This window comes from Oenanthe melanoleuca, chromosome 2 (genome assembly GCF_029582105.1).
Source record: "Oenanthe melanoleuca isolate GR-GAL-2019-014 chromosome 2, OMel1.0, whole genome shotgun sequence".
NCBI lineage: Eukaryota > Metazoa > Chordata > Aves > Passeriformes > Muscicapidae > Oenanthe > Oenanthe melanoleuca.
In genome coordinates, this window is record NC_079335.1 from 48940581 (window position 1) to 49197054 (window position 256474).

General features: G+C 40.5%; 3 protein-coding genes across 12 annotated transcripts; all 3 read right to left on the reverse strand.

Moving 5' to 3' along the window:
• Nucleotides 1-21218: 21218 nt before the first annotated feature.
• On the reverse strand, nt 21219-36502 carry AKAIN1 (A-kinase anchor inhibitor 1). The gene is made up of 2 exons (XM_056482802.1): nt 36487-36502; nt 21219-21505 (listed from the first exon to the last, which is right to left on the reverse strand). Exons 1-2 carry the CDS (start codon nt 36500-36502, stop codon nt 21315-21317), a joined length of 207 nt encoding a protein of 68 aa, XP_056338777.1. The 3' UTR covers nt 21219-21314.
• Nucleotides 36503-46985: 10483 nt separating this feature from the next.
• On the reverse strand, nt 46986-53291 carry ZBTB14 (zinc finger and BTB domain containing 14). The gene is made up of 3 exons (XM_056485144.1): nt 52826-53291; nt 50730-50798; nt 46986-50309 (listed from the first exon to the last, which is right to left on the reverse strand). The coding sequence occupies exons 2-3, from the start codon at nt 50730-50732 to the stop codon at nt 48966-48968; spliced, it is 1347 nt and encodes a 448-aa protein (XP_056341119.1). The 5' UTR covers nt 50733-50798; nt 52826-53291; the 3' UTR covers nt 46986-48965.
• A 26764-nt stretch (nt 53292-80055) lies between these two features.
• On the reverse strand, nt 80056-211651 carry EPB41L3 (erythrocyte membrane protein band 4.1 like 3). 10 transcript variants are annotated; one of them, XM_056483562.1, is made up of 27 exons: nt 211534-211651; nt 142981-143198; nt 137994-138191; nt 120109-120213; nt 117790-117832; nt 115024-115099; nt 113289-113507; nt 112899-112986; nt 109258-109410; nt 107141-107238; nt 105645-105820; nt 103327-103547; nt 99261-99824; nt 95184-95237; nt 93333-93368; nt 93100-93165; nt 92434-92625; nt 89110-89184; nt 88592-88693; nt 87123-87851; nt 86481-86603; nt 85573-85965; nt 84383-84514; nt 83853-83951; nt 82739-82819; nt 82356-82472; nt 80056-81123 (listed from the first exon to the last, which is right to left on the reverse strand). In XM_056483562.1, exons 2-26 carry the CDS (start codon nt 143185-143187, stop codon nt 82362-82364), a joined length of 4341 nt encoding a protein of 1446 aa, XP_056339537.1. In that variant the 5' UTR covers nt 143188-143198; nt 211534-211651; the 3' UTR covers nt 80056-81123; nt 82356-82361. The 10 variants fall into 10 exon arrangements, with proteins under 10 accessions (XP_056339537.1, XP_056339527.1, XP_056339532.1 ...); XM_056483552.1 differs by lacking the exons at nt 86481-86603; nt 87123-87851; nt 88592-88693; ... (3 more) ...; nt 95184-95237; nt 99261-99824 and having other exon boundaries at nt 211534-211629; XM_056483557.1 differs by lacking the exons at nt 86481-86603; nt 87123-87851; nt 88592-88693; ... (4 more) ...; nt 99261-99824; nt 211534-211651 and adding an exon at nt 174557-174644 and having other exon boundaries at nt 103327-103493.
• Between the last annotated feature and the right edge of the window lie 44823 nt (nt 211652-256474).

The window sequence follows — 256474 nt, forward strand, 5'->3', positions numbered from 1 at the left end:
GGGATGGAGAGGGAACCCCGGGATAGAGAGGGGACCCCGGGATCGAGAGGGAACCCCGGGATGGAGAGGGGACCCCGGGATAGAGAGGGAACCCCGGGATGGAGAGGGAACCCTGGGATGGAGAGGGGACCCCGCGATGGAGAGGGGACCCCGCGATGGAGAGGGAACCCCGGGATGGAGAGGGAACCCCGGGATAGAGAGGGGACCCCGGGATGGAGAGGGAACCCCGGGATAGAGAGGGAACCCCGGGATAGAGAAGGAACCCCAGCATCGTCCGGGCACCCTGGCATCACCCTGGCAGCCCCAGCACAGCACTGGCACCACCCCGGCATTGCCCTGGCACCCTGCCATAATGCTGGCACCCCGGCATTGTGCTGTACCCCAGCATCGTGATGGCATCACCCGACAAGGCCCTGCACTGCTCTGACACTGTCCTGGAGCCTCTCAGGTCACACCCACGTGCCTGGCTTTGCCCTGGCATCACCCAGCACCACTGCAATGCCAGCAGCGCCAGGCACCACCCGGAGCCAGTGGGCATCCCCCTGCTACCGGCTCAGCAGCGCCTGGCACCTCTGGCCATTGCCCTGGCACTGACCTGGCAGCCCCTGGCACTGCCCTGTCACCACTCTGGCACTGCCCTGCAGCACTGCAGCACTGCCCAGCACTGCCCAGCATCAGCTGGCACCAAGCCTGAACTGCCCTGGCATCACCCTGCAGCTGCCTTGGCATCCCCTTGGCATCACTCCTGCATTGCTCCAGCACTGACCAACAGATTCAGGACCTGTTCATTTCCCTCCACATAATTAATACAAACACAATTTATTAAATGCATGCATTGCTTTCCTTTTTTAATCCAATTAATTATTCAGGATGAGTACTTTATTAGGCTGTTTGTCTTCTCTCCTTCCCCCTTGGGCTGGGTCTCTCATATTTATCATCAGAGGGATGCAGCACAATCATTTCTGTAGAGAAATACTTGTCTGGGGACCAGTTCTGGGTTTATGTTGCATGGGCAGGTTTTCAAATAGAGTTAATTTTTTCTTCTTCCAGAAACAGAGGTGGGGTACAAAAGTTTTGTATTGGAAAGTAGCGACCCAGTTCATCAGCCAGTGTTTGTAAAACAATTCATTGGTCTGTGGTGCTTGATGTGACTTTTATCTTAGTGCATCTATATAAATCATGGAATCATTTAGATTGGAAAAGGCCTTTAGGGTCATCAATTCCAACTGTTCAGCCCAGTACTGCCAAATCCAGCAATAAATCACATCTCCAAATCCCACACCTAAAAGCCTTTTAAATCCTTCCATGGATGGTGATTCCACCCCTTCCTTAGGGGTTTTTTTCCTAATACCCAATCCAAACATCCCTTGCTGCAACTTGAGGCCATTTGCTCTCATCCCAACCCTTGTTACCTGAGAAGAGGCTGACACATACCCTGCTCCCTACACCCTCCTTTCAGGTTATAGAGAGTGATAAAATATATACAACTGTTGATATATTTTGATTGATTCTCTGTCAGTTTGTTTTCTGTGTAAGTTCAGTGTGTTTTTTCAATGGCTTTATGAAACATTATCACTTAAAGGCACTTGGCCACAACTCTCCCTGAAGATAGAGATTTCTGAAATGCTTCTCAGGGTCGCAGTGGAAATAATTTTTCAGCAGAGGATTGTGAAGATTTCCATGCCAGAGCAGCCATAGAAGGAGCATCATCCTGCAACCTGCTGTTCATACAAATACTAGATGATTTCCAGAGGGTCCCTACCAACTAAACTATTCCTAGCTGTCTGTTCCCTTCCCATTGCTCCATTCTGCTGCTTCTGTGAGGTGTTGCTCATTCTCTGTGCCTCTTAAAGTTCATGGGACCTAAATCACTCAGTGCTGCTCTTCCCCAGACTAAGCCCAAAACCCTACAGCTAAGCAAGTCTTGGAGAGTGATTTCCCAGAAATGGTGTTGAAAACATCAGGCCTTTCTAGAGCTCTCACAGCAATGACTCTTCCCAGCTGGGCTGCCCAAAAATGCCCACAGAGGAGAGCTGAGGTGTCTGACACCTCAGTGAGGAAGGGCAAAGCAAAGTAAAAGTGTCCAAACACCAGAAATGAGTCTCAAAGGAAAGTGAGCTGGCCCAGATTTATGCTTATGAAGCATTAAATAACCAGTGCCAGCCTTCTTTAAACTTCTCTCCTTAAGGAAATTTAAATGTGCACTCTAGCTTCTACAGAGAGATCAGCAAAGATTTATTCTTTCTTTTCAACACATAGTAGAATGGTCTTGGTATGTATATAATCAGTAACCCATAAAACCTCAATTTTTATCCCAGAGACTCATTTTGGTCCCTAATGATTTAGCAGTAAAACTACAATCAGTCTTGGGACACATGGGATCATGAAAAAAGATTTAAAACATTTTTTAAAATGCCTAATGACACAGATTCTTACAACATTTTGAGGAAGGAGTGCTGGAATCCTTTGAAGTGACTTTCCATTAAATGAATTAGGATGTTATTTCTGTGTAACAGCTAGACCATAAATTTAGTTTCTAATTAAATACTGTGTGAAAACTTCATGTCACACGTCACTGCTTGCAAATTTATTTGCTGTTGGATTTGACTGAAGGTACTTAGAGAGATGCTCTTTTCTCCTTCTCAGGGACACAGCAACTTCCCTCTGGGAAAATCAATGAAAGCTTCCATTGTGCTGTTCTATGGGAAAATAGCAGTTTCAATACTATAATAACCCAGCTCACTGACTTCTTTTGCAGTTCTGGTCAAGATTTCACTCGAATTTCTCTGTCTTATTCCCCCAAAGCTTGTCTCTGTTCTTTGGAGGAAGCCACCAGTGTCTGGTGCCACATTGTTCCTTAAAGGGTTAATGAAATTCATTTTTACTGGACCATTTTCAGTCATATCATACTTTAAGAAAAATATGAGCAGCTTTCACTATTTGTCACAAAAGCCAAGGAGCAGATAATGCCAAGTCTTATTGGCAGCATTAAGGGGCAAAGTATTTTTAATAATTACACAGTATTACAGGCATAACTATTTCTCTGAACACTAGGCCTGATAGCTCTTTTGTCTCTGTCCTTTCTTACCCTTTATTCCTCCATCTCTCTAAGCATCTCCTCAATTTCTCCACCTAATTTAAATTTAAATACCATATTTCTGGCTGTAAAAATAACCCTACCCTTTTCATTTTGTTCTCTCTGCTCTGATACCAAATGACATCAGTTCAAAGCAAAAAGTTATTGGACACTTGAACTTTTTTTTCCACGGTAACCCTTAAATATTCCCAGCATTTAGTGATGACCAGTTATATGTATAAGTTTAATAGTTCACTGTGACAAAAATAACATAAATTCCTTCATTTCCTTCATAATTTGGTGACAGTAGTCACCAGAGAATCACCTGAGGCTGATTTTTGAGCTGCTTACTTAAAGAAATGTGTCTCTATGAGCCAAGCTTCTGTGGCTCTTTCCCCTGGGCCACACTGTCCACTTGCTCTGCCTTGACCATTCAGAGGGGCTTTGCATAACATTTCACACTTTTTAACCTAAATCTTGAGTCTGTGGTTTAGGATTCCCCACGTTAACCATATATAGAGTTTCAACAATCACTGTGTTTCATCCTTTAAGCCAAGGAATGTTTGTTGTTTTGTGCTCTTGTTTTGACCCAAAAACAATAGAGTACAGATGGTTGCTTATATTTAACTGTACCCTAATCTTCTTATTCCTGAAGAATATTTACCCATATTCCATGAGGGTGAGAGATGCCTGAAACAATTAGGAATTGGAAACTGTGTGTAGGAGACACTGCTCTGGATAATCAATCACCCAGAAAAAGACCTTTGGTTTAGAGATGCTATTGGCAAATATTATCTCAAAAAAAAGCCCAGCTGGAGCCTGACCATGCTTAGACTGCAATGTAGAGCCTCTCAGAAAGTCTACATAGGTGTTGTGCCTGATGCAAGTACTGCAGTTTAAAACCTACCACTCTTACTCATAGGTATTTTTCCCACCTCAAAGGCGTCATGATTTTCCTCCTCTTTTTTATAATTTAATTTTTATATGAACATAAGCCAAGATTTCAAAACCGTTGACTGATTCTGAGTGTTTGATTTGCCACCTCTCCAAGGTCCTGATTTTCCCAGTATGTGAGGCCAAAATTTTGTGAGTTCAGACCACATTAAAATGTCAGAAGTCAGACAAAATACAGGCTCTCAAAATGCAAATGACAAATGGAATCACTAACAGACTCATAAGTGAGATGAAGAAATTTTATTACCAGAAAACATCATTACTGGGTTCCATTAAAAGAAGTGTTCAAATTAAGGCTTTTCTGAATACATGTCTAAAAAGCTTTCAGAGCGACAGAGATGGGAAGGTGAAGTTTGCTGTCTGCTTTCATTTAGGTTAAACAAAGGTCCAGCAAAGAGAGAAATTAGGCTCTTCCAAAATCTGTGGAAACAGCTGCACAGACCATTCAGGAGAGACTCTGCAGTGGGAGCTCCTACATTACTGGACTCTGGAGAATCCACTTAAAAGAGAGATTTGTCCAGATGCCATTATTAAAGAATAGATCTTTTGGATTTTGTTTGTTTGTTTGTTTTTTGTTTTGGTTTTGGTTGGTTGGGGGTGTTGGTTGTTTTGTTTTGTTTGTTTGGGTTTTTTTTTATACATCAGCCATAAGACTCCAGCTCTGAAGCCAGTTCTATTTAGCATTATGCTTTCAGAACAAGATTGCTTTCCAGCTTTACAATAGTACATTGCTCCAGAATTTTTCCCCTAGATAATGTCTGAGTCACCCTTTTTTCTGGCCAGCATTTTAGATGTAATTTTACTTTTCAGGGTAATGCAGTGACTTTGTTATCACCCTGTGAAAGCCACAGAAATGCAGGCTCCAGCTGTAAAAAATCCACTATGTAAATGAAATGGCTGCTCAAATGTCTCTCTTGCCTTTTCTTAAAGAACTCAGCTTCTACTAGAAATAGTGCAAATACAAGAATCTGCTTATTGACTGCACTCCTGCAGGCTTTTTGCTTGAGTCCAAGTCTTGCCTGTCATGATATGTACCCCATGCTTGGGTACACAATTCTCACTAACCCATAGGGTGGTCTCCTCCAACTTTATCATGGAAAGCCCTCTCCCCTCTTCCCACAAGCTTTCACCAATCCATCTTCTCGTGTTTCCAAGAGGAAGAAAAAAAACCCCTCTCTTTCCTCTGTGTGAGTCATATATCAGAACTACAAAAAAAAGGGTTATTCAAAAGAATTAGCCCAGCGGTGTCAAAATAATTTAAATATTGTAATGTTCTGTTTGGAAAGAATTTTGAGCTGATTTATGATCTTTTATTTACAGGAGACATTAAAAAATACTCAGAACTGTGCTAAATATGCAAAATTGAAATGATGATTTGAAGTATCCTGTGGTATTGACTAGGCAGTGACAAGTGGAAAAGGTGTGTTGATGTGGAAAATTCTTAATTAACATTTGAGTAAGTATCCTCTGTCTACCTCCTCCTCAGATCACTGTGCAAGACTTTAATATCCTCATGTATTCTCTGCACTATAAATCCTCAGTTCTACATCAGGGAGTGTCATGTATGATCAACTGTTTCTTATTATAAATTGTGATGGGTACTATTGAGCTACTTACCAACAGGATACTTGCCTCTGACTTGGAATGAATATTAATAAAGCTGTTAGTCCTCTGTCAATAAAGCAAGTACCTTCTCAGTTTCAGTAGCTGAGCACAGTAATTGCCATCAGTATCCCTAAATGTCAAATTCGTTTTTTCACCTCCAGAGCAGTCAACCTAAAAAGTGATTTAAAATAGTTCTTAAACATCTTTTCATTTTTTTTTTCATTCTATCTTTAGGGAACTTGCAAGCACCTTCTCTGTTTGTCAGGTGATGAAAAGAGGTACCAAACACCTCTGAAAATCTGTTCTTTCCTCAGTGTCTTTCTATGCTAGCAAGGCTCCAGCTAACTTCTGATCTATGAAGACAACAGTAGATGAAGAACAAAAGTGAAGGATAGTCCTGTAGGGCTCAGGTGTACCTACCACATAACTTTGTTCATGTTGGTTTATTTCTTTTTTTTTTGTTGTTTTTTTTCTGTGTAAGATAAAGTAACCCATGGCCAGTGATCAGTATTGCTAGCTGTTGCTGGTTTCCATTACCTCTCCCAGCTTTGCATCCTATCCTAAATTTTAGAAGAGACAATTACATGTTCCAGAGGTGCAGCCAAGGGCATGCAGAACACCTGCAGCTGGGGCAGACTGGAAAAGATGGGGTAGAGATGTGGGAGGCTGATCTGCAGCTGTCAAAGAGGCATGAGACAACTCATACCACTCCTGTCTCTTCTCAGCTGGATACTCCACAAGAATCAGAGACAGCTGGGTTAGAATCTGGGAGGGTGGTTGAAGTGCTCTGGAACAAAAGAAATATCCTCAGAAATCATGGTAGGAAAGGTACTCAAAGAATCACAGGAAATATTCTTGTTCTTTATAGACAGTCAAATTTTGAATGTAATTTTCATAAACTGATCTAAAATATTTAGTTTATAAGACCCCAGACTACGCTGTAAAAACACACACAGGTAGAGTAAGCAGAGGAAAGCCAAATTTCCCATGTTCATAGATCAGGGAAAGCCATTTGTAACAAAGGTTAGTTTAGGGATCTAATTAATGACCAGTTCATGTGTGTGTTGTGCTCAGAGAAGCTAATCACCCTTCAAAACCTCAGCTATTGCCTCATTGGTTGGTGAGAAGCTCAAGATGAGCCAGCAATGCACCTTCACAGCCCAGAAACACAACCATATCCTGAGCTACATCAAAAGAAGTGCTGCCAGCAGGTCGAGGGAGGTGATTCTGCCTCTACTCCACTCTTGTGAGAGCCCACCTGGAGTTCAGCCTCCAGGTTTGGCATCCCCAGCACAGGAAAGATGTGGAACTGTTGGAGTCACTCCAGAGAAGGGCCATGAAGGTGATCAGAGGGTGGGAGCACCTCTCCTGTCAGGACAGGCTGAGAGAACTAGGGTTGTTCATCCTGGAGAAGAGATGGATCTAGGAAGTCCTTGAAAGTTTAGAACATCTTCCAGTGCCTAAAAAGGCCCACAAAAGAGCTGGAGAGGAACTTTTGGTAAGAGCATGTAGTGATAAAACAAGTGCAAATGTTTTCAATTGAAATAGGCTAGATCTGGATTAGATATTTGGAAGAAATTCTTCACTGTGAGGGTGGTGAGGCACAGAAACAGGTTGGCCAGAGAAGCTGTGAATGCCCCATCCCAGGAAGTGTTCAAGCCCAGGCTGGATAGGGCTTTGAGCAGCCTGGTCTAGTGGAAAGTTCTCCTGCCCATGGCAGGAGGCTTGTACCATGTTGCCTTTAAAGGCCTTTTCCAACTCAAACCATTCTCTGATCCTATGATACAGCACAAAAATAATTTAAAATTTGAGAAAATATTTTATTTTATTTTAATATTTGGCCTGGAAAACACTGAAGAGAGAATGAGAAAAGCCCATGAGCTGCCAGTGATTAATAAATTGTCAGACTAAAAATGTGCTTGGGTTAGAAGCATTGTTCTTGCTTCCATATTTGCAGGTCTCTTTTCATCCTGAGAAATGGCTCAGAAAATGCCAAGGCTGTGAGGGCAACTGAGGCTGAAGAGCAGGAACTCAGCTAGAGCTGCATCAGCCAAGTGGGCCAACTACACCAGACATTGCTCCATGGGAATATTCTTCCTTCAGCCCCACGTGCAGCTTGCTCTGCAGCATGCAGCAGCCTTTCACCATCCTTATAGCTGATACACTACTTGTGCCATTCTGAACAGCTCTAAAATAAACCAGACTGTAGTCACATTGAAAAATATTTCTATAATATGGCTATATCTGAAACCTGACTATAATCTAATTTCTTTAAAGGTTGTCTGATACCTGTATCACAAGAAACAGTTCTGCAGCATCAGGGATTGATTCCACTTCCTCTCTTTTCTGAGGGAATAACCTTAGAAAAACTTTCAAATTGATGGTAATTCACAAAGGTCAGACAAAATAAATCTTTAATAAAAAGGTTTGCCCCAAAAAGGAACAGGCTGTTTAAAGAGCTTAGACCTCTAAATCGTCCTCCTGTGTGCTCTCTGTAATTTAATACTGGGGATCTTGGCTAACTTCATTAAGAGGATGACAGTGAAATTGAGATAAATCATCCTGTGATGAGGGAGGGACTAACACAGAGAAAATTACAGCCAGCAGAACAAATAGGTTATAGTATCACACAAGTAACTTACTTCCACTTTAGTGATAGAATGAATTTCATTAACACAAAACATGTATTTTATGTTGGAGCCCATGCTATTGTGAAATTAAGCACTTTGTATGATTCACAAATACATCCACAAAATGCTGGACTATTCTTAGGTTTGATTCTTGATTATTTTTATCCCACTCATTGAGTGGGAACTTCTAAATTTTTTTAGTAACTTAACAGTTGAAAACATGACTATCTAAATTTTTACATCTTTACTAACTAATATCTCAAAAATATCTTTACTAACTCTGTAACTCAAATAATCTCAGAGTTGTTGCTTCTACAATTAGCTTGTTTTAAGTTTGAAAAAAAAAAATTCACTATGAAAATATTCCCATATCTCCTAATGCTCATGCATGGCAAATACTTTTGAAGACTTCCCACATAGCTCAGTTCTTGGTGGCCAGAAAAACCCCCAATAATTAGAGGTTTTACCCATTTAATAGAGCTTTAGTTCTGTCATGTAACTGCTGTCTGTTTGAGGTTTTTTTTTCCCCTGCAGGGAATATCAGTGATTCATATAAAGACTCTTCCTCCAGAAAGCTGAGTCACTTTTTTTTATTAAACACAGCATAACCTGTGAATTTTAATAACAATTTTTTCTATATTTCTGTAAAAATTGCACTGAATAGCATTCAATTCTTCCTGCCTAAAAATAATTTAAAATTAAGTAATTTAGAATTTTATTGCAGGCTTTGTAATAGCAGCTTCTCAACACCAGCCCTCCACTGCACTTCATTTGTTTGTGTCCATTCCTTTTCAAAGGCAGAGAGCTTGATGCTGAGGGAAAGGCTGCCCTGGCTCTGCCATTCTTTTATCTCATTTTTGGGCTGTTGGTGGGGCACATCTACAGGACTGTTTCCATTCCATGATTTGGAGGTGACCTGGGAGAGGTAGGTGGGTAGGTCTGAGTTGGTTTTGGCTGAGCCCAGTCCTTCTGCTCTTGTCTTCTCCCCTCTGCACTTCTCCATCCCAGGGTCACTTGTCCCCTCTGATGGTAGTACAGCTTTTGACTATGGATAAACACTGAGCACCACAAGACAGTGCCCATCAGTCATTTCCCAGTGCATCATGCAATGCTGTGTTTCACATGGCAGCTGCCTGACACCCTGCACTTCTGCACTACAAACACAGCTTTAGGAAACAAAGCAGTTTAGTCAGAACAGCTAAGGAGGACACGCACCAAAACAAGTTCTACTCCTGGTTCAGTCCTACTTATGGACGCTGTCATTTTGAATTTACTAATTTCCTGAAACAAAGTTTATATTTCAGCATAAAATACTGTAATATAAGACTGAATGAAACCCAAGAGCCTTGTCTGGACTAGGAAATCTCTTTTTAATAGTTTTATCCCATTTGCATTGAGTTAGAATGCATTTCCATTAGTACAGGGCACAGGAAAATATTTTTTTGTAATTGATTGATTTAAAAGGATTCTGCTCTACATCACCAAAGGAGAATAATACAGACCTGTTGTGGCAGACAACCTGATTTTGAAACAAGAGCATTAAACATTAACAATTTCTTGCAGATGGGTGCTTATGCTAAAATTGGATCAGTCACAGGGGTTACATGAACTGATATCTGCTGTCCCCAGCCATGATGTGTCTCCTGGCTCTCTCTCATCAGCATCTCTCTGGGCCAGGAGCTGGCCTTTGCTCTCCTTGGGCAGTGACAGGAGGTGTCTGGTCCTTCTCTGGCTCATGCATGGGGGGCAGAGTCTGTGGTGAGCCAACTGCCCAGGATGACATCTATGTCCAGATGGCTTTTTAATATCTCCTGGGATGGTGACTTCACAATCTCTCTGGGCAACCTGTGCCAGTGCCTGGTCACCTTCACAGTGAAACATACACAACAACATTAAATAATGACAGAATTAAAAGAAAAAAAAGTCTGAAATACTGCTGGGAATGTTTCTAAACCATTCTGAGGATGGGAGCAGCTGTGTCTAGGACAGCAGTGCCACAAGAGCTTCCTAAAATTTCCATGCAGAGCTACCAGTCATGCAAAAATGCATGAGGGATCTGTGATGTGGCATGGCACAGCAGAGTGCAGTGCTACCTGCATGGCTGAGGCTCTGTGATGGAAATGACAAGGGAAAGGTAGTGCTTTTGAGGTTAAAACAATGTTTAAAAGGGAAACAAAACTGAAAACTAAATTGAAAACCTTTGCCAAAAAGCCTTCTGAGATACTGACCTTTTTTGAACTGCTTGACTGCAAACATGGATGAAATAGCCTTTTTTTCCAGCATCCACAAAAAAACACGGCTATGTAGGCTGTTAAAAAACCCAACTTCTTATATTGCTGGCATCTCTTTGTAGAAAGGAACTTCAAGACTTCTTTAGCAAAAGCATATTTTCGTCTGATGTCACAATTCACAGGAATATAAAAGTATTCCTTAGAGTTATTAAAATATTTATAAGAGTTGGGAATATTTACAAACTTAGAGAATGATGACAGTAATTTAACTCTGGCAAATCCAGCATGAGTGACTAATAAGGAAAAAATTTTCATGAGAAAGTATGGTATCATCATTTGAATTTTCAGTCATTTTGCAATTGTTTCAGACTGCAAGTGGTGTTTCACATAAAAGTTCAGAAATCCTGAGGCATATCTTCACTGAGTGGTTGCATTTGCATTTGCAGCTAAAGTATCTTAACAAGTTTTCTGTGGTCCTGGGACTTCAGTCTGTGCATCAGGTAAAAAATGTAAAGCTGCAATTCATATTTTTATATTAGAAGGTTTTAGAGTAGTCTTCAGCTAATAAATAAAGAATTAATATTACTATTTATTTTACAATATAAGAAGTTACTCTGGATGATAAGACCAATCAGAGCCTGTATTTGCTGCAGCTCATAATGTAATGCATTCTTTGAAAAGTAAACTTCAACAACGACTAAATAACAAGTTCTTTGGTTGTAGATACATCTTTCAGCCAAAACTTTCTATGGGAAAGAAAAAGAAAGAATTGTAATTAGTTTGTGTATCTTGGTACTAAAGAACAAATTTGATTCCAGGTACTGTTTCTGATCCGTGTGTGTGTCTTACAAAGTTTTAAGCATTATTGAAACCTGATAAAAGCAGGAAATACCATCTTTATATGGAGAATATTGTATGCAGTGAATTATTTCCCATTTTTTATTAAAGAATTGTTCTCTCCATTTTAATGTGTGAATTTACTCTCCTTTTCTCTCCTTTAAAATGTGTGAATTTTGATTTTTCCTTTCCTTTGTTATAGCACCTATGGAGAGAGCATTTGTCTTTTGTGAATATTTGCTTAGATAACAAATACTGCTGTCTAGGTATCAAATAAAGAGTGCTTCTGTAATTCCTGAAAAGAATTCAAAATCTTCAAGAAAACCTCCCAATCTCCAAAGGCTCAGGTGTACTGAGATGTTTTAAAATGAAGTAAGACCCATTACAAAAAAGTCCCAGAGTAAACAAGTTCTATGTAGACTGCTTACATATATATCAGGAGAACTGCTTTTTCCTTAAAGCAAAATCAGGCCTTCCCCATTTTTTTTTCCCTGGACTCTCCATCTTAGAGCAGGAAGGAGTGTCACATCCCCAGACCCTTCTGTCAGGTTTCATTGCATGGGCCAACAGATACAAAAGATTTCAGGAGGCACAAGTCCTGACAGCTAATGCGAGCGTGTAAACCTCACTTTCTCAGGAAGTCAGGCAAAGAAAACTTCACCACTGACCCCAGATGATCTCATAGATGGGTAACTTGGGGTCAGCTGAGCCCATTGTGCATTGTTGCATAAGGTTAGTTGCCAAGATATGGACTGCAATTTGTACAATGTGAAAGCAGCAGTTGCAGCTTTGAAGCCAGTGTTGGAAGTGCAATTGGGTAAAATCCAGGTTTCTTTCAAGGTGAGAATTCCTGCCACGATTTTTAAGAGCTTGGTTTTATTAACTGCAACTGGGCTCAGAAATAAAGGCAAACGTGACCAATATTTTCTCAGCTCCAAGGAAAAACATTCTGTAGCTCATTCAAAGTATTGATTTATTTACATGACTCTTCTAAAGCAATAACAATATTTTAAAAACAGCTAGGCTGCAGACTTCAAAATGGGAATGAGCTAGAGCCAGTGCCCCTCCAGGTGCTGTTCTTACAGGAACATCATGTACCTTTAATGCAATTAAAACATGTACAGTTTCAAAACCCCAGCTGGAGCCTTTGGCTTTTCTTCTTGATTTGCCCTGAGTGATGCATAATGGCTAACTTGGCAGGCTGCCTTTTTTTGCAGAGACAGGTAGAGCTAGTATGGAAAAAGAGATTACTTATAAAATCCCTTACCCCTTTTGCTAGAGAAAAAAATACTCCCTATCACTGACTTATCTTTAGGAGATTCAGTTGAGAATATATGTTAAACCAAGAAGCTGCTCATATGAGATTTTAGGACAGCTATGGATGATAGGGAGTAAGATCTTAAGAAGTTAATTTATTGTATCAGAAAGTTGCCTGTCAAAAGTAGGGCCTACTGAATATTTATCAGCTACTCCTGCTCTGACATGTTCCAGAAAACACCCTTAGAAATCTTTGTGTTTTGAAGTTACTAATGGCTTCAGAATCTATCCACGTACCAAATGTGAACACAAAAGTGCAGCTGCTCTCTCACCCCTAGATTTCTTTCAGCTCCAGCCAGAACAAGTTTTCTTTGTTTCCAGATAAGTTAATGGTTTCCCCTTAAAAGAAAGACTTTTTTTAAAAAGACAAAGACTGGCAACAACCTGTCTCTCTCTCCCACAAATACAAGAAGAAAACTAGTCAGTAAACCACCAACAATGAGGAGCAGTGTGCAAGATTTTCAGGATGGAATTGACTATGAAAACAATTCTGACAGTCTGACTCATATGTTTAGTTGTGGGCTTCATGTCACATAATATCACTGGCTTTCTGCTTTCATGCAGAAAAAAATTCACCCCAAAAAATTAATGGGAGTGTGATTTGACCTATCACAGAGTGTTCACAACAAAATAATTCCAAATAATTATCAATTATTTGGGGTTTGTTGTTTTGGTTTTTTTTTTCCCATGCATAATGCACACAAAAAGCAGGAAAGAAATACTGAGCAGTGAGGATCTCCTCTGGTCTGGGAGAGTTTCTGTTGGTAAGTAATTTATTTTCCCAAAAGCAACTGCTGTTTCATTTACCTCCAAACATATCATGATTCATATAATAAAGGAATAAAGATTTGTAGGATGCATCTGCAGGGAAATTGTTTCCTCAGAGCATCCCTGTTGATTTAGTGTCCCCTCAGAGTTTGGACTGATGTTTTCAAGAGTCTTCAGTGCCCATTTGTGGCCTTTTTTCCTGTTCCTTTCAATATTGGTGGCCTGGTGGTGTCTTTCTATATTTTGATAAGGAAGGTAATGCAACAGAGGAGGCCAGGGTCCCCCAACCCTGTTGCTTTTTTACTGCATGCTGCAAAGACTGCATAGTAAATAGAGTTTTTAGCTCTGCTCTTGTGCAGCCAGGCCAAAACCATGGCTTCATCACGTCCCTTTATAACCCTGTTGTTCTCCATGTGACTGCACTGTTGGAGTTTCAGTCCAAGGTAGAGGCAAAGTGACAACAGGAGAGACACAGTATAGTCTAATGCTCAAAGAGACAGCCACAAAACAAAGAGGAGCTGTCTGTCTCCTGTAGTGTCTGCAAATGTACACTGAAGCCTTAGGTTGATGTGCTGTTCCTCTAGAGAGGCATACTGAGAGGAAAATGGGCTTCTTTTGGCCTTCTGCAGAGCGTTTGGCATCTCCCTGCGTGGTGACACATTTGTTGTCGCCAACAACAGCAAATTCCTGTGTGAGAGTATTTTTTCCCTCTGCAGATATGGGTGCTTGAGTGAGATGAAATGATCACAAAATAATAAGGAAAGCAGCAATTACCAGCAGAACTCATTTGTTATCTGTTGTCAAGCCTCAGCAGCAGAGGAAACAGTCATCTGGGCACCCTAATGAAATGTGACAGACGCTCAGAGAGCGAGGGCTGGTATTTCCTGACAGCATCACCATCTGCACCCTGAAAGCTGTAGTATCCGGACATCATAATCTGCTGTGGGCTGTTATTATTGTACCTCCACTTTGCAGGGCAAGCAGATCCTGCAGTTTGTATGATGCTTTGCATGCAGCCCCCTCACCTCAGCTAGGATCCTAATCCACAATCTCCCACTGTGCTCCCTAGCTGGACATTTAGCTTTCCAAATAATCATGTCAATTGACTCAGATGGAGATATTTGAAAGGGGTGCGGGAAGAAAAGGAAAGAAACAAAAAAAGTATTCTAGCCTGCCAGCAGGCAAAATAGATGTTAACCTAGTTCTTACCAGGGCAGATGGAGTTATATAATCTGATTTCCAAGAGTAAGGGATTTTTCAAGGAAGTAATGTTTTAGTATATATGATATTACAGCAGTTTGCACAGCTTCAAAATTCTAATGTGGCAGTGGTTTCTATGATCCTACTTCTTGTACCTTGTACACAGGTACAAGGAAAATTGTTAAAGAATGAAAGATGCAGTAAAAGCAGAGTGTTTTAGCTAAATCAAGGAAAAACATGTTGCCTCAGATATACTAGAACACAGAGATTAAAACAGAGACTACAGGACTAACCCAATCCTTTTTTTTCAAGCATTTTTTTTTCAGGACAAGATAAAAAGAAGTGACCGTGAGAGACAAAATTATGGGCTAACTTAAAAAAAAAAACCAACAAAAAACATGGAAAAAATCCATAATAACCGAACAGTGGGGGTTAACTTTACCCTGCATAATTCAGTATTTCCCTGCATTATAAGGAAGAGAGGGAAAGTCTCAATTACCAAAGCAGTGGTCAAGTTACCACTTTCACCTTGAAGAAAATGTTTTTTTCTGAGATAACTTACCCTGAAGAGTGGCCTTGAATTCCCAAGTTGTTGTACTGTGTTTTCTTTCCTGCCTAGTAGTGTGGTAGTGAACATGAGGCACTCAAGATCTTAATTTTTTCACTTTTAAATTTAACCAAACTAAACAAAACACCAACACTGTCCCCAGAAGAAGCGTCTTGTTTTGCTTCTCTGTCTCGTGGGGGAGTGTTCCTATCCTGACCATGTGAAAGCCCAGTGTCTTCTGCAAAGCATTATTCCTCAGAGCCTGGCTGGAGACATTGCTTTCTCATACACTCAGCTCCTCTGAGCACAGTGATGAGCAAGCTGTCACCTGGCTCAGGCACCCATCTTTGAAGCCACCTTTAGCAATTAGAAGGAAGAGCTTGTATATCTCCTGAGCAGAAACAGCTCTTCACTTGGTCGCATCCCTGTGTCCCAAGTGATGAGAAAATGGACAATTCAAGCCTTGTGTTCCTTCAGCTACTCACCAGAAAGATGTATGACCTTGGGCTGATTTCACAGAATCTAAGAATACTTAGGTTGGAAAAGACCTCTGAGATTATCAAGTTCAACCTTTGACTGACCACCTTGTCAACTAGTCCATGTTAATAAGTGCCACATTCAGTTGTTTTTTGACCATGAGAAGCTGTAAAATTGAGAATGATGTGGGGACACAAGTTCTTGCATCACTGGTATCTCAGCTATCCCTATTTTGTGGGTCTCTTGATTTGACTGATTTCTGGAAGGGAATACATAAAAACAAAGAAACAGGAGGTCAAGAGAAGAGCCACAAAAGCAGCTCAGCACTGAGAGGGTCATTGGTGTAAGCAGTGCAGCTCTGACACTCCCTGCAGGTTTACAACATCTAAAAAGTTTTACTTTAAGTTCTACTTTATGAACATATATAAACTTTTTCAGCTTGTGGAGTACCAAGCAAACTATTAGATCGTCAGCAATGTAGATATTAGACCTGAGAGTCTGCTCTTGTACTACACAGGATAAAAAACCAAAACATGTATGTCATCAGCTGAAGTCAGCTGGGTCTAATAAACTGTCACAAGTCAGGGCAAACTCTGTTCCTGGAGCAGTTTTTGCCTTGGAAGGAAATATTGAAGATCACTGCTTTATGGGTACACCATCAGAGATAGCAGGGAAGCATTGGCTAACAGAGTTGTCCTCCTTGGAAATAAACACATACAGGGAGCTGTGGGAAAGGGTCAATACCCCACCAATGAGGCAAAGAAGATTTATTATATTCACTCTCCCATTTCTGGAAGCAGATGGCTTCTACAGTTCCTGTTGTAGCTGAGGATTTTTAGAATGAGCTGCTTCATGGGAAAGAAATGAGGGGGAACAGCATTAGTAGGAGTTATGTTTACTAAGCAAATACAGGGGAAGGGCATCTACTATAGCAACTGAGGACAGGAGCTAAACCTTCTGGGATGCACGTGCACACAGAAGAGCAGCTAATTCTCTCCATAGGGCAGGAGCAAATGGGTCATCTTTCCAAAACACACAATTCAAAATTTTCCACAGACACAAGGAGGTAGCATTTAAGTCTTCAGAACAATACAGTAGTGCTCATTTTCCATCTCATATCACAAAGCAAGCAATTGCAGTCTTCAATAGCTGGTGTTTCTAAATGGGATTCAACTCTCAAAGCACACATGGAATATTTTCCTTAAAGCTATCAGGAGTGTCTTACTCTAACATTAAAAATCAGCTTAATATTGCTGGGTTCAATTTCCAGCTTATGTAAGAGTTAATTTTCTCTCTTCCTTTGTAAGTTCTACATCTAACTACTGTCACAGTGCATGTGAATGATTCATGATGATTTGCCCCATGTGGCCTTCTGCTAGAGGCAACTGAATGAAAAAAACAAGCCACAAAAATACCAATACAACTACAACCCCCATACAAACTCCCTTATCTTTAGAACATCATTTATTGTTACCCATCTTTAATGAAAAAAAAACAAAACAAAAAACACACCAAAATGGAACATGTAACACCACAGGAGTTCTAATCAAACCCAAACTATAATGTGAACTGTTGTTGTTTTAGTGTTAAAACTAGAAAGATTGTATAACAAAACCCAAGTAGCAAGTCACTGGAGGAAAAGTGATCAGAAAAGAAAAGCTGCTTATGTTAATTAAACAAAGAAAATCTGCCTGGCAGACAAGAACAGCTTAGAAGCAAATGAATTTAAAATACATATCTATTTCTTGGTGTTCCCTGAGCACACAGATAATATATGTGCTCACCCATTCAGTCCTGGGGATTAAAGAAATCCCTGGGCATGCTGACTAAATTCCAGGGAAGATGATCTTAAAAAACAAAAGTTCATGCATGTCCACCTGGTCTTGTGAATGAAGCTCTGGAAGCAAAGAATAGAAATTTTACTTGTACCTCTTTTGAATGGTAGGATGCATCATAAATTAAAAAAACTATTACCCAAAACAGGGAAAAAGATTCTACCAGACCTTAACACGAGGCACCAAAATGTAATGAAGAGAAAGCCCATCCATCAGAAATCAGGTTCCATCAGTAGTGCTGCTCATTCCTTACTGAAGCAGTGAAGAAGACATTTGTCAGCAGCTCAGGTTCTCCCACCTCACTCCCACAAACTCTTTTGACAATTTGATCCCTGTGTTGCAGGAACCCATTGTGAAAAATTAGGTTACGTCAAGAGTCCGGTTTTCATTAATTTAATTTCTTCTCAGACCTGAGTAGATAACTAAGGGAATGGGTGAATCCTTTATACTTTCAAGAATTTATATTACTTCCTTTTATATTTTCCACTAATTGAAATTAAACTTTTTCTTAGAAAAGCTTTCAGTAATGACACATTAACTGCACATTTGACATAGGCACACATTTAAAGAAAAACTGCAGCATATTTCATGGTGACCATATTGAGAATAGCAATTTTATATACTTGCCATTGTAGACATACTATAATCTGAGTATATATATGTATAAATATATTAAAATATATTTTAAATAAACAAAATATATATATAAAATAAAATATATATTTTTAAAAATGTATTTTAAAAGTATATATAAAAAATGTCACCAGAAAACAAAAATCCTACATGACTTGAGTAGAGACAGTAAGACTTCTAGGTGATTGTTTGCTATTGAATAAACATCCAAGAATTTCCAACTCATAATATTATCACAGAATGCTTTTATTTTTCTGAAATGATAAAATTAATATGGCTGTTTCCAAGTCACAGTTGTTGGTTTTATTTAGAGCAGGGATTTCCAGTGTAACCACACAAGACCAAAAACTTGATGTACAGTGGCATTTAGTAATCTGTTACAACATCCTGCTGTGGCCATGTGAATCTGCATTGCTGCTTTATTAACCTTACAAAGAGTGCAATATGGCAATAAAATAGTTATAATCGACCTGAATTACAACATAGCAAGCATAGTGCAGGATAGCCACACACACGATTCTTCCATTCTTCTGGAGTTGTGATAAATATAATTTCACATATTTGTACAACGTTTTACCTACCACTATAAGTGCTAATAAGTGGTGAATTTGTTTTAAATACTTAATAGATACCTTTTTGATTGCCTTGTATTTCTAAGATATGATTTTTTTGTGCTGAATAATGCATTCATTACTACAAACCTCATGAGCACATTTTGCTTCATGAGATTGTCTAATAAGCACTTAACAAGTCAAGGCTTCCAACAGTTTTTGATTTTCCAATATATTAGTCTTCTGATTGGCATTGGTTTTCTGACAGTGATGGTCTAATAGTGAAGACTATTAAACAGTTCAGTAATAAATAGTGGGCCTAATAGGACTAATAGGAGCAAAGGAACAGTAAAGGGATATTGTAGAAGTGCATAGTGGGAGGAGGAGTGAAGTAGGCTCATATGAAGTAGTGGCAAAATCCCAGATTCACGGATTTTTTAAATTCCTCTTTTGCCAAAATGATTAATTTTTAAAAAAGGCATATAAAGAAAGAGTTTAAAAACTATATGAAGGTTATTAACCTATCAGTTACAAAAAAAAAAAAACACAACAAAACAAACAAAATAACAACAACAATAACAAAAATCCAACAGCAAAAAAACCCACCCAATCAAAACAAAAAAACCCAAATCCAAATATATTTCAAATGTCTAGGAGCAAAGGGCATTAAAATAGTAAAATGATTTCAAAGAAGTGGAAATATTCTATATCTCTCTTTCCTGCAACATTGTGAGTCCATTGCAGACATGGACTCAAAAGTGTGGTTTTGCACCACAGAGTCTCTCCAATAGGTTTGCTCTCTCTCATCCACCAGACTTGTCTGCTCATCAGCCTCGGAACTGAGCCTTTATTCATGATCAGTTTTCTTAGGCTCTCAGAGAGCAAAAATACAGAGTGCTTGGAGAATAGCTACCTCCCAAACAAAGATGAACTGGTGAAAAATCTAATTGTAAAAATATTACTATTACAAAAACATATACATGCCTCAAGACCCAACTACTTTCTCCTTTCATAGTTTTCTTGACTGTAAAAATTTACCCAGTGTCTACAGAAGTGAACCACCACCACACGCAAGTAAGTGCACTTGCAATCCAGGTAACTTTTCATTACTAGATGATTTGGAACATTTTCAATCATGTTGAATTCTTCTTTGCATTTTTAAGTGAAAGAAGATAGAGCTAAATCGCTATCTTGTATGAGTCAGTGCTGTTTACCAAAAAAAAAAAAAAAAAGAAACCAAGCAGATTACAAAATGTACCATTACAGTATGTGGTTATTCATGACTAAGCCTCTGTCCAGGAAATGGAATCCCAAAATTGTTTAACACAAGCAACAGGACACAGTAAGTAATAGCCAATTATTTTACCCACAATATCTTTGAGGATCATCTAGCTGAGTAGAAAAGCCATTATGAAAGTTTTGCAGGGCATCTTCATCTTTGTATTTCCAGTTGTGTTACTACAGGAATTCATTTGAAGCAGAGCTACAAGCCATTTCTAGAATTAAATATACTGTTATTCATTTCAGATGTATAATAGTGCAATCATCATTATAGAAAGGGAGCATAAAAGTGAAGGGTACATTTGTTGAATTCGTATTTCCAGAAACATCATGGATTTCTTCAGCTATATAAAGCAGTTGAAAGGATAAGCTCTGTATTACCAGCTTCACGCAGTGCTATTTAAGCTGAATCTATGTAACAACTGCAAATATCTAAAGTCACTTTACAGCCAGCAGGTGAGAAATACCTACCATGACAGAATTCAGATACTGTATATTTTCATCCTTAAAGACATTAGTATATTGACCCCCTTTTCTAAAAGACACTTCAGTGTTTGCTTTCTGTAAATCAAGACCCAGCAAAGTTGCACAACTGGAGCAAATGCTGGTCAACTCCTTATCATCATATCAGTTCCTTTTCTTTCAATATCAAGAAAATTAAAAGGAATAGTTGAGGCACAAGTGATTTTTATGCAGAAGTATAGAAGTATTTCAATAAGTAGACTAAAACTTCAGTGTTTATCTTCTTTTAAAAAAAGACACAGATCATAGGTATATGATCACAGTCATAGATCACAGTCACTGCAGTCTTACTGCATTGCTTTTTTTTCCCTCGAAATGAAAAAATAAACTGGTTCACAAAACTTACCAAATCCGCTTTATACTGCCATATCACATAGTTCATGTCTAATCAAAGCAAAAGTACAGACCCGTGCTTCAAGGGAGCTTGAAAGCCTTCTGCTACACCTGACAATAAAGTATTTTTTCTGTGAAGACAGCTTCAGTGAACCCAGTAACGCAGAGGAGTCCGTCCAGCTGAACTGACGCAAATGTTGCACGCAGAACTTAGCATGAAAGTGCACTGGCAACAAGCTTTTGAGAATAAGCTCATATCATAAGAGCTTGTGCTTGAAACTACTTTTACAGCTATGGTTATTGTTTCTGTTAAGAGGCACTGCATAAATATGGAGTCATTCATCTAATGCACTTAATATTTCTCAGATGAGGACTATTGCAGTTTTACCCTATGTCTAGGTGTGATAATACTTTGGTTTGCTTCACAGCAGTAGCATTGCACTAGCAATACAGCTGATATTAAAGAGAAGGCTGAAAACGCTTGCAGACTGGAGTTGAAAAACCCAAATCTGCTCCTTTACTTCTTTTCATGCTTCTTGGTTAATTTTCCTCTTTCTAGTTGGAGGCTTGTACCGGTGTTTGTTCGTTTCTCCTTTTGCTGGCTCTCCTGGGAAACTTGTTGCACTGCTCTGAGGATAGCAGTCTGCACAATCTGCTTGCTGGCAATCTGCAGCTTAATTTCATCTTGCTCCGTCCCTGGCTTCTCACCTGCCAGAGCCAAACACAAAAGAAAGGGAACTAAGAACTTGGGGATAATCCATGAAAACATGAAGGACAGAAAAAGAGGAGGGGGGTTGAAAAAATCACAGCGTGACTGGGGACAGTTTGTTACATGCCAATACTGAAGAAGATGAATTAGGGTGGAAAGTGCCTCTGCGTGCTCAGCACCACAGGACTGAATGACGGGGGAGACTTTGAGTCACAGAGCTCAATTACCCACTCTCCAGCTCTGGGGACAGCTGTGACTTCACAGCTGAAACAAGCACAGATGCGTTTTGCAGTAAGACAGGAAAGGAAGATTTTCTCATCCAGCTGTGAATCACACCCATTTTGACTTGAGCTGTGCTTCTGGATAGGGAATTGGACTTTATTTTGCAAGCCTGACATGTGCTCTCTCACCACCATACAGAAAAAAAAACCACTGCTTCATTAACATTTCTTTTTACTTCGGATTCAAAGCCCTCATCCATCAAATTCCAATTGAATTCAAGGTAAAAAATTTTGTTTAGTGCAGTTTATTAACCCTTAGATTGATTTTCAAAAATAGATGCAAAACATTAAGAAACATTCAGATCGCTGTAGGTAAAGCAAAGAACATTTTCCATACCAACCTGAAAAATACATATTTTTATGTGAAACTTCCTTGTTTGGCTAAAGTGTTAAAATCTGGAGAAAATTGAAGTAATGTAGTGTGACTACTGACATCTGGTAATGAAGAAGAGTAGTTTATGATAAGAGGTTTTCTCTTTAAAACTACTTTGACTCCTAACATAAATGGCAATTTGGACAATAAAGAGTGCTTTGTAATGGTCAAAGCTGATACCGATTAAAAAAACTAATTCTGACATACACTTATTGGCATATAAGAAATCAGTTGCTAATTGAAAAGCTTAGACTAGGTGCTCTTGACATTACTAGATTTGATTTTAAAGTTTTTAAAGATATTCATCCCAGTTCTTTCTTAATTGAATGTTATGCTCAAGTATTTCATTAAATAGGATTTGTAGTTTACTGTCTGTTTTAATGACATATATTAAGAATTGTGTCCTGAGAAAAATCAGAGTGAATTAAAGGTCAGGTGCAGAGGTGCATATCTGAAATTGTGTTAAATTCCCAATGTGCTTTCAAATTTTTTTAAAAGGAAACTTGAGATAGAAAGAAAAGAAGAATCACTCATTTCCTTAGGGAATATGCTATATGCTTGAGGGAAGAGACAATGTCCTGCACCTGGGTCAAAGTAATGCCTGATGAAAATGCAGACTGGGTGGTGGATTTATTACTGCAGATTTGTGGAGAAGTGCTTAGGGATACTGGTAGACAAAAAGCTGGAAACGAGATGGCTTGTAGCCCAGAAATGTAAGCTGGTCTTTACAAAAAGAGCATGGCCAGGAGGCAAGGGAGGTGATTCTATCCTGTGCTCAGCTCCTGTGAGACTCAGGTGTACTGTGTCCATGTCTGGGGTCCTCACCACTGTAAAGACAAGTAAGAGGTTAAAACCTGAGAAAATGCAGAAAACATGTTTTAAGCTGGAAAAGCTGACTGAAAAAAACACTTGAATTCTTGGCACAGCCAGCTTCCCTTCAGTTTTTTATTCTCCTCAGCACTTGAAACAGTGTGGTTTTGGATGGAATTAAATGTTACTTATCAGATACACTACGGATAATTCTTTACTACTCAAATATGAACTCACATTTTATAACACAATGAATTAGTCTTCTTGCTTGGCTGAAAAATATCAGTCAACAGATCTGATGTACAGAAGATAATGTATTAACAAAAGCAGGGATAAACATGAAATTCTAATTACAAATTAGTATGTTGGAATAGAAAATAAGGTTATATGAAATGTGAAAAACTTGCCAATCCTCAAAGCCACAAACCCCCAGAATCTATAATATACTGTCATTAAGCACATTGCTGTTGAAAATTACTCAGTTTGCTCTCCTTAGTGATGCTTTGTTATTTATTTGGTCCTTGCCAATTAATCTACAAAATCTGATGTTTAAATATTTTTACTTTAGAAAGGTCATCCATTGTAACAGTTGAAAAAAAAAATAGTTTTCTAATGAATTTATCCCTGGGCTTTTCAGTTTATTTAGGAGCAAAACCTGTCTGAAAGCACCACACAGATAAGTGAGATGTAGATTATGCCTGCTCAGCTCTACCTCATTAGAGGATTCTTTTATTTGCTGAGATAACCAAGAACAGAGAAACCAAAACCTCTGGACTACCTCTGTCCAGCCTCTGAGAGTTTAGGTATGCACAGAAAAGAAATTAAACAGCTTCAATAAACTCACTTTATATTTGTGTAAAATGGTTAGGACGATAGAAACTCAGTTAACAAGAGATAATTGGCTTCAGACAGAGAGAGAATCTAAGTCATTGGCCTGGGGTGATATGACCAATGAGACCATTGGCAGCTTGTGTGGACTATCTAAATCAGAAAGCAAGTGAAAATGATAAGTTATTTTGGGGGGTGATACCTGGCACTGTGTTTGACCCAGGTCTGGCCTGTGTTGAGACCATTATTTGTAGGAGCTGGACTGCCAGAGATTTCAAGCAGTCAAAGATGAACATGCAGCTTCCCTGGGTGTATGGTATCTATTAAGCTGGCCCAACAGGACATGATCCTGGGCAAGTGGCTCTGGATGACCCTGCTTGAGTAGGAGTTGGACAAGATGACCTCCAGAGGCTCCTTCCAGCTACAAACTACTGCATTCCTGTGATTTTAGCTGGTTAGGCTGCAACAAATCACAACTTTTCCACTTCCTGAATGAGTAAAAAGCAATCTCCCAAAAAGCATCTCCACTACATCCTCATCTTGCACTGATTCATTTCAAGGAAAGCAGTTAGCTAGTTGTTTTCTGCTAAGCTAATTTAATTATTGATACGCTGGACCTACTCTGAGCAAGAAGAAAGGGATTGACTAAGGAAAGCAGAGATGACTCATACAAGAATCCCAAAGGGCTGAGCTGGAACATATCTATGTCCACCTTGCTGACACACAGACTGCTGTGGACATCCAGGCAGAAATCTGAGTGCCTATAGAATTAATTAGGCACTTCAAGAACTGCACATTTTCAATCAAGTGAAAAAAAGACATGGCTCCTGATGGCTAGGTATTTGGCATTTAGCTAATCAAAATGAGAGTTACTAGGATGATAAAATATAATTAACTTTTATCTACCATATTTAAGATTTGAAGTATAACTAGTAAAGTTAAAATTCCATGACAAATAAGTCATTTGAAGTAATTTCTGGGAAAAAACTTGAACAACAACAGAAACACATGCTACCTATTAGTTATGTTTGTCTAAAGACTACATTTTTCTCTTGATGTTAGAAAATCTTTGCTTGTTCTCTATCTTTAGATGCTCACCCCTCATACCCAGAACCCAAATTCTGTAAATAGAGAACTGAAATACCTGGGTTAAGTGACATTAAAAACACGGTAGCAATTTTATCATCAACGCATTATGAGTCCCTTAAGCATGTTTTTATTACCTTGTACTACTATCTGTAAATTCTATGCCAACTAACTCAGCAGATGAAAAGTAACTTTTAAACTCTGGTCTGGTTATGAAATCCAAAGTATGGTTTGAGAGCTCAAAAAAACATCAAAATTTTGGACTGGATGCAGGAATCAGTCACATATTCCATTTAAAACTACTGCCATTTGTCAGTGCCTTGAAAGTGACTTGCTTGAGGATGTCCCCCATGAAGGGAAATACGGTAGAAGTTTGGAAAAAGAATAAAAATATTTGAAGTAAATTCCAAGTATTCATTTTAATTTATAGATCTAGCATTAGTTTAAGTCCAAGAACGCCTTGTGTGTCAGACTTTCCACCCTTTGAGATGTTTCTATGGAATATTCTTTAAAGGTATACATGGAAAAAAATAACTACAGAGAAAAAGCATTTAGCAGATCAAATGTTTAAGAACTTCACTCTGGTTGCACATGAGCCTTTTCTCATTTATACACTTTACTTTCTCCAAAGCATCCTGAGTCACTTCCTTTCCAGCCTGCAATCAAAGTAGTCTCCTGCACTTTCTGTTGATATCCCCTGGGGCTATTTCCTTTCAGCTTGCTAGAAGTTAAATTTACTACGCCTTATAAAAACTCCTAATAAGTAACACTCAATAATGGGTAATATGTTTGAATCAACAGCTGAGTTCTCTACTGTACATTTTCATAAGATTATTTGGAATACTATCATGAAGGTCAACAGGCATGAGCTTGCAAATATGCAAGTCTATCCCAGACCCACTAATGTTGTCAATAAACACTGAGGGAGTTAAAGATCTTTTAATTCACCTTTCCTCAAGGCTTTTTATTCTTCCTGTAGGTTGTATAAACCACTTTGAACTTAACCGTGTCTAAAACTAAGAATAAAAATCACATTCGCCTAACAAAACTTCTGATCAATTTAAAACTCAGAATCACCCATAATGCATTCCCGTTAGTACAATTTAAATTTATGTGACAATTCTGAAGCTGAAAGAGCCAAGAAGTAAATATCTTTTTTTTCAAATTTACATAAGATTATGAAGGTATAGTCTTTAACTAAAAATTTATCTTAGTTTTAGCAATATAATGCTTTGGTTTGTAATAATTAACGATTATTCTTTCCTGCAGCACTGGAATATTAGAATTAGTTTTTAAATTCTTCTTCTTCTTCTTCTTCTTCTTCTTCTTCTTAATAATAATAATAATAATAATAATAATAATAATAATAATAATAATAATAATACTGATCTCTGGAAAATCTATTTCAATTCTACTGAAAATAACTACTATAATTTTCATAATCCAGCTGACAGTACTAATGAAAATTTTAAATAGAATGAAAGATAGGACTGTGATGGCTAGACTTCATCAGAAGGTCCATTGTGGATGCATAGGAGCTGTGTATACAGAAAAAAAGCTGCATGTTATTACCTAAATTGTGTTTATAAACTTTATAGTTTATATGTGTTTATAGATATTGAAAAACATTACAGAACCTGTCAGGTTTGTAATGACATCATGTATGTGTGTATGTTATAATAATTAACAGTAACATTCTTTGCACCAATATTAATATTCTTCTACAAGAAACCACGTTCAGTTCTTTAGCTTTCCTTTGGCACTAGGCAGTGACATATCTCTCCATCTTGTTGGCCACAGTATGGAAGTTCTAGGTGAGCCTCCCCTAGTGACTATTTTGTAACCTGTGAATTTAAGTGGTTAAAAATTTTCCTTCTTTGACTTGCTTTAGAGGTTGGTGCTGGAATTTCAGCACAAGAAGCCTAATTTGAAGAAGAGATACATAATCAGGAAATGTTGATGAGTCATGTTAATTACATCCAGAACAAATGAACGTGGCAATCAACCAGGGCTGAAGACTTTCCAATACATGCGCACAAACCAACTTTGCACATGAGAGTCATAAAACTATTTTACAGAATTATAGAACCAATTTGTCTCAATGTCAGTAATGATGTCAGCTCAGAAACCTCATGAAAAGTCCTACAATGAAGTTCCAAATTTAATCTTTAAAAAAAAAATAAATAATAAATGTATTCTTAACTGCAGTAGAGTTAATTCTGTCCAGTACCATTTATCATGCTCTAAAATAGAGCCCAGTGAGGTCCTGACTAATAGCTGTCAAGCACCAGGAGGCAATACTCACCCTGATTCCTTGAGGAAGAAGAGAGGATACTGAGCCTATCAGAAATGCCGAAAGCACTTCAATGTAGGATCCTGTGTTTATCCAATTCCCTGACCCGCTGTGTGCAGGGGGTTGCAAATTTGACTTTCAGTAGAAAAGTTAAGGTTCAGCTCAGGTTTATTTTCTGCCCTAACCTCATTCCTGTTCAACCAGAATGGAAGAGGAACTGTATCATGAAGGGGTCCAACATAGACTACTTTGCTCTTCAAAATAAATTTTTAGAATGAAGCTGGAATAACTCTGCTTTGAATACAAATGGAGGAGTAATATAAGGACAAAAGAGAAGAGCAGAAATACAGATAAGCTGTCTCAAATAACATACTAATATCTCCAGATCAATATTTCTCTGTACCTTTTTATCAGACATTAGCTGTATCTCAGCTCAGGTTTTGTAATTATTTTCCCACTCAGGTTTTACTCTTTCTTAAGAGATAAGAATATCTGGAATTCTCTTTGGGTTTTTTGCTATATAAAGCTATCTTTTTAAAGACTCCAGCAAGTTATTTTAGACTATTTGAAATATGCCAGTGAAAAGGGGAATTTTTTAGATTAAGAGATTGCTGAGACCTATCTATTCTTAAGCATTCTTTCAATGTTTCAGTAAGATTTCTTGCCATAGTTCAATAATATTAACTAAAACCAGATTATATGCTTCAATTTATGTATTTTCTAGGCATTTTCACATATAGCAATAAATTCCCTCCTTAAGGATTGTGTCTTTCAGCTTTGAAGACTGAATGTAGCTCAAAATATTAGTCACTGACAATTCTGCCACACCCAAGGCCACAAATATGATGCTCAGATTTTGGTCCCAAAAGGAATATTTCTGGATTCAATACTGTAAACTAAGTTTAATTTAACAGGGTTTTTGAGTTTTAGACTGCAGTTCAGTGTATTAAAAATAAGATATTCCCTAAAGAGCATCTGGGACCAGCTGCTTCAAAGTTAATGAAAAATTTACATTCTCTTCATCTGCACAATTTTCCTACTTCTTTTAGAGAACACATTTCAAATACTAAAATAAGAAATCTCTCCACATCAAAAGCTGTGATTCTCCCAAGGCAGGAGAGGTCCAGTGGCACTGACACAGGTGACCCATATCATAGAATCATAGATTGGTTTGGATTAGAAGGGATCTTAAAGAACATCTAATTCCAAACCCCCTGCCATGGGGCATCCAGAACTTCTTTGGGCAACCTATTTCTGTACCTCACCATCCCCACAGTGAAGAATTTCTTCCTAACATCTAATCTAAACCTTCCCCAACTCTCTCAAACTGTCTTCATTGGAGAAGTGCTCCAGCCCTCTGACCACCTTTTTCTCCCTCTTCTCTGAACCCACTCTAACAAGTCCCTGCCCTTCTTGTGTTAGGGATGCAGCACAGGTGGATCTTACCGGAGTGGAGTGGGAGAACCACCTCTCCTGACCTGTTGGCCACAGTGCTCTTGATATAGCCCAGGATATGATTGGGTTTCTAGGCTGTAAGAGCCCACATTCAGCTCATCACATTGATGGCTCACATTCAGTTTCTCATCCACCAGTAGCCCCAAGTCCTTCTCATCATGGCTGCTTTCAATGTGTTCTTTTTCCAGTCTGTGCTCATCTCTGGAATTGCCTCAACCCATGTGCAGTACTTTGCACTAGGACTCATTGAACTTTATGAGGTCCTCAAGTTTGTCCAGGTCCCTCTGGACAGCATCCTATTCTTCTGCTGGGCCAACTGCACAGCTCAGCTTTGTGTCACCTGAGAACTTGCAGAGGGTGCACTCGATCCCCCTGTCCATGTCACTGATGAAGGTACCAAGAGCACCAGTCCCAAGATGGGGCCCTAAGGGACCCCTCTCTGCCTTCTACAGCTCAGGTGCTCAGAGATTCCTATCTAAAAAGAAAACATTAAGCACAGAAACATAGGTAACAACTATGTAGGTCTTCTGAATCTGTATCAAAAAGCTCATTTTGATACCCCTTGAAATAGCTTTTGTGTTAGAAGACCTTCAGTACCAATCATCATACAGCATAAGGAAAGGGCAAGTTTTCAATGGAGGTTTATTTTGCTAGCTGATGTGTTTGTATTTCTACTACCTTTTGTGGGTTTTGGTCTCAAAGAACTATGTACAGATTAATTAAAATTTGCAACATCTGAACCTGTTTTTCTTTTTTAATTGTAGAAAATAGGGAAGGGGTTACACAACCTGTAAAATCCAGCAAACATGCTGGTTTAGCCAGTGAAAACATGCTGCTACATTTTAGATATATTTCAATTTATACCAGATTATTCAGGTCAAAAATTGTCTGGCCAAATGTGAGGTGAAGCAGAGCCCTCCTCTAGCTCTAAAATAATCCCTAAATCAAAAACCCCCAGGAAAAAAACATCCCCTGCAAAAAGCCCTAAATTTGCACATGCACAGCAGTACAGAAACATTTCCTTGTTTATTTTAGAATGTGAGTGGAGTATGAAAGCTGTAAATATAATTTTAGCAACTGAGGCTGAGATTTTATATATATATATAATCTCAGAATTACAGAATATGCTGAGTCGGAGGGGACCAATGAGGATTTTCAGGTCCAACTCCTGCCCTGTTCAGGACAATCTCCAAGAGTCACAGCGTGTGCCTGAGAGTGTTGTCCAAATACTTCTGAAGCCAGTCAGCCGTGGTGCCGTGACCATTTCCCTGGGGAGCTGTTCCAGTGCCATGACCACTCCCTGGGTGAAGAATCTTTCTCTAATATCTCTCTCTAATAACCCCTGACACAGGTTCAGTCCATTCCCTTGGGCATATACACATATGCATATAAACACAAAGTAATGATAGAAAGTAAATCAAAGATTATATAAACCTAAAAGGCACCTTGAAAGAACAAAACCCTTTTTCAGCACTTTTTATTTCATAGCTGTAATTGTGACAGAAGCTCTCTACAATAGGATGCCATCACATGCCATTTTCTACTCTTGGAATTCATTCTCTGTCTTCCCAGAGAAATATTTTCTGCTCTATTAAGAAAACTTTCTTCAAGACAAAATATAATGTCAAAGTGCAAGTATTTAACAGAAGTGTTAATGGATATGAAACCCCTCTGTACTGATAAATCATGAGTGGATTCACTGCCCAAATACAGAAAATACAGGGTTATTCTATCAAACATACATAGTATAAAGTGAAGCAAATGCAAGTAATCCAAGGGAAGTTATGTCTGCCTCACCATTAGAGAAGCACCTGAGTAGAATATGGCTCAATTGACTTCTTCAGGCAAAAAATTTTAAACTCTCTTGAAGAAGGAAGATAGGAACTTCTGAAAACACAACTACAAGATTTGCAAGGGCAGACAACAGCAACACAGATCTCGCCTGCCCTGGCAAAGGGGACGTGAAGCATTTTAGGGATATTCAGGTCAGCTTTTAATTTCTGCTAAAGACTCTGTTCCAATTGACTGATATCCACTAAAGTTCAGTAGAATCTTTCAAGTTGTTATGTAAAAAACACAATGCAGATGGCCAACTAGTAGTCAAAAAATTCACAAAGCCTATAAATAAATTTAAATGCATTGCTTGCAAATAATTTTTGCTTAACCTTGTATTTGTAACACAATACAATGTATTATGTCCTTAACAAAATCTTTATTAGACAAGATTGGAGGTATCGAAATTAATTTACCTTTCATTGTATTTTACAGTAAAAGTATTTCCATTAGCACAATAAAACTTATAAGATTAGAATGATACTATTTACAACAAATACATGAGAAGAATTCACCTGCAAGAATAATGACTTGGAGGGACAAACTAGAGATCACTGTAACTCATTCCTTTTCTACATTTACGATTTGACTTTCCTGCTCAATAAACAGTTCCACTAAGGATGTTACTAAGGACTGTATCACTTATTACCACTATCCTGAACTATGGACAACTCCTTCAATATGGGCCATACACAGCCCTTGTGATAACAGAATTCTTCTCACACCTAACCTGAGTAGGATTCAGTCCAGTGACAGTGAAGTGAAAGGTGCCAGCCTCACTTATTCAAGCCTTCAGTTCTGTTAAAAATAATTAGAAAAAATAAATTCTGTGCCATTTTTAAACATTATCTTGATTCATACTTTAAAGAAAGACTGCACATAGGACTGTTGATTATTTTCTCAACTTAATAATTTAATCACATTTCTGAATATCTTTCAACTAAATTTCTTTCACCTCACTAATGAGGTCTGCTAGTGGAGTTTCACAGCAAGGGAAAGATCAATGTGTCACTGGGAAAAGGTCAGCACAAGAAACATTTTTCCTCAGCAAAAGAGAAAAAGAATTTCCTCCTATATGATTTCTTCCTACCAGGTGGCAAACACTTTGAACTACTGTTGAGAGCTGTAAATGCATTCAGACACTTTTGGGCAGCAACTGGCCTCTGTGCTCATACCAGCCATAACAAATACTGGACAAAACCCTCATTATATCAGACTGCATGAAGTTGGCAAATAGTTTTGTTTTTCACTTTCAAATTATGTCCTACACATGGACTTTATCAACATGAAGCTATCAAATAAGAATCCTGCATGTATATACTTTTACATTTTTTTATTAGGGATTTTTGGTGGGGCCTGAAGAACTTAGAGCATTAGCAGAATGTAGCACAACAATTAATAAGGACAAGGACTGTGTCCTTGTTCTCATGGACAAAAGACACTTCATAACTGAGTGCCAGAGTACCAGAGTGGGCACAAACACTGGAGATATCCCACAACAGGGTACCTTCAAATAAGTAAAGTTGATGGCAATTTTTGATTTACGAAGAGGCCCTTCCATGCTCTCTTGATCTGGACATTATAGTCAGGAATCTGCAACAATACCTGTAACACTATAACCAAAAAAAGAAAAATTATGTCAAGAAATTTCACATCTTCACATTCTGCAACACAACAGGTTGTTGCTATCCCAGATTTTCCAGTGGAGAAGATCAGGACTATTCAGACCATTATACCCATCTGTTTCAGCATGCAGCTGCTATGTCTTCAATTGCTGTGTAATGAGATTCCTAAAATGTCTGGTACAGGATGCGTTTCTGATGTTCAGTGTCATTATACAAGTCTGCTATGTTGCTCCCAGCTTAAAAATGTTAAGAACAGCTGCGCTGATGAAAAGCTTGTTGAAAACCTACTGGTGTTGCTCTTGCACAGAAAAGGTGCTGAGCTAAGAATATCCTGACTTCTCTAATGTCTATCTTTAAACTTTGTGTTCACACATTTTTTAACACAAAAATATTGATACAAAAATTAATTCTGTATCTTCCTCCTTCTTTTAGAACTACAGAGTGTTGAGCAAAATATCTGAGTTTCTAGTTACAGAGAAACTGTTGGGTAAAAGGAATTCTTCAAATTATACTAACAAATAACAAGATTCACCTGAAAGACAAAATCACACAATTCAAAGCAGACACAAGTTTAAGAAAGGGAGTGCTTGACCTGAAACAACCTGTCAATGTAAATATTCCAATCTTTCCTGAGGTATTCAGTTCAAAATGGATTCCTTTCTAGAATAAACTATGCCAAAAAACAAACAAAACAAACAAACAAACAAACAAACAAAAAAACCTTCAACAAACCACCACAGCTTTGTACTGGATGAAACTATTATGGCCTGCAATGATGAGACTCTATTATTTGGTTATTTTATTTGTGGTTTTACAGAGTAAAATATACTAAAATATACTAAAATGATCACTGAAATTATAATATTGGGAGATTTAGAAAACCTTTTAGGTAGCTCAGACATCCTTAATAGGTTTCTAACTTTATTCCCAAGTTAATTTTAAAAATGCAGGCCATGTTTGTGCTGTATCACTACATACATGAAAGGGCAAAGGCCTAAGACATAAGGGTTTGAGTGATTTGTTCAAATAGAATTAGAAAAAAAAACAAAACCTGAAGCATGAAAACCACCTTTGTATTGTATTTGTTCAGACAAATCATAAATAAAGATCTGTTTGGTTATTGTTGTTTTTTTTAAAAATCTTTGCACTTGGAAAACACTTTGGCATTGAAAATAAGCAAGGAATATGCCCAAGGTAATTTTTGGAAAAGTAAGTGAAAGTCTGCAAAAAAATAGTTTGATTAGTAACATTTAAAGTTACTGGTAAATCTGGTAAATACTGATATTGGAAGTGATCACATCTTTGTAAACTAATGATCTGCCATCAGCAGAAATCTTGCTGCATAGTCTAATTTTTATTAATGTGTTAGAACAAATAAGTGTTTTAATACCTCTTTATTTCCCACCTCACAATGGCATATATTTAATCTGTGGAACTATTTATAGTTACCAATATTTTATAGGCTAATCTGGTACTAATATTTTAAAATTCTGGAATACACTATCTTCAAAAGAAAATTTAAAAAAAAACTCAGAAGAAGATCTGACAATTCAAAGTTATGACTTTTCTCTGCTTTTTGATCTAATCCTTGAAATTTCATGCTTCTCTACTGCAGTCTCATATGTCCCTCCTTACATGCAATTTAAAGTAACACATTTTTATCTACTTCTCAAAAATGCCTAAAGCATTTCAGTTCAGAAAAAGTAAAGAAGCTAAACCTTGCAACGCATAGCTTTTATGTGAATTTCATTTATCATCCCCCCACTCTAAGGGCAGCACAACATGTGTGAATTATGCAGGAAAAACGAATGCCCAAACATCTCATAGAGTTTGGACTGAATTTCCTATATATCAGTGTATCATTAATCAATCAGCACAAGACAGTGCAAAGAAGCCCCAGTCAAATTAAACCAAGAAAGGAAAAAATGTATGCTTAGCTCCTTTTCTGGAACAGTCTCAATGTTAAGTGGGAAGGATGAATGTGAATAAATGAAAAAAAAAAGAAGAATACTTTTTTACATACCTACAAATAGCTGTACACTGCCTAAAATGAGCCAGGAGGTCCAATTTTGGCATGAAGTACTGGCCATTTTATAATAGCTTTTATCTATCTGTCTATCAATCTAATCTATCTCAGTAATATCCAAGCTGCTTTGCTGCTTTGGAGGTTGTTTGTTTTCGTCCTGCTTTGCTGTGTTATTTTTTTCAGCATAGGAGATATATGTTTTAGGGAGTTGAAGATTAACAGGAAAGTATGTATTCAGTACATAGTCAGTAGGCTTCACCTTTTTAAAAGTTATTTAAACTTGATAAGCTGCTTTTACTTAACAGTTTAGAAATATAGCCCATTAATTCAGAGGTCTGAACTAACATATCCAAGACCTTAAGAAAAAGACCATCATCTTATTTATCTGCAACATCTTCTTTGTTGTCAGGTAAATGACTTCCATAATTTTTGTTTCTGGAAGAGAATTTCCTCTTGATTGCTGCTTTGTTTTCTTTTTTCTACCCCATCCTGAAAGTTTATCATTCTGACCCTAACCATTTACAGTTAGATAAATCTTTTACTTCCTCTCCCCTCACACCCCAAACAAATAAATGGAACAGAAAATCAGGTTATTCATCACAGTGAGATAAAATCAGAAAGTTGACTGAAGAAATGCAACTTAGTTTCTTAGTAAACCTATAGTATTTTTACATCATATGGTCTTAACTACTATGAAGATGCTAAAAATGCATAACCTCATATTATTGTTTTTTTGTTTGTTTGTTGTTGTTGTTTTTTTTTTTTTAAATTAATATCTAGAAAAGAGATAATGCCAGGATGGAGCTGATTTGCAGGGAAGAAAAGTAATAAAAAATTGGAATTTACTTAGGCTTGCCCTGTCTGAACACAATATATTGTTTTATCATCTCTTTTACAAATTCCCATTTAGTTGCCCTATGTATTTTATGGCAACATTTGCAAGGAGACCATGGGCTTTTCTTTTAGTAAAGGATAACTGAAGAATGACTATATAAAAGAGTTTTGGATTGAGGACTTTTTTTCCATCTATGGATTAGAGTTGTGAAAAGAACAATTCATGCAATTATTAATGAGCTTAGGGGTTTGTTCTTTGTCAGCCTTTGGAGAAAAAATGTGCATGTTTTCATTATTTTAGGGGTAATCTCTTCCTGCAATATTCCAGTCCCACAGAGCACTTCAAATACTTGTACAGTTAATGGTGACAGGCTGACAGACAAAAGGAGTTCAGGAAAGAGCCACTAATGCTGAAAAAAAAGCAGTGGATTGTTCTATTAAGATAAATAAATTGGTTCCAATTTCAGAACACAATGTAAACATGAATGTATGAAAGTAGAGAGCAACCAGGCAGTTAACACAATTAATGAGATTGTTAAAAAGAGATACTGGTTTTTTGTTTTGGTATTTTTTCCCAAAAAATTAGACTCAATTGAGTTAGCAAAGTCAATCCTAAGATATTTTTTATATGAAAGCATAAAGCTTTTGGATTATTACCCCTTCAGAGATTGGATATAGAATTTCAAGGAAGGTAAAACTTCTGTTAGCTTTGCAAAATGAGGACATTAATAGTTATTCATTGTCAAGTAGCAGCATTTACTTTCCCTTTTCTATTGACCCACTATTTTACTGAAAGTTATACATCTTTAATGAAGTTATTTTCAAGCCATGTCCCTATAGAAGATATTACGCATGACTTACATTTACACCCTGAAGCTACTGGGCCTCTCATCCCCTTCTTAACAACCAGCTGCCTATTTCCAAGCAGAATGTACCAAATCCAATAAAAATTGCTGTACTTTTGCTTCTTTTATGGGTCAATACAAAAGCATATTATGCACTGGAGATTCTGCACCCTTATACAGTGAGATCTCACATTAGACATGAACTGCTGAAATCTTCAATTTTGTTCCAGTAAAAACTGGACTGAACAAACTTTCTTTTCTCTTTCATTCAAATACTTATTTTGCTTTGAGGAGGAGGAAAGAGGAAATGAAATTTGCAAATTATCCCCATGAGTTTCAGGGATGGTCATGTGGGTAGCCACTGGTGTGGGTGCAGAGGGGGGCTCACTCTCCAGTCACTGCAAGGCCACATCCCCCTTAGTGACCCTTTAGTGCAGTCTGACAAGCACAGCACCCTGCACACTTCCATAGGAGGCTCCTGTCCATGATGAGAACCACAGGGGTGACCCTCATAACCTTTGGATCCACAACTAAAGAAATCCTAAGCTAAACCACCTTCTTTGAACCTACCTGCCTCTGCCTGCTGGCAGCTCTGCCTCACCCATTCACCCCTCCCCACAGCAGCTCTCCGGCACAGCCAGGGCCTTCCTGCAAGGCTACCCGGCTGCGATCGGGATGCAGCTGCCCTTACCTGGAGCGAACACCATGGTGCCGCCCGGGCGGCACGGCTCAGCACCTCGGACAGCTCCCGGTCACGCCGGGATCAGCACATCGGACAGCGCCCGGCCCCGCTGGGATCAGCACCTCGGACAGCGCCCGGCCCCCTGGATCAGCACCTCGGACAGCGCCCGGCCCCGCTGGGATCAGCACCTCGGACAGCGCCCGTCCTGCCGCGCTCAGCACCACGGACAGCGCCCGGCCCCGCACGGCGGCGGAGGCGGCCGCGGTCCGGTCCCTCCCTCCACAATGCGGCGGGGCGGGGAGGGGGCCGGGGCGCCCGCACGGACACACACGCACACACAGACACAGACACACACACACACACACAGAGACACACACACTCCCTCTCTCTTCTCTCTACCAGGGAACCATCCCTACCATAACTCCTTACCCTGCACGACAGCAGGGGGAAGGACAAAAAGGAGAAAGGCAACAGCGATCTGCCCGGCAGGGAGACTGGCTAATTGCTCCTAATTACCTCACGACAACAGTCCCGCTGCCTGACATTTTGGGGTGCGCTGCTTTCACTGCAAGCTGACAGCATTGGTAATAGGCTCTATTGACACCGCACTTTGTCACAGTATTTTCACTTCCAAAAGCTGAAATGCTGAAGAATTTATACTCTGATTTCACAGGCCCGTTAACCCAGCTGCACCCAACAGCAGCACTTACAAAGAGGCAACATGAATATTTCAGCATATAAAAGATGACATCAAGAAAAAACAGTAAAGAAACTAATGAATAGCAATAAAATTAAGACAATGAGGGTCAACAGCAGAAAACTGCTTAAAAGTTCCTACCGTCTTTTACATTTCAGATTTAATTTACTTTTGTTTGTACAACCCATAGTCAGATTTCCTGTGGACCCTGAACTTCTACAGCAGAAGTGAGAAACAGCCAGATGGAACAAGGTTTACAAAAAATAAACTCTCTTCTTCAAGCCTAACTTGCAAGCGGGATTTTGAAAAACATTATCGATGCAAATTAGAGAAAGTGCATTAAAAAAAAAAAAAAAAAAAAAAGCATAAATGTTTGCAATATGCAATACATTTTCCAATCACATTTTGATAATCTAAGATATTCTTACATGCTCATTTCATTCTTTTCATAGTCAAGCACTTCACAAACACAGAATTCTCCAATTAAACTGGCATACTTGAAGTCTCAAGGCCTTATTCTTAAAATACAGGTACAGGAAAGCACTGATCTCCTTAAATAATATTGCTTATATACTTCAGCAAGAAATCAAGAGTGGCATCACTGTCAAAGTCAAACTAATCATCTGGTGGTAGTTTTTTTCTTTTTTATTTTTTTAATAGTGTGTAACATCATTTCTCCTTGGGAATGCCTTCCAGATTACCATTTCTAGTATCCAGTTCCTGGATATTCCTTTTATTTTCCTTAGTAATTTCAGCTTCTTTATTGCTATTTGTTTCCCTCTTCTGTCTTATATTTCAGGGATTCAGCTTCATTTCTCTCAGATGGCAACTGAATGAACATAAACATACCCCAGGTTGCTCAGGAATGGTATTCCCTTTAAGAATGTGACTTCAAAAATCTCTATTCTAACCTTTCCTCACCTATTATTATTCTCATTCACTTTAAGTATGGGAACTAAAAGGGTACCTAAGAACTCAATTAGAAGAATTTCTAGTAAAAGTATCCTACAAAAAATACATAAATGAATGTAGTCAGCAATATTCAGCATTCTTAAGAGAAAGGTGAAGGATACCCCATAATCTTTAGAAAATCATGACTGATCCATAATTTGAAAAGACTGCAAGAAAATTTACACTAGTATTTTTATGATATATCTGTTATGTGGCACTTAATGCTTGATCTATGTGTTCAATGGAGAGTTATCCATCATAAAAAATAGGTATTAAAGCAATTCTCAAAAAAAAAAAAAAATGTACTGGACGTATTTCTATTACATACATTCTCAAAAGAAATTGTGATTTGGGATGGTGGAGCAGCTTGTTAGAAGATTTTCAAAACAATACATCTGACTCAGCGATATCAAAGTCTGTAAGTAATCTGTAAAATTCTAGGTGGGTATATGCAACTTGGTAACAGAACCAACAACATTTTGGTGAAAGAATACAGTTCATTAACAATAATGTTAATGATCATCTCTTTTTCACTGCTATCTGTATTTAATCTGATAAACAACTCAAACCAGTCACATTTTATTCTGGAGTTCTCTTTTCTTGCTCAAATTAAAAGCTAACAGCAAGTAATGTTTTCTGCTAGAGGAAAAAACATTATCAAAAAGATTTTTTAGCTTCTTTTTATCATAAAGTTAATTTCTGGATTTTGGATTGGGTCACAAGTTTAAATGCACCCCAAAAAAACACTGAAATAACTGCACAGGACAGAGGTCTATACTGATCTGTCACCTCAAAATGAGCGAGTAGTTATGAAACATGTATGAAATAGAAAGCATGAAAAAACTTATAAAATCATCTGTATATGTTTTTATCTGTAATTATACAATCCATGCCTTGTGAATCATTTAATTTCTTAATGTTTAAGTGAGGAATTACTGATTTCCATATAATATCAGTGGACGTAAAAATTCTTTGGCATGTATCTTCAAATACCTTTTTGAAGAAGACTGGCTTACTCATAAAGTACTTTGTTAAAAACGTTAACACTTTTTAAACAGACAGCTAACATTTTTAGACAGTTACAAAAATCATGTTGACTGATGTCACTTTAAATCATTCATACTATTCATAATTCTGTGGATTTAGATCTGAAGTAAGTCCTTTATTCTACTGGAGCTGAGAACAATTAATTGGTCATATAGGTTCAGAAGCTTAGTAAATAACTATTCAGGAAGGAGCCCGTTCCACCTGGTGACATGCAAGGTTTCAATGTTTTGTTAAGAAAAACATACATCTAATTTACAGGTAATATCTAAAACTATTTTCTGAAAGAATCATTCAGAACTAATCACCTAAACATAAATGAACACATTTTACAATAAAAATTAATATAAAGAGATAATCACAATTTCATACATTTTACATCAAATGCCAGTATTATAGGCTGTAATTTTTTTTCCTTCAACTTTGAGAACTAATTATCTGGGAGCCTTTTTCTTTACTTCCTCCCACACTGACACATTAATAATCAAATCCAGCTTTTTGGGAGGGAAAAGTAATATGGTTAGGAAACTGCTTGAACTATTTGATGTCTTTTGCTAAAATGGCTAAGATCATAATGGTCTTCAAAAAGTGATTATGGTCACTGTAATCTTATGGTTAACTTAACATTAAAATCTTTACTAGCCAAGATGCAATATATTACACCTGAAACTGCAAGGAAGCTATTTAGAGGAAATTGTGACCTGGGTGTCATCAAGAAATATCTAAACATTAGATGAGTATATGAAATGTCAAATTGCAATCTGTATAGCAGGGATCATAATAGTCAGGATCCTAGATTTAGAAATCTAACATTTAATACCTCTCTAAATAATATACCTCTAAGAGACAGAAAGAGAGAATAAACAGAGAAGGTAGAAAAGAAAAATAAAAATAGACACAAGTACCATTCTCTTGAAAAAAATAATTAAATTAAAAGCCAGTTACCTTTCCATGAGTGCTTCAGAAAAACAGCGGTGCATGGATTTCCAGCAGCCAAAGAGATGACACCGTGAAAGCCAGAAACAAGAACACGCAACATTTCCCAAGACAGTTAAGAGTGGATATCATTAAAGATAAGTGTGGCCAGCCAATAATATTTTATTCATAGTTATATTCAATTTTCTTAATTAATCTCATAAACTACATAGTAGTCCAGGACCGTGATTTAAAAATATGAGTGAATTTTAGACAGAGTCTAGGAGAAATAGCTGTACAGTTTTGTGGATTTTTGTTTTGTTTTGTTCACTGACATTCTTTAAAGTATCACAAAGATGCAACCACTCCAGGACTTCTCACAGCCTGTAAAGATATCCCAAAATATCCATGTCCATCTAGGTAATATTTCTAGCTGATTATATTGCCACCCTTCACAACACCTGAATGCCTTGTACCCATTAATGATTATCTTCCAACAGTATTGGTATCTTTCTGGTTTAGATAGAAGTCAAAATCAAAGAAGCTGAACTCAAATTAAAAGCCAATCAACAAGAATCAAAGACCTAGATAAACTGAGGAGGTTTAAATAAAAGATCCAATGACTCGCCCAAAATATTACTACATACACAACCGTGCAGTGGAGCCAAAGTAATCGCTGTTCCCATCTGCCACACCTCTGCTGGTTGTCAGTCCCTTCACCAAGACAGATGAATGAGCCACAGTCCAAAATTTAGAGTCTTTCCATCATGCAGGAATTCTTTTATACAGCAAGGAATTCAGTCCAGTCAAATCCTTGTGTAATGACTTTGGATTAGCAGACATGGTGAAACATAGGCAGAGGTTTTAAAGTACCTCACACACAACCACTGTCCCCTTACATGGACCAGGCCATACCATTCTGCACCATACTGAAAATGCAGAGGATGAGTTGGAAGTCTCCTTCAAATGAAATTCTCATTTTCAAAACTTTTCTGTTCCTATCAGAACAACATTCATTACACTTTCTCTTTTCTATAAAAACAGTTTTAAAACTTTTATCATGCCACAGCTTATTAGTATGTGTAACTTCACACACAAGTCATAAAATTAGGCCTTTTTCCCAAGTTTCCAAGGAACTTAAATGGAGAGAAGCATTTAAGACCCATGGCAGAACAGCTAGCTAATGAGCTGAGGAGAAGAAAAGTCAGCTCTAGAATGAATGAAGATTTCCAAACTTGGAAAAAAAACCAAAACTATTAAAGTCCTCAATCAATCAGTTATATATTTTGATAAAAGTAAACCTAAATATTAAACCACATGCTTAATTTAATGCTCAAAGAAAAGAAAAAAGGTCTGTAAAATGTAAATAGCTAAGTCATAATTTGAATGTGCTACTAAATAAATTGTTCAAGAACTGAGAATGGGGAAATAATACTGAATATACAGTAATATGAAATACAAATGGTAAATACACAACACAGCTTCCTAACTTGTCCTATAAAGTCAAAAGAATGGGGATCTCATAATGTATGGCTAAAAATTTAGCAATATGGAGAAATAAGATAAATATGTGAATTTTAAATTAAGTTTGAAAACATCAACTTTGATATAAAAGAAAGAATTTAAAACAGTGGAGTTCTAAATCTTTAAATTAGGTTAGCAAGATTCTCAGAGCATAATCTATGTCCATCTTGAAAGTATCTATAATAGGACAATCCTATGCTGGTAGAATTTATCACATCCATCAAATCAGAGCTCCTGTCTTACTCCATTTAATCTGTCCTTGAAACAATGGGAGATCTACAAGAAAGTCACACAACTGGATAAAAGTTAATTACAGAAGTGGAAAATGAAACCTAAACTTTGCATTGAAAATATTGACTAAGACTCTTAAAATGGGCAATTGTTCAATTAAAACATTTGTGTCTAACATATCATTGTTTATGATGGCAGTGATGACATTTTAAAGTAATCATTTCTCATGCATTTCACGGTTGTTTTTTTTGTGCAGATTCAATTGGGAAGCTTGAGCATAAGCAAACCTGTCAGGCTCTTTAAAAACTGTAAGTTTTAATTGTTACTATATGTAGAGTTGCAGATAGCTGTCAGTCTAGCAACCAAGCTCAGTTATGTTCAGACCTTTAACTCCTCTGAAATACAAAAGGGTAGAGTTGCTCCTTCCTACTTTCCAAATGGACAATTGAATTATTTTCCCTTATTTGACCTCAGATAAAAAAATCCAGATGTTTTTTAAAAAATCAACTCTTCCCAATACAAACAGTCAAACAGAACTTACTGCTTTTCAGGAGTATAAGCTTTTCTGTAGAACCCTGAAAATTTAAAGATTGAAACCTTACACCAGAATTACAAAGTTTATGTCTCCAAATCCTGGTATAAGTTCTATTTTTATACTTTAAGAACAAGAATATAGGGGCCATGCTTCTTATAAGAGTTACTGGAGAATTTGGATGAATTAGTAAAATATCAAAATAAGTAATAGCTGTAATAAGGCACCTTGTAAAAAGGAAATATTCAAATGATATGACTTCAAATGGGAAAAAAATATTCTTGTTAAAAGCATTGAGAACCAAGAGAAATATCAGCGAACAGAACTCATTTCCAGGGAAGAACCTTACACTGAAAGAAGGCAACTCTTAACAAGGAATGCCTTTTGGAGCCTCAGCTACACAACTCAAGAATTACATTTAAAACTCATTAATGCCAAGTACCAAGGGGAAATGTAAGAAAACCTACAGTTTTTATATCCAGGTCTTTAAACAGATTCATATTTATAGGTGGAAATAAAACAAAATCACTAATTTGAAAACTTTAGGTTTGCCACAAAACCCTAAACACAAAAGGTAGAAAATTAAATTATTATAAAAGCAGTCTAGCTGACATCACCTAATGAAATACAGGATCTATCCCTATACTTTGGATATACATTATCTGCATTAACTAAAAAGAGTGACTATTTTTCTTTACCCAGCACAGTATCTAAAACATACCTAAAATTGACATAAATAACTATGAAGTGAATATCGTTTATTTCTAATACTCGCACAGATTAACTTATGTTGAAAAAAGATGTATTTTTTCATTCTTCTGGGATTCCAGTTCTGTCGATCAGTGAACTAAATACCTATTGTCTGTCTTTTCTTAAGAACACTTTCTCCTTAACTTGAACAATTTGCCACCATTCCAGACTGTGTAGAACTGTTGGATAAGAGGCAAAAAGGAGCAGATTAATTTAAACAACAACAAAAAAAGAGAAAAATAGCACCCACAACTTCAACCCCCAAACTCGATTCTCCTGAAAAAGCAGAAATAACACACAAATCGCCCTCTTCACAATCCCACAAGTCTACTAGTAGTGGATGTTGCAAAGAAATGGTATCTGATCCCTTCTGTTGCCTGGCTGCTTCTCATACTGTGCAACATGTGCTGTGCTTCATCACCTTGTATTTAATATGGTGCCAAAGTTGGACAAGTCCTGCTCCATTCCTTCTCCTAACTCCAGCAGTGTGCTCCTGCCACTTACTTTGGACCAAATATAATGAATTGGTTTGACAAGGTAGGTCAATTTAACTCACGTAAGCACTGAATTGCTTTCTCATACAAGATCACCCTATTGGCTCGTTCTAAAGCCAGAAAAGCCACTAAATCTGAGACAAACAAGACGAACGAAACAGGTGCAAAAGGTAACAGGAAGAAAGGAAAAGAGAAAACGAGATTACCCCTTTTAGCAATAATTTGCAATTTCATTACGACAGTCAAAACACAAAGCTGCTGTCTCAGGAGGCAGCTCCACAATACTTAAGCTGCTCCAAACTGAGGTTGTTCTTCCACTGACTCTAGTGGAAGCTCCATCAGCAGAGCTTGTGGAGCTCCCCTACACTCCATTCTCCTGTCTGAGCAATTTGCAATGCCACTACAGTGCTTTGCTCCTGTAAGCACTGCTTGTGGTACCCTCCACCCTAGAAAAAACAGGGATTTTTTACTAGTGAAGAATGAAAACTTAGATGCAGGGAAGCTTGGTCTTTAAAATATTTTAAAAGACAAAAAAAAAAAACCTATGTTGCTTGCATATATAGATTACTTAAATGTATAGACAGGCCATTGGGAGGAGGTCAGAAAACTGCAAGTGGAAGCACTGTAGGGTTTGGGTGGTTTTGGTTAATGACTTTAACAAAACAGGTTTACATCAGAAAATACATTTTTGTAAACATAAAAACTTTCATGCTTTAGTGGAAAAAGCGAAAAAGAGCTCTCATGTTTTAAAGATTTCCTAAAGGTGATCTATATTAAATGCATCATACTTATGAATTAATTTTACTTCTGAATGAAAATACAACTTTAAATCTATTTATTGCATATTGTGTAGCATGTAGTTATTGTCTTTTATATGTCTTTGAAATGGCTCAGTATTAGCAAGAAGAAAATACATATGGAATTTCGATTCAGTAAGAATTCGAATTTCTTGCTAATACCACTTATTTTACAAACTCATGCTTTCAAATTATAGACTTACAAAAAAAAATCATGGAAGGAATGTGAGATACAGGTATCCAGAAGTTCTGCTTTGGCCATGGTTTTTGATACTCCTATACTAAACAGATCAGATGATCAGATCTTTATTCATATGGTCCACATGTTTTTCAGGTTTACCTATAAAAAATTAGATGTTTAGCTACTAAACAGTAAAAATAGTAGTAAATTTAAAAATATGTATTAACCAGATTCAAAAATACTATTTCTATTTTAAGGAGTTGCAGTGCTGTTCATATTGGAACCACTGAAGTTCACCAAGTTTCAGAATTCAATAAATATCTAAATGAGCAGGGCATGCAAATAAAAATAATATAGGACAGTGGAGAGAAAAACACTGGAAAACATATAAAATACTATTCTGAAATAGCTATTCTGCTATTTCAGATTTCTTGCATTACATTTAAAAATACTTCCTGAGAATAGGTGTCTCAACTCTTATGACACATATTTAACAAATCTATTAATGGAAATCCTCCATCTGTTCTAAAATGAATAAGAATGTTACTATAATTGTTTTAGATCTATATGAAGACAAATGACAGACCAACTGCTGTAATGGAATTTTTAATGAAACGTTCACATTTCTGGCTGACTGGCCACACTGCTGTGATCTAAGGACTAACTGAAAGAGATGAAAATTCCTTAGATCCATCTCTACCTTTCAGGCAGAATTATTCTGTTCTGTAGCTATCTGTAAATGTTTATATGCAGAAAAATCATCTGTTGCCAGCACTAGATGATGCAGTCTCTTTCATAAATGCTCTGTCTCCTCTATAACGTTACAGATGTCTGTATTAATAGAATACTTAATAAAAGATAATCTGCCACTAAAATTATACTCTAACCTTAGGGCAGACTTTCTGATATAATCTGCTGTTTTATTCTGTATTTCACACAACTCTATTAATTTTAAGTAGCCTTGCCTAAAGGAATCATGAAAGCAATCTCTGTACTAGCAAACAGAGGCCAGATCTTCAAAAGAACTCCAGCTTCTACCTAAATGGCAAGATTTTTAGGAGTATTTAGCATTCTGTAGCTTACTGGAAATAATAGAAGCTGACCTCAAAGTTTTGCTACTGAAGTGAACATGAGGAATTTCTTTTCACAAAACCTTTTAAACTGATCACCAGGTCTAAACCTTTCTAAAAGATTAAAGCAGAAAAACAAAACCACAAGTACTCACTCAATTGTGAGCTGCTTTATTTTCTAATATTTTTAAAATATTGATAAGAATAGTATTTGTTCCTTTTTCTCTCAAAAAAAAAAAAAAAAAAAAAAAATCCAAACAAAAAACCTTCCTAAGGAATGTTAGACTAGTCTGGCCCAAATAGAACCAAGAGCAAAATTTCCATTAATTGGACAGAAACTCATCCACTGTCTTATACTCTAAAAGAAGTTGCCATAGTTGTCTAAGAAAAAATAAAAACGTGCCCATTCTTCAAACAACACAGCTCATAGTTTACAGACTACCACACTGGAAAACCTCATTGGCTTGGAGCTGACACACACCTGCTTTTGTGCATGGTGTCTTTTGGCACAGACGGGAGAGAGATGGGAGCAGTAGCATTGCAAGATGCAGACAAATTTACCTTAATTTTAACCTGAACACCCCCACAATATATAGGTTAACATTCCTGCAGAATATACAGATTAGTTTAGAACAGATTCATAAGAATAAATATACAGCTAAGGATACCTCCATGCCTCCACACTTGTAACTTTTACAGCTATAAGCTGCAAAAAAAGCAGAATTTACTCTGATGTGACACACAATGTTCTCTCACTTTCCACTGTGAGTCTTCTCATGCAAGCCTGCTTTTCTCTTTTTTTTCCTATAGCAATTTCCAAGTCACAACCCAACTACTTGTGCTCAAGAGTCAGAGCCATTTTCTTTAACAGTAATACCTGAGTTTGGTCTTTCCGCTCCAGTGTCTACTTTCCCAGTGAGCTCCATTTTCATTTATTACTTTCCAAAAAAATTCCCAATGAGGCTCTTTTTGAGAGGTTACTGAGCTTATCCCTCAGCTTCAAGGCAGAATTAACCATATTTAAACCATTCCTAATAGATGTCTAACCCATTCCTGAATGTCACCACTAGTGGAGATTGCAGTACCTCCCCAGGTATTCTCTTTTAGTAATTCATTATTAAAATCCTTTAAAAGTTTTTTGGTTTTTTTCCTAACATAACTGTTTACTGCTGTAATTTAAGCTCATGGCTTCTTGCATTCTTCATAACAGACCTTGAGAAAACTTACTTTCTTCGTATTTTACACTTTTGAACTCCTATTACAACAGATCTGTTTTGCACAGTCTTATCAACCCCAAATCACCAAGGAAGAAGTGCACACAATTTCAGATAAGAAAACATAGCAAGACTAATATATTTAGAAAAAAAAAAGTAGATCCTTTTTTGGACCTACTATCTTTATATCTATGATCATATACAGTAAAACATTTTAACAATGGTCATTTATCATGTTCCTCAAGAGAACCAATAAAATGCAATGAATACACATCCTCTGATGTTGCACAGGTACAAAATGTATAGTTTGTTTACAAACTAATATTACTGAATGTAAAATGAAGCAACATTTTAAAAAAATATATTGGTAAAGGTCCAAAGTTTACATTTTCTAAAATATTAAGGTCATGTTTTATTTACAGACCAGCGTTTGAACAATTACTGGCATTTTAAGATAACTGCTTAACCTGATGAATACATGAATAAAATGAAACTGTAAAAAAACCTCAACCAAATAAAAACCCCTCAATAATTGAAGTTCCATATAACAGTTCCAAAAACACTATTTTAAATTTCTATTTAGAAAAGCAAGATGTGATCTACCACACAGTAACTCATCAGAAACTGGTCTAACATTTTGATATGCTATAGGTATCGCAAGTGACCAATGTTACCAACCACGTGCCCAAGAGTGTGTTTTTCACCCATTCCAACTTCAAATGAAGTTTTCACAACAGTTGTAATATTTACAAATTTAAAATAAAGGCTTAATATACCTTTGGATTACATTGCCACTGTTATTGTGTCTTCTCTTGATGACTACAAGTAGCAGATTGCAATCCAAAGGCCACTTATTTTGTGGACTCTGTGAGTTAACTACTGTTATCAGCATGTGCCCCAGCTAGCCTTAAAAAAAAAATAGACTAAGCAACTGACTAAAAGCAAACACTCACCCAGGATCAGTTTACGATAGAACTCACTCACTGAAGTCTCTCTCTTGATGAGTGGTGGTGTGTCAAAAAGTGGAAGCTTTTAAGCCTGAACAGGACCTATGAGCTGTATTACCAGCCATGACACAAACCCCAGCTGAGCCCTGTGGGCAGGTATGTGACACCCATGGCTGCAATTTCAGGAGTCTGGCAGTGACACCTGGTCACCTGCTGCTGCAGAGACTCCTCTGCCTTCACTGTGCTAGGTTAAGTGACCTGAAAGCTGCATCATAAATAGCCATCTCAGGCTGCATTAGCTTTTACTGATTTTTACTGGGTTTGAGTAAGGAGCATGTCTCATCATGCAGCACCTTTTTTTACTTTGTGGCCCAGTCCCACCTCTGGGGCCCTGCATAAAAGTGAACATAAAAACAAACGAGGCAGACATTTTTGCCCACAGAAGGGACTGGTGAATGCCATGACAATTCTGCTCTGCTAGCCAGAATCCCTGTGAATAATTCAGTTTTTTGAGAATGCAAGTATTTCATTAAACTTGCCACCTTTATAAAAATAGGAGGATATCTGAGGGAATGGAATAAGAAGCAATTTCATTTTGATTACCATCCTCCTTTACACTCTGTTATTACATACCTACATTAGGTGAAAAAAGGAGGAATTAAAAAGCTTCGAGCTCAATGTATGCTTCTCAAAAAATTGTAGGTGCAATACCTAAGAAGTAGGTAAACCAAATCCTTTCTTTCCATGTTTGTGATTTTTGAGATCTCAGCGTTTTCAAATGTAACTCACTGATTCTCACTGATTGCAATTTTTACATCATATTCAGTATTCCATACTGGATGAAGCAAAGCATCGGCCAGTGATGATCCCTGTTTCATAGAGAACTTGATCACATTCTTGAATTAAAGCAGTTATTAGTGCATTATGCTGCTAATGACGACAAAACTGTTTCACATTCTAATACCCATCTCTGAAATGTTTTAAAATACCTAACCACGCGATGCTATGTATTCCTATGTAACATTCAAATCCTCTAAAAATATGCTTTCTTGAAAAGATTCTCAGTCTAAATGTATATCAATAACAGGTTTTGCTTCATTTAGTTTCTTATATTATTTCTAATACAGTTCCTGCTTTACTCTTAACTACAGGCTATAGTTTCTAGTTGCTGTTCTGCTTCAGCAGCCATGGCTGCTGCCTGCAACTGTTCTGTTTCACTCTGGATGGAATTGGCTGCTGTAACTTGCTTTCTTTCACTGTGCATATTGTTCTCATGCCTTTTCAGGTCAGATGCCTTAGCAAATGCTTTAGTGCAGGAACTGCAGACAAAAGGCTTCTCTCCTCGGTGCCTTCTTTCGTGGTCTTTGAGGTGGGACTTGTGCTTGAAAGCTTTATCACACATATGGCATGCAAATGGCCTCTCATTACTGTGAACTCTTTCATGCTTTTTTAGATCTGGTGCACGAATAAAAGACTTCCCACACACCTCACAACTGTAAGGCTTGTAACCTGTGTGTATTTTCAAGTGTTCTTTCAAATGAGCTTGCGTGGTGAAGCCCTTTGTACACATTTCACAAACGAATGGTCTGTCTGCAGTGTGTAGTTTTTCATGTTTTCTCAAACGTGCTTCATCAGAAAAGGTTTTGCCACAAGCCTGACATACAATGTGTTCCCTGTGACCGTAAAGCAAGTACTCAAACTTCATATCACCGGCTGCTGTGGTCCATCCTGGCGTCTGTTCATCTTTCACTTCACTTATGCCGTCATTAAATGTGAGTGCCTGAGGGGTCTGAGAACCTAAGTCTTTAGATTCCGTTGTTTCCATAGGTTCTACTTCTTGGCCATAGCAGTTTACTTTTCGAACTTCTTCACTTCCCAACTCTTTCAGAATTGCCTCTTGCACTCTCAGGGTAGTGGTTGGTGATTTACCATCTTCCTGACTCGGAGGAGTGCCTTCCACTGTCACATCTGATGGACTGTCATCATGATCTCCAATCTCTTCCACATCATCATCCTGGGTATCATTGGGTTCCCCCATAGAACGGTTCATTTTTAGACAGTACTTGCTCTTGGACTGTGTGTTTTCTTCGGGACTAGATACATCACGTTTTTGAGAGCAGAGTTTATCAAGAAACCGAATACCAAGGATCTGGCCTGAAGACATCATCAAGTTTACATCCTCTTTTTTAACAGAAATCTTTGCAGTGTACATGTAATTGAGAACCTCCTCAAAAATATCAGAACGAAGAAAATCTATTTCTATTACTGATGAACTATCAACTTCAAGTTTTTTGAAAAGCTTTTTGAAGTAGGTACTGCAGGCAGCAAGCACGCATCTATGGGCTCTGAACTTAACATCTTCAACCACAATAGCGATGTCACAAAATTCTCCTTCCAGACGTTGTTCATTCAATGTTTTCAGGAACACAGTTTTGTGATCGTCGTCATTATATTTAATGGTTTCAGACATACTGATGAAAAACTCCTGTAAATTAACAGGAAAACTGTGTAACTTTTATAAAGTAGTCTAAATCACAAAATCCCAAGAGATGAAGTGATTTCCATCATTAAAAAAATCCCCAACTTTTTTGTATAAAATGACCACAAAAAGCCTGTTAGACTTTTTGCATTACTCTAAAACTGATTTTAAAATTGTGAACGCATAAAGGTCTTTCCTTAGGTTATATAATTTACAATTATTAAAATCTTTATTCAGTTACACAAAATTGAAAATTTTCTCTTTAAAACTGCAATTCTCAGTTGTAAATGCATGTATCAATGTATGACTAAATTCATAAATGAGTATTACAGCTAAAGGAAATGTTAACACTAAAGAATGTGTAAGAAATACTTTAAATGACTCAGCATGACAAACTGAATACGAAATATCAAATATAAGCCTTACCATGAACAATGCAGGAAGTTTTCTAAGCAAATGATTATTAAATTAATCTCAGAATGGGCCACCTTCAGCCTAAAAGATGGGAAGATAATAACATTTCAAGAAATTATAAGATCAATTCGAAAAAATTTTAAGTGTTAAAACACAGCATTTTCAATTATTTAAACTTAGATAAAATACACTGTTAAAATACCCGGTAATTTTTTCAGTGATACAACAGGCAACTCCATGTGTTTACTTTCCTATGGCTACTGCACTTCCCTGGTTCCACTTTCCTGCTACTTTACACTAAATCTAAAGTACTGAAAACCTTCCCACAAATCACAACAATTAAGGCAGTAACCAAGCCATCAAGAAGGTGATCAGTCTTCTGCTGAACCACAGAGCTGAGCAAGCCTAGCAGAGGGTCTGGCAAGCAGACCAAGCACCCCAAAGGACAGCAGACCAGGGACAGGGATGGGTGCGCATCCAGGACCAGAGAAAGGGACAAGTGTACCAGATTTCCAAACTATGGAGACACCAGAAAACAGAAGGATAATGCAAGACACGTAGTTTCAAATTATTCAATTCCATCAGACATCTAATTGTGCCGAAGCAGGAAACTCAGCGGAGAGGAGGGAAATTTAAATTTGGTTTGGAACAAATCCTGCACCACCCGGCACAGATCTCCAGGAAATTTCTTCCCCAAATTCTAATTTATCCTCAACCATACATGAAACAGAAGCAGATGACAGGTACGATGACAGATTTGCAACTCTTGGTGCTGTGTGTTTCACATGGTATGGGAACACCTGGCTCCCTACAAATATCTCTGCAGGTCTGGCACCTCTGCTAAAGTGTCCCCGGCAACACAGAAAAATTTAAAAAAAAGAAAAAAAAAGGACAGTCAAAATTCTTTTTTAAGACCTAAATAATCAAATTTTAAGATAGCCAGATTCTGTAAATATTTGAAATATACAGAAGCTGGAAAGCAATATTGTATATATTTATGGGCTGTCTGGGTCTCCTGGCCCAGGAAAATGCATCGGTCCAGCACTGAAGATGGTAGGACAAACTACTATTTCAACGGGATCTTTTCGGAGTTCTTTGCAAGATGGGAAAAATGCTTTCCTTTTAAGCAAGCAGCAAAATGCCACTGCTAATAATCCAGCAACTATTGCAGCGTCCTGTTAAACAGAATGCAATTTTGCTGAAATTCTGCCGGCACTAAGAACTAATTATAAAGTAACTGGCCAAAAAGAGGGCTGCGGAGTGCACAGGAGTGTGTAACTGGCAAAGGACAAAGTTAGTCCTTTGCGAACGGAACAGGGCAGGCTCTGGTTACTTATTGCACTGGGCGATTCAGATTTATTCCTCCACACACTTTTTACAGGGCCGAGCCTCCGCCAGGGCCGCGGGGAGGTGCGCTCGGGACGCGCTCGCTGCGGCCGTGCCCGTGACCGCGGAGGCGCACGCCCGCTCCACGCACCCGCGGGCGGGTTCCCGGCGGGACCGGCCCGGCCCCTGCCGCGCCGCCCGCGCTCCCGGCCCGGCGTCGGGGGCGCCCGCGAGCGGCAGGCGGCCGCTCTCCGGAGCGAGCCCGGCGCTCCCGCCGCGCCGCCTCACGGGGCTGCGCGGGCACGGCGCCCCGCTCCCTCCGTCCGTCTGTCCGTGCCTCCCTCTGTCCCTCCCCTGCCCCAACGGATCCCGCGCGGCTCCCGCCGCCTGGACGCGGCCGCGCGCCCCTTTGTTGCGGCGGGACCCGCGCGCCCCAGCGTGCGCATCCGCCGCTGGCCGCGTCCTCTTCCTCCTCCTCCTCCTCCTCCCCCTCCCGCTGGCCCTCCCCTCGCCCGCGGGAGGCAGGCGCGCGGCGGCGCCGGGGCTGCTGGCGGCGGGCGCGCCCGCGGCAGCGCCATCTCACCCAGCGCGCGCTGCCGGGGCTGCAACGGCGGCGGCGAGCGGGGGAGGGATGGCAGAGGGAGGGGGAGCGGCAGCGGCAGCGGGAGGAGGAGGAGGAGGAGGAGGAGGAAGGGGGCGTGCGAGGGAGAGCGCGCGCGCGCGCAGCGCAGCGGCGGCCGGGCCGCGGCGCGGGGGAGGAAGGGGAGAGGGCTCGCGCTTACCTGCCGCCCGCCCGCGCGCGCGGAGCCGCGCTTCCCGGGGAGCGCGGGGGGGCCGCCGCCGCCACTGCCGCCGCGCGGGAGGGGGACGGGGACGGGGACGGGAGGGGAGGGAGGGAGGGAATGGGGGGGAATTTGGGGAGGGGGTCCTGGGGGGGGGGGGCCCTGCGCGCGTCTCTCCGGCCGTCACCGCCGCCTCCTGCACGAGCACTCCAGTGCGCGCGCGCGCGCGCTCGGGCGGGGGGGCGCGGGGTTGCGTGCATGCGCGGTGCGAGCGGAGGGCGCGCCCGTGCCCGGGGAGCGCGGAGGAGGAGGAGGCTGGGGCGGCGGGGAGGGGGGAGCGGGGCCCGCGGCGCGCCGGTTCCCATCGCCCTTCCCCCGCTCCGGGGGACGCGCGGCGCGGCCCGGCCCCTCCCCGGGCGGCTCAGGCCGCGGGGGCGCGCGGGCCGCAGCCGTTCCCGCCGCGCCGCGGGCACCCGCCCCGCCGCGCCTGCGCCTGCGCCCGCCGCGTGTGCGAGCGCGGGGCGCGGCGCCGCCTCCAGCCGCCAGGCGGCGCACGGCGGCGAGCGCGGCGCGGGCTCGGCCCCGAGCCGGGAGCGGCGCGGCCGTTGGGCGGCGCTCGGGGGCGCGCCCGCGCGCGCCCGCGGAGTGGCGGCGGTGGCGGGAGGTGCGGGAGCGATCCCGGCCCTGGGCGTCTGTCCCCGGCCCGCCAGGGAGAGGGACAGCTCTGCCCGCCCGAGCGCGCCTGCTGAGCCTTGAACTCCGCGGGCTGGATTTTAACAGGTGACGCGGCCGCTAGGAAGGAAAAAAGGGTTTTGCTGCGCTGCTCATCTCCCAGCTCCGGTTTGCTCTCCAAAAAGCATCTCGTGAGATGCTACCCTAATAGCACAGCTTTCCCAGGAATAATTTGTACATAAATAAAGCTTTACAGTGTTTCTGCTAGCGTGAAATGCAGCAGGTCTGCTTGGGAGAAAAAATGGTGGTACGTACTTGTGTTGGAAAGTACAGCGAATTGAAGGCACTGAAGTAGTGGAGTCACCTCCTGAGAGCAACAAATTGGCCTTTTTAGTTGGGTTGACAGCTCCTTCCCCTTCCTGGGCTATTTTCTGAGCGGTTTCTGTGTAATGCACCGAAGTATGTAGTGAATTTTGGTCCAGCTGGATTACTTTCTTTTGCTGTTTTTTTTTTTTAATATTTTTTTTTTCCCACACTCTTGTTAGATATAATGAAATTAAGTCCCTATTTTGCCTGAGCTTGTTTTTGTAGTAACATTGTTGATTTACATTCAGAAGGTAGAATTAACTGTCTTAAATAGGACAAGAAGTTATGGGGTCAACTGAGAGGGGATTTTTGGGTTGAGTATAGGGAAGACATTCTTCCTTGTGGGGGTGGTGAGGCTCTGGAACAGGTTGCCCAGAGAAGCTGTGGATGCCCCATTCCTGGAAGTGTTCAAGGCCAGGTTGGATGGGGCTCTGAGCAACCTGGTCCAGTGGAACGTGTCCCTGCTCATGGCAGGGGGGTTGGAACTAGAAGATGTTTAAGTTCCCTTACAACCCTAACCGTTTGCTGATTGCATGAAGTATTTCTGAATACAGTACAAGAACTCTCTCCATTGTGGAAGGAGCTTCCCTTTTACAATTTCACAACATGCTATTTATTTCATTGACAGTGTCCCAAACACTCCTGCAATAACCTTATTGCTCCTGAGAAACACACAGCTGCTTGTTTACCACACTGACACCTCTTCATTTTGTTAACACTCTCTCTTCGTGGTCTATCTGTACCTAACAGAGTGTGGATATGCCTAACTTTTAGAGCCAGGTTATTCTATGAGTAATCAGAATAAAAGTAGTAATGGAATAAGGAACCTAGTACTCTACAAAAGGTATGGCTATCCTTTTTTTCTCTCTGCTTTTCTGCTTTTCTGTGTCTTGTGCTGCTGCTGAATGTGTTTCTGCGTGTTTCAAATTGTATCATTATTAGCTCCCACTGAGATACTAAAATAGGAGAAGCATATGTTCAATATCCCAATATCAGTAACTATGGATTGTGGAAAATTAAAAAAAACAAAAATCATTGTTACTATCTAACTGTGTGCAGTGGGTTGACTCTGGGTGGATGCCTGTACCCACCAAAGTCGGGAGATAAAGTATATTGAAAGGCACATATGTTGAGATATAAGGGCAGGGGGAGATCGCTCACCAATTACTGTCACGGGCAAAACAGTCTCCACTTGGGGAAGTTATTTTAATTTATTACCAGTCAAACCAAAGTAGAGTAATGAGAAATAAAAGCTGAATCTTAAAACACCTTTGCCCCATCTCTCCCTTTTTCCCAGGCTTAACTTCACTTCCAATTTCTCTCCTTTCTTCCTACTTCTCCCCACCAACTACACAGGGGAATGGGGAATGTGGGCTGGGGTCAGTTCATCACACATTGTCTCTGCTGCTCCTTCCTTCTCAGGGAGAGGACTCCTCAAACTCTCCCTGTTCCAGCAGGGACAGCCCTTGATAGACTTCTTCAACATGATGTTTCCCATGAGGTGCAGTTCACTTCTCCATGGCTCTACAACTGCTCCAGTGCAGGTTTCTTACAGGGTCACAGCTTCATTTGGGCTTCTAGTTCCAGTTGGGAGTTCTCCATGGGCTGCAAGTGAATTTATGCTGCACCATGAAGCTCCATGGACTGCAGGGCTACCAACTGCCTCACCATGGACTGTCCCTCAGGCTACACTGCTCCAGTGCTGAGCACGTCCTTTCCCTTCTTCTTCACCCATCTTGGTGTCTGCACAGCTGCTTCCTTCATATGTTCTCCCTTCTGTCTCTCTCTTGCACAGTTTTTGCCCCCATTCTTAATTATGTTATCCCAGAGACACTACCATCCTCAGTGATGGGGTTAGCCTAAGCCAGCAGTGGATGTCTTGGATTCTTCTGGCATTGGTTCTGTCAGACACAGAGAATACTTCTAGTGCTTTTTTTGTAGAAGTCACCTCTGTTTTCCCCCCATTACCAAAAGCTTGTAGAGTACACAAGCTCTACACAAACCCAGTAGAGTATGTAATATTTTTGATTACATATGAATGTTGCACTAGGTTTTGGAAATAAGAGACAAAAGGTAAATGTCACAAAAAAATCTGGATGAAAAGCCTTGGGATTGAAAATGTGTATTGTTGAAGGTGAAGTATAAGAATAAAACCCTTAGCATCTCCAGTAGCATGTCTGTGGGCTAATATGTGTAGTCATGTCAGTTGCCAAAATAAAGTATTTTTTCAATTTACTGGAAAATACCCTTCTGCAGAAAAATTTTTCAAATCATGCATCTGACTGAAACACTCTTCTGACTAAATTATCCTGTACCCAACTAGCACAAATTAACATTTAGGCTTTGAAGCAGTTTTACTGTTTTCCTATCTGATGAACTAGGCTGTAGATGCTGTGAATATGTTGAACCAACAGGCTGTTTCCAGACTGTTTGCATTGCAGGGATATCTGTTAGGTAAAAGAGTCCTTTGTAGGATGTGCTTGTTTTGTTAGAGAATTGTATAACAGGAGTGAAGAATGACAAGTGCCACTTTGTGTAACCATGCATGAGGCATTGGAGATGGCATGCAGGGAAGACTGAAGCTTTGCATATAACGCTTCCTAAGTGATAACCAGTGTAAAATATGCATTAAGTGTCAGTAGATTCCTGCATATTTGAAATGGTTAGGTTTATAATGTCTGTGAGTTCCAAATGACAATAGATGACAATCGTGATACTGTGGCCAGTTTTCATGTGTTGAGATTGTATCTCAGCCTTGCAGAATTGACCATCATACAAGGACACAGGTTTTCCATGGGTCAGATTTCTTGTCAGGCCGAGTACACAAAAGAGGGTGAAGATGCAAACTATCCAGTATTTGTGAAAGGGAATCACAGACCCTGTTAGCATATTCCCGTGTGTCGGCAAGGACAGCTTCCTGAGAGTGTAAGTGAATGTGCTAGGACAGAGGAGGGAAGTCAGGGAGCAGATGCTCCTTGCAGTGTGTGTTTCCCATAGCAACCTGGCAAATTTCCCAGCAGAAATTTGCGTGTGAGTTAGTCATGCTTTCGCATCGCTTACTTGTGCTTGTATTTTCAAGGATCCCCACAAAAGAGGAAATAGTAAAGACAGCTGTGGAGGAACGGAGCATAGATGATGGAGGTTGGTGGCATAGACCCTGGCTAAGCTGTACAAGCAGGGATGGTGAGAGGCTGTGCCACCCTCCAAATGACTTAACAGCACTTGGAGTTTGCATTTTGCACCTATGCTTGAAGGGACGCAAATCTCCTCCAAAGAACCTGATCTGTAAAATAATACTGTTGTATTCTATGTAAAAGAGCATTTTAATGAAATACTTTTCTTACTAATTCATTCTACCACTACTGCTGTGGTATGTTTATCTACAGTCATATATAATGGTGCATGGAGACACATGATCATCAAGAATTGTGGTAGGTTAAAAGATGTGGCCACGTGAACATTGCAGTTCACACTCTGTGCATGCACAAGGCATCCCATAGTCTAGTCAGGTCTAGCTATTTGCATAATTACACACACCATATTACTGTCCCTGTTAATATCCTCTCTGTCTTTGTGTCCATCCCTATTCCTCCTACCCCATTTATGGGGTATATAGTTTTTCATGTTTTGGGGTTTGGACTCTATTTCTTTACTATTTTTATCTATTTCTCCCCTATATCTCACTCATCCTCCTATTTTTCCTTTTTTCTTTCTCTTTCACTGTCAATTACCTTACTCTTGGCCCAATTCTTGGCTTTGCTGACACCCTTATTTGATTAGAACCATATGGACAGTGAGTGAATAAGGATGGATACAACTTCCCAATCCCAAGTCCCAGAGGTATCCTGAAATTTCACTTTCTCTTCCTTCCCCATGGTGTTCTCTCTGTTTCCTTACTTTTGTGTCCTTGTCTTCTGACCTGATTCAGTTTTGATCCCGTATTCTGGTGCTGAAGCTAAGAAATGCCACAGCTGGAGACATTAGGGAGTAGCAGTGTATACTGTTATTCACAGCATTCAAGGGAAAGAGAGCACTGAACAAAGGGTCCCAGAGAAGAAAGAAGGAGGGGAATATGTATTTATGTATATATACTCATCGTAGATAAAGGATCAAAGGGACAAAAGCCTAAAATTACACACTCATTCTTAACCTGGGTATTTCAAAACCAGAAAGCCCAAAGCTCCAGGCACAATTCAGCTGCAAAAGTCATGACCAGGGAAGGTCAAGACAGCAAAAATATGCCTAGCTCCACACCATTCTCCTTGAGACCATCCACAGCCCATGGCTGCATTTACTCATCTGCCTAGGGTTAGAGTTATGGCTAGGGTTAGGGTTCAGAAAACTAGAAAGCCCAATGCTCCAGGAACACTGCAGCTGTTAAACTCATGTGAAGGAAAACAAAAAAATGCCACAAGGTGTCTCTCACCACAGCTTTCTCCTTGGAACCACTCTCACTCCCAGGTGGATACTAATGTCCAGTGTAGGATTAGGATATTGCCTAGGGTTAGGGTTCAGAAAACCAGAAACCCCAAAAACCCACGTACACTGCTGCTGACAAATTCACACCAAGGGAATTTGAAAATGGACAGAATCTGGCCCCCTCCACACCTTTCTATGTGACACCATCCATGGCCCATGGCTGCATTTAGTTGTCTGCCTAGGGTTACAGCTAGGGTTAGAGTTTGGAAAACCAGAATGTCCAAAGCTCCAGGTGCAGTTCAGCTGCAGAAGTCATGACCAGGGAGGGTCGAGACAGCAAAAATATGCCTCACTCCACACCTTTCTCCTTGAGACCATGCTCAGGGCCTTTAAGGGCGTAATATGCAGGAGGAATAGAAAGCTTTTTGGTGAATTAATTAATGCTCACTTGGTGAGAGCCGTATCTGTGCTTGATTCTTGCTTGTACTGCAACCTGCCAGCAGTATAACATACTGCTAAGAAACAGCTGGTCCACAAGTGTACAACAGCTTCCACGTGACTGATCTATCCAAAAAGAACAAATTTCTCATTCACAGGTCAGGTTCATTTTTGACTTACAGAGTACGTGTGTAACTTGGTCCTGTATGGTGGTTTCAGCCATGTTTCATGTTTCTGTCAGAGTCTGCCAGTATGCAGTTAATAGGAGAGGCTGCCATTCTGTGAATTATTCATGCACTGTCCAGTTTGTTTGTGTAACTAGGGCACACAGATTTTTTTTGGATGAATTATCTGCTGGCGTGAGAGTGGGCAGAGCAGAGCAATTTAACTCTTTTTTGAGTTGGAGTTGTGGTTACCAAGGTATCATGAATCTCATCATGGTTATGCAAAAATAATTTTTATTCACATTTGAATTTTGATGATAGAATCTTTAAGGGTGGAAGAAACCTCTAAGATCACTGAGTCTATTGTTAAACTAGCAAGGCCAACTCCCCCAATAAACCATGTCTCTAATGCCACACCCACATGTCTTGTAAATACCTCCAGGATGATGATTCAATAGTTCCCTGGGCAGCCTGTTCCAATACTTGATGACTGTTTTACTGAAGACATTTTTCCTAATGATAGAATCATTAGGATATGGTATAGTCTGCATTTTCTGAAAGGAGCCAACTTGCCAAATGCAAACAAGTACTATTTACTGTGATGTATTTATTTTGTAAAAAACCCAAGCTATTATCTTGTGTTTGAGTATTGGAAACTGTTCCTCATAATTATGGATAGACTATAATTGAAAAATCAGTCATCTCATAGCTACACCCCTCAGTCCCCTCCAACCCTATTCTTTGGCAACCTAATGTTTTTTTAAAGCAGTTAGATGTTTATTGTTGAGAGCAAGAACAACCCATTTAATTCCTCATTGCTATATTTCTTAGTCAATGCTCCGTAAAAGAGCTAAAATCTTTATCTAGTATGATAGTTTCATATCACTGAATGACCAGTACTTCTGCCTTCATAAACCTCCCACAAAGTGCCATCAGTAGTGAGGAATCAGGCTCCCCATAGAAGACAGCCTGCCTACTTCTAGGTGGTACAGCTGCTTGCTTCACTGGTTCATTGCAGGTGCTGATCAGCTGATACTTTTCCAAGGAGTTGAACATATTTTAGCATTTATATCCTTAAAGAGAGGTGGAAAGTTTCATTACAGTGAACAAGCTGTGTGGCTTTATGTGTGATGTTTTATGTGAAGGGTATCAGGTTTACTGCACATTTACTAATGACCCTAGACATTTTAAAGGTGTGAATTTTAGAATGGAGAGCACTTCTATTCTTTTAGTTTGTACACTTCGAGCCTTCATTCCTTCCTCCAAGGAGATCAGGAAGATTTTATGGTGTTAACACATGTATTTTCAATCTCACTATTGAATCTGAATATTTGCAGAAAGCACGGAAACAGTTTTATGATAATGAAAGTAGAATTCAGAAGTGATCTCATCTAACAGCTAAGTCCTCAAAACTTGCTGGAATAACACATCACAAAAAAAGCCCCAAACCCACCATAATTACAGAAAACCATTTGAGCTGAACTGAGCTGAACTGCGCTCTGGCTAGAAGCAACAAAAAACCTTTTGTGCACTGTTGAATCAATCAAATATAATTGATTGTAACCCATTCAAGAATAAAAAATATTTAGATAATGGGAGAAGTGTTTGATTAATTTTAAGGGAATAAATCAACCTAGAAAGGTAAAATAGTTATCCTGATGGCATACAACATTAAGGTGCTAAGGTTTGGTTTTTCAATTCCACGGACAAACAGACGACCTTAATTACCAGTTATTAAAGGTGCAGAAAAAGAAAGAATAACTTTGGTATCCATTTCTCTTCCCTGAACTGACTTCTTTATATTAAAAGTGGCTGTAAATATCCAGGAGAAAGTATTAATTTTCTCTGTAATGTCAGTTATTTAAACTAGCTTCCTGCTAATGGCAGGAATACATACAGTAATACCAAACACACAGAGAGAAATTGAAGTTCTTCTTGCTTGCTCTTGCTTATAACCTTTTCCTATCCAAAGAACAAGCCTTAGACATTGCCTTCAGGCAACTCTGAGATGTGATTCTTTTGTAGTAGCAATAAGACTGTTTTAGATATCACTTTTTGCTGATGTTTTTTGCCACATTGTTGTAGGAATGTTGCAGAAGGGGGAATTTTGTCTAGCAGCCCCAAATGTAGAAAATAAACTAGAAGTAGGAAGGTGAAATCTAAGGTTGGACTGGCACAGATCTAGTAAAGACAACAGCACTAGCAGGGCCCCCTGGCTTAGGATGGTCTGAACATCCTTCACTAATGGACCAATGTTCCTACAATGGATTCCCATCCTTAGCACAGTGGTAGGTGGCAAAGTGTTCTCCTTGCAATCTGTTTTACTTCTACTACTGGTTTCAGCAAGCCTTGTTGTTGTGTAATTGTTATTCCTGAATTTAATATTTTGCAGGCTGTAACAGATACAATATAATTAGTCTCATAAATCTAATAGATCTGTACCTTTCCTAAAAAGGCTGCATAACTTTTGCCCAAGAAAAAGAATAGATATATAGAAATATAGATATATCTCAGTAAGCTGAGGCAGGTGTGCATGGTTTTGGTTTGGACTGGTGATGGGTATCAGTCTCTCATTTCCTGTTGAAATACAGTGCATTTCTAGTTCCCATGTTCTGAAGAGGATTAAAAAACCAAAAAAAAAAAGGCTTCAAAACTATTTGGAGGGCTGTAGGAAGTTTTAGAGTGAGAGATTTCAGAATCACAGTTGTTCAGCTTCCTCAACAAGTATGCATTAGGATGACTCGATTACAGAAACTAAGACACTTAATGGAGATAAAATACTGAGCAAACGAAGGGATCTTTAGTCCAAAGTCTTGAACTGTCTGTAGCTGAAAGCTGTGACCATGAAACCATTCAGAAAAAGCAATGATGCATACTTTATATTTAAACAGAGGGAATGATTAACTGTTGAAATAAACCAGCAGGAAAACTAATGGAGTCTTCATCTCTCAAAATCCTCAAGTGAAAAAATGGATGCCTTTCAAAGTTATGCTTAGTCACACTCTAGTTAATAGGCTCAAAGTAACAGCAGCAAGTCACATTGTGTCCTGTTTTATATAGGAGGTCAAATTAGGTGGTTATGGTGGTTCTTTTTGGCTTGCCAGGCTGTGAGATACTGCAACTGCCAAAGGCCTGCCTTAAAGGAAAAATAGTGCTTTGAAGTTAAGCACTCCATGGATAAAGAAGGAAGAATTAAGGTTACTTTAGTAATCTTCACTATGATCCTCTGTGTATTTGCATTATGATGCAGTCTTAACTGCTCAGTCACTCAGATTACCAAAGCTCTAATTCTAAATTTCTAGAAATCAGACTATTCTTTTCTTGATCTATAGAAATAGCTCCTTTCCCTTTTATGTGGGTCAGCCCATAGCAAGGGGTTCAATGAACAAATAATTGTATAAAGGACTGGTGGAATAAAAACACTTTGAATCAATGTCAAAGTAATACTTTGGTCTTCAAGGAGAGAGGATAGCCCATTAGGCCATCAAAATGCCTGTTCTGAGAGGCAGCACAGTTATGGAGAGGGCATTATCCTGCACATTAAGCACAATTATGCTGTTCATAAATGCAGATACTGGGATATTGGTCACTGCCCAGTTGCAGAATACAATGTATTTCTGCAGGGAGGATTTTATTTCTCATATTTATGTGTGTTACCTGAGGTGCATACAAACATGCTGAGACTACCATAGGCCTGTTAGGAAAAGGAATGAAGCTGGGAAAGATTGCTGCCTAGGAATTTGCTTGAGCTCATTCTCCTCATAGCCAGGAGGAATATTGCCCCTCATTAGGGAAGCAGATGTGGGCCCATAATTTATAATGCAATGCATAGGTAAAACTGGCTTATTGACTAACATTGATTTTTGAACATGTCACTTCATATACAGAAAAAAATACAAAATTTAGGTTGAGAAAAATGCACGGAGCTATGAAATCATCTTTTGAACCCATTGAAAAATATCCTTCTCTATGGCTTTGTACTTTACAAAAATTTAGGAAATAAATTTACCAACTTAAAGTAGAAGTGTAAGTGCATTTTTAGGGGAGAGGGGAAAGGTGACTTTAAATTATAGTGTTGCCTGCCTTTGTCTCATATTAGCCTCAAGAACATTAAAAAGTTGTACATTAGAGCATGAAAGAAAAACATAAGCCTACAATTTGTTGTTTGTTTTGTTTTGTTTTGTTTGTTTGTTTGTTTGTTTTTGTTTTGTTTTTTCTAAGTGTGCTTCTCTATATTTTCAGGAGCTTTTCAAATAGCATAGTGTTTAGAGATCACATCCAACATCCACTAAAGTACCTAGAACGGCTCCCATTGATTTCCGTGGGATACACTGTCAGAGTGTTAAAGATAGGACTGAACACATCCTAAGTCTCTTCAGATGTAATGGAATTTTATTCTGATAAATCAAAAGCTATTACTGTAAGTCATCAGATTCATTTCTTAGAAGGTGAAAAAAAACCCTAGCTCTCCATTTAGTTTAATGAGAGTTTGGAAAAAGGAAAATCCTATATAAGAATCAGTATAAGTACTATTACTGCCTTGTCTCCTTTCTTAGGACTGGATTTTGCAAAAGCAGCGTTTAATTTATTACTTTAATGTATTAAGTCTACCTGTATCCTCATGTGCTACACAGTGTGAAAAATGTGGAATAAAGAAAATTATTGTATTGAATTCTATTAGTTTTACTGTTTAAAACAAAACCACTCTCCTGTCAACTAGTCTGGATCCTCTTAGTGTTCCTTATTAGTGTAGCTTCATCTCCATATCATGCAGCTAATTGTTTGCCCAAAAGAAAAGATAACCTGTTATCAGTTTTGGACCTCATGATACTTCAATATGAAGGGATGTTAACTGTTGATTATGGGATTTGGTGGCTACAGAGAAACACTTACTGGTATACAGGTGTATATATACTGTAGATAGGAATGATTTTCATAATCTCAGAAACACCTGAAAGAGCTTTACATAAGATCAGAAATGAGTGTCAAATTAAATGAAAACTCTAGGTAGAATAGCTAAGGGAAAAAAGTTGCCAATAGCTTACTTTGTATATACCAGCCATTTCTCTTTAAAAAATCATACAAATTAAAGGCTGTAACTTTGAATTCTAAAACATATCCAGAAGAAAAACAGGTGTCTGTTAAGGATAATATATTTCAACCATGATCAATACATCTGTTGTGCAATCTTCAACAAATTGCCTTGCCACAGTTTTATAAATTGCTAAGAGATATAAAGATAAATATATCAAAGAAATGATGTGTTGGAAATACTAAATAACACAACTTAAGCAGCTCCTCCCTTTTCTTCTCCTTCTATTGTTCCTTGGCTACTCAGCATCTTCCAGAGGCTTGGATGAGTCCTCAGTATTTGCTGGACTACAAAAACCATGTGCATCTATGAGAAAATAACATGTAGTGGCCAACAAGACAATTTCCTCCACTGTCACTATGGACCATGGTGACAGATGTGACAGGTGCCCACAAGCAATGACATGTACAAGAGTTTAAGTTCCCCCCTCTTTGTGGAGACTTATTCATTTTGCCTTTATAGGGCTGCATCCTTTGTGTCAATCCAGACAAGGAATTGCCAGAATAGAGTATTCCAACCAAAAGGACTAGGGTTTGGAGACTTTTTGTTGTTGTTATTGTGTTTATTTGGTTTGGTTTTGGTGTGGTTTGGGTTTGTTTTTTTGTTGTCATTGCTTTTTGTCTTTTGTTTTGTTTTGTTTTTCTTTGCTTTGCTTTGTTTTGTTTAAAAGTCTGGTATTACCAAAGCATACTCCACTAATTCATTTTTTTTATCCAGTTTACTATGAAGTCTAGTGTCAAAAAACATAGTATTTTGTCTGTGTGAAACTCAGATCTGCCTGTGTTTCTATACTGACTTTAAACTCAGCACTCTTCAGTGCTGTTTCAGGGCACCCTAGTAGCTGTAGGTTGGCTTTGCTACCACTGCAGAAGCTTGAAAATAACTCAATACACTGTAGCTTGTAATGTTTATCCAATGGCAAAATAATCTGCCCTTGACTTCTGAGAGAATGGCTTATATCCATTCACCTAATGTACAAGATCCCCAGGGATAATATATGTCCAACAAAATGCAAGTAAAGAGAAATGTAAGGACTAAAATATAAAAAAGTATAGTGCAACAGATATAGCAATTTAATTTGCAGTTTGCCTGCTGCAGCAAGAAGTTTTAGCACTGATAAGTACTTCTGGCTGAGGCAGGAAAAGTATGGATTTTCCAGTCTGAGGAGATTATATAAAAGTGGTTGGAAAATTGGAAAAAATCCATGGGATGTTGCTACTGCACGCTAGAATGGTAACCAGCTGTGGTGTGCTGCTGCTCCTAGTGCAATGAGGTGCAGTTGGACTTGGTCTGAGAGCAGCATTCATTGTTCTGCCACAGAATTTCTGCCAAAACAGCCTATTCTTACCAGCTCGTTTGACCAAGATTCTTTCATCTGTTTGAGTGCTCAGTATTGTGTATGTGTGTGTGGCTTTCAAAGTGAATTCAACTGCACATGGACTTTGCAGCCACATTCAGGTCTGTGCTCCAATACTGTACAAGTTGCAGGAAGTACAGGAAGCATAACTTGCAATAAATTACAGGCTTGTGTGAGTTATTAGTCCCATGGAAATAAGTAGAAGTTATTTGCCTGGTTTATGTTTTATAACTACAGTCTGTTAGAGTCTTTTTCACAGAGCACATATAAATATTTCCAGCAGCTGTGACTGCCAAATTACTTGGAGAAAGTGAACATTGCTCAGTCTCAGTATGAAGAGATTAATAACAATCATGCCTTATGCTCATCCCAAACATTACTCATTCTGCTTTACCTCATACATACTTGGGACTTTAATGCCCACTGACATCTCAGCCAAAACTGAGTGATACAACCACAGCCTGTGGTGGTAATAAAAGAAGTCTTTTTGCTTGAAATGTGCTATGACTTTAAAATAGAGTTACATTAATCACTTATAGTATATTTGCAGCAGAATTTGCAAACTTACACTCTGATTACATTATGCATTGGCAACTTAACTAACCTGCATTTACCATTCTGTCTGCATTTATTCACAGAATTCAAGGTGGATGGCTAAGTGTCCATTTCTGTTTTTTATCTTCTTCAGTCTTCCTTCATGTCATATTTTGATATGAAAGCAATCAGGTGGTCCCATAAATATGGAAGAAAAACATATGCTAAAATAAGAACATCTTCTTGGAAAACCATAGAGGAGTTTCACAACTAAATCACCAACTATCTAACTATGATACCAGTGAAGACACAGCAACTTCTCAAAAACCTTGCATAAATACCATAATAGACATACACAGTTCAGGAACAATAGTTGTCCAATTTACAGAAAGTAATGTTGCCAGTTTGGATCATCCTTTAATGGTGGGCACCAGGTAGGTGAAGTCAACAGAAAGCCTAGAGTGCTTTAAAATGGATTCTGTTCCTTCATAGAGTTTTCCATCTCAATTATCATCACTCCTTAAGTCAAATGCAACTAACCCCTGTGGATGTTCCTACCTGTTGGGGGGAGATATGTGCAAATAAAGCAGGTGTGTGGTACACCACTATTGCACATTGACTCTCATTCTCTGAGCTTACCATAGTCAAAACATCATTTTCCATGTGCTGGCCACTGCTGTCATGGTACCACTCACTGAAAAGATAATTGGGGTTATTTGTGCACATTTTAAGCTAGAGATATTTTGTAACAGCAGCATTTTCCAGACTTTCTCATGTGTTAATAAGGTATATTGTTATCAATAGAAGTAAACTAGTTATTTTTGTCAACCTTAGCACTTACAAGCTTTCACAGCTGTTAAAATGACAGCAAGAAAGTTTCGATACACGTTAAGCAAATCGAAGTGCTAGGGTAACCCTTGCTTCAAATACACCTATATGAGAGAAGTGGTTGTTTTTTCTGACTTAAACCATTTTACCCTCCTGTGAATTTCTCCCATCAGTGCCTATGAAACCAATCCTAGCATGCACTAGAAGTCTCTTAGGCCATACAATTGGTACCTTAACAGTACAAACCCTGATTTCAGAGATGTCTTTCAAACAGGCTGAAACACAGCAGGAGGGAGAGTGAAATGACAGCAGTTATAAACTTCACCTCTTATATTGACATAGATTCTGTCATTCATAGATGTCATTCATTTCAGTAGCAGAAGCCCCTCTATTTAGACATGACATCCACATGTATATGAGATCAACCAAAGATTCCAGAAATAATCATTTCACTTTTAACCCACATGGTGTCTTTCACACTTGGGATGGCAAATGCTTCTCAGGAGATATTGTAACACATATAATCTGTACTTAGCTGTGTTGTAACTCTGTCCAAATCCAAATTTAGAGAAAATAGCAGGGAATTTTTTGTTTAAGATCACCAAATATAAGTGCTATACATTTCTCAGGGATTCTCTTCTGTTAGCATAATTGCCATCATGTTTCAGAAGAACCTGAGACAGCCTTTCTTAGCCCTCTAGCTCGAAAAGCTGAGGTGCAGCTGTGTATTAAGAAGAAAAGAAAAAGTAAATTTATTAGCTTAAGAGCATACAGCTTGGTAGGTTAATAACAAAATATTAGAATCACAGAATATCTTTCATTGAAAGAGACCCAGAGACATGGCTGAAGTCCTACTCCTTTCTGGCCCTGCACAGGACCACCCCAAAAATCACACCCTGTGCCTGTGAGCATTGTCCAAATGGTTTTTGAACTCTGTCAGGTTTGGTGCTATGATCACTTCCCTGGGAAGTGATTCCAGTGCTCAGCCACCCTCTGGGTGAAGATTCTGTCCCTCTGCTTCCCCTTGTGAGTTGCAGACTGAAATGAGGTCTCCCCTCAGTCTTCTCCAGACTAAACAAACCAAGTGACTTCAGCCTCATAAGGCTTCCCCTGGAGATCCTTCACCAGCTTCATGGCCCTCCTTTGGATAACCCCTGATAGCTTTATGTCTTTTCCCTGTTGTGGTGCCCAAGACTGCATGCACATGTGGTACTCAAGAAGAGGCTGCTAATGATCACAATATTTAAGTATTTCATGCACCATACAAATCAGAGCATCTGTTAGAGCTTTGGGTTGGTATGTTGCCCATTAGCCTACTATACTAAGTGTCAACAGTGCTATATGTGTTCACATGATTTGCTGTGACAGTTAAGGAGCTACAGGATTATGTATTATCAATACAGAGGCTAAATATGTCATAACAGCCTTAGGCATTGCAGGCTGCTTTGGTTCAGCAATATTCTGTTGCAGTCCTCTAACACACTGTTAAAACTTTCTGCTTGCTTGTTTTGCAGGAGCAATTTAACTGTGAATTCTGCTCAGCTAATTTGCTTATCCTGAACACAGAATATGTGGCTCACAGGAGTTTCACATAAGCAGTAACTCAAGTAAAATTCGGGTGCTTTTTCCCTCTCATAAGATCGCTAGTGCAGAAAGACCAGAGAGAGGATGTGACAGCTTTTACTTTCCAGTCTTTTATTTTCAAATACTCTCACCCTCTCTGAGAGCACTTGATCTCACCTGATCCCTCTCTTATCTCCTGGGTACCTGGTATGTGGACCCTGTAGAGCACTGTCTTTAATTTTGACTTACTGTTCTCTGTTGAATGTCTTTCTCCTCTTCTCACGGCCCCTCATGCTAAGTTGTCAGTGATCTCCTAGTTTATGGATAATTATAACTGCCCACTACCTCATCCTTACCTAAAAACTGCCTCCAAGGATGATTACTGGGTTTGTGTCTTCCCAGAATAAAGCTCTCTGTGATCTTTGGTTCCATTCCACCTTGGTACAATTTAGTTTCTAGCCTCACTGGCCCCCACAGTCATGTCCTATCACTAGTCCAGCCATCAAAACTTGCATCTTAGTTTCTTAGTTTACCTTAGGTCATTGTGAGACTATTTTGAGTTTGTTCTGGAAATTCTCTATAAACATCAATAAAGTGTTTCTCACGTCTTGCTTAAAAGTTCCCCTTTTAAACTCTTTATAGTAGAAAAGCCATGTGCACTGGGATCCTTTATCCCTCACATCCTTTTCTATTCACCCAGTTACTCTTGCATGCCTGTAAGCTGTTTAGTGGAAGAATCCACTTTCTTGTTTTGTGTGTGTTCTGTGTCTTACAAAATGAAGCCGTGGACCATGAGTTGGGTAAAACAAACTATATACTGTACTGATGATGAACTTAATTGTTATTGGTTTCTCTCTTTTTGCAATGCATCAGAGTGAAATAAGTCAGCAAAAATCATGCTGGATATACAAACTGTGTTCAAGACACTGGCTTAAACCTAGAGGTGTGGTCAAGAGCTTCTAGATGGTGTATTTACATTTTCCCATAGAAGGAAAAAAAACCAACAAAGTGAAGGCATAATTGTCTCATTACTTACCTTCACATGGTAAAATAAACCTTACCAGTTTGGGCTCTGAAAGATCTGTGGTGTTCATAGGCCTCGGTTTTCATTGCTGTAATTATGAGGCTGCTCTGATATTGTGGTTCTAGTGATTTGCTTTGATTTCTAGGGATTTTACTGCCAGATATTGGGTGGAAAAATCCTCTTTGAAATAATATTGGTCTTCTGAAGTAAAATTATGAGGTAAGATCACACTTCAGGGAAATACTACACAAACCGTTTCCTGCAACATTTAAAGATATATGGTTTTAAATGGCAAGAGGGCTTTAAGAGATAGTTGGAGTTCCTGCTAACAGTGAAATGTATAGGTTCTGTATAAAGTTTTCTAAAATCCCAGAAGGTTGTATCTAGAAATGGGAAGACTTCGCAGAGTTCTGTTTGCTGCCCCAACAAAACTTGCCACAACAGAATTCCTTTCTCTTTTCTCATCTGGCTTCAAGTCAGACTCCAAATCTTGTAATAACAAAAGTGACATTTCTAGCAAGTACTGTTCACAAATCTGGTTTTTAGAGTGTGAAAATATAGTAAATTTTCTGTTCCAAATTGCTTCTTCTGCTTCCAATACAACCTGGTAAATCTGCTATACATCTGTTATTTGCTATAGCCTACTTTTAGAGTTACCATCCTTCTGACCCATCTATTTGGGTTATTTTGACTCCTAGACCTTGGGGTATGCAGACCTTCTTTTCCACATTAAATCTCTTTCTAGAGACAAATATTTGTGTTTACGTGTGTGATACAGACAGATGCTTTATTTCCTTCTAGGTCTGTCACAACTCTTTCCCTGTCTGGCACTGTAGAAAAGAATATGCATTCTTTAATTCTCATACTACAGGTTTCCATGTCCTGAGACACCTCTCAGTGAGATTTCCTCTTATATGTTGGAAGCTGTGCCTTATCATTACCAAATGTCATGCCTAATTCACTTGTATTTGCATAGGAACAAAGATATGGAAAATAATATCAAATCAAAACGACAGGTTTCCCCATCATCTCATCAGCTAAAGCTGATCTGAGAACTACCTAGTAATTTTATTTCAAATGTAAAGAGAAAGGAGAAGTAAAGGAATTGCTGTTAATGTTTTGGCTGTCCTATCATCTGCAAAACCAAAATCTTGACAATCCATGCTGATGACCAGCATAACATATATAATGGACATGTGGAGGAATCTATCTCTGAATGGCAGCAGATTCCTGTTGTGAAGTGGATGGGCATGCCTTTCCCAGTGAAACAAAAATACAAATTGTCTGAGGAAAGGTACTGCCCTTCTTTTCACCTTTGCTGTGTTGGAGCTAGGCACATGTTACTGTTGAAGTCTCTTTTATGTGAATTTGAGAGGGGTGTCTGTTTCTGCACATCAAATGACTGACCTCAGCCTAAAAGAAGTTCCTGTTAAGGATATTGAAGGAAATATTCAACTTATTCTGCATCAGCCATGACATTATTTATACCTTAATATTTGCAATGGGATATATTGAATAGAGACTGAAAATCTTTTTCTGATCTCAATAATACTAACACATGCTTCATTTGTGAACTTCTGCTCATCAGCCCCAGCAGCAGGGTATAAATAACTAGGATTTTATAGAGAATTTGTGAAGAATAGTTGTTGAAAACTGGATATAGACATATTGCAGCTATCATTTGATAAAAATAAAAGCAGAAAATAGTAGAGGAGGGTGTTATATTTTATAGGTTTCAGCTTCTTTTTGGGTAGCTATTTTATGCATTTCTGTTCTGCTAACAGAAAGATTAATGCTCGGTCATATCCACGAAAGGGGCTGGAACCCAGTAGATGGGTGTTTATAGATGTTTATATGTATAGATGGGTGTTTATAGAATGATCCTAGCCCTGACTACCATCACAGCAGGCCACAGGCCACAGGCATTGGCTAATAAGTAAGTTAGCATGAGGGAAGTTTCTCTGCCACCTTGCATGGATATGGATGCCTATGAAAATTTTTGTCATCAAGGAAGTAGGAATATTGTATTTGTAGGTTGAATCCAAAAGACTTGGTAATCTTCAGGTCTTGTGAATTGTGTCACTGTCTTTTAGCAGCAGGAAGATGGCAGTAAAGCTCATCAGGAAGTGTGGCTGTGACTTCATCCCAGAGAAAATGACCGAGATGAAGCTGAAAGCTCTGTTAGAAGAAGGATGAAAACTCAGGGTCCCATAAGGCATAACAGTGAGAAACACTGCACAACACCTGTGAGGAAGCAGAGGCAGAGCCAGAGCCAGGAGAGGCAGGTTTCTCCCCTGTGCAGTCCTAGATTAGTTACAGTGTAAGTGGGCAGGAAAGGCTGGAGAGCAGGTTGCTGAAAACCAGCTCAAAATGGCACCACCAGATCCAAAATACACCATCAGACCCAGTGCTCTCAAGTTCCATGTCTTCTGAGGACATTGGCTTGCCCTGTCAGAAGCAAAGCCTGCATGGGATTATGACTTCTATCCGTCAGTGTATTCCCAAGAGAATCAAGAGGGAAATTGTGCTGTCTGTTTATTTTGCCTTCCTCTACAAGCGAAATGGATGCAGAGATATCTATATTAGCAGGTCTTAGATATTACTGTTGTCTCAAAAAATCATTATTTCTCTCTCCAGCAACCAAACAGTGCCAGAGGTGGGTGAGTTTTAATTGTTGGTGCCAACACAATGTGCATCAGTTTTGACAAAAGCTTTACCAATTGACTTATAACAAATCTATTTGCCAGAGGAGCTGAGCACACAAGTCTTCTTTGGCCAAGCAGATAATTTAAGATGAACATCATTATCAAATTATGTGCAGTTGAAATCAGATCACTTGGGGGTCTCAGCAATAGCTGCTTTGCATAATTTCATGTAGGTACAGAGATATTACTGATTTAGTGTTGAAATACTTCAATTTGTTCACACAATTTGTAGTTTCATGCCTGTTTATGAAGGGAAAAATGCAAATGCAAATATTACTGCCTAATGAAATCCCTTGAAATTTTTGTTCATGGCTGAGCCATCAGCATTATCTTCACAGCAATTGTGCATGCATTGGATATAGACTCTTTTCCCTAGTTTCTCTCTGGCACACATTAAAAATATCATCAAATAACAACACAGTTGTTGGTATCTAAAGACATAATTAGAGATATGGTTTAGTATTATATAACCTGAGGACATGCTGTGGAATTTAGCAACATTATGGGGCTGGCCTTTTCTGTTCTTATCTCTGTTCATCAATGTCTTAAATTAAGAGCGTGTAAAGGTGAAATATGCTTGTTTCAGATGGTGATGAATATTGGTCCATCACTATTTTTACTCCTTTTGGAGATAACAGTGCTAGTAATTTATGACTGAGATGAACTCTAAGAGAACATTTTACAGGATACATGCTAACAGAAGAGATATGTTGCCCTGCATATCTGAACTTTTTCTTACACCTGTGGTACATTTTGTCTGATTTATTTTTTCACCAAGCATCACTTAGACAAATAGGTTGTTACCTTTACAGAAGTTCTGCATTAGCACTGTCTGCCCTACCTCATTTTCCTAAATAAAAAACCCTAAGATTTTTACAAAACCCACACAGCTATTGGTTGTTCTGTTTCACCATCTGCTGAAACACTACTCCTTTATTTTGCTTACACATAACTGGAGATTTTAATTTTTCCACATGAATGTGCTCTTATGAGCAGCCACAAGGTTTTTCTTCCCCTTGGCCACCATTGATTTTGCCTTGAAGTATGAAATTAAGGCCATAGACAAAGCATAGAGTTTGACATGATAGCAAAGTTTTTTTTACTGAGACTCGGGCAGAAGATGCAGCTTTCTTGATCCTGAACTATTACCAATCAGCTTGTCTTTCAGTCATATCATCTTCCCAGGCTCAAAAATAAGTTCCATCATACCAACTAAAGGAATTGATTTTGCCACCATAACATGTCAATAATACTGATGCTTTTGATGGAATTCTGATAAGGCTATTGGTGGGATCTTTTCACATCACTTCTGAAAGGCAGGTTTTTAGTTTTGGCCAAATTAGTTTTCTTTTGACAAAACAAACAAACAATCAAACAAACAACAACAACAACAAAAAAAAACCCTAAAACAACTTGTTCCAAATCACTAGAGGAATGGGGTTTGGCCTGCCACAGCATGAGGTGGCTTCCTTGACACTGTAGGCTTAATTGTCAATAGGAGATTAACATACTTCACTGGAGAAATTGGAATCAGCTTCCAGTTTGTACATATATTTCTGGACAAACAAGAACATATAATGATAAAATTTGGGTAGGGAGCCAATTGGTCCTACTGGTGTCGCAACATCCATTGGCTTTAATTGCTGATGTGATTGATGTACTTGACAACACAGATGGAACATGCAGGGTGCCAGCCAAGGTTTCTGTCACCCACAAGGCTATGGCAGAGCCTGTGCTTTGCCTGCCTCTCTTCTCTCTGCCATCTTCCTTCTGCAGAATTAAATGCACTGAAGGAGGGCTTAGTAGCATGACTGAATAAATGGTGTTGATGCATCATTTCAGCACAAATGTGACCAGTGAGTTTATACCTGGCTTGCTCAGCCTGTGTGACAGCTCACGTGGGTCAGAACATTTCACTATTCCTACAGTTTATGTGAGAGTCATGAGTACTAGAATGGGAGGAAACAGTCCCGTTCCTCAGCACTTGCTCTGAGCAGATCAGGTAGAATCCAGCTCTAGTTCAGACACTACAAGGCTGGGCCCCAGAGAAGATGCCCATTTGGTCATGGGCATTTTTATCAGTGGATATAAAACTGGCAGTTTATTCCAGAAAAGTTTAGCAATGGTGCTACTTCTTTATTCTCATACACTAACAAATTTCACATTTCTTAGGATGTCTCAATTTTGCCTTCACATAGAAGTCCTAATGTGGTAAAACACAACAGAGCTGTTTCTACTAAACAGTACTGCAGCTTGAAGAGAAGCAATACTAATATTACTTTCAATAAGTTGGACAGAAATATGGGCTGGCTGAATCCACATCCCTGGGGAAGATCAGAGCAAGGCAGTGTAAAGGAAGACTGGATGCACACCATGAGCTGCAATGATTTCCACAGAAAAGTGGAGTGAAAGAAGTAGAGCCTTTGCTGAAAGAGTGAATAGAGAGTCAGAAGGACTTAAGTGAGCACAGAGGGGAGGACAGGATTGAGACAGAAAAGCGGGGAATGTGCCTACAGAGAGGACAAGTCATGGAAAACAACAGAAAAGTACTGGTCCTGAGCCTGAGCCTGGAGAAGGGGTGCTGTGCTATCTCTTGTGGGGAAAAACAGGCTGGCCTCTGGAGTGGGAAACAGCAGATCAAGATAATGTCCATAATATGATCCTAGATGTGAAACTGAGAGTTGGTGGGGACTGTAGCAGACATTTTTACCATGAGAGGAACTAAAAATTTAGGAAATAAAACTGATACTGTGAGGAGAAAGATCCCTTGGGATGCAATAATGAGGATGTGTTGAGGCTGTCAGGAGTTGAAGTAGATAAAATACTTCCATGGCTGTGCAAAGGGCAAGTTGAGAATAAAGAGAAAGTAGAGAGGCTGGTAATAGTCATTCTGCTTGTTAATTCTGCATGTTAATTATGCTCTCCTTGGAAGCTATGGGCAAGAGCCCATGCAGAAAGAAGTAGAAGCAACAGGCAGCACATAGATTGTCTCCTTGAGGGGTGGGATTTATTTGAATAGAAAAGTGAAGTTTAATATTGTTAGAGTTTATTGTATTGAAGGCAAGCTATCTACAGCATTTCCATCGTGCATGCTTTTCACTGACGGGTCAGAAAGAGGAGCAGAGAAAGCAGGGATGGGGTTTGAAAGGTCTGAAAGCAGATGACAACTCATCAAAGCTAATGGACCAGAAAACATGAAAGGTTCAAGTGTCAATGTGAGGGAAGATGAGCAAATGCTGAAAGAGATCAGATGAATGTTGAAGAGGGAGAAAGTGGCTATAAAAAAATAGATCAGAGAGTACTGCTTGATAAAATCACTCATGGGAAAGACAGCAGTGATGAAAAGAATGAACCAATACTGAAATTTGCAGAGAGATATGAAAGCAAAGAAATACTCACTTAAGGGTTGGATGTATCATCATTGTAGGAGTTGAAGTGGTTATGGATGAGTGGGGAAGACTGCAGGACAGAGAATTAGCAAGACTTTAAAGAAGTTTGATTGGAGTCATAAGATGTAACAGCAAAATGGATATGAAGAGAAGCATCAGATGCAGTTTACTTGAAATCTGAGAGAAAAGTTGGAAACAGAAAAGATGCAGAGACAAGTCTGACAGATCAAACACAGGTGGGTTAAGTTGGAGAATATGAAAGTAAGAAAGAAGGGACAAAAATAATTTAAAATAACTGGGAAGTGATGGGATTACTATTACAGACTGTCTTCCCAGAGTATGCAGAAGTGTCCTTGTCACAAGAACCGTATCATGCAGGTATACAAGTCATTCATTTATTTCTATGATATCAGGCCACATGTTGCAGTGTTTTTGTGTTGTTTTCTTTTATACAATATGAAGAAAAGTACCTGTACTGACACTAGTTACATGTCAATCACCAGATGGCATTTTGAATGGAAAGAAACAAACCCGAACAAAAATCTATTGTTTAATAGATATTCAAGGATGATTTCATCAAAATACTCTTAGAACAAACAATGTTCTGTGGAAATGTGTGTGTGTATTAGCCTGGTAGCTTAGGATTTAGGACCTCTAAAGATGAGTGGTTAAACAGTCACCACCTCTGTGACAAGATAAAATTATTCACATCTAAGTGGCATATTGATTGGAGGTTGGACTGCAGGAATATAAATGCCTTTAGAAGCCTTCATATGCCAAATGCATCAACTGTTTGGCCAGAAAATGAATATGTCTGAGAAACAGCCTCCTAAATTCACTGAGAAAGGACATCTGAGCTAGAAACACTCTTAATTTAAGGAAACATCATATTAGCTGGACTGTTTCTACTGGAAAAGGCTTTGAAAGTTCTTTATTATTTGCTTTGTATACTCAGATATATTGCTTTAATTTATTTCTTTCCATTTTGTACACCCTTCCCTGAGCCCTTTAATGTGCTCTGTCTAATCTTGTATCTTTTACACTGTAGCCACCTAGGATTATTCACCAAATAACACATACCTAGTACTTTACATGTGCACTGTAAGGCAAGGCTTGTGTGGAAACACATCCTCTGGGTTGTAATTCAGGCAGCTCCAAAACTGCACATGTTCTGGGATCTACTTTTTTCCAGTTCCTATTAGTTGACATTGCACAAGCTTGGTTATGCACAGAAGTTAAGAGTCACGGTGCACCTTACCACAGCAGACAGCACAGATACTTCTAGAAAATGGAAAAGAAATTCTTAGTCAACTCTGAACAAAAAACCCCACCCCACCCAAGAATAAAAGGTTTATAATTTAATTTTTTTTCTGGAGAAAGTACAGCTGGTAGACTGTAGAGAAAAAAAATCTAATGCATTTAAAAATGAAAAAAATTTCGTGTCAGAACTCTTTCTCATTGTTCTTTTCCCTTTTATGTCACTGTAGTCATTCTCAAAGACAGGCCATTAATACTACTTACAGTGAGCAATGGTCATTTCAGCTGCAAGGGTGAGGTCACTGATTTATGGAGGTTATAACTGAATTTGGGAACATGAGATGATGGAAGAAAGTTGACTATTTTTGTGAAATTTGAGCATATTGGTTTCCCTTTAAACAAGAACTTTTGAAATTCTGCTCCAGGAGTCTTTACAGGAACCATTAGATCCAGCAGAGGAGCAGGACTGATGTTGAATAGGTGTCAGAAAAAAGGGGGGAGGGGGAAAAAAATGGCATAAACCAGACTAATGTACAGTCTGAACAGGGGCTAAGAGTATTCCAAGGTGATGGAATAATCTGGTTATGGTTAGGGAACAGAGAAACTTATGCAAAATATTTTTATAGAAACAACAGTATGCCTCATTGTTTATCTATATGTAAATCCTTGAAATGGAACTAAAAGATGCATAAATAGTAATAGTAATTTTAAGTATGACCAACTTTTAATTAGGAAGGCTGGTATTTTGTGTTGCTCTGAGGCACTGGAGCAACCATGGGCAGAGTCTTTGCTGATGTGCATACATTAGTGACAAAAGACACAGAAACCCACTGTTTTCAGTGTAGGATTGTTATAGCCTTTGGAATCTCTAGATTTAATCAAAGTGCTTCATTTTCTTTCCTTAAAAATAACATAAACAATGGAGTTAGTGTTTCTCACAGCTGTCCACTTGTCCACCCATAGTCCATCCATAGTACCTCAAACCACCACTGTACCTTGGGATCTATACAGGACTGCAGGAGATCTCAGCATTGTCTCAGGCATGTCACAAACCTTTAATGACTAGGAAACATTATAAAAAATAATGATTTGACTCCTAGTTCTGAAGAATCTTGACCACTATTGTTCTAGTATAAAAAAGGGAAATGCATTTTTTTATCTCATCCTTATTACCTGTGAAGAAGAAAGATATAAAGATGAAGCTTGTATGTAAATTGGTTTTGTGATCTAAACTGACAGAACTATTTTGGTATAAGGCAAGAAACCTGCAGCAAGACTTGCCAGTGTAATTGTCAAACAGAAGCCTGAACTCAATGTCCAATTTATATGCCATGAAGAACTATTTATGAGAAACCATCATTTTAGCAGATACAAGTGTTGTACAGATGAAGCACATCATCTCACCAGCTGCCTGTATCTGCTCTGGGAAGAAAAAAGACTAAGCTGTTAAACCCTTGCTTTGATCTAGTATATAGATTTAGAAACTCATTAATTTTTTTTTTATATTTTCTTGAGCTCAGAAACACCATTACTTGCCATTTGTGATGAGACAGCCTTAAAAAACTCCAGGGACATAAATGTTAAGGGATTCCAAGCAACGTTAAAAATGTCAGTGTGATGTATTCACTTTTTCTGTATGTGTAATGGTCACTATTGCTGTGATCACTTGCTATGCCCACTCTTGCCTGGTGTGCAAAGCCCTTACCACAATGGTGCAGAGCAGTCAGTTCTCTCAGGACTGAAGCTGGGATTCCATCTGTAGCAAGTCAGGCTGTCTCCCCTGCTAGTTTCTGTGTTGGCAATGCTGCACACAAGTAACATAATATCTGATGGTTTGTTTTCCAGGCTGGTTTATGTTGAGAAGCCAAAGACCAACAATAAATGAGAAGAGACGGAGACAAAAGACGGTTGGTAGAAACAGGCAGGTGCTCTTTATTTCATGTGGCACAGCATTAGGCAGACAACCCAAGAAACAGTTTCTAACAAAAACCAAAGCTATCACTTCCAGGAACCATCCCCCAAACAAGGGTCTACTACCAGCAGTGGCACTGTGATGTCCTTGCCTGTCCACTCTCATCTCCTCATAGTTTATATGCACTTAGGCAGTATCTTAGTGGTGAGTGTCCTTTCTAAGGAGACTAACTTCTTACAATGCAATATCTTTAGACAGCGTACATACTGTGCAGGATCACCAGAGTACAATCTCCTCAAGCCATGCTAAAATATAATGCTAACTCTGGAGAGAAGGCTGCTCGATGGCCTCGTGTCTCTCTGAGGTAATACAATGCTGTTTCTTAGCTGACAACATGAGGGGCACCTGAGGGAGGATCAATATGGCTTCAGAGTCTACTTCTAACCTCCTGATGCAGCAGCGAGGACCTGGCGTGCCATCGGCCGAGGCGGGGCGAGGACCTTCCTCCACCCCTGCCGCACCAGCAGCACCGCAGAGCTGAGCCTGCTGCCACTCAGGGATGAGAGCAGAGATGGTCTTGGGCTAGGAGGAGGAGGAGAGGCCATCAGAGATCACAACAGACCGTCAGCTTTGCTGGGTCACCAGGCGAGAGGTAACAATGGCGTTGGTGCGGGGAGGGGTTACATCGTTAGCTCTCCGGGTTTAAAGGCATGAGAATGGCTGGTGGGAGGAAGGTGTTTTGGAGACCAAGGGCAAAGCTTTAAAAGCCTTGGGATATTAATTATTATCTACAGGTTATTCTCTCTATATATATACTATTTGTCTTTCTAAATTATGAAAATAAACATTTATTAACAAGTCACTGGGTCAAATCCTGCTCTCCACTGAAGGCAAATCCATTGACTCCAGTGGGAGGGAGCCCCGTGTAAACAATGAAGGGCAAATTTGGCCCTTTATGTCCTGAAAAGTCTGCTTGTACCCATTGTCTTTCAATCCTGCAAGGAAATACAGATTGAAGGGTGAACTAATCATTACAAATTTCTCTTAAACTAGCAGGGGAGTGTTAGTGAGATGCGGCAAAGGAGCCAAAAAAAAAAAAAAGTGGAACCAGTAAGTAATACTGCTTTAAAGAGAATTTTATCCATGTTTCAGAGCCAAAGTACAAAAAGAGAGTGGATCTGGATCAAGTGCTACTGGCCTTGACTTTCTAAGCAACAACAAAATTCTTCATTTAGCTTCGGTGAAATGTTACACAACCAGAGAAAACAGAAGGAACCAAACAGTCCTTTTGCTTCACAAACCAAACAACATATGCCCAAAGGTGAACACTGTCATCCCTTTGGATTCTCCACTAACTCCCACTGTCTGCACAGTGCAGTGTCAGCCACTGAAGACAAAACACATCTACCGTGCTCATGAGTAAAACCTGTGGTGTCTTACAAACATAACATTTTGATTGAATACTAGAGACCACTAGGTGCTTTTAGACACAGAACAATACAATTTCAGATGCATTTACCACTTTTATTTCACTATGCAGAAACATACATTCACCATGTGTTGTGATGCAGCTGACAGTGTAATGGACGCCATCCCTTCCGTGGGTATTAGAGCTGGACACTAGCGAGTTTTCAGTGGACGTTCTGTACAGGTTAAGGCTTGACTCAGAACTAGATAGTAAATGCTGACCAGATTCTCAAACAGATTTTTTTTTTCCTCTGAGAACAAAAGGGAAATCAATAGAAAACCATCACGGTTATTTCAGATTAATAATTTTCTAAAGCTGCAAACTAAGTAAAATACAGATTTTTTTTTTTTTTTCTCCAAAATAACTACATATAATTTACAAGGTTAGGATCTGTGAAGGGTGACTGGAAGCTGACTCTGAACAACGCTGACAAAAATCATTAAAGTTAATATACTAAAATCATTACTACCTCATAAGGTATTCAGTCAGGTATACAAAGCACACTTTGTAAGCATTTATATGTTTTGATAAGAGTAAAGATTCATCATTGTTTATCGGGCAGTAATAAAACCAGATGAAACAAATATAAGATTCAAGTTGTTTACTGAATAAACTGTGTTATTGGCACATCTAATTTGTGGCAAAACATTATACACAGTACCTGTACAGCTTCTAGTATTTTGGGGATAATCTTCATTTACAATATTCTTAAACAAAAGGCTTGCCACCTAACAAATTTTAATTTGTTTAGACTTTCAGAAACTGTGAAAGGCATGAACTGTTTATGTGTTACATGAGATCACTGTTTATATTGTTTATGAACGTGCAGGTAAAGCTGAAAACTTAGACATTTTAAGAAAATTAAAAATGCTGCTTTTCTGTAATTTTATTGTTGCTTCATGCAATATTGTTTAACTGCTGCTGATTCAGATTGCTTTCTATGGGAAGGTATCTCTGCCAGTTTCTTTATTAACGGTCAAGATCAATTCTTCTGTACTGAAATTTTCCATAGACAGATACAAGTCAGTCAGGTTGGAACTGAGACTCCGTATAGGCTCTCGTATTCCTACTGGTATGCATGTCTGGATTCATATGCATTCTAGGTTATTCCTGCAGAAAAGAGAACTCAGTTAATTATTCAAAGCAACTACTCTCTTGCAAAAGAGATTTTGTCAATTTGTTCATATAAGAAAAGCTGTTTGAAAATGGCATCATCCCAGTATAAGCAACTTGGACCAAATCCGAAGTCCACTGATGCCAATGGAAAGAATTAATGACATCAATAGACTTTTAAGCAAGCCACATTGAGCTGTCTCTGAAACAATTAGCAGAATACCACAAGAATCACAGCTACTCACTCCTTAGTGACTGGTTCCATCTTCCAAATAAATAACTGACACTGAAATTCTGTTTTCTTTAGGGTCTGTATATCCAAAAGCAGGAGAGCCAAAGAGCTTCAAAAGGTGTTGTGCATTATACTCTGTTACTTACACCAAGTGCTAGGGAATACATATTGTTTTAAGAATAAAATGCTGCTATCGATTCAACAAATCTGACAAGCAGCTTTTTCTTCCCCTTCTGCATACAGCATTCAAAGCAATTTGTGCAATGGTGCTGGCATTAAGAGCTTTTGCATAGCAGGTTAGTATGCATGACATGTTTCTGCACACAGAATAAATATAGGAATATTGAGACGTCTGTTTAGCCAGCCACTATTGGAGAGCATGCCTTTACTGAGAAAAAGCTAGACACAAGGAAAGCTGCATTATCATCTCAGCCTGATAAACAATGCTGCTTTAAAACATTAAATGTTCTTTCAAGTACAAGAAAGCCAAGACACCCAAATACCAACAAACTAATTCACTGCGCTTAAAAGCAAGTTGGACCATATCTTTGCAAGTTGGGAATTGAAGCATAATTTTTAACATATCTGCACAAGACATTTAGAAAGCAGCTGTAGGTTTTTCCCTTGGCATTTTTAAACCAAAATGCACACCTTTAAGAACAAATTGGTTTTGTTCTTAAATGACACAAAAGCAGACAACAGATTTTTTATGACTTCAGAAGTAGGAAATTAGACTATAACAAAGCATGGACAATGAGGACTTTTCAGAGAGCTAACGAAAGCAGATGAGTAGATTCTCTTTCTCCAGCTGGCACTGTTTAATGAAGGCAGATGTCGAACCAAATGTGGTTTACTTTCAAATATCAGAACTGATAAGCAGCAACTTGAAAATGCCAGTGAGAGAAAGTGAAGAGTTAAAGGTGAAATATGGTAGGAAAATAACCTCTGCAGCATGCCAGCCCAGTAAATGCCTAGGAAAATCATCTGGTCCTCTTACCTGTGGTCAATCCTCCCCATCTTCTGGTGTGATTTCTGTCTCTTTATGTACCACTACTTTGGTCACTGACATGTCAGGGTGCTGCTCTTTGGCTTCTTTAATTGCCTGAGCCAGCGCCTATCCCAAGGAAACCACAGAAGGGCAAAAACAAAAAGGAGGTGGAACATGCATGATCAGTAGCAAGGTGGAGAGATTCATGACATATTACACAATTTACAAATGAGGAAAATGATTAAAATATGAAATATACCATCACTGATTTAACTACTATTCCAGCTTAATTTAAGGCATGCCAGTATGAATAATATCTGTCAAAGCAACGTTTAGAAATGTTCTCTTTGGCAGTCTTCTGGGTAGCCTTTTTAGCAGTTTGTAGATTTTACCTGATCATGATCAATATCTGCATCTCCTGTGATGACTATTCGTTTCTCAATTCTTGTCTCTGAGATGCCTCCTTTCACAGTCTAGATGGGAGGGACAAAAATGCATGTCACTAGCTTACTTTAGAGTGCTGCTACCCACCCCCAGAATGAGCAGTGCAGGAACCCTGCAGAGGGTTCAACCCTGGATTGCAAGTGAGCAGTTCTGGAGTTGGCCTGAATGCTCTGAATGGGCTAATGACCTCCAGATGTCCTTCCAACATGGGTAATTTTACAATTCTGGTTAATCTGCACATGCACCAAGAGAGATGTTTGTATGTCAAAAAGGGCAAACTTGTCCCATGAAAAACAGAATGGGAATACAAACAGCCCATATTTAGAGCTATTTAAGTCCAGATGCTGGCTTCAGAATGGCATAGGGAGTGGTATGGCCTTTTTATGGCTCATCTACTAATGGGGGAAATTCACTGCAGAAAGACGAAATCCTGTTCTCAGTGAATACTGGTAGGAGAGCTGTCACAGCACTAAGAGAGTTTCTACTTAGGGAGGAACTGGTTTTTAAATGCTACCTTAGAACCTGGAAGACACAGCATGGCTTGTCTGTGCAGATGAGCTTTTGGTCTGTCTGAGGGCAAGCTCCTCAGGGTACCACCCAGAAACACAGCCAAGGTGTTGGAATTGACTGAATGTCCTCTTATGGCTACAGGATATAGATTCACTGTGTGCTTTCAACACCATGCAGTGCTTATGTCTCTGGGCTGAAAGGCACAGTCACGTCAGTGGAGCCTCATGCTCAGACAAATTATTCCTTCCAGGCTACCACATGATGCCAATGTGGTTATACTCTTTCCAGTTCCAGTAGTATTTGCAGCTAAATTAAATGTCTCTGTACTGCAAGGTTTTGTGCTTGCATAAACATACCCTAAAGGTTTAGGATTTGTGTCAAGTCATTGATGATAACCAACTCAGCATAGCCAAAGACAGGTGAATAAAGACAAGAATTTATGGCAAATTTACAATATTTTGTCAAGAGAGAATCAGAACGTGTTCCCTTTTTGAAATAAATCATAGAACCAAAGCTGGTGAAAAAGGAGCCCCCTGTTTCCTGAGGACTCACTTTGGTGATATGTGTAGTAGTTGTAGTGCTGGTGGTTTCAGATGTGATAGTTTGTGCACTCATCAATACACCTGGTTCAGAGTCAGCACCGCAATCCACCTAGAAACAAGAAAACAGTCACTGAAAAAATGCTCCTGAGCACAGGGAAGCAAGAACTGGACTGTTAAACTTCACTATTTCTACAGTTCTTCATAAAGTGAATATCTAATGGTAGAGGACAACTGCTATTAGGGCAACCATGTGTCAGCATTTCTCTGTGCCTCTGAGGCTGTCCTTCCACTCTGGAAGCACAGATGAGAATATGCCTCTTTTAAATCTGCAGTTCCATCAATGTTCTTGAAAGGCCCTACACCAGGACATGAGAGTGACACCCAGGTAAGTTGTTCTTATGTATATCCTCCTCAGACTAATATTTAATACTTGAACACCTTAAAAAAGTTTACACTAAAGCATACACTTAAAGATGGGTGAAGAAGTGGATTCCTTAGAGGTACATTAAATTACACCATGTCTTTTGAAGAAATTCTTACCTGAGAAGACTCATATGTAATGGTTTTTGTTTCTGTATGGACTACTGGCACTTCCTTTGTTGAAATTTCAAGGGTTTCCCCACCAGCAGGGACACTGCTGAAACTTATAGTCTCAGTCTTCACAACTGGTGACTGTGTGAACACAAAAGAAGGAAATGGAACATTTAGCAATGCTTATGGATTTTTCAGGACAATTTTTTTTTTTTTTGCTCAGGGCAAAGAAAGAATAACTAATGTTAATAATTAAGAATAACTAGTGCTCTGATTTTAACAAAAAAAAAAAAAAAAAAAAGAAAAAAGAGAAAATTCATTACAGTGGTACATTCGTGTATATGATGCTGGCAATATTTAGCACTTCCCTGGATTTTATGAAAACAAAGTCCAAAATGTTCTAAATACTTCAAGAGGCAATAGTAACAACTTGAAAAACAGGAGGTTCCCTTCTGTTCCCTCCTACAGGAAACACTTTTTCACTGTGAGTGTGACTGAACACTGGCACAGGTTGCCCAAGGATATTGGGGAGTGTCTTTCCCTAAAGATGCTCAAAACAAGCTCTCTGGACATGGTCCTGAGCAGCAACTCACTCTGGATATATCTGCCTGATCAGGGAGTTGGAGCAGATGACCTTCAGAGGGCCCTTCCAGCCTCAGCTGTTCTGATAATCTGTGATTCTACATTTTCTTAAAATGACAAGAGAATTTATTCTGTTCAGGCTTAGTCTTTTCATCTCTCTTGGGAAAAAAACATACACAAAACAGCTCTTGAAATTTTACTAATGGGGCTAAGATAAGGAACCTGGTCTGTTTGAGACACAATATATTTATTTATAATTGCACCAAGCATGGAAAAATTGATAGATTTCTGTCTTTGAGGGCATGCTAACTTTGCCAACCTCAATGGACTTTGCCAAAGAGAATTCCAGCTGATCTTGTTATCTGTTGCATAAAATGCCATGAAATTTGGTATTTCTCTGTAGCATGAAAAGCAGTTTCAAGTAAAACATGCATGGCATTTTGCTAATGATATAAACCAGCAGCAAGCCTCGCAGGTGACATGCAAGGAGGAAATAAGAGGAGAAAAAAACCGCTTGCTATAAAAGTGCAATCATACAAACTGGGCACACTTTAAATGACAGGAATTAACTTAATTCACAGTTCAGCACAGACATGACCAATTCAACAACAAGTTACCTCAAAATGAGGTTTTCTTTCCAAAGACTCTGAAAGTTGGACTGTTGTTCTGTGCTCCTCCGCCTGCTCACACGAAGCAGCGGCAGCGACTCCTTCCTGTTTGGTTAGGGCTTTCCCAGCCTCCTCCCTTTTTTCCTCCTTCGCCCCCTCAGTCCCAGCAGAGCCCTCCTTCCCTTTCAGGCCAGCAGCCACCGCCGACGCTGCCTCAGCCTGGGCATCCAGCGTAAGTCCGGCCACTTTAGCAGGATCCCCGCCTGCATGCACCTCCATCCCATGTCTCTCCTTGACAACTACAGTCTCCTGTACAACCTTCTGCACTGTATCCTGATCCGGCTGAGCAGCTTGCTTCATGTCACTGGAAGTTATCTCCTGAGACGTCGTCGTTTCTATTCTCTGCAGGGAAGGAGGAAACAACCCGCTCAGCATCAGAAGCAGACAACACTTATTTGCAGTAGCACCTCAGCTGAATGTACTCTGAACGTAAATTTTAAAAAATGGGCATTGTATTTTGCCAAGTTATTTCTCCCACAGTGTATGGATTTTCGTTCTCAGGATGTTATTAGTATAGCAGAAATGGAAAACAAAGCAAGGATCAAAATTTTTAAAAGTGAAGAGAAATTTCGATGTCGGTGTTTTCATTGGTATTTTTGTGTGAGTTTTACAAAGGCAAAATACAGCACCCTGCAAAATGACCAAAATAAAATGAAATGCAAGAAAATCTGGTTGTTGCTTTTTTTTTTTTCCTTTTTGGTGAAGTTTCTGTTGTGGTCCATTGTAACAAAGGAAAAACACATGAATACATGCATTAGTTATACAGTTCCATATTGTGCAAAAAACTATGGAACAATAGAAAAGCAAAAGTAATTGGTGTGTGGTTATGACATCGATGGAGGGAATCAAGCAGCCACCTGAGCCCAGCTATGGGAAGTAGAAGTAACCCCTCCTATGAACTCAGTCGGTTTCCTGGCAGACTCTATTAAAGTGAAGATATCTGAACCATCCAGGGTTTTTTCACTGGTGGACTGTTTAGTCTAAATAGACAAAGAGATGTAGAGTCATACACAGAGAAAAGGCAGACTCATATGCACAGACATATTAATTGCCAAAACCAGAGGCGGAGACGGAGGAAAAGGAGAGAAGGTTGCAGGGGCACGGAGAGGTTGGAAACAGGAAAAGAATGGGAAAATAAATCAGAGCAAGTTCATAATGGCTGTAGTAAGCAATAGTTACAAAGCGTAGTTGTTAGCATTGGCGTGTTGCTGGTTCAAGCAAACCTCTTTTTTTTTTTTTTTCCCTTTTATTAACAAGCCACAGCAGCAATACTGAATTTCAGTACATAAACCAGAAAGGTTGAAAGCCTTATATAATGTCTGCTTCAGACTGTGAGACGGGTTCAAAGTATGAGAGAAAAAAAATAAGCTGGGTTGGCTGCTGTCAACATAAAGCCAGGCAGCAAGAGAACCGAAAGCTAGGGTGGTGTGAAGGGATTGCCTAAAAGAAGTCATGCTTTTATCTTTAAATCGTGGCATGAAGTCAAAGCCACTTGTTACCACTACTTTTGTTGCAGACGACTCAGTAACATAGTGAGCAGTAGCAATGGTAAATGGCTGTTCTCTGGAATATCTCCACTCAGACAGGCTCTTATCTGTCCGGGCAAACGCCCCTGCTTTTACAGCTCCTCCGCCAAGGTGCTTTTCTGCTTTGCCAAGCTGCAAGCTTTCCAGTGTACCAAGTAACTGCAAATCCTGGTCCATCCTTAGTGTCTTTTTCAAACTCTCCTCTTCAGGACTTTGCAACTGAGATTCTGCTTCCTTTATGGGTGTCAGAGAGTCAGACAGCTTTCTTCTCGTGCTCTGCACATCCGAGCCCCGCCTGGCTTTCTCATCAGTGACAGGCTTGAGGATTTCATACTTGGCCACTATTGGAACCATTTTCACAGATTCTTGCACTTCCCCTTCCAGTTTTTGCAAAGTTTCTACTGAAGGCTGTACTGCTTTCTCGCCCTCTTTAGCTTTACTTGTCATGGTTACAATTTTCCCAGATACGGTATCATAGGACTTTCCTAGGGTGAACATTTTCTGCTTATTCTCCTCATTGGATTGTATTTCATTTTCCAAGTCCTCAAAGCTCTGCATTAGAACGGTACTGGATTTTAATATCTCAGGTGGAAAGGCAGTTTTACTGCTCACAGTCACTACTTTGTATGCCAGATTTTTTTCCGATTCAGCATCAACTACCTCAGAGGGTATTTTGTCTATAATAACCCAATCCTCAGTGCCCTAAATTTGAGATATAAAAGCTAAATTAGAATATCTGCAGGTTTATCTGTACTTCAGGAGCACTAAATTATGAAGACTTTAAGAAATCATGGTGCTTCTTCTGAAAGCATATAGTAACTTTTAGCACTGTACCTCTTAGAGCAGTTATCAAGCAAATAAACAGAATTGCCTTAGGCAAAGCATCATTTCTTTGCATATTCTCTCTCTTCAAAGGTCCATATAACACAGACCCAAAAATATTACTTTTGCCACACTATTTCTGTATCTGTTTGAAGCAAAATAGCAGGTCAACGCATAATTATAATGGTGATTGGAATCAACCTGGGGTTAAAAATCACATATTGTGGTGGTTCACAAAGCTACAGTCGAAAACAAATTGCAAAAATAGGGCAAATAAGCCCATTCAACTGTACTCCAGTTGTTACAAACATGCTGTTAATGAAATTTTAGAATAGTACGCTTTTGTATGTAGCCTGCACTGAATTTCCTTGTTTTCATTAGAACATCAATGCCCTTCAGGATTGTTTAAATGGAGAAGCACAACACAGCAAACTGTATAAACTAAGCATACTGCTAAAAATTCTGAATGAAACTTAATTGCATCATCTTTTTTCCTCCTCATGCAAATGTGCTGTGTGATTTGCTTTGACTATGCAATCAGTTATTTGACTTTAAGACCATAAAGTCTGTATTTAACTAAGCAAATGATGTAGTTTAAAATCGAATGAATTAAAAATAACCTCTAGGGATGATGGGATACTTTTCTGGATAATGATTTGATGAGAAGTAACCAAAGTGCCAGCAGATTCTCCTTCCTGCAGCTTCTTCTCTATCACACTTGGCTAATAGAAAAACCAATAAAAATATAAAGTTCACCATCACTCAGCATAATCTAAATTCACTTGACAATATAAAGGAAACTCATTCTCGTGACAGAAGTGCCCCATTCACCGTAACGTTCTCAGTGAGGTTTATGCTGGAAATGCATGCAAACTGCAAACAACATCCAAACAGCACCGTGCAAGTAGATTTCTAACTAGCAGAGAAATCAGTCTCTATTAGGTATGCATAAGCTCTGGAGAGGACCCATTCCTCAGAATTTGGTCTCCAGATTATATCTCTGTCTGAAACTTATGAAATAATAATAACAATAATAAAAAAATATGAAAAGGGAGGGTTTGGAAAGCAAAAAAGATAATAAAATAAATCATTGCCATCCTTTCTGACTGCATTTCAATGAAGTATTTTTTATTTTTACCTGCATTTCAAGGAATGTAGTACCTCCCTTCTGCAAAATTATGAGTTTTTCTGATTTCTCTGTTTCTTCTTTGGTCTAATGTCAGGGGAATAAATGATTTTAGTAAATGGAGGGTATAAAGTCCACTATACTTTACAGTAGCTCATATTTCTCTACAAATTATTAATCGCATGGAAAATTAGGAAACAGAACTAATGAGAATTATTTTACAGCATGAAGGTTTCCAATAAGAAGTGAAATCAGTGTCTCTCTGGTGTGAATGTAAAGGAGGCATGGGTATACAAATGGTATGCACAAATATAGCACAAAACCCACTAAAGTGAGCAACACCCAAGTGTGGATGCACTGCTTTTCTTTCACTTCATATTATTCATTTAATTGGACTAATGCCAGCTTACACATCTTCCACCAAGAGCCCAGAACAGGTCTTTCCATCTTCACTCTGGGCAAGGCTCTCTCCAGAATCTGCAGCCCTCTCTGCCAAGCAGGCAGGTGTGCCCAGCAAATTTCAGCTCTCCCTCTTTCCCTGCTGATATTAGAACCTTAGGAGCACTTTTCCTACAGAGGGAGCTAACTGTTGCTCTATTATCCTTTAGTGGGACACCGAAATCTCCTCACTTTTATCCCATCAGTGCTTCCTATGAGAATAGGAAGAGTCTCTATCTTGGACAACTGGGAAAATTTTAAATGCTGGTAAGACTCAATTTCCCAAGGCTTTTGAGTCCACCTTCTGGGCTGGCCACTGTTGTCATTTGGCCAGAGAAAGTAAGCCCCTGAAGAGCAAAACGGGTTTCTTGCCAAACCCTGTCTAGTAACTTCAGTAACTACTATACTCAATAGCTATGCCAATGGAAGTCTTATGACTGGCATGATGAAAGGGTTCATATAGTCAAGAAGAAAGATATAAATTCAAAGAGAAATATGAAACTAGAAAGGGAAAAATGACTCAACTTACTGACTGTGATGAGATTCACAACTCCTTTATTCCTAAAATGTTGGCTTCATCCAATCCAGGTCAGATTAACCATTGTCAATGACTTTGTCAATTTGATGGCTTTGATGTTCTACAGCTATCTGGCCACCACCATGGAAGATATTTAAAACTATATTTTTCATCACTAAGAAAAACCAAAGGATTTCCCCATCTGTTCTAAGAAAAACAAGTGGCGACTAAACAGGCTTAAAGTCACACTGACCAAATATTCAAATGCTCGAGGACCACATTTAGAAAAGACAGATTTTCTCTTCTGTTCTTGTTTTATTATAGGAAGGAGATAAAGGTAACAGCACTGAACACATTTTTAAAGTAGATGCTAAATGAAATGTATAACTTCTTTGACTAGAAGAAGACACTACCCTGTCTTCACTACCTCTGCATTTCTTTGTAGACATCAAGGTGCTTGATTTTGACATATGGACAGCTTCAGCTTTTTCCTGAAAAAATCCCCTATCATCAGGACATATGAACTGAAACCGCCTCACTTACTGGGACCAAAGGAATGGCCAGGTGTTATCTACAGCAGAAGTAACCTCAGAGTTAGGCTGTGATAGCTCAAGTCTGCTCTGCTCTTAATTTTCCACAGAAATACTTTCATTTGGATGAAGTTATGTGAAACAGATGTAGATTACTTAGATGCATATAAGGTAAACATGCATCTAAGTAACTGGACATTGCTTTTGGGCAAGTCATCTTCTACTAGCAAGAGAAGACATACCAGATAATTCTTGCCTTTTTCCTTTCCAAATAAATGGTTAAATTCAGATGCGCTTCCTCAGGGTGAAGCCTACATCGCTGTGTAATACTTTGCTACTGCTTGTGTGTTTTAATTAAAAAATGTTATTAAATTCCTACAGTAAAAAAGATATTAAACAAACAGGGTGGTGCTAAGTTTGAAATCCTCTGATTCAGGCTCAGCTAGCCACCCTTTCCAACAGTTCCTTACATCTTTATTATGATAAATGCATCCTGTTCATTGTACTTACAATTTTACTTTTTAGAAGGATAAACCTTTGTTTTCAATTATAATCAAACCAACCTGTTTGTAGGGTCTGTTATGATCCCCGAACAAGGCAGTAGGAGCAACACTAAAACTCATCTGTGCTCTCCTCAAAAGGGAAGTTCTAAGCACTGAGCCTGTTTTTTTAGGTACATTAAAAGGCCACACTAACACACATCTAGTGCCCTTATCAGCCACTGGGTATAATGTGGGAGAGAAGGAGGTGAGAGCCCTTTCTTTGGCAGTATCCCTTTCCCTATCAGGAGAAGCTGACACTTGCTACCTGCCTGCCTCCAGGGATGCCCTTTCCCAGAGCTGTGGGTCTGCAACACCAACCTCTGATGTGAGAAAGCAAAACACTCTTTCAATTTACACTTTCCAGACAATTTTTACTGAGTTCCTTACAACATTATATAAGTGCTGTGGGCACAAAAACAAATCTCAAGACCATAGAGGTACCCATAAAGATAATTCCTGTGAGACAGAAACCAGATATCCATTCATAATAGAATAAAAAAATTAACTTTCAGGCAGACCACACAAGCTTATTTCTTTGTGCTCCACTGGACTTAAGCCAAGACACTGCACTATGTATTTTATTGCAACACAAATGTTGTCTTGCTACCCCTACGTGTCCTTATCTACCTACAGATCAAGTAAACACCAACCAGCTTTTAGACTGGCAAGTTTCTTACAAGCACTTCAAGACTGTGCAGTGAGCAAGATTTTTTCACGCACGCACACTGCATGAAAATGCAGATACCTAGCAATCTGCATTGGGTCTTCAATGACAGTATCCAGCAGACTGCAGCAACCATCAGGTCCGTTATGGATCTGGTCAAGAAGGTCTAATTATCATCATTATTTCATCACTGTCTTCGGAGACTGAGAGTTCTGCCCTTCGTTCTGTATTTTCTTTTCAAACTTGGCACCATAGCCCCCACCTGTCTCACTACACCACTGCTCCCTACCAGTCACCACTGCTTAAATTTTCTCTCCATCACTTTCATGGTTTCTTTCACGCATGGCTGGACTTCCTCAAGCTCACCGAACCTCAACACTTGTATTTTGAACCCTCAGAGAGACCTAGTTCTGCCACACAGCTTCCAGCGAATTTAATTCTCTATATACACATATATTTATATATGTATATATTTATGGTATCTGCTCTTCCTCCCATCTCTGCCGCTAGACCCTGCATCCTGAGTAAAGGGAGTGCCTGCAAGCAGGGATTGGCCTCTAACTATGGCCTCTAATCTAGTGAGAGCTGCTATTAAGTAAAAATGCATAGACAAATACATAATGAAGCCTTTCAGCTCACGCTGACCTCTTCAGGCACTAGTGGTTCAATCATAGGAGCATCCTCCTGCCTTGCTGCAAGCCGAACGGGAGATGTGGAAAGCCTCTTCTCCCACTCATTAGACACAGTCGTTTCTGTGGAGGTTTCCAAGAAGGTGCGTTTCAACTCGCTTATATTGGTCTGATGTTTCATCAGATCTTCCTGGGTTTTGTCTAGATCCTAGACAGTTTTAAAAGAATAGAGCAGTTTGTGATACATCCTAAGCCAACCAAACTTTAGAGCCAAAACACACAACTTGATTAGTATAGAGGGAGGTAACAGCTCAGGGAGCCAGGGAGCACAGCACTAACACAACACTCTGTGAAAATGTGGCATTTTGAAAGAGAACAGCATAGCATATCTCGTACAAGTGAGTCTAAATACACTCTCAAAGAGCCTATCCATATCACTGTAATTTGCACCTGATAAGAGGCTCCAAACAAACATACATATGCGCGTGGAGGCACACACATATACGCACACGCATATATCGATATTGATAGTACAAGTTAGAGGAGTCACCATAATCTGAGAGAAAAAGTAATCTATTAGCAGGTGGGAGTACACAGTTCATGCATCATAGTGCAGATCCACAGTTTACCACTAAAACTAACACACATGTACGTACATGCACTGGTATATACCAATACCAACCTCTAACATAAGATTACTATGTTTGACATACACATTTTCACCCTGTATTCGCTTAATCAGACTATTCTGAAAGAAGTGAAAAAGAAAGGGAAAGGTAAGGGACACAGTATTGAAAGGATACAAAATGCTGTTTCTACACATTTCTTCACAGAGAACTGACAGTAACATGCTGAAAGAGGCAAACACCTCCAACATTGATACCTGAGCAACATCTAGACCTTCTGTTTCTGTACCTGTGCCTTTAGATCTCCGTCCTCCTCTTGATCCGACTGCCAGCATGAGAAAGATTGGAAAACAACACCTTACCCACTTGTATGAATGAAGGCTTCATGAACATTGGTGAGAGGTACACACTAGGTTAAAATCCCGTTTTCTCTTCATTAAGGGTTTAAGGAGAAGGAGTAGACACACTGGCTTTGCACCGTTTTCATAACTCAGAGCAAACTCTTCTCAAATTTGTTTTTTGCTATCAAAGGGGTATTAAATATCTTCCTTTTATAAATATTGCTACGCTCCACATTCATAGATCTCTGTTTATGGAGCAGCAGCTGCACCTTCTCACCAAGGCCACAGCTAGTCTAGGATTGAACAGCAACAGCAAATGCTTTGGAATTCCATAATAATCTGGGCCACAAGCAAAGCTTTGCATAAGCTCACCGTGGGAAAACAACCTGCACACTTTCTACAGAAGGAAGCACATTTTATTTGCTTAAAATGCTATTTCCCTAACCACAGTTCCTTTCTGTATTTCTGTAATTTTAGTTCATATTTAGCCTGTATATATTCTTTCAGGACCTATCATCTGGAATGGCACACACATCCCATCCACATCAGTGAACATTTTCAAAAGCAAAGCCATAAGGACTGCCCCAGCAGCCCTGTTTCCAAGGGTGCAATTTTCAGGTGGCAGATATACCACACATTTTGAAAATCAGGTATATCTAAGAAAAACTGAGATGTGCTATATCTTCTCCTGTAAATAAGGGTGGCAACTAGGGCTATTAACACACATTTTTTAGTAATAAACTGAACATTTTAAATGTCACATTTTTATGATTATGTTTTACTTTCTGCAGGGCTCAAGGCCTGAAACTATGGAGTGGAAGAAGCACTTCAAAGCTTTTTGTATTTCTGACTCATCTCAACAGACTTTATGGTGTTTCACCTTTTGAATCCTTTTAATGCCCATGCAGTTATTTTATTGTTAATTTTTCATATAGTCCTAATTAGACAAATGACTCATGGGAAAATCTGTTGATTACTTTACAACTCAGTTCAAATTTATTCTATTTACAGCCAAAGCTGAATCTTTTTGACGTGTCATACAGAAAATTTTTCCTTGACGATAATTTTAACAGTCTCAAATATTAATGAGATCCTTCTGGAAACCTAGAGTAGTGTTTGTGGTAAGACTGTCTTCTAGCAGATGTCAGACGAAATTCAGCTCATGTTTGCAGCTGCAACCATATTAATTATGAAAGCATTATATGCACTTCAGTGAAGTCGTATAGGGTTGAATTTGCCTGCACAGTCAATGTACCATGTTGTGGATATGAGGCTCCTCAGTGCAAGGAAAATATAAACATTTTACATTTCTCATTGGAAAAGAATACCTGGGCAAGTAATGGAAATAGGTGATGATGTCATGTGAAATTACGTTGAAGAAAAAACGTAGATATTTAAAACGTGAAAATACCTCTATTCAATAAATTTTAAAACTACTTTTTATTGTCTTTTCCCCACTCCCCCAGTCAGCCTTCAGAGTATAAGAGCAAACAAGCCAGCAAAAAACCGCAGGGCATGGTCTGGCCAGCAGGATCAGGCAGCACTGGCAGGATGACACCACTAACCGCACAACACAGAGGCCTTGCAGGTTCCAAACCAGACTCAGAAATGAGAGGAACCCGCGGGGAGCCCTGGGAGCTGAACTGTCCTAGCCAAGCTCTCCCCTCGCAGGCACGCACATGCACGCGCGCAGGGAGGGACCCTGAGCCGCTCCAGGCATGCGGCTCAGCCCAGGGTGGGCAAGAGACCAGGCCAAGCGCTGTCCCCTGCCAGAGCCGCGCGCCGGCGACCGTACAAACCTCGGTGGCAGTGGTCTCACCATCGGCCGCGGTATCCGTCTGCTCACTGTCAGTCTATGGGTTAGACAAGGAGCCGGGTCCCAGAGGAAGGCAGGAATAAAGAATAAACCCAGCTCATCAGTGCACGCGGCCCACGCAGGGAGCTGCTAAACCCAACATCCCTGCGAGCTGCGTTAGCACTGCTTTCCAAACAACGCACATGTCAAAGAAGCAAAATAAAAACGCTATATTAGTAAACAGAACAGACTCAGAGGAAGACTCGAGGCGTACTGTACACAGTATAAGGCTTTACTGGAACAAATTTATAAGCCAAACAAAGCATTACTGGGAAAGTTTTATTTGAATAGCAGATTTATTTTTTTCCCTTAAAAAGCCAGGTAGCTTTAAAAAAAAATGGGGGAAAAAAGTGACTAATATTTTCTAAAGAAAGTTTTCCTGTCATAATGATATTTTGCAGAAAATTTTTGGATTAATTTTTGTTCTAGCCAATATAAAGTGCTGGTTAAATTTTTATCTGGAGGGGAAAAAGATAATTAAAAAAAAAAACAACCCAACAAAAAAGCTACTTTAACAGTCATCTGACTTTCAGCCCCTCATTTGTACAGAGGTTGTTCTTGTCTCCACATTTATACACCATGAGGCTGTCTGCATTACCAAGGAGTTCAAATAACCATACACCCAGCCCATCTACTGTCTGTCTGTGGAGTAATGATAAGGCTCAGATCCCACTTGGTTCCAATAAAGAACTGATAAATAAAGCTGATAATTGTTAATGATAGTAAAAAGAAAGAAAACTGCCATTAAAAGAAGAAAAAATACTTCCCATTCCATTTAAGAATATGGATGAAAGTAGGAGAAAAACAAAAGTAACTTCCCCCCACCCCCCAAACACTTACTAGGTATGAGTGATAAAAATGAAACAAAGCACAGCATTGCACAGACTGATCTATCCCTGCTTTGCATGAAGAACATTTTACTGGAGAGCACAAGTGTAAAGATTAATAGAGAGCAGAGTTGAAGTTACTGCAGACTGAGAAGAGAGTTCAAAAAACTACTCTGATGTCAGGTAAGCATGTGGAAAACTAGTAAGTAAAATGCACCCTACTGCCCCAGACTGGCACATCCAAGTTCTTTTGATAGGAGTGAAAGCTCTGGTTTCCATTAGTGATTTTCTGTGGTCCTTAGATAATCTAAAGTAATCCAGACAGGCAATTTAAAGCCAGGATAATACATCTCATCCTCCAACCACATCAGTATGAACAAGAACAAAAGAAGAACCTGCTGGTGGATGGAGTATCAGTCTTAGCTTTGAATTTCCTCCAATCTTTTGTCATTTTCTGACAACTCCAGTTTCAAAAGACAGTGTTTTGGTTTTTTTCATCGCTTTGTTTTTTATTCTTTGAAGAGTTTGTATTGCTTGTATGACAGACAGGAGAATAAACAAGCATTTTGCACTACTTGCTAAGTGCATGAATGCAAGTTACAGGAAATTTTTCAAGCCATGACCACCTTTGAGAAAGACTACATTTATTTTTAAATGGAGGTGGAATACCAAAGTGAATATCAAAGTAGTCTATGAGGCTAGTCTAATCACTTTCACTAAAGTGCTAGAAAATTGTTTCTTTATCAACAAAGGATGCCATGTCTTTATAACATCATATGCAATTGTAAAAGTATGGCAATAGAACAAAAAAGAATGCATTGTCACTCCTATTAAAAAAAAAAAAAAAGAAACAAAGAGGAATTAATAAATCTAGACATTTAAAAATAATTAAAAATTGTGTCAAGGCATCGTAACACAAGTCTGACACGCAGAGTTCATTTAAGCACTTGAAGTCAGTAGAAAATTAGCTGCTTAGGTACAAACACAGAGGCCAATGAATTCCAAGGGGTGAGATTCTGCCTTTGACTGCATGGACTGACTCCAGATGCATAGCTCAAGGGAGAACACGCTCAACAATGTATGACATTGGTTCAGGACACTGGCTGTAGTCTTCTGCATCTCTGTGTGCAATCTTTTGCGAACCGTGGGGGGTGGGAAAGGTTCTGATTTCCTATTTCTTTTGCCAAATCCTAAATGAAGCATAAAACTTGCTTTATTTCAACATACATGTCTGCTAATAAGCCAATCAACAGCCATGGCATTGAAGTCAGCATTACTGAGTTACTTGGAATAAAGATCTGGCATTATCACAGGGCAGGGAATGGTGAGTTAGGGCTGAGCAAGGCACTCCTCTGGAGTGAAGAGTGAGAAAGGCCAGGCTCAGCTCCAAGACAGGCTGAGGTACAGCTGAGCTGGGGCTGGCGGAGCAGGACAGAAGGCAGCTTCTCCTGACGTGCTGAGGCTGCACCTCTCCTACCTTGCCATCGTAATTGCTGTGATTTGTTTTGCCAATGTAATGCAGACATGCCCGAGTTTAAAACATATTCACTTTCATGCAGTATTTTGAACAAGAAATACCCTGTGGATTAGGCACAAGTCTGTGTTCTCTGCCAGGAAGCACTGCCAGAGTAATCACCCTCATAAAAGAGAGATACTAAAAAGCCTATTTTAGATGTTTTTATGCTCAATACTTCCTAACTTTACTAATAAAAAGAAATGCTCATTTCTGAAAGAGGAACAAACTAATGTATTACATAAACACTGCCTCATTATTGCCTCTAGAGCTGGAACTATATTAATGCTGTTATTCCTATTAGATTAATCCAAGTGCAGAGCTAATGCAAATTGAGACTTAAATGCTGTCTCAAAATGAGGACAAGAAATGAGACAGCAGCATTTTGGATGCCTTTTATCAGAAATTGCACATTATTCTTTAGTTGTAAGGCACCACAGAGCCAAAAGCATCTAAATACAATGTTTTTACAAGACAAATTGATGTGACTTTTGGCTTTCCATAAAAAGGAAATGAAATCCTGCACCAAGACTTAGAAAACCAACAGCAGCAGATGACAATGTTCAAGCTGGTTTATTGAAGAGAGCTACTGCAGTGGGCTATTGACAAGTGGCCAAGGTGTTTTTTTTTACAGGGCCAACTGGTCTGCAGCTATCTGATCTGGGATTTTTTTCTTTATATACAAAGCAAAACCATATTTTTTTATTTGAAGTTGAAGAAGAAAATAGAAAATCAAGGAAAACCGGAACTCATTATTTTATTCTGTCATCAAAGAATAAACAGGCTCCAGCAAAAACTGAGATGCCAGTTACTCTGTTACTTAATCATACTCCTTTCCTACCTCTGGATACACCATCACATCCACAGAACCACAGCAGGCTCCTAGTGCAGCTGGTTCATCTGCCTGTGATGACGCTGGTGGCTTGAGGCATCAGTTTTGGCAGTGCTAATCCAACACTGCAAATGTCAAGGCAGCCCACGTGGCATGCTCTGCAACAGCTGCAGAACAGCTGTCCCAATCTGACCCCTCACTGATACACTGGATTTAACCATGGGAAAACAATTTAATCTGCAGCAGAGACGGGATCAAGGCTGAAAATTGAGATCCAGGTTTTGCTGGACCAGAAGCCTTTTCTGGGGTTCAGCTACAGCTGATAGCCCTTTGCAAAAAAGCTGAGTCCATCTGGACTTTGAACATACTGAACTTGGTGAGGGTGCTTATCATTGTTGGGTAGCTAGTCAGATAAATAAATGTAGATACATATGCATATATTTACATGCTTCAGTAATTATGTGGAAAATTACACTTAATACCCACTATTTAGATAACTATTCCAACCCTAGTATAAACTGCTAGAGGGAAGAAAAAGATCTTATCATTTAGTGCAAGTCACTTTGCACCAGCTGACACTGTTCAAGCCTCTTCCACACAGTGTTGTGCCTAACCCTGGGCTCCAAGCTGTACTCCCAGCATGAGAAAAAAAATAAAAAAGAATTAAAAAAAACCAAACCAAAACAAAAAACAACAACCCCCAAACCAAAAAAAAACAAACCCTTCTAACATATCAGCACAGACAGAAATGAGGCTCTGAAAGTAGGACCACTATTGCAGCAATCTAACACTGGTTAGGACTGAAGCACTGAACACGAAAAGGAGTGTGTTCGATGCCGAGGTACACACCTCTTCCTCTGAACTGTCACTCAGGTCATTGGCAAGTGAGGCACTCAAGGAGGCCGCCTTGGGCTCCAGGTAGCAGAGGCACATAGCCAGAGGAAAGGAGAGAGTGAGGGCGTATGGCACTGAGAAAGAGGCAGAGAGCAGAAAGAAAAAAATGAAGAGGAAGCAAGGCACGAGGGAGGGGGAGCGGATGGGGAGGTAGTGCTGCACGCTGGCAGGCAGGAGGTTGGTTTCGGAGAGGTTAGGGAGCGACAGGTAGCCATCGTCATCCAGGAGGGAAGGAAATGACTCTGGAAGTTGCAAGGAGAAGGAAAACAGTGTTCCCCCTTTGCCAGCTTTCTGCTTGTAGCCAAAAGCCACGTCTTGGTCGGAGCAGAGCCGCCCCTTTCTGTCAGAGCCGGGCTCCGACTCGCCGTGCTTGGGAGCGCTCTCTTTGGGCGCCTCACCGCCCAAGCACTTTGGCCCAGTGCTCTCCTTGCATCTCCTGCGGAGCTTGGCTGAAGATACATGGGGGCCAGGCTGAGAGGATGGCGAGGAGTGGTGGGAGCCAGTGCCAAGCAAAGATGGCTGGTGACAGAGAAAGAGCAGCAAACGAGGCGCAAAAGCAAAAGGACAAAAAGAAAACTGTAATTAGTTAATTTTCTTCCGTGATGATAAATAATATATATTATATTATATATAAAATTATAAACAGTATTTTACAACCACAGCTTTGCACTGAATTGAACGGTGCATGTTCCCATGCTGCACACCACAGGTATTAGTGAATCATGCTTCCAGCTTACAAAAGGCAACTTCTTGATTCAACATTTGCCTAGTCCTCTGCAGCACGGGATTTACATAAAAGCCTCCATGGCCACATAGAGAGTTTCAGGTACTGCCAATTTCCACTTATGGCAAGATTGGTTTCCAATCATAAATATGAAGTACATGGAGAGCAACAAAGAAGGAAATATATTTCTAATACCAGCACTATTTGTGACAGCATTCTTGCAGTCAGGAGGACACCTGATAGGGGTCAGATGCTTCCCATCTATGCCTTGGACAGGCATTAGTGCCTCAGCAGTAATAATTAAAACTCCAGGACTTCAAATTCCTCCATTGCAATATTTAGGAAAAAAATCTAATCCCTAAACCAAGTTAAAACACATTGTTATTTTATATAACAATATGTTATATATGTTATATGTGTTTATACAACACATTGTAATCCATTCATCAGCTGTTCCTAATGGAAAAACCCAGCTCGACAGCTATCCCAGCAGCCAGCTCCTCAGCACAGCTCCCACCACTGGCCCCTGCTGAGCATCCCCACAGCCCTGGCCTCACCTCTGCTCACTGTGAGCCCAAGCAGGCACTGCTGGGGGCTCACCCCCTCGCTGCCACCTCTTCAGCCATACTCTGAAAGAAAGGAGCTGAGACTTGGGGCTCAGCAGACCCCATCATCTCTCACTGGGGATCTGAAGGAGGGCTGGCTGGAGAGAGGTCCTTGCCCCACACAGCCATATCTTCTCATAATTAAAATGTGACTCATAGTGAAGAGGCAAAAATGCCCCCAATGCTTTTGCTATAAGTTTTACCACAATGCCAAGAATACTGTCTACCAGGAAGCAGGATTTGCTTTGATGTGTCGCTTGTAGGGCATTGAACTGGCCTTTCAGGTCATTTGAGGACAGAAAATTGGTAGGAGGAGGGAAGTGATTCAGCAAAAATGGTGACTGTCATTTCACATGCTCCCTGCAAGCAGACACCACTGCTCCTTAGAAGGACAAAAGCCACTGACATCACCAAAATGCATACCCCAGTACAACACATCTGCCACAATACTGATGGATCAGAGATGCTTTGGCCAAAATCCAGCAGCAGCACGTAGCTGAAGTGGCCCACTGGATCCATGACCAAACCCTAAGTGCCTGAGCTGCTCCATCCGTGGTGCATCTCCCCCAGGAGCCATAACAGCCATTTCACTTTCACTTCAGGCTCCTAAAAGCAAAATGACTATAAAGCCACAACAGCATTTTCCTCCATTTCAAGTCAAAGTTGAACTGGAGGCAAAAGTTTTAGACAAAAGTTGCTACTAAGCCCAAACTTTACCAGGTATATTAATGATAGGAATGGGATGTAAGCCAAGTAATTACATGGAAGAACTGTTTTCCTTCCTCTTTAATATTTCCATTTCTCCCTGCTCTAACAATCTATCAGTTGAAGGAACCTGTATTCCCAAACTAAGCAATTAGAACCAAGCCTAGCTTCAAACCACTTACAAGTGTCTTTATGGGTTTAATGCAGTAAGCTCAAGTCAAAATTTAATGCTGATGGACTTTTTTTTTTTTTTTGTGTGAGCTAAATACACACACAAAAAAATACAACTTCTCTTTATATTGTAAAGATAAAATCAAAAGTAAATGTATTATTTTCTAATACAGACTATTTTCTTACTGACATCTTTACAGTCTTAATATTTAGAATAACTTCTAAATACTTAAGTACTTAACTACACATGGAAAAAAAAAGGCAAAATGTCTAAATGGTAAAGCTGTAAACACATCTAAAACATCTATATACCCTTAAAAAGGGATTTGATTTCAAGCTTGTCTTGTGTTTCTTGAAACCTTCTTTTTATGATGACAGACAGGTCTGTTAACAGGTCCATGTAGAAGCAGGACTGAGATCTCTGTAGGATTACAGAACTGAAGCTCTATTTATGATGCTTTAAACAGAATTAATCTCTTGAGTGGGGGTAAAAATCAATCATTTGTGCATATTTAAGTTCCATCAAATTAGTCTCCTAAAATAATTTTGAGTACTTTATAGCCACATATAAGGAATAGCTAAATGATCTTCAAAATGCAAGTGATCCCTCCATTGACTTACATTAAAAAACACTTGGAACAGAACTAGCTTCTATTGGATGTTTTCTACATATTTGATTTTCATCATTCTTTCTCCACGTGGAAACTAATGGAGTTTCAAGAAGACCACAGTTAAATTTTGTAGAGATTATCTTTGAAATGCTACAATTACAGCACAGACGTTCAAAAGAAAACTTTTTCTCACTGGCAATTTTCAGTAACTGAATTTATTTCTGGTTTTCAGTATCTTAACTGCAACTTTTTATGAGGATTTGATCCCTTCACTATGTAGCTCATCCCAGCCTTATATGATAAAGCTAAAAGTTCAGGTTCTAACATTTGCCTACTTTACAGTTCTGTGGAGGTAAATACAAGGTTTTTCATCCTAAAAGGTGAGGGTTAACCTTACTTGTTTAGCAAGTGCATTCCACAATATGCTTTCTGAAAGTTATTCTACCATATTTCTTCACTTTCAATCTCTATTCACTATTTTCTACATCCCCCTTTTTGATTTACCCTGTATTAATATCTCAGTAGATGCTATGCATAGCCATGTGTATATATGTGTGTGGTGGTGGTGGGATTGAAGATGATGAGGGATGATGCAAATTTAACAACTGAGAAGAGGACCATCAATAAAAACTGCTATCTTCAACAAAAACTTCAAACAAGTGAAGCAAATGCTTTTGTAAGCCAGAAAAAAATTGCTTATAACAGGCGATTAATATCCAGAAGTTAATATAGAAAAAAGGCCCACTGAAATTTATGCAAGGAAACACTGTCATGAGAAGTATAAGAGGAATAGTTGAAAGCACAGAGCTACATACAAGAATATAGAATTATTTTGTTGCCTTGTGAAAATAAAAAAATAGGATGGCCTTATTAAAGTCAAAATATTACCAAAAACCAGGAGAACAAACATGCATTGCCAGGCTACTTCTGGGCATTTCCTAAAGAGCTGCTGAATGCTGTGTGAAAAACATCATTCTGACTGTTAAACATATTTAATAAACCAGTCCAAGGCAGGAACTAACTTTTACAACATCATATGAAAACTGAAAGGACTACAAAAACACTGATTTGAGACACGTATATACACATAGTATGTTTCCTTTCACAGAACTATTTCCTCTTTCTCTCCCCATCCCTAAAAATTCTGTGTTTCTCCAAGCACTCTCCGGGCAGCCCTGTTTAATACAAAACCCTGAAAATTCTACCTTGGTGTCATGGCGTATTGCTGAAATCGGGGTGACTTCCTCTGCTCTCTTCTTTTTGCCCTCTTCATCATCTTTGTCCTCTTCTGTCTTTTTCTCTGGAGTCACAGTGGTTATCAAGTTGGTCTGAGAGATGCCCTTTGTTGTGGCGTACTGGCCAGTACCAACCTCTGCAGCAGACACAGAATCCTTCATGTACATTTCATGGTTTTCATTCACTGATGCTAAAAGCAAATATTTAAAGAGGGAAAATCTGAAATAGCTTTTGCTGAGAAGCTGCATAAAATTAAAAAAGCTGGTTTAGTAAAACATTTGAGATAATGCTGAAAACAGAACTATGTCATGTTTCAGGAAACCAGAAGCATGTGCATACATTTAAATAAACTGTTTACTTGAAATGAAGCTCATAGCTTTCATATGCATACACATATATTATGGATATGTATACACACATTACTGTAGCTAATGTGTGCATTACACAGTTGTTAAATGTTAGCAAGCAGTTAAAATTACTACTGTAGTAAAACACAAGATAAAAAAAAAGCAACGCATTGCCACAGTTATCAGGCAGGAAACATAAGGAGAACCAGCTATGACATCAGCCATGGGGGTGGAAAAGATGTGTTTTTTAAAATCTGTCAGAATATAAAAAAGCAGATCAAATGCAGATTTAGTAATGTGTTGCATTAGAGAAAATGACAATATTGATATAACACAGGCATAATACCTGAGGGAAAAAAAAAAGTGATCCTTGTATTATTGAGTACTAAATTCTGCCAGTTAGTTGAGCTCATTATCCTAAAAAATTCTGCGAAGGGATGGCATTCAGTTCAGTGGACCCAACCAGAATATTTTAGGATGCAAGTGCTCAATGATTAATCAGATTTAAATAAATGAAAATTATTTTGAAAGAAATAGTACCTTTACAGGTAGTGTATAATCAAAACTTTAACATATGACCAGATCCTGCTCTTGACTATTGGGTAACTAATTTCTAAACCAATAGGAATATTCAAATTTATAAACTCACTTGCATCTGTAACAAATGACAGAGTCTTAGTCATAAAGAAAGCACAATGCAGACTGTTACAGACTCATCTTCATTATAGTAACAACGCTAGTGAAGAGATCATAAGCATTGATTTAAAAAACCTCTTTCCCCCATTTGCACTTAGGTAAATTAACATCATAAAATCCTTGCAGAGCCTAACAAATGCTGGGTAAAGCATTTCAGGTATCTTGTCTCTTGGGATTAAGTTTAGGAGGCAGGAGAAAGCAAAGGGAGTAAAGGGACATATCTTGTTTAGATGTTACAAACAAAATAATGCAGAAGGATAATTTCTGCTTTGAAACACATGCACAGCAATCAGGTCACCAGTTGCTTGGTAACGAGCAAGAAGCACATCAGAATTAGAAGATTCCAAAATAATTAATGACAAGCAGCACCTTTAGAGGGAGAGAAAAAGGCTTTTCACTTTTAAATCAAAGCTTCTCCCCATCCCCACCACGAACTATACTCATTGCAATTTGTGATATTCTACAAGAGAATTCACCTTTTTTTTTTTTAATCTGTAATGAATCTGAGTTTAGTCTCAGTCTTTTTTTTTTTTTATACAAAAATAGACTACAAAACTACAACCTCTTTTTGCTCAACAGCTGACACCAGTAATAGCTGATGACAGTAGCTGATACTCTGAACTACACACTGATTAAACCAAAGTCAGCAGCAGAACCATGACCTCCATGAACCAGGGATAAAAGAGGAAGGATGTACTATTAACCTATGTATGTTACTCTCCATTTCATACCTTCAAAAATAACAGATGAAAAAAGTCTCTTAGTGCTCATTGGAGCAGGATGTAAGGTAATTGGAAACAAGGGTTATTACTCAAGGGAAATAACTAATAATTTCTGGATTGTAACAAACTTAAGTGAAAAAGCTGCACAGGAGAAAATCTCAGATTCAACCAAAACCCAAACAGTCACTCGTGCAAACCCTGAAAAAGTGTTGAAGCCTGACTTTCTTGGGCAGGCAGGTCCATCCCATCCTTCCCCAAAGCAGGGAATGAGATACAAGGCCAAGGACAGAGGCTCTGTGAAGAGGGGGCTCCAAAAGCCATCCTCCAGCCAATGCTGTGTAAGGAGCACAGCAGCACATTCAGCATGGGAATTCTCTGCCCCCTCCTGCAGTGAACATGCAGGTACTCGCAGCCTCCACTCAGCCAAACCTCGAGGAGAGGCGATGCTGAGCTTTGTACCTGACCTAAAGCAGCGAGCACTGCGATGAGCATTTCTGTCAAGGCCAGCTGGGAGGCCCTTACCCCCGTCCAAGCTGCGGGACATGGTGTAGCGCTTGCTGGAGGAGCGCTCAAAGTAAGGCGCGGGCCGGTCAATGAGCGCGCTGGCTCTGCGCGTCTGCGCCTGCGTCCGGCCGCTGTAGCGGAACTTGGAGCCCAGCGTGAGGAACTTCTTTGGAGGTGCTTCTGGCAGCAGGAGCCTGCAACACACCAAGCAGTGCACCTGTTACCCCCCCTCCTCCAAAACCCACCGTTTCTGCAGAGGAGAGAAGACGACCGATGGGTATCACTCTCCATGGCAACCTGTGCCCCACCGGTCTGTGGCTAAAAGGGAAGCAAAGGATGCCCTCGTACAGCATGACAAAACCACTTAGCTAAAGCATTTGGAGATCTGAGCTCTTCCAAATGGGCAAGAATCACTCAGCTCCTTCATGCTTGAAAATATTTTCTAAAGTACTCTTTTAAAAATGAGGTGTTTCTTGTACCAGAGGCCCTAACTGGGCTGAAATGCAGATGTATCTCTTCAAAGTTAAGATGGTGATGTTATGCTGAGGACAGGGCCAGACCTGATTTCCAGTCAATGACAGGCAATATTCATTCACAGGGGTGTAGACATTTTTCAGGTTTGAGCTCTCCCACCCTCTGTATTTTGGGCATGGTAGCTGGCTGAAGAAGCCATTCTCCTGCTATGGAGTCTATGCTTCAGACATTGTTTTTTCATTAAAAATATGAAAATATCCCAAAAATGCACACTCCATTTCTCTTTAGATCTTTTGCTGCTAAGACTGCCTTTCATATGAATGTACAGACAGCTTAAACCAACAGTTTTAAGAAAGAAGTACTCCCAGACATCCCCCAGAGGGGGTCCTTAAGCACTGAACACCCTTTCAAACTGTTGACAACTCACCCTTTTGGGTTTCCCTTGGTAAGTATCTATTTAATGACCAGCTTAGCACAAACTAATTAAAACACTCATTTCACTATCCCAAACTTTTCTCAGTTCTTCATAGAAGTCAAAAAAATAGCTGCAAAACTCCTTAGTAATCCAAAAATTACAGCTATGGGTTAGGTATTCTGGGTGACCAAAAAAAATCACCATGACCTACTACTGTCTGTACTTTCATATAGAATTAAATAAAAATATTCCTATTTTTTAAACTCTTACCCATATCCCCCAGCAATCTTCCATATAAGTTGTTCTCCCTATGTAAACTTATATGCAGTAGTGCAACAGAATCCTCCATCTCCTTAATTATAGCAGTTGATAATATCGTGGCTCAGATAAAGCAAAATGATTAATTAGGACCATATGGTGATTTTAAGCAGTATCTATCTGAAAGAATATGAATAATTTGGGTGTAACATCTCAAATTTTGAAAAAGCAATAACCCTCCTTATCTGCTCAGAGGTACTTCATGATCAAAAAGACAAATTGATTTGAAGGGTTTTGTTTCTACTGACAGTATTTATATTTTCTGTTGTGTTTTATATCCCACCTTTAGGAAAAGAAATCCACATACCTGAAAAATGTATGGTGTTCAACACACACTTTCCATAAGCGCTTTGCAGCACGATGATTTGGCAACTTAAACCCAATAGTGCTTTCAAACTGCTCAAACTAGGTAGGAAAAAAGAATAAGTATGTTTTTGGTGCTGTGCATCTATTTTTAGACAGTGTACACAGGTTCATCTTCATTTCCTCTGTCTGTATCACCTCATTGCAAGGGCAAATGTATTTGCTCATGTACATAGGCACATATATAAATATTCTACTGAAATAATTCTGGGAAAGAAGCTGTGAATGATAATCTATGGCAGCCTCTGAGGATCTTTTCTGGGGGGAAACATTGGTAATGAGCAAGAGATTTCTTATGGTGACAGTGATGTTTTATACCCTATAGTAACAAAGAGATCAGGGAGACTGACTAGGGAGACATCTGAGAAAACATCATTCACGTGTTTTACCCTGTTGATTTATTTTCACCAGTTTAAACTACAGAGGGAAGACTGCTAATAGCTGGAGGTGACCAGCAGTCCTCAGGGACTGATTTGGTCTCACACAGCCTTAGATTAAGGATATTTACAGAGAAAGTACTACTGTTAGTAAATCACAGTGCTTAAAGCTAATTCATCTGAGGAGGATGAGGCAAGACAGGTAATTTAAAAGAGTCGTCCAGAGATACAAAGAGACCTCTTTAGATTGTGCTGCAAATTTATATATTTCAGATGCAGAAGCTGTGCCAGCTATATCTGCTGTAGCTACAGATACCTGAGTAGATTAAAATAAAGCTGCTGTGATGGGGAAAGGTAGACAGAATGGCACTTGTAAGGAACTCTGGATCCCTACAGAAGCTGAAAGGGAAATAAGGCAGGAAACAACAAAATAATAAAGATGATGTGGGATAGTGAATCACATTATCACCAAATGTAATTTGGACATAGGCTGCATTGATTATTTTACACACAGAACTATGACCTGGTCACAGGATACTGTGTACCAAGACCAGCAGAGCTCAACAGTGTAGGAGTGGTGGAGAGCTTCAATGCAGGCATTGGGAATACTATTTGCTTGGGTTTTTAAAGTCATACTCAAGGCTAGAAATTTGGTTACTAAAACTTGTCTGCTTAGGGGTAGGAGATGTAGGTTTGTGGATTTTGGTTTAGGACTCTAAAAAAGGCTCAGCCTAAGAGGTGGGGAGCCCCAGGATATTTCTCAGGTCTGTTATGAAGCCAGTCCTAGAGACATTAGCTGCAGTAAGGGAGAAATGCCAGTCCTCATCTAAGTGATTTCTGTCCTGCTATACAGCTCCACACTCTAAATGGATATGGGGTTTTCATCCACCACAGGCCAATTATCATACTGCATTTAAAATGGAAATCCTCCTTTGCCTCTGATGATCCTGAGTTTCTCAAGAGTTATCATCCTTTAGGCCAGGTTGGATGGAGCTCTGAACAACCTGGTCTAGTGGATGGCATTGCTGCCCATGGCAGACGGGCTGGCTGATGACTAAGGTCCCTTCCAACCCAAACCATCCCATGATTTCCATGATCTCTGGGTGAGCGCATGCTCAGCCCGTGAGGTCGGTATTTGCTTCCATCCGGCTGAGCCACGAGAGGGCACTCACTGTACGAGCTTTGATCACATCCCCTTCTCCAGAGCCAGAACAGGGGCTCCTGGGGGCCTGAATGTGTGTAGCTGCCCAAAATGCTGTAAATATACTGGCCTGACATGTTTACAGAGTTTGGTATGGCCTGTCTACATCTCTTAGTGGGCGAGATAAATGAGATAAATGCCACTTTCATGTACAACATGAGGGAGGATAACAAGCTCGACATGAATAAGCAATATGCTACTTAAATGCCCAAAGTATTCATAATATGGAAGAGCTTTTTATGTGCAGATGGCCATATTTATTCCTTACATTAGTTTATGCATGTAAACAGAATAATACTAAAGTTGTTTTTTACCTGTATTTTAAAGATATACCCAACCTCTCCTAAGAAAATTAGCATAAATAAGGAAATATAAATGGAGAGGAAGGTTAAAAGCTTATAAGACTAAGCAAATCAACAAATCAGTAAAAACTTATGTTTTTTCAAGAGGTTCATCCACTTAAGAGGTTCAGGATGCCCTTACCTCCCCTGGTCGGATTTTGATGTAGAAGTTGTTCCTCTTGTAGGAAATTTTCAAAACCTTTGGCCAGGCAAATCTATTTATTCTGAGTCTGTCTCGATATATTAAGAGTCCACTTGCACAGACTCCTAGCATGATTTCCACTCCTTCGGAATCCTGGAATAGCAAGCAATGCACTTTGTTGAGTATTTCTATCCTTGCATCCTACAGCACCACAGATTCCTCTGTTCCCTGTTTCTATCTGAGTTACGTCTTTTTAATGCATCAGCTGTAGTGACCTGATTTCTGAGCACTACCCTACTCACTGAATGCATTCATGCAAATAATAGTAAGGTTGGGCAGGGTGAAGGAAACTCAGGGTTTCCCATGTTTCCTTATATTTTACAAAGACTCCAAAAGGAGGAGGGAAATTTTACATGTCATTAAAAGAAATACATCAATCATATAGCAAAGTTTTATTAGCATAATAAAAAAACGTTATTAGCATAAATACCAGATTGAAAGTAACTATGACAGCACACAAATTTACTTCTCTTGGTATCACTCATCTCCATGACTAAGCCTTGTGAATCCTTAGATAAATTTTTCTTCTGTAGTTTGCTCATCTTGGCTTTAGTAGATTTGCTAGTTGCTTTAAGGCTTTTGTGCCTTTGCTCAGTATTTTCACTTTGAAATGCCCAGTGGGCATAAACTTGGGCATTTGAATAGAAAAGATTATTTTTTAGAAGTGTGCAACTGTCCCTGTGCTGTAACCTACGTTTGACAGGAGGCTGCAGCTCAGACACATTAGCACTACAAAAGATTTGTCCACAATCTTATCAGAACATACCCATAAATATGTGGTTTTTAAAGTAAGAAGTATAGATTTTCTTTCCTTTAGAAGTCTTCAAGCAGTCTAAAACCAATCTTCACTATCTTCTATCACTGTTTCTTTGTTTACTTGAGTATTAGTACTGATCGAGAAAAGAAGAATCCACCTTAAAGTAACTGAGTTCTTCACAAATTGTTTTTAAATAACCTAAAGTCAAAAAAGCCTGATCACATAAGCTTATGAAGATGTCACCCTCTGATAACCATGAAATGAACTCATCATTTTCCTCTGGTTTTCCCAGCTAGCTCTCTTTTAGGCACTCACTGGAAATCTGATTACATTTCAAAACCAACACAATGGTCAGTCATGATGAAACAGCTACGGCACAGCTTGAAACAAAATAGTTTTAAAATCAAAATATAGAAATAGTGCCAAGAAATCACTCCAGTATTACAAAACACACCAATAGAGGACATATGTTCTGACAGCGATGGTATCACCACTTAAAGATAGATTTTTTCTAAATATAGCTCATGTGTGGTATCACCATCAGGCACTACAGAAAAGACAAAGCTAATTTTTTCCAGTGTACTTCTGTTTCACTTTCCTAAGCAAAGAACAATGTCCAAATACAGTGAATATACTCTAAAAAATGCAGTCTCATTGCAGTAATCACACTACCTGGTGAATGCCTGAAATGCAAGTGTGCTCATACATGGCACATTTCTGTAGGTGCAAGAGGCTTTTTTGTTTTGACACACTTTCTCAAAAAACTCATTGGGAAGTGCCTCCTTCCCTTATCTCCACCTTTGCTGCAGATCAAAATTTATTCAAGACTTCTGTTACTTGTTGGTGTCAGAGACTGTTTCCCAATGTAATACTACTAGTGTAAAATGAAACCTGAATAAAAGAATTTGGCTTTTTCAGGAGCCATGTAGTTACATGGGACAGAAACCTGTTAGCTGTAATGTCTGAGGCACATCCCTCTAGCTCTGCATATGGATGGGGGGCTTCCTCGGAATGGTGAGAGTCCAGAGGACAAATCTGTCTATTTGAACATATTTTTCATCACAGCCTTGCACTAGATAACTGAGAGCTAGTTTAATGTGAGCTGGTGAGTCCAACATCTGCCCAGCGTTGACAATATTGGCACAGCCTTAATGAATTGACATTTACATAGAGACCTTTGCCATGACACAACTTCCAAAAGACATGCACAGAGATACTTGTCGCCAGCCTGACACCATCAAATCTCACTGGCAGACCTAATTAAAACTAAACATTAACTTCTCACTCAGAGTCTAGTTTTCCCACCTTCAGCTCAATTTTCAAGATGATTGTCAGGCTTCTTAGCCCACAGACAGACATGCCTTGGTTATCACCCTGGCTTTTTAAAATAAAAAGCATCAGTTTGGAGAGAGATTGGCTTTTCTACTAACTTCTCTTGCTCTGAGTCTTTTGATATGAAAAAAAAGAAGAGCAAACCAGCATACTAATACTTTTTCAGGAAAGAATACATAAAATGGTTATCTTATAATATCCCATGTTAAACTTCACAGCTTTTGTACAATATTCTGAAAAATATTTAGGACTTAATGCTATGTTATGCAAAATTTTCAGTAACAAAGCTTGTAACTTATTTAAAACAATAATCCATTTAGTTGATGGTTTTTGTATTTCTTTGCCTAGGAAAAGAAGCTATCAAGTGACATTTGCCAATCCATTTCTCTCTGCCCCAAATGTGCCTCAAGACAGTGAGTGTATCTGCAGGATACAGGGAAGGCACTGGCATCCCTCCTGGTTGATGTTGCCCATTGAGCTGTACACAGATTCTTCATTTTCAGTGAAGGCAATTAACAGAACACAAAAGATTGCCTTGAATTCTGTAAGACACATGTACAGCTCCTATGAAATGCCCCAGGGACATGGTTGCAGGCTCTTTCAAGATCTGAGCTGCAAATTTATCTCAATTCTTGAAAGGATATGCTGCAGCAATAAACCAGGCTCACAATAATATGACCTTTACAGAAAATGCAGTTCTCTCCACAGGGCAGAATTCTTTGGTTCCATATTTGTTTGCCAATGACGCTTACTAACCTCAAAAATGTTAAAATCCATTAGACTTACTCTGAAGAGTGAAGAAATAGTAATTATTTATTTGGAAAAAATCTTCTAAAACCAAAAATCAGACAACTAACACAAGGCTAATAAGTGACTCCCCCAAGCCACAGTAAGAATGACCATGTTTTATTCATAACCCAGCCTGCTGATGATTAGAGGAACTACTTGATCATGGGAGAATGTTTCCAGGAGAATTACTGCCCTCCCTGTCAACCGCAACAACCACACTTCAGGAAAGAGACAAGCTGCTGTCTCCCCATTATCATCAATCTGATTAGGTTTCCAGCACAGCTAAATAATTGCTTGGAAGTCCTTTGCACCATAGAAATAATCTGCTATCCAGTTAAGATAGCATGGTTGGCCTTATTAAACTGGAAAATGTAGCTGAATTAAAAGAAAACTGACCACTCTCTGGAGATCTAAAATCCTCCCTCATCACCTCATCCATTCAGTATTTTCCTCAAGGATTGTATTGTTCAATCAACATGAAAGTTGATGTGCATCATCTTTGAATCTATAGGATAAGTTATGCTATGGTTACAATCTATATTTATGCTTATTTCATGAGTCACCTTTCCTCAATTCAACATATGATTCATCCCACAAAATTCCTGTCCCAAAAATACAAGAAAAAATAAATCAAGGAGTCCATGCAGACCTGAGTACTATGCCACAGGAAACATATGGCCAGTGAAAGAACCAAAATACATACCTTAGCATGATGGAGATCTACTCCATACATTGATAGTTTTTTGGCATTCTCCAGGAAATGCATCTCGGCTTCTGCAGGTGTCATTCCCCTGTGGAAAAGTAATCAGTTCTAGCATAAATGTTACGGAAACAGAATCCCAATGAAGATCCGTCAGCTGGAAAACATTTTCAGCATGTCAGAACATTTTCAGCCATACCCCTTAGGTAGCTGGGTACCCACCAGAGCCAAAGCTCTAGTGCACATGCTGCAAAGCTCTTCTCCAGCCAAAGACACACGGAGGAGTCTTGCCCGGAAAACATTAATTTTAAACGCTGCAGAATTTAGCACCTCCTGACGCAGCAAGAAGGTGCCTGAAGCAGTGTGGAGCCCACGCTGGCGCTCTCTGCTCACCTGTGGCTCTTGTGCAGCTCCACCACCTTGTCCTCCAGCTCCTTGGTGTGGTTGGGCGCGAAGCGGAACTCGCTGACGTAGTCGCTGCCGCACTCGTCCGGGTCGTAGTCGCCCAGCTCCGACTGCACGGTGTAGGAGCCCAGCAGGGCCAGCGTGACGAACGAGCAGGGCAGCCGGCCCGACACGATGTCATCTCGCAGCTGCAAGCAGAGGTAGTACCTGCAAGGCAGCACCAGGGCAGCTCAGACTGCGCTCCTCCACCTCCGCCCCCGGGGACTGGAAACAGACCTCGGCTCAAACAGGAATCTGCAGGCAGCCAAGCCCAGAGATTTCCAGCCGTTCACAAGGACAATAATGACTTTGTGAAAACAGCCCCCAAATCCCCAAAACACCAAGCTCTTGCCTAATTTGTCAGTAGGAACACCTAATTTATCTTTGTACAGCAGCATGAAGACCTCTTAATAAAATAGGTTATTACTTTGTTTAGTGACCTAGATGAAGAAATACCCATTAAACATACTAGGTTTCTATCATAAATCACTTACATATAAAACTACCTGATCATTCTTCAAGGAGAAAAACATAATTAAAACCCCTATATACTGTTCATTTAAGAACAGAGAAACCTCCATGCCATTAAAAAACATAAGCTGTCTCTTTAGCAACATGTTGTGCTTTCTCAAAAATACATTTAAACAGTAAATGCTGTTAAACCCACAGAAATGTGCAGTGCAAGGTTTCACCAGATAGATGAAAAGAGAAAAAAAAGTGAAGAGCATTGGTTTGGTGGCAAAGGCAGAGTTCCCAGGGGAAATTTAAGAGTCTGAAGAAGAATACAGCAATTCTTTCCTAGCAAGTCCTCTGTTCAATTGTGAACTCCTGGCACACTGTCGTTCTGCACAGTACCTACCACAGGGCTTCCTGATCTGAGGCCAAAGCCTTCATGCTACCTTTAAAGCAACAAGTAATCCATACAGCCCTGAAGGTTAAAAATATTCAAAGGTTGCAAAATGCTGCAAAAGGCTGGGGAACAGTTTGCTGATGGCACAAAACCTCATCATGGATCAAAATTTTTGTGCCTCCTTCCAAGGAGGAAATCAGGTGAGGTTTTGCTTTTCTTTTTGTTGTGGTTGCAATGTAAATACAAAACCAAAGAGCAGAGGTGTAGAGCTGAGTGAATTGGAGAGCAGGGAACAGCTATTAATTACCACCATATTCTCCATTCCATGCACATTGATTACTTACTTTGTCAAATGACACACAAAATTTGCATGCATGCTTATTCTCATCTATCCTGGTTTCAGCTGGGAAAGAGTTCATTTTTCCCTAAGTAGCTGGTACAGTGCTTGCTCTGTTTTGGATTCAGTAAGGTCATGAAACCACATTATCTCACTTATTTTCTTTCATAGTCATGATTTTACTTACAGTAACAACTTGTTACCCCTGGAAAAAGTGGGCATCAGGCATTTTTGTGAATATTAAAATCAACTCTAAGGAATATACATGTTGAAAAAGCTGGGGTTTAGACTTAAACTGCACAAAATACTTAATAACAGAGGACAGGCACTGTAACACTGTCTTTTTTGTCAAAGTATTGCATCTTTCCCATAAGCTCATATGAAAAAGAAAAACAATTGGAATATAAAACATTTATTTTCTTGTATAATTAGAGTGTAAGTGCTACCAGGAACAGCTTTTAAGCCACTTCTAAAAAGATATTTAATGTTTAAAACACCTGGTAATGTCTTCAGATAGCTGGGCAGGGTCTGGAGGGTAGAATTTCACATTAAATGCAAACTGCCAAGCACCACCTGGAAAAGAACATAGTTTGACTGAAAGTACACTGCAAATGCAAACAGAGATACTCATGCTATTCAATCACTAGCAGACTTAAAAACATCCCAGACAAGCAATTAATAAGAACAGGTTTTAGAGTATTTTTCCCACACGTAGTACTGAAGATACTCTATTAGATCAGATTTTACAGCTCTTTTCTTATTTAGTAGGATTTCCATGAAGTGAGGACTCTGAGTGAGCAGTAATTTATAACTAGTACTAAAAAATCCCTCAGTCTGAGAGCAAGGTTAATTGAAAGTAAGCCCCACACAGTCTGTACAAGCTTTAAAAACCAATAACCCAAAACACAGAGGTGCTGGAAACACCACAAGCCAGACTACAAATGGGCTCTGGAGCAGGGTGATGTGCTAGCTGCCCAAATCAGCTCACAGCATCCTCTCAGAGTGCTGCCTCAGCACACAGCTCCTTTCTCCAGCAGACATAAATTATTGTGCAGACAAAACTGCAAGGACAAACAGAGAGTATGACTGCAAAAGTACATAGCACTGGGGAAATCTTATTTAATTATTTCACTAAATTTAGTTGACCCATGGGATGGATACTGGTTTGTATCTCCAGAACAAGCAAAATTATTTCTGGAGTGTTAGCTTTAAATGTTGTAAAAAAGTAATATCAAGATTTAAAAACAGACTTGAATATGGTATGTAAATATAGAAGGTATTCTGAAAGACAGGGTTAGGTTACACTAGCACATGATTTGAAAGCAAATGAAAAGCAGTAACAAAACCCCAAACCACACTGTTCTTACATGCAACAAGGAAATGTTATCCCTTGAGAGGCCCCATCCACTTTGGTCATCCACACATCTAATCTCAAATGTTCAAGGCCAGGCTGGGTGGGGCTTTGAGCAGCCTGGTTTAGTGGGAGGTTGAAATTAGGTGATTTTAAGGTCCCACATAATCCAAACAATTCAATGATTCTATGAATGTGCAAGAAGAGTTTTGATGTTCACCATCAGGACTTCAGCTCTTGGCAAGACTTTTGGAGTCCTTGATTCTAGGAACTTTTCCATTTTCTTGGGCCATAAAAAATGGTGAAAGGAAGATTTGGCTGGCAGTGAGGATGGGGCATGGTCCCACGAGAGAGTAGACCAGCCCCCAGGTGGGAATGCAGCCAGAGGTGACATCTGGTTCCACAACAGATGGAAGGGACCACGGCCTGTAAACCAATTCCTTGGCACAAAAAATTAATCAAACCTATGGTAAAGCCTATTGAAATAGCACAGATGGTTAGGATAGAGGAGTAAGCAGTCTTTACCCCATACTTACAGGGTTGGAATAAAACCTAACACTGTGCAAATTAGTGGGTTATAACTAATGGGGTGTGAGGCAAGCGCCTTTCTCAGACACTGGGATGAAGTCCCAGCAGTGTGGTCTGCATATTGTACAACACAACCAGTGTTTAGCAGGACTACATACATCTTTTGGAAAGCATTATGGGTAACAACACTACTTTTCCACTGTTGGCCTGTTCCAAACTTCTGGGATGAATTGAACAGAGAAAGCAAATTATTAGTCATTTTCTGCAAATGAACTGTCCACTGCCTCAAGTCCAGGATGAGACTCTTCTGCCCCTGTTAATCTCCAGATGTTGCAACCTTTCATTGTCTATTTCATGCTTTGGGTACATATTAAATGAATTTCTAGTATGTGGTGGGGGGCTGAGCTGCTTTACTTGCATTGACCATCTGTGTAACCTGACTCATCGTGGTCTAAAGCACCTTCCTTTCCAGATCCATCCCTTCATGAGATTTAAAAAAGGCAAATGTTCATCACTTTGTGTTGCAGATCACTTATTTGTAATGAAAATAATACTGGAGGAAAGGGGAAGCTGCTCACAGTAAGTGGGGAAATTTTCCCATCAGTGTAAATTAACCCTTTGAATCTTGGAGAGGGAAGGGATTTATTTGCCAGGCCTGGCCCAACAAATGTGAATTACCAGATACATTTTTTTGTGAAAGTACAAGTACTATAAGAAGTCATTTACAAAACATGCAAAGAAAAAAATTTACTTTGGCTTTTCTGCCCACAGAAGTCATACACAAAAACATTTTGTCAATTTTTAAAAGTGAGGAGAAGTAAAAAAACTCAAGTCAAGTTTTGAGCCCAGCAGTATCAAAAAGGTTTACCTCTGAGAGGTTTTTGAATTTATAATATAGCAGATGCCTAGTTATAACAACAGAGCTTTTAAAAAGATTCATGTGAATCAGAAAAGTGACTGAATGGTCATTTTAGGAGTAAAGATCAATCTTCTGAAATGCAGAAAGGAAAAGTATTTTAGATAGTATCAGTGAATAATTTCAGTATGGGGCATGAGCAGTGTTTCTGGATATGATATAAATATCAGCAATGTGAGTAATAATTCATATACATGGCATAGTCCCTAAGGTTACACTGCTTAATGTCAAACTTCAGGATTTTGCATCTCTGCAAATGTCAAGTTGTTTTCAGCGATGCAAGTTCACATGTTACGAGCATCAGTAATGCCTCACCATCATCATAGGGTAAAAGATCTAAAGGATTAAAAAATATAAAGGTAGATAATTCCTTTGCTCAAGTCTTGGGACAGGGCACAAAAGATGATTGTGAAATATGCTTTGCCCCCATGGGGGACATGTAGAAGGGGGCAATGATAATAAACTTACTTCGAATCTGCTTCTTGATTTCCTTGGCAGGGTCCAACCAATTCTGCAAAGAAAATGTTTCCTTTTTTCAATTTGAATTAGAAAACACAATAAACATTATTTTTAAGCAGTGGTATGAGTCAAAGCAGGAACATGTGAAGCACTGCCACCCCTTTCTCCTTGAAGCAGTAGTAGGTAGGACTAACACTAATTTTTGAGATGTGGCCTTGGGTAGAAACAGGACTTTTATTAACCTTCACAGACTTTGAGGGCCTGAATGATTTGAAATAAAAACCATAAAAAATAGGCATTGGTAAAATGAATCCACAGAGACCTTTTTGCAGGATATCTTCCGGTAAAACTAAATTTCTACAAGCTTGTTATAAAGAGGTGTTTTTGATTGATTTTTTTTTTTTTTCTCCAATCCTGGAAAGGCTGAAAAGACTTTCTAGAGGATAAGCAAGTGCAGAGTAGGGCATTACCCTGTTTGCAACACGGCATGGGCACGAGGGGCTCCCCAGAGAAAACCAGAGGCAGCACCACAGAACCTCTGCCCCCATCCACACCATGCAGAGCCCAGCGCCTATGCAAGACAAAACCCCTGCTGAGGTGGTGGAGAATTATCCCAGTGATGTGTCAGTACTCCATGGATGCCAAGGAGCAGATGAAATTCCTCTGGAGGAGGCACACAGCAGCTTGGGGTCTCAGTGCCTCTGCTGTTTTGACCTCTAAGAGAATCAAATTAATATTTAAAATGCGTCCCAGCCCGGAACAAAAAATTCGCTTTCCCCAGGAAAGTTCCACTCTCTCCAAAGATAAACAAATGTATCAGAGAGACAATAAAACACTAAAGAGATATCAAACAAGCAGCACACAACAATCCCTCCCCAACAAAAACAACCAGTTTGCAGCTGTCCAAACCTGCTCTGTGGTGCAAAACACGAGCCTGAAGATCTCCAGCTCTTGCTGAGCACAAAAGCACACTATGCACCAAGAAATTAAAGATGCATTAAGATTTCTGTTTACAAAGATGACATGGGATATGAGCACATATGTTGTCTGGCTGGAAGTTATGGGCCAGAGGATGGAAGTGAATTGAAAAGCACTTTGACATTAAAAATATGAATGTTATTGATCAATAAAAGTGGTGTCAGGCAGTTACTCTTTTAACTGCTTAGCTCTGTAAAGTAACTGGTGACCCATAAATGCTTTGCTCTTCTAAATTCCATATTAATAATGAATCCATGCTTCTTTTTCCTGTAGGAAAGCATACCTATCTGAAAATGCACTTAGACTTCTGCCTAGCTTTTCTCAAAAGTCAAAACTAAGCATATGCTAAAGCATTATCTGGCACTTGCATGGACAAAGTATCTGCTTAAGTGATTTTCTGAATTAGAAACAAATAAGCCTGTAAAGAAAGGGGGAAAAAGAAACAGAAAGAATGATTTCTTTCATATCACATATAGTTGAAACAAAAGGAAGCCTAAAAAACACAACTGTTGTTCCCACAAGGCATAAGCAGCTAAAAAAGTAGTAGTAGCTTCAGCTCCATCAGGGAAGACCTTTCAGGCCACACAAAGCACAAAATATCTTCAGCTGGTGAGCTCTGCTGAGCTACTGTGCATATTGATAAGAAGTTTTGTACTGGATTTTGTCAAAATATTTATCTTAAAATGCCAAAATAACACAACATATTTTAAATTATCCTTTGATACTCCCTCTTTCACTGTACCATGTCCCAAACAATGGATGTTTGGGACATATCACCTGCACATTAGATCATCTTCAACACTAGTAATACACAGTTTGTTTCATACTGAAGTTGGAATGCAGGACAGCAGAATGTGATTCACTATTGCTACCAACTGCTTCTGAAGACTAATGTCTTTAGTCAAATCAAAAATAATGCTAAGATAAAGTCAAGGCTTAGAGCTTTCCCTTATCTTAGCAGCTAGCAGGAGCAGTCAGTCACCTCCTGCCTATCTGTGTCCCAACCACTATTATTAAGCCATATTTTAGTATTACATGTATTGCAGTATATCTGTGAGTGTAAATCTGACTTTCATCTATGACACTAAAGGAATAAATCATACCAGAAAGAGCACCAGCTATATGATTAATATCTTTCATGCCATAAATAGCCAAAAGAGTGGGAACCCAGGGAAACACAGGACATGCTCTTGAGAAGTAGAGTCACAAAAAAAAAATGCTCAAACTGTGTCTATGGAACTTTGCAAGGAAGATCAAACCAATTTCTGGATTTTTTGTAGTTCTCTGGGGAGTGTCTCAGGGAGTTCTGATGTCCACATGCCAAAGGCCACCTGCAGTTTTGAGGGTTACCTTTTGGTTTTCTGTGTCTTTGTATGTTAGCCCAAAGTAGTCCTTTTCCAAAAGGTTCAGATGCTCGCACACTTTGTCAAATAGCACTTGACCTCTGGAACGCTTCTGTGGGAAATGAACAGAAAACAAACAAAAAAGACATTTAAGTTTGCAAATTAAAGCATTAAAATAACACCTTTTCTGTCAGACCAGTAACCTCAAAATTCTTCAAATCAATGCATCCATCTATCCAACCTATTGGCCTGGAGCTTCCTAAGAATCTGCTGAACGGGGCAAGACCTCTTTTTCTAAAGCCTCAAGTCTTCTTACAGAGTTAAAAATTAGTCACACATGTCATGTTTCAATTTCCAATAGGAAAATCTCTTCTGTTTTTCAGAAACTTTAAGAGCATGATGAAGTTATACCTATGCAAACCAAAGCAATTCTTTGTGTGCAAGCAGCAACAAATTATTCCTGGTCATGGATTATCAGAGTTGTGACTAGGGGGGCAATCCACTGGGGGAAAAAAAACAAACATAGACCTACTTTTTTGCTCTGGTCACAGTGTGGACTGATTTCAGGACCTGCTTGTGCCTAATACACAGAGAAATGTGATTACACCATCTATGAAAATCACAGAAAGACCCCTAGTATCTAATTGGGAATGCAGCTGGGCAAAAAAAAACCCCAAGCTTTCCAGTGTTCCACTAACCTTCTTTACTACTGGCATGTCAGATGAGAAGACCTCTCACTGTCAACACCCAGAGCCCTATGAAGCAGAAGGCTCATAGTATCTCTCATACTGGACAGTAAAAATTCAGGTCATCCTGTTTCTCAGCATCGTATGTGAAATTGAGAAAATCTTCAGAAAACCAAACAGACAGAAACATCCTCTTTATAATCTACAGGTGCCAACTTTGATATGCATTAAGTATGATAAACAATTCAAAATTATTTGGGCCATATTCATCACTGTCTGCTTCCCTAAGTGCAACTCAGCTAAAGGACAAAGTCTCCCCTTTTCATTCTGACCACATGCACACATAAATATTTTAGTTGACGTCAGTGCACCACTTTCTTTATCTGTAGTGAATATATGATTAGAAGCAGACTGGAAATACACTACTTGTTTCAAAGGCAATGCAGGCAGTTGACAAAAAAAGAGGAGAGAATGCCACCTCCAAATTTACGTGCCTCTGCTGACAGAGCTGTGCCTGGACTGCACTGCCAGCCCAGCAGCATTGGCTGGGAGAGGGCAGCTCAAAATCCAAGCAGACACAGCTATGCCAACAAACCCATGGAGCCCAACACTGACCTCAAACTATTTTAGAAGTTGTAAGCAAGCCAAGAGAAAAAAAAGGAAAGAACTGAGGGTTGCTGCCTAACCCAGTGAAAACATCGCAAGGGATGATGGAGGAAGTTGTGCAGTATAATCTAATTTTTTGTTAAATTTGATATTTGTACTGGCATTCAAATGGTATATTGAAAAGCACACTGGAAAACATCCTTTACATTTTTATCAATGGAGAAACTGAAGCATGGCCTAAAAAATGTTCTCCAGCTGAGGAAAAAAAAAAAAAAATAGGCCCAGAAGTGCATTACAAGTGTATTCCTGTAACTTCATTTACTGTGCCTTCCAGCATTATTTGAGCAAACAGCTCTAGGGCCTTGTTCTGTGTGTCACACGCTTTCCACCCTGTAAGTAGGAAGCATAAATATGCCCCAGCTCCTTTATAATGTCAAACAAATGTTTAGTTAATTCTTCATGCCCCAAACTTGAAAATGAGCAACAATAGGTTGGTGGTTTTACGCTTAGTACAGGAAGAGGTGGATAAAAAAGATCTTAGTACTGGTTTGAGGAGAGGAACCAGCTCAGAAACTTCAAGCCAAAATGACCACATTTCTGCTATAAGCAAGCAGTGCTGCATTTTGCCAAATTTCTTGTTCTTCTACTTCCTAACAAACTAAATAGTTGTACCAGATAGAGAAAAACAAGGATGTTAGCTCCAGAGGAGACCAGCTTTGAAAAACACTATGTCTGTTCCAGTGAACCATTTACATGTATTCAAATTGTGGCACTTCAGTGCTCTCTGAATTTTAAGAGTCACTTAAGGCCAACACAGGAGTTGTTTTATGTGGCCAATTTTGTAGCTACACAGATGTCTTTTTTGAGAAATAGTAGCTAGCAGCTGCAAGGTATGGTGTTTTAACAGGGAATTACAGGAAACAGTTGTGCAGGACTGTGCTGTAATAAAAACCAAATGCCCAGAAAACCCCCAGTGCTCAGTATTTCTTGTTTGGCAAGACATGAGCGTATCTATGGCAATCTGGAACAATTTTCATAGCAATGTAACCTCTTCTTCCTCCTCCTGGTATGAAGATGCCCAAGTCATACTTAGTCATTTTCTACAAAATCCCTGCTGCACTGGGATATGGGAAAACCGTGCTGGTGGTGCAAGAGGACATGAGAAATACAACATGTAACTGACAGCCCCTCCTGGCCAGGTCTTCTCTTCACCATCACAAGGTAAGAATTGGTGATGGTTGAGGGAAAGCTTTGCCAAGACCACTTCTCCTACAGAAAAACCATTAGTGTCCAAACACTAATGAACAGAGGAATCCAAAGGCTGTAGCCTCACCACTGCCCCTGAATGCCTGTTCCCAGGTCAGAGATGACCTGTGGGAGAAGGATTTAGAGGACTCTGGTCATCTGGGGAGTTGGGGCTACCTAGCAGTGGAGTCATCCTGGCTGTTCTCCTACTGCAAGAGAAATCCTCATGCCCCTGCATATAGGCAGCACTCATGTGCACCCATGTACTGTGAGCAGGCACACTGTTTCTAAAGCATCAATGCACAGGAACACAATGAAGTAAAGCTATTGCACAAATTCATGTGAAATTAAGAAGTTAAATTATAGATATAAAATCAAAGCCATTGAACAGACCTCTTTTGCCCTTGTTAATTGTTTTTATCTTAATGCATACCCAAATAACCATGCCATGAAAGGAAAGGATATCATTGCTTTGACAGGGAGAGAGTGGGAGTAGGAGAGAAATATCAACACACAAATTCATACAACACCTCAATCCATCTTAAACTTTTGCTTTCCATTATTTTGGAGTGACAAGTCTAAGATGATGAAGGATTGACAATCTGCTGGTTACTGTGGATCACAAGTTAATGCCAAAAATTCCAATAAATTCTCAGTAGTCAAAAAAATGTGGATCAAAAAATAAATAAAAATCCAAGACTTTGTGCTATAAAATACAGACTTTGTAAACAAAAAAAATCCGGCAAGAGTATCCACTAGAAATATTCTTAGATATTTTTCAGGAATGAATGGGATGAAATAAAATGTGCATATGTGAAAAAAGACACTTTACTTAAGCTCTGGGAAATCAAGTAAACAGAAGGAATAAAACAGACAGATTAAATAGTATAAATGAACACAAAGGTCTGGGAGCAAAAATGTTATGTTTTTTCACAGCCTCATCCCTGTAGGTCTGTAAAGACCAGGGTTCTCTCTTGAAGCTGGAAAGGGAATAAACAGCCTCCTGGTGAAGTTCCCAGTGAAAGGAGCCAGCAGCAGCAAACTTGGCAAGCCAGTGCCTACCAGTAATTCTCACACACGAGGAGAAGCAGCCTCTCTTCTCACCAGCTTCTACTCAGTTAAGAAACTGAGTCGCTCTCTCCTTGGGATGCTGAAGGTCATAAAAGGCTCTCTTGTCCCTTCATTGGCTTCTGCACCATGCCCAAATCTTTCCACATCATCTTCTTCAACCCATATCCCTCTATATATCCCATATCCCCCCACCGCCTTACAAGATCACCAGATTGTGTGAACACAGAATGAAGAGCTTAAAAATTCAAGTACTTCCACCTTTGCTCTGCCTGGATAACAAGATTATTTTCAAGTCAACCTGCCCTGTCCCTGAAACAAATTATTTGCAGTTTTCCTGCAGGCCATTTTGGCACCCACCCTGATAAAGCAGCCGGAGCCTCCTCTGATGCACCTCACCCTGAATGACCCACTTTCACTTGTTGGGTAACCTCCAACCTACAGGACCAGCCATCTTTCCTAGCTCCATGCCAGCTAGAGCCTTCCATGCTGAGGACCTGTCAGTACTCAGGCATCTTCCAGACAGAAACCAACCCTCTGTCTGACAGATTTCTCACTGGAGGGGCAATGCCATTCTGGGACTGGTAGCTCAACACGGCTGAGGAGCCTTGTTCTCAGAGGGTTTCAAGGCATTAGCCAGGCAATGCCACAGCTGGCCTGACTGCACTTGCTCACTGCCCTGGCCACTGCCATGCTCATGTCAGGGGTCTCTTCAGTCCCTCTGAACCAGCACAGCTGTGACACTGGGATCCCTGTGCACCTCTCCAGTGCAGGGGTTCGGTGTCTGATTACAGGGTAGAATGTTGGTCTACTCTCAAGGCTCTATTTTTGCTCACTAGATTACCTTCCTCTCACTGAGAGGGAAACAGGATGAGGAGCTGACAAACAGCAAGCAGCCCTCTCTGCTTCCTAGAAATGAAAACTATTGCAGCCTCCAAAGTGACGCACTTTGGGGCGGTTCTACTTTGGCACTCAACCCTGCACTCTCATGTGGATGCAGAACGCTGAGCAAGGGCTGCTAGCAGCATGGAATCAATTACAAGAGATCACATTCAGACCAAATTTTGCAGTGCTAGGGAAAACACAAAGTGAGAACAGAGTTCCACAGCCAAACATCTATAACAGGATTCATTTTTGCCACCAATGACCATCAACTCCACTGCACAGTAACTGCAAGGTCAGGATGGGCTGAAACTCCACTTCCCTTTCTGATCAGTCAAGGAGCACAGCAAGATGGAATTATACCACAGCTGTGGACTTGGGTTTTAAAAGGGAAGAGTTTGCATGTAACTTTCTGCACAAATACATATGCAAACAACCTTGCTGCTTTCCTGGGAAAAGCTGCCAAGCTGCCAGGGAGCAATGTCACACTAGTGCTAGCCTGGCATCCAGCTCCATACAATTACTGTAATAACTCCAGTTAGCCAGGATCGCTGGAATAAGGACAAACAGATCAGTATCATGAAATCCCAGTACGAATAATTGGACTCAAACTGATGTTGAGGTTATCTGGTTCACATTCCTAATTAGCATCTGCACTTTCCAATGGATCTCAACAATGCACTGTGTAAATGTGTGGGCTGGCTCTAGCCTTGCATGCTGTAATGTATTTTGGCATGTGGCTGTACTAACCTCTTCCTGTTCCCTTCTTCCTTCTATTTCCAGTGCTTCAATTTTTTTTTTTTTTTTTTAAGAAAAAGATTCCAATTGTATGCAGACCATTGATTTTATTTCATTTCACTGTTTCCATTTAAATTACTTTTTGCAATTTAATTTGGTTGGTACTTTCATTTTCTACACCACATGGGATGTCTGGTAGTTTCCTATGTGCAAACACAAGTAAAACAACTGCAAAAGCTAAAATGTATACAGTAACAAATAAGTAGCATACACAAGGGGAAGCTTCTCCATCCCCACATTGCAGCTTCTGCAATTATTCTTGCAACACAAACAAGTGAAAATGATTAACTGGTTGTCAGGAATACTTTGTACTCACCACAGAGAGCTCTCTCTTAACAAAATTCCCCAGCTGAGTCTCTGAATTCCAGCCTCCTGACAACACAATTTCTCATTCTTTCCTTTACCCAATTTACACAAAATATATGCCAAATACCAGAAAAAAAAAAAAAAACCCAAACTATATTTCTGCAAATATTTATTACTTGCAAGCTAAAGTGACCAAGCCTGCAAGATCACTTTTGTATTGAGAACCCCATTTCTGGGGAAGGGATATGAACATCACACATATGTCACAAGTTAATATGCATAGGCAAGTATGCATATAATTTGACACATACAATATGTGTAGACAGATATGAATTTGTAACTGGATGTTCATTGTAGGTAAAAATATAGAGAAGCTTGTGGCCACATCTTGCTGCTTCTCCATCTACAGAAAGTCAATCAGAGATTCTAAACTCACACAGTCATTCTGTTAAGGAGCACATTTCTATCTGTGAATAAATAATAATCAACATACCATAACATTTCCATGTTTTTCCTGAAAAGAGATTGAGCTGTTCAAGAACCAAAGAGCTGAACTGAGAAATTCTAGAAGCTGATTGTTGCACTTTAGGCCAAAAAATTTCCAAACATTGAGAATATGTTTTTTGAGCATGTCTTGATTGAAGCCAACAGAAAGAAATAGCTTTTTTTTTTTTTTTTTTTTTTTTCTCAAGGAAGATAAATGCAAAATTTAATTACAAAGAAGTTTAATTTCATTTCACTTCTACACATATGTAATGTGCATTTTCCAAGGATTTATTCTTTCCCTGTTTATACTTCTACACAGTTTCTCTCCAGGGAAAAGAAGATGAAGCAGACAGGAGAGAAAACATCCCCTGAATTTCCTCAAATCTATAGTTTCTCAGCTGAAGTTCCCAGCAGGAAGTTAAGTGAGGAGAATCCAGAAAGTAAAAGAGCACAGAGAATCTTTTTTGGAGCCTAAACTGGCTGAAAATCAGCAAGTTTTCCTCTGGTTTACTGAAGTAAATATCACATGTGTAAAGTGTAGGATAAAAACATCTGTGAGCATAACCTGACTTAACCACTGGAGTTTAGGTCTCTAAATCCCCTTCCGTGCTTGTTGAAAATGGCACTGGCAGTTCCAGAAACATCAACAGTTAATTCATCTGAAAGTCCAGTGTGTTACAAGTCATGTTCTAGGCTCTCCATAAAACATTTTCAAGTCATTTCTGCCAGGGAAAAAACCTTTGCTGAAGTTAGCAATGCAACACTGTACACCAAAGGTGTGATATACAGTGACAAAGCAAACAACAAATGCCCTATTCCCCTCTCCCACACAGACCAACAATAAAAAAAAAATCTTAAAAATAATAAAAAAACCCTTATATTGTCTTTTTATTCCAAATACTTTGCTTCTTGCAGAAAAGATCTGCATATGCAAAGTATAAATGGATGGCTTGGGTTGGAAGTATCCTTAAATATCATCTAGTTCCACTCCCCTGCCATGGACAGGGACACCTTCCACTAAACCAGGCTGCTCAAAGTCCCATCCAACCTGGCCTTGAACACTTCCAGGGATGGGGCATCCACAACTACTGTGGGCACCCTCACAGCAAAGAATTTTTTTCTAACATTCAATCTAAATATTCCCTCTTTTAGTTTAAAAGAGTTCCCCTTTATCCCATCACTATCTGTCTTAGTAAAATGTCTCTTTCCCTCTTTTCTGTAAGCCCCCTTTAACTACTGGAAGGCCACAATAAGGTTTCCCTGGATCCTTTTCCAGGCTGAACCACCCCAGCCCTCTCAGTCCTGTCCTTACAGGAGAGATGCTCTAGCCCTCTGAGGATCTTTGCAGCCCTCCCCTGGATGAGGCAGAGACACAATTGTTCAAAATATAACATGTAATCAGTCATTAATAATAAATGTTCATAAATGTATCCCTAGGATGGACAGAACACTCTTATGCAGTTTGCATGCAGCTGGCCAGCAAGTATAGGAGATACTGAACAAGACATTTGTGCCAGCCTTTCAGGATGCAAAGTGAAAAAGGACACACTCCAAGAGAAGAAATGTTCATAGCAAAATACATTCATTTTCTGGTTCTCAGTAGTTTTCCATACTTCAGTGCTAAACTGGATTTGCAAATGTCTCAAGTCAAAATTCCAGATAATATCCAGTGAATAAAACATTTAGCCAAAAGTGGGGAGAACTAAGAATTAGGCTATTTCAGAAAGATTTTGCTGAATAAAAGCTATATTAAAAAGACTTTTTTTTTCCATTTTGAAGCTAGTTCATGTACAGAAATGCTTTTCTGGAAAGCTGCATATCAGTATAAGCTCTCCAACCATTCTATTTCTTTATTAACTTCTTTATGTATGAGCCTTCATAAAACATCCCAGTAGGTGACTGATATAGACTAATAGTTTGAAATAAAACCTGCAATAACATTTTGCATATCTGTCTCTGCCTTTTAATTTAGAACACTATCTTATACTGCTCTGCACATATAAATGAATGCCACATAAGGGAAACAGAGTAGATGAGAAAGTATTTTAACATACAGTGATGACTGATCACTTTCTTTTTCCCTCCATTATGGTAGTACTATAATTCTGCATCTTATTGATATTTATTGTAATACACCATATTGAAATGTATTACCATTCCTGAAAATAGCCTTTTCTGTCAACTGCTAAACAAGCATTTAGATAAACAGATAAATACATAGCACTGCCTATGCTATAGTCACATACCTCCAGCAAATGTCAATGACATTGTATAATATGACACAGTTTTTATCAGGGGCAACCTTCTCTAATGCCATTTGAGCTCACAATCCTAAACAGCCAGCACTAATCTAAAAAAACCCAGAGGACTGCTAAATCCCAGTAAGAAGATTGATGACCTAGTCCTGATTCTGGCACCAAACCAAATTAGGGTTTTTGCCTTCTACATCAGCAGCACAGATCACACCAGCACTGGCACCACCCAAGCTCTAAGTGTAATAATGGGTGCTCTGCACAGTTTGCATCCTTGGGAGAAATGAACTCCGTTCATGACACTGCAACCGTGCTGGGGGCACTCAGTAAAAAATAAACACTGTATTTTTAATGGTTTTATATGTGGAAGAGTGAGAGCCATGTCTGCACTCACACAATGGCTACAGAAATACTTGTCAAATATGATTATCAAATGCATCTCAAGTGCATCAACAGCATAATGTATAAACTGAGGTCTGCTACCAGCTTATATGCACTACCCTCCAATAAATTAATATAAAAACATTGGACACAATTTCTCAATTAGAAGTTCTGTTCTCAGCACATTTATTAGCTTCATGCATTTGTTAAATCATGACATAAAATAATAAACAGTATTCCATCTATGAAGGCTTTTCAGCAGAGAAAGTAACCTCCTCACTCAGCTTTCTTGAGAGCACAGATTGTAGGGTCTTGGATTTTAGCTAGACATGCAGCTGATCCATTGGCTTAATGCCTCCTGATTGCCCTCCCATCTCCTCAAGACACTCTGAAGCAACTCAGGCAGGTCTCTTGGGACTCACTACAGCAGCTGAAGCTTTCCAGTGGCAGCTATAAATATTTTCCTTATTCTACCTAGACTTGGACAAACTCAGCAAACACTCATCTCTCCTCATCTCACATGCTAACTAACTCTGCACAAGTTGAGTACCAACACAGTAAGGGGAACCAATCACTACCTGAAATATAAATAGTCCTTGGCATATATCAACAAAAAAACAACCATAAACAGTTTGTTTATTTCCAGCTGAAAATAGCTCTACTGTCAACATAGTCCGATTTACAGAATAATCTTGCCATATGAATTTAAAAGCCACAGAGCTCTCTTTGACCTACATTGCCAGCCTAGGGAAAAAAAGAAAAAAAAAAAAAAAAAAAGAATACACTGCAGAGAAAGATGCTCTTGAGGCAGAAGAGGGAGCAGGATGATCAGGCTTTGAGATCTGGGGTACCTTAGATGGTATTGCACCATCAATGCTGGAGTTTTTGTGAAAACTAACATATCCTGTTCTCAAGCTACATCCAAGCTTTATTGACTTCAGATCAAAACCATTTCTGCCAGAGTGAGATAAACCATAAGAGACAGACCTTGCTGCCTATCAACACTTTTCTTTGCAAGCAGATATTTCACCACTCAATCCTGTCTATGATATTCTGTTCACTGTATCAACAGACAAGGATAAGAAAGCATAAAAGCAGCCCCAGTGCTGCATGAGGCTCAGCTGGAAAAAAAAAATTACCTGTATGAGGCATTAAGATTTTCCTTGATATGCTAATATATTTAGAGGATGGGTCTGGAAATGGCAACAGAGTGTAAACGTGGGGACAGCACCTAAAAATTGAAGCAACTAGAAACAGAGTTGATGATTAATTTAGACAGCTTGGTTGGGACTGGAACAAGCAGCAGGCACGTCAGTGACACAGAAACAGAGACAAAATGCATGGAGGCTTGGCAGGAGCATGACTGAGCAGTGACATGAAAATCAGCAACTTCTGTGTTGGTTGGCCATGAGGTAGAGGAGGGAATGTACACATTGTACAGAAACAGCAGAAGGGTGTGAGTGGCCATTTGGAAAAGGTAAAAGACATAGCCACTCTTTTCATCCACTCTTTTTGATTTTTAGTTCCAGCACTCATTAAAATTACGTGCAGAGGTTGGGTGCTGGCTGCACAAGGCACTCTGGTAAGAACCTGGAGGCTCTCTGGGGCAAAGACCACCCCAGGCAATAATCCTGAAGAAGACAAACATGAAGGGACTGATGCAGTCTTACCCTGGTGAAGCCATCAGCAAGGATGGTGACAAGGACAGGACTCCTTGAGCCAGCAGACCTCTATCTGTCTGGGGTGAAAGGCAGGTGGAAGATCACTCTCTCCTGGGCTCTTGCAAACAGATTAACCAGCAATGAACCCATGCAATACCTCAGTTTGAGTGTGTTTTTGAAAATCTTTGCCAAATGGAGAGCCACCTCCTGTTGCCTGGCTTGTGTCCAACTCGTTCCCCAAGGGGAGTGAAAACAGAGGTAAAATCTCACTAGGAAGTTTTCAGCTAACCATTTATTCCCAAAATACTTTCAGCTGCTTGAAACTGCATATATTTGTCAATGTAGGTGAACCCCTCACAATAATTTTCAATATTATGAAAAATGTCTGGCACCTCCAAGGTATCAAAATGAGTAGTTCTACCTGATAAACTCAACATTTCACAGCACAAATAATTTTCAGAAACTATTAACAAATGGCAATAGTTAAGAGGACTAGATGTAGAAAATGTAGATGTGGAGAAAATGTCTAAAAAAATTTTTTTAAGCTTCTGGCATTTGACTGTGGTTATGTCCTCTGCTCTGCCAAAATGTCTCGCCTGCTGTTCACTTGGTACATCTAAAGGAGAGACTTAGTTTTAATTCTTGGTTCCTGATTCAGTCTCTAAAATACTTGTGGAGAAAATGTCTGTCTAATCATTCAGGTGTGTCCCTACCAAGGTTGTGAGAGACCTTCTCCCTGAATACCATGCAGCCCAGACATCCCCAGTCACAGGAAGCTGTGGGGGACCTGAGCCCCTCCTGGCAAGGCAGAAATCCTCCAGCCCCACTCCCTCAGCCTTGTGCCATTTCCAAAAGGCTTAGCACAACCTGACTTGTTTTGATTTAGATTTCTTTAGTGTCAGTGAAATAAGAATAGAAACAAAAATCATAATCACTAGAAGGGAGCCCAAACATTTTAATTTTTGTTTTAATTACCAAACTGAAGGAAAAAATGCTTTCTCACAGTTCATCATTATGAACTGGATAACATTGGTACTGATTTCCAGATCATTGTGCTTCTTAAACTGAAGCATCTGAACTCATAAAAAGCGGTATTTGGAAAAAGCAAGTCAGAAGAACTGTATATTCACTTTATTCAGCTGAAACATATTCAGGCAATACTCAGACTCCTACTGACATGTGTCAGGTAACATAGATCTTAAGTGAATCCCCTGGCTAATCCAAGTCAGCCCTAATTAGAGGGTCTGGGCACAGAAAACATGCTATGCAAAAGCAATGATGCCTCTCAACCCAGTCACTTTTACTGAAACATATCCTGGGGAAGGAGCAAAACCCAAAACAAAGGTCTTCATATTAAGTTAAGTGAAATGTAAGCAATGAGTAGGTCAAAAGGAAAAGACTTATTAAAAAAAAGTCCCTCTTGCATTCAGTAATCAGTTTCACATGTAAAGCCATTTGCAAGAGACTGTGTGGAATCCATTATATAATTAAAATGTGCAGGGGGTAGCTGAAACTGTATCCTTCAGAATGCAGAGTGCATCTTATTACAAGGTTTCCTTCCTGACCTCAAAACCTACCTCAAAAAGGGGGAGAAATTTGATGTTATTAAACTGCCCGTGCAAGAGTGGTTTGCAGATCCACACATGGAAACTCCCAGGGAAGGGTTAGCTTGGACACTGTGTGGGGAGGAGGACCACAGGGCCATGCATTCCCCCTCCATCATACAGAAAACAGGAGGATTTTTCCTCCAGAGGGAGTCTTGCAGGTCAGGAAAAGCAGCACAGGTGGCCACTGGTCTCTTTCATTGCTGGCAGAGGTGGCAGTGCAGAAATAATTCCACTTGTTCTCAACTCTTCAAGCCTGTCCTAAAACAATCTTCAATGATTTATTTTTTTAAGGAAGCATCCTGTATTCTCACTTTTTAAGAGGAAAATGAGAAATTCATGGAAAATGCCATACTTCAACTATTAGAGAATCCATTTATATCGTGTCCATTTTGTCTTCAAAAAGGATTATCAGCTCATACTTGTGTAGGGCAGAAAGGAAGGGACCAGTTCACTCCAGCCTGCTTTGATCCATGTTATGAATCCTGCTTTCAAATGTCTGAAAATTCCTGCTATTTCAACTCAAGCATGCTACTCTGATGTCACCTGAGGATGTGGGGAAACCCATTAAGGTAGTGGGGTCTCCACTAGGGAGAAAGTCACCAGAGGTTATTGCAAAGGTGTAACAGTGGCTACAGCATGGGACACTGAACCACTGCCCAGGTTGCTGTGGCAGCATGACTGAGAAAGCTGGAGTTTAAAAACACAGGGTATTTTTACCAGTCCCTTCCTAGCTCAGCTGACCCCCACTCACACAGGAGGGGGGTTTACAGCAATACTTTGTGAGATGTTGTTTCTCCACGTGCTCTGCAGCTTATCTGGATCCTACGTCAACTTGCTGTTTGATGTAGGGCTGCAGAGATGCCACAGACAGGCTGCCATGGAAACATTTGTTTTCATTCACTGGTGGCCTGCATGATAAGAAAGTCTGAGTGGTACAGGAATGATGAAAGAGTATAAATTACCAATGGCCTCAGACAGCTGAGCCTTTCAAAATTAAATCTAATTATTTTACCATTTATTTAGACAGATTATGTTACAGCTTTCTGCCCTCACATTGTGAGTGACAGCGTGTATATATTTAGAGCAGAAACAAAGACAAATTCCAACTTGTTTTAGGAAGGCACTTTAAATTAGGCTATGTGTAACGGAGAGAATGACAGCTTGTTCCACTTGCATCTTTTAATTAAAATGCAGTGGTCTAGACAACAGAAAATTGAGATGGGGAAGATATGGACAAGAAGCAAAATAAATCCTAGAAAAAAGCATAACTGTACAACAGCATTTGAAAGCTCCTACTTAAAACTGAAGAAACCCAGAAATAATTTATTTTTGCTTGCTCTCTTGAATCTCAGGAAAAACTTGAACTAGTGTGTTCATCGCCTTTTTTAAGGTTATCTGAAATGGATTTGCCCTCTTGGATCTTGCTTTCTCCTTAGCTCTTCAAACCAACAAATGCAAAGCATAGGTCTAGTTTGCTTAATAAAGAAAAAGTGCAAGTTTTGGCTGCAGCTCTGGCCTTGGGCAATTTGACAATCAACATTTCTGAGCCTGATGCTGGCTGGAAGAGCACAATGAACAACCCAAGGAGAACCACTGCCAGCAGGGGTGGACATCTAGGTGGAAACCACCACCCTGTGTCCCTCTGAATGGCCTGCATTGACCCCTGTGATCCAGCACCCCTCAGGAATTTCCAGGTTCTTCATGACATGGGAGAAACACACAGACATGGGAGAAAAAAAGCTGCCCTGAGGCTGTTTCTCTTGGCAGAGTACCGGGGAGAATGTCAGTGTACAAATGCCCCTTCTCCAAAAGCCAACAGCTTTCCCTGGGGAGGGGAAGCACCATTAGGTGGCCATCCCACCTTGGAAAGGAAACCCTCCCCTCTGAGATAAGGCTGCCACTACCATCTGCAGGCTTCCAGACAAGAGCAACAGCAAGGCTACAGATGGTAACACTGGTGGTTTATGGTTTTGGAGGAGGATGAATGAACAGGTTGGGTTACCTCCTTAACCTGGTTTTGTGTAATGTGTTACTGCATGACAGACTTTCTGGGTCAGGATGGATCGAGCACACAGGCAGTAACACTGCAGGGCTCAAGGGAAAGCTTTTACCTGGTATTTGCTTAAGATCCTTTCACTGAATGGAGACTACATTAGATGACCCCCTGTTAACCTCAGCTTTGAAGTTAGCTCCACTATACTTTCCCTCATACATCACATACAACATGAAAAGCCCCCACTGTCACAAATGCACTGAATGTGAGAGAGATTGAAAGATATAGCAGCAGACAGTGAATATGCTCAGCATTAAATATGGAATAAGAAAGAGGGGCTTCTGAAACAAAGGACAGCAAGGGCATAATGGATTAACCAAACTTGCCTCAGAAGTGTCTCAATCTGTGAGTACGTGTCACGTTGGCTGCCAGGTCATTAAGGGGATGAACACATAATTGATAAGCTGCAGGTTGTGCTCTACTGGAGAGCAATAAGCTCCTTTAAATTACATTAATATTTAACATACAGAAAAAGCATCTGTCATTTGCAAAGTACTTTATAGAGTAACTGATGGATTCTATAATGATCCCCAGCTCCCAGACTAGGGAATGCAATTCTGGAGAGATAAATACCTGGCTGGCATCCAAATCAAGATTCACTGACAGAGCTATTATTCTAGCTCAAAATTAGGTTTCTTAGTTTCTGGTCCTTCTAGATTACATTGCTTTGCAGCATTAAGTAGGTAGAAGCATGATATACATGAAGCAGAAAGAAAGGACAACACAGACAAGACATTTCTGACTCACATCTAAAAACTGTCACATCCCTACTTTGGATCACTGTCCACTCTGAAAGATGCAGTTATGTGGGTTGAACACAAGCAATAGAAGTATTAAATATCTGATTGCCATGTTGTCTGTCCCTCTCTCCTTCCTTCTAAAGAATTAGACTTGGGGAATTCATTGACCTCCATAATTTGTTGGGTGCCTTAGTATACTTTATATTTGATATATATATATGTATATATATATATATATATATATATATATATATATATACACACACACCAAGGGGGTGGGTTCAAACCATGTATTGGCCATTCACTTAAGAGCTGGACTTAATGATCCTTGCTTGGGTATTCCAACACATAATATTCTGTGATCCTCTGAAAACTGCATGGTTTTGTATGCTGCTGACAGAGAAGAATATATACACATATATATCTGTATGTAGGTATGCTTGTGCATGTACACATTTTCCCCTCTTTTAAATTGATACAGTGAGTTCACTTGAAGGTGGTCCTTAAAATATGATAACATTTTTCTGAAATATGATAGATTGTTCCTCATGCTGCAGCATTGAGTTTCTGTGTAACTGATGCAGAACTTTATTACCTAAAATTTCTGTAGAACTTCACCTTCAGCCTCCTACATGATTTCCTGAGATGTCTCCTGATACAGACCCTTAGTTTCCCTGCCCTACTAACTCCCTTTACAAATACCTTTTTACTCTTGTGGAGAAAAGGCACAGTGAAAGTTACATCATTTGTCTTGGCTGGACTCAGCATCCTTTTGCTGTAGGTGAATTTTATGCACATAGGAAATGGACTTCCTTTGGATCTACCAAGAATTCCCATGGGCTAGAGTGGGCTGTGCCAGAGAGGCACCTGCAGTTGTATCTTCAATACATACAGCATACCAATAATACTGCCTAGTATTTTCAGTATTATTATTATCAGCAATTATTATTACTGCCTAATTTTGCCTAGAAGGGATGCAAAATCTGAATCATGCTGTTTAAGGTATGTAAATTTATGCACCACTCCAGCTGTACTTGTTCCCTGGAATATTTGTTCCTCCTAACTTTGTTTCAATGCACCCCATGGTCTGCTCATCATCATAGCCTTACAGCTTTGTCTTTTGAAAATTCTTCCTTTTAGGAGCTCTATTCTCATCAATATTACATTCTGCCTGGGAAGCCTGATCATTTTAGAAGCAGATAAAATGATTACTGATGACAGTCAATACAACTTGAAAATATTTCAGGCAATGTAAGTAGAAAAAATTCATACAAAACTTATATTGGACATTATTCAAGAGCTATTCAGAACTTGCAAAGCAGAGAACTCTGACAAGCAATAAAACATGATGGCTTCCATATGCCAGCATTTTGACACTTTGAGAGAACTCAAGTTTAGTAAAAGAGTGAAACTTCTTATAAAAGTATTATTCACAGCTTTTTTTTTTTTTGCATAAGTTGAAATCTAACATAACAGATCTCCCTTTCTGCTGCATCTTAGATTCTGATAAAGCTCAGCCTGCTAGACAAGATTTCCACAGAAATATTATTTAGTAAGATTTGCTTGATTGTATTCCAAAAAGTGACTCACATTTTACAAGCAAGTGGCAAAAGCTTAAATGAGTTGACTCTTTCCATCAAAGCCAGTATGAGTCATTCCTCTGGCTTCATGGCTCCCACACTATCCCTGACTGACAAATCTGAGACTGCAGGTCAAGAAATGACCATTTAATAGCCACAAAAGATGTGTTCAGATGGCTAGTCCTAGACTGAAGGGACTTGGACAACATGGGACTTGGTCAGTGACATTAAAAGATACTCAACCATTAATGGACAGCTAATTTGCTGTAAGAGTAGTAAAATACCAGTTTCTGTTTGCAGCTCACTCCTAGCATCCCAACACTTGACCCAAACTGTAATGCCAGGGTTAATTAAAAAGCAATAAGGTTTTTCCTCACCTGCCACTCTCCAAAGCACCTCAGATGAGAGCAGCTGGAGGATAAAGGGGCTGGGCACGATGTGATTGTAAAGATGCCATGATTTGGCTCTCAGTCAGGTACTCCTTTTCTCTGCCCTTTCTCCTTCTCCATGCTCCTGTGGATTTCCCTTTCTAGCCTGCAGACTATTTAATCTCTGCCTTTAATACTCTCCTCTTCTTCCCACATGGCTTTTCCTCTCAGTGGAACCCCACAGTTACCCAAAGATGGTTGGCTTAGCCCAGCCCTTCAGGACACATCTTTCCTCTGCTTGGTCAGGTTCAGCCTTGTCTTGAGGGTATGACCTCCTGACCTAAAACAGGACAGGCTGGTCCACTGCCCAAAAATCACCTTGATGACAATGACTGAAGGGAGAAAGGGTCCAACCTGAGATGCTGCATTTTCTCACACTTACTCTCAGATACTAAATGTGCTCACTTTTTGCTTTTCTGAGGCCTTCTGGAGCTGAAGGCGTCCTCTTAGCATGAGTCTGCCCACAGGCACAGACTGGCTTTTAAGTGACAGCAAAGACCATCCCTCCCAAAAGTGGGCTCCTGTTAGAGTCCCAGCAGGGAAGGCAAGCTTCCTTACAGAAAAATCACAGCATCTTTTTGCCAGTAACATTCAGACACAGTTATGATTCACAGACATGATGGAAAAGCACACAAAACTCTCCATTCTCACTGCTGTTTGTGCTTGACATTTTCCCCACTTGCCCAGGGTGTCTCTCATGCCCACAGTAATCCCACAATTGTCAGAATTACTGTATGGACAATGACTCAATGGAAGACTCAAGTCAGTAAAGCAAAAGGAAAAGAAAAGCCCAGTGAGATCAAAATCCTTCTTTGTTTATGGGCTTTGCTGCCTCTACTTTGTTTTCTGTATTATATGTTTTTTTGTTTTCATGTGTTATATGCCAACAGAAAATTAACCAGAGTCTCTGGCTGTTTCAGAGAGTGCTCACAATCCCTCACCTAACTCAAATCTGCACCTTCAACAACCTCCAGAGAAAACAATGAAAGTGTCTCTGTGCTTGGCAATGGCGAAATATCATGCCCTTCATCCTTTTTCTTCAATTAGAAATACAATTTTCACTATTTACCTCCTGTCAGGATGAAGATAAAAAGATGACAAAAAGCCATTTACCTCTACTTCACACGCATATTCCGACCCATCCAGGAGCGTCACTTTGCATTGCATATTTTTCGGTTTCTTGACAATCTTTAGAGGAGACTTGGAAAGTTTGCTAGATGAAGATTTTTGAGAGAGCTTGTCGTCCTCTAGCTGCTGATATTCCAGCTGCTTTGCACTTGCAGCAGCAAACTCCTGTTCTTTATCTGTGGCCTATAAGGAGAAAGAAAGATACTTTATGAAGTAAGATAAACCAATCATGCCCTGCAGTTCACTGTACATGCTGCACCTTAGCATTTAAATGAGCCTTTTTTGGGGCTTGGACAAGAATGCCCCTGATGCAGGACAGAGTCTTTACTGAAGAGATTTCCCATATTTTTCCAGCTCTCCCTTCTCCCTCCAAAATGCACAGAATGCCCATGAAGGAGGTGCATTTATGGAAATATTTTAAGGCTTCTACTTTTTCCACAGGTACAAAATCCCACTTGGGCTTCCTGTAATTGTTTTTTTTTGTTTGTTTGTTTGGTTGGTTGGTTAGTTTTTTGCCTTTTTTTTTTTTTTTTTTTTGTTGATTTGGAAATACTGAGTAATCATTACATTTTGTTGATGAACAGATACCCTTACACTTTTTTGATATTACTTTGAAGCCCCATGCCTGTTAAATTATGCGATGTGGTGTCATATGGAATAGAAAAACACCATCAAGTTTGTACTGATTTTGCTGTCAGTGGGAAAACAGTCCCTGAATGAGGGCATGGATCCCCCCTGAATAGTGTGAATTTGTAAGGGGATGTTGATGTCACTGGGAGAGTGAAAGGCTCCCCAGACACCCAAGCAAAGGGTTAAGAAAACATGACAGAAATGAGGGGCCAAACAACTTTAATGTGCAGCCAGCTGGCTAAATGGACAGGATGAGAGGATGAATTTTGCTCTCTGCTGATGCCCAGGAAGTATCTGAAGCTGAAGAGAAGTAGGTGCTGTATTTGAAAGACAAATATATGGCAGGAAGAGGGCAAGAAGTAAACGACCATGGCTGGTTTTGTCGGGTTTATCTGAGAGTCAGGCCATTTGAAGTTACCACGATGCAGCACAGCCCACAGTCCTCTCCACAGCACTAGATGAAAGCCAGAAGGATCTCTACAGCATTTCACCCTTCCTAGCAACAGCACTGTGCTGCAGTCATTACCCTTCTCATCAGTTATATCCCTGATAGACTCCAAACAAAACCTCAATGGGAATGCAGTAATACCTCAGCTAAAGCTTAAGTTAAATAAAAACATCTTTCTGTTATCTCACGACAAGGCAAAAAAAAAAACCCAACCTGCTCTGGCTCTGAATTATTTCAGTGAAATAAGCAACAAGCATTAGTGGAAATATATTGTAAATTAATCCTGCAAGTCTGTTTCCATTCATTGTAAATAATAAACCTTTATGAGAATGGAGCAAATCCATCCAAAGGCTTTAAGCTGCTTTGAGACCAGAACAATGTTGCATCATATAACCTGAAACAACAGTGTACTTCTAAATTACGGGGTACTGTCCCTGAGTGATTTTGTAAAAACAAGCTTTAAGTTTCTTCTCTGCCTTCTGACAATGAGGGAAAGGACAATTTGGAGCTGGCTGTGATCCCTACAGTGTCAGCTCTCACCAAAGCCCAGCAAATTACAAAGGAGTGTGGCAAGACCTCACAGTCCTCCTTTCCCTTCAAGGAGGACACAGCAATGGCCTCCTGGGCTTTCCTGGATGGGGGGCTGAAAGGACAAAAAGGCAAGAGCTGCTTTCAAAATCTATTGCATCCCCTGGGCCATGAATGCTCTTCCTGAGGAGCAGCCTGGCACCAGCCATCTCCTCCCCCATCTCCAGCCCAAGAGGAATTCCTCCTTCCAGCAGCTGGACACCAGCTCTGTGCCTGGATGTCAAGGTCCCGCACACCTTGAAAGCTGGCGGGAGATGAAGGCACAGTGCATGTAAGTGGGTCAGCTGTTTGCTGGGCAGCTACACTCACAGCAGCTGTGATGAAGAGGGAGAGTCCCCCTGGGCTCACAGCAAGGCCTGAGGCCAGCTAGCCTTCTACCACATCCAGCTGGCAAGTGGTCCAGCCTTGTGCAATGAGAAATAAACAACACTGAAGATGCTCCTTGCTTGGGTCTCTGCGCAGAGCTGCACTGCTGCTGGTGGGCAGAGGGGCTGTGATGATTTCTGCATGTTTTGTTCAAAGAAATCTGCCAGGAAAGGTGCAGGTGCACATATGTGGGTAAAAAAGTAATTCCAGTAAAGGGGAAAAAATGCACTGTCTTACCCAGTGGTTCATTACACTTCTCATGTGAGAGTTTGCACTGTGCTTCAACATAAAAACCAACCAACAAAATATCCAAGCATGGAACTAATCTCTTTCAAGAAAACAGAAAAGCTCCTTGAGGAAAAAATGCACAACAGGGACACCCATCATCCATTTAAGCCTTAGAACCATACTCAGCCTGCAAGTAATTTATGTCAATCCCAATGGACTAGTCAATGGACTAGCCATTATTTTCCTTCAAAAAGACACTCAGTATATTAAGACTACTGCAGATTTTTGCTTATTTATAAATATTAAAAAATATTACTGAGGTTATTTTGTTTGTTAAGGTTCCCATCTACATTGAGATCAGGGGAATGTGTCTTGGTTAAAATAATACAAAAGGTTTTCCTCTCATTTGTCTGGAGAACAAAACATGCCAGGAACTATTAGAGAAGATTCCCCCAAACTATGCTGACATGTTCAGGCATTGGGATACTTTCAGACTGTATTAAGTCTCTTCTTCCTAAAGAAACCTGACATCCTGGAATCTAGGGGGAAAATAAAAAAGGCCAGTGAAAGACCCATGTACACAGTGAAGTATTTTGTACTCTGCAAGTACAGCTTCATTTTCTCCTAAATTCTTCTCCAAGGTATTTTTGCACTGTTTTTTTTTCTGTCATTTCTGTGCTCTGTTTTTGCAGAATTTTTTATGTGCTGTGGTCTACATTCTAATGCAGCAGAAAATTGCTTCAGGGTTTGCATTTTTCAAGCATAATCTCTTTCATGCATGACACAGTATGTTCAAGCCCTACTAGAGCTGGACTCCCTCTCAAAGGATGCCTCTGGAGTCATGGGATTCAGCAGCAGTGATCTTGGATGCTCTGCAGCTTCTCACTGGGGTATGAAGTGATATTGCCACAGTTGCAAAACACATCAATCCCATCTACTTAGGGTAGTTGTTCAGAAACTTTGGTGCCCAACCTTGTGTGACGCTGCCTTCTCTTTTTCAGAGACAGGAAGGCAGGCAGAAAGTGAGGTTGCATTAATACACTTGATAGGAAGGAATCATTTGTCTAATACCTGTTATCTCAATATGAAAATGCTATTCACCTACATTAAAATGTTGGGGGGGGTGGGGTTTATGTGCATAGGATGACAAAGTTAGTCATGAATTGGTAACTTAAATCTTCCTTCCCAAGGTTCTCTCATACAAGCAAGAGCAGAAATTCACTCCCTCACTGCAATTATGGACAGCAAGAAAGAGAATAAGATCCTTCGGTTTTTGGCCTTTAATGACACCACTGCAAGCAGCTTTGTCTCTTAGTGCTGCATTTGAGTGTTCCTTTCCTGAGATACAGACACAAGCCACTATGAAATACACTGGATCTATCAGTACACTTGGATTTGGCAGCCTGCATACAGCACAGACATTTGGATTCAGTCTGGTAATCTCAGCAGGAAGGTGTCACATATCCCTTTCACTAGCCCAGTTCCTCTATCTTGCCTTCTACAGAAACCAGCTCACTGGTGATCCTTGGGAAAGAAAGGGATCATGCAGCACATGAGAGCACCTCACACCTCTAAACACATGTGGACAGGCTTGGTGTCTAAATCAGGGGGGGGTTTGTGTGCACGGTCGTTTTGGGGTTGGGTTTATTTTGTACTCTGGGGTATTTTCTTGTTGCAATTGTTTATTTGTTTTACATTTTTAACACAAAAAGAAACCTGAAGCGGGAAGATTGTTGAAGATGTCTCAAAAAACATCCATATAAATAATAATACTTATGCCTAAGACTGATATAACTACACTTTTAATCAATGACCAATTTATTCAACACCTATCTCTTTTGGACAAGCAGCTTTGCTTCTTTTCCCCAAACTAAATACAGGAAACTTCTGATCTGTTTGAGAGATCAAAACTGGTTCACTAGCAGTGTCTACCCTAACCAAGTAAAAGGACAGGAGCCCACGGCAAGCAGACAGAATTTTTAAAAGGATGGAGAAGAGGAGGAGCTAGACTGGCTTATTCCACTCTCCAAAGGTAAATGTGATTAGATGAAGGTCATAACCTTATGGAGCTAAGGGAAGCGATTTGCAGGTACCTCATTAATTGTGTGTCACTTGTCCATGAAGAAAAATGCCTGTTAATCCTATTGACTGGAAATTATTAACGGAAAGAAGAAAGCAGCTTCCGCAAATTTAATAAGTGCAACAATGAACTAAATGGAAAAGCACGCAATAGCTCTTCTGAAACCTATTACATGAATAGCTCAAGTAATTATAATGCAGTCATTTCAGACCCATGAGAAACTTAAGGGACCACAGATTCTTCATGGCTCACACATCAGACAAGCAAGCATGAAATCAGCGTTCAGCAGGTGTCAAAAGAAATGAACTCTGACAACATTTTCAGCTTCATAAAAACTGACACTGTTTGCTATCTAATGCAAATGCAAGGTCGAAGATGCTTCCTGATTAGTTAATGAGACTGCCCTCCTATTTAAGCACAGAAATACCTGCTGAGAATTTAAAAACATTCTGCATGAGAACTATTTTTCTTTAGATGCGAAAGACCAACCAGCCCAGATCTACAGCATCCCATCAGACTCCCTTCCATGCATATCTGAGTACACATTTGCACTCCTAACGTGCCAGGATGGTTATTTCCCAGGAGCAGTGGGTGGGTACAGGTGCAGTGAGTGTGTGTAGGGGCTGCCTTACCTGCTCCTTTCTCACTGGCGTGCTGTGCGCTGCCACAGCCGAGAACTGCTCGAGCGCGGTTTGCTCTTCACTCGGCTGCTGCTGCTGCGGCTGCTGCTGCTGCTGGTCCTGTGGCTGGGTCTCTGCCACCCCTTCCTGAGCAGGGCTCTCCTCCTGATCCTGCTCTTTGTCCTTGGACTCGGAGTCTGATCCCGATTCTGTAGTCATGGTTGGTTATTCTGCAAGACAGGGTGAGCAGAACAACTGAGTACAATCTCAGAGCTGTGAATTTGTAAGCTAGGCACACAAAACGAAGAAAGATCAGATAGTTTTAATATCCTCAGCCTTTAAAACTTAAGTGCCTATAACACAGGCCCAACCAGGATCCCAAGGAAAGCTTCCCTGGTGCATAAGACCAGGTCTAAATGCATCCATACTCTAGGGAAAAAATATGTTGCCAAAAAATCTTATTCTACATAGTAATACACAGACATTATAGAACTTATGCACAAGTTAAATACAGAATATGTAGTTCATAATGGGAGAGTAGTACATTGGGGTTTAAATCTAACAAAACCCAGTGGAGTTTGGGTTTCTAAACCATGTGGAAACTTGAAACATTAACTCTTTTGTCCTTCACATTGAAATCAACAGGATTTGAGCTCTTCAGCATCTGCACTCCCTTTTGGAAATGTACTCAAGTACTTTTGATGCTTCCAAGCAACATATTAATGGCTGAACTAGATGATCTTTGAGGTCTTTTCCAACCTAAATGATTCTAAGATTCTATACATACTAGAAACATCTGAAATGGGTCCACTAACAATAATGCAAACATACAATTGCCCTTAAACTCAGTTCTGTCCTTTCCACTTGACTTCATCTCCACTTCTGTAATTTCTTTCTAAGTGCCAGAGCATCCAGAAGAAAACATAAAGACTTCCATTAAGTCACTCCAAGTGTTAGATTTAAACTGAAGGGAATACAACTTTAATTAAACATGAAAAACCTATTTGCATTTAACTTTGCCCAGTACAAAATTAAAATGAAAATATTAGCAATATTCGTTCAAAATTTTAACTACTTCAATTAAATAGCTTTGTTGCAAATATGTGGTTGGCACACCATGCTCAATCTAAATACAAGTGAACTCCAAATAAAAAAACAAAACTGTGATTTGTATCAAAACAAGGACTTGTAAAGCAGACTGTGTCAGTTCAGCGAAGGGAGTGTGCTTTTATGTTTGTTACTCATATGTTCTCAGACCTCACAAACTTATTCTTGAGTACTCTGCTACTAAGCAACTTGAAGGCAAACCAGTCTGCTGCAATCTATTCTGTTAGTCATCAGGACATGATTTATTTAACCTGGTAACCATGGCTACTGTGTAATTATAGGTGATTCCACAAAATATACATCTGCTAATTCACCTTCCAGGAAGTCACTATGATCTCCAAGCTTACACTACAATTCTTACTAGTAGAAGCAAGTTTACTATAGAACACTAAAAAAGTATAAAACTCTCTCTTTTTCTTCACTTAAATGTTTGATAAGCTAAATTGCTTGACTGAAAATATTTAAAACGAGGCCAATTACTATTTTCAAACTCACTTGTGTATTCTGCACTTTCAAGGCTGAGCTCTCCAGTGAATACATGTCTCTGCAGAGCAAAGCAAGTCACAGCATCCAGCCTGTGCTTAGCTCCTGCACTGTGTGTGAGAAGGGGGGTGCATGTTCCCACCCCCTGCCAGCCAAAACAGCACGAGACAGAAGCAGAACTAGAAAGCATGCATGGCAGATTTATGCTTCAGGCCACATTTTCAAGGTACTAACATGTGACACACTTGTTTAGAAACACATCGTAATTTTCTACACTCAAACTGGCACAACTGTAAAAAAAACACTTTTCAAAATGTGTTATTTAACAAATTGTCTTTAACATCTACAAAAAGCAATAATTAACTTGAGTCTTAAAATGTGACGATGAGAAAGGCATTCATTTAATCAAACTTCAGCTGTCTGTATCTGAGATGGTCACTTTAAATGAGGAGCAGAAAAACAGACGTTTCAGAGAGGGATTCATCTGACCTATTTTAAATTCTTGCTTTAAGCTGAGATAAATCACATACTAGAGTGACTTCAACTTGCTATGAAGGAAGCCTGAACAAGTTCCTCCAATGCAGATCATGCAAACCCATCCTCCATGTTCAATTCTCCTAAGCCATTATTTTTGTATGCTTTAAACATTAAATTGAACAGCAATTTTAATCCCTCAGTTTTGCTTTACCCATCTGTCAACTCAATGTGAAATAAACTATTCTTCATAATATTCTTCATAACACTCAAAATATTTGCCTTGCTTTAAAAGCACGCAGGTCTCCACAAATGTCTCTAGTTTGCCCCTGCCTGCCCCCACCCTGTTTTTTACAAGTGTTTGAGGACATGAAATGCAAACTAATAAAATAATTATTTAAATAAACTCAATACATGTGTTTAGTTTTCTTTTCCAGAAACTATGAATTAGGAAGTTACCAAAACCTAACTTGCAACTGCAAAAATCAAACTATATGAAAGAGCATCTATGACCAATAAAAAGGGTAATGCATATAGTAAGTTGTAACTTTTTTCCACCTCTTGATATTACTTACAGGAGTGTAAATGAAAAGTGACTATCATACTTGCTGTTCAGAAAGAGGTATTATTCTCTAAAGAATCAGGGTGCCAGCCAATTCTAATGTCTCCCTTCAGCTGCCACCACCATGCCTCTGAAAGCTCATTTTTGCACCGTGTTCTTTCCTCATGAACATTTGTATCCTGTCTGCTTGCAAACATGGGAACAGACATTTAAATTAGCCCCATAAACCACAACTTCATGTAGTATGAGATGTAAACAAGTTTTACTTTTCCTGCCAGTTATAATTTTGAATCTCAGGGAACAACAAATGTGGTTCTTATATTTTTCTGGGACATTCCTGCATGGAGCATAGCCTTGTAATACTGAGTTACTGTCTAGGAGTAACTGGTTTTCTCTCCAGTTCCGTGAGTTCTAACCAGCCTTAGGAGAGCTTTATTAGAAAACTTTGTGTGCTTTATCAAATCTTTCAGTGTAAGAGATTCTCTGGATACAATATTACCATCATTAGTCAGAGAGCAGATGGATTTAATTAACCAAAGGTTGCCCATTTCCAAATGTCTTTATTTCCCCATCCACGCAACATGTTTAGCAACAAACACTGAGAACAAAATACTGTTCTTCTCACACTGTTCTCTTACAGGTGTCAATAGAAGCAAAGCAAACACATTGCAAATCCCATTTCTTACAAACTCCTCAGATGAGAGCATTGTTAAATTTATCTCCTTCCATCTAGCACGGGTTGAAAATACCTAAATTACACGGCAGAAAACAACATTCCTCTCTCGGTGCAAACCAATAAGTTGCTTTGCCTTCCTCAGCAAACAGCTGCTTATCCACACGAACTCTGACAGCATTTCATTTGTTATAAGCAGAGCAACAATCCTCCTAGGAAGAGGTAATTTCTCTTATTGAAAGAAATAACAGTAATCTTTAGAAATTTACCAGCATAAATATTACTCTACCTTTGTTTGTATGCAGCAAACTTGACAGAATAGCTGGTAGTGCCTAAACATTTATCAAGCACGCAGCTGGCTGAGAATTTCTTATTTTTATTTGATTAGTTTGTTTACTATAACTGGCTATGTACCAAAACCATGACTTCTAATCTGAATTTCAGCACAGGAAGAAAGAAAGCAAGCACTCAGGTTCCTTAAACTTTTTCTGTTGCCAGCACAGCCTCTGTATCAAATTCCCTCTTCCAGCAAACAGAAAATCAAGCAATAAAGAGAAACTGAGAGCAGTACCTTATACAAATGAGGTAATACTATGCAAGCCAGATGTGCTCTTGGATAGCTGTGCTTTGGCTTACAACCCAGTATTCAAAGATTCCAAAAGATTAGCTGAGTCCAAGCTTAACACAGATGCTGCTATTACTGGATAGTCTGAGGCAAAAGTACATTTGGCTTCAGAATGAAAATCAGAATGAAAATTCTTTTGATTAAAGGGAGGGGCAGGGGGGGAGAGGGGAAGCCCAAAACTAGCTTATTCTAATCTACTACTAAAAATTTATGTTAAAAATACATGTAATTTCAGCAGTGTAAAATAAAAATATCAGTAAAATATTAAAATGTCAGTGTTTTAGTGCTGCTGACAACAGGTAAGGGAATATAGATATTAATATACTATCAAAGCATTAAAATATAACTTCAAAAAATCAACGTGGCATTCTATAATAATTTTATACATAACATGGACCAAATCACAGAAAATAAATCTTTTCCTACTCTCACATACATGAAGACATTACATAAGCATTACAAAACCTGCCAACCACTTATGCAAAACCCCTACATCCTAAAACCTGACACAACACCTAGACCTTCAGCTACTCACCCACTGCAGCTTGGGAGATTCTCATTTCCATTACCAATGACTCACTATAAACTTAGAGAACCTCATTTACATTCTCCATAAAGGAAGCAGAACCATGTTGTCCTCTGTGTCACCTGCAGCAAGTGACAGCCCCAGACTACTGTATGAATTCATAAATTCAAAAACTTGACACTCTACCTCTCATTTTCAGAGCACAGACCTTCTAAGCTGCATCCACAGAGCAACAAAATTCACAGCTAATTGACAGCAAAGCCCACAGTTTAATTAATGCTGCAGTCACTAATAAACCTTTATTTATATATAAATACACACTAGTGAAAATGTCTGCTATATTAAGCAAACAGAAGTCACACTAGACAAGAAATTGCAAATTAATTCCGAATAAATTGTGATGTAATGAGAAAACAGAATTGAACCAAGTATAATTAAATGAACTATACATAGCCACTAACTATTTCCTGTAATGCACGGATTAATGATTTACATTTAAATGCTTCTTTGATCTAATTAATTCTCTTTGTAGAAAGTTCTCCTTTAATTACAGTAATTCTTGAAGATTGTTATAAATCTTTGCAAAGGTCCAAATTTGGAAATTATGTAACAAAATAATGATTCCATACTTCAAAAATAATGTTCTGCATAATGAGAGGCATATTTATCCAATAACGATGAGATGCTGATGAGAAGAGCATATGGAGAACAATATTGCTGCAATGAGCAGTGACAGAAATGCCAATATATGTTTCAAGAAAAGAATCCACGCCAGAACGCCGACTTCTAGGCTTGAAATACAAACTGTTTTCATCAAACTGCCTGAACCTGAGCTCAGTTCATTCTACTTGGGTTCCTTTTTAGGAAAATGATCATTTTTTTGTTGATCCTCTTTAATGTGGATGTTTCACCCTCACGAGCAGGAGGCACCCAAACCACAAATGCCTGGCACAGAGTTCCCAGGAGTTAAAACCAGCCCTTTCTTGACCCTCCTTTGGGCACTGGTGGGTACCCCATCTGTCTGACATGGCTGTGAGGCTCCAACCCTTATGTTTCCATGCACAAACACACTGGCTGTGCTGAGAGTTCACTACTGCATTTTAAATGTACACATATAAGCACAAACCCACTAGAGTCAGCATATTAAAAAAAAACAAACAAAAAACCCCATAAAAATAAAGTCTAAAAAGTAATAATAAAAGAGACAGGATAAAACCAATGGAGAAAAGGTGCTAAGCATCCAGATGAGCTGCCATGGTGCCAGTAGAGAGTGCTCCAAGGTAAATGACTTGACAAATCTGGTGGCAGAGGACGTGGGCCCAAGCACAGAGGCAGGAGGGAGACTCCAGGGAGGGCAGGGAAGCATTAATCAGCAATAATAAAGAAAAGCTGGTTGGAGGTGTTGCAAGATACAGCATGATCTAAAGTACTAGTTCGGCCTTCTAGGAAGGTGGATGATACTGATTTCTTTAAAGTTTCTTGATGAAGATTAAAGGAAGGAGTAATGTAATCTGGAGGAGATGGAGAAGGCACCTTAAAACCACCAGACACACCTTTCAAATGGGCTAAAAAGGGAACTGCAAACCTGAGTTACCTGTCAGGACCCAAAACTCTCATCCCAGGTACACATGCACCCCTTGGCAGCACCACCATGAAATGAAACTGCAGCTGAGTGTTTCTGGAGAAGATTCAGTTAGCAAGCCTGGGGACAGAAACTGCCAGAAGCTTTGAAAGGACCTGGGAAGAGGAGGAATATATCAAAAAGGGACTGTACACCAAAGCAGAACCAGAGATACATTACTTGGGGATGAAGATAAAAGGAGAAATGAAGACCAGGATGCCAAGTGGCTTAGAATTAACCAAGAGATGTGGCAAACAATAAGAAGACAGTCTCTATAAATACATTTTAAAGAAAACCAGGCCTGTTACAAAACATGAGAAAGGCTGAATTCTCCAGTGCCTCATTCCACAGCAGCTAGTTGGGACCAGATAGTGGGGGCATATTTCACGACACACAGGGTGTGCAAGTTCAGGTTGGATGGAGTAAGGGAAGAACAGAGCAAACACATCAGTCAGCCAAGTGGTTTCCAGTCAGCAGGAGCACTGAAAATGTCCCTACAGTGCTTGGGGAACCACCATCAATCATCTTTAAACCATTAACCACTGCTATGCAGATGCCAGAGAGGCCAGGTAAGGTCTAAAAGAAATGCAAAGACCAAACACAGCACCCAGTCCTACAAAGGAAAGTGGGAGCAGAAAAGCCAGAGTACTTCTAATACCAAAGTTACTGGAGCACACTGCTAAAGGGTTTCTAATCCTGTAAAAATAATGAGATTAGGAACAAAACACAACAAATGGCCAACATGAACGTATCAAAAAGTCATGTCAAACTAGAGTAATGCCTCTCAGTCTCTCTCTGACAGGGCATCTGTCCCAGCTGATAAAAAGGAAGTAGAGTAGTACAGATGACAGAGCCTATCTTTAGAAAGGCTTTTAAAGCAGCCTCACATGACTTTTTCATGAGTGAACTACAGAAATAGCTTATGTTATCACAAAAGAAAAAAAAAAAAGAAAAGGAAACACGAGGAGTAGAAAGGTGTACAAGTGATTAAAAAAACCCAAACCCTAACCTACATAGCCTAAAGTTATCAGCACCATGATGACAACCTGCAAAAACTTATTCATTTCAGGAATCACAGCTTTTTGAAGATTAGTGGAAGATGGGAGAGTGCCTGATCCATGCCCACTATCACACTGAAGAGGTTGGGATACACCACTTGCATCCTCACCTGACTTAAGGAAGATCAAAGCAGTCTGAAGGAAAACCATATATGTGCTGAATCTGACTACATTCCCTGTAAGAGTAATGGCAGCAGCAGTGGGGACCTCAGAAGTGAGAAGTGATGAGGAAGATGTGGGTTAGGCAGCAGGAATGAAGCAGCATGGGGGTCTGATGAATTTCTGTGGGATATACTGCTGCAGGTGTTCTGCCTTCTGCAGCACCAGGGAGAGGTATACAGCATAACATATTTAAGTCTGGGATTAAATTTTTTTTTAAATTAAAGAGTGTCAAGAAAGGAATAGAGGGAACAATAGCAGCTTTAGAAAATGTGACCAGTAGAAAAACATTTAAGGAGCTGGATTTGTTTGCTCTGGGAAAGGGAATAGAAAGAGGGGCTGATAAGAGCCTTGCAATGCATTCAAGCTTCTTGCAGACAGAAAGTAATCAAGCATTTGTTAGTGGAGCAAGAACTTGATTGGCATCAAGTGGGATTTAGAGTAGACAGCATATCAACTATAATGACAGTCAAGAAGAGGTTATCTATAGCTGTGTGGAGTCATCATGGGGACACTTACATACTGATATAAAAGCAGCAACAAAATTCTCTATTTGCAACTTTATAAAGCATAAGATTTTAAGATTCTTTTTGTATTTTACTACCCCTTCCACTTGGGTTGACAACCCTAAATTCACAAAACACAAATATTCACTTCTGTTTCAAAGCACCTGGATGCACAGGTGACATCTTTATCTCCTGTTTACCTTTAATTTCTAAGAGTCAATAAAATTACCTGGGTCTGTTTTGCTCTCTGAATGGGGGGCTTCACACAGCAATAATGCCCAGAATCACTGCCATTCCTGCTGCCCCACTTGCACTCAAGGTTTCAGATCACCTTTTGGAGGTCATAACACCTAGAGCACCCCAAGGCTACCCTAATTTCTGAATAGGAGAAGAAAAATCAGGCCATCACAACATATTTTGGATCATTCTTTCCTGTCCTGCTGATCCAAGCAGCTTTCCCCAGGGGCAAACACAGATTTACCAGCAAAAGAAGGGAACTGCATTTTCTCACTAATTTCTCTGTTCAGGTCTCCAGGCACGGGGTGCAGTTGCTGCTGCAACTACATCCAGAGTGAAGGCTGGCTCTGCCCCCCTCATCCCCCACTGCCAGGATTCATCCACCAGCTCCAAAAAAGCAGGATTGATCACACCAGCTCCTGCAGACAGCTCCTGTCTGGAGGAGCTCACGTACACAAGCTGGCAAGCACACACCCCTCTGAGAGTGCTGGGTGTAACTACAGAAATGCACAGTTTAACCCAAACCTGACAGTTGATTTATTCATTAAAAAAACCCCAGGTTCCACTACAAAGAAAACCCAAAAGGTGAAAGCAGAACTCCTGAGAAAAACAATAAGCTGCTGCTTATAACAGACTTCAGCAAAGAGTCTGCTCCCAAAAAAGCTTTAATCTGCACAAGTACTGCACTGCAGGAAGGTAAAGGGAACCAGAAATAATGCACAAATAACTTAGTCAATCTGTGTACTGGGAAACAACAGGGAATTACAGGAAGGAGACAGATGTGAAGAGGAGGAGAGGGAAATGTAGAAACCCATAATGGAGAATACAGCAACATCCCACAGATGTTGGTCATGAGAGAATTGCATAGAAACACACCCAAATTCACTCCCTAGCTCCACATTTCACTGAAAACGTCTTGGCAAAAAACAAAACCCACAGCAAAACTGCCTGTAGTTTGATTACAACCAATTGATAAATACTTCATTCAGAAACTAAAAAGGCAAGAAACACCCCTCAATGGCACAGGCTGATTTTCTGCAAACAAGTGACTTTGATTACTTGGGTTACATTTACATGAGGTTTTGACCTTTCTAAATTGTTCTGGAGCCAAATGTTGACATGGGGCTCCCTCTGCACCATTCACTATTTAAAAGTTGCATTTAATGTCACAGAAGCTGAGTGTGCTTCAGGTATCACATCATTAAAGCTCATATTCTGTTATATTGAGCAGAAAATAGAACCAATTCAAACTTTAAAAAAAAAAAAAGAGAAAAAAAGAGTTGCACGGGGTTGCTGACACATGGCAGGTGTGCTACATTATCACACTACCCTCAGGCCAAAATTCTGTAACACCTGTGAACAATATTTTTTGTCTCATACAGTACCTAAATAGACTGTGCTCCAGTGCTCCCAAGCCCATGACCTGCCTAACCTCACAGAAACAAGAGAATCAGACAGACAAGGTACAAATCAGAGCATCAAGCCTATCTCCTCCAGGGGCTTCTGACTCTCTCTGACCAGATATTTATCATTCCAGCTCAGGTGATGGAAGAGCCTATGAAGTAAACGAAAATTTGAACTGCAATTTAAAAATACCACCTCAAATTTTCTGATTTATCTTATTAATTAGAATCCAGCAATAAAACCACTTTTTTTTTTTTTTGCTTTATTTTACTGAACAGTGCTTGGAAAAGTCACAAAGGACTGCCTGCTGATAACTTAAACCCTCCCTAGCTTATTACTTGCAAAAATAATATAGCAATATAATTGTTTGGGTGCATTTGGATTTTTTTTCAGTGACTGGGTATTTTCACCCCATTTTTATGGTTTGGAGGGAATTCACTGTTATGTTTTTCTATCCTTTTTTCCAATCCAGTGTGGTTCAGAGACAGAAGAAAGGAAGACAGATATTTTGCAGCCAGTTGCCTGATGCCTCTTGGCCACAGCCATTTCCAGTGTCCATCACTGCTCTGTCCCAGCAAGACACCAATCAGCACTGAGGCTGCAAGCTCTGCTCCCAGCCCTGGCACAGGCTGACAGGCACTGCTGCCCTGCAGCATGCTCAGCTTCAGCAGGTTTTCCATAAACCTCCCCAGAACTGAGCATTTCAGAAGCTGTTTTTCAAGGGGGTCATGAATCATTTCTTCTCAGAGGCAGATGTCTGACCTGGGTCATGCAAGGGAAAATGCCTGAGCAGTGGTTTCCCCCACAACATCCCAGAGCAGTGCTTGCTCTCCATCACTAGCAGCTTCAGGTGTCCCTCAATACTGGATTAAAATAATTGAAAAAACTTCAAAAATTCAGGCAGATACAAAAGGAAGAAAGAAGTCACAGGCAGTGAAAAAGTGCAGAAGAAGCACCCTGAATTTATGCTGGGTCCTAGTTAAATAAAGACAGCTCTCTGTGTTGAGAGCCATCATGCTGAGGCCTGGGGACAAAAGTAGTCCAACTTCACCTTTCTCTTTTCCTTTTGTTCCTTCCTCTTTACTAATTTACAGTAATTTTACACCCTGTGTTTCAACTTTTGAAGGCACTCAATGTGTCTGATGCAGTGGCTTGATGGTGAGGCATCAGAGTGTTTTTAGTCACCATAGCTTTTGTTTTTCTGAAATGGATAATTCAATTCATATTTAGATTTTAATCTCCTGGCCATTCATGTCAGTTTTGAGTATAAAACATGTCCTGCAATATCAAGTAAAAGACTTTTCACTATGGAGCACTGCATCAAGGAAACCACTGGCTCCCCAAACAAATTAAAATCTTGTGAGCCTAAACAACCAAACCCATGGCATCAGACAGCTGGGTTCTTATACCTAAACTCTTCTGGGATCTCCATGCTCCCCAGAGCTTTAATTACTTGCTACAGATTACAAAAATACTGTTCAATTGGCACCAGCAGCTAGCCCATGGCACTTGTGCTCCAGGTTACACTGTCACTGCAAAAACATTCTCCCAGCATCCTCTGAAAATGCAGTCCAGCATTTCCCCCCACCCAAAACTCAAATGCACATGCCAACAGTCAGCCCTAATGCCCCACAGACACCAGCTGTAAAATCATGTGTTGGATGCAAACCAGGATCTGGGGATGGTGTGAGAGCAGGGATCTCCAGAAACAAATTGGTCAGAGTAGAAACACACAAACAAGTGTATTTATGGTGGGTACAGGCATCTGTAGACTGATCTCATTTAAAATCAGCCAGAAAGCAGGATTTCTTCCAGAGCCAGTCACACTGATTACATCCTTTAGACCATTTTAGTTACATGCTTCCAAAGCATGTTCACAGCTCCCAGTGCACACCAGCTGAGTCCTGAGGGTCCTTTGCATGATCAGCTCTGAAAGGAATTAAGAGCAAGCTCTTGGTGTCTTCACTTAACACCCCAGTAAAGCCAAAACCTTTCACCATCTGTGCAGCTACACCAAACTACAAGGATTTGCAGACCAGTATCCAATACAGCCTGACAAAGATAATAGCTATCTTTAAAGAGGCTCTAACCCTTTTTACCTATTAAACCCTGAAATGCTCCACATACAGCTCCATAGTAATTACATTATATACTCCTGACCCAGTGTTATACTGGATTATGCTGTCTCTGAAGATGGATGTCACCAGATCTGGCAATTCCTCTGCAATGTACATGACCTTCTTGGAGTTCAGACACAGAGAAATGACAGCAGCTCAGAGAGGACAGAAGGGGTTGAAGGAATTGAGACAGACAGGTGGCCTAAAGTGTCCCCACAAGACAGCAGTCAGAAAAAAAAAAAAAAAAAAAAAGGAAAAAAAAAAATGGACAAACTCTTGCAGCAGAAGGAGAAAGAAAAGCTCTTTGCAGCTTTGAAATCACTAGGGTTTCAAAACAGCAAGCCTCATAAATCTAGGTTACTCAATAGAAAATGACCACTTAAAATGATAATAAAAAAAATTGTATTCTGTATTATTCTGTATCAAGTTGACAATTTGAGAGAAGAAGTGAAGGTAATTAAGCTAGGTGCTGCAATTCCCAAATTCTGGAACAAATCATTTTAAAATTTAAATTATTTCCTTCCCCACATACTTTTCTTTAAACATACCTTTGCTAAATTTTATGGTGTGCTTTTAATGATACAAACCACTAGTTCTATCACTACAATCTACCTTAATTTAAGAGAGAATGCTACAATTCAGAAACAAAGTGAGAGACTTTGATACCAGACCCTATTTAGTGTGCTGAGTTTCAAACTTGTCGAATGTGCTAATGAGGTTAGTGCCCAAATGAGTGAAACAAGTCCATGAACACTGGCTTTTGCCATCTTTCCTCCTGATGTTGTGCAGGACCCTATGCAGGTCTCTCTGACAAAGTGACAAAGGACTTCTGTGCCTTGTAACTAATGATCATTTTATGCCAATCCATTTTCTTCAGTTTCTTCCTTCAGGTCACAGCATGTAAAATTCATTTACACTCCACACTATATGCTAATTTGGGTGGGGAAAAAAAAAAGATAACTGGGTGACTGCCTCACTCCTTACTGGAAAGATCTGCCCAAGAAGGCATTTATAATTTCAAAGTTTAACGTATCAAACAACTTTGATACCTTAGTGCACAATTCAGCCTTCTCAGGAACTAATAAACATGTAGTGTAGAAAATAAAGTTACTCCCAAGAGCATCATAAATGATGACTCAACAACCACAAGCTTCTCCTAGAGCTATGTCTGGTGCTAGATTAAGAACAGAGTCACATTTCACCTCTCCTTCCCCTCTTCTGCTCACTCTGCAGTCTGTTTCCTGTGGGGACACAAAACTACATGCCAATATTCACAGGGCCATTACATCTGAACTAAAAAATGAATGAGGTAATCCACCCCCTCCCTGGATGTCACGAATGCTCCAGGGAAGTGGTACCCTGCAGCTGGGCTCCAACCCCTTCTGCTGTCACCTTCACTATATGCACATGTTTTACTACAGCTGGGGCCACAGCCACTTCACCCTCAAGGAATCATTGCTTTAAAGGCTTGCAAAGAAGCGAGAAACCAACTCACTCTTTTCCCAGCTCCAGAATGGCATTAATTATCCAGCAGCAGCCACTACATTTTCTTTGAGAGATGCAGACATGCAAACATGCCAAAAGCACCACCACAAAACAAGCACATCAGACACATATTGGATCTTAATTAGGGAGCTTGTCTTGCACACTGACTTCAATGAATGCTCCATGGTCCCCTTCCCAGCCCCCTTTGTCTAAACTCTACCTGACATATATTTACTTCACCTGCTACTAAAATCCCACAATGCTGAAGTTTACATGTTCCCCATAGGCCAATTATTGCAATGGTTCCCTAGCCTTACTGTTTAGGAAAATTTTCCCAAATGTCTGACCTAATACTTCCCACTAGAAATGGACTGAGTTCTCCTCACCCTGACAATAGTGAATGCATAGCATGGCTCTGCAGCTCACAGACAGCTGCTGTTTGCCCCTCAGACCACTCTCTCCTCTTCTGGCAAGTGCTATTTTTAGCTCTCTCAGGCTCTTTCTTCTCTCCTCTGTTCTCTTTGCCATCAGTTCACCTCTTTCCAGAGCAAAGTATCCAAACCCTGCTTTCAGCTGTAGATCCTTACTGATGCTGAATAGCTTGCAAGGATGGCTTTATGTCTGAAAATAATACTTCTCTTCATAGCTCCAGCTAGCAAAGAGTTCAATTTTTTCACCATATTATGACAATTATTGACATAGCTTTAACCTTTGATCCATTCATAATCCCACACTGTTTTCCCCACACTCTAGCCCATGGATCTCCCTTGTGGATAAAAACCACCTTAGCTACATTTTATTCAACAAAAAGTTGAGGAAAAAACCCCACTTACCAGCTAGATATTACTTGATTATTTTTTCTAAATGCTACTTACACAGTCCCTTCTCTTTGTTGGGTATCATTCAAAAAATTAAAGCATTTATTACCATACAAGATCTAGTTTCAGTGACAAGAGTGCACATGATTTATGTTGGAACAACTGCAGCTCCCTGTATGCAAAGTACATTAATGCCACAATACTCTCATATTTATTAAAATATTAGGGAGTACCAATTGGAAACATTTTCAGTTTTACCTATAATTTCCATTCATTGCTGACATTGGCACTCCAGCCCCTTGACAGGTCTTGGGGACATCAGAAATTTGGGCAGGCTGACCCCCAGCATGTTTGCTGTAATGGTTTCACAGGAGCTGAGAACACCTTCCAAACAAGGCAGAACTCTGTGCTCTTGTCCACTTTCTAGAGCCACAGGGCCATTAAGGCGACCTGAGTGGCCTTGCTGGCAGTGTCGTAACTTATTAATAAATTGAGAGCAAGCTCACATCTGCTAGGAAAGCAAAGTCTAGTCTACCTCATTTTGTGGTCTCTAGCTGAGTCAAGCACATTAAAATATGTATTACCTCTGTCTATCTGTCACTTTGTGTAACATGCTTAGGTGAACCCATGGCTGCAAGCCAGAGCCCAAACTGTTCCAATTCAAGCAGTGCTTTTGGGGAAAAGTTATTTGCAACAGAAGTGTCATGTTCCTCTGAGTATGCTGGCAAATGTTTGGCTCAGCCCTTACTGAACCAAAAGTTAAATGGTGAGGAAAGACTGCAATTTCAGGTTAATTCTGGGCATCATAATACACTCATGTAATGAACTACATGCTCTGCCTCACCAATGAAAAAATGGGAAAATCAAGAGATTGAGGCTGATTCCTATAACATGTATTTTAAGAACAATTTTGATACTGGATTCTCAAGAGGGAACAAAACCCCAGCCTACATTACACCACCAAGGAGACCTTCTCTTCCTACCTTTGGTACTGGCAGCAGATGTGCCTTGGGGACATGAAGCCAAGAAAGAGCTGACAGGCCAGTATAGGATACTGCTTCATTCCAACCATGTGGTAGACAATGGCTGGCATTCAGACAGCTGAAAACTTGCAGAGAAGCTAGTTCAAGCTGGCTTAAGTGGATGCAAGTGTGGGCTTGGATATTTAGGAGTTCTTAAGAAGAAAAGCAGCTTGCAATATTTCAGGGTGGGGTTCTGAGACTTTCTTTTTTGTCTAATCCATTAGTAGTAAATAAGACCAGGAACATAGCAGGACCATATTTGCCCAGAACTGTATCTAAGCCTCAGAATTACAGCTGCAATTAAAGGGTTTTCCAAGGGGGGGTGAGAAGGGTGGGGGGAGGAGGGGAGAACAATCAACTGGACGAAAAAAAACCAACAAAAACAAAACTGAAACTACCCAGAAAACCACAGCAGCCTGCAGACTGAGAAAGTTAGAGATTTCTTCTCTTGCTCCCATGCAAGCACACAATCAAGGGCACAACTTCCAAAACACACACATTCAAGGCTCTTCCCTGTTACACCCCATTTACAATCTTTTACAGTCTTGTAAAAGTGTGCTGCCTCCAAAAAGACAAGGATTATTTTTATTTCTTATTGTTCCATCTGCAGTTCAGCACATTACTTGACCAGCACTGACATAACCTTAAGTGACACAGGTTCAAGTATGCAGCTTCACCACCCCCAAAGTGAGATGCATTTTATTAGGGTTTTTTCCTTTTTCCTCTTCCTCTGCTCACACTTCAGACGACAGGAAATTCCTGCTGTGAATGCTTGTTCAGTATTTTAAATAGCACTTTCTGAAGCACTTTCTGTCCAATGCCAGACAGCTTCCCATGGACTGCAAGCCCTCCAAGAACAAGAGGTGTAAATGCCTTTGTCCCTCCTCAGTGAGGGGGAAGCAGCAGGGCCAGAGAGGGACCCACAACCCCTATGTGCCACTGCAGCCTCCCAGCACCCTCTCAAGCCAGCAAGGACAGAAAATACCATCAGCCCCTTCACTCAACCACCCAGCTCCAGCTGTAACCAAAACTGGCAAGCACCCAAAAGCTTCCAACGTTTTTATGAAGATCCTTTTGTTATTTTTCAAGCATTCAGCTGTACCACCCTATACACCACAGCCATATGTTCCTTATGGTTGGTCACATGTAAGTAAGTGCAGACAGACTGAATTATTTTTGCAACAATCTCAGTATTGTAACACTCAGAAGTCTCATAGGAGACAGTTTTGCAGCTTATTAAACTAAATACATTTTTGTGCCCTGCAAGTTTTATTATAAATAAGGCACGTATTCAAATTAGCTCAATTTTAATGGAGAATATGATTCTCTGAGTTTATTCCTTTAATACTGTGGCCATAGCAGTCTGTAAGGTACAGTAGGTTTGCTACTATGGTTGAATGGAAGGCAGTTTTAAAACTCCAATACAAGAATGATAAATCCAAACTTCTCTAAGAGTAGAAACACCAACAAGCCATGATTGCACATCTGTTTCAAACATTCTTCATAACAAAAGGGCTGGAGTTTTGGTTTGGATTTTGTGGGCTAGTTGGGTTTTTTGAGTTGCCTTTGGGAGTTTGTTTCTTGGGTTTGGCGTTTTTTTGTACAATTTTTGAGGGGTTTTTGTTTTTTCAGAAGATGGCTTATGTTATCATTCTCTGTCCTCTCAGAGGATGACATCTGGTTACTGTAGAAAGCAGTTTTTTGCTAGAAAGCAGACTTGTCAAGTCATGTATGCACCTAGCAAGCTTAAGTCTGGCACACATCCCTTCCAACTCCTCTTCACTCAAACAAAACTTTTATAGTGAAAAACCTATGCCACAGAAGAAAAAAAAATGCAATTTAGCTATTTTCAGAACAGACTGAGTGTACTTGAATGAAAAAACCTTAACTGAGCACCTAGGAAAATGACAGAACAGGAAGACTGATTTGGCCTTAACCCTGTGTTGGCTGTAACAGTGTCCTTTGCACTGTTTCTAACCTCAGCAGTGGTGCCTGACCTGTACAACAGGATTTATGGGTACCCTGAGCAGATGCAGAACTATTTCCCAATCACCTTCAGAAGCAAAAGGATTTGGAGTTTCCTTCAAACTGCAGGTGTGGCTCTGCAACACAAGGTACAATGTGCTTATAACCCCTACACTCCGTGCCATGGGTTTTCTAACCTGTTTTAGTTCACAGGTCTTTGCACAGGCAGTGTGCTGTTTGGGACAAGAGCAAAGCCAGTGCAAGGCATGTGGATGTCAGGGCTTCAACCCAAACATTTCATTGTATGGATCCCCTTCTCTCAGGCCAATTCCACTCTCCCAATGAGGATATGAGTACATGCTTCTCTCCCAATTTATATTTATCCCTGGCCCAGATGCTGTTTTCCAACTGCGAACACAAGCTCCCCTGTGCTGAGGACTCTGCAACTGAAAGAAAGAATTTTTCCCCCCTCCACATGTGTGAGGTAGTAAAATGAATTTACACAAACTGGTCATGTGCCAAGGCACAAAGGCCTGGAGTTTTTGGATGTCCAAAGCCAGCATATGTTTGTCCCTATGCTTGTGTTCTATATGTTCTTTGCCTCGCTGAAGCCTACAGCAAACAGCTGTCATTAACATTCACCCCTTCTGCTAACACGTTCCTTAATCCCTAACTGACTTCCCAGCCTATAATTAAACTTTCCAGCTGCCACACTAAGAGATGGCACCAATATCCATCATTTCTTTCTAAGCAGTCCTTAAAAAGCTCTTTTTCCAATTTCCAAGACCATGGACTAGAACCAAAGCCTCTTACACTTACAGGTTTTTGGCTAAAAACCTTCCATTCACTTACAAACTGTCTCATCTTTTACCAGAGAAATTAAATGTCCAAATTCTAGTATCTTAACAATTAAACTAATGCATTTTTATAGTGCCAGTAGCTGGAATGCAAAGAGCTTGAAAACTGATGCATAAACACTGCATGTGTTTACACATTTTCCATGGAAAATATACTAGAAAGAGCTGTATAACAACAGCATTTACAAAGCTGTTTGATTCAAGCCCAAAGTTTAAACAGGAGCCTGAATTAAAATAATGAAAGGCCTAATATCTTACTTTAGATTGCACCAGTAAATTGGGGTTAGCACTTCAATCTTGAAAATGTGTTTTTCACATTCTCATAAGAGATTACTTGAACAGCAGAGCTGGTTGACAACATTTCCATCTGTACTATTCTTGCAGTGCTCAAGAGGACTTGATATTTCATAAGAAAATTACTGGCTTCACAGTTGAAAAAGGGAGAAGAAGTCTGAAGCAAATGCTGTATTTTTTGGTAACATGACACAACAAGGCCCTGAAGAAGCTGAACAGGGGAAGGCAGCGTAGCACCTAGTGGACATACAGCACGGGGTTCATCCACAAGCCCTTCAGATCCAGTACAAGAAAACTCCTCCTAACAGCCACAAAATGCTGTTATTTTTGTGAGCTGCTGAGCCTCTGAGCCCACAAAGTTCCCCCACCCCAAACCTGAAGGCTGGAGAGACATGTACATCATCCTCAATCCCAGAGCTCTGCAGCTCTGCACACCAAAACCCAGGAGCCTGTATCTCTAAATACTGCCTGTTATAGAGGAGGGCAACATCTGCTTGACTGCTGAAGCACCATCACAGAACACAGCAAGCAGGCTCCATTCATAGTATGACTGGCAAGTGCCAGCTGGCAATCCTGACAGCCTGTAGCCTGCAGCTGAAGGGATGTTGGGGATCAGCCACCTCAGGGTCTCCTGCAACATGTTCAGGAATCACAGCATGCTTTGGTTTGGCCTTTTGCCTCGTGGGGCAGAGTAAAATTGAGTGCCAAGATGCAACCTTCATATTCATGAAACTGCAGGAAGGGGATGAAGCTGCAACCTTGCTGGAAGTTAGCAGCTATTTCAACAAAGTGGGGCAGCTTCAGTAAAGGAATGTATTGGTTTTTCATGTTATAATACTGCTTGAGAATAACAATTTAACATTAAGATTCTAATGGATTTCAGTAACTGTGGATTTATCAACTATTGTAAAGCTATTTTGGTAGGTTACCAGATTAATCATTCCGGTTTTGTCAAGGCTAAAAGCATCACTTCTCAGCAAAGAGATCATGCCAGACAGGTGCAAAAATTCAAATCCTGAACAGCTATGGCTTGTTCCTAGCAGCAAGGCAAGAGAGGTCAACATTTTAAGTGAAAATGGATACACTTTCAGCTCTCTTTAAACTTTTCTCCCTCCTTACATTAAACATATAATTTTAAAGATGAATTTTGAAGAGTGCGTGTGACACTCTTAAGCTTCAAATACGTACATGTTGAGAGGTTAGGAGAACATAAAAACAGTGTTTCATTGAAACCCCTTTGTCATTTTTAATCATAGGATAACTTTAGAAGAGGTGTGACTGATGAAATTTAAATTCTCACCTGACAAACTGAATCATTCATCTTGGCGGTGCCTACGACAAAAGACCAAGCAGAGCAGTCAGTCAGCCACCAGCCCCAGGAGCTACTAGGGAGCATCCTTCAGAAGGGGAAGCTGTGTCTTGCAGCACCACAGGCTGAAGTCCCACTCCTTGCAAGCACAACATCTGGAAGGGCCCAGAACCTTGTCCTTGTACCCACTGCTACCTCCTTCCCTTTGTTTTCCAAAGCAGAGGAGGACCCTGGGCAGGCCCACTGATAAGAAATGCTGTGGTTTGCAAGGAAGGTGACAGAAACAAAGCTGAGGCATTTATCTGCACCTTGAAAGAGCTGTGTGTTCTGTACTTGTGGTTCTGATTGGGGGGACTTAGGAGTCTGAGGAGCTTTTTTATTTGAAACTGTATGTCTGTAAAGTTCTCCAAGCTCACACTAAGTTTTCAAGGAATTGCCTTCTTCTAAAGGAATGCACTTGTCATCATGCCTCATCACCCCAGTTCTGGAAGATAACACGAATTTTGCAGAACTGTTATCTTAAGCAATGCCATATATTACTCTAATATCCCAGTTTTGTACCTCTCTAGTATAAGTGATCAATAGTTTCCTCACTGCGTGCCCTACCAGTTGAGTTGAGAAAGAAATAAAGTTCTAAACATTTCCACAGAGTTAATAAAATGGGGTTTCCATACATCACAACTTCAGAATAGTAGGTTAAGAGTAGGCTCACCAAGGTCTTCAAATGAAGACTAAATGCCAGCGTTGGAAATGTAAAGATGCTGGGCTTAAACATGAGATTAGTCAAAGAAAGAATTCTGCTCAGCCCACATCTCCAGTCTGTTTTTAAGTAGGAAATAATTCCATTCATTATGTAAACTCTTATTCAGACTCTTGTTAATGTTTGTGCTATCCCTTCTGAATTTCTGGACAGTTTCTTTCAGGCTCAGCAGCCAACATTTAATTAAGAAATATTTAACAACTAGTGTTTTTTAAACAACATCACGTTTGCAGAAATAATTGCATATCACATCTACTTTACAAAATCAAAATACAGCCAGTGGAAACCAGATACAAAACACATGCCTTCAGCTGAGCTAGTTTTGTTTAGAAAATGAGCAGACAATGTATTTCCTTGGCTGAGACCTTGATCTGTTTGCCAAATACTGTCCTGCAGAGCTTTTTCTTCCTACAACAACATTCCAGGCACAGAGGACACTATCAAGGAAGCACACGCACAGTTCTGCAGGTTAGGAACAATGATAACCTTGGCATGCCTTAAAAGAAAGGTGGCAAAGTATTTTCAGTAAAGAACATAATGTGGTATGTAGCTAATGTATCTGTTTTATCCCTTTATAACAGTTCAGAAGCCAGAGAGTGGTGGGTATCTTCTTTTGCAATTAGAAAGTGATTAATATGATGCTTTGTTGCTGCATCTTCCAGTGCATACCAGCAATTTTTTACTTAGGAAAAAAAAAAACAAACCACAGCAAGCTTTCTTACAAATCTATGGAAATATCAAACACTCATATCAATTTCCACAAACTGGTTAAATGAAGAAGGTATAGCTACACTGACAGTATTCTTCAAAGCAACATCATAGGATCAGAAGGTCACAGGGGCCATCTCTTCACATACCAGCTACTTTGCTTTTAGATAGGAGAAACGCTGGCTAGAGTTAGAAAAGGGCACTTCAGATGATGGAAAATGCAGGACACAAGGAAACAGGACACAGGAAAATAAATTGCAATAACCAAACTTCTGCTGGGGTGAGGCAAGGTGATTCAGAACACAAGGGATGGAGAAAATACAGTGATCATGTCTGCAAAGCAAATAGGTAAAAACAACATTGGAGCTTGACAGAGAGGGAGTCCAAAGCCAGCTAAAGAGTTTGCTTAAATACAGACATTCCTGTTAGAAGTTGCTGGTATTCTTCTGGTCAGTGTAACCATTTTGCCCCCATGGGCAACCCCAAAACCATGCAGTTTGCCCTGTACTGACAAGAGACATTTTATGTCTGTTCCTACAGCACAGCAATGGGAAGTTGGTAAAAATTTAAAAAGGAGGAACTTTTTTTATTCCTCAGCTCTGCATATTTAATTCTATCACTGTCCCCTAGGGCTGAGAAAAGCACTGGCTTTGCTGCTCTGCATTATCATGTTGGCATAGAAGCTACACAAAAAGGATTCCTACTTTATATATGATGCAAGTGTAAGATAAACAGTTTCAGGTTCACACTAAGAAGAATAAATCAAGAAATCAAAGTCACAGAAGTAGCAGGTGAGGGTAGAATACTTTCCAACCATAAGGATGAATTTCTGTGTGGTTGAGCTTCACAAGAACTGTGGTCAACAGGTAAAAGACCAGAAATAACAACCTTGGCACCAACACTTAGAAGTGTAATGTCAGCTTTTCAAGTATGTTTAGTTTAGCTTTCAAGTAATTTAGTTCTATCAGCATTTCACCATCACAATAATTGTGTGGCATATTTAGTTTTTGCAAATAAAAGTAGGTATATTGCTTATGCAGACAGAAAGTCTGGCTGAATATATTTAAATATATTGATGAAGGAAGTGGGCACTGTCTTTTCTCTCTATCTCGGAAAACTGGTGAAAGCAGAAGCATTGCCTGCTGGATTCCCAACATCAGGATAGTGAGACAAATCAGCTATTCTCTATTTCTTGAGAGTGTCATTACATACAGTGGCATGAGAAGTGGCTGTGGGTGGTTTGTTGTTTTTCCAAAATATCCACTATAGCCCAATGAATAGATGATTCTAATCCACAAATAGGAGTAGTGGCACTGAGGGCAGGACTGAACACAGAAAGCAAACCAGTGTCAATACCAGATCTAAGCTGGCACAGAGCCTGTCCCAACCTCTGTTTGCTGCACTTAGCACACTACCCCTGCAAGTAACTGTGCTGGCACAGTATTAAAGGATCCTCCTAATTGCTATGCTTCAAATTCCAGCTCTAAGCCTGCTAAGAGAAAGTCTGCAAAACTCTTTAATAAATCATAGAAATCAGAGATGGAAATTAGGTCATGTCACCCACGCCTCCTATGCACCGTGAGTTTGTTACCCATACAGTGCTGCCGAGTGCTCTGTCTCGACAACTCCTAAATGATTCAAGTGCTGAGGTTTTTCCCAGCTCCCCAGGCAGGCTGTTACACAGCCCAGTGAACATCACCATCAGAGGCTTTTCTCTGGCCAGCCTCATCCTCTCCGTACCAATTCTGCCTCTGTCCCATTTTGTTCTGCTCCTATTTATATCTTCCTCCAGCTTCCCCCAAATCTGCTCTTGATGCTACCTCAACCACTACCCGGCAAAAATTGTTGCTCAGGAAACGCTCTTCTGCCTCTCCTGTAATATTGCTGTAGTGTGCTGCTATTTTTAGGAGGAAAAAAAGGAGGTGGTAAGGGAATGAAAGGCTGCCAGCTCCAGCTGTACAAGAATAATGCTCCAGTACAGTGGAAGCTACATTACAGTGTTTCTCTTTAAGCACATATAATTGACCAAAGCCTTAGTCTTCTGGAAGGATCTAAATGGGAAAGACAGAAGAAATGGAAAAGACAATTCCAAGGTTAAAAAAACCTCTTGTCATCTCATTTCACTTTTCAACCCCACAGCTGGGCTCCTCCTTCCAGGATTGTTCTTGAGATTTTACAGCAGCACTTACCTAGCGAGACACATGGTTAAAGTAGCCACATCCTGCCATTATCCTAGAATAGTTTAGGTTGAAAGGGACCTTAAAACTCACCAAGGTACACATGGACAGGGACACCTTTCCACAAGGCCAGGTTGCTTAAAGCTCCATTCAACCTGGTCTTGAACACTTATGGTCTTTGGCAATGCTTTCAAGCAATAGGATGAATCTCGGGGTGTTCTGCACAGGTTCAGGAGTTGGACTTTATGATCTTTGATGGAGCCCTTCCCACTCAGTATATTCTATGATCCTGTGACTTTCAGGGATGGGGCATCCACAACTTCTTTAGAAAACCTGATTATTCCCTCTTGTCCTATCACTACATGCTCATGTAAAAAGTCTCTCCATTTTTTCTGTAAGACCCTTTTAACTGAAATGTCCCAATGCAGTCTCCCCAGAGCCTTCTCTGCTCAAGTCTGAACAACTCTTTAGTCTGTCTTCATAGCAGAGGTGCCCCAACCCTCTGATCACATTTGTGGCCTTCCTCTGTATCTGCTCCAAGAGGTCTACACTTTTCCTGTGCTGGGGACCCACAGGTGGTAGCAATATTCCAGGTAAAGTCGCATGAGAGCAGAGCAGAGAGAACCACATCCCTCAGCTGGCTGGCCACACTGCTTTAGATGGAGCCCAGGATGCTGCTGGCTTTCTGGGCTGTGAGCATGCCTTGAGTCATGTTGAGCTTCTCTTCCACAAACACCCCCAGTATTTCTCCTCAGGGCTGCTCTCAATCCCTCTCTGAGGCTGTATTTGGGTTTGTCCTGACCCATGTGCAGGGCCTTGCACTTGACCTTGTTGAGCATCAAGAGGTTCAGATGGGCCCACCTCTCAAGGTCCTTCTGAATGCCATCCCTTCCCTCCAGTGTGTCAGCCACACCAAACCAATTGGTGGTGTCAGCAAACTGTGTCATCATTAAAAAATGATCAATGAAGAAACCTGCTTACAAGAAGCCACTGTGCCTTGGGCCAGCCCCTCAAGTGGAAGTGTTTTATGCCTGCTTCAAGACAAAGTGACATGCTGACCTCCAAAAAGGCAGCTGCACATCACCCCAACCTTCCTGGCCAATGCCTGTGGCAGATGCCCCACACAAAGGGCTATGTGCAACCAGTGCTTGGACTATCAAGACTATCTGGCCAAACTAAAGGACCTGCTTTCCACAGGACACATTTTTATACATCACCCACTGTCTTTATCAAACCTCGTATTTACTGATATGCAAGGTTAGGAACCGATACCAGGAGCTGAGGTATCAGATTTCTTGCTACAAATAATTCTCACAGGCAAGCAGTGATGCTTCTCTTTGTATATATGCATATGTCCATGCCTGGATTTCAGTGCATCTGTGGGGCACCTTCAGCAATCACACCATGCTGGGAGAAGAGGGGCTAAGCTCTGTCTGCCCCAACAGTTGCTCTGTAACAGCAGTAATTTAATTGAAAGAAAGCAGTGATAAATACAGAGCACCTGGTGAAGTAATCATTTCCAGGGTCCTTAGAAAGATTACAGCTTGCTGACCTAAGCTATGACTTGGCTGGGTCAGATTTTGATACCTCCATCTAACCAAACTGAGCCTTGTTCATAGCCAGGCTTACCAATTTCCGTGGGAAGACTGGCAGATTAAGATACTCCCCAACATGAGTCAGGGTGCAAGAACAGGTCTCTCAGTTAGCATAAACATATGTTTCCTAGGTCTGGAAGAGCTGGGGTTTTTTGGTTTTTTTCTTCTTCTTCTGTTCTTCACAGCCTGTTTACATTTGCTGGCTTATTAAACAAGATTTTATTTGCAGCCAGTACATCCTAGGAAACTGGAGGTGTTACAAATAATTGCCCTCAGATTCATAAGGATTAAACAAAGTAACTCCACCACCAGGGAGTCCTTCTGCTCCATTGCTACCAGCAGCGTCAAGTTCCCTGGCTGGCACGAGCAGTGTCACCTCCTGCCACCAGGGAAAGGGCTGCTGGAGCACGCCAGCACGTGGCTGTCTCCCAGGATTTACCTCCTCCAGCGAGGTGGAGAGTGCTGAGACTGAGCCACTGCAAGGGGTGAAGCTCTGAGGATGAGGAATAGAAAGGAATAATCCCTAATGAGGAGAAGGAGAAGCAGGGCAGCTACTTGGCCACTTTCTTGGGTGATGGGAGGAATGGAGAGTGCCAGGGGATCAGGTTCCAGCAGGGATTACACCAAGGAGCCCAAAAGACAGGGGGACTGCAGCCAGGGAAAGGGGACATGCAGGGGGAGCAATAGGCAAGAGCCTGACTGGAGGAGCAGGACATCACTACAGAGCAGAAGAAAACCACAGGCATAAGTGTGCAGCCTGCTGACATGGGCCAGGGCCAGGTGTTTTCCCTAGCTCTCTCCCATGAACATCCCACTGTTCATCAACAGAGCTCCAAACAAAAGCCCACCATGGTCAGCTGTTGCCATCTCAAATTATTCTCTCACTTGCTACCTGCAGCCCATCTGGGAACTTTTTTTGGGAAAAAGGCTGCAGCAAAAGCCAGGCAATGGGCACATGCTACACCTTGGTAGTCCCAGTTTTAACACAGCCCAAAACCAGAATCATCAACCATTCTCTATTCCACGCAGGAGCTTTCTTCTCCCAAGTCTCACCTAATAGAGCAATGATGTGACTCCTTCCCCCTGTCCCATTTGCCAATAAACATCTGTTTCTTACAAATACATGCACATGAGCAGGTATCCAAAATTGTATCCTGTTTTTCTCTTTCCACATTCTCTTCCCCTTCCTGAAAATACTTTTTTTTTTATATTCACATATGCTTTCCATTTATTCTAGCCCTTTATCCCTGACACATGCTCTGAGTCCCCAGTTTCCACATTATTCTTAACCCTTTAAACTGAAAGACTTTTCTCGGTGGGATCAAACATCTGGTGGATGATCCTCATGCAGATTTCAGTACTTCTTTTGTTTCTCAGCTTGCCAATAGATTGGTTTTGATGGACAGTGAAGCCACTGAAAAGGATTCTCTGTCTATGGCACACAAACCATTTTCAAAATCTATAAAGGAAAAGGTAAAAATTGAAGAGGTCTATGTAGAAAAGCTTCTCCCAATTTTTTTTTTTTGTTCTGTTACTTTTTAAACTTTCATTTATATAATACTCTTCCATGTACTGCATCCCATAGGATGCAAATAGATTAATGATTTAATCTATTATAATTTCCTTTTTGCTTTTATCCACTTTACGCAACAACAGCCAGCTCTGCTGATGCAAAGACAAAGTAAAATTTAAATATTTCCTTTTTCTCCAGAGACAAAAAGCTGACAATTACTCAAATTGCATTATATCAATTACTCAGGAAGGGTGCAGGAGATACTGATTTTGCTGTCTGTACAGCACACTGTCTCAGATTAACTCAGTTGTCCCAAATACTGACCCATTTCTGCTTTTCCAGAGATCCTCAGTCCTCAGCAATCCTCCCGAGCTTCCTCTGCACTGATGGTGATAGTGACAACGATTGAGAGTGGCAGGGGAGGGAGCAAAGGGCTTGTAGGTTTTCTCTTACCAAAGCCAAGAAAAGTGCTTATGCTCCTCTTCTCCACTACCTGGGCTGTTGCCTTTAAGAAACTGAGATCTTCCCAAAGAAAACAAGCCTTTCTCTTTGGGTGTTTCAAGCCAGCTATTGAGAGAGGCAGTGCTATGTGTCCACATACTCATTTAAACTTGGACCATTCCCCAGCCATTATAAATGGCTAACACTGGAGATTGAAAATTTAGAGAAGCATGCTATAAAAGCTAGCTAATCTGTCTTTCTTCCAGTGGTTCATCTCTTTTAAAGACTTTATGCTACTGACTCAAACTGCTTAGTGATGCTTATTTAAGTCTAGTTCTGGGTAACACTCTTATACTCTACAACTTTTGTACCAAATAAAAACAATCCATCATCCAGAATAAACACTTTTTCAGTCTAATTTTCAGATTAGTTGACAGCAATCATATTTTTCAGCTATGCATGCATTTATACTCACTTGATTAGAGAGAAATTTTTTTTGAACAAAACACTTTGAACATTCAAACACTGCAGTCACAAAATATTTCCTGCAAAAATGTGATAAGTAAGAGGCGAAACCACAAAATACTAGGGCCATGCTATACACATTGAAAAAATGCAATCCTGCAGACTCACAACAGCCCTCCCTGCATAGACTGACCCTTCATTTTCAAAGCCCAACTTATATTAAACATGCACTGAACACACACAGATTCTCAGCCAAGGACGTATTTTGATGTGACAAAGCCACACAGTTTCACACTTTTGTGTTGAAAATGCTGTAGCTCAAAGCTGATGCTTCATCTCATGAGAGACAAGAAGTCTTTTATAACCACTTATAAATGGTTTGATGTTTTCTTTCAGACAACAAGCAGTCATTTACTGGTACATGAGATTTCCATGAAACAAGTCTGAATGTCATCCACCGTGAATAACACATTTAACACATTTCAAGAACTTTCTGTTAACTCAAGAGCATGCCTGAAATACAAAGTGACATTTTACATATTTTAAGAAAACAACCGTGCATAACCCCCATGGAACTCACAACCATGCATCGAACAACAAATATAACAAACATAGGTGCGACCACGTTGCTGCGGGACAAATCTACTATCACCTACCCTTTTCTGGATTTCAAAAAAAAATCTCAATTCTTTCTCATCAAAGACTAAATGTTCAGCAGGTTTCCACTACAGACAAGAACAGATTTCACCCTGATTAAATGAAGAATTACATAAGTTGTAGCTTCACCTTCACTTGCTCCTTCTCGGAAGAGAGAACAAAACCCCAAGCCAAAGCAGCCCTCTCCAGCCTTGGTGCAGCTCTCCAGCAGTCAGACTCAGCCCTGCCCAGCGAGGAGCCGAGGCTGAGGCGCAGGGGGAGGCTGGGGATGGTGCCACACCCTGTGCCCCCCCTCCCCGCTGCTCCTCCCCAAGGCTGAACCTGCCCACCGCAGCAGCGGGCTCCCGCGGGATGAGCTCCTGATGCGCATCCCAGCAGCTCCTCGTCCTATGGGGAAGCCTTTGGGGAGAAAAGGCCATCAGCTGCACCACTAACAGAGGGATGCGACTGCAGGCAATTAGTGAGGGGAGAGGCCGGGGCTGTGCCTGTCCGATCAAACAGAACCAAGGATTTTTAATGTTTCCCGATGTGTTTCGTGTTCTCTGCTGCAGCAAGCAGGTCTGCAGCGTGCCAGCAGCTCAAGGAGCCTTCCTGTTCATGCAGTCACATAAGGAATAAACTTCCAGCAGCTCTTACCCCAATGCAGTGCTCTCAGGCTCTCCTCTCCTCCCCTGATTGCCATGCAGGTCTCGTCCTCATGCTAGAGCTGAAACTTTCCTACTCAAGGAGACCAGCATAGCAGTATTTGCCTATACTCTATTATGCATGTACACACTCAGAGGTGCAGCAAGACCAGTGAATCTAACAACATCAGTGATGCAGCATGATGATCCTGACCTTTTAATACTCTGTGAAAGGACTTTTCTCCATAGACTTGGAGAAAAAGCATACATTCAATCACATCTGACTGTCCTTTACTGGTCCAAGCCTTACATAGTTTGCTTATATTCGTATTTTTTATGGGATTTAATTATACTTGCTTTCTTTATACAAACCTTTCAGGTTTCTATGGACAGAGACAATTGCTGACAACATTAAAAGTAAAATAAAAGGTATCGCTCAGCTCACCAGGCTGTAAAAGAACAGATGTGCATGGAACACACCTAACCCACTTTTTTCTTTCTTTTGGCAAGCGGCCCTCTGACTTGCAATCTTTTTGACAGAAAAGATCTCTAACATTGAAAGTAGTTTCCCTTCAACTTCGAAGCAACGTGCATGTTCAGTGGAGGAAATACTTTCCATGTCTGCCTCGAACAGGGGCACACGCCGAGAACAGTGGTGAGAGTAAGAACCGCCTTGACCCAGCGCTTTCCTCCTCCAGCACAACCCCAAGAGAAATTAAATCAAGGAAGCGCAAGGCCAGTCGAAGATGCTTTGCTATTGCGATCAGCATAGGAGTGCGAGTTTTTAAGCTTCTCGCTATATACGATGAAGTTTCGCCTCTGAATGAAAAATGGGACAACAGAAAAGGACAAAACCCTGTTCCACCCGCCCGCCCCGCTCCCTCCCCGGCAGCCCAAGGGCGCGGGGCCGCACCCAGGATGCGGGCGCACCGACGGACCCGCTCAGCCCGCCGCTCGCACCCGCGGCTGCTCCGCTCCCCGTTCCCCACAGACCTGGCCGAGCACCGACACTTCCACGGCGCGCTCCGCGGGGCCAGGAGTAGGGATGGGGGAGAGCGGGGGGTTCCAGGGTCCGGGCCGCGCTGCCGAGCCCCAGGAGGCGGCGGCTGGGGCAGGCGGGGACGCGGTGCCGCGGTCCCGCAGCGCGGGGCGGGGCGGAGGGAGCGGAGCGGGGCAGCCGGCCCGGCGGGGCCCCTCGCTGCCGGCCAGGAGGGGGCCGGCGCGGTGCTGCCACTGCAGCGGTCCGGGGCTGCGATGTGCTCCGTGCTAACCACACCCACCGCATTGCAGAAGCCACGGCCCGGGGCGGGGGGGTAGGGGTAACCCCCCCACGGCGAGGAGCGCAGCCCCGGCCGGGCCCCCGCACCGCCCCAGGTGTGCCGTGTCCCCCAGGTGAGCGGGGCACCGGGGCGGGCTCGGCCCTAGGGGGGCTCGGGGTGCGCCCCACCACGCCACTCGCCTCCCCCGCCCCCCTCCGCCGTGCCTCTGCCGCCTACAGAAGTTTCCCACAGAAATGCGTATCGCCCTAAAAAAATTTAAAATTGCCCTCCCGGAGCAGCCGAGCCAGTGTGTGTCCCCCGAGCCCCCGGCGCCCTGTGGCTCTGCGGGGCGCACCGCTCGCTGCCCGCCCGGCTCCCCCAGGCAGCCTGGCCGCACGCACACCTCCCCCCAACTTAAAAATGGCTCCTAAGAATGATGTCAATACATATATACACACATATATATTTATATATGTCTATATATACGCAGGCACAGATATATAAATAAATAGGCGTATACGATAAAAAGGGGGAGATGCAGTGCGCCCGCGCCCCCCGGGCATACCCTCAGCCCCGCTGCGGGAGGCAGCGCAGGAGCGGGGCGGAGAAGCGCGGAGGATCCTCGGGAGCGGCGGCGGGCGCGGGGCTGCTGCTCTGCTCCCGGCCACGCGTCAGCGCAGCCCGGCTCTGCCCAGAGCGAGCCTCCGCCGCTCCGCAGCAAATCAGGGCCGCCGAGGCTCCTCCGGAGAGAGGGAGGGAAAAAGGAAAGGGGGGAAAAAAAAAAAAAAAAAAAAAGGAAAAAGAAAAAAAAAAAAAGAAAGAGCCGTACGCCGGGGAGAGCGGCAAAAGCTGGATGCCAGCAGGTTTTGGAGCAGTCATCCCGCCTGCCTTCCTCCCTAGGCCACCGAGGGGCTGCTCCCAGGGCACGGCATGGAGCCCCCCGCCACCTCCGCCCAGCACGGGGATCCCCACCGGGGTCCGGAGGGATCCGGCCTTTTTTTGACTTAGCTAAATGAATCCATCTATTTAGGGTTTGAGTTTAGCTGCAGCAATTGCAGGCAAACCCCCGCGATGGAGAAGTTCCCTGTCAACTTAAAAGCAGCAAGCTGTGAGCTGGCAAGGTCTGGCTTTGAATTACACGTGGGGGTTTTTATGGGGATGAGGTGGGGGGGGGGGTACCAGCCTTTTCAATTTTAATTTTCAGTGACAAACTACATGTTCTTAAAATATGAACCGTATTTCCCTCAACAAGATTGCCAAAATGGAAAAAAAAAAAAAAAAAAAAAATTACAGGTCCTGTTGCACATCAGCTCCCAGTCCAAAAGGGATAATGTAAAACTGAAGATGACTTTCAAGTTTGTACTCCAGTACAGACCACAACATGCCACATGTCAGAAAGCATCAAAAATGTGTAGTGAGTACAAAAGCAGTTTGGGAGGGAATTGCACAATTCCAATATGGTAAATACATAGCTCCTCTTAAAGCACAAAACTGACTTCTCCCCTCTAGACACACAGAAGTGGCTGCTAGGCTTGAGACTCTGCTGCATCACCGTGCTCAGGGACACTGCTCATTTGCTTCTCTGGGGGACCAGAAACAGCTGAACTTTCTCTTTTCCAGAGGAGGAATTGACCACAGGAAGGGCAGTGATGGCTTGGCTGCAGAAGAGCCATCACGGTCTGATGCTGCACCTTCAATCCTGGTACAGCAAAGTAGATAAATGAGCTTATTCTCTTTAGATAGGGCACTTTGAGAGCTCCCAAAACTTAGGAGATCCAAATCATACTCAGGGCTCTGACATGAATCAAGGGGGGAGGGAGTGGCAGGGAATAGCTCTTTTAATTAGCAGCATCTCTGGGGGATTTAAGAAGAGAAGGAGGTTTTGACAGGAGGCAGAAGCATACCATTTTTCAGATCTGCAAAACTGTGCTGTTCTGTATTTCACGTGGAATGGTAGCCAGACACACCCCTCCCTCTTCACCTGCTATGCAGGAGTGCTGGTGAGCAGATCTGGCACACTGGAATGTGCCTGACAAGGAAAGAGAGTTCAAAAGGAAAATGCATGCCATCAACTAAGAGAGGGCATACCTTTGGTCACGCAGTTGAAACAACAAGACTTGTATACTCTTTTCCACCAGGAGCTCTGGAAGCCATCACAAATCACAAGGGAATGGACTTGACAGCTAAGACACACATTAGAGTTAACAAGGTTTGATTTGAAAAAAAAAAAAAAAAACAAGAGGAAAGTAAGAAAAGGACTGAGTTGCTCTGAATCAAATTGAGTCTCAAAAGCAAGCTAGGAGACTTGATAAATATTTGTGAAAAAAACAGCAAGAATTTACCAGCTCAAACTTTGGCAGTTCTTGCACTGCCCGTTACAGAAGCTGGTGTTGACAACGCCTTTAAGCAGACACATCACAGGAGTATTAGTGCTCCCCAGCCACCCATGTTGTCCTTGAGCAGTTCTGCAGGCAGATTTGCCCCACAGTTACACTATTCTCTGTGATCCCTTTTGTGGATATTCTGCATACATAATGGCATCTTTCATCTGAGGCTCTAGAAGGCTTCCAGCACATTGATTTAACCTCAAAGCATCAAGTGGTATTAACAAGCTGCTCCTAAAAACAGGAAATCTTTGCAACAGATTAAAGGCAGCTGGTACCTCTGGGTTACCAATATAGGCCTAAGTTTCAGAGTTCTCAACACTCACAATGGGTTTTTTTTCCATTTTCAAATGTCTATTTCTATTTCCAATGTGGGATTGTTGCCCAACTTGTCATGAACATCAACTTGTCAGAAAGAAGGTCCAAGGAAGTTTAGATTTCCATGAATCAGCAGTTTTTAATTATTTTAAAATGTTTTTTCAGTAACTTATAGCAGGCCTGAATCCATACTCTTCTTACACAGGTGGGAAATGTGAATAAACCCCCTGAACTTCTCTGGAATTAACAGTGTCTATTTACACAAAGACACTGGATGACAAGTCCAGGCAGCACAAGAAGAGACTGATCTCCTACCTTCCTATGGGACAATAATTTTATTTTTGCTATTTTCTTTTCTTTCTGGAGGTGGTGCATGTCAGGAGCAAATGGTTCAATTTGAATTCCATTCATCTCAACTCCCAACACACCAGGATTGGTGCAGCCCAAGGCAGTCCCTTCTCACCCCCACATAAGCCCTGCTGGCAACAAGTCACACAGCCCTGCTACCTGCCGTGGAGGAGTTCTTAACTCCTACATTTTGCTTATTTAAAAACAGCACCAGCTTGGGCAGGATGCAGGATGCCACACACTGGTAGTTGTTATGATCACATGGCCTTTGAACCCCCTGCACCCTGCTGCTCTAGACATGAGCTCCCTGAGTACCTCTACCCACACACCATCTCCTCTCCATCATCCCTTTCCTCTTCTCATATCCAGTTTGGCCCATATTCCCCCTCTCTCCATTAGCACCATACCTTTTGGCCAGGGATTTCCCAACCATCTCTTCCTCCTCAGCCCTTACAAGAAGTATCTCTTCACCTTCCCTCCAAAGCAGTTTTCTTCCCCCTGTACCATACACCTTCCCCATATTTTCTCCATTTTCTGTACTGAGATGGCAGGACCCAACTGTATGAACAGGAGTCAGCCACTCAGGAGAATGGCACATAGCAGGGGAAAGTGGTAAAATAGGTAGAAATTCTGCCTTCCATTCTCTTTTCTATCCATCCACCCCTTCTGCTGTTCCAGTTTCTCCCCTTTGGTGAACACTAGCAACTTGCTCTGAAGGGAAGCCCTTCAAAGGGAGGAAGAAAAGGCCAGGAAAGAATAATAGCAAACAGAGCCTCTGACACAAGGTAGGTAAATTAGAGGTGGGGAAGGAAATGGTGCCAACATACACACACACACACCACACACGCCCCTTCCCCATGGGGTTCCACTCAGAGGAAAATAATTGTAAGGAAAACAGCCCTGTGCAAAGCATTTGGCTACTACAATGACTTTTTTTTATTGGGGAGAGGAATGGGGAGACACATGGTCTCTGCCAGGAAAAGATGAATAGGCAACCCTGGAAGAACAGGGACAAGGATTATTGCCCAGCTCTGGGAACTGATGCCTAAAACATTCTTGTGATTCCCTAATTGATTGGACATGGCATTCAAAATAGCACATAGCAGAAAAGCAAGACACAAAAATGCTATCAAACTCAGCAAAAAGCCGTCTCAAGTCCAGCCAACGATGAATTAGCTGGGCACAGCACTTTGAAAAATGGCAAGTACTATAAAAGTACCAGCATTAATACAGCATTATTAAGAAGATACTTCTTAGCAGACAGGAGCTTGGCACTATCTGTCTAGACAGGCAGATGGGTTTGGAGTCAAACTGATTTTTTTTCTTTTTTTTTTTATTATTACCGTATCCACTTCCATTTATTAAAAGCAAACCATTCTGTCCATGACTCATGCAGCTTAACTTTCTTCATGGCAATGAAACAAAATTCTCATAATTAAGAATGATCACTGTGAACAGATGAAGGTAAGATTTAGAAATCAAACCAAATCTTCTATTTCTGTCTTCACTCAGTACAAACATAATGCCCACTAATTGGCCAACATTACCATTGCCTTCAAACATGTCAGTAGTAAACCTTTAGATGAGCTATCCTTAAGCAGAACTCAGTGACACAGCAGGTTGGATTAATTCTTGACACTGGTTTACTGACCTCAGTGAAGAGATTTATTTGGTCTGTTGTCTCTCACTCTGCCAGTCACTGCCAAATCCATCCCTTTTTAAGACTACTGAAGGAACAATAAGTAAATTTGGCCCCCGTGCTTTGCAGCTGAAATCCTGCCTATAGAAGATTTACTGCAATTAATTCAGCACTGCCCTTTGACACTTTCATATCTGTGGGTACTTTCTGACTGAGAGCATTAACTGGATTATCAAGGATTATCTCCTGCTGCAGTTCTCCAGCCCCCATTATAAACCAAAGGTAGCCACATTTTATGGATATGAGATGATTTGTGATGTACCTGAGGCTGTGACCAAAACATACAAGAGTTAGCTTTCAGAGAGAATAATAAACCAAAGCTTTTAATCACAGTTAAGGTTTTAATTTTTGATTTATTTTGTTTATTCATAGCCATTAATAAGGTTTAACTGTAGTCTGATTTAATATACACTGACTACAGGAAACCAACAATGCAATATGCAGTCAGTACAAATTTATTTTTGTTTCAATAGGGTTCCTGAACAGCCCAACAATAAGGGAGGCAACGACAACTCTTATTTTCTATTTGCAACTCTAGGACCACGAGCTTCCCAGATGACAACCAACTCTGTGGTGGTCAGCACAGACTATTTTCATTTACTGGGTTGCTTCCTTCATTCTTTTCCATACCATTAAACCATTTAAAAATTAAAATTGCATTTTAATTATACAACTATTTTTAGCTCTTCTACGTATTTTCATCTAATTCAGAGAAGATTTTAAGCTGAAGTTTACCTTAAGCATAAGGTAGAGTCTTACTGAGTCAAAGAGGAATCAATGCTCATATTTATGGACTGCTATCACAAACAGAAATGCCATCCTGAATCATAACTGCCTCCTACAAATCCCATATAAGATGCCTCTTCCTCATGACACCTATAATAAAGCAACTTGCAGTGGCCAGGTTAATAGGCATAGCCCCCAACTGCTTTCATACCATTTGTCTTCATTAGCTGCAAGATCTTCCAGGGAGGGAAGGCACTTTAATGAGTGTTTGCATAGCACCCAACACAGTTCAACTCTCATCTTAATGAAGGTTAATAGTAATTAAGGAAGGCAGTAGTAGGTTCTTGTTTAAAGTACAATTAATGCTTATATTTATCATCATACTAAAATGTTACTGGGAAAAGATAAGAAGGCCTGCTCAAAATTGAACATGTTTATCCTTTATCTGTGTTGTCTTATGTCACAAGTTGCTTTCTTCAATGGTTGAAGGATTACTTTAGGCTCAAGGATTCCTTGCAATTAAAACATTTCTGACCTGGCTTGTCTAAACAAGAACTTTAGGTTTGCTGACTATCTTTCCTGTCAAGCTATCCCTCTCTGTTTATTCTCTCAGAGAGACAGGAGAGTAGAAAAACCCAGACTGAACAACAATAAGTAAACTCACAGAAAGGGGAAGGGCTGGTGTTTTTATTTATTGAATATATTTCTTGAAGAAAACATCAATGAAGCAAAACCCCAATTTATGCACTGTAATTTCTCTGTCTCTAGTTAGAAAATTGCACAGTTGCTCCCAGTATGCTGCTTCATCTTGCTCTTACATCTTTCCTTGCACAAAACTTTACAGCAGAAGTGGCTGCTCTTCACAAAACAAGGACCTGGGGCTGTGCCCGGTGGCTCCAAGCCCAAGCCAGATGTCACCCTTGTTCCTCAGAGCCTGTCCCTGGCCCAGTTTGCCACATTCTCCCAGTTAGACATCTGCAGTACCAACAGGAGAAACGTCTCCATCAGTCCCACAATTTCCCAGCTGCTCCTTCCCACCTCCATCCTGCTCCTGCCCTTTCAGTCACCACTACAAATATTTATCAAGGCCGTGGGAAGCAGCAGGCAAACCCTTTCAAATTAGAACTGGAAACAGAGGAGAAACAATAAATCTGATCAATTCCTCACTAGGATTCCCTGTGAGATCTCATCAATACAAGGCTGAGGAGTGGGTGGTGTGCTGTGACATGAGCAGTGAGAATGACAGCAATATCACAGCACTGCCTCTGTTGGGGGCTATGCCAGCCTGTGCTGGCATCAGATGATGATGTTTGGCATCAGCCTTTATTTATGTGAGCAACTGGTCAAAATTATACCCTTATCCTCAGCCCCCACCTGAGTGGGGTTCACGGGGACTGGCTCACTTCCAGCAAACAGCCTCTGGACACAGCCAGGAGCTCCTCCACCTGACATTTATAGCTGCTCAGATGCTTTCAAAATGCATAAAAACATGATCTGATTCAGATTACAGTTTAAGTCTCACATTCAATTCATGGGAAACTGCCAGTAAAAACGAAGGTAGTGAAGAGACATTCATCTCTTCCTTCTGCTTCAACAGCTTACTCCCTCTGCAACTCACTTTCACTATCAGTACTCACGGGGAAAAATCAGGGGTTGCTTACTGGTCCAGGTTTTCTGTCTTTTTTCCTCGGCATACCTTAAAGTTAGATACCTTGTGTGCACCCAGAAAATTGTATATCAGGATTGAAAATAGCAGAGGGTCACACTCCACTGTTTTCTTTCTAACTGAAATGCAGCCTGTTGCTAACTGGGCACAGACCTGCAAAATAAGCCTGTGATATCTGCCTTGGGATCTCTGAAGGGAAAATCCCCTTAATAGCATGAAAATGACACTGGAACAGCTAGGGAGTGGGGAAAGGCAACACCAAAACATGCCATCTTCAACTCACAGCTTTAAACTAAACAAATTTCACTCACCCAAATGACAAATTGCATGTGTCTGTCTCCTAGCACTGAAAAATAGCCAGAAAGGCATCTCAGCCTCTCACCTTATGAAAAGCTTTTTACACTTTCCAAATAACGAGTATCATGAAGAGCCTCTCACAGTGCAAATGTTTAATTTATCACACATCCCTTGAAACAATAATTTTAGGACTGGGTTTACTTGGTCACCACCAGGCACTGCTCCCAGTCAGCCTGTGTGCAAACATCTGTCCAGCTGCTCCCACAGAAAGACAAGCATGGCCCAAAGTTGCCAAGCAACATCCTCGATGCCTTAAGCATCAGGCCAGCTTGCCTGCCTTAAAAAAAGTTACTCAGAAAAATAGACTGGTAGGAATGCACAAACTTACATAAGGAACCTGTATTTAGGAGAAGAGATGCTCTGCTGCTTTCCTAGAAAACTTTTGGGTGCACAATTTGTTCTTGGTAGAAAAGTAAATGTAAACAAATATTCAGGTTGAAAAATCTATTTGCTGGGCCAAACCACACTAAGCACACGCTGCCTTTCCATTCCTTACCCAAATCCAGGAGCAAGCAAGCATGCCTCAGTGTACCTGAGGGGTGATACAGCACCACTGGTGACTGTTCATGTCAAGCATATGTCAATAATTTCAAGTAAATAATTAAAATAATGTATTTACAAAAACCTGTGAACCAAAGAGTTCCAGGCTACAATCTTCTCGATATTTGAACTCATTTTGCTCAAACTTTAGTAAAATTATTTCCAAGGCTCTCTTTAACCAATCAGAGTAGCAAGAACCTGCACTTTTCAGGGTTTTAATGTAGCTCCTCTCTCAAAACAAAGTAACAAACAGAAAAAGTGGGACTGGAATTTCTGTTTCAAGATAAAATCATGTCAGTAGTGCCAGGGTTTAAAAACAGGGCTGGTCCTGAGTTTCCCAACTTGACTGCTCGACTCCTGTGAGACCATGGTGATGGATTGCATCACTCTGCACTCTGGTATCTTGACCCATCTACTTTAGGCAAATTTGCAATTGCCATTGCACCTGTTAACATGCACCATGAGCAGTCCTTTCTCAACCAAAGTAACCTGATCTTGCTGATGCTTGAGGTGCCAGACAAGGGCAATGAGGATGGAAAAGGAGCATTTTCAGTTTAAGACATTGTTTTTTCTTGACAAAACACACAGTGTAAGACAATGAAGCCTACAAAAATTTTCTCAAAGGAAAGACACAGTGGCATTGATGCAAAGCATTACATTTACACGATTTGCAGTGCACGGTTGTTGCCTTTGCAAAGGCAAGAAAATTCTATAATTCAATTAGTTTGGAATAAAACATCCCAAACCGCTCAAATTCTGACTTTTTTATTAAGTCCATTCCTGGAGGTTTGGGCCATTTTACTGCTATTTGTACAGCAGCTAATCTATATTCTAAGAGTTATTTTTGGCAGAATAAAGAAGCTACAAAGAAACACAAGCAAGCCAGATAAATGAACTCATAAAACAGCCTTCAGAGGGTTCGGATGACTTCAATGAGTTGCTCTCCTTTCTTCCTTTCCCATTCTGGGGAGAAAAATTGGAAAGATGAAAATGAAGTATGGGAAAGGTTGGATTCATAAGGTTTTATTGCTGCTCCTAGTCCTCCACACTCCATGGTTACCCCACCAAGCTCAGCTCTGAGTGCCCCTCTGGATCTTTCTGCAGGGCAGGAAGGAGCATATGCCCTGGCTGTGTGCATGCTGACAGGCAGCCCTGCTCACGCTGATCGTCTGTCACAACATAAGCTGTGATTAATCAGACAGGACACCTGCCTGCCAGGGCCACACAGGGCCCAGCTCATGCCAAAACAAAACGTGTCCCTTAGAGAGAGAGGCCAGCTCTGCTCCACCAGACCATCCAACCTAGACCACCATGGCTACACCACCACTTTATTTGTCAAACCACTACACAGGGTGGATTTGAATGCTTTAGCATCAGAGATGCTGCAGCAGTGTCTTGTGGTGCAGCGGTTCCATGCCTCTCCCTGAGCCAGCCACCCTCTGCTTTGCTTTAAGCAACACAAAGTCTTGCTTTATTTTCCTTTCTGGGGGATTCTGCCACGCTTTGAAGGAACCTGAAAGTGATTATACAGACGAGTGATGAAACATGAGCTCTTGTTCTCATGTTCCACTCAAGCAAAAAGGCAGGAGATAGAGCGACTTATTCTTGGAGAACTCAGCCTTGAGTATCCTCCACAACTGTGGTGACGCATTTCTTGGGGTGCAAGGGTGCCAAACTGCTTCAGAGAGCAAGATCATTTACTCTGAAATTATCTTCAAAGAGAAAGTGCTCTCATGTCATCAGTAAATTCCTCACTGGAAGATTTTTAATTTGTTGTCCTTTCCCCTATTTTTAATGAGTAGTAAATAAGAATGATAATAACAACAACAAAAATAATAATTTTAAACCCGAACTTTTAATGAACAGTTCTTGGAATAACATGACAAAAGGTCTAGCCTTTGAGAGAAATAAAGAAATAAACTCCCTAACACCCATGAAATCAAATGCTCTGATGTACATCCACTACAATGATTAAAGTAAGGACTTCCAAAGTTAAACCCACCAATGATGAGTGTACAAAGTAAAGCAAAGCAAAATTTTTGTGATCTTGAAATGCATGTGGATGATAAAGTCTCTTGCAAAAGCTGCATCATTAATGTGGATATTTTGTTCACTTGCCCTCTTCAAAGCCTCTTTAGAGCTAAAATTATGTTCCCTATTATTTATCAATTTTATTTAGGCTAATCAAATAAAATTTTCACATTGCAACTTCCCAGACATCCCATTATGTGATGTGTCTAAAGTTTGTACAGAATTCATCAGTCAATGAATGTAGCAAAGCAATGTTCACCAGGCAATTACAGCATCTGAAAAACTCACCATAAAACAGCAGTTACAATGCATTATGCACATGCAAACTGAGTCATTATGGAAAGATAATGTAGCATGTTACATCTTACTTCCTTATCTTTGAAGTCCTTAATACCCTCAGCTTCCCTACCATGAGTACAGTAACTGCTCTTAACCACTTCTTGTTACCTCTTTCAGTGTCTGAAACCTATAAAACACTTGCATTGTATAAGGAAAAGTTCAGCTATTTTTGTTTACTTACAAAAGAAAAAGAAAGTGATGAAAATAGAGACTTTTTGAAATGTCTACAGCCGTGTAAGACTTACTAAGTTAAAGAATAAGGAATATTTTTGGTACGGTTTACCTTGCCCACAGAAAGCAGTTATAGCTGTGCTTAGGCATCCACAAATATTTGAGAGTTTTACATATGGGGACCAACCTTGTACAGAGATGTCACATTTGAAGCAGAGTCAGAGAGAGAAACAGCAGCTGCTTGTAACCATGCAGCCAGTGCTGAACCTGCACAAGCCCAGGGAGCACCTCCCCCTTCTGCAGACCTGTAGTGGGAACTCATCTCCACAACCCCTGTACTCAAGATCAAGGGGGCTGGAGAGGTGAAGAGCACAGCTGGTGTCCTGGGCAACTACCTGAGCATCACTCCAGGGGATAACAGGAACACATGGCAGGAAAACTGCATTTAAGTACCAGGATGTGGTCCACCTGATTTGTTGTGAAGGACCAACAATGAATCTGACTCGAGAAATCTAGATTCTGTGGAATAGATGGGATGAAAATACTAACAGGTGGAGCAGACTAAAACCAGCTTGAATTTTTTACCAGAAAAAGTATTTTGAAAGCATTGCAACATAGCAACAATATAATTTTCAGCTGTATTGTATATTCTCTTTCACAAATTTCCAAAGTTCCTATATTTTTTTCTACACCAGATTCTCTTTATACACATATATTCGGGGAAATAAAAATATACCAGGTCTTCTTGATAATTTCAATTCCTTCTTCTTCCTCCCACCCATATCTTTGCACTTCCACTTTGCTTAAGCCTTATGGTTCCAAAGAGCTGTAAAGTAACTCATGAAAGGGAAGATGAGTGTTGTAACAGCTACTCAAATGAGAAAATTAAACATGGAAAGGAGAGGTGGTATGAATCATGCTGAGTCATGTGACATCTCTTAAATCATGACAAAGAAAAGTTTTAAATTTTTCTTTAGTTAATAATAGCATTGTACACCTCAGATTCCTTAGTGGACAGCCAATATTTGGAACCTGCTCTTATCCAGGCTTCTTATACCTCTATAGACTATAATTTTCTTTACTTTTTCTAGTCTTCATTGTACTCTGATGAAGTTTACTTTCTAGCATAGAAGAAAATCAAAGTCATCATGGCCATGAGAATGAGAAATAAAAACCAAGGCATTTTGTCCAAGTGTTCACTATTACACTGAGAATGCATCCACCTGTTCTAACACCTATTATGTTTTCTAGTAAGTGATTTTATGAAGTGCTATTCTCCACTTATTCTAAGCAATAGAAGGATATTAGGAAAAACTTTTTAACAGAAAAATATGACAAGTGCTGGAACCAGCTGTCCACTGAAGTTGTGGAATCACCATCCCTGTAAGTGTTAAAGAAAACATGTAGATGTGGGACTTATGGACATGGTTTAGTGGTGGATCTGGCAGAGCTGGGTTATTGGTTGGAGCCAACATTCTTAGAGGCTTTTCCCAATCTTAATGATTCTGTGATTTTCAAGACCAGAATCAGATCAAGCAGTTTGCTTAAACAAACAGGTTTCAAATCTGATTTAAAGGCTGCACTGACTCTAAGCTGCTTCCTCTATACCATTTCCTACTGCATACTCTGCTCTCTGGCAGCAGCCAGTAATTATATTGGATTTCACAAGACGGCTTCTCTGCCTGGATGGTTGGGTTGTTTATAAAATTATGAATTAAGGCAGCATTATAAACCTCACAAAGAAGCCACCTCTCCCCTTGTTTGCACATGGGTTACCCACTGGCAGTACTGACAGGCCTTATCTCAACACATTCTTTGCCAACCAAGCCACTGAGAAACAACAGAGACTTTCTAAACCTCTGTTTGAAAATCTTATCACTCACTCAACAAGAGCCTTAAACAGACTATCAGGAGTCCCACAAGTACAGCACAGGTGGAAAAAAAATAAAATTTGTTCTATCCATACTATCTGCCACAGTAGCTTTGCATAAGCAAACGTGGTACTCTCCCCTGCAACAAAGAGGTTTGATCTCAACAGTTCAGTGGGTGAAGCCCTCACCATTGAAAAGGATGGGAAAACTCATCAGTTTAATGATGCAAGTGTGTCCCTGCCCTGTGCAGTCTGATATTCCTGGTGGCCAAGCCCAACAAAACCAACAGAAATATAGTGTTAAAGAGAAAAAGTGCATTGTCTGACTGCTCAGTTTCACAAATTAGACAAAGACAATTTTAATAACTGCACAGTTTTTAACTCAATTCCTGTATTTGTTTTTTGTCCAAGAGTAGCAATGCTGTATTTGTGGAGAATTTTTTAAAATCATTTCTTTCCTAAATAAATGAAAAGAGCATATTCAAGAGAAACAGCTACATTATGCTTAGTAATGAACTAATTATTACAAAACACACACTCATCCCAAAAGAATTCTAGCCTACTATTTAGCCCATTTGATAATTCAATTCAAACGCAGACAATATTTGAAAATTACACAAACACACTCGCACGTAAAAAGACAGCAACTGTGTTTAATATGGGCAATTAGTGCAATTACAATAATTTCTCATCCAAGTTGATTCTGCGTGCATCTCTCAGCGTTAGACCTGCTGGACTCCCCCACTCCTCCCGCAGCACATGAAGGTCAGCTGCTCTTAGTGCCGGAAATTTAGCGAAACAGTCGGTTTGTTATTGCCTTGGAACCGGTCTGAGTCAGGGCAGCTCGCAGCTAAATGGCAGGCAGAACAAGCAAACTCAATTAAAATAGCTCTGAGGCAAAAAGGAGATGAGTGTATTAGGAAAATATAAATGGGATTTAAATGGGTGCTACAAGAGCACGACCAGCTCACATCATAACCCTGTCTCTCTCTCTTTCGTCCCCATGTTTTTCTCTAACAATGAAGAATATTTTTAAATAGATTGCCCATTTCACAAATTTATCTTATCTCAGCATGCAGCAAGCAAGCACAGAAGAGCTGGGTTTTCACCAATCCTGCCACACCAATCCTTCCCTGTGTAGGAGACCTTTTTCAAAACACATAGTCTGGGGTATCCCTCTTTCCCAAGCTTATTTTTTGCTCCCCCCCCCACCAGAGAAAGAAAGCACACAGAGCATCCTTTCTGCATGATGTCAGGCTGAGCACAGGCAGGGCATGAGCTGCCACAAGCCTCTGAGTGAAGAGGAGAGGAAGAGTAGGGCACAGCCCTCACAGCTCCAGGGATGATCTGCCAGGAACTTCAGAAATTAGCCTGAAAGTTATTCAGGCCAGCAGAAACATTGCCAATATTCACAGATTCACACAAATTGCCATGGAATCCTTTTTTTTTTTTTTTTTTTCCCTTGCTTTAAATCATTGCAAGCCATTGCTCCATGTGTGATCAAGGGTAGTATAACATTTTCTTGGGCTCACAGCTCAGGATGACAGTAGTTTGGGGCCTGTTCTCCAGAGCTCACTTTAATCTAAAGAGTCCTAGAGAAGAACTTCACCCATGAACTGTGCAGCCTCCCCAAGAGCCTTGTCTTCTGTACTAGGGCTCATCCATGCCTCCCTTTGCAATTACTTAATGAAATTCCTTCTTTTCTTCATTGCTTGTGGCACCACTTTTATTTCCCAGCTGCAGAAAACTATCTAGATAAGGGAGAATCAAATCCTTTTTAGTCTTTCCAGACATCAGAGAGTCCTACATCACACAGAAGAGCAGCAGGAATAAAATTAACATTTTTATATTCAACTACTTCTGTGTCTCTCAGTGAGAGCCTCTCTTATTTTTTAATTTTTAAATCAACTGCATATGTGTTTGCATAACATCTGCCCTAGATGCTAACAAAAGTTTGTTTTCAGTGGGTCTCTGTTGCTATAATAGCTGTGATGTGCAGCCACATCCTTCTGCACCAGTACTGGATCAGATACCAGGACTCATCCAAATTACCAATTCAGTCTGTTTCTGTGACTCTGACACAAGCTGAAAAAATAGTCATCACAGCAATGTTCAGGTAATGCACGTTACATAAGTTCAACCTCAAAGTTTTACTCCTCAGAGTTTCTGAAGTAATGTGAGTCAAAGAAAGTTGTTTGTTTTGCTTGGTTTTTTTCCCTTTTTTTTAAAGTAACACATCTTCAAGCACAAATATTTTATTTTCTCAAACCTGGCCAAATTTTCCTCGTGGTTTATATGATAGCCTTAATAATCAGTAAGCTAATGAACTTGAGATGAATACAGACCTCAGAGGACAATGAATAAAATCTTTTCTGTCCTTAGTACCATCTACTACTAGGGCCACCTTCTTTTTAAGGATAAAATTCTTTTTCTCTTGTATTTCAGTTTTTTTCCCTCACACCCAATTTATTTCACAGTTTTAGTGATCTCTTTCAGATGTCAGTATGAAAACAACACATAATACACATAAACAACCATTAGTACACATAAAGCCACTTCATTAATTCTTCTCTTGCAGCATCTCAGAACTCCAGGCAGTGAAATGAGCTAAAGCACACTATAACCTTTACACATCAACAACAGGTTACCCTAGCTTTAGACAGCCACGATTAAGGCTAGAAACAGTACAGAAGTGAAATTATTTTGAAACTAAACCCCCTTTTCACAGTGAATCCCAGCAATTTCACATTTCTTACAAGTAATTATGTTTATGTTGTGTCTAGAGCAAATGTAACTTGGCAGAAGTGCAACACTCAGCAGACAGATATGGCAGCTGGAGAAAAGATAGCAACTCTAAAAATAAAGGCTCCAACAGTATCACAAGCAGGAGCCAAAATTCAGAAGATGTATGTATTCACTGTCAGTGAGGTTAAAGAACTGTTGGAAACCTGTGCAGCAGAACAGTCCACTCAGTCTCTGAAAGACAATTTTATCTTTTCTTTAAGTGAACTAGACAGGACAACCTGGACTTCTCTTTTTATATCAGTAATGCTGAGTAATGCAAGCAGACTGAGAAACTTCAGAAGAATCATTAGGGCCAATGCTTGCAACAACAACAACAACAAAAGACAAAACTAATAGGAAAACAATTATATAGGTAAAGTTATACACCAGAATACATTAGCATTTTACAGGTCAATACTTAGAAATGCCAGAATTAAGTTGCCTTCTCTTCATGTGCTATGTTCAACCTTCATTTTTCTTTTTTTTTGGCCTTCTCCAGTGGAAAAGGTAAAGAGTATTTAAGGAGTTGAGTCATGAAGACAGAGTTACCAATTTCCTTGCTTTTTTACTTGCTTTCCTGTGGTGCTTAACACTGATAAATGAGCACTGCAAGAATAGCCATCAATACTGATAATCACCATCCTTCCAGCCACATTTTCGACACACAGGACTGAGCCACACACGTTAATGTCAAAAGCATCCATCAGTTTGGGATGCCCAACTGGTGCCACCCAGGTGAGATCATTTACACCACATGGTATCTTCTAGCACAACCCCAATATTCTCAGCTGCAGCTCACTATTTTTGTACTGGGATTCTCAAATCACAGCTCAAACCTCAGAAAAGGGAAGATTCAGATAACTGGCATAGCCTCACTAGGGAACTTCAGGGTAATGGACAGGACTGAATGGATCAGTCCAGTCCAGATTGACACTTCATCATCCCTATGGTCTTGCCCTATTTATTGCAGGCCTTCTGCAAAATATAAACAGGATGCTGGCCAGTTTCTGAGCACACCACTAAATTAGGACAAAGAAAATATATCCTTCTCTAGTCCCTTCCCCTGACTTGTTTCAGTCCTGTTTCCTTCTTTTCCCTTACTTTCTGATCTTCATCACACTCTCTACTCCGAGGTTTCTCTTCCATCCATCCCTAGTCTTACCAACTCAAATTCTCATTGAACATAAAGTTTTTGTGCAGTACTTCCCTTAGCAAGGCCTTGCCAAAAAGCTGTGCAGCCTGCCAAGCTAATAGGCTTTGCCTGAAAGCACAAGAACAACAGAACTTTTGAGAAAGAACAGGAAAAAAAATCCTAATACAGGCAAAACAATATTTTATCCTTTCATCCCCCAAAACAAATTTAAGATATTTTTGGCTTGGGAAAAAACCCAAATGCCAGCTCTTCCCCTCTAGGTGAGGCATACACTCCTTTTGGATAAAAGAGTTAGCTGAGGTATTTCAAATCAGGAGTAATTATGGGTTGAAAAAGACTTTCCATGAGAAACACCTGCCTAGCATAAAAAATGCTAAATACATGAAAAAAATGCTAATAACATGATAAATATCACAAGAGTTCAAAAAAAGCATAGGATTTTAATTGAATCATCGAATAGTTATGATTGGAAGAGGCCTCAAAATCATTAAGTCCTATCTCCTTGCTGAAAGCAAGGTTAACTTCAAAGTTAGATCAGGCTGCTCAAGCATTTGTTCTGTCAAGGTATGAATATCTTCAAGGATGAAGACCAAATATTCTCTGGGCAATGTGTGCTGATATTTGATCATCTTTACCATGAAATTTGGTTTTTTACACCTAGCAGGAAATCCTGCTGCTGCTGTACACTTTGAGGATGAGGCTGATCCACCTGATTTATAAACCATTCATAAGATTCCACTTTGATTAATTTCTTCTCTGGAATACATAAAGTCACACTTTCCACCTCTCTTGGTCCTTCATTTCATTCTTCAGCCTCCTTGCTATCTAGATAACTTTCATTCTGAAAAAGAAAGCCTTTCTTCCATGGGAACAGGACCCAAAATTGGGCACAGGACTCCAGATATAACCTGTCTTCTGCTGACTAGGGGGGACTTCTCTTGATATTCCATCTGTGCTCTTTTTTAACCATGGACATGGTTTAGTGGAGGATTTGGCAGTGTTATGCTTATGGCTGGACTTAATAATCTAGAGGGTCTTTTCCAACCTAAGTGATTTTATGGTCTGTGATTCTGCCATTGCCCTTCACTGCTGATTCACTTTCAGCTTGCTCACCAAAAGGACTCATAGGTCCCTCCCTGCAGCCCTGCTGCTGAGGCATCCATCCCCCAGCCCTTATTCCCTCCTAGGTGCAGTTCTCTGCATTTTTCTTTGCTGAGCTTCACAGGGTTCCCTCTTGGTCCACACTAGTGCAGCTTTTTGTGGCTCTCCCTAACTCTTAAAAACTGCAGTCCTTTGCATGGCACTGTAACAGTGAATGGGAGTCACACTCACCAAGGGAAAAGTCTTTGGAGCATAAAGTCACCTGGCAGTGACTTTATCCGTGTCCAAGCCGAGGATTGAGACACTCCTGCCCAGTCAGGGAACCCCTCAGTGCCCAATGCTCTCAAAGGCAACCCCATTAAAGCAGGGCAAACTCTTCTAATGAACCTGCAAAGTCCCCCAAACCACTTCCCACAGAAGGAGCAGGATATGTATCTTCCATCATCACTTCTGGAAATATTAACTACCCTCATCTGAAGGCAGAGCACAAACTAGGAAGCACTAAACCAGATGTGCAACAAGAAGAAATGATGGATCTTTTGGGAAACAAGATGAAGGATGTAGAATTGACAGGTTTCTTTTCCCCCTCTCTGAGAAGAGCATGAAGCTGATGGATGATTTTTTTTAAGGAACATAGTGTTAAAAATGTTGGTAACATATTATGAACCTCTAGGGTCTACTTAATCAATTAAAATGTCTGTCTCTGGAAGAATCAAATTAATATTAGACATAAAAGTTGACGAAAAAGCACAAAGCTGGAGAAAGGAATAGGTTTAGCTGATTCATCCCTCTGAGATTCTTGTTTAATTACACTTTGCCCACAATGGAGAACGAATTGTTTCTCAAGTATAAAGTTCATGAAAGGTAAATCCATCCATCACCACTGCAGCAATGTACTGATGGTAGGATGCTGTGTTCCTAAAATATTTAATTGAGCCAGCAAGTGATGTGACTGGCTTCTCCCTAGACCTAGTGTATGGCCCCACACCAAACAGCTGATGGAGATCTCAGCTGGGATGTAACCACCTCCCCACCAAGGGCATTGCAGTTGTACTGCTTGTCTGACAAAATACTTTAACAGTGTCCCTGCCGTGGCCAGCTTTGCTTCCTCATCCCTTGCCCCTTCCCAAACTATTAAAGCACATTCCTAGAGGTTTTTTGGTGTGATTGCACTTGGTATCTCACCCTCTGCTACAGTGGTGTGAGGAGGGCTACTACAGTAGCACATGAACCACAGTAGTTGTACTTGGCCAGATGTTTCTACTGTGGAACAAAAATAAAAATAAAAGTCGCTGTTTGCTAGCAGTTCAGCTTCACTTGTGGTTACTGGATTGGATGTCAGGGTCAAGTACTAGATGTGAAAATCACAGATCTGATGCTCTCTGTAGGGAGCCAGTTTCTCATCTGTCCCAGCCTGGCACGGCTCCACATTGGCAGTCTGGCTCCCAGTGTAAATGGGCTATATACATGGGCTTTTCTTTATCTGCAGGCTTGGGGTATCTTAAATTGTACAGCCACTGAATGAAACCTTACTCTGAAGTTTAGAGGCAAATTATTGAACTGACTTGTTAAATTACATTTCATTAGCTGTAGGAACATTACAATTTCAGCCTTTGTTATTTGAGCCTTCAATCTGATTTTGTCAAGACTCTTTCACTGCACAATTTTCTAAAGCAAATTATTCTGAAAGGTTGTGCAAATGCCATAAAGAGCAGCAATAGAGTAATGACTTTCTAAGCAATAGCCAGGGGTGGAGGGAATTCATCTTTTTTTACATAGCAAAACAAAAATTTTCTAAGGCTTCTCAGATCAACAGTTCTCAATGACTTCATATTCTCAACCCAAAAGTGTAAACCCCAAGGAGCATGGCAATGTGAGAGTTTTGCACTCCTGTTTGTGAGTAGCCTCAGCTGAGGTTTGATATGCATCACAGCAAAAGAATTGCCAGCTGCCAGAAGAAAAGGAAAAGAACTGGAAAACCAAGTTTGAATTACTTCTGAAATTCATCAGGTAGGTATTAAGGAAAAGAAAAGAAGAATGCCCGACTCAAAGCCTGTGAGGAATTACTAGGTTTAAATTTACCTCTAGAGAGAATGAAATCACATCTGGAGCTCATTAACTTTTTCCACAGAAGCAAAGCATATACACTTGTGAAATCTTAAACAGCATGAAATGATAGACATGTAAAATAAAATTTTGAAAAAAACAGATTGCAATAAAATATTTTGAAAATAATAGCTTTAGGCATCATAAAGACTGTGGTCCTAGAGAAGTTATTAAAAAAATTTTAACAGGGTTTATTCACTTCCTAATATTATTTTGCATATTCTCATATATGATCAGGTTTTGTTTTCTGCTGTACTTGAGAAGAGCAGCCCCCCATGGCAGTTTTAAGCTGTAGTACTAAAACTGCCTGATGAACTTCAAGAGCATGCTGTGAGGAGTTTTCAGGAACAAGAAGAAATGCAGCCACTGAATTAACATGTGATATTTTTGATCATATTACTTATTACCAAGGATTAAAAAGATTTGCATTTGCTTTTGGGTCACTTCAGAGATTAATTCAAAGAGACAGGCTCAGGTTTCCAAAGCACTACTCTTAGGGAACCTTATCCAAGATTGCCACCACAGTCATATGTGACCTCAGAGAAGGCACTGAAGCTCCATCCCTGTGAGCACCGCTCAGAAAACATGCAACACAAAATCTCTTCAGCACCCCAAATCTTTCCTGCTTCAGACCTCTATCATTGCTGTGCTCAGGCACTGCTGGAGCACAATGCCAAGGACACAGGGGCTGGGATGCTGGCTCACATTAGTTACAAATATCCTACAGAACCTAAGTTTTCCATTCCTGGACCTTCAATGCAAGTGAATGAAATTGTGTTGAGGTGAAGTATGTTCTCAAAAAAGCCAAATCAAATAAAAAAAACCTATCAAGAACTTATTTGTCCTGATTGATCTGCATTTGCTCCTCCCATCACTACCACTAGCACTGGAATGAGGCATTTAGGTAGAATAAAAAACAATAATAAAAATGAAAACCAAGTCTCAAAACCTTTGCTGTGACTTCTTGGGGAGGGAGTGGAGTAGGGGGAACCCCTAAACCTTTAATTTCCCACTCTAGTTTGAAACTGGTACAAAATGCAGCAAAATAAAGCCCTGCCAAATGATGGAAATTTATGGTGTAAACAAAACAATTCTGCAAGTGCCAGACAGCCCAGGAGGCTCCTGCCCTCCTTCAGGATGCCCTGGAGCAACCCACAGCTGGATTTGACCCCATCAAACAAGGACCTCTTCCATTTTTACAAAAGTGTTTCTCACAAGTAACATGGCTGAACACCAAAGGAAGCTTTTGGTGACAGTGGACAAGAGGCATCAGATGAAGCCATGAAATCATGGAAAATACAGTGTGTTTAAGGAAGTAAATGTTTATGATTTACAGAGATGTCACTGTTGGATTTGGAGCACAGGAGGTTTGTACAGCCACAGCCCAGGAACCTGCTCTCTGCACAGACCCCAGAGCTGCTGTACCCCATTCCAAAGCAGCTGCTGGATAACAAAACAAAGCATCCCCAAGGGCTGCCATGCCCTCACATGTATTTCATCTGTGGTTCCTGCCACCTGAGAATGTCCCTGATTCACAGCAGGGAGGCCTCACTGAGCAGCCAAAACACTCCAGCTGGGTCACCAGCACTAACTGAGAGGAGGAAAAGAGTAATTTTAAAGCAGCATAGCCTAGAAATTTAACCCAAGCCTCCTGAGCAGGGTTAAATTCTCTAGGAGAATTATTTCACCTTGCCAAAACCATCTTTGTTCTCCTGAGTGTTTCCTAACCCACAAAGCGTGTAAAATATTCTAGTCTTATAAGCATGACAGAGTTCTCTATTAATGACAAACCACAGCCTAAGCTTTCCTCCTCCCACTAAAAAAAAAAACCAAAACCCAAAACAAATCAAAACAAACCTAAACCTTACCTAGTAAAGAGCTCTGCCATTACTGAAAACAGAGAAAATCCAACCTTACTCACTAGTGACACCCACACTGTGGAAAACTCAAAAAACACTGAACTTTTACACTCTAAGGATGAACATCACAAGCTCAAGGTGATCCCTTTATTTTATTATATTTATATTTAATAAAATATTTATATTTTATTCCCATTCCTCTTAGTGTGTTTAGTAAAAAAGCCACTTGTATAGGGCAAAAAGTCAGGCCAGAAAATTCTACATGCAAGGTGTGAATAAACCAGATCATCATCAAGTCATTACAGAGTTAAACAGAGGGGAAAAACACTTACATATAAGGAAAAAATGAATTTTTACAATGTACTTGCAGTTACCAGCTGTTAGAGCTGTTTCAAATTTACTTTGGGTTTTCAGCAATATTCACATTCTTACATCATGAATTTGAGAGGAACTTGAGAAACAAAAATTATTAACCTCACAAAACAAACCACAGAAAAAGACCTGCACATAATTCACATTAGTGCATTAGTGCTTTTAAAGTATATTCCTCACATCTCACAATTATATCTTATACACTCAATTCCCTTTCCAAAATTTCCAATACCAGGGACAGAACACATATCAATATCACAGAAAAAAACCATTGCAACACACTTTCTTTGGAGAAAAGGTAAAATTAAAAAAGCATGTTTAACTTTTTCCCAAGGGATCAAGAGTGCCAGGGAGCAAACATTCCTCACCAGAACTGCCACAGGTGTAGGGGTTTTTGAGGATCTGCACCAAACCTGCAGGAATGAGAGAGCCATTCCTGTAGCCAGCTGGCTGTCAAAAAGTGATGGATTACTTACTCAGCCAAATTATAGGAACAACCAATTTTGAGGTGATTTGTTTGATATTAAATCCTGATTGTGACTCAAAACAATCACCCTTAATATCATCCTGGTACCACTGTAAGAGAATTCATCAGGATTTGTGTTTCCATTAGGCAAAAAGCCACAATCAAACCCTCCAGTTGTGCTCTGCAAAGAGCAGCTGCACTTTGCCAGGACATATTCTGAACCCAAAATTAAGCCAGAGCCTCTATCCACCCTGACTGACAAAACAGAGTTTCACAACAGAAGTAGGAAGTAGAGAAAAGTCTCCACCTGGGCTGACCCATGGATACTTTTCCTCCACTCATATGCAATAATATATCCATGGATACACAGCTAGAGCACAGTATTGGAGAACAGGACATTTTTTATTAGTTCTTAATGTTTTACTATCTGTCCATGCCAAGACAACCACAGATCATATCTCATCAAATCTGTAACGAGCCACATTATACTCTACTACTGTAAATCAGTGAAGGTCCATTGATCTCATTACAGGAGAGCAATTTGCACTTGCAAAGAGGTGGGGGAATATTTCTAAATGAGGAGAGAGAACAAATCCCTTAATCAGGGGAAACCTAATTCAGGAACAACATGCCCACAGATCACTGCCCTTTTTTTCTCAGCTGAACAGCTATATTTATGCCAAATAGTCACACTCAAGAGTTAAATAGCTTTAGAACAGCTTACTGAGCTTCAGAGACTTCGAGGACTCTCTGCAGTGTTTGCAGAGTTGAATAAAAGCAGTTTCCTTCCCCTGCAAACCACCAACGCCTGGGACTTACTTGGCATTCCTAAAGCATTCCTCCCTCCATCCCTTAGCAATGATAGCCAGGGCCACTGACCACCAGCCACCCTGCTCACCCTCTCCTCTGCAGCCAAATGCAATGCAGAAACCAGAGTAGCACCTCTGCTAAAGTAGTTGCCAAAGTGTCTGGTGAACTCTGTGCACGTGTTTTATAAATGTGGGGCAGGGGGAAGGATTCAGGAGCAAATAAGATACCCTGATCTCTCTGCCATTCGTTGCCTTATAAAAGCTTCTAAAAAAATAAAGAAGAAACACTTTAAAAATCAAAATATCAGTGGACTTCTATTCTATGAACTGATGATTTGTTTACATTTCCTCTGGGTATGTGATAATATATGTCTTGCTACAATGTAGGCTAGGCAGGAAAACACATTTCAACATGAACTTACAGAGACTGCTTGTAAGTGAACAATCTGATATATCAGAAAATACCTTTTTCACATTGTGTATTAATAGTTTTCAAGCATATTAATCTAAAAGTATAATTTTTAAGATAGCATAATGAAGAGCTATTCCTATTAAACTTGATCATTTAGTATACACAGTCTTACATGGAAACTTCCAAACCAGCTTGATAGAAGTTAGTTAACTCTAGTACATACCATCAAGTTGAAGGACAAAAAGAACAAACCAAAATGGCTTCAACAGGTATAATGCAGTTTATTTGGCAGGAGTAACATCTCACATATAATATTTTAAAAAAATGCTTACACAGCTGCTTTTGATTCCATATGCAACTCAGAAAAAGGCTGAGGGGATGCTGAAGAAAAATAATTAACTAGGGGGAATCTCTTCCAATGTTCCTCCCAGACAGTTGTCACTAAAAAGAAAATTTTTCTCTGCTAAGCAAGAGGTCATAGACATCACCCAGGATCCTATGGATCTCTGATAGGATACCTGTAAAACCAGCAGTACATTTTGGGGGATTTCTTGGTTTTTTGGATTTGTTTTTTATGATGTATGCTGGCATAGTGTTTTTCCATCAGCTGCTGTTGCTCTGACCAATAGATTATGTTGAACTATTACTTTCTGAGACCCACAAAAGAAGACAGGATGGCTTTCAGCTCCATACCAGGTAGAACCTACTTCAAAAGGAGAGAAATTTACCTCTCACTAGGCTCCAGCAAAAATAAATATTAATGTTAAAGTAATAGTAATCATCATCACTGGACTCAAAGAACACCATCCCAGATGGGAAAGCATGTGGAAGAAGCTGCAGAGTCTGTGCAGAAAAGATCTTTCTCTGTCATACAGAAGAAAGGATAATAGATCTCTCCATATAAAAGCCCAACCTCCTCCTGGTGGAAGTAAGGATGTTTGGATTTGATTAATAACTGCAAAATGCTTTTCTCTACTTTACAAGAGCTTGTTAATGGTATATTACTTTCATTATCAGGAGGAGGTATGTCACTGTAGGAAGGAACAGCAGTTGCATCCCTCCCAAATGCTGCTTCAAGGCAGAGATTGCAACTGAGGCATAGGAATGGAGCCAGAGCTGGTTCTGGGACACAGCAGGGCAGGCAGGAGAAGCCCACAGATGCCCAGCAAGCCCATAATTAGCAGTCACTGCTTTTCTCTGTGTCACCACAAAAGAGAGCTTTAAGAAAGATAAAAAGCTCACAAGAGCCATCTATAATTTTGAGGTACTGGTCTGAAAACTTGACAGCTAATAAAAGTCATTTTCTGGCTATATTTTGTACAGGAACTAGGGGTAAAGGATAACCTAGAGAAAGTCAACAGCCAAGAGAAGTTGTTTAGTAGGTAAAAAGAAGACTAAAACATAGGGTAAGAGAGCTATTCTGCATTTTATCAACTGTCAATCTAGAAGAAAGGTCCAGGTGAAAGCTGAGGTACTGCAGGGAGAAGGAGAAAAGGAACTGGACCATGAACATGAGATGATGATGGCAGGAAAGGGTTGAGAGAAGGATGCTCTCCCGCTGGACTGGCAGAGCTCCAAGCTAAAACCATGATATAGCAGAGGAGGAGAGAATTAATTTATCCTGAAGAGACCAAGTGGTAGTGCACTATCTGCCACACACACTCTGCAGCACATTTGTGTTATTCCAGTCAGTGATGACCATTACAGCCTGGGCTACCTCCAGGCTGCCATTCAACCATGGTTAGAAAAAAAATCTCCAGAAGGTAAAATCTCCCAGTGTAGGAGCAAGCAGCATCACATCCTAGGGAAGGATATTTTCACCAGCAGTAGTGATACGTATTCATTCAATCCACAAGTAGATCTTTATGTTGCTGGCCAAAACACAATTCCTAGTTCAAAAGATAGTATTCCATGATGGATGAAAGGAGCGTTTATCTAACATGTTGTATGTGCAAAATGAAAGTAAAATTGTTAAGCTACTGGAATTCTGTGTATTCCTATTCAAAACTTCAGAAGATTTGATACAATAAAAATATTTACAGAATAAATGTGATGTGCCAGAAAGCTACTGATTCATTTGTGCCTGACATAAGAACAAAACCAGCTGCATTAAAATGAGATAATTAAAGTTTCTTTCAGTAAATATGAACATTTGGAAAGTGCACATCAGGAGCTAAAATGTTAACTTTATTGCAATGATTTTCTTCTCCCCATGAGACACCATGTACATATCTAAGGTTGGCATCAGACATTAATTATGGGCAGAGAACATTTTGTAGAGGTTAAAAAACAAAAGCTATCTTTGGGTGACCACTCTAGATAGCAACAGCAAGCCAAATGGCTCCACGTCTGGGACACTTCCAAATCAGTTCTCAGCCTATAACCATAAGAAAAATGCAAGGCTTTTAAAGGGAAGCTCATTTTTCAAATCTTTAATGCAGTTCAAAACATTTCTCCTGGTAGGGGATCCAAACAGAAACAGCTATCCAATGCTGCTCCTGGGGTTCTGGGCCTTGGGTTTCCATTCTGATCCCAGTCAGAAAGTTTCAGTGGGTTTGCAGCACTCTGCTTCAGCTTTAGGAGAGCCCAAAAACCAGAGCAGGAAGGAAATGAAAGGAGCTGGTAAAGATGAACGTAGCATTTAAATTAGGAAAAGTGGGATACGAGGGAAGGATGGGAAACCATCCAGCCCCTTGTGAGTCTGTGCAGAGAGAGTCACCAGCCCCAGCAGCACAGCACCCCGTGCAGCTGCCCAGGGCCAGCAAAGGGGTGGCACCATGGCATGAGGTGGGGTCCAAGAGGCACAGGGCTGAGACGATGGGCAGAGCCCTGCCAGAGCCAGGAGAGCTTGGTGAGGGGCACCTGGACTTCCTGCAGCATGGCAGGAGGGCATGGAAGGGCAGCAGGAGCTGGACACAGTGGGGAGGCACCAACCACTTCAGCTAGTGGAGGTCAGGAGCACTTAACCATGAAGCAAGGGGAGGATCCAAAGGAGACATTTGTATGCAGATGAAAAGTGCATCTGAGTGTTGTCTCAAAACAACAGGTCAGGCAAAACCACAGCAAAACTTCAAGGGGAAGCCCCTACAAGGAGTTATAGCCTGCTCTGGGAGGAGGGATTGCATCTGTCAAAAAAAAGGCTCCAAATTTCTGTCACATTATTTCCTTTTTCTAATAGTGGAATAGGTGGTTTAAAATTTTTCTTTCTTATATCAAGCAATAAGAATTTATTAGCAGCAATATTTTTCCAAGACATCTTGGGACATAATCAGAGAATCATAGGATGGTTTGGGTTGGAAGGGACCTGAAAGACCATCTGCCTCCAACCCTGCCTGCCATGGGCAGGAACACCTTCCACTAGACCAGGTTGCTCAAAATTTTATCCAACCTGGCCTTGAATACTTCCAGGGATGGGCCATCGACAGCTGCTCTGGGCAACCTGTTCCAGTGCTTCAACATTTTCACAGTAAAGGATTTCTTCCTAATGATCCAACAATTACAAATTCACTTAAGCATGTAAGAGGGCCTTTTAACCTTGAGACCACCCACATACTCTGTTTCAGGTAAATGAGCACTGCCTAATTTAATTGCACAATGGCCTCTGCACCTTCTGCTTCACTTTCAGACTGCAACCCTTCTTGATGTGCACACCCTTCTCTCACCTATCTTCTTGCCAGCAGGCTTCAAGCAACAGAGTTTTCCCATTTTAATTTTTTTAAGCTGGAAATGTTGCATCAATCCATTTTAATAACATGCAGAGTAGTACCAGTTTAACATCAGCAACACTAAATTTTACATGCCAAGCAATTGAATCCCTACTACAACATATGTATGAAGCTATCAAATAGGCTGACCTGAGATGTACTGCAGCCATAGATTTTTCAAGGCATTTCCTTGAAATAGATTTTCTTTGTAAAAAAGTTAAAGGATTATTTTCTCTCAACAATAAAATGACAGATATTAGGACTCAACAGATGTCGGGAAGAAATGAAGTGATTCCCTCACACAAGAAGCCTTTTTTTATTTTTTCAGATTACCATCAGATGATCTACACCAATCAAAGTTTCCTCATGCTTTCTGTACCCCACCTTCATCCAGAAAAAAAGAAACAGCAGTGTATTTCATAATGGGTGTTAAAGTTCTCATTTCCAAATATCCCAGAAGTGATGGTCTATTTTCTATTCAAAAATAAACACATTGAAATACAGCAGGTAGAATAAGCCCGACCAGGAAAGTTGCCACTCCTGTGCAGTCCAGCATTGATTAGCTCCTAGGAGCTCTATAAATACACTTTGGTGACAATACCACCCGAAATATCTCACTTGGTGGCATCATCATTTATCAATACTGCATTTTTCCTGCTCTGATTGAGCTATTTTGATGTAACAAAAAAATTGTTCTTGAAATATTCAAAACTCTGATTATTGCACTTTTCTGAGAAGCATACTCTTTTTTTTGTTAATTTCTCCTGGTACTGATAACATTTACATTTTCCTTTGGAAGAAAAAGATTTTCCTTCATAGCTTCTCTTTGTATTTTGCTTTATTTTATCTTTTTCAACACTGAGCACAGCAAGAAAGATATATTCATGCTAATGAAAATCAAAGCATGAAAGCCATTAAATCAAACAAAAAATAAAATCATCTCTGGAATTAATGAAACTACCCTTCTTTTACAACATTAATTCAACATTTCTTTTTACATACCAGATGACTAGTAGTCAACTGTCCCCTTAACCAAAGTTATCAAGAGAAACAAACTTTCATGAATTCAACATTGAATTGTTAATTAAAAAAAGAAAAAGTTGACAAATTTAGATTACATACAAGCTTTTCTAGGATCAAAAACTTTTAGGTATGTGTTGCACCCTTATAACTTCAGAACAAAGCAGAAATTGGAGAAGGAGGACAAAACCATTACAAATACTACTGCATATTCCAGTTCAATCTAGTCTTACATTGCTATTTACACAGCAATCAGCTCCCAAATAACTCAAATTAACCTCATGCCTATTTTTTTATTTTTTTTTATGGGGAATAGCTGCAAACCTGCTTGGGCTTGGAGCAAAAGGGGCTTAGTGCAAGGGCAGGCAGTCTGGCAGAGCAACCCAATAAAACCTGGATTACTTGTAACCTGGAAACTGAGCTGCTGGCAGAGCAGCAACTTTTGGCCATTGCATTACAAAATATCATTTTAGAAGGCTCCCTCCTTGGGTTTTGTAACAAAGTAAACCTCAAGTGATTTTAAGGGTTCGTATTTGGCTTTAAAAATGCTATTTAAGACTATATATAAAGTTGTGCAACTTCTACCTTCAGAACGGGCAATTTCATTACTTTCCCCTATAAAAAGTGGCTTTAATAACTAAGCCTTTAAATTGTTTTCCCCATAATAAATGAACGACGTTAAAAGGCACTTGTCAGCACAGAAGATCTGGATCCAGTCCCAGAGTAGGCATTAAGGACATAGATTAGATCAAGCCAACAAAACACTTAAAGCAAAGGTTTTCTCTATTAGCTGTAGCAATTTTTAAACGAGATTGAATAATATGATTTTAATGCCAGGTGAATGAGGTCAGATATAGAAGAAATTACCTCAGCAATAAGAGGAAAATTTGTAGCAATTTCATGTCTACAAATTAAAGCAAGCTTTCCTTCAAGACCGATTTGTGTCTCAGCACAGAAGAAACCAAAAGCAAGACACTTCTCAACATCAAACTTGTGAGAACAGAGCTAGAGTACAGTGATGTTTGCTATTATTTCTTATGGGCACATTAAGAAGGAGGATGATAGCATCTCTTTCCCAACTAAGAGGAAAATTTAATGATAAAAGCAATATTTTAGGTCATGAAACCAATCCTCACAGTCTCAGGACAGTAAAGTTACCTTCCTTATTGCTCTTCCCTCTGTTTAAATGAATGTCCTTTTAGCAGCACATTTCTGGCTCATAAATTTCCAATGTCACATGCTGCCATGGCACAGACCCAAGAGGTTATGCAGCTACCAAAGACATCAATCCCCAGCAGAGCAAGCAAGGAGTTCAGGTGAGGTAACCAAAACCAGTGCAAAACTGCAGGTGCTAGCTGGGTCCAGCTCCCAGGCCAGCAGGCTCAAGTTTGTGAGGGGAAAAGGGACAAAAGTGGGAGAGAGGTGAGCATGCATCTCCTGTGACACAGGTGCTGTGCCCACCCTGCTGAGGAATATTAACAGCCAGGACCTGATCAGCTCTGAAATGCTGATTGCAGAATGCTTTGTGTTGGAAAAGACTGTTAACCTACTGTTAACTAAATCCACTGCTATACCACGTCCCTAAGTGCCACAAATACACACCTTAAAAATATCTCTGCTCTAAATTAAGGATCTTAGCACTCTTAATCTAATTAATTGATGCATTAATGTGTTCTCTCTGTCTCTAAAAATACACTGCCCAACACATCAATTAGCTGATGCCAGCTGGTTTCCATACTATTTACTTCCCCAGTGCACTGTGTATTTGTTACTTCTACCTTAAAACAGAATAGGTAGATGACAAAGTATTTTATTCCATAATTTTATTTGGAGACACGAAGTCTAAAATAGTTAAGTTGTCTCAATAATCAACTGCTTTCTCCTCCTCCTCCGAAACCTTTTATTCATAACTTTCTTTTTCTTTCAGTTTAATTAGGTTAGGAATAATTACATCATCTTCATGACCTGCACTACTTCAAACCATGAATTATTTCTGCTCTTTTCTACTCCATCTCTGTGTTAGCACTTTACTACTCTAACAGTGCAACATGAGTTATCAGAAAGCTCCAAACCAAATTTTCATGTACCAGAACCACCTTTCCAACCTCATGTTCTTAAGACATTGTTTTCCTTTTCAATTCCTGTCACCAACTCTGCAACAGCTCTCCAAGTACAGCAGAGCATCTCTCTTAGATTGCCTCAGTTTTGCCAATTTTGCAGAGCAGAGGGACTATCTGGACTATCTCCCTTAGTCTCTTCTGTGCTCAGAGGGACCTGGTGGGTGCAGCATCACTTACAAGCTTCCCCTGATGCCACCACCACAGCATCTGCTGTTCAGTGTCATGACTAAATGCAGTTTTTCTTTCTCCATAGAGCTTTACCATATACTATCTTGGACACAAACAGGAAGTAATGGTGCAGTTGTGCCATGAAGAAATGCTGGGGGACAAGGACAACTACTTTGGGACCTTCTCTCCCCTGCCAGCAGCAAACCATCTCCCTTGGCCATGAAACACCACCACTGCAATCACAGTTTTGTCCATGACAAGCAGAGGTTCACAGCTCACCTCTCACAGATTCAAAGCAACAGTGTGAGTGAAGTGTCCCATCCTGTTACCTGGTGGGTGACAGAAAAAGCCACTTTTGTAGGACCTTTGTGGTCAATTTTAGCCTCAGCTTGAAGTGCAGTGTTGGTTACCATGCAAAGGGCATTTGTAAACACTGCTTTGCCTGTTTGGCCTGCAAATTTACAAGTACATTTTAAAGGTACAGAAGCAGTTTAGTTTTGGCCCAGATGTTTAAAGTGACAAAAGGATTTAAGGGAATTTAAGGTATTTTCAAATTTTGTTTAGAAATTGAAATATAACCACAGCTTCTACATAGGTAACTAACTAACATAAAATCCACAAAATATGTAGTAATTGTCTGGATTGCCATAAGATCCAGAAGCCTCAAGGGACACATGTTTGCTTTTATTTCCCTTCACTTCTAGAAATGTGAAATTAATTAATGTGGAAAATGAAACTGAATTTAACAATGTAGTATTTTATATTTTTAAAAAATTTAACAGATAAAGAAATGTTGATTTGCTTTTTTCTTTTCCTACAAAAGAAAGAATTTAATAGGTGTCTGTTTCAATGCTATCATCTCTTATGAGGCTGAGAGACCAAGTTTACTCGTAGGGGGAAGTTTAGAGGTTGTAAAGTACACCAGTGTCTCAAAAGCTGGTGGAAAAAAAAAAAAGTATCAACAACAAATTATGAGCAGTCAAGAAAGTGTGTGTATGTGTAGGTACATAAGGCACCCCCCTACAACTTCTGGCTGCCTTTCTTGGCCAAATGGAACCAGCACAACCCAACACTGGGATGCTCCAGGGCTTGGCAGTGGTGCCCCATGCCCAGAGGGGGTTTCACCACCACATCCCACTTCCATGGCTGTCCTCTTCAGCCATGGCTCCCAATGCTTTTCCCAGCACTGCAGACACGTGGGCAGCCCACCACAGCAGCTGCCCATTGTCTCATGGCCAAGGCACTATCCCGCTGCTCCCTCCTGGCACCAGGTGCTTCCCATCAACTTTGTCCACACTCAGCTCACAAGTGTCAACTGGTAAGCCCAAATATTTCACAGATGAAACAACAACAGGCTCATTGCCAATGACTCAGGCCTGGATCCCAGGCAACTGGAGGAAAAGAAGCCAAGAGCTGTCTGGGGATGTGCATGGGGATCTCCCCCACCTCGCAAGGGCAGCTCTGCAGCCCTCAGCATGAACAGGAGAGTGAGAGCAGCACTCAGCCCCACGGGGTCTTTGAGGAATGGCAGGGTCTGCATCACCCCCAGGCAGCAGGGAGGGAGGGGCTGGTGGCTCAGGCAGGCAGCCACACTCAGCCCAGCCCTGGTACCCACCTGCCTCTTTCCTCATCAGCCTCCAAGTGCTGCCAAGTGCCAGACTGCTCAGGGTAAAAGCTTGTCTAAGTGGCCCCAAATGTCTCCTTAAAGAGAGGGAAAAATCACAACTGGACAAAACCCCACTGTACTAATAATTAAACAGTCCCCAGACAGTTCAGGTTTTCCTCTCTGCAAGTTTGCTGTTGTGCCCTCTTGACCAAAATTCTGAATTCGTGCTTCTTCAGTATGGAGTGCTAGAAGTAAATCTTCATTCAGTCTTAAGTGTTCAAAAACTTTCTCAAGTTGTTCCGGTTTCATAGAAACAAACAAACAAACAAAAAACAAACTTATTGGTGCTTCTCTCTGTTTCACAGAACTTATTATCAGGGCACTGGAGACATGATAGATTGACTATCAAATAATATCCATTTTAGTTAAAAATAGTTCAGAATTCAGAATATCCTTTTTAATTTAAAAAAAGTAGCATTTGATAGAGGGTTAAATATCACAAAAACTGAAATACTGAGAAAACAATAAAAATAAAGGTTGGAATCCCACATGCTTCTTTATGGAAGCCTTACATATTGGAAGATGTTCTGTTGACTATATTAATACCCAATGCACATGTCAAAATTCCTTACTTCGGAAAAGAACCCCACAATTAGTTTTCCAATTTTGATTTCATAGACAAACAGGCTGGTTTCCAACATGCCACGTTGAACATTGTGAGAGGAACTAACCACAAAATATTCCAGGATCACATCACTGACATGCTGGTTTAATTTATTTTTATCCACGTGCTATTTAATAAAATAATTATTTTAGTTTCACATGCATGTGTAAAACAGATGCATGTTTCAGGTTGCCATTCCCATACTGACTGTACTGGAAAAAGTCTCACTCTAAATAAGCATCAGCAAAGGCAATGCCTATCACAATTTCTCCTCTGTGTCCTTTATCCACACTGCAAGGGCGTTTAAGAAAAGGAACTGGAGTCTAATCTTTAAATTAGACACTAGATGGAGCCCACTTCCCAAGGCTGAAAAATGAAAACTCCCCTTGCAGCAAACTCTTACAGCCCATTGCAATATCTGGTCATGCATAAACATGACAGGACTCAAACAGCTGCAGTGACTGTCCTTAATGCAAAAATATATGCTGTCCAGCAATTATGCCTCTGCATAAAGGGACAGTCTTCAATATCAGGCAACTGCAAAGGAATTTTTATTCCTTTACAGATGTATTAGTTTGATGTAAAAGATCCCCAATACTTGAAATAAATTTGGCACACGTGGATTTTTGTAATACCATATGACAAACATGATTCTGGGTTGAGAGAACTATGGCTGGGTCTGACATCTCTTTGACAATAAACTGTACTGATTACAACTGTATGAAAATTCTGCATATGTAAACTAAAATTAAATGGGAAGAATCCTTTTTCAGTTGTTTTGAATAAGCTCTAGCAAGAAGGCTCATTTGTGACATTTGATAAAATGCCTCCTCTCTCAAATGAAACATACCACACATTCAACGAGAGATAAGTGAGCTTTGGTGTTAAAAATAGGATGCAACAACACCAAACCACAGCACAACTATTCTGGTAAGAAAGAAAAAGATGAAAAAAAAAAAGTGCTAAGTAGCCAAGATCTAAACTGAGCAGCCTCATGGATACTGGATAAACCCGTTTATCTCAGGCTCCACCACAAACAACTGCCAGTTCTGCAGTATTTTGGCCCCACTCTGGACTGGCTTCACAATGCAAAGGGCAGGCAGAAATTGCAGGCTGACAACCCTTGGCCTTTCCTTAACTTGCTGAAGGACACGCTCGCAGGAACAGCTGGAAGCCAAGCAGACAATAAAGTTGTGCAAAGCCTCAGACCTGATCCCCAGCAATGCAATTCTGCTGACAGCCAAGATATCACTGATTGCTCTAACCTTTGCTCAGTCCAGGCCACTGCCTTCAGCTCATTCCTTCCCAAGAAACCTATGGTAATAGCTTCATTGAGGTTAAGATAAGCACAAAGGTAGTTACCTTTACCTCTGAAAACTACCTTTTGCTCACAGTGACCCATCCTGTTCAAACACAATTAACCACAGTAACCCAGCTTCCCTTAGGGTGTTTTATGAACTGGCTGGGAGGAGAGACAAAGGGAAGTTATGACCTACCACCAACATAGATCCTTATGTCTGTTTTCAGAAGGGGATATACAGTATCTCTGATGATCAGTGGAAATTTTCTTTTTTCCCTAAAAGATTCTACTCACTCCTTACCTCTGAAAAGCCTGCATGGAACATTTTCCATTTCAAGGATGGTCCCACATCCTTGTGGATGAAAGATGGTCTTTGGGTCTTGCAGATTACTGCTGGGATGCTCTAAAACCAAGCAAAGCTCTTCAGACATGAGACCTGCTGCCAGGAGATTGTGGCTTGTGCTCACCATGATACTCAACCCCACGAGGAGCACACACAGGACGATGATCACATCTGTTTGTCAGAGCTGGGGCTCGTGAGCAAACATTCTGCAGCCGTAAAAGCAATGGGCCTTGCAGCTGTAGCAAGCACACAGCCAGCTCAAACACTGATACCTCAGTGTGTGAATATCCTGGTTCAGTCCTATTACATTATGTTTGCCTTCCAGTATATCTGGACAAGTATCTGCTCCCAGATGGGAAGATTGATTTGTGTCTTTAACAGTGGCAAAGCACCTAACAGCAAGCACCTTACATTTCCTTTACAAGTAAATCTGAAAATAATTAGCAATTGTTTCACTCTTGACCTAAAACCACCTGGGAGAACACACCCATGTACTTCCACAAGCTCCTGGTTCAATAAACCAGGGACTTTATTAGCAGGAAGAATATCTCACCAACCACACAAATTAAATGTCAGCAAAAGGAGGAGACAATTGAAGTACCAGCCACAGTTGTAGGTTTGAATAAATAGCAATGTTTAACTACTTCCTTATCACAATCTTCCTGTACAACTATAATTTAGGAACCTTTGCCACTGTAATTTTCCCTGCTTCATTTTCTTTACAGCTATGCTTTCATGTGTCAGACTAAATACTTGCTCATCAGCACTATTATCCATGCAACAGCTGAAAATAACCAGCTATTGGAAAAACACAGAGAAGAATAAATACAAAGGCTTTGCACATGTATAAAAGAAATTAAAAGAAAAGGCAAAATACCCAGTGTAGTATCTGATGCTGCAGGGAAAGTGGACACAAAGCCCCAACAGTTACAGAAGTGTGACATTGAAAACACTGTGCAGACACACCAAGGAGAGTGGTTACAGACAAGGTAATGTCAAGCCTAAAATCTAAAGATTTCAGTTTCTCACAGCAATAATCCCAATGGCTTTCAGTCTCAGAACATGAAAGGGATGAAACTCTGGCCTTGCTGGGAGCTCACCCACTGACCACATCCCATCACAGCTGGGGCATGACTGGCAAGAATGACAGTTCTCTAAGTATGTGGGTGGAAGCAGATGGAATAAAAATAAGCAAAAGCTTTTAAAATCCCATTTGGAATTACTAACTGTTGCTTTCCATATTCACCTGTATTGCCTCCAAACACAAAGGAGGAAAATCAATCTATAAGTTAAATTAGTGTCCTCCCAGGAAAACAAAAAATTAAGTAAAAAACCAAAACCAGACATTTTCTGTTTGTTTTCAAGTGTTTGCCAGACTAAGTCCAATGTTGCAGGCCACCTTCCTGAAAACACAGAGGAAAACACTCCTGGAGGGTTGTGTAAACCATTAGCAGTGCTTTGGTCCTCCAAAGGAGCTGACACATCCACACTCCTCTTTACAGGCTCACCTATTCCATCCTGCAAGGTTGTGTCTGTACCTTGACCACTTTTCTCCCTCTCCATAGAAGCACTGTTTGGATTCACATCAGCACCCATAAGCACCTACATCACTTTGGGGAGCTGGCTCACATTCAGTCTGATCAACCCACAGATTTTCATCCGCCTCCTATTTGCACTCCCACACAATTTTGGAAGGAATGCAAATAGCCAAATATCAATCTCTAAAAAAAACCCCAATCAATCAACTAAACTAAAAATCCTTGAAAGACTGGAAGTCTTCTGCATGAAGAGTTTACTTCTCCTGAAATCTCTTCCCACAAGGTAAGTGGTGTGTTAACCAATATAAACAAAAGTCAACTGGTTGTTTCCAAAATTTTAGAGATTAGTTATACAGCTACCATTGGCCTAAAACAAAGAACATAGAGCTTCTTCAGGAGCAGCAAGAGCCAGGTTTTAATTGCTTTACTCAATTAAAAACCAAAAGCAGCAAACCTTCACACCCCCAGACAGCACTCCAAAACAAGCCTGGCCAGATGCTACATCCCTTTTCATCTTACAGCAGCCACCACCAGTTTGCTGTTACCACAACACTCTCTGTCACCACACCACTTAACTCTTCCAGCTTTACTCTTTTTCCCAGCATAAATATCCCTCTAAATTCAAGTGGTTTTTAATGGATCACAAATCAGGCTAGGAAGAACCTCATGAGGTCTCTGGTCCAGGCTTCTGCATCCAGCTCAGGGCTTTGTTCAGTCAGGTCCTGAAAACTCCCAATGATGGAGACTGCACAGCCTCCTCAGGTAACCTGTGCCGCTGTCCAGCTGTGTATCCTCAGAGTGAAAACACTTTACCCTTGTAACCAGTGTGAACTTCTCTCATTTCAACTGGTATCCACTGTCCCTTAGCATTCCACCACTGAGAAGAGCTTGCAATGATGTCACTCTTTTAGTGAAAAGAAAGCACTCCTTATACTTTTAGCTCTGCTATTTATCTGTTTATGCAAAGTACACTTGCTCTGTGATTCAGATTGCTGTTTCAGATTTTAACTTTTCTAACAGCATTTGCCAAAAATTCAAATATAACCAAATCAGAGTGAAAGTGAAAAACAAATCTAAGAATAAAACTTGGGTGGAAGGCTCACCCATGTGATCACATCAAACTTTCCCTGATGTGCCATGGTGATGGCAGCACTTCAGCACTCATTACTGCATTTCCAGATATCAGAGAAGCATCTCTTTATATAGGTGCAATATGAGAGCCAATTATTCATGCAGATTACAAAATAGGCCAAAAAACCAAGATACATGCCGGAGCAAAGCTATGAGGAATGCGGTCTGCTGGTTTTCAGAATCAAAGAGTTTTAAGCAGTGTGTCCATCACAGTAAATATGCATTGCTTCCTGGGCCCAGAAGCTATTGCTCTCTCAGGCTCCTTTGCACATCAAAGGACAGCAATCCAAAGCAGCAGCCTCCTTAGAGACCTTACTGCTACTCACCCCAAATTACTGAGTACCACTCGTGCTTCCTAACTGCACTCTCAAGCCACTCTCTGAGCTGTAACAGACACAACCAGAACTAAGGGTGAAGATAAACACAGCACTGCAACAAATGTTCATCCTGTTCAGTCACATGATATGTGATTAATGCCATTATCCTCCAGGACTCTGGAAATTGCCCCAAGACAACAGCTTTCCAGCATAAGCTATGGATCAATAAAAAGGATTAAGCAGCAATACTTCAGAAATGCTCAAAAGTAAACTATCAGGCTTTATCTCAAATTTTCTCTAAATCTGTCCCTGATAAGAAATCCTTAAGCTCGATGTCCATCTTTTGGTCTCAGGCTCTTTGCACCAGTGCAAGAATGCAGGTGACTCAGGCTGTGAGACTGAAAAAGGAGAGGGAAAAGAGCCAATGTCAACCTTCCCCCCTCCCGCCAAGGGGTGTGTACCAGCTAAACTCAGCCACAATCTGTCAGCAAGTGGCCAGTGCCAGCCCTATGATCACTCCCACGTCTTGCCCAGGACAGGGCCACCACCCCACCAGGAACACTTGTCTCATTCTGGGACAGGACAGGTGGCCAACCCCACTCCCAAACCACATTTGCCTTGTCCCTCCTAAGCTCTGCATAAGCTAGGTTGTCACCACACAAGTGAGAGGTGAAGCAAGTTGTTTTCCCTAATTAAACATATTAGTAGTAACGAGTCACTCCTGCTAGGTCTAAATAGCTCAGGGATAAGTCCCAAGGCTGCTAAGCTGCCAACCACCTCCCCTCAGTGCTCAGAGGCAGCTTTTTCACTCCTACAGACAACACTGGGTAAATACTACCTCCTCCAACCATGCTCCTCGAGCAGATCTCCAGGTTGATATATTCAAAGCAAATGTTTTCCCTGCAGCTGTCCAGTCACCTTCATTGAAATCCCAAAGTGCCAAAACCTCCTCCTCAGGGAGCAGCAGCACATACCCCAGAAGAATATGCTGCAAATCAGGCATCTGCACACAAGGAAATAGTATAACCCTGACAGAGCCTTGTGGTTTTTTTTTCTAATTTTAAAAAAAGAAGCCTCACCAGAGACAACTTGGGATGGAAGACCTTTTCACAGAAAATTCTTCTACAATATTTAATGCAAACACACCATCAACACATCTTCTCTTAAAAGTTCACACCATAGGCAACACCAGGATTAAGAACAGTAAGGAGAATGACACAGTGCTTTTCTAAAAAGCCATCCAATGAATCTTCTGTCTGAACTATTTGCAGAAACAACTGAATAAGCCAGAAAAGAAAAATTAAAATGTTCTAAGCTGTTGCTTCACAGCATGTCTTACAGAAAAATAATTTAAAAGTTATTACAAAGGCAATAACACTCAATCTCATAACATGACACTATTTCAAATTAATCCAGAGCATGTTAATTCCTTCATCTTTGCCAGTGATAAAACAGAATAAGGAAAAAAAAACCCTATGCCATCAGAAATAATTTGAAATGTAGTAAATTTTGCCTGTTGCATTAACAAAACCAACACAGCAAAAACAGTCTTAGCTCTCATCAAGCACAACTTCCAACACATAACATCCTTCCTCTACCTCCCAAACAAGCAGAAGTAAGTGGAACTTATTTTGCAGACTCACCAAAATTATCCATGTTCCGGGAGGCCGTCGTTCATCCAGTTTGTGAAGTCCATGGTTTCAGCAGTCATAGCCATCAGTAGGAAAACAAAGGGAAAAAGAAAAAAAAAACCCTCTTGAGATTCAACGAACAACACAACACTGCTGCTTTTTGTTTAATCTGCATTACAATACAGTTCCAGGTAACTCATTAAATTGACTAAACATAAACAACACCCCACTCCCCAATTTACTCGAAAAATAAATAAAAGAGCCCAAAATATTAATGTTAATAAAATAATAATAATAATTACAGTCTAATAAAGATCTGTCAAGGATGACCTCAGAAGGAACATTTTGTGAGGGGGGAAAAAATGTATTTTTAAGAAAAAAAACCAACCTTCTACTGTACTTCCCCCATCAGGCAGTAACAGGTGTGCAATATCACAAATAGAAGAAGGTATAATATTTTCTCTTATACTGCTGACATTTTGAAATCCTTAATGAGGAGATGTAACATTTGGCAAGGAAGTAAGGCAAAGGCAGCACAGCAACTGCTCAGTTTCAGAATCCCCAGTCAAGGATGGGGGATTTGTAATTTATTCTTTGCAATTAAGGGGGCCTTGCAGCCTACCCCACAGCTGAGTATCTGCACACTGGTACACATCTGCAAGCCATCAAGAACACCCAAGCTGAAACAACCTTTTTTTTTTTTTTTCAGTTTGGACTTTGAACAGTGTCTGAGTGACCAAACTCAGTGTGTGTCACTTCTCTCCTACTAATAAAAACCCAAGAAAGAATTTTACAGCTTTCCCAGGCTCAGCATTGATTTCTTTTGGCAACTGTTCCAAAACAGTCGACCGATTTAGTGTTTGGGGTTTTTTTGCTCTTCTGTTTGGTTGGGTTTTTTTTCATTATTATTCCTTTGGAGAGGAAGTGCTTCAAAGAGATCATAAAATGCCAATTGCTATGGGTTAACCTAAACAACTGCATGTGTATATGTAAGGGCAGACAAAGGCATGCTCTTCTTTTGGCTAGAGAAATCAATTGCATGTGCAAGTTCAGGAAGAGCACAAGGTCCTGAGCACAGACAAGCAGGCAAGGAGAGTGATGAAGGCTGCAGTGGAAGGAAAGGAGGCAGTGAAGGAAATGCTGTCATCAGTTCCCAGCAGCTCTGTGACCATCAGACTGATCACCAGGACCAGGCTGACAGGATGTCAAAAAGCCAAAGGCCATTGCAAAATCTCTTCCAACAGATTGGGGTATGTCTTCTCAGTCCACGTGTTTCAGCCATCCAAATTATCCAAAACAATTGTTCTCAGGAACAGCCATCCTCATAACTCAGTGCTCTTCTGCTGGGTCCCAGCAAAGGGGCCTGAGGCCAGAGCAGCATTTTCACCTCCATAAATCTCAAGGCAACTCAGGAGGGCAGCAAGCCACCAGCACAGCCCCTGATGTGGTTCCTATTTGATCTCTGCAGAAACTATGCCCATGCAAAGGCAAATTTATCTGTTGGTGTCAAAAAAGAAAATGAAACTGGTGCAAGCAACTAATTTGCAGCTCCCCCCTACTCCATGGATAATAGCTGATGAGTTACCTCCTCCTCAGCCTTCATGGCCCATTAATAAGACAGCCCAAAAAACTGCAGAAAAAGGAAGATGATTGCTCACATATTTACCACTTTGCTAGGAAACAACTTTTTGTTGTTGTTGTTGCTGTTTTTGTAGGAGTGCTTTTACAGTAGGAATCTTTCCAGTGCCTTCATGTGAAGAATATTGGAGAGGAAAGGGAAAAGAGATTGCAAAAGATTTGCCTTCATTTCTGATTTCTCTTGTCAGTCTTGTGTGCCTCAGCCCTTCCCCAGAGCTGCAACCATGCACCTTTACTGTCAGTGTGACTGTAGTTACAGATTGCCCTCAAGATATCACCTGTCTTTTACCTCTGCAAGGGAAGCTGAGATTACTGGGAGAACATTTTTACTGGAGCAGACAGAACTCCAAGGTACTCCCAAGGACTGTAAAGGCCATTGAGTCACCTGACTGGACACAGGACTTCATATTAAGGAAAGTGAGATTTTGATGATGGCACGGATCAAGCTTAACATTAATGAATTTATCAGGATATGAGAGGTCACAAGAAAGCAGATGTTGAGTGGGTGGGAATGGCGGGAAACGTGGTGTGCAAAAACACAAGGAAGGAACAAAACAGAAATGTATGGATGACTCAGCTGGCAGAATTTGTGCAGGAGAGCTGCTGAACTGGTTTATTTAGAATAGGGAGGGGACAGGAGAGCAGCGTGCCCATTGACAATACTGAGATGCACTTCTGAGTGAAAACAAGAGGAGGTTGCTGAAGTTTGGCATGTCATAAGGGGCACATTTCCATTATCAGCTCAGAAGGTTTGTGGGGGGGCAGGGGGCAGTCACAATATACCATAATGGGATGGATGAATGAATGAGATGCAAATTGCCTTGAGCATTGCAGCAGCATCCACTGGCACTACATGCCAGTTGCTTGGGTCAGGGGGAGGAGAGATACAGAAGTGCAAGACCACAGGGACATTCTGCATTTCCCCTGCTCCTCTTCACATACTATTTTTGCATGACACTGGTTATGAAACTGAAAACGTTAGTTCAGCTTCAGGCAGCAATTTTAGGGTCAATTGCTTCTTCACCAGACACTGAAATCACAATTTGTCAAGCATCAAATTAACTGTGAATGTTTTAGGGGACAGTGAACTTGAGTTCTGCATTACTATTGGGTCCCCTTCCTCAAAAGCCTATCTTGTAATCCCTCTTGACATGGCAGGTGCCTTTTCTTTTGGCTAGAATCACACTTTAAGATGAACTCTGCAATTGCACTACTTGCTTTTTGCTCCATCAACTTATTCCTGACTGTTATGCTCTCTCAAAAGTACAGATCTCAAGTGGTGGAATAAGCTTTCAAAACCATGTGAAGCATTTTATCCATTTATGACAAGGGTATATCAATATGGTTTTTCCAGCTGAAAGCATTTGAAAGTTTCCTGAAAACTTTTACAGTTCAGCTTGCACCCACTCCTAATCCACAGACAGGGTAAAAGATTTATCTGGCACCAGCACACCACAAAACAAGTAAACAATAAAGCCTTAATGAGGTTAGCTGTCCAACAAACCCCCATACCCAGGGCTGCATCTTTCTCTAATGCTGTCAGTAAAGGCCTTGGTGCTGCAATTGATATCACTCTGCACCCAGCTGAATCAAACTGGTGTTTAAACATCACTCCAGCCAATGTCCCAGCAGGATAGGAGAGGTGGAAGCTAGTGGAAATTGAAGAGTCATTGCTGGGAATGAAGTCAGATTTGGATTTATTGTGTCATCTCCAATAGCAATTCTAGGTCAGAATCAAACTTTCATATTTCACTCTTCTATGCAAACGTTAGAGAGTGAGTATGAAAAATGTATTCTCTAAGATGGGAAAAAAAGTTCAGCAATATCCTGCAAATTCTATAGGTCTCAGTTAATTTAAATGAGAAGTGATATTTTGTATCCAGGAGGGATGCTCATAAATCTTTTGGACATACGTGAGTTAAGATGAAAAAAAGATGAAATCAGCAGTGCTATGAAGATTTTACATTTAAGTGATACATGACAAAGTTGAGTTTGGTTTGTTGGGCCTCCATTTCAGGTCTGCCTTGCCAGCCTGCTATTTGACCATTGAGCGCTTGTGAAAGATTACCACACCACAGCCATGAGCTATACAGCTGGAAATTCCCACTTCCCTGCCTTCAGTAAAACAAAGGCAGCACTAAATGCCAGCAGTATCAAAATTTCCCCTCTACCCCTGGAATACAAAGCCCGAGTGCCATTTGAGTAACAAACAGTAACCAAATACAAGCTGTGCTAAGTCCTCAGAAGGTGAGCAACTGCAGGTCTTAGCAAGGTTTCATAGTTTCACCCAAGGACATGTCTGTGGAAAAGCTGCACACCTGTATGCAAATAAACACATACACAAACACAGCGTGTGTATGCAAACAGAAATGCACACATACACATGAATAAATGATTATAATTGATATAAAGTGGCTCATCACCCAGCAGGTGGCACTCATACCCTGAGCTCCCGAGGCTGGGACTCGGTGCTGCTCTACAGGAGGCACCATCTTCATGAGAGGTAAAAACACCATGGGCAGGAAAGTACTCACCTCCCTTCTGCAAGGCCTGATGTGTCAAGCCTGGCATCTGGGCCAAAATCCCATTTAGCTTACTGCCCAGGCACCCCCTGCCAGCTGCAAGACCCCCCTTGACTGCTGCTGATTCTCAAGTGCTCTTGCAGCCTTTCCAGAGGAGTAGCATTTGGGGGACTGAAAGGGTCCTGGAATATTTTCCATATAGAATCATCATATTCTGATATCAAGAACAATACAACCAAATGTAAAGCTTCCTTCAGACTTCATCACTTCTTTTCTCCATTTGACACACCCAACTAGCTTTCAATTAGTCCCACTAATAATTTGGGCTTTTGAAGATCTTATGAATGAGCAAATCAGAACTGGCAAAGGAAATGTTGTTTTCCTTTGATTAAAATTAAAGATTTGTTTTTACCCTAGACTTAAGTGTCACTATCATATGTACATTCTTAATACACCTCCTTCTAAAGCTGAGTGGTGCTTCAACTTCAGCTGAGTGGGTTTGTTTTTAAAAAAATATTTTCCTTTCCTATTCAATATTCCACCCATCTCCCTTCCCTCTTTAAAAAAAACAATAAAATCAGTTTAGAAGCATCAATTTGAAAGTATCAGCTCTTCATGGAGCAGCGCTGCTCCCCGTTAAGAGAATGCTTCGTGTCAGATTGAAAGATACCTTTCCAAGGTCATTTCATGTTCCAATGGGTTTGTTATGAAGTTGTGGAATGGCAGATAAGGTTGCATGAGATAGTAAAGTGCCTTCCTAAGCTAGTTCTGGGCAGTAATGTGCAACCAATATTTGAGCAAGGGACTTCATGCGCTGAAATAAATGCTGCTGCAGGAAGGACAGAAGTAGTACTGAGATAGTGATAATCTGCTTCCCAATAAAAAAAAAAAAAAAAAAAAAAAAAAAAAAAAAAAAAAAAAAACCACAAAACACAAAAGAACCAAAAACTAGCAAAAAACAACCAAAAAAAAAAAAAAAAAAAAAAAAAAAAACCAAAGAAAAAGCCATTTTCTTGACAAGTTTGCACAAACTGCACACGTTTATGGCACTTGGCAAAGGTTGGGTGCTTCTAGGAATATTAGGGGGGTATCTCTTCAGCAAGCTAAAATACCCAACCCTGTGGGTAATGAGGATTTGATGCTAAAAACTGCTCAATTCAGAATCAATAGTGATGCCTTCAAGTTGCAAGATCAAGGATACAAGAGTAGCTCCCTATTAAGTACCACTACTGAGAATTTGCAGGGTTAAAAAAGGGGAAGAGGAAAATAAAAGGAGCATAACTAAGAACAGTTCTTTGAGAGTCTTATAGTTACAAGTGTGAGAAATGATGATCCAGTATTTTTAGATCCCAAAAATGGAGGAAACCATATAACAGTATCCTCTTAGCAAGCTTTTAATACTGCCTGAGCCTATCCCAAACTCTGAAAGAAGGTAAGCATCTGGCAGCACACTGAATTGCGTGCCACCATTTCAGCCATCATACTAGGGACTAAATCCTTCCCTGGAAGTAACAGAGTAACAGAGGAACACACATACAGACTCCAGAGAGAAGGGAGGAAAAAAGATCCTCCTCCAAAATTGTTAGCTACATCTTAACATGCTTTAAAGCTTGATGAAGCTTCCCGTTTGGAATACAAAAATACAAGTATTTGGCACTGAAACAACCCTAACAAAAGGGTAGAGGAGCCTGAGGGGGTGTTTTTTCAAGTCCCAAATGAGCATTTTGGGGGTCCAACAGTCTGACAGGAAAAAAAGATTAGAAAAATGGCCACCCAGCACTGAACTATGCACAAAATGCAGAGTTTCGGCGCTTCCAGTTCTGCATTGCACCCTGTGCTCCCAGCCCCCCGCATTCCCACAGGCTCCCAAACGCTCTCGGCTTCCCCTCGCCGCTGTCCACTGCCGGGGAGCGGGGGGGTTACGGTCCCTCGGAGCTATCCGCAGCCACCCCCGGGGCTCCATTACTACTACTTTTCATTTTCCTGCTAGTATCACTTTTCTAATGAATTGCTGTTACTACAGAAATATAAATGTCGCCCGCTGAATAGTTCGGGGTTTTTTTAAACATCCGAAAAGGTAGGGAAAAGAGGGGGGAGGGGAGGTGGGGAACACCTCATTAATATCCACTATTAAACATTTTTAGCGCTAAGGCAGCACCGACTCCGCCGCCCGCAAAGCCCTGCGGCTGCATCAGGACTGGCCCCAAGCCCCAAAAAGGGGTTTCGGCGCCCCATGAGCACCGCCTGCGCTCACGGCGGATGCTCCCCGGCCGCGCTCCGGCTTGCGCAGCGCAGCGCGGCCGCTCCGCGCCCCCGCAGCCTCCCCCGCCCGCACCGCCCGGAACTTTGCGGCGTCCCAGCGCCCGGCGGATCTTCCGCGGGAGATGCTGCGGGAAGGGCGGCTGAGGGACAGGGTCCGGCAGGAGCTACAGCCCGCCTGCGGCATGCCCGCTCCGCACCGCGGGCAGCAAGTGCGCCCCGCCAGCGGAGCGGGGGCAAACCCTGCGCGGGGAGCCCCGCCACGACCCACAGCCGGGATGAGCGGGGGCACGGGACAGCCGAAAGGACAAACGCGGAGAGGGGAATGGACAGAGGCGGAGATGCGCCCCCGCGCCGCAGCCCCGCGCCCCAGCCCTCCCTCCCCGCGCAGCGGCGCGGAGCGATGCGCAGCGCGCCCCGCGGGGGCAGCGCAGCCCCTCGGCCCTCCCCGCTGACCTCGAGCCAAGGACGGCATCGCCACCCGCGGGCCGCCGGGCGCAGCCAGGCCAGGGCGGCAGCAAGGGCGGGCAGGAGCGCGGGGAGCGGGGCTGCTCACCTGAGCCTGTCCCGGGAGGTGCTCTCCCTCTCTGCGGGGGGTTCGCGGCTCCTGCCTCTCTCCGCAAGCAAAGCTGGCGCGGACAGCCCCGGCCCGGCCAAGTTACGCGGAGCCGGGCTCCCACCTGCAGCGCCCGTCAGACTCCGGCAGCCGGCACAGCACGGCACGGCACGGCACGGCTCGGCTCGGCTCGGCACGGCTCGGCACGGCTCGGCCCGCCCCCCTCCTCCCCATTGGAGCCGCCGCCGCCCCGCCTCCGCCTGCCCGCCCGGAGCGCCCGGGGCGGCGGTGGGCAGCGCTGCGGGACCCTCCTGCCGCGGGGCTGCGGCCGGGACAGGTGAGGGGCTGCGCGGGGCATCAGCTCCTCTTGCCACCCCGCCACCGCCCCTGGTTTGGTTTGGGTTTTGGTTGGTTTTTTTGGTTTTTTTTGGTTTTTTTTTTTTTTTGTTTTTTTTTTTTTTTTTTTTTGCATTGCTGGGGAAAGAAGGAAAATCCTAAAAGCGGGTCCGTGGGGTTACTTTGTGCCAATGTTTCGTGCTGTTAGGCTTACGCGGGGCTGGTTGCCACAGCAGGCGCTGAGAGGCTTTGATGCAGGCGCTGCCGCCCGGTCCGAACCATCTGAACATGGTCACTCATGCCCCGAGCAGGCAGCGGCAGCGCAAGCAGGATGTCACAGGGTGAGTAGTCCGTGACAGATCCAGGGAAACCACAAACTTCTGTGCAACAGCTAGAGAACAGCTTCCCGAATACTGCCGCCCGCACAAAACCCGAGTACCTCATCCCTTCAGCCTGCTTCCCTTAACAGCCCGCAATTTCTGGCTTTTTCGTGTTGTTTTGCTTTTCTATTTAAATTATAGGTAGCCCCTTCGCAAATGCGCTCTAGACACATAGAGGGAGAGCATTTGGGAGCTGTGGGACAGAAAGAAGAATGCAGCTGCACTGGCGGGAGTTTGAAAAAGCAGTTTCCAATTAGTGGAAATTCCCCCTTAGATTTGGGAGCAACCACCCTGAAATTCTGGGGAAGTGAGGGCGCAGTTCCTGAGAACGCAGCTGTCTCAGGATGGGAAATTTTCAGCCACATTTGGAGGTGACGGGAATACCCATGCAGAAGTGAGAATTTCCCTGGACCAAAGCATACCGGAGAAGAACCAGAACCACTCTCAGCTGACTTGTTTTTTGGCAAAATAGTAGTGAGATGTCCTCCCAGACAAGCGGAATACTGTTCCCAGACCAGGAGCTCTGGGTGTCATGCCTAAGTCATTAACACCAAGATTATACCTGACCCTGCCAAGGTCTGTAAATCACGCCGCGGCTGGCTTATCCGCCGTGGGAGGCAGCCAGAACTGCTGCATTTAGAAAGCCTGCTGGCTGCGCAGTGCCCAGCAAATCCCTGTGCTCGGCAGCAGGGAAGGCCGTCTCCCTTCCCGGAGGCAAGCCAGGGCAGGGAGGGCTGTCCCAAAGGCCACTGTGCAGGGCGGTAGGAAGGGCTGCGGCGTCCCTCGGCGCTCGGCCAGCAGCCCCTGCTGGCACCTCTGCCCGAAGTTCGCCCACAGCGAAAATAATTGCTGAGATCCATCACATGTAGCCTGAAGAGTACAAAGGATACCCGTGGGGAAGAGTTCCTCGGGAGGCGGGGCACGGTGTGCCAGCTGCCCGTGGCAAAGGTTGAAGTTCCAATGGGGAAAGTTTCGTTCAGCACATGAGATAATTTTCTGCGATAAGTTATGCTTAGGTCGGCTCAGAGAGAACATCCTGCTATTGAAGGGAGTTGTGTGGCAAGCAAATTTCCTGGGCGCCTGCATTTTTAATTATTTATTTATTTTTTAACAGCGGATCTATGTACAGCTATTGACTTTTACAGCTTTGCAAATTGATATGCCCAGGACGAGGTGAGTGAGTTGGGACACGACCCCGGCCGATGCATCAGCAGGAATCCAGTGATGTCAGCGGAGACACGGCTCCAGCTGGGAATGGTGGGGCCAGGCTGCCCGGCAGGAGCTTTGTCGTGCCACACACTGGTTATCACAGAATGGACTGACAGTGCACCCCGCAGCATAAGGGGTTTTTGTCCCTGCTGAGGCTCAGGTGGGCTCTGGGAAGGAGCCAGGTGTGTAGAACCAGTGCTATGAAGTGAGTGCTAGGTTTGGGAAGGCTCCTGCGGGAAGCTGGTGCTTTGCCAGCGTGGCAGCAGATAGCTAAGGCTTTAGGGGAACTGGCTTCAGGTAATTCATAGGTGATGAGCCCCGGGACAAAATGGCTGAAGCGTGTTTTGTTCCGCTGATGTGGGAAAAGGCCGCGCCAGTCCCTGTCGGAGAGGCGTTAATTAAAGGAACTAATGGCGAGTTCCTAAAATATCTATCGGAGTGATCAGGATGTCTGCTGAGAGAAATCTGACTTGCTAGGCTTCAAGTTGTGCCAAGTCATTGTGTTCCTCAGGAAATGAGGGTGTTCTGGGGCAGGTAAAACAGAAATAAATCACGCTGACCCTCCTCTGGTGTTTTCTGCTCCTCTTTCCAAAGCCACGTTTCAGGAGGTGGCTTACATACATTGGTTACATCGTTAATAGGATTTAACAGCTCTAAGTATTTTAATTTTTTTTGCTTATACTGTGGTTAATGCTTTTTAGCACATTGTAGAGGAATCTCTCCATATTAAAATTACCATTCTAAGCACCCCTTTTTGAAACTCCCCTGCCAAGTATTCCCTGCAAAGTCTGCATTAGAGGAATGTTAATCTGATTTACAGTAACCTGACATGACAACTTGTGGTAATAGTTGATAAAAAGTTGAAACCTTGTGACAGACAGGACGTTCATCTCTGACCATGACATGGACAGGGGATGCCCCAGGGGGCTGGCTCAGGATTGCACAGAGCCCGTGAGCACAAGGTGATGAATGAAGGGAAGAATTTGCAGCATCACTCTAAAGAGCCTTTTACACCAGAGAGCATCATTATTTCCACACATTTCAGCAGTCCCTAGTGTGAGCTGGCCTCATATATCCAAACTTCTGTGGGCCCTCTGTATTATTGGTGTGGTAGTGGTGGGTTTTTTACTTTAAATGAACCCAAGTAATAATGCTTCATCTGTCACTGCTTATTAATACACATCCAGGAGATCAAGTGGTGGGAGAGGGGCTGGTGGCTGAGCTGAACTTCATACTCTGCAGGACAAATCCAGCACTTTCCTGAGAATTTCCTCTGAGGGTGAGGCCAGAGGTGCAGATTTGCAATTAAGTTTATGTTCACCCAGAAGTAGTAATGAGTACTATAGCAATACACCATGCAGATGGTATTTTCTCTGCAGAAAGACCTTCCTGGATAATCTCTGCATCCCCGCCATCACACCCCAGCACATCAGCCTGCAGCACTGGCTATTGGCATCCTCTGGCCCCAGGGGTATCCTGCAGGCCTTCCCCCATGGCACTGATCCTCACTGCTGTGCCATGGCAACATGTTCCTGAAAAGTATCCTGGTGTGACAACTCACCTGCTTACAGCAAAATCCAAGAGAGCTTGTTTAAATGCTCTGTTTCCAGTAAAGGAAACTCTACACCACAGTAGCAGCTTTGTCCCTGCCTGGTCATTTTAAATTGGGGTTTGTTAGAGGGACCAGGGCAGTGTTTGTTATAATTTGCCAGTCCCTGAGGATTGCTTTCAAATTGGAGACCATTATTACCTGAGATTAGAGCTATCCCCAGTTATTTTTATACCATCATCCGTGCACATGATGTTTAAAGACAAAAAGACAGGAAGAGGCAGCATCCCTTCCCCAGTTAATATATGGTTTGGTGACTGAAAGAGATTTATTGAAATCAATGTGCACTTTACCATTGATTTCTTTGTGCAGTGAGGCCTCCTTTAAAGCTTGTCAGCTTTTTCTTGTAAAGCTGAAATGAGACTAACCTGATGTATCAACAGTGAGTAGTTTGAAGTGATACTTCTCTTTTTCTCCCTTTCTCTCTCTCTTTTTCTCTCTTTCTCTCTCTCTTTTTCTCTCTCCAGGCTTCTGAGACACCACAAAATAACTTTTATTTAAAAATGTATTTATCACATTTACTGAAGGTGTCCAAACTGCCTAAATAAATAAAAACTGCATGTGAAATGCAATTTAGCATTGTCTGGGGACTTGACCAGTTGATCTAACTGGTCATTTATAGCTAGCTATGACTATAATTGCATGTCCACATTATGCTGTTTAAAATTTTAAATTCAGCCCACACCATATTTTCATTCAGTGAAAGGAATTTACTTTAGCATCATTCTTTGCCCATGTCAGGAGAGCAATTTTTTACTGCTGATAAGAAAATGTCATTTTTTGTTTTAAAATTGCAAATGAAAAAACCATTTCTATGTCTCCCGAGCTTTTATTTATTGATTGTCTCATTATTTAGTGAATAATTTCAATTAATTTTATAACAATCTGTAGTGCATATCCATCAAATTGTACAGAAAAGGCTTTAAATAAACTATTGTGAATTATGATCTTGTCATAATGTCATGAAATGCTGCTTTTTCAGCCTTTGTAGCTTAACCCCTAAAAAGAATAGCAAGAAATATATTATTTGACATTTTAAGTGGACTGACAGGCTTCTGCAATGAGGTGACCTGCTCAGAGCATGAAGGGAGAGCAGTGGACATTGTTCACCCTGAAACATTTCAAGGTAAGAAAGGCATTTGACATTATTTCCTGTAAGACCCTCACAAATAAGCTGCCAATATATATGTTAGGTAAAAGGACAGTGAGGTGGACTGACCCCTGCCTGAATGACCAGGTCCAGAGTGCTGTGGTCCATGGCAGTAGGTCCAGTAAGGACAAGTCCCTAGCAGTGCACACAAGGGCTCAGTGTTGGGGGCCACCACCTTGTAACCTCTTCATTAATGATTGGGATGATGGGGCAGAGTACAGCTTTGCAGATGAGACAAAATTAGGAGGAGTGGCAGATACACCAGAAGGGTGTGTGGCTGTCCAGAGGGACCTTGACAGGCTGGGGAAATGAACAAAGATGAGACAGCCAGGGTCCCTTCAGTGATTCTCAGTGCCAGGACGAGAGGCAGCTAGCACAAATTAAATCACAAAGAATTTCATCTGAACACAAAAAGCCCCACATTTTTTACAGTGATGGCAGTCAAACACAGGCACAAGCTGCCCAGGGAGGTTGTGGAGTCTCCCTCCTTGAAAATATTTAAAAGCCATCTGGACAGGGCCTTGGGCAATCTGCTGTAGGTGTCCCTGCTTGAGCAGGGGGGTTGGACGAGGTGACCTCCAGAGGTCCTTTCCAACCTCAGCCATTCTGTGATTCTGTGAGTAATTCAGACACCACACTGAACACATTCTTCCCACTTCTCAGTGAGAAAACAGCAAATGGCTCCACTGCAATTCCATTTTCTGACTTTGATGAACGGAAATATGTTACGCATCATTAACAACATGCCAGCATATTAAAACCATATTATGCTTGTAAAATAAAGAGCATTTTTTTCATCCATTGCCATCAAATTTATTTCTGAGTTAATGTGAAAAATTAAATAAATCCACATGGATCTCCCAGTTAGTGCTGCCAAGTATGTATATTCTCTAGTTTGAAATGAAAATACTTCTGTTCAAAGTTTGGGATGGAACATATACACTCTTGTGTTTCAAATTAAAACAAATTAGATGATTTTCAATCAGAAAGCTATGTCAAAGTGAAGGAGATGGCAGTATTGCAGATTGGCCATTCTGCCTTATAATGGCTCATCAGTCCAGGCCAAAAGTGCAGTAAAACCAGAGAAATATCTGTCCTTGGTCTGGTTGTCGTGAGTATGCAGGAGGCATATTGTGTTTTTGGACAGAACTGGTGGCTGCCTGCAAGTGTGAATTCTGAACAATCCCAGACCACACTGAAGTGGAAGAGCATGCTGATCATCTTTCTTTTAGATGAAATGAAAGAGGAATTAAAGCCTCATTTATTTAGTGATAATTGAAACAAGACAAGCCACCGCCCAAGGTGCAACACAATATAGGAATGCTGGATTGGAATCTCAGCCATGTGGCTAGAGGGATTTCACTGGAAATTGGTTGCAAAACCAAGAAATGGGGCATTGATTTGGTTGAAGCTTTGCATTAGCTTGTGGGAGGAAGGGAGCACAAACCAAGCAGGCAACCGGACATACAGAGCATGTGTGTGGCCCCAGAAAGGTAGCCAAGAACAAATGACTTTTTTCTCTTTCCAACCCTGAAAAGCCCAGAAAAAGACCTCACAAACAGGAAGACAGCTTCTAACTATCTAGTCCTTCTGTGTTTCAGTGGAAAAAATATTTCTATTTTAACAAACAGATTTTTCCCAACTGGTAAAAACAATGTTGACTCGAAGCAACCCTAGAACTCTCTGAACTTTGGCTTCCTGCAAGGAGCAGCCTTATCTAACTGCAGCACCATATAACCTACAGCACTTAAATCAGTCTTCCATAAAGCAGGCTGGAGTCCCATCCCACTGTCAATTAGAACTCCTCTCACAAAAGAGACCAAAAAAGATGTGTATTGCAGCCTTGGAGCAATACAGCTTCTTCCACAAAGTTATGAAACCTTTCTTCCTTTAGGGATAAACAGTAAAGCAGCATCTAATTTGTATGAATAACCCTTTCAGCTGCTTAAATACTTCCAGTCTAATGAATTTTTAAGCTGAAAGAGAAATTTCTGATTTCTCTGAATGAATTAATCTTCCACACCTATTTTTTTAAAGCAAACAGTGGATCATGCCATGTTACTATATTTCACATTTCCTACAGTGCTTTTTTGAAGATTTGTGATTTGATATCTCTTTCAAAATAGTAATATATTAGCCAACTGTCCCATAGATGGTTCTCCAGGTAAGGATTTTTGTCTGATGCTCTGTGGCATGGAAAAATATTCGCTTGCTGACAAAGCTGTTCAGTCTACTTAGGATCCTTGTTGAACTGAGAATTTGAAGAAATGTGTAATGGTGCATGGACTACGGTTTTTTCAGCACCAACTCCATCTCTAAATGCGATGCTGTGTGTGTACAGAGCTATCCAGATGTGTGTCACAGCTTGATTTCCTGAGGCTGTCTAGGGAAATGCTTCAAGAGAAGCACTGCTCTCTACCCCAGCAACATGAAAAATCCCTTCAGGATGCTATACACTACCAGAGTAGCAAAGCTTCATTACATTTGCTTTTTAATGTGTCCCTTTTCAGTTTGTTGAAAACCCATCCTTTCTTCTGAACATGCTCATGAAGCTGACATAAAATGCTTTTTGTCATGTCTGACTAAACCTTTTTTAATTTGACAGTGGAAATTATGCTTCTGTACTCTTCTCTGGCTGTTTGTTACTTGGGCTTTCTCACTGATACAACAAAAATAGCTCCAATCTGAAGGTGAAAATTCTAGCCTGCATTTCTGTGCCAACACTCACAGAACAAGTCTAGCAACACAGGGGGATACAAACATATGCCTTAATCCTCTGAATGAACAGGTGCCTCATAGTTAAAGACAGATGAACACTTATTTGGAATATTATTTGGCATATCCACTGTAGGTCACTGCCTCTTACCACCCCAATGTAATGCTAAGGACTCATACCCAAAGCACAGCATGGCAGCTCCCCCATTTTTGTCTTCTCATGCACCTGGTTTGTGCCAAGGGCTGAGCTGGGAAGGGTACTTAGCTCCAAGAAATGGGAGGTGAGCTTTGACATGTAGAGAGAGGAGAGGAGAGGTATAAGGATTCAGATCTTCAGGAGCTTGGGATGAGCCTGCAGATTGAAATCTAACAAACATTTGCAAGCTGCAGATTACCTTGGTTTTTTTGTTGTTTGTTTTCTTCTGTCTTGCTTTTCTCTCTTCCTTTTTTTTTTTTTTTTTTGTTTTTTTTTTTTTTTTTTTTTTTTTTTTTTTGTTTTCCCTTTACAATGTGCAGTGGTAGGGGTTTATAATTTCACTTTGCTGTAGCTGGGAATCAGAGCTAGCTCCTAGGCAGTGCTGTGATTTGTGGGGATTTCCCTGCTCTGCTGAGCCTGTGCTTTCCCTCTCACAGCTCCTGGTCACATCACCCACTGGGTGGCCCTCAGAGGACAGCCTCCAGCCAGATGGGCACTGCATCTGCTGACACAGGTGGGCTAGGATGGATGTGGAGAGCTAGGTCCAGCTCTAGGTAAGGCTTGCTTTGATATAAGCTGCCAGAAGCCTAAGAAGACATTTAGCAGAACGTGCTTGTATAGCTGCCCTTTCACTATTTTCTTTTAAAGCTTTGGCTTTTATAGTTGAAAAAATAAAGATGACAAGAGACTGAAAACATTCTGAGGATCAGAAAATTTGTGAAGGTGCTTCCTGACAGCTTTTATATTATGGCTATGTCATTCCTCAATGACACTTACAGTTACTGTGACAGTTACCATTAAAACCATTTAGATTATTGTATGTGATTTAGCAGCATGGATCATGGATTGATTGCAAAAGAATCATTGCACATACTTAAGATTCATGATCTGCAGGGTGTGTTTTTGCAAAAATAAAAATTGCTGGAAGCAGGACTGTCTAATGAACTTACACGTGTTTTCAGACCATACTATTATCCCTCATTAGACCATGGATTTCAAATTCTGGAGAGGAAGGACTGAACTTCCTGACAGCTGCAAATGTTATCACAAGACAAGTGGTACATATATCACTGAAAAAATCCAGAGAACAGTTCTGCCCTTCCACACTAGTGACTGAAAGAGAGATGGTAATTCCTTAGAGAGATAACATTTGTCTTGCTTCAGTATCAACATGAAATCTGTTTTTAATCTCATTTTCAATTTTAACTAACAGGATCAAAACTAATGATTAAAATGGGACCTTAAATAGAATTCTTACTTATTACAGTAAAAAAAGAGGCTATTAACATTCATACTTAAAAAACAAAAGACTTCAAGTGAGCTGAAAGACAAAATAGGTCCTGCAAATAATAGGTAATGCATTAAGAAATACAGAATAGCCTAAATTAGTTTCAATAATTACAAATACGTTGACATATTTAACTGCTTTTATACAATTTATTAACTGCACACACTGAAATCAAATGCACACAACTGCAAAAGCAGCAGAATGGATATGTCTAAGTTCAGTAATTCTTTACACTCATATCATCATTCTTAATCATATGAGTGGAGGAAAATAACTTTTCATAACTGAGTGCCTAATTTTTCAAGTGTTGCTGGAAAGACAATGAAGCCATAAGCAGAGGATACAGCTTGTCCACTTTGGAGTCTCAGCCCAACAGAAGACAGCAATTAGCTTTAATTACGACTTCTATGGTTATTAATGTGGAGACTAGGTGTAAAAAAATTCTTAACTATAGAGCCAAACCCCACCTGTAAATAGTGTGGAGTTTATGGGTGAGACTGAATGGGTACTTCTTGTGGTCACACTCCAGGGAGACAAGAACATTTAAAGAGCAGAAGGCTTGTATTCTGGGATATTAGCAGTGCAGGAAGGGTCATATGTTTTCTGACTTCTGAGTGTTACTTGCATGCAGACTAGAGAACATATAAAATCCTTAAAGAATAAAAGTGAATATACATTTTCATATGTGTGTATTATTTTAGTGAAATCTGTAACTTTTCTAAGAATTATTTATGGCATCCAGCCCCACCACACTATACCTTACACATGAAATCCAGCAGGCTGTCTTGCTTGCAGCAGTTAAGACTAGTTTTGTCAGTCTGTTATGCACAAATTAATTTGTATTCTAAGAATCTTTCCAAACTGCTTGCAGCCACACCTGCCATCCCATGTCACACATGCCATTTGCCAGGGTCATGGGTAGTGTAAAGATGTGTGTGGCACTGGTTTTGGTGGAGGAACCACGACCCACCCTGTCAGGGAGCAGAGCCTGACACCCCTGCAGGAAACTAGAAAGCCACTGAAAAGTGTGAAAAGCAGTTTGGGAAGATCAGTCATGTGGTTGATGTGTCACCATTTCTCTGATAAGCCTGTGACTGTGCCCCTTCAGAGGATGTACTGTGTCTTCAAAGTTAATATTAGAGTTAAACTTGTCAGTTTGGATTTACTGACCTTTTATCTTGATAACAGAAACATGCACATTTTTATGTTGTTTATGACACTTTTTTAATATGTTTTACATTCTTTGATAACATTTTGGGCTTTTTTAATCCTCAAGCACCTTGCTCAGTAAAGCATCTAAAGGAGTGCAATTACTTTTATATACAAACATTAAGTGCTCCCCTCTATTAGAACATTATGGACTAAATTTCATGCCTACAATAAAGCTAATAAAACAGGTTATTGGAACAGGATTTGAGATTTTAATTCAGATTATTATAAACAGAAGGAAAATAGCTAATGTGTACTGACTATCAAAGGTTACTATGATGTCAGATAAAGACTAAGAGAGTTCAAGAAGCTGAGGAACTTTTCATCACAATGAAGATGAATTTGTGGTGTTATGGACTGTTCCAGATTAAGCAGGATAATTTTTCTGAAGTCTTACACAGAAACTTTCCATTTACTTTGTATTAAAGAATTCTACAACAATGTCAGAGATTTGTAAGAATTGTATGATTTTTTTCTGTCCGTTATCCTTTTAAAAGCAAGTCACTACACAGAGAGAAAATCCTATGGAATAACTTTATCATGAAGTAAGAAGGATATTGCAGTAAAAGTAAGTAGAAGCTCAACTCTCAAAAAAGTTTTGTGGTTGCAGAAATGGTTTCTTTTTCCTGAAAAATGAAAGTGGTCATGAATGAAATGCAAAATGAAGAAAAAAATCAATAGCGTTCCTTGGCAAAATCATTCCTTTTATTAACAGGGGAGAAACATCTCAGAATTAAAGATTTGACAACATAGACTCAATATTCTTAACTTCAGGATTCTATAATTAAAACTGTAGATTTATAACCTCAGTCCTACAAACATATCTCTAGAAAATGCCATCAAAAGGCAATACAATAAACTAGGATAATTTATTATCTGTTTTTATCTGTCCCTCAGTTTAACTGTATTTTGGTCTAGAAAACATTACCATTTCAAAATTAAAAGATTGCCTCAGAATTGTAGATATAATCTGCTTTTTCTTCCTTCTAGGCAGAAAACCATCAGCAATTGCTCCTAAAGTATTTCAAATTTTGTTCCAGTTGGTGACTGGCTGAGTTCAGACTTGAGAGAGGTGAATATTGTGCTGTCAGACTCAATGCAATTTCACTCTCTGTACTCCAGACCCAAACTAGGTCCCAGTAAATAATTAATCTCACGGAAAACTCTAAAACTTCCAGGATGTGAGACATGGGTTTGGAGGTCTCCAGTTTCCTTTGAACAATAATCCTTCAGGATTTAAAAGTAGCAAACTGCTTGGCACGACCAAATGCATCCTGCAGGCTGCAGGCCCATATGGGTGTAACAGGAGGGGCCATTTCTCAATTTCCACATTGGTATTTGGGACATAGAGAGATAAGAAATGTTTCCAAACACAGTGAGTGCTTCCAGTAAAATGGAAAACTTTATCTTCTCTGGTTATTAAGCAAACAGCACATCTGAGTAACTTTTACCAGGCTGATGATGACCCTTGTGGTTGGTTCTTATCTTTTGGGTTTTTTTTTCTGAAAAGGAATAAAGCTATTCTCACTAGTCTTGATTAATTCAATCATGTAAAAATGATAAGAAAATAGCATTTGTTAAGAAATAAAAGTGAATTAATAAAATGAAGAAAATATATCTGAATCCTCTTTACTAGCAGTTTAGGAGAATACTGTGGGGTACCTAAGAGGTTTCTGGTTCTCAGCTATTGCAAATACTACTGCTGATTTTTTCAAAATGGCTTTCTTTGAAAACTTTGCAATACTATTTAAGAACTATGTATTTATAAAAAATTCTGCCAGTGAACTTTGGTATTGCTGGGAAACACAAACATGAGGTTTTTGGGGAAAATATTTTTCTTCAAAGACCAGAAAATAGACATTGCAATCCCTTATCTGTCCAGACATTATGTGCCTTTCCTTTTACTGAAGTCGACCTCATCCAGTTCTGCACTGCAGTCACCTGGGGTAGCTTTAGAGCTGCCTACAATCATCTCTGGGTGTCTCCAGCTCTCAGGCTGGCACAGGTTAATATGACTCAGCTACTTCCTGGCCAACATTTTTTGCTCCTTGTAAAATAAATAATGCAGTCACCGTATTAATACCTCTAATTTCTACATTTAAGCGATTTTTTTTTTCCAGTTTGTGTTTTGTATTACATATTTTATTTATATATTTATTCAGATGGAAAGGAAGAATTGAGGAAAAAAAGAAGTCCCTTTTACAGTAGCTGAACAAAGTAAAATTACAATAGCATACATGGGTAGAATAAGAAAGTTCATTAATTTTTTATTTTGATTAGTAGACCATTTGCAGGTAGAAATAATTTATTAGAGAGAAAGCTATATCAGGTAAAAAATACTTTCTTGGTTAAAATTTTCTCCTATTTTCAGTGAAAATAGTTTTCAAAGTGGAAACCTCATCATGTTGCTTTATGCAAACTATCTGAGCCAAGGAAGGAGTTTTCAAAGAGTGTCCAAATACTTTTCCACTTTAGCAAAGACCTCTGCCATTGATTTGATACTCTCTTTATGGATGAAAACCTTATTCACAAATGAGAAATGTTTCCACTGAAATCACTTATCAAATAATAAGCCATTAGTGTGTTTTCTCTCTGGAAGGGATGATGCCAAGTAAATTGCTTTCATTATAGGTCAAATATCACCAGTACTAAGAGCCTTGGACATAGTTTTTAAATGCTTTGATGGATCTATATCAATGCACTTTCTACCACTGAGGACTTCTGAGATCTCAACTCATCAAAATGTATTTATTCAGCTCAGCATGCCCAGTCAGTCCAGTTCAGGCCTCTTCTTCACAGAAGAATTCAGTGAACAGTCAGAGGACATGGGAACAAAGAGAAGGCTTTTGTTTGTTTGTTTATAATTTTCCTTTGTGAGATCCCCCAGAGCAGGAAAGAAAATAGTTCACAGTCTGGTAAGATCAGAACAGCAAAAGTATTTGCAGTGTGGCACACAATAAAGCATTGCCTGCTTGGAAATACTGCACTTCCAGCCAGCACCATCCTGTGAGACTCACAGATGAGCTCCAGATCCTGCCGCAGACTTGCTCCGGGAGCTGAGATTCCACTCACCTCTGGAGACTGTTTTTCCCTGGAGAGGCTTAAGATCTGACCCACTATAGAATATCTGGTTATTTTTCTAAGTTTTTCTCTATGAATGGGTAGCTTTTTAAATAGTGTTTTAAAATTTGGGTTGGTTTTCATTCCCACTGACAATGCTCATATCCAACTAAACTTTTATTCATTTTACAAGCCTGTTTTCTTTAATCTTGTCATGGAGCAGACCACTAATTCTCTCCTTCTGGATGGCTGCAGTGAGACCACACACTCTCGGCTCTGAGCATCAGCAGACTGGAAAGAGATGAAAAGACATAACAAGAACAAAATAGCGTCAGAAATCCAATGCTGTTTCCATCTGAATTGTTCTCTTATGGTTCCTCACCAAGTTCCTCAGCAGAGATCTTTGGTCTCTGTGGACTGTGTGGACTGACTATTATTATTTTCTTTTTTTTTAGTGTTTTTTTTTTTTTTTTTTTTTTTTTTTTTTTTTTTTTTTTTTCCCATTGGTGTATCATTCCAAAAGTGATGGCAAAACTGCATCCAAAGAACCATCAATCAGCTCTTGGAGGCAGCCCCAAACAAGCATTAGCCCACTCTATACTTTTTGGTTGAGACACCAAGTTCAGAAAAGGAGGTATTGAGCTGATCAACCTGAGTGAACAGAGGACCTCTTTGGAGTACCAAACAAGGGGATTTGTGAAGTTATATGCCAGTTTTATGGGAGATAAAGGCCCTATGCTAATGTGCTCATTGATTAGTTGCTTCCAAAATCACAATTAGCATCTATTTAAAGTCTACAGTGGGTACCAATGAAAACTCTGCCTTGCCTTTTTCAAGCAAATTCTTGAGTTGGAAAACTTTGGGACAACTACACGGACTGCAATGGTCTACATTTTAAAGGGAATTGCAATTTGAATCCCAACTAGAGATTATTCTGAGAGAGCACTGATGTTTCCTGATTTGAAACTATGAAATATTCTCTTTGATTTTGACAGCAGTGATATTATCTAAAGGACAGAGAGAATATGGTTAGTACAGCTGCTTTGACATAAGAAGCTCTCTTTTATCTTTCTGTCCAATATGACATCATGAGGGAAGATTTTTTTGTAACCTGCATCTCACCTGAACATCTGGAAAGAAAGCTATAGTTCAGAGACCTGGTTGTTCATTTTGCTCCATTTGCACAGTTCCTGGGGAAGTTGTTTGTACATCTATGGATGCAAAAGACACTGGAGAATCAGTCTAAATTGTCATTGACTGCTGCAATCTCTGCAGTCCAGTGTAATTCGCATTAAATATGTTTTGCCATCGGGAATTCAGCCTTTCTCATCAGGACTGCAACTCTAGCTCATAGTCTTACCTCAAATCCATAATCTCAAGAGATAAACTCTGTAATATATTTTGTTATTTTAAGGACATTGCCACCACTCAGGGAAGCAATGGCAACCACTCAGAGAATTAATGGCTTGAAAAGCAAGATACCTATGGTGATCAGTGGAGGACCCATGAGGATGGATGCTCTGTTCACAGATTCTTCAGGTTGCAGTTCTTTCTTTGGACACTTTCCTCTGCCAGCAGCCAAAGTCAGGTGTCTGTGCCTTTCCTCAAGCAGCCTTGGCTGCTGTTTCTGGATCTGTCTCTCCTATTGACTAATGTTATATTTGTGATCAGATCTGCCTGGTTCAGACAGACATCAGCTCGTGTCATAGGCAGAATCGTTCACCTGCTGCCTACAGACATATTCAGGAGCTGTGTGGGAGCTGAGCCTGCTCCAGCCACAGGACTTGCTTTGGCACATGAGCTGCCAAAGGGCACACTTTGGGCATGGTAGCAGACAGAAAGGCCAGACTTGTGCACTTCCAACCACAGGGTTTTCAAGGGAATCCAACTCTTCAGCAGCTCAGAGCCTTACTACAGCAGTTGTACATCAACCCATTTCTTCAGCTCTTGATTTTTCATGAATAAAATGTGCATTTCATGATAATAACTTCTGTCCACACTTTGAGCATACAAACTCTAGGTCCTTGCAGGCCTGTCAGTCTGTCTGTCTCATTTGGGTCCTGTAGAAGCTCATGGTCAGACCATCTTGAAGGCCACGACACGTGCAGGACAACCAGGGGATCAGGCTCAGCCAGCAGGGGTTTGTGAAACACAGGTCCTGATTGCCTAACCCAGCCTCCTTCTATGAAAAGATGACCTGCTTAGTGGGTGAGGAGAAGGCTGTGGATATTGTCTACCTAGACTTTTGGAAAGCCTTTGACACGGTTTCCTTCATCATTCTTGTGGAGCAACTGACTTCCCATGGATGAAGATGGGTGCTTACACCTTCACCAGCTTCATTGCCTTTCTGTCAAGACCAAGTCCTGCAGAACCACAGGATGGGACAGAGTGGCTGGAAAGCTGCCTGGGGGAAAAGGAGAGCTGGTTTACAGTGCCTGAACATGAGCCAGTGTGTGCTCAGGTGGCCAAGCAGGCCAATGGCATCCTGGCCTCTCTCAGCAGCAGTGTGGCCAGAAGGACCAGGGCAGTCACCATGCCCCTGTACTGGGGCATGCCAACTTGAATCTTGTGTCAGTTCTGGGCCTCTCAGCTCAGGAAGGACATTGAGGGGCTGGAGCTTGTCCAGAGAAGGACAACAGAGCTGGGGAAGGGTCTGGAGAAAAGTCCTGTGGGGAACAGCTGAGGGAGCTGGGATTGTTTAGCCTGGAGAAAGTGTCTCATTTTTCTCTACAACAGAAAGGAAGTTGTAATTAAGTGGTGGTCAGCCTCTTCTCCCAAATACCAATCAAAAGGAAAAGAAAAACTGGCCTCAAGAAGTGCCAGAGGAGGTTTAGAAAAACTTCTTCAAGAAAAGGTTTGTCAGGCAGTGGAACAGGCTGCTCAGGGAAGTGGTGGTCACCTCCCTGGAGGTGTTTAAAAGGTGTGTAAATGTGGCACTTGAGGACATGATTTAGTAGTGGGCTTGGCAGTGCTGTACTAACAGTTGGACTCAATGATCTTGAAGGTCTTTTCCAACCTTAATGATTCCATGATTCTGTCATTAGTAAGTCAAAAAGTTCAATTTTTATTTCAAACAGCCATCTGATTCAAATGTTTCAAGCAAAGCTTCTTATCTTCAACAAGAAAAAAAAATGCTTTGGGTGAATAGTGAAATGAATCACGAGTTTATTTGCAACTTTTTAACAGCCATTTGCTCAATATGGCCTCTGGCACAGCATATGCAACAACCAGTGAAAAGTGCTTGTACTGAGGAACCAGCAGCAACTACTCCTCTGACAAATATTTACCCTTATGTGTTGCCTCATTTTTCTATCCAACATTTTTGTTACCAGCTCCTTAACAAACTGGAATGAAACTGTCTGAAATGCCATCAGATCCTGATGAATGCAGTCTTGAACATTTTACTGTGTCAAACTGAATGTAAAAAAATATTAAAATCAGTATTATATTTAATTAAATTAGTATTATTGTATGCAAAGGGTTCTTTGCTGTCTTAATTTCAGCACCGAATTTTATTTACCTCCTTCCAAGCTTTTCAAGATGTATCCCAGGCTATCATATTGACAATGTTAAATTACTTTGTAGTAAAAATTGTAGGGAGGAATCTGGAGGTTTTAGTGACTGAACAGAGGACAGGTGGTCCCTCTGGCACACAGTGAAAAATATGTGAGATAGTTTGGGAATGTAATAAGGGCATATTAGCTGAATGTTTCTGTTAGAGTATTCAGTAGAAAAATATTGAATGTTGCTGACATTTAAATTGTGATAATTAGATTTCCTAGTTAGCACCACATTGAGGAGAATGGGAACAGTTTATATACTGCTCACAGCTATTATTTCAGACTGTCTACAAACTTGGATTGGCAAGAATGACCTGGTTCACATTCTATTTATATAGGAGTTTTATTTTGGCATTAATGAAAGCTTAGCTTTTGGATCACAGTCCTCTTCTATTATGTGGCTCTGTGAGCATGGGAATCACAAAAGGCTTGCTTCCAGCCAAGCTTGGATCTCCTCTAGAGAGATAGCCACACAAGGCATTGCCTCTGCAAAAACTGGTCTGCAAATATGGTCAGGACACCTCTCTTTCAAGGAAAGGGAGGTTATCTAGGTGTCTTGGAAGGTACACTGGGCATTTGAATAGAGAACATTTTCTTTGCAAAAGGATTGTGGGAGAAGTGGAGTAAATGCTTACCATTATTTCCTCTCCAAGGCATTTTTCCCTTTGCTGGCAGAGGTTTGCCACAGGCAGAGCAGAGAACCCCACCATGACACAGACTGACAGTCTACATCTGACAGTCAGTGTTGCTGCCTTGCACTGTGACTGTGGGCCAGCAACCCACATAAAAAAACATCTTCTGTCAGCTGACTTTCCCCCCCTCCAGAGCTTTTGCAACAGAACAGCTTTGGTGGATGGGATGAGGAAAGAATCTACTTTCCTACTCATTTTAAGAAATATTATGATCATCCTCTTATTTTTCTCCTATGGGCAGGGAACTGGCCTCATCATTAACCTCACCAACTCACTTGACAAATGAATTATTTCAGTTTAGAAGTCTTTGTCATATCTTTGCGGGGGCAGCTTGTCTTCTGATATCCTGCCTGCAGCCAGCTTACTCCACAGGCCGGTGTGGCTGTGTTGAAGTCAAAAACCTGTGAGCAGGAAGCTCCTTACCTTGCTGTGGGGGCTCCTGCCAGCTGAAGGAGCAGAAACCCCTGCCTGGGATTGAAGGTAAGAAGGAGGGTTGAAGGAGGTGCATCTGAGGAAATGTCAAGGCTGAGGGAGGATCCATTTGTGGTAAAAGAGGGCCAGAGTAGGACCAGAGAGGCAGAATAAGTGCACATGGGATAAATATTGGGACACTGGGGTGTGTGGTAGAGATGGATGGATAAAAAACCAAATTATGTGGGTAATAGCAAATTGAAGAGACAGATCTTGGAGGCAGACAGTCTGTAGCCACTGGGGTATTCTGCCCTCCAGGAAGGCAGGTTGGTCCCAGAAGCACCTCCACCCTTCTGCTGTTGGTCGATTTGAAGAAATCCAATAACAACCTGTGAATCTCACCTTCCCTCATTTCCAAACAGCTGGTTTGCAGTCTAGCACAACCCCCCACTTTTCCAGAAGCAAAAGTGATCAGGAAGCCAAGATTTGTGCTGTATTTGTGGGTATAAACAACACTGCTAAAGTTCAAAAGATGCATGACTTTTTTTGAAGAAATCATTAAGCCCTTCAGAACAATTCCAAATGAGCCTTTTTAATAGGGAAAAAAGAAACAAAGTACTTCAGAGCAAAGCACTCAAAATTTAAGCAAAGCATACAGACTTAAGAGACTCAGAACACTCTCCATATGTGTGCTCCATGAGACAATGTTTAATTAGGTGATCATGTTATATTTCATCCACATGACCTTTGCCTGATCTCACACACAGGGCAATGAGTCCTTTGCTAAGTAAATTTTTTGCTGCTCTTGTAAAGCACATTTCTGTAGCAGACATTTTGTTTTGCTCCACAGTAATAAAATGTATTTATAGAGCTGTAGTAGGTTAACAGAACTATCTGAGGAGAAGCAGAAGGGTGGAATAACTTGATGAGTAACTAATCACTCATAAAATTCTTGTAATGACAGTTCCTACAGGTATTTATGAATTTGTGAACTGCCTCATCTTCTCTGTGTTTTTTTTTTGTTTGCTTGTTTGTTTTTTTAAAGTGAGCAACCCAGTCATTATTTACTTTGTCTGGTATAGATCTATATAAGGGGTATAATTACATAGCAACCTTCCCCTTCTAGGATGCACTAAGATGGTCTTTGGACCTGTATCTCAGTTTATTTTCATGAAACTTTCAGGATGTGAAGGTTGCATAACTTTGGACCTGCTGTCAGATCTAGCCAGTGGCAAGTTTGGGAGCTGAGACCAGCTCCCCCAGCCCACAGTCACACTCACACCCACAGTCACTCCATCAGTCACATGAGCACCCAAACCTCCTTTCTCCAGGCCAAACGGATTCATTCCCCATATGGCAGCCTGCAGAAGTATTTTTCCAGTGTTTACAGCATTAGATTTGCTCAGAAAGGTTTGAATCCTGCATTTTTGGGAAGCCTTGTCCTGGGTTCCTGGGCAGAGCAATGGTGTTGCCAAGCCAAGTTTGCAGGGGAGGGAGGCCCCAAAATGCAGCCTGTGAATCCCTGTTGGGTGAGGATCACCAGCTGCACAGCCTTTAACACCAAGTGCACTGTTTCATTAGAAAGAATACCTCTGACCTTACACATTCCCTCGAGCTTGGAGAGTCTGCAAACAGGCAATTTGCTCACAGTGTGGAAGCTTATCATCAGGCAACTAATTCAGCTTTCCTCCACTGGGATAATAAATTCTATTTACTTACCTGTTATCAGCAACAATAGTTGTTTAGAAAGAATGAAACAGAACATGATTGATTAGTTCTTTCTCCAGCTCCTCGTGGATCCAAGGTTATTTTTTGCATCCATCATGCCACATTACCACCAGCACGATTTCTTTCAAGGTAGCAGTGTGGCTATCATGGTAACGGAGTGGATTATTCAGTGACGTGTTCAGCAAGAGTAGCTGTTTTTCTCCCATCTTCACTGCAACATGCATTTCAGATTTCTAAGGCTACAGCATGCTTACAGCTTTTTCTCCCATACTGTATTTAGACAGGAAAACCTGTTGGTTTCTGTATAAATTTCAGTGTCTAGAAATAAACTGCAATCCTCTGAACTAAAACAGGAGTTCAGATATATCTCTTTGCTAGAAGAAAATAATTAAAGGAGAGCTATTGTATTTATTTATTTACTTCCTTATCCTTTATCTGTATGGGCAAACAGTGAATTTTCTCTTCTGCTTTTGCTTACCAGGGCTTAGGTCTTCTCTTCTCCCTTGGGCATTCTCTTCATGGAACTGCAGCTGGTGAAAATAGAGCCAGCAGAACTGCAGCCATGCCCTTGCTTATTTGCTTGCAATAAAGTCTGTCGTTGGTTCTACAATAGACAATATGATTTCCCACTTGCAACAGGTGGTGGAGCAAATGCAATCCAGACAGGCACTCACCCAGCACAGCAGCTGTGGCTTTACCTCCCCTGGGACATGCCATGAAAAAGTTAATATCCATACAAGGCCTGTTTTTTTCCTAAAAACTGTGTGCTTGGTTTGGGACAACCTACACCTCCTTTGCTCTGGCCTCACCCATTGTCCTCCATCTGTAATGTTCACACTCTACCATGAGTCTCTAAGCCAAGGCTCCCTCTGCCACTCACCATGGATCAGCACATCAATGCTGAAGCAGAAGACAAACCCTCCTTCAGCAAGGTGGAAAGGCTATTTTTTTTTTTTTTCCAATGAGTCTTGAGGGATGGGACTATGTTCTTTTGGCAGTCAGATTCTGAAGGGGTAGCACCAGTCCCATTCTCCTCCAAGTCTTCTGTCTTTCTTTCTTTCCTGCCTTTGCTGCCCCAAAAGCTCATTGCTCATTCACCTGTCTCATGGACTAGGAAAATTGGGGTGGTAAGGGAGGGAGGCAGAGAGGATAGGAAGACATACAGATGATCACAGGACAAATTCTAAATGGTGCAGTCATATTCCCTCTTTTTAGAAACACCAAATGTATGCTGTCTCTTCATGTCTGGCACTCATGAAGTTCTCATCTTGCCATTCCTGATCAGCAACAGGCATTGTGCAAGAGTACTGACATTTAAACTTTCAAAGCATGTCCATACTGTGGGACTTCACATGGAGAAAGAGGACCTATGGGGGTAGTTCTTGCTTTGAGTGATGGAGGATTATTGTTCTTTGTGGGGGAAAGGTGAGTATATTACTCAAGAGCTCCACTGAAAAAAAAAATAATTAAGAAAGATAAATGGCTGTGAATGAACTTGACTAAAGGACTCTGAGGCCTCAGCTCAGTTTTCAGCTGAACTAACAGTAAAAACATTTCTTAACAGATTTAATTTTAATAAAGTGAGATGAGCAACAGGAGTCTGAGGGAAAATAGAGAAATGCAACTGAAGAGGAAACCTGCAGCTGCACTGGCTTCATCACACCTTGCACTAATCCATTCCCCCTTGCACTGCTGAGGAGGGAGAGGAAGAGCCTGGCTTTGCAGCCAAAGCTGACCCAGCACACTTTGAGACTAGGGGATCTGCACCAGGACCAGCTCTACCCAAAGTCATACAATGAATGTTGGATAACCAGCATGGAACTGTCCAGGCTGCCCCTTCAACACAAGGTGCCAGAGCAAGCAGTCACATGGACAAGGGCTGTCAACTTCAGCCCCTTCAGGCTGAATCCAGAGCACCAAGCTGGAGAGTGGAGGAGGCCAGGCACTCCCTGGCAGGAAACCAGGTGTTCCTGCTTCAGCATCTGGGCCCCCGGGGCTTTCCTTGGGATTGCCATGGCAAGCAACAGCAAGACTGCATTGGGTTTTCAGAACTGAGCCCTTAGTCCGTCCTGCTTACCAAAATCAGCTCCATGCAGCAAAAACAGTCCCCAAGCCCAGGGAGATCTCCCTGTCAAAGGGATTTCGGGGTATTACCCTGACATACTAAAATAATTGACTGTAATGGGAATGCTGAAGTAGATGATGCCAAAGTGACTGTCAAGAATGCTGAATATTGCAGAAAAAAAATTGGTTTCACATAATCAAAGCTACAGGCATTTCTCTTTGAAGGTGTAAACACACATTTTCCAAACTAAGATTTTATAGTGGTCTTTTAAAAAAAATCCTTTACTTTATACCTATAAAAATATCAGAGGGTACTTAACTTGATACAAAACACTTTTAAATGCTGTCTCAACATCATAATTTCTGAGCAGTTTGTACTGAAGATGTAATATCTTGGTACTCTGAGCAACAGAAGACCAGAAATACTGGAATGATAGTGATCCTAGTCTAAGGAAGAATTAGTACTTAGTTTTTAGTAAAAATCTACTTTTTTATTTGTTATTTATAGTAATGTTTCTAGTTCCAAGTTCTCATGCTGAGAAATGTGAATGAAATCAACTCTGGTCTTGTTGCTGTTTTCTGTAAAGAGATATGACCTGGGACCTCTGGTACAAATGGTGTTTCACATGTTTCTCAGCCTGTGAGATTCAGAAATGCCCAGACATATCCTGATGATTTAAAGTAGCTACAAAAATAAGGCTATGTCTACAAAATAATGAGTTTTCCCAAATTACCTTCATAGATTTTAAACATGCATTTTGGAAAAAATGCCTTAGCAGTACCTATAAATCTAGACACAAACTGATATTAAATACTAATATTTCTATTAATATTAAGTAGCAGAGACCCTCCACCTATATCTGCATTTGGCCCCCAGTTTATTAAAGTAATTGTGCATATTAAAAGATTAAGCCTTTTGGAAGCTGCAATAATTTTCTGCCAATTTATTCTATACTGCTATATTTTTAATGAGGTCATTTACTGGAGGGTTTTGGGACAAAATCCAGAGTATTTACAGATTGGCATGGATTGCCAAGAACAATTGTGGATAAAAATAAAGTGTATGACTTTTTCATACAGGGAAAACTGAAATCTGTAAACTCATTTTTAATTAAAAGATTCTTGGTCTGGGAAATGTGTGATATATTCCAAATCTAATTAATGATTATACATTTTTTACTATATTTATTCATTCTTGATCAGTTTTCAAATATTATTCTGTGCTGTTAAATGCAGTGGGCCTGATGCTCATGAACAATAAATTTCTGTCCCCTTCTGACAGCTCAAGAATCCCTGAAAGTGAGCAAAACTGGGAAGAGAGTTTTGCAATTCTTTTTCATGCTCCCCTTATTTCAGAACAAGTCCATTGTAAGTGAGAATAAAGCTATCTTTGCTTCTTGGAATAGAACAGGCATATCCTTTGCACAGAAGCCTTATATGTCCTCAGCAAAGCTTTGGTTTTTGCACTGTTTTAGGTGGGCAGATAAACACTCTTTACAAAGAGGAGCACTTGAAGGTTATGTTTAGCTACTCTAGCTTAGTTAGCATCTGCCAGCAGCCAAATTATCCTAAAACATTGCTAAGTACTCCAAGAGATGAGCTGTATCCTTGTTGCATTATTTAATTTCTGCAATAGTAGCAATGGTCTGAAATACGAAGGTCACTGACTCCCCAAAATTCCCACTTCAGTGTGACTATTCATAAATGCCAGTTCAAGTCTATATCCACAACTTCATAAATGAGGGTCACTCTTGAGACAAAAGTAGACCCTCTTGACTACTTCTATCTGACTCTCCAGATTCTCATTTAACTTATATAAAGTGAGATTAAGCTCATGCTTTAAGGTTAATGGTGGAATCTTGACTGGAATAAGTTTAGTCCAGACACTCTCAGTGTCATCCCTATGATAACAACAGAAGTCAAGGCTTTTTATTTTTGCATATCTGTCTGTACATCCCAAGATTTTCTTGAAGGGGAGCTTGAGTTCAGTTAGCAGGTTTAAATTGACATCTAGTTTGATGTTGATAATGTGTGTCTCAGCCTATGCACAAGTTATTCCAGTACCTAAAATTTCCTCTCAAATTGATTAACATGTTTCCAAACTTATTTTATGCCTTGCCTATTAACCAGATACGCTCCATTGTGGCCTGCTAAAATCTTCAGTATGGGAAACAAAATTGAAGGATAAAGAAAACTGGGAAGAAAAGTAATGATGAGAGCTGTGTGCTGTTCTCTGTCAGCACAGGGGAGGTTGATGAACCACCCATAGCTGTTTGAGCAGGCAGTGTCGATAGAAGGATTGGCTCTGGTGCCTGTGCAGCATTGACTGGTGGAAAGTAAATCTTTGCTATTGCTTGCAGTGCAATGCCTGAGGCACAGTGCTGTATCATAATGGGGAATTAGAGCCAGACTATGAAAAGCCTTGTTGCCTGCAACTAATCTACAGGATGACAGCATTTTAAAAAATGGATAAATGCTACCTGAGCAAAGGGGGGAAATTGCAATATCAGGGAAGACACAGAATATTTCCCCATCAGCAACAGAGGATATATCTCACAGTGCTCAATACATTGGCTGTTGTAATCATACTCAGTACACCATGTGATTGTTTTATGTGGTTGATTTGCTGTTATCTTTAATTAGCCACAATTCTGTCTTTTTGAACATTAAATGAGTTTGGTTTATGAATTCTAATTGTAAAAGTCTCTCAAATTAACAGAATGGAAAAAAAAAAGCATTAGCAATGAACTGAATTTTAGATTACAATAAGCTATTAGAGGGAACAGAACAAATGTGTGCAGGAAAATGATTAAACTGCACAGAGCTCTCCATGCTGTACCACATTCCCCTCCTTGCCCATTTTGGTTCCTCTTCTAGGCTCTTTCAAGCCCAGAGCTTTCCTCATCTACATCCACAGTCAGTTTGTTTCAGTGGAGACAATTCCTGATCTGCAGCCACCCAGTCAGGGGAAGGATATAAGCAGACTCAGAATTTAGATCATAGTTTTCAAAGGCTAGAGCGACTGGAAGATTTTCTGCCACTTAATATAGAAATGGGTGTTATCTTCCAGAAGAAATTTCACTCTCCCACAGCCTTGTCTTGAATCTTCTGTCAAAGGAAATGGGCTTATATATTGCTAAAATATCTTGAGCAGTTTTTGACACTTCAAAGCATCAATGTGCTCAGCACAACGTGGACTAGCTAACACTTCCAAAGTGACTGTACACTGAGGATCACACTGCTTTAGAGACAGACAAAATTCCTCCAAAACAGATGTCAAAAGTGACACAGCAACCATTCTGCTGTGTGCTCTGGCTGTCGCTTTCCTCAAGCCTGCCACAGGGCAACTATCAGCATACTTTCTATTGGATACATGTATTTACAGCTCTTTCATGACACATTAGAAAACTACATCTGCAAAGCCAAGAGAACATGTGAATGTAATTTCTTGTTCCACAAAGCATTTGCTGTGTTCTTCGAAAGGTTAACCCACCTTACTAAACTGTACAAACATTATTTCACTTTTATTGACACTCTTTTCAGACCATGAAATGACTTCAGTTTTAATCTACTTTCTTTTTTTAATACTGAAGGGAACAGACTAATTTAATAAGCTTCACACACAGAGGTATTTCAAAAACATGTTTTCCAAAGCTTATGAAGTTGCAAGGGGTAAAGGAAAATGGTGTGTCACAAAGAAGGTGTTATTGATGAGATAAATAACAGTTCTGTTTACTGGGCTGGTATTAGTTTGTTGGGCTATTTTATTCCAAGATATGAGTAGAGACCGTGACACAGTTTTTATGCAGGAAAGGCTCCATGCTACTTTCATTGCAAATAGTAAGATTATATGGTCTGATTATCTTTTCCTGGGGGGGAAATATTGTTATTAAAATAAAACTCTGAAAGGATGATTTCATTTTCAGCATAATATTCTTTTCCCAAATATGATGCATTGCCCACTTCACTTCTCATGGTGTGTGAAAGCAGAAGGTGGAGCACCTAACAGGGCTGGCTGCTCACTGGGACACTAACAAATGTGGCTTCCAGTCTGGTGCTGCACAAAAGGAAGGTGTAGGCAGCAATTTGGTCAGGTCATGTTGCCATATAATTTACAGAACCAATTTTCCATACTGTGCCTGGGGGGAAATAAAAGGTCCCAACACTCCTGAACATGTCTGTGGGCCCAACTGCAGAAGCTGATTAAACACCATTATCACTGTAAGCAGCATGCCCAGATGAATGAGCTGGCTGCTGGAGCAGGGCTGGGCACCAGGTGCACAGCAACCTTTGCTTTCAGCAGCTGTAGGTCACATGAGATGGCTCCCCCAAGGCTGTGTCCTCTCAGGGGAATGGGATGTCCATCCAATACAACTTCACAGTGCACACTTCTGTGGAAAACCAAAGTAGTGTCCTATTAACTCTCCAAACTCTCAAAAAAGTATTTTAGAAGTCTGGGACACGGGGATCCTGCTGGTAGAAACTTGTCTTAACTGGGAATTCCACCCTTTATTTTTCTGATGGGGTTGTTAGCTCAGGGACCACATGCTGCAAGTGTTCCTTTCAAATTCAGTAACAAATTTGAACATGTGCTTGAGTAACACAGCTTTGATCTGAAATGCTGGATTTGACTATCTGCAGACTCTCATGTTTCATGGTTCAAGAAATTGATTCACGTAGCAAAATATTAAGGATCTCATACAAATTCTAGTCTATATTGATTCGAGAAATGGCACACAGCATTAGCTAGCAGTTGCTTCATATTTAAAATGAAAAAATCCCTCAGCAGTTCAGAAAGCTCTATAGTAAGCCTACAAGGAATCCAACTTCTTGAAGACCAGGCTGGTCCGATTGACCAGAATAATAACTTCAGTTTATATTAAAAAAATTCCAAGTACAACTAAAGCAATAAGGATTTTGTTCTTGACAAAGCAATCAATGCTGAAATGTGTAACCCCTTTGTTTTGTCCTCCCCCAATTTGGACTGAGCGTTTGGGCGTTACTAATTCTTAAACAGCAGCAAGTGATCTTTATGATAAGGAGAAAGATGTCCCAGTGCACTGCCTATCAAAGGTTTCTGCTAAAGAGTGTGTGCCAAAGTGATCAGCACTGGTGAGGCCACAGAAGGAGTGTAGGATCCAGTTCTGCACTCCCCAGTATGAGAGAGAAATAAACATGCTGGAAACTTCAGCAAAGTGTCACAAAGTGCCAGAAAATTGAAGGGACTGGAGCATCCCTCCTTTGAGGAAAGGCTGAGAGCTGGGGCTCCTCAGCCTGGAGAGGACACAGCTCAGAGGAATCTCATCAGTGTCCATAAACACCTGAGGGGATGGTGCCAGGAAGGTGGAGCTGGGCTCTTTCCAGTGATGCCCAGTGACAGGACAAGAGACAATGGGCACAGAGTGAAATACAGGAGGCTCCCTCTGAAAAGCAGGAAACACTTTTCTACCCTGAGCACAGACCCAGGTTTTCCAGAGAGGTTGTGCGTTTTCCAACCATTTGTGGAATTTCAAAGGCCTTTGGGACATAGTGCTGGACAACTGGCTCTCAGCATCCTTGCTTAAGCAGGAAGGTCAGACCACAAGACATCCAGAAGTCATACCCAAAATTTCTAGAATAGCCTTGGATTTTTTGGTCCTGTGCAAATTTTTACATATGGCTAAAATTTTGTATTAAATTTCAGCCAGTGACTGCTGAAATACCAGTTGCAAGAATCAAACCCCAGACCAGCATTCATTTTGGGTGTCAAATCAGGAAAATTTTTGTCTTTCAGTCATCATAATTTTAATTCACTCATATTGTACAGAAAATTAAAAAAAAAAAAAGAAAAAAGAAAGAAGGAATAAAAGGCAAAAGCTAATTCTTTTACTTCTATGTACTCTGTTGATTTGTGGTGTTTCATTAACATCTGCAGCTTCAGGTGTCATGACAAAAGATTAAATAAAATATACATTTAACAATTTTGTATTTGTATTTTACCTGAAAAATTCCTTACCAATATCTAGCCATGGAATTACATACCATTCACAAGACCTGCCTTGGTGGATAGTAGAAAACACCATGTGCTCTAGGACAGAAATGGAGTCTTATGTGTAGTGCATGTATCAAACTGAATCCTGTGTTAAATATGAAGATAATCGTATTTTCTAACAACTGCTTTACTGACTTGTTACATTTTTAGGGCCAGACTCTCTTAAAAAGAATTATTATAACTAAAACTAACCTGTAAATTTGAGATATTTCTGGAACTGTAAACAAAGCTAAAACTTTCCCACTTTCTCATAAAAAGGAAGTAGGTTTTTTTTTGTTTTTTTTTTTTAACATAATAGCTTAAAGTTTCTTCTGCAGCCTGGAATGGGTATTTTAAATACTGTTTCTTCCTGCAATGAATTAAGAATTCTATGTTACAACTGCTGTATATATTTTCTTTTATCACATTTTAACCCTTTGTTTTCCTTGTATGAAATCCCTCATACTCCCAAGTACAGACATTAGGCCATGCAGTCATCTTTTCTTCCTTCATTGGTTTAGATCTGTTGTGGGTAGCTCAGGGTCCATTTTTGCCCAGAAGTATGTTCTTGGCAGTTTTTAAAAGCCAGACCTGTGTGTGAAATGTGGAAATCCCAACACACTTGGACAGCTTGGGCTCCCTCACCAAACATTAATGTTCATAGAAGTAGAAAAAGTGATACTTCTTAGTAAGTAGAACATCACCACAAATACACAGAAAAATTATACAAATATAGAGTGTAATGTACTCAAACATGGAAGCATAATGGCAGTTTTAACTCTTTAGCTGATGAGTGTTGCCAACATTTGGTTACAAGCACATAGCTGGGGAGATGTGTATCATATTGTTGAAGTGATTCCTGTTAACTTCACAATTAATTTGAGTATTTGCAGTAGTTGGGCCAACCAAGAGAGGGAGAAGTGAAGAGCTACCAGGCTGTATCAGGTGGAGAGGAGAAAAAAGGGGTAGAAAAGAGAAGGTATCATATAGACTGATTTACAGAATTTCTTAAAAGTTTAGGATAACTGAATATTTCAAAATGTTATTTGTATTGATTTCTGTGATAAAAATCAAGGTAGACCTGTATGACACTAAGACTTAAACCCTTTTTATATTCTGTTGCTTAGTACCAAAAAAATAACGGAATTGGTATAAGTTACCAAATATATTTAATGTAGAGACTGATGTTTTAAAGTAGTGACTAGAATAATTTGTTAACCTGAATTTTGAAACTATTATTTTTTGAAGTTAGGAGGAGAAATAAGCATTTTTAATCTCTTTAAGAAATATCTTTTTTGATGGACTATCTCATTTTCTACAAAGTCAAAAGTTTTAGTATTGTACAAGCCTCTGCACATCATATAAGTTCTACTTCTACAAAATCTGCTGATTTTCTTCTAAGGCTTCTTAGTTCCTGGGACTCAAAGACTAAGGAAAGACATATTTAAGTAGCAAATAAAACAATTTAGAGGTTTAATGGTCTGTCACTTGGAAGGAAAATTATCTAAATACAGGCAGCATGTTTCACTGTAACCATTCCACTTTCAGCTCTCCCCATTACCTTAACTTTCTGTGCTGCAGTTAAAACAAATTAACAAGAATGTGAACATAGTTAAAGTGAGAATTTAACCTGGCAAGATTCATGTCTCTGTAAAGTAGATTTTATTAAAAAGTCCTGTTAAGACAGACAGAAGTAATTTGGTTCCATCCTCCCCTGTTGTATTCAGCTGGATTTGAACAGCAGCCCTTCAATTTGCATAGGAGCTTACATTACTAATAAATAGAACAAAACATGGCATTAACTAGAGTTGGAAACTTGATTTCCTTGCCTGTATAGCAAATGGGCCTTTGTTCTCTACTTAAAATACATGGCAGTAATATAGGAAATATTCCTCATGTATTGTTGCAAGCAGTGGATGAGAACTAGTGAAGAAAATCTCCGTGTTTACCTTTTCTTTTCAGAAATCAAATCAGATGTGTGAAATTCAGCAAGAGAATGTTAAAGCTTCATTGTAAATTCAGTATATTTTTAGAGATGTGCTATCTGCTTTAAATACTTTCTAATTTGGATCTGAGCAAACAAAATCTGCTGGCTGAGATAAATACCTATGTAGGATGGAGAAGATTTTGGCTGGGATATATGCAATCAAGCATATTAAAAACCTTTAATAAAGCATTGAAAATCTTTGCAGTGCTTTATCAACACATAATAATATACAATTTTAGGATTCAATTTTCACTTACATTTCACAGATCAGAATTAAAAACATATTCCTCCCTTGAAAAATGGTGCATTTCAGCATGGATACTGTGTGTATCCATGTTACCACTGTAGTGGTTTTCCCCCACAAAATTCAGTGGGGTATGGAACTCCCCAGCAAGGGTTGAGCAGATAGAGCCCACATGGGCATCTCTGTGTCCACAGCAAACACTGCCCCAAAAACTGACAAAGTGGTTCAAGTGCCTTGTCATGGATGTTCAGAGGGCACTGGATTTCCCATAGGTTCCCTCCTCAAAGGCCTTTCCAGCAGAGTATGGGATTCCTGAATGTCAGGACCACGTCACTTCTGCCTGCCTGATGCAGATTATTTGGGTACTGTCAGACACCTGAAAATCTGAGCTTAGGGCTGACTCTCATCCCAAGCCCTCTCTACATTCATAGGACTGAGTCCCTAAATTTCTTCAAATATCTAGTATCTAAACTAAAACTTGGTGGTGGCACCAAATTCATTATGCTGCACCATACAGCAAATTGTCAGGATATTTTGACAGCTATTTCTAAACCCACTGCAAAAACCTCACCAAATCTGTATATTTTAAAGTTGGTTTTGTTAAACTTCAAAGCTCTCTCTTTGGTTTTACTGTAATCATTGTTGCTCATGCTAAAAGCTGTATGTTTAGCTACAGAAAAAACATAATGGTCAGCACACATTAAACACTGTGCTCCACAGTGTTTCCTTCCTCTTGGGCTAAGTGTTTTTGGGAATCTAATGAGGTCACTGCAGGGGCATGGCTTCTCTAAGGCTCAAAGGCTTGTGTTACAGGTAGGGGAGAGAAAGTGGCAGCATTATGTACTCCCATCATTTCAGCCAAACCTTCTTCTCCCAACAGAGCCCACTCTCCTAGGCAGTACCTCACTTTCTAAATCACAGCCCTGTTGGGGTGGGGATCCCCACTTATCTCCCCTCTCTGGTCTCAGGGTCATTCCAGCTCTTCTGTGATTGCCTAGGGCAAAACAGCCCTCCAAAAGCAGAGCTTGCCTGCTCTCAGCTACATACCACAGAGCTAAGAAAAGTGGAGTCAGCTTCCTTAAGACCTCCCTTCTGGTTCAATGAATCTTGCCCTGCTGTGAATCACCTCGTATGCTTCCCTCAGGCACCCAGCCTCAGAAGAGGTCAGAGTCCAGCCTTCACTCCTGCATTAATCCTTTCCTTGGGCTGGCTAGAAGCAGCTCTTTTCTCAGTGAGTGGTTTTAAATCATCTCCCTTGGTCCTTGGATTTCATTGTGGTCAGCATGTGTCTGGAATGAAGAATTGCAGCATCGCAGTCATAAGCACCCCGGGCTTTTATTAGCTATAGTCCTAACAACCTAATTCTGTGGTTTAATCATTAGATAGGTCTTCCTGTTAGAGATCAAACTTCAGTCTTAGGTCAAGTTAACAATGTTTGTTTAATAAATGTTCCCCCATACCAAACCATGTACTGTCAGAACATCAGTAATCACCCACCACACGCTTGCCTTCTGCACCTCTTGAGTAAATTGGCTTCAGAAAATATCATAGTCAAGAAATGGTGTTTTTTTCCATTAGCTAAGATAAAAACTCACATACTAGAAGCTACAAGTCATCTTAGGATGTGACAAGTACCTGAATGAAATTTGTATCTCTTGTGAATGAAACTCATCTCATTCATGTCAGAAGCAGTGCTGTGGTAGTAACACCATGAGCCTTGAAGAAAGTTTTACATAATTATGATAGTCTTCCACTATGCTTTTGGGAGGAATACCAGAGCTCAGTTATGGCAACATTTAATGCAGTCCTTTTCTTCTGTGTGAGTTTGGGGCAAATGGAGGTTTTGTTTTGGGTACAAGAGTCACATAAAAACTAAGCATTCTTCTAATTCTCTGAAATGTCAAGTTGACAAAAATAAATGTCAACATTTTTCTCAACATTAGGGATAAAGGAATGTTACTGTAGGGCAATACAGATAGCAACACTTCAGCCACTCAATATGCAAAGACTAGATTTTCAAAAGATATTTGAAGTGACCCAGGAGTGCTGGAAAAACTCTGTCCTTACAGAGTTCAGTCTTGGACTCTTGGCAGCCAATATTCCTCACAATAGGAGGGAGATTTGCCAAGGAATTTTGTATCAGGTCTCTTCGCTTACTCGAGACTTTGAAATGTGTTTTGCAACCGATGAAGGAAAAAAGAGGGAGAAATTAAAACTGTGACTCAGAACCATCCCTAGAAGGTGTAAATTAAAGGGTTAGAAGACATCTCACTTTTAAATGGTGTTCACATTCAATAGAGAAAAGCACCCCTTGATGTTGCACTGACTTTTTGATTTAGAGCTCAGTAATTAAAAGCAGCTATTTTTAAAATGGCTGTTTGTTAATCCAAGATGCTGTTACTTTGCATTTCATTCCAGGCAGCACTTTTATAAGTTTGCTTATAAAAAGCACCCCAAAAGGACTAGTTTTAAACCAAAAAGCCTGTGAATATTTATCTTCTGGATTTAAGATGTGATGAATTTAAGAAGCTTAGGAAAATGCCAGCAAAAGTCCACCAGTGCTTTCTAGCACTGCAACTGATGCAATATAAATTGGAAATTAATTTCTTTCAGAAGAGAGGGCTTGAATTGGAAATAGTACTCTCTCATTGCAGGTCCAAATGAAGAGGAGAAAAAAGTTGTGATTCTGCCATGTAGAACCCCTCATGGCTGATCATCCCAGGGGAGGGAACTGGGCATTCTACTTCCCCTGGAGGAAGAAAATTCTTAGGCCTTAATTTTTTTTATCCAATTAGATCAATATGAATGGTCATTAAGGTTAGATTTTAGACTCAATGGTGGCTTTTTGTTATCCAAAGAATGCAGTGACAGCTTGGTTTCTCAGATAATCTGTGGAAAAACATCATGAGGAGAACTAGTATGGATTAGCTGCCTTTAACTTTTAGCTCCAGGGTCTATTCTGGCAGATAAAGCTGGGTATGTGAGATTATGAGTTCTGATTATGAGATTTAGAAAGAAGACTTGATCCCTATCTTCTGAGAATTCTTTGACTTTTCTGTTTTGTATTAATTCCACTTTATTTTTCTTACTTTACTCCACTTACTTGTAAGCTCAATTTTCCTCTATTCTCATTCCTGTTGAATTGAGCTCTAATATTTTGAAGCCTTCCTATTACAGAAAGAAGCTTGAAAATGAGAGTGTGTCTTTATTTCTAGTAAAATCCAAGTTTCCAGATGCCCAGCTAATGCTGGTGTCTTGCTCAAAAGTTCATGGTTACACCAACCTCTAGATCTGGAGTCTGAAGAAAATTTCCACCTCTGAACACATCACCAAATGGGTGTTAGAGATCTGATTTCACTGAATGTGGAGCACAGAGTAGTTTCTGACCAAAGGCCTTCAGACAGAAGTTTTCTTTCATGGAACAGGCCTGGAAACACAAATGACCCTAAGTTTTCTTGGTCTCATAGCTGTATTTGCAGGTTTTTTTTCTGAATTTGGTATAGACTGCAGAGAAGTTATAGAATGTGAGACATCAGGGGCTGCATTGTCCTCTCTGTCCAAACCTAAAGACTGTGCTAAAGATGCCCCTGAGCAGGTCCCTCAGCCCTTTTTGATCTGCCAGTGAAGAATTCAAATGTGCTGGTCTTGTGTATTCAAAGCTTCCCAGGGAGAAACCTCTGTGACCAGAAGATGCCAGGCTGGAACTTAAGTGATATTACTCTGTAAGTATGTTTGCAAAAGCCAACATGACTGTAGAAGCATTTGGTCTGAGAACTTCAGTAACCAAGCAGAACTTCATCCAGAAAAAATTTTATAGTTTGAATATTTCCCTTCTTCTGAGCCATTATTTTGTCAATCTCTGACAAATATCATAACTCATTTGTCAATAAAAATAAGAAAAATGTAAGTTCAGAAGCATGTCAACACCTTCTGTTTTGTCATCAACTGTGATAAGGTTAACCTTGAATATTTTTGAATTTATTTGGTAAAGAAGAAAAATGACATCTGTTTTGTAACCTCACATCTTCCTACACTTTCTGACAGCATGCTGAATTTTAACTGAACTGTAAGGTTTGCTCATGAAAGCTGAGCTAATCAGAGGTGGCTATCCAAAGTTCAGTCAATAAATAGCTTGACTTTCTAGCTTGTAATATTATAAAGGGACCAATAATAACTATGAAGATTATTTCTCCATTTCCTTCTGCTTCACGTTAAGCTGGCCATGAAGGACAGATACTTCTCTTCTACCATTTTTTTGTCCTTAGCTATTATGTTGCACCTGTTCAGGGGATAGAAAGAAGTGTAATGTAAATACTACCATCTGAACATTTGCATATAAGTAATACATTCCTAAACAATACCTGTTTATTGTAGCCTTTGCATATTTACTATGAGATCAGAATGTTTCATTTAAAAAAACATGTAATTTGTGTCTTTAGGATGCACATGATTTTTTTGTCACTCTTCTTGCAGAACTGGCTCAGTTATTAATATTTGGATCAAATCTCTGTCATGAAAAATTAAGATCACTACTAAGAGCAAGCTTTTGTTTTGAAAACAAGCACATAATTTCTACCTTAACAACGTATAGCACAGCTTCAGTAATGTCAGCCCACATGAAGTTTGTGAAACATCCATTATGCCAGATTACTTTCTGGAAAAGACTGTAGTAAATGACTGTTCTGGAACAGTGAGGAAGTGTCCAGTCTGAATTGAATATCAATGTGGAGATTAAGCATTGACCAATGTGAAATGAGGAGTATTTCTGAGGCAGAACAGAAAAAACAAAGGTCAGTAAAAAGAAATACAGTTACACTCTTAATATAGATTGCATGGAGAAAAAATGTAAGAAGAAGGATGCAGGAGAACCAAGTCAGTTTTACGTGTTTATGTAAATAACAGTTATCTGCAAAACCAGTGGCTTTTATGTTGGGATTTTCTTAAGGGTTAGTGAAAGTGAGTGTGTACCTTGGATCTGTATCTCACCTGCAATTAGGGTTATTTGTGGCCAGACATTTAATGCAATTTTAAAGACTAAGACACTGGCCAAAATCAGGAAGAACATATTTAATACTCATAAAGGGTTAAAAGTATTTTAACTGTCAGGATAGCTGAAATTCCAGGAAGGAGTCTAGGGAAATAAGCCAAAGTAATCTTGGAACAATTCTCTTCGAATATTCATTGAGGACAAAGAAGGTCTGAGAACAGGAAAAGTTCAGAATGCATCTCTGAAAAAGAAATTTGTGGAACTAACCAGAAAGCTTAACTTTAAGATTTAGGAAGAACAAGTTAAAAGTGCCAAGAACTGCTGGGGCTTTTTTGGTTTTGGTTGTTTACCCTCAGTGCTGAAGAGGTCTGTTATTGCAATTATTGCCACTGAACATGATGTTAGCTATAAATTTGGTGTTGTGGGTACAGTGCCACCATCCAATATTTCTGTTAATAAATTCCATCTCAAAGAAGGAGAAAATGCCAGTTTGGGGCACTGTGAAAAGGGTACCTCAAACTCTACACCTTTGAATAAAAGAGATAACTGCCTGAAATTTGTAAAATTAATTGCAATCTATGAAACTGCAGGGGAGCAAGAGAGGAAATGAAAAAAAAACAGAGTGTGAACCACACAGCCAAATATCACCACTACAGAAGCTGACCTAGCTCATACAGTTGATCCCTAACTACATAGATGCTGATGTTGTGACATTACTTTAAAAAAAAACCAAACTTTTATATCCTGTAACCTAGGAGCCATACCTAAGTTGTAAGAAGCAAGCTGGTTTTTTTTTTACCTCATGTGGTGCCTAGGATCTGTAGTCAGGGCCTAGTGTCCAGTTCTGGAAGCCACCAAGTGCAGACAGAATTCCAAGGAGAGAAAAGATACCCAGGGAAAACTGGTTTAAAACTCCTGGTGTTGGGAGGGTGAAGGGATTAGACATAGCTGAGAAATACAAGAGAGAAGAGACTATCATAACATATAAAGATTTTGCTAAATAGATGTTTATCAGCAAATGTTCTGCATGCATTTTTAGAGTATAACAGGAAAGAATAAGCCCTGATGTTTAGCATTTTCCAAGGATGGAGTCTGCTCAGACCTCCTGGGCAGCTTGCTCCAGAGTTTAGCCACTGGGGTTTACAAAGGCTGTAGCATATTCTGTCCCCCTGTCACTATATACTGCTAAATCTGTCCCCATCTCCACTGTGACCAGCCTCATGGGTGGTTGTAGACTGCAATTTAATCTCTTTGCCCTTTGCTTTTTAGGATTGAAAAATCCAGTTCCTCCTCCTCTCCTTTGTCTCGTGCTCCAGACATCTTTGTGACATTCTCCAGCACATCCATATTTCACCGTACTGGGGAGGCTGAAACTGGTCACAGCTCTCCAGATGTGGTTTCACAGTGCCAGGAGGAAAGGAAGAAGCACATGCTCTCCCAGTGGATGTGTGTAGATGGCTCCCACTGCCATAACAGCGTGTGGCTGACTCATGTCAAGCTCGTCTGTCAGGATTTCCAGGTCCCATCCAGCAGAGCTGCTCGTCAGCCAGTCAGCCCAGTTTGTGATGGATTGTCCCAGATACATCACAGTTTGCCTACAAGTTTACTATGGAAGAACCTGTCAAAGTAAAAGCCAAAGTAAAGCTATGCAACATCCACTGTTCTCCCTTCATTGACAGAGCCCCACACCTTTGCTGCAGAATGCAGTCAGTTTCCATTTGCTCAGGATAAATCTCTGTTAGCTGTTTCCAAAAACTTGCAGTTCATCATGTACTTCGACAGGGCTTCTGTGAGGACCTGCTTTGTAACATTCCTGCTTACTGATGTGAGGCTGGCCAGGCAGTAGTTCTTTCTTCATTGTTTTTCTGTTTTCTTTGGATTTTTTTTTTTTTTTATTTTATTTTTAATGAAAGTAAGATTCCTCTTTTCCTAGTGATGTGAAACCTCTCCTGAGCAATTTTGCATGACATGGACCAGCTCCTTCAGCTCCATCCTTGAATTCATTTCCCCCCCATCACAGTGGGGACATGTACATTCATTTTCTCTCCCTCAATTTTCTAAGTGCTGCTACGAAGAGCAGAAACTGTGAGGTCTGAGATCAAACCTTGCTAATAAAGAGCAAGGGGAAGAGGACCTTGATAATCAAACCCTTGTCAATGCCCTTTGTCATTAGTTTGTCTGCTCCTAGACAACAGTAATACCATATTCCTTGGTATTCCTTTTTCTGCCCAGGTACTTCAGAAGGTTGTCTTAGCCTTCATATCTGTATGGTGTCAAATCCAGTTGTGTTTGGCTTTCCAAGCTTTCTCCCTCAAAGTCTGGAATAATTCTGGGTGGTGCCTCTACAATGTTTGTGGGTCATCTATCCCTTCCTCCAGCTCTTGTGGCTTGAGCTCCTTGGGAGTTACACACTCAGCCCAGCTGGCATGATGGCACACGTTCATTTTCTTGAGAACAGACACAGAGCCTTCTTACCCTTTAAGAAGGTTGCTTAGGAGGGTCAACCAGCTCTTTTAAGCTCCTCTGCCTTTCAGGCCAGTATCCCTTGGGGTTGTGAGGCTTCTTTCAGGCACTCAGCTTTGCTCAGTTGATCAAATCCAGCAGCAATGGGGAGGTCCATACCCAGTTTTGGTGACTGTAACCAGGCTGGATGGAAACCACTGCTGACACTTACTTGGAATTTCTTTGAAAAAAACCCATTAAGTTATACAGGCCTGTCTTTGGCCATGCTGAGATAGGAAAAGCAAACCAAGCTTTAGCAGGAAAGATGGAAGGGGCACTCCAAGAAATCCTTAACATATATCCAGTGAAGCCAGAAAAACATGTTCTAGGATTCTCCCTACAGGTCTTCATCTTATGGAAAGTCCCCAGTTAAACACTTCCCAAGCTAGTTTGACATCTACTTGCCATTAATGAGTTTGATTTGCTCCTGTCTTCAGCAGAAAGACTTCCAATCTGCACATTAGGGTACACAGTGTGATGAGCAATATTAAGTGCACCCTTTTGTATGGTGTAGTCAACCTGATAAAAATAGAAGCAGACCAAAGCCTAAGGAAGGATTTCTTATTCTCCTACCATCAGATGAAGCTCTTCAGACCCATAATTTAAATGTTTGTCTCATTGTAGAGGTGCTAAAAAAATGT

Bases quoted from the DNA above. Each gene is read 5' to 3' on its own strand.
- EPB41L3 (XM_056483562.1), bottom strand. From the start codon at position 143,187: ATGACTACAGAATCGGGATCAGACTCCGAGTCCAAGGACAAAGAGCAG. The intron at 88,694-89,109 runs GTAAAAATAAAA...TTTTTCTATTAG, and splicing joins CTACATTCCTTGAAATGCAG to CCAAGTGTGATAGAGAAGAA. The intron at 86,604-87,122 runs GTAACAAGTGGC...TTGTCTATTTAG, and splicing joins CGTCTGCAACAAAAGTAGTG to ACTAAACAGTCCACCAGTGA.